The sequence below is a fragment of the Pelodiscus sinensis genome, chromosome 6 (genome assembly GCF_049634645.1).
Source record: "Pelodiscus sinensis isolate JC-2024 chromosome 6, ASM4963464v1, whole genome shotgun sequence".
Classification (NCBI taxonomy): domain Eukaryota; kingdom Metazoa; phylum Chordata; order Testudines; family Trionychidae; genus Pelodiscus; species Pelodiscus sinensis.
Genome location: NC_134716.1, coordinates 87,756,209 through 88,020,937, shown reverse-complemented (window position 1 = coordinate 88,020,937; position 264,729 = coordinate 87,756,209). Strand labels below are relative to the sequence as shown.

Below are 264,729 nucleotides of genomic sequence, written 5' to 3'. Positions count from 1 at the left end.
CGGTTGTGTATTCGTATCAATATGGGTTTCAGTCAAGGGCACTCCTCAGCAGCCTCTTGGTCAGCAATTGGCATATCTCTGTTTACAGCCATTCAGGGTTACAGCAGCCTGCATATCCGGTCCTTCTGTTCAAGGCTTTTACTGCTCTGTATGCTCCAGGCAAGCAAAAATGGATGTTACAGGGGGGTTCCTGTCTGGCTACACTCCCCCCGCCTCCCCCATCTTCCTGGCTGGGAGTGGGAGTAGCAGTTCCTCTGGTGCTGTTCCTCCCTGAAGTGTGACTCTCACTGTAAGAGAGCAGAGAGGCAGCTCACAACTCTTATTTTCTGTATGCTTTCCTGAAGCCATGTCCCAGTACTGCATATTGTGAAAATACTAATCAGACATAGGTTGTGTAGTCAGTGTTTACAAAGGCTGCCATTGATAACTAATGTAACACTTTGGCTAAAAGTGTTTGTGTATGATTTTAAACTTTTAAAAAAGTTGTTATGCTCATTTTTATTTTGTATGACTTCAAAATGATGATCAAAACCAACAAAGCTGTGCTGTGTCTGCTACTGGAGCTCTCTAACATCAGCTTCAGTACATTTTCTGTCCTGAATCACTAACAGCCAACACACATAATATGGGAGTTGTGCATGTGGAATTTTCATATAGGCCTTCATTCCAAACTTAAAAGAAAATTAAGTAAAAAGTAACATTGGTTTGGGGAAATGCATTTAATTAATGCAGGTAACAAATTCAAAGATGTGGTCTGAAGCTGGGGATAAAACTCTTAAGATGAAAATGTGGCTTCTGTTTTTGTCAAACTCCAAAAAGCAAAAATAGATAAAACTATATACTGTAGTTTTAAGTCTATTTCTTAGTAATAACCTTAATAAAATGACTCTGACTGCTTCTTTCATATGAATCTTGCAGTTCTTCAGAACTGGTGATCATATTAAATGACAGCTGAAAAGAAATTCATTATCTTCCATTGTTATAGCTGATTCTATTGATCCTAGAATAATATATGAGAAGGCAAATGAGGAAATGTCTTTCTTTTCTCCCTTGGACTAGTGTTTTCTGGTGAAAGGTAACAGACATGCAAAAGAGCTCAGAGTAGCTCGAAAGCTTTTCCCTTTGTCAAAGTCAGACACAGGACTCACAGATTTGTCAGACCGCTCTGTTTATTAGCAAAGCCCTTCTGCTAATACACCCAGAAAATGTGAGCACCATACAAGGCTCAAACCCATTGATTTATACAGACAAAAGAAAGCCAAATTAACAAGATTACAAAAGACAAAACTCACACGATTCCCACGAGACTAGTCACGTATCTTCATTTCTATATCAAGCCTAAGCAATCTCCTGTCCATATATCCCTGGTTATCTCAATTACTTTCTAACACCTAGGCTACGTCTAGACTGGCATGATTTTTCGCAAATGTTTTTAACAGAAAAGTTTTCCGTTAAAAGCATTTGCGGAAAAGAGCATCTAGATTGGCACGGATGCTTTTCCGCAAAAGCGTCCATGCCAATCTAGATGCACTTTTGTGCAAAAAAGCCCCGAGCGCCATTTTCGCGATTGGGGCTTTTTTGCACAAAACAAATCTGAGCTGTCTACACTGGCTCTTTTGCACAAAAGGTTTGCACAAAAGGACTTTTGCCCAAATGGGAGCAGCATAATATTTCCGCAAGAAGCACTGATTTCAGACAGTAGGAAGTCAGTGTTCTTGTGGAAATTCAAGTGGCCAGTCTAGACACAGCCCTAATGTTCCTTTTCCTGTTATCCCAGACACACCTGACTTCATTCTGATCCATCCTGCATGCCTACAAACAACATTAACATAATCTTCTCTTTCCTGTTCAGAGACAAACAGTATTCCTTCAACTTATTCGATTATTACAGTATTTCATCTTTCTCTTACAATATAATTATTTCTACTTTCACACCTTCCACCAACAGAAGCTGGTCCAGGAGAAAAACCTCACAGATCTTTGTTGAGAGAAAAGCTATGTACCAGTCTGGTTCTTTATTCTTCCATCACCTCCGGTTTTTTCCCTTCTATCCCTACAGCTGTACCCAGGCTCATGCTTGTGGTATAAACAGCTGTGCACTTCTTTTTGAAGTATTAGCATTCTTTTGCATTCTAATTTGATACCTGCCTCCTCTGCTTCAGTCAGTACAAAGAACATGACTGCAGAGCAGGGACAGCAGCAACATTCTCATCCTGCAAGAGCAAGGCTTCCTAAAAGGGAAAACAGCAGTTAGTGGTAATGCCTCCCTAAGTGAGAGAAAATGCAGCTGTCAACATATGTGGCAATAGAGCTTCTTTGTTCGAAAGAAAGTATGTTACTCTTACTGCTAGATGTACTATCCATGAAAGAAACTGGTCCAGTGCTCATGACAACAAAGCTTCACTTCTCTCAGCCCCCTGGAAGCCACTGCTTTACAGAACAAGCGGTCATAGAATACTTGAACTGGAAGGGAACCCAAGAGATCAAGTCCAGGCTCCTGCCTTCATGGCAGGACCAAGCACTGTCATGATCCCTGATGTCTATCCAAACTGCTCTTAAATATCTCCAGAGATGGACATTCCACAACCTCCCTGGGCAATTTATTCTAGTGTTTAATTACCCTGACAGGAAGTTTTCCCTAATGTCCAACCTAAACCTCCCTTGCTGCAATATAAGCCCTCACTTCTTGTCCTGTCATCAGAGGCTCTTCTCTGGACCTTCTCCAATTTCTCTACATCTTTCTTGAAATGTAGTGCCCAGAACTAAAAACAATACTCCAATTGAGGCCTAATCAGCGCAGAGTAGAACGGAAGAATGACGTTTCATGTCTTGCTCACAACACTTCTGTTAATGAATCCCAGAATCAAGTTTGCTTTTTGTTTTGCAAAAGTGTCATGCTGTTGACTCAATTTAGCTTGTGGTCTGCTATGACCTCTATATTCCTTTCTGCATTACTCCTTCGTAGACAGTCAATTCTCATTCTGTATGTGTGAAATAGAAAGGAAAAATCCAAGTGGAGTACTTTGTATTTGTCCTTATGAAACTTTGTCCTGTTTACCTCAGACCACTTCTCCAGTTTGTCCAGATCATTTTGAATTATGACCCTATCCTCCAAAGCACTTGCAACCCCTCCCAGCTTGGTATCATCTGCAAACTTAATAAGTGTACTTTCTATGCCATCATCTAACTCGATGATGATGATTTCAACCCTCTGACCACAAGCTCCTATGGAAGAACTGCATGAGCTTTACCATAAGAGAGAAGTGCTAGCTAAGATAAGCATAAGATACACTTCTCTTCTTCATGTTACTAAGATACAAACATTTTGTGACCCTACTAGCCACTGCACTGATTATCACCTCCCTTTAATAGTAGCAGGTATGAAACAGAGTAAAGAACTTGATGGCTTTCCTGCTGTATTTTACAAGATATTTCAGGAGGTAATAGTGGGTACCTTGAAAGGAATTTTCAGTACCATTCTATTGCGTAGGAACTTCCATAGCCTCTGAAAGAAGTTATTGTAGTGATTAGGGATGTAACATCCCATTTAATTGGTTCACATGTTAAATATATAGGGAAGTGGGAGCTGCACCAGCCTAACCAGAGTAGCGCCTGCCTGTGGGATACCCAGGCCTGCCATGGATGCTGGAGCCAGGGCCCACCGTAGATAGGGGTGGGCCCCCACCAGTTAACCTTTAAACCTCACCCATTAAGGGTGAGGCATTTGGTTAAACATTCACATTTCTAGTAGCAGTTGTCCCTAAAGCTGGAAAAGACACCTCTTCATTTGGCTCCTATTGAGCCATATTGCTGCTGCATTGTAGGTAAAATTACTAGCCAGCCTGTTACAGATGGTGTTCTTACCTTTTATATAAATGAAGATCAGATTTGATTTGTCTGTCCTTAATAAATGTCAGACACCATTTAAAAGTACTTGGAATCATTCATAGAACAAAAACAAATAATCTTTTGTTACTTCTTGCAGAGAAAGGCTTTTCTATAATGAAGTGGAACTTTGTTTTAAGTCCTATCCTATATGGACATTGTCCCTAATTCCTTAAATGTCTCTATACCAGTCCAAAAACAGCTGTGAGTTAATGGGATTAAATCTGCTCTGTTTGAATTTCACAGAGGGATTAAGCCCTCTGTCTCTTACTTTTTGCACTGATGCTAAGGAACAGTTAATGTATCATAAGAATAAAACTCTCAGAACACATCAGAAAATAGCTTTATATATAGATGTAATATTTTTATCTAAGCCAAATATTACTAAATATAGTTTTTAAAGAGATCTAGCACCTTGAGAAAGTGGTGGGTTTCAAATAAATTGTACCAAACCTGAATTGCCAGCTATAAATTTTTTTAGACTCTGAAGTCACTCTTCCAGAAACTGTCTGGGTACAAAAAGGGCAGATAAGATGTGTAGAAATTCAAATCTCAAACTAGAAGAGCTCTGTGATTTAAGTGTCAAACCATAACTTCAGCAAACTAAAAAAGATCTGCAGTGCTAGGGGGAAGTCTGCAATTTCTCAGTTCAGAAGAGTTGCCTCAGCCAAAATGAACATTTTGTTAATATCTTTCTTGATTACAAAATATTTTGAAAACATGTAAAGTAAAACATGGGCAGGAACACAGAACATAGTGTTAGAATGTACATGGAATAAGAAATAATGAAGCATATATGCAGATATTTTGTATTATCCTATTAAACATGGTGGACTCTTACCAAGCGCAAAGCAATAGTGGATTGGTGACACTCTTGACACAGCCAAATATTGGGTCATTCTTGAACAAGAAATTTGTGCAAATGTAAACCTCAGTAGATGAATTAATTTAAAAAAATCATCCCATCTAGAAAATAAAACATCTTTTAGCAAAGACTCTGTGGCTACATCTATACTGCAGGCTTCTTGGGCAAGAACGGCCATTCTTGTGCAAAAATTTGTGGAGCTTCTACCCTGCACACACATTCTTGCACAAGTAAATTTACAGTAAGGCATCAGAACAGAGAGCTTCTTGCGCAAGAGTTATTCCTCTCCTCAAGAGGAATAAGCCCTCTTGAGCAAGAAGGCAGTGTGGACGGAAAATGGGTTTCTTGCGCAAAAGCACATGGCAGTGTGGACGTGCTCTTGAGCAAGACCTTTTGCGCAAGAACTCTTGCACAAAACAATTGCACAAGAAGCTTGCAGTGTAGATGTAGCCTGTGAGTTTGAGATTAAAACTAAAGGCAAGCTTTTTTTCGTACCCAATGACACTTATAAGTAATCCAATTTTGAACCAAGCAATGAATTAGACTATTTTAAAGATTCAAAGAGCCATAGAATACATATCTTTGGCCAACTATTCAGTAAAGAAACTTTTCTAACTTACTTAGAAATCAAAATTTACTCGTCCTCTCTTTGGTAAGCACCAATACTTTTGTAGTTATAGTGGAACACAGGTTAAACGTGAGTTAAGCATGTAGTGTGACACTTGCAAAAAAAGTAATTGTGATTCTGGGATGCATTAACAGGAGTGTTGTAAACAAGACTCAAGGGCTGCATCTAGACTGGCAAGTTTTTCTGCAAAAGCAGCTGCTTTTGCGGAAAAACTTGCCAGCTGTCTACACTGGCTGCTTGAATTTCCGCAAGAATACTGACGATCTCTCGTAAGATTGTTAGTGTTCTTGCGGAAATGCTATGCTGCTCCCATTCGGGCAAAAGCCCTCTTGCAAAAATGCATTTGCGCAAGACGGCCAGTGTAGACAACGCGGTATTGTTTTGCGCAAAAAAGCCCTGGTCGCAAAAATGGTGATCGGGGCTTTCTTGTGCAAAACCGCGTCTAGATTGGCACGGACGCTTTTCCGCAAAAAGTGCTTTTGCGGAAAAGCATCCGTGCCAATCTAGATGCTCTTTTCCGCAAATGCTTTTAACAGAAAAACTTTTCCGTTAAAAGCATTTGTAGAAAATCATGCCAGTCTAGATGTAGCCAAGAAGTCATTCTTCCACTCTACTCGGTGCTGATTAGGGCTCAGTTGGAGTATTGTATCTAGTTCCGGGCACCACATTTCAAGAAAGTTGTGGAGAAATTGGAGAAGGTCCAGAGAAGAGCAACAAAAATGATTAAAGGTCTAGAAAACATGACCTATGAGGGAAGACTGAAAGAATTGGGCTTATTTAATTTAGAAAGAAGAGTGAGAGGGGACATGATAGCAGTTTTCAAGTACAGGCAGTCCCCGGGTTACGTACAAGATAGGGACTGTAGGTTTGTTCTTAAGTTGACTTTGTATGTAAGTCGGAACTGGCTCCAGATTCAGCCGCTGTTGAAACTGACCAGCAGCGGCTGAATCGGACACGACTGGGGCAGAGCAGCTGGGGTGCTGCCGGGTTGGTCCAGTAGCGCCGCACCTTGGTGCTGTGGGACCAACCCGGCAGCTGCTCTACCCCAGGCGTCGGCGAGAAAAGCCTGGTCTGCTGGGGGGGCGCACTAGCTGCGCCCCCCCCCGAACCCCGAGCAGACCAGGGAGACGCAGAGTGGCTTTTCTCGCTGCGGAGGACGTGGGCGGCGGGACCGCAGCGTGTCTTGGCAGTCCCGCCGCCCGTGTCCTCCCTGGCGAGAAAAGCCGCTCCACGTCTCCCTGGTCTGCTGAGGGGAAGCACCCCCCGCGCCGCCAGAGGCGGCAACAGTGGGGGAAGCGCCCCACACTAGCGCGGCCCCCCCCAGTTCATAACTAGGGGTCCGACTTAAGTCGGACCCATGTAACCCAGGGACTGCCTGTATCTAAGAGTGTCACAGGGAGGAGGGGGGAAATTGTTCTCCTTGGCCTCTGATGACAGGACAAGAAGTTAATGGGCTTATACTGCAGCAAGGGAGGTTTAGGCTGGACATTAGGGAAATCTTCCTGTCAGGGTGTTTAAACACTGGAATAAATTGCCGAGGGCGGTTGTGGCATCTCCATCTCCAGAGATATTTAAGAGCAGGGTGGATAGACATCTATCCCAGGTTTTAGACAGTGCTTGGTTCTGCTGTAGGACCATCCTTCCCGTTCTAGGATTCTGAGAGTCAGGTATTATGTCTCAAGCTTTCTCAAAAAACTGCTGAATGCAGAAAGATAATTTTAACAAAAGTGATGGCATTATAACTTACTTTATTTGGTGCCAAGCCAAGCTATGCTACAGTGTTTTTTTATGTTAACTGACTGAAAGCAGCCATAGTTATTGTATACATGTTTGCTGGCCGCTGTTGTAGAAGACAGATGGAAATGAGCCATGCCCAGGAGGTAGCTGAAGGAAGGAACCGGTCTTGTAGCCGGCTGCAGTCCATATGGCGCACAGCTTACATCTCGGCTTTCTTTCCCCTTGTCCTACTGTCTTTGCGGAGGGTCAGATACTTGCTCCAGGCGTGGTTTCGCAGGCGCCACCAACATCAGTGCGGGCAAGGGAGATGGGCTGGACCGGCGCGCAACGTTAGCCTCAAGGGGCAACTCAACGCACAACAGGCATTTCGCGTTCGCCCAGCTCCCGCAGAGACCGTGACTCCGGCCCCGCCCTCCAGCTGGGTCTGGCCCCGCCCCTCGCAGGGCTCCTGACTCCCGCCCCGCCCCCTCCCGTGGCCCCGCCCCTCGTGGTGGCCGTTGCGATCAGCCTGGATGCAGTAGCTGCTCGCGGGGTCACCATGGGCAGCAAGATGGCGGCCGCCAGCAGGGTCGTGCAGGTAACGAGAGTTGTGTCCCCGCCCGGGACTGAAGGGAGGATAGCGGGGTCCGCCCGCCTCCGCCGGAGACGCTGGAGCGGCCGCGGCTGATGCCCTTGGCCCGAAGCTGCTGTTAGCAAGCGGCTGGGGCTCTGGGCAGCGGCGGGCCAAGCCCAGGTGTTTCTCGGCCCGTGTTCAGAGAACGGGCGAGCGGGCTCCGACTGTATGGCGCGTGAGGCCGGACTGCCGTGCAGCAGCCAGGACGACTCCCCCTTGCCCCGCCCCTGCCGGGCTTGGAGTGCCGGGGCGCCGCGCACTTGCCATACAGCGGGTCCTTTCTCCCGCACGGAGCTGCCACGGGCCGGCTGCAACGTCCTGCCTGCTCCCCCTCCCCGTGCGGGGCTTGTCCTGGCCCCGCAGCCCGGCTCTGCGTTAAGGTGCAAGGCCCGCGGCGCTGCAGAGACGACCTTGGCTGTGGGCACCGCACCGTGGGAAGCGCCGGTGGCTGGGTGTTCACACAACAGCCAGCGGCGGCTCGCACGGGGGCGGTGCGTGGAGATGCCGGCGGCGTTTGATCATCCTGAGGGAGCTTCCGCCAGAGGCCGCTGGGACCTGGTGGCGAGAGGGCGGAGACCCGTGGCAGGGGATCCGTCCTCGCTGCTCTTTCGCCAAGAGCCTGTCCAGTTCTTACGTGCCAGTCTAGCTGCGTGGGCAACAGCCTGCGCTGGTGGGCTTCAGCTTCCGTGTCCGGGGGCACCGGCTGTCAAGCCCCACCCTGTCTGATACTATATCTATGCCCCTGCTGTTACTGCAAGTAACCGTTAAGATACGTGAACGAGATTCGAGAAAATTCTTTTCTGTTTTTCCAGGCTTGTTTCCTTTGACCACATTTTGTGCGTAGTAGAATTGGCTTTCCTGCTTCTTGGACCAAGCACACAGGGGCTCTCCAATGTCTCCATAGACCCACATCCCTTTCTTCCCTACCCCTTTTTGACCTGTCATCTGCTTTGTTGGTCCCAATGTCCAACTTCCTGCTTCTCTTGTAATATTATTCCTATTGTGATAGGGATGTCAGCAAATTGCACATCTTGCAGTAGCCCTCATGGGATGATTATCCAGCCTCAAAGTGACACCTTCCCAGAGATGCTTATTTGTAACTTATAAATTGCTCTTCTTGGGTGAAAGAGAGCCAAATGACCCACGATCCCATGTATACTGCAGTTATAGTTACTCCTTTATAAGATATAATTGAATGGAAATTTTAAAACCAATGCATTTGCTTTACAGTCTGATACAACACTGAATATGAAAAATAAAAATACATTTAACTTATTGTAAATCTCCCAAATCTGGTGTCAATGAAAACATAAATGTAGAAATAAATTCTTAATATGTAGCATTCTTGCCATGAAAATTTCACATTTTATTTTTCCAAATTTATATTTCCCCCCCTTTCTCTGCTTCCTTCCACTGCTGTGTCTTGTTTTAGGTAGTCAAGCCACATACACCCTTAATCAAGTTCCCAGACAGAAGTAATTGTCCAAAACCTAAAAGTAAGTATTTCATTTGTAAATAAATCTTATACTATATAATATTTAACGTTCACATAAAGACTAAAAGTTTTTCTTTTTGGCTTATGATTCAGTTATTTCTGAGCATTGACCTATTTTGGAGTAGGGATATGAGAGACTAGTTGACTAGTCGTTCCTCCCCTCCTCCTCCCTTGCTGCCTTTATCAGAAAGAGGTAGCAAGGGGGCAGGGAGGAGGAGGAGAGGCTTCAGAATGGCAGTGCTGCATGGAGCTGGGGTCAGCAGGGGACTCCCTCGCTGAGCCTGGCTCCACACAGTGCAGCCACTTTGAAATGCCACAGGGAGCCCCACGTGGCGTTTCAAAGCAGCAGTGCTGCATGGAATTCAGGGTCAGCTGTGGACTCTCCAGCTGGCCCCTGGCTCCACGCCACATTTCAAAGCGGCAACAACATATAGAGCCTGGGTCAGTGGGGGAGTCCCCAGACCCCGGCTCCACGCGGTGCTACTGCTTTTAAACACCACAGGAAGTAATGGGCCAGCGGGGGACTCAATCAGTCCCCCACCAGCCCAGTGCTCCCCACACAAGTGTCACCCATTTTGTTTAGTATGCAGCAAATGATGGCCACCCTATAGTCTTCATTGTGGATGTTACCTACAAACTGTAGTATATGAATTCATTAACATTTAAAAAAACATTAAAAATGAGTCTAACACAAACAGCATCTTGTAATATTTCACAGTTGCAACCTTCCTCCTCCCATAGACCTGTATCTTTGTGGACAAATTGTATTATATTTTTACTCAAGTAATTTACAATGACAAATCCTTAAAGAATCCCAGAGACCTATGGCAATGTGAGGCACTATATGTCCATAATCTGCAGGTGCAGCTTTTCAGCATAAGTATTTATAAAACTGTCTACTGAGTTCAGCTACTGTTGCAATACCAATACCTATCCCTTTCAAGCTGTGCTTTCTCCTACTCTCAAAATATGACTTGTTAAAGTAGTAAAATATTCTCTATACTTCTATACATGGTTTTGAAATCTGGGTTTCAGAGCAGGAATCTCTACAATCAAGGGTGCCACCGCTCCATGCTTCAGCAGCACAGATGTCTATCGGGGACAGATCACCAGCCCTTCAAAACATTTCATCCATTAGTAGAGTACAAGGCACACCAGACACAATAGAATTAGTAAGAACATTACCTCAAAAGTACAGGAGAAAGCTGATGTCAAATGAGGAGATGGAATATATTCAAGTAAGTTTGTTATATCTGTTACTACAGGCAGTCCCCAGGTTACGTACAAGATAGGGACTGTAGGTTTGTTCTTAAGTTGAATTTGTATATAAGTCGGAACTGGTACATATTGTAGGGGAAACTCTAGCCAAACATTTCTCCAGAGCTCAGTTTTATTCTCCCACACCTCACTTCCCTCAGTCCTTTATTCTCAAGCTGAGGTGTCTGCTGAGAAAAGCCGCTCCGCGTCTCCCTGGTCTGCTGGAGGGGGGGCAAGAGCTTCGTGTCTCCCTGGTCTGCTGGGGCAAAGCAGCTAGTGCGGGGTTGCTTCACCCCGTTTGTAAGTAGGGATCCGATGTAAGTCGGATCCATGTAACCCGGGGACTGCCTGTCTATATATTTTCTGTAGTTACTCTGTATCTTGAAAACTTTGTAAAACCACTTCTGCACAAATGATAAATATCCTTGCTTTTAAACTCTTGCTAACTTTGCACTTACACCAAGCTTTACAACGTAGTTTGCTGTAAATGCAAAATATTCTTCAACACACAAGTTGGGTAGATAAGGTAAGACTTGACAGTGTGGGATATTGACACACAGATGACAGGTCACACAAAGTCAGTGACAAAATCAGGATTAGAATTTGTTTTGAAGTTTTAGTCTAAATTTAATCTATTAAATCAGGTAGTTTCAGTGCCATTGCATATTGTATTTACAACTATAAAATGTGCAATAAATATACTATTTTAATAGAAATATAATGTACAGAGTAATCATCCTTTCAATTATCAGTTGATTCATGAGCTCAAGAGGCTAAACTGGCAGTTTATGCACAAAATATAGGCTGGGTGTTTAAGTATAAAAATTTCAGAAACAAATATTCATGATTTATTTCACTGAAAACAAATTGCAAACATTATAAGGCAGCATTTCAACTCAAACTAATATTGAGGTCTCATGCAAGTGCATAAGAAAGAGAACATTTAATTGATTACAAAATTTGAGCACTTCATCACCAGATGGTGACAGATTGGAAGACTGGAAAGGAATATCAAAAAATATTAGAATACTATAGGATTGGGCTTGAAGCAAGACTAAATCTAAATCAATATAGTTTGGTTAGATGGTGATTGAGTCCACAGGTAATCAAAGGATATGATCATTAGTCACAGAGAGGATTTTTTATGTAGGGGGAGAAGGGTATAACTAGGAGTAATGGAATTAAAGAAAGTATGAAACTTCCTGACATTCAGCCTAAAGGTTTCCCAGCAATGAGGTATTAAGTTGTAAAAATGTAGCAGGGAAACAATGGAAGCATCTGCTGGACACATTAGATTATTAAAACAAAGAATGTTTAAACATGTAACTTGCTTTTTACTGTCTGGGCTTTGTACTGTTGAATGTGGACAAAAGTAACTTACTTTATTGACTAAAACCCTGAAGAAGAAACTAATACTGTAGTGTTTATTTTTACACTAACCTATATCAAAATTACATAAACATTTCTCAGATTTTGTCATGTTTTTTACAAAAGCTAAGTAGAAATTTTGTGTCTGTTCATAAAAGTAATAAATTAAAGATAGAATTCTTAAATGTGCAATAATCCTGTACTGAAAACTACTTTCCTACTTAATAACAAAGTGCAAACCAGCATGTCATCTTCCCTTTCTTTTAGTAGATGGCATATAATTGTCTGCTTCTCTTTTACAGCGTGGAGGTCCAGAATAATTACAGAAGACACTTATACACCACCATTGAATGAATTATTATGTTCACATTAAAGGCCTTCCTCACTCTATGAATGTTATAAACAGTTTGTTAATAGCTTTAATAAAGACCCGGTTTAATGGGGTGAGAAAGTTGACACGTTAGACACTTGTCTTCTAATTTATGTTTCTGGACTAACTTTTTTTATTAAAGACTAATTAAGGTAATTGTGTGAATCCACTTTATAAACCTTCACTATTAAAATGTAATTTAAGCAATACAATTGTCAAGAATATCTATTTTAGTAGCAATTGTTGATCCATATAGGTCCAGATCTAATGCAAAATATTTCTGGCTTATAAGATGAGCATTGCTACTTTTTATTATAAGAACTTTATAAACTTAATATTTTTAGTTTTCAACTGCCAGACATATATATAAAAAAGGGCTTTGATTCTGGCATCCAGAATGGTGGCTGCTTGCTCTGAAAATGTATGCACTTCCTGGGGTAGAGAACAGCATTAAGATAGAGGGGATCAACTTATTCTTGGACTAGCTTTATTAATTTAAATTATGTTTGGAACAGATTTTAAACTCACCTGCCTCCACATTATTAGAGAAAACTACCAGTCAGAGCTGATTCTAGCTTTCCTGAGCTTTCGAGGTCAGATGCATTATGGGGCTGATGGGTTTGGCCTCAAGAAGAGAATTACAGGTATCCTTTACTACTTTCCATGTTTGCTCAAAAAAATAATCATAAACCTTAAGTAAAAGAGAGATTAAAAAATTGAGTGCCACATCTGCTAAGTACTCCTTATACCTTGAGCAATTTTAACAGGTTAAACTATGCCACTATCCCAGTAAGGTGGAGACTGTCCCTTCTATGCCTTGATGCTTACTAGCACAGAAATAAGGTTTTTGTTTTATACCTTTCAGTCTATTAAAATAGACTTTAGACCCTTCTTAGAAGATACAAAACCAGTCTGAGGGGTAGAGTTGCAAAGTTACAGTCTCATGTTGGGGAAAGAACTTGCCTACTGTCTTTTCAAGATAATATCTGAGTGGTTTTCAGGTTCAGTTGTCAGCTTGATTGATTCTGTATGAGTCAAAGTAAATGTAAACTCTAAAGTCTTGAAGTGTAGCTGCTGACAAACGAGACCCACTTCAGGATACATAGAGCTTTGAATCCACATCTATATCTGTAGAAATGAGCCACTGATATTGGCATCTATGGTTGTGAATACCCACAGATATCCATCGATTTACAGGGCTCTAATATGCCATATTTACAGATAAGGATGGGCAACACTATATCAGCTCTGTTTAGCTAGCAAAACAAAACAAAAAACTCTGTCTTACTACTTAAATAGTGATAGAAATGTAGCCGTGTTAGTCTGGGGTAGCTGAAGCAAAATGCAGGACAATGTAGCACATTAAAGACCTAACAAGATGGTTTATTAGATGATGAGCTTTCGTGGGCCAGACCCACTTCCTCAGATCAAATAGTGGAAGAAAATAGTCACAACCATATATACCAAAGGATACAATTAAAAAAATGAACACATATGAAAAGGACAAATCACATTTCAGAACAGGAGAGGGATGCGGGGGAGAGGGGGGAAGGAAGGAAGGTAAGTAAGTGTCTGTGAATTGATGATATTAGAGGTGGGGAGAATGGGATGTCTGTGAGCTAATGGTATTAGAGGTGATAATTGGGGAAGCTATCCTGGTAATGGGTAAGATAGTTTGAGTGTTTGTTCATTCCTTCTTGGAGAGTGTCGAATTTTAACATGAATGACAGTTCAGAGGATTCCCTTTCAAGTGCAGATGTAAAAGGTCTTTGTAGCAGAATGCAGGTGGTTAAGTCATTGAGAGAGTGTCCTTTCTGGTTAAAATGGCAAGAAACTGTTTTTTCTTTGTGATCTTGTCTATCTGTTTCGTGGGCATTAATCCTTTGGCGAAGTGTCTGAGATGTTTGTCCAATGTACATAGCAGACGGACACTTTCGGCACATGATAGCATAGATTATATTTCTGGATGCGCAGGAATATGTGTTCTTGATCTTATAATTCACTTGGTTAGGTCCAATAATGGTATCAGCAGAATGAATATGTGGACAAAGCTGGCAACGGGGTTTGTTGCAGGGGAAGGTACCAGGGTTGGTATTAGTGTGGTATGTCCTGGTAAGAATCATCTTGAGGTTAGGTGGTTGTCTATAGGAGACTATGGGTCTGTCTCCCAGAGTCTCTTGGAGTATGGTATCCTGTTCCAGTATAGGCTGTAGTTTATTGATAATGTGTTGGACAGGTTTAAGTTGGGGGTTGTAGGTGATGACAAGTGGTGTTCTATTGTTGTTTTTCTTGGGTCTGTCTTGTGGGACCAGTCCTATTGAATCTATTGTATGTTTGAGAAAGCTTGAGAGTGAGTCTGTCCCTCCATTTGTTCAAGAACTAAAGGGTAAGAGCTAGGACCACCAAATTTGGTATGCAGCTTCCTCATATAACTTAAAGCAAGGTAAAGATTTGGTTCTGCGTGGAAGGTGGGGAAGGGGAAATCTGGAAATAATTGTCTGAACAGGGGAGTTGAAGCACACAAAGGATGAATGATTTGCTCAAGGTCATGGAAGTTTGTCAGAACAAGGAACATAGAATCCAGTTTTTCTGTCAGAACAAAAAATATAGAAACCAGATCTCCTGATTACTAGTCATGAGCTCTGGAACACAAACCGTTCTTTTCCCAAAGTACAAAATGGGGATGCCAAAACATACTGAAGAGTATATTAAACAAAGATTAATTTGTTCATATGATTACTGTGCATTACTTACACATGGATGAATAAAAGAGTTTAATTCAATTCTTGTCTACCTGAGGAAATTTGAACAGCTTCCCCTTCTCAACACTTAGGCCAGAATAAGTATATCCACACACTGAGCTTTTCTGGATTAGTGCTTTAAAATAATGTTTAAGTGTATTTAATGTGTCAATATGACCAGTTCTAACTGGAGGTTGGCTGCTACTTCCAGTATAATTGAATGGTTGCATAGAAGGGATAATACCATGCTGAAATGCAGAGCATGCAATAAAAAGAGCAGTTTCTTGCAAGAGTTAATTGTATAGTTCTAATAAACTGGCTTGTTAAATCAAGTGCACATTCCACTAGCACTGGTAGGAGGTCGTAGCCAGGATGTGAAACATGGATGAAAGTAACTCGAAGGAGTATACTCTGTCCAAATTTTCCTGAAAATGATTCCACTTGAGAGCTGGAATATTAATCATAAAGTGCTGTTATACTGAGCTTGATGAGAGCTTTTTAAAAAAACCAGATAATGAAGTGATGGGATTCTGCCTTTTAGACCACCATACTCCTAAATTCTGACAATAAAGCAAAACAAAAAAAATCACTTTGAATATTTTATTCCTCTAACCTCCTCTGCTGTTGAATAATCTTATAGCAGTACTCTTCAGGAATGGTTTGGCTCCACCTAGGCTTGAGCAAGAGGTTGTGACTTGTCAACTGTGATCCATGCCTATCACCCCCAGCCCATATCGCTGAAGTGCACTTTTAAAGGAGCTCACACCTCTACAAATTAAAGGGGAGGCCTGCAGCTGTGTCTCAGTGGCAACCTGGTAGAGGGGAAGGTGTTGGTGAGTGTCCGAGGGGGCGGGGAGAGTTGAATTCAGGCTCGAGCGCCCCTTTTCCCAAAGCTGGTGTCCCTGCCTCTCGTTATGGGAACCGCCCCCGTCCCTAGCGGCGAGCCTGGTGAGGCCGGGCTGTATGCGTGCTCGGCTGGCTTCAGGCAAGCTCCCCGCCCGGAGCTGCTCAACGGGCCGCAATGGTCCAGTGCCCTGGTCACCCCGCCATGCTCAGTAAGACCCCGCGCGACCCGTCCTGCCCCGCTCGCGGCCGGTGTCTGACCCGGGGCGGACTCCGAGAGGGCCGGAACCTAAGACCGCCGAGAAACGCGGGCTACTTAGTGACTGTTGCTAGAGCGGGACGCTGGCGCCGCGAGAACACCTCATTGCAGCCGCTGGGACGGCGCATGCGCCGGAAGCTCGGAAACGGGGCGGGGTTCCGCGTGGGGGCCGGAAGTAGCGGCGCTCAAGCAGTGACGGTTTTAAATCCCCTCGGTCCGGTTCCTCTTCTCGGCTGGTGATGGACGCGAGGATGCGAGCGAAGCGCTACGAGAAGCTCGATTTCTTGGGCGAGGGGCAGGTGAGGCCTGTGAGGGGGTGTCTGGACAGGGGCCTGGGCTGGCCAGTTGGGGGGTTCGGCTCGGGGCAGGGGGTCGGGCCAAGCCGGGCTGCGGTGTCCGTGTGGGGAGTGACTCCCGTTACATCCACCAATCCCATAGCTGCTGTATCGCAGCAGAAGTCGATCCGCAGCCGGACAGCGTGTGGCTCGGGGTGGGTGTGAGAGGGGCCTGAGTGCTGGGCGGAGGGTGGGGATGTGGGGTGAAGACTGGCTGGGCGTGTGGGCTCTGGAGTGGGGCTGGGCAGGAGAGTTTCAGGGCGCAGGCTTCTCGGGAGAGAGGAGACTTTCAGCCCTCTCACCGCAGCGGCCTGAGTCCAGGCGAGAGGTGTCTCTCCAGGGCTGTTGCAGCTCCAGCTGGCACAGCGAGGGCAGGGACACCTGTCCCCTAACTGGGGGAGTTCCAGGCTCTGGGTTGGGATCTGGGAAGGGACACCTGATTCCCCAACAGAGTGGGATGGACACTGTTGCCAAGGGAGTGGTGTGCCTTAAAGGCCCCAAAATAGAACTGCTGTGGTCAGGGGAGCTCGACCCCTCCTTGCAGGCTCTGGCATAGAGCTGGCTTGGTATCTCTTCTGCAGAAGCTCTGTGTTAGAACTGGTGAGGATAGGGGCTTTTGTCCTAGCTACTCCAGGATTGTGCTGGGGCCAGCAGGCAGAGGCAGCACTCTGTGTGGTGGTCCTGAGCCTCTCCACAAGGCTTCGTAGGCAGCTGCATGGCCATCTGGCTACACAACATAAAGGGAAACTTAGCTAGTCTGGGGTGGCGGTAGGGGAGCCAGGGCTGGCCAGTGCTATGGGATGAGAGGTGGGAGTTGCAACTTGGAAGAGGGTGGGCTGGGACTGGCCTGTGCCAAGGGTTGAGGTGTCTGCTGAGGACCATCCTAGCCTCTGTTATAATGAGGCTGAGGAAATTGAGAAGGTGTGACTAGGTGTAGAGGCTGTGGGTTGGCAACTGCAGTCCATTAAATTAAATTATACTCTGGACATATGACTTAGGTTGTAATATTATTGTTCCCTTGTTTTGTTTCCGTGGTATGAAAGAGACAAATTTAGTGAGACTATGCCATCTGCTACCTATTAAGGTCACTTTTAAGCCAGCTCCACGCACATGCCAGCTCCCAAGGATCTGTCTGATCCTCCCACTACTGCCTCCCGCAGAGGTGAAGGTGGGGAAGGGAGCCAGTGCTCACAGGGATCCAGCTTAAAAGTTGGCTCCCCCCGCGTACTGGCTCCTGCCTGCCCCCTCCCCACCCCGTGCTGCTGCCTCTGTATTAGAGGCAGCAGTACAGGGGGGCAGACGACTCTTCGAGAGCTGGTGCTTGCAGTAAGCCAGCTTAAAAGCCAGCTCTGCACACACACCGACTCCCATCTCCCATCCCTCCCCCTCCACTGCCTCTGATAGAGACAGCGGAGGTGGGGGGGAAAGGGTGTAACTGTGGGCTAACCAGTGAGCCCAGGCATATTGGTAAACAGTGTACTTGAGTACACATCGACATCCTTAGCAGGATCGTTGCTAGCAGATCAAGAAGTGATTATTCCCCTCCGTTTGGCACTGGGGAGGCCACATCTGGAGTTCTGTATCCTGTTCTCTCACATGCACACACACGATACAGAAAAGATGTGGACAAATTGTAGAGAGTCCAGGGAAGGGTAACAAAAATGATTAGGAGGCTAGGGCACGTGACTTATGAGGAGAAGTGGAGGGACCTGAGTTTATTTAGACTGCAGAAGAGAAGAATGAGGGGAAATTTGATAGCCTTCAACTACTGAAGTGGAGGAGGGTTCCAAAGAGGATGGAGACAGGCTATTAGATGAGTCCATAGAAGAAGCTCTTTGTTCTATCAAGTTGCAATGAAGGGAGGTCTAGGTTGGATGTTAGGGGAAATTACAGTAAACTTCCGATAATCCGACACCTTTAGGACCTAGGGGGTGCCGGATTATCAGATATGACAGACTATCGGAAGGGGGGGCTATGAGGGGTCTAGGGTGGTGTGGGGGGGATGCCACCCCAGACCCCTCATAGCCCTCCATTCGGTAGTCCGGCTCTGCCCCAGGCATGCCCGAATCAGCTGCTGCTGGTCAGTTTCAGCAGCAGCTGAATCGGGACGCCTGCTGCAGAGCAGCTGGGGTGCTGCCAGGTTGGTCCGGTAGCGCTGCCCCTTGGCGCCGCGAGATCAACCCGGCAGTACCTCAGTTGCTCTTGGTGACGCCTGGGGCAGAGCAGCTGGGGTGCTTCCGGGTTGGTCCCACAGCCCCAAGGGGCGGCGCTACTGGACCAACTCAGCAGCACCCCAGCTGCTCTGCCCCAGGCATCCCCAGTTCAGCCGCCCGTTGAAACTGACCAGCAGCTGACTCCGGGAAGCCTGGGGCGGAGCAGCTCTGCCTCAGGCTTCCCGGAGTCAGCCGTCAGCCACTGGTCAGTTTCAGCAGCGGCTGAATTGGGGACAGCTGGGGTGCTTCCGGGTTGGTCCCGCAGCACCGAGGGGCAGTGCTATGGGACCTATTGGCAGCACTCCAGCTGCTCTGCCCCCGGCTTCCCTGATTCAGCTGCTGGTCAGTTTCAGCATCAGCTGAATCAGGGAAGCCGGGGACAGAGCAGCTCCAATGGTCCGGCTGCCTGGAGCATTTCCGGGTTCCTGATGGTGCTGGACCATCCGGAGTGCCGGACCACCAGATGTCAGATCAATGGAGTTTTACTGTATTTCACTAAGAGGATGGTGAAGCACTGGAATAGATTGCCTAGGGAGGTGGTGGAATTTACACCCTTAGAGGTTTTTGAGCCCTGTCTGGAATGATTTGGTTGGGATTGGTACTGCTTGGAGCACGAGAATGGAATAGATGACCCCCTGAGGTCTATTCCAACCCTAACCTTCTATAATTCTTTATCTATGAAGAACACTACATTATTGCATGATTATTAATCTTAAGGATTACTGTTTTTTCTTGTCTTAGTTTGCCACTGTTTATAAAGCAAGGGATAAAAACACCAATCAAATTGTTGCTATTAAAAAGGTGAGTGCTTGTGGAGTATGTGTACACAACAGCACACAAATCGGATATCTAGTTGCTCTTGAAACTGTTCAATAGCTTTATCAATTTAAAGGGAAACTGTGATTGGTTGTACCATAGGCATAATGTGTAAGGTTGACCAGCCCAAATAAGCCACCTCAGATGTTCTTTCATAATGTAAAACAGTGGCTCCAATACTATTCACTTCTGGGTTTGTGATGGTCACCCAGCTCAGAAGCTGGCATGTTAAATATTGTAGCCAATATTTTGGAAGGCTATTACTTTTACTGCATTTTTTAAAAGTATTGCAGAACATAACGTTAGTAGTGTTAAACTTGGGGTTTTCTGCACACTGAAGTGTCCCCCTTCATAATATGTGGAGTGTTTAATGTTTTAGTCCCCCATGGAGAAAGTTGTTTCCCAAAATCATTTTTGGATGTTGGTGCTGGGAAAGTTGTGCTTTTTACTGTCCTAGATTTCTATAATTTGGCCTTTGGAGTGAAATTTTCACAATGTGATTGGGTTTTTTTTCTGATTTGAAACAATACAATAAACTGTAATAGTGAATATAAATATTTTAGATATGCCTTGAGAGAGTCCTACTATGTTGGAATTAGTATAATGAAGAAAATACCTCTGTTTTGCTTAATAAGCAAAGTTCACCTATTTCAATAATGCAGCCAAGCTGCTCAATATTCATATTGTAATACTGATACTTTACTGTTTCTCCCATAAGGCTGTTACTGATTAAAATTGACATAGAGGACGAACTGGCCTTTTCTGAAGAATTGGTATAAGATCATGTGTGGTTTTGTTGGTTTAAAAATAATTTCAGCATTGAAAAATGTTTGGTATGGCATCAGTGTGGCAAAATCAGAATAGCCTGTAAACTTGTAACAGCCATGTGGATGCCAGTCTTGATAACACAATTCATACTTGGCATGATTCATCCTCTTAAGAAAAGATATAATGTGGCTTTGCAGGCCCAGAACTACGGTTGCATTTACAAAACTTGTTGGCCAGATTGCATTGTCTGGCTTTGGGAAACAAACATCTGTTGCTCTTGTAAATGCCAAAGCTACAAATTCACTTTTTAGCTATTTAAGATTTTATTATTTTTAGTAGTTAACACTTAACCTCAGCTTGCCTTTGAGAAACTTATTGAGGACGTATTCAAGTGTTGAGGAATGTGTTTCTAATTACAGATAATATAGCACTTACTATTTCTTTAGATTAAACTTGGACATAGATCAGAAGCGAAAGATGGTAAGTACTTAAAACACTTTTACACCATAACATGTTCTGGAGGGGGGGGGGGCTTGCCTTCAGTATGTTACTGTCAAATTCCTATTGTAGAGCAGTGAATTAGGTATTTCATCTATCCTATCTGGAAAAATTGATAGTTATATTGACTAACTTAATCCCACTTCTTTGTAGCTTTCCCATAATAACCATATCACTAGAACACATGCATTCTCTTGCTGCTGAGGGAAGAAGAAACAACAAACTTCATAGACTTTACTGTGAAAAACATGATATATAATCCAGAACGTCAAATCAATTGATTTCCATTATCTGAGATGAGAAATAGATGAAATATCAATAGTGGTAAATACATTGAATTATTAAAAACTGAAAAGTTTTAAAACCTTTGGGTGGCTAGTCACATAATTAAATTAGTTTTCAACATTGAGTTACATTGAATTTACTGCACCTTTTAACTTTTCTCCTTTGATTTCCTGCCCATGTTTCTGTTATGTTTTGTTATAGTGCTGTTGATGTGTATGGCACACTAGATCGGTAAGAATCTAGCCCTTTTGTATTTCTTTTCACACTGATGTCCCCAGCGTCTCCCCATTTAATATCATTCCAAAATTTCAGTCAGTTTAAGAAAGATGATGATTGTCTGGGAAATTAGATTTCAGGTAGATGTCAGTTTGGATCTCCTTGTAAATGTATATGTGTCTCATATGCATGATCAATTTTTTTGTGTATAGAGGTCTAACAGGGCCTGTCAGACACTCTGTCTCCTCGTGCTCTCATACAAGAGCATAAAGAGGAGGGTATCCATAACTACAACCCTTCCTGAGAACATTCTTATTGTCTGTGGCAACAAGATCAAACCCGTCAAGTTGAGAGACCCTATACAAGTTCATTAAAATATTGGGGGGAAGAAATTTATTTTCATACTTATGCAAACGATATTCCCAAAAAAGAGATGAAATCCTCCAACCTTGTGCACTTTGTGCCAACCATACATTCATGATGGAATCCAAATCCTCAGGATTTAAATTCTAGTCCTCCTGTAACAGACACAGATGATACCTCTTCTGCCTAAAGGGGAGCTGCATCCCCCAACAGGCATTTTGTATGCAAGCTTTTCTGAGCTATGATCAAATCCAAGACCGCTTGGCTCAAACTGAAAATAACTGAGCAGTCCATGCAGATTACTGCAGACCAAGATATGATTGTTATAGCCAGAGTGGGGTGGATAAAGCAGCACTAGCCAGCACTCCCTTGTGCACTCCTCATGCTCTGGGATCAGGGATTGGAAAGAAGGTGGAAAGAGCAGTGTTGGTATTGATACCAACTGCCTCTTAACATTGCTGAAGTTCCCAGTATGAGACTTCAGTACTGACAAGACTCATACTGGCGATTTTGGTTCCTGCTTCAGCTACTTGACACTTCAGGCAATAAAATGGTGCCTCTTCCTACTACTAAACAGCACTCCAACTTGTATACTTGTACCGAGCATAATCATAGCCCTGAGCAGAACTGTCTTATATGTAGAATGGTTTTGGGCGGCTGCCTCAACTGTCCTATGCATGGGCCTGGTACAGGGCAACAGCCGGGGTCACCCCATCTCCACCCAGTGCAGTCATCCTGGCAGCGGGAGCCAGAGCAACTTGGCAGTCTGCTTCGCTCCTCTCCACCCCTCCACGCTATCCCAACTAACTGTGCTCCACTTTTCTGTGGCAGCAAGAAGCAGAGTACTCCAGTCCCAAGATGCTCTGCTTCCTGTCACTGTGGAGAACTAAGGCATGGCAGGCTGGGACAGTAGTGGGGTGCAGCAGAGTAGGCAGGCTGCTAGGCTGCTTTTGGCTTCTGTCACTGTGGTAAGTGCTGGGGGCAGGAGCAACTCCTGCTGCTGCCCAGCCCCCAGTAATCTCAGGTTTGAGGAAGAGTGTGGAGCAAGGGCAGGACTTGGGAGAAGAAATGAAGTGGGGGAGGAGGCAGAGGAAGAGCAGGGGTGAGGTCAGTGTGAGTGTGGGAGGGGGGTGTGCCCTAGGCCCTGCACTTCACTCAGGATGGCCCTGGCCCTGAGATTAAAGATGTCCCTCTTAGAGCACGTGAAACGTCAGTCCTCCAAGAACAGAATCCAAAAGAAGCTGGGTAGAGCAAGAGACCTTATCCTGATCCCATGATTGTTACACGTGATGGGGCTGAGCAGGGACTTAATGATTTCTGTAGAGGCACCCCATACCATATGCATACATTGCTGGTATGAAATAGGTGCATTGAACCAGGACCTTCACGGTGCCCTTTGAAGGGGCTATATGCACCTTGCCATTATCTGTATATTCTTGTCAGCATTGAGCAGAAATCCTTTGCCCCGCCAATAGAGATTGATTCTCAAGAAGGCATAAGGAAGCCTTAGAGAGCATTAAAAGCTGCCTCAAATGGCATGGAAGAGATACTGGGTCAGCCAACAAGGCCAGTACCCGTGTAGTGTTCCACCTTGGCCATATTGGTCTTACTGGGTTCTGTCCTCCCATACCAGATGATCCAGAAGGTTGTGGTGCTACCTTCTATTGCAGAACTGAGTTGGAGGAAGGAACCCAAAACATTTATATAGTGGGTACCATCCACTGCCATCTCTCTGACAAAACTTGTAATCATAGATGTATTAAGTCCAGATTTGAATGCCCACCTGGACAATCTATGAATTGAAGAATTCTACTCTTGAAGGATATGGGGTTCTACACCAAGCCATCAGGCTAGTTTGTAATCCCACAATGCATTTCTTGTCGGACAATAGCCCTGCAATATGCTGCATAAACAAAGAAGTAGGCTTGTAACAGACTGAAGGCCATCAAACTTTGCACATGGTGCCCCCTAATACAGAAGAACACTGGTGGCTGTTCATCTCTCAGGTTTTGCATCAACCTGACAGACTTTCTAAGCAGACAGGCAGTAACTATAATGCCATATGCAGGAACTCTTGTCTAATGTAGTAATGAGATCAGGGTTACTACCAGATGCCTGCCTTCTGCAGTGTTTTCAAAGCCTCTTTTATGGCTTTCCATTTAATTCCTCTGGCACTAGAGGTGATATCCAAAATAAAAGGGGCAATGCCATGATTATTCTGGTTGCCGGAGTCAACATGGAGTTATCTTGGTTGACAGACCTAATACAAATGTCCATCAAGCCTCAGATCCAGCTGTCAGTCTGCCAAGACCTCATCTTACAACACCATGGCAAGATGCTTCTTCCAGACCTGAAGCCCCTGCATGTATTGTGTAGCTGTTGGCTAATTACCACAGATACAGAATGCTTTCTACACATACAGGATATCCTGATACATACCAGGAAAAACATCTATCAGAGTATATTCCTCTAATTGGAAGAGGGTCTCGTGAACATTAGTACTGAAGATTGTCTACTACTTGCTGCATTTAAAACAGGCTAGCGGTAATTTGTCTCTTAGAATCCATCTTGCATCCACCCATTCAGTGATGCTTGGTCTCTTCTCAGCCTACAATATCTTAGTTTCTCAAAGGTTGCTGCACACTTACCCACTGTTCAGAGAACAGAATTCTGCCTAAGACCTAAGTTTAGATTGCCTGAGTCTAATGGAGGGACTAATTCCTGCCTGTCTTCAGTGGCTGACACCACATCATTCTGAAGGGATTCTTCTTTCTGCTTCATCTAAGAGGTTCAGCTTCAGGCACTAAAGTCCGAATTACACCATACCACATTACATAAGCACAAAGGAGTGGTGATGCAACTCCACCTAAAATTCATTCCTATGAGTGTCTCAGAATTCTACCTAACCCAGCCAATCAAACTTCCTGTGTTTTCGAAGCCATGTTCAGCCCTGGATGTGTGCACGTCCAGAACTGGGTTTTATTACATTGACAGGACCAAACTGTTCACTGTTGCCTCATCTTTCTAGTTGTAGGTTGACCTTCAGAGTGCACACCTATCTCCTTCACAAAATATTGAAGTGGACAACACAGTGTATCTTTCTGTGTTACTTACTGGCTGATATATATCCACCATGTCCATGGCTAGATCCACCAGCAACATCCCCATCTGCTTTAGGAATTTCACTGCTAGAAATCTGTAAGGCAGCACTATGGAGTAACCCACTGTTCGTCAGTGCTTTGATTGTGACTTAACTATCAGATCAGGTGCCATGCTTGGGGAAGCAGTATTTCAATCACTATTTTACTTGTATAACTGCATCTTATTCCCACGATCCTGGAAGATAGTACTTGACTACCATCTACAGTGGGATCTACACCAACGTGAAGGAAGAATGATTACATATGCTATAATAACTGGTTCTTTGAGATCTTGTTGGTGTGGCTCCAAAATATCACTCTTGTTTCCCACATATGGGAGCATGAGGAGGCATAGAGTGCATGTGCTGCCCTGACTGACATTGCTAGTAAAAAGAATCACCTATATTATGGATGGTGTACAAGTACAACCACCATAGGATCCACAGGTACTTCTGGGTAAGTAACCTTTTTAAAAACAAACTTAAAACTGTGTGAAGGTAAAGATTTGCTATACTCCTCTAGGTCTCTTCCACGATGTTTCGATTTTGCTGAAAGTGGGTATACATTGCTATAGAAACAATCACATCCTAAGGTGTGAGAATTTCTACCTACTTGTAATTGTGAAGAATTTGATTGTTTGATATGAAAATGCTGTATAGTCAACTTTGAATGATAGTGATGTACTTAGTTGCCATTCTGCAAACTGAATGTGTGTTTTCCTCACTTTGCAGTCTAGTTCTTAATTTCTCAATCAATCATAAATGGCCATATACATACAAAAGAAGCTGAATTATAAATGCTTATTGGTAGCTAAATTGAAGTTTTATTTGCTGCTCCTGCCTTTGATGTGGTCTTTCGTTCAATCTAGGAATCAACAGAACAGCTCTGAGGGAGATAAAATTGTTACAGGAGCTTAGCCATCCAAATATCATTGGGGTAAGTATGAAATAAATGCTATTTGTGGTATCTGTAGATATAGTTTGTCACAAATTTAGTGCTGTGATCATGGAAACTTTTATCCTAATTTATATACTGACTATCTTGCAAATTGGCAAACTATGATAAAATACCTTTACTGTAAAGGCTGGTCTAAGTGTTGTGTGAGTTGGTTTTTTGTGTGGTTGGTTGGTGGTGTGATGGTTTTGGACAAGGGTTGGAAACTTTTTTGTTGGTTAAATTCATAGTCTCAAGTGATTTAAAATGTAATTTCTTTGATAAAGTTGTGACTCAGTGCAGTATGGCATTTCCCTGATTTTTGTTTTTCTAATGTTCTCTTGCCTTTGCTGCTATACTTGGCTTTCCTAAGTAACAGTAAAGCGAAACTGACAATTTAAAATCCAGTAGGCAGAAGTAATACTTGTAGTTCAGAGCATGCATTTTTTTTAGTTGTGTTGACTTTCAGCTTCAGATAAATCTTTGGTTGTAAAGGTAAGTATTACAAATGCAGAGGTCCGCAACCTTTCGGAAGTGGTGTTTCAAGATTTAACGTATTCACTTCTATTTGCAGTTCTGCATGCTCCTAGACCGAGTCCCTGTGGGTGCAAAGCCCCAAAGGGCCACAAACCCCCACTTGCGTCCTGCGTGTGCAGGGTCCTCAGCCCCAGCACTGCCTCCTCCCACCCGCCGCTGCCGGGTGCAGCACAGCCTAACCTGCTACCAGGGAAGTGGGAGGGTACCAGCCACTCATGCATCACAAGAGCCCATTCCGCCTGGGCCCTGCGCAGCCCACTCTGCAGCCTGCCCCACAGGTGCAACCAAGGCGGACATTTAGTGGTGGGCAGGACTCTTCCATGGAGTTAGGGATGTAGCTCTGTGGCTTGCGAGGCTGGTGTGAAGGGGTGAGTTTCCTTTCTGCATTTCTCTGCGTGTCCCCCGGGAGCTGGTGCTGCAGCCTCATACCTGAGCACCAGCTGTGAGGCTCCAGTGGCAGTGTGGGCTCCCTGTGTGCCACTTATGACTTGCGTACCATACATTGCCAACCCCTGTCCTAATGGGTGATTCTCTAAATGGTTGGTTCAGAGAGGCATACAAAAGTTTAGATTCTTTATTTAAATCTTTGGCCTAGAAATATCCTGTTCTTGCTGGATCTCAAGCCCATTCTCACAATATTTTCATACTTGAAGCTGAAATCAAGAGATGCTGAAACACACAAGTTTAAAAAGCAGTTGACTTCAACATTCAAAAAAGGGCTTAGTTCCTATGTTCTCCAAACAGTTTTGATTACTCTAGTAAAGATGCTATAAATGAGCTCATGTCCAAGAGTCTTTGGTAAATAATTTGCAGAACTTAGAAGTTAATTGTCCTCTTCTGAATTGAAGCTCTAAATCAGAGGTGGGGAACCTCAGGCCTGGGGGCTGGATGCAGCCTGCAGCTCACCTGGATCTGGCCTCCAAGGCTCAGGCCCACCCCCTAACTTTGGGGAGCCTGTGCTAGTGCTCCAGCTTCCCTTCCGCCCCCCCCCTCCCCCCCGCTTTTGAGTTGGAGCACACAAAATCTATTAGGTTGGGCCCCCATAGGCTCTGGTGTGCGAAGGGACTATGGAGTGTCTTTCTCCTTCTGTCAGGGGCCACATCAGTGAGGGGGGGGGGGGGGGTGTGTGTGCGTGTGCGCGCTTCTCACTTGTGTGTGGCCTCCAACTGGGGGGTGTGTGTGTATGTGTGTACCCATCCGTCTCCCACCCTGTTCTAAATATTATATCCTGGCCAAAAGCAGTTTGTCAACAACATGCAAAGCTGAATCCACACAAGCAGAGACAACCTGTGCCTGCCAATGGGGGAGGGAGAGTGAGGACAGGTGATTTCAACAGTGTTGTTGAGCATGCTCAGTACAAGTCAAGCAGCAAATGGTGTGTGAGAAATCCTCATGCCTCCCTATGCCTCACCTGTGCACATAAGAATAGGTAAAGCATTTCTGGAAGAGCAGGAACAGGGAAGAGACTAGCAGAGCAGACAAGAGTATGATGGAGTTTGTGATACAACTCCCACTGTGAAGGAAATCCTTTTGTTATAGATGTGTTATTCTGGGTCGGTTTTAAAATAGTCTGTGCAACTGTTATGCCTTCCAATTCAGGTTCTGTTTTTTACAAACACAAATTCTATAATCTTCTTAACTTCCTTATGAAGTAGGTAAGAATGGTCATTTCTACTTTACAGATGGGGAAACTGAGACCTAGTTTGTAATTTTCTTATGGTCATATAATAAGAAAGAAGCAGAGCCAGGCTGAATGCCTGTTTGTTCCCTTCACCCGCCCCCCTGTACTGCCTTCTAATCATTACAAGTTCTCTTCCCAGTATGTGCAAGCCTGCTCCCCTATCCTAAAAACTTTTGCAGCACCTACAGAAGTGATATTGCATTAGTGACAAGTACCTTGTAGTCAGATGTGTTTTCCATGTTGTATATTTTATTTTTCCAGCTTCTTGATGCATTTGGACACAAATCCAATATTAGTTTGGTCTTTGATTTTATGGAAACAGATCTAGAGGTAAGATTGCTTTAGCTGTTGCCTTCTTTTGATTCAGTACTTGGAATGTTTTAATCAACATTATGTACAAAACCATTGAAATCTGTGATCCTTTGTTTCATATTAAAATCCAGATAGTAAGTATTTTCAGAATGCGTGTACTTGGAGATACATCAAGAAAGATTAGAGGTTTGCTTTTGTAAGAGATGAGATTGTATAACTTCGAACCAGTGGTCCCCCAACTCAGTGCTCGCAGGTGCCATGGTGCCCGCCGGGGCATTTATGTGTACCCGCCTAGTTGGAGTCACAACGCAGGATGGCTGGGGGAGGACGGGCCGCACGTGCTGCGAGACAAACTCATGCCGTGACGGGGCGTGGGGAAGCAATGGTGACGGGAGAACCTGGCGGGGAGTGCGGCAGGTCCGGAGCAGCGAAATGGCTGTGGTGGTGGATCTGGCGCAGGCGCACATGGCACGGGGCCGGCCGGCCGGCTGGGCAACACAGCGGGATGATGTCACCCATCGGTGCAACGCTCGCCACACAAACGTCAGGGACCACTGAGTCTTAGACAACTACCTGAACTCTCAAAGTTGTGTGCATTAATCTTTTTATAGTATATTAACATTGACACATTCTTAATCAGGATGTAATACTTTTAATATTACACTGTGGTGTCAATAGGTTTTTGTCAAGAATGTTTATTAATCTTATATTTGTGTAGTATTAACATTTTGAGACCCCATTCATAGACTAGGACCTCACTGTACTTGACAATGTACAACACAATGTTTTGTTAGTATTAATTAGGTGTGGAATCCTGTTAATTCACAAGTTAACAGAAGTGATTGTGTGTACTTTTCAAGAAAAAACACGAGAGTCACTGATAGGAGGTTGTGTGGTTTTTTTTTTTTTTTTTTTGCTGATATTTGATCCCTATTGGAGCATAAATGAGTAAATCTTTGCAGAGGATTTGATATTGCATAGATCAGGGGTAGGGAACCTTTTTTGGGTTGGAGGCTGTTGACCCACAGAATAATGAGTTGGGGGCTATATTCAAGTAAGAAGCTAGAGAGGGGGCTGGAGTGCCATCACAGGCTCCTCAGTGCTGAAGGAAGCCATGACCCTTGGGGACCAGATCCAGGCAAGCTGTGGGCCGCATCCAGCCCCAGGGCTTAAGGTTCCCCACCTTGGCATATTTTGATGCATTCATCAAAATAAAAACTACAGTAGACAAGTGTGCATGTAGGGTCAATGAAAATTATGCATAGGCAATGACTATCCATGCTTTAGGGGAGAAGTTCTGCCATTAAGTTAATCTGTCCATATATAATGCAATGAGCAACCAGAATAGCATATACAAACATTAAAAGAATAGTTGTCTGATTTGCTATATCTGCAGTATGTGTCATAAAGGAATAAATACTTTGTTTTGACCTGGAATTCCTCTAGTTTATATATTACTAAACAAAATGAAAGGTTTTTTTGTTAATATCAACTCTTGACTCTCTCCTTAATGAGTTACTCTAAATACTCATAAGAATTCAAGTTGAAACTTGTAAAATATCAGCTTAGTTTTCATTTATTAATTTTTATAATGTTACTTTTATCTATATAATTAAAAATTAAGTAAAATCTATTTTTATCATGTAGGATGCCATTGTGACAGGTTAAATCCCAGAAATCCCCTTGGGGTTGTCCCTCAGGGTGCTAATCATGCCACTGTTGTTTACCATCTTGTTCTCTGGGGCTCCCCACCATCCTGTTCTGCTGGGCTATAAACTCTATTTGCCTCCAGCAAAGGTACAGAATACCCCCTTCAGAGCATCATAGATGATGAACCACTTTGCTTCTTGGAGGGTTCAGCTATAAGGGCTTAGCACCAAGGAAATCCACTCTGAGAAGGGACCAAACCCCCAAATAAGTCAGTCTTACTCTGTGAAAAAGGTCAGGCCCACTCTCTGTCAATGAAAGAGAGTGGTGCACAGTGGTTGGTATAAAACTTATTTGAGTTAAGGACCTGAGCAATGCTGGGTAAATCTTCTAACTAAGTATAAAAAGTAGGATTTAAGTGGTTACAAGTGAAACAATCAGATCAAAGTAAGTTACTAAATTTAAAAGAACAAAAAAAACCAAACTAGCTAGTTCTAATCCACTAAGAAACGTTGCATGCAAATTCTTACCCTAAACAGTTTTCTTCACTTAGGTAAAAAGCTTCAAGTCAGAATTGGTCTTTACTCTGGCCTGGGTTTACAACTTCTTCAGAGTCCTTTGTATCTTCTTAGGGTGGGCCAGACCATTTCAAGTGCCAGCCGAAGACCAAGGACTGATTTCTTCCCATCCTATATAGAATTTCCCCAGGCTGGGAACCCTATATTCAGTGCCCCCCAATCCCATGGAATAATACCAGGTTCACGATGAATTCTAGTACCAGGTGGCATGTTCATGTGTCTTTTAGATCAACCACAGTTTGCACTTATAGGACAAACATCCCCATCCACAGGTTATTGTTTGGAGTACTGAGTTATTAGGTACCTGAAGTACTGTTAATGGGCCTCATTAACACGTTTAGAACTATAAACAGATCCACAATTCATGTGTCTAACTTCACATACAAGAATAATACATGCACTAAAATAGAATCTACACATTCAGTATATATATTGATATGTTATGAGATTCTCAACAGTCTGAATTATGCATATTCATATTCAGAAGCCAATTTTCATAAAGCATGAGGGGCCATGACAAATTAGGACAATGCAAAACACTTATTTGTATTTTTGCAAAATCCATAAGACCCAGATGGAATCAAAATCTGTTGATTAGCATTGTATGACCTATAGAAAACTTAAGGTAGTGTAGAAATATTTTAGATATTTACAAATTTTAACTTGAATTTATAAACTTATTGGGAGATGGGAGCTACTGTAGTAATGCAGAGCATCATTAGTAGAAAACAAGTGGAGGAAGCAGTGTGTTGAGCTAGAGATAATGTTAAAATAAGTGGAGCAAATTCATTAAAGATCTAGAGCAAAAAAAAGTCAGAACAATTTCCACTTGGATTCTGAAACAAGTGGATTTGTTAAAATGACAGTGAATACATTGTACCTCCATGTGTGCTCAGAGGACTGTTATGTTCTGCAAAGATTAGAGTGTTGGAGGCTATATTGAAGAAAGATGAAAATAGTTCAGGCAGAGCACACAAGTATAAATGAAGATTTCTGTGAAGATAGACTTGCCGTAATAGTATGTATGGTATATTTTGTAGTTAAGCATATTCCTCTTCCCAAGAGAGGCACTTATCTCTTGAGATAACTAGCTAGAAGAAGTTGAGACATCACATAGAGAAAACAAGGATCCAATTCTTGTGAAGAACAAGTCATGCCAAACTAATCTGATAGCTTTCTTTGATAAGATAACGAGCCTTGTGGATAAGGGAGAAGCGGTGGATGTCATATACCTAGACTTTAGTAAGGCATTTGATACGGTCTCGCATGATATTCTTATTGATAAACTAGGCAAATATAACTTAGATAGGGCCACGATAAGGTGGGTGCATAATTGGCTGGATAACCGTAGTCAGAGAGTGGTTGTTAACGGTTCTAAATCCTGCTGGAAAGGGATAACAAGTGGAGTTCCTCAAGGGTCTGTTTTGGGACCCATACTGTTCAATATCTTCATCAATGATGTAGATATTGGGATAGAGAGTACGCTTATTAAGTTTGCAGATGATACCAAACTGGGTGGGGTTGCGACTTCTTTGGAGGATAGGGACATAATTCAGAATGACCTTAGCAAGTTAGAGAAATGGTCGGAGGTAAACAGGATGAGGTTTAATAGAGAGAAATGCAAAGTGCTCCACTTAGGAAGGAACAATCAGTTCCATACATACAAGATGGGAAGCGACTGTCTAGGAAGGAGCATGGCAGAAAGGGATCTAGGGGTCATAGTGGACCACAAGTTGAATATGAGTCAACAGTGTGATGCTGTTGCAAAAAAAGCAAATATGATTCTAGGTTGTATTAATAGGTGTGTTGTAAGCAAAACTCGTGAAGTCATTCTGCCGCTCTACTCTGCACTAGTTAGGCCTCAGCTGGAGTACTGTGTCCAGTTCTGGGCGCCACATTTCAAGAAAGATGTGGAGAAATTGGAAAGGGTACAGAGAAGAGCGACAAGAATGATTAAAGGTTTAGAGAACATGACCTATGAAGCCAGGCTTCATGAACTGGGCTTGTTTAGTTTGGAAAAAAGAAGATTAAGGGGGGACATGATAGCGGCTTTCAAATATCTAAAAGGGTGTCACAAGGAGGAAGGAGAAAATTTGTTCCTCTTGGTTTCTGAGGACAGGACAAGGAGTAATGGGCTTAAAGTGCAGCAGGGGAGGTTTAGATTGGACATTAGGAAAAAATTCCTAACTGTCAGGGTGGTCAAATATTGGAATAAATTGCCAAGGGAGGTGGTGGAATCTCCCTCTCTGGAGATATTTAAGAACAGGTTAGATAGACATCTGTCAGGGATGGTGTAGACGGAGCTTGATCCTGCCTTGAGGGCAGGGGGCTGGACTCGATGACCTCTCGAGGTCCCTTCCAGTCCTATGATTCTATGATTCTATGATTCTATATGATTCTATGATTCTATAAACTTAACACAAATACAGTACGGGGAATATCTGTGGTGTCTTATTTCAATTTCCATTCTCCATTGTAGTAAGCTATGTTTTCTGGAGAAACTTTTAAGACTATCCACTACTTTTCACCTAACGCAGTGGCATAGAATATTACTGGCAAATGCACTATTTAACATTGTTTAAAGGAAAACAATAACATTAAGCAAAGAGAATTATAATAATTAAACTTTTTCCCAAAAATCTAACTAACATGCTGTTTCACAGGTTATAATAAAGGATAGTAGTCTTGTGCTGACACCGTCTCACATCAAAGCATATATGCTGATGACTCTTCAAGGGTTGGAATATTTACATCAGCACTGGATTCTACACAGAGTAAGTAAAAATATTCTAAAAAGAAACCAAGTCCTTTTCAGAAAAGGTTCCAAAGAAAACTTGACACCCTCAAACAAAATAGTGACCGTTTGGTGGAGCTTAGTGGGTCCAAAAGTAATCTCTCTAACATTCATGTAGCATAGTTTTATAAAAGCAGGTAGGTGGGGGAGAAAAAGGGCAGACTGAAAGGAGAAGGAAAACATTTTGGTGGCTTTTATAAAGAGAGAAACAATTCCAATACCTGCACCCCAATAGCAGAGCAACCCTACAATACCAATCCACTGTATAGGGAGGACAGCAAAGGTATGGTCACAATTAAATCAGCATTTTAAAAATGTTTAGAAAATTTGCAGCTTGAGTAGCAGCAGTTCTACAGGCAAAGATACTCATAGGCATAATGCAGAATTTATTCTGCAAAAGAGGCTTTCTATAAAGATAGAAGCTTATTTCTTAGAATAACTTTTTATTCTAGGAATACCAAGGGGGATTGTTCTTAGTTGCGCTTTTACTGATACAGTCAATTTGACTGTCTTTGTCCCTTTCTTGACAGGATCTCAAACCAAACAATTTGTTACTAGATGAAAATGGGGTTCTAAAACTGGCTGACTTTGGCTTGGCAAAATCTTTCGGAAGCCCAAATAGAGTCTATACACACCAGGTAGTAACAAGGTAAGAAATAAAGTGTCCTGCTTGTCTGTTGGATACATGAATATCTTGTAAAATCAGCTCTGTGCACAAGCTCAAGAGCCAATTGTATATGAATGTGGCAATGGAGACTTAAATAACTGGTATAAATGTTGACCTCAGTGATTTGCTATATGGTCTAATTGCTTTTTGAGATCTGCCAATAAAAAGGATTTTTTTCCTGTATTGGTCCCAGGATACTGGAGCCACAAAATGGGTGAGGTAATATCTTTGAATGGTTCAGATTCTTTGTAATAGAGGCAAGATTTCAAGCTCACACTGAGCTCTTCTTGAGGTTGAACACGTAATCTTGAAAGTTTGCTTTCCAGCAGAATTTGATCCAAAAAGATATTACCTCACCCAGTGTCTGAGTAAAAAGGATTGTGGAATACATGCCTATACAAGATCATCTGTGGGTGTGGCCTTTTCTGCAGAAACACAAAAGTATGTACACTAGCTTTGCAAGTTGAGTTGTAGTTAACTTCTGAAACAATAAGGTTTAGACTTTATTTATTTATTTATTTATTTATTTATTTATTTATATATATATATATATATATATATATATATATATATATATATATATATATATATATATATATATATATAAAAAAAAAATTTGCCCTACATGTAGTATTCTTAACCACTCACTTATGTCTCAGAGTAACTAAATGGTTTTAACTGACATCAAATAGCTTTGGCATCTTTAAAAAAAAAAAATAGTTCATACATCTAAAAACAATGGGTGTGCAAAGCACACACTGAACTGCCAGAATATTTTATTTGTCTACAATAATATGACTAGCTGGGATTTATTTTAAATTTCTCTTTCTAATGAAAGAAATTAGGGGCGTAAACAACTAGTCGACTTTCCTGTAAGCATAAGCTTATTGGATAGTAGTCTAGTGTTGCAACTAGTTGCTTCCCTGCCCCCCTGGTTGCCTCTGTATCAGAGGTAGCAAGGTGGGGGAGCAGGAGCTGTTGCTGTGTGGAGCTGGCTTAAAAGGTAGAGGCACAGCAGGAAACTGCATGCGTGGGGTCTGAAACAATCTCTGCTCACGCTGCTTCTGCTACAATACTTCTTTTGAAACATGGAATCCGTGTTGGGGCTCTTGCTTTTGAAATGTACAAGAGACCTGCCGGGACTCTTATACATTTCAAAGGCTCAAGTGTTGCAGTGAGTGCAGGGCCAATCCCCCACTGGCCCTGCGCTCCTTGTGGGGCTTCTGCTTTTGAACTGTAGCTAGAGCCCAATTGAGCTCTTTCTACAGTTCAAAGGCAGATTCACCCTTATAGACTAATCATATAGTCAATGGAAATCCCATCGACTGTTCGATTAGTTAATCTAAAGTTAACATCCCTAAAAGAAATGAAGCTAGAGTTGTGTTAAATGTTTGTTTAATGGCAGAAATGAAATGGTGGTACCAAATGTTGGCTACTTTGCCATTTCCTAAGCTGTTCTCAAATACTAGTGTATTCCTCAATGCAAGCGGAATCTAAGGTGTTTTACCTTCATGTGTAAGGTAAACTGAATTGTTAGGCAGTGATACTAGCTACTTCATTAGTAGTAACTGCTAGGATTCATTCTTCATAAGACCTCAGAACTTCAGCGGCTGTCACTGTCACTTTTGAGATTTCTGGATATTGTCAGGAATTCTGATGTCTACTTGTTTTGTTTCCTGGTAAATAACCTTGATTATTTATTCGGGCTGCCAGTTATATCTTCTGTTTCTGAATTTACAATCCTTGTTTGCAAGTGCAAATATGATCTGCAATTTCACTTTTTTGGGGGAAAATGTATACAGCAGCAGGCTGTTGAACCATATCCTTAAAGGGTTAAAAAAAAAATCTCAGTTCAAGGAAGATGCAGATTTTTTTCAGACATAATCTGATAAATATCCAGGGAGTGGGCAATATATATTCTATAACACTTCTGCTCAGTTACTTTGTATAACACTGCAGTGCAAATAAATAAATTCTTGCTTAAAAGTATTCCTATTTGCTTTTCAGATGGTATCGAGCGCCTGAGCTATTGTTTGGTGCTAGAATGTATGGTGTAGGTGTTGATATGTGGGCTGTTGGCTGTATATTAGCAGAACTGCTTCTTAGGGTAAGCTTCAAACACAAGTATTTCTTTTAATCTAAATATACTGTACATGGGTCCTTATGTATTTCCATCTTTTATTTTAACCTTTGTTTATAATCTCCTACTGTCTATTTTAGAGAGTCATTAACAGAACTGACATTTCATTTCACATCCATTTTTTATCCGTCATGCATTACTTGCATATCACTAGTGACACTCATTCCATATTCAACTTAAGTACAATATTGAGCAATGTTAAAAATACGTACTAGCTTTCCATGTGTCTTCCTTCCCCTACTAACCATGGACCAGCAGAACAAAATTTAAAAGTTAGACAAATGCTGACAATGTGGTTGGTCTCAAATTTTGTGCATGAACCACTTGTGGGTCATACATCTTCATTGCACTTTTTTTTTTGCTAGTAATTTAACTCATTAAAGTAGTTCCTTACCATACAGCTCCTTAGGAATAAAGGAGGAATCAAATTATTTCCATTTCTATTCAAAAAGCTAAACTTCCTTTAAAGTCGGATATGCTTGATGAAAATGATGATGAAGAGGGTTAATGAGGGGATGACAGTGTCCTATTGTATAATCTAGTCCAATCCCACAACACTGGATATTGCACTATAGCACATTTGCTATTACTTTGTCTAGTTTTAGACCGTTTTAAGAAACTTTTATCACAAATGCCATTGTGTCCCTTAAACAGCACTAAGAGAAAAATTGCCTTGATTTTTATGAATATCCTAATCATACGGACTTCTCAATTTTGATTTGTTACCCCCATTGTGCATGTAGTCATTAGGATTAACTAGTGAGCCCAGGCTTATTGGTTAATCATGTAAATGACTCCACACTAACACTCCTAATCAAAAGCCATGTTACTACAGTAATAGAATATTCTTCACAAGAGGACAAATCAAAGTTGTTCCCGGGGAGTGTAAGTTCATAAACTGATTAACTTTTAAATCAGAATGACTGTTGCATTTGCCTTCTTACAGGTTCCTTTTTTGCCTGGAGACTCTGATCTTGATCAGTTGACAAAAATATTTGAAACTCTAGGGACTCCAACAGAAGAACAGTGGCCTGTAAGTCCTTTAGCTAACAAGCCTATGTCAGCATTCTCTTTTTATATTCCTGTCAACTATTTGGATTAAATTTAAAGTTGTACCAAAATATTTATTTGGGAATTACTTAAAGATGCATCTGGATTTACAAAACAAAGTACAGAGGTACAAATAGTCAGAGGGTCTCCAGATTGCTTTTTGGATCCAATATCCGCTAATTTAATCGCATGTGGTAATTTAAGAGGAAGCAACTTGAGCTTCTCATTAGGGATGTAGTCGATTACTCCCTCGACTAGATGCTTCTCTCTCCTTCCTTCTATAGACGCAGCAAGTTGGGGGGGGAGGAGCAGGAGCCAGTGCTGAGGGGAGCCAGCTTAAAAACTGGTTCCCCCCCAGCACCATCTCCGTGGGGGGGCAGGGAAGGCAGTGGGTAGTGGGGACTGGGCGCAAGCCGGGAATCAGTTGATTCTTGGCTCACACTTAGTCCCAGACGTGCCCCTGCTTTTTAAAAGGATTAAGAGCCGACAGGCTCTTAATCCACTTAGAAGGCTGGTGCACAACGGGAGGGACCATGTGCGAGCTGGGACAGCTGATTCCCAGCTTGCGCTGGGTCCCTCTTGTTGTGCTTTGGCCTCTCAAATGGATTAAGAACCAAGAGATTCTTAATGCATTTAAAAGGCAGAGCTAACCCCGCTGCAGCTCCCCACTAATCAACTAGTCGATGGAAAATCCATTGACTAGTCATTAATTGATTAAACTAAATTTAACATCCCTATTTGTCATGATAGACTTTTATCATATAATAACCATTGGGTCACAGTGGTACTCTAATATGTTTTTAATTTTATCTTGTTTGTTGTAGCCAGGTATTTTATAGACATTTGTAAATGCATACAGTTAATTGCTGTTATATCATAGTTCAAAAGGAAGTGTCTAAAGGTTCTCACAATGTTGTATCATGTTAATGGTAATTAATTAAAACATTAACCTTGGAGAAATCCTGGTTTTTAGGATACTTGGGCAAAACAGAGAATATAATCTGAAATTGATTAACAAATATTGAAAATCTTCAAAATTAAGGACCTTATTTCTTCACTTCTGTAAACTCTTTCAGGCATGAATGAATTACACGTTTACTGCCACTTTAACATACTGTGGTGTACTTAGTTAAAACTTACTGCAGTATAAATTATATTGCTAGATATATTTAGCATCATTTTGATGATTCAAGTCTATTGCTGTAACTGTATGGTATTGGGTGAAGGAGAGGTGACTTGCAAACTGGAAAAAAGCAATAATAAGGTATGTGCTACTGCAATTTGAACAGCTAATCAGTCTGTTTGGTTCAATCCTCTTTCACAAGTTCCTCAGTTTCCCACTCCAGAAGCAGTTGCAGAGTATTGCTTATGGAGAACATAGTTTACCACATTGTTGAGGCAAATTACTTTCATGTTAGAGAGGCCAAATTGCTTTTATGTGAAAATGTTGGGGTATGTGTGTTTAATTCAAATCACTCTTAGGTCTACAATAATAAAAGACTGTCTGATTTCTCCTCCTCCCCCCAATTTTTAGTGCACTTGATCCTCTTAAGGGATAGTCATTTTTGTTTCTTTTCCATAATTATTTACTTCATGGAGACCTTTCCACTGTAGTAATAGTAAAAAATCCTTTAGAAGGAGAGTGTGATTGTAAAACTTCAACTTGAATAAGTTTGTTACCTGAAACTAATACAATAGTTTTTATTAAACTGACTTAATTTCAGATTGACAGTATGGTTCTGCTTCATAAGCTCCACCATGGCAATTCCTTCATTTAGGGTAAAAACTTTTCTTTATTTCTTAATTTAAAATCTGATTATCATTTTTGTTTTCATAGGGCATGTCTAGTCTTCCAGATTATGTAACATTTAAAAGTTTCCCTGGAATGCCACTTCAGCATATCTTCAGTGCAGCTGGTGATGACTTGCTAGATCTTCTCCAAGGTCTATTCATATTTAATCCTTGTACCAGGGTTACAGCTACACAGGTATGGTACATTGTTTTTATTGCATGGTATAGAGTGTGTAAATACTAGCACCTCTTGTTATCCGTTCAATGTCTCTTGGAAACAAGTGATAGTTTAGGTTTGAAGGTCCAACCTGTACCTGGTGAACTTTGAGCTTTACATGTCTTAATATTGGCACTTCTATCCCTTAGTTCATAAACGTTCAAATCATAAATTCATATGAGTATTTCACTATCCTTAGTTTCTGTTGAAACTCTTGACCTGCCTTGGTTTTTATGTTGGTAGCTTGATATGAAAATTCTGGGATCAGCTCTTTGCTGAAAGTATATCTGTGACAACTTTTCTTTTGTCACTTCGGGGTGGGGATAGATCCATGTTTTCAGTACTGATGGGTTCTTCAGTCTCTGTTCTAGGGGTGTAAAAAAGTAGTCAATTAGTCAGGTAGTCCAATCAACTACTGGAGCATTGCTCTCCCTCCTCACCCCCTTGCTGCCTCTATATATCAGAGGCAGCAGTGTGGGGGGGGGGGGGGGAGAGCAGAGTAGGCTGCTCCAGCAGCAGCCCTTGTCCGCAAGGGGTCCCAGCTCCCTGCTGGGACCCCACGCAGACAAGGGCTGTTGGACCCAGTACAAGCAGGGACTGAACAACCCTGTCTCAGTTCCAGCTCATGCTGGATCCAGGAGCTACCCCTGCTGCGGCTCTGAAGTTTAAATGTAGTAGGAGCTGGGCTGCCAGCTCTTGCTACATTTAAACTGCAGAGCCACAGCAGGTGTAACTCCTTCTGAGTGCCTTCCCTTATCAACCAATTTGTATCGACTACACAATTATATTAACTACACGATTACCCAGTTACCCATGTCCTAACTCCTTACTCTGTGCTATAGGAAGCAGAGTTTTGATTATTAGGGCTGACTTTCCAAATAACTGCTCTCACCAGGAAGTGATGACTTAAAAAACAGGGGCTTGTGATGGATGAGCTATTATATATAAGCTTCCAGTGTGATGCTGTGGCCAGAAGAGATCCAGACTGCTCAAAATAGCTAGCTGCTCTTTGTAGCCCTCTGCTCTGGGGAACGGGGAGGCTTTGCATGCTGTCCCCACCCCAGCAAAATCTCAATTCTCACTGGGCCATTTGTGAACTGAGAAATTTTGTTGGGGGGAGGGGAGAGGCAGGGAAGCGCACACAGCCCCTCTCCTCATCACCGCCACCCCAGCACCTGGAGCAATGAACCACCCGGAGCAGCCAGCCACTTAAAGGCATGGGGCTGCTCTACAGCAGTTGGCCCCGCTCTGTGCCTGAGGGTCCCAGTGGGGCAGCTTGCAGGCTGGATCAGGTGACCTGTGTGCTGGATCTGGCCCATGGGTCAGATCTTGCCCATCCTGATATAAATGGTGCAAGTGAAAACAGATCAAAGTAAGTTACTAAATCAAAATAAACAAAACTCACCAGCTACTCCTAATCCATTATAACAGGGGTTCCCAAACTTTTTGACACGGGGACCAGTAAATCCATTCACAAACTTTTGGAGGACTAGTAATGTTTATTTACATATTTGCATGTTCATTAATCAAATGATGAATATTTAAATAAGTTGTTTCTGGTCCTCCCAAAACCCCCACTGCCAGCTTTAGCAAAGCTTTTTGATACGGTCACCCACAATATTCTTGCCAGCAAGTTAAGGAATATGGATTGGATAAATGGACTGTAAGACAGACAGAAAGCTGGTTAGACCATGGTTTCCCAAACGTCTTTCTTTAGTTGGAACCCCCCCCCCCTTTTTTTTTTTTTTTGTACTGCTTTTTGCAGCCACAAAACATAAACACACAAAAAACAAACTGAGAAAATACCAGACATAGAACATGTCTTGTATTTTCTCATTAGGTAAGTTGTATTATTACTAGATGTATCAGTTTGTAGTTTCGAACTGCCTGGCTGGTAAATGTGTTCAGGCTGCATGAGTGTGTCTACTAGCCAGACAGTTTGCAACTACTTGAGAGGAGTGTGTGTGGGGGGGGAACAATAGAATCCCCGGGCTGGACTAACTCATCCTTTGTGCTTTGTGGAGGGAACGGGGGCAGCACCCCAAGATCGACATATGGCCGGATCAGTCCCATTCCCCACAGGCCGATTCATTCCTCCCCCCCGCTGCACCTCTGGCCAGCCCCACTTCCCCCAACACCCTCCTGGGCAGCCAGTTCTCCTCCGCTTCTCCTCCCAATCTCCCTTGACCAGCCCTCCTTCCAGCGGCCGCTTCTCCCACCCCCTCCACATCTTCCCTGGCCAGCTCCCTGCCCCTAGCCTCACACCCCCTGGCAGCCCTGCTTCCACTGGCCCCCCAATCTCCCCAGCCTGCCCTGATTCCCCCATCCAGTGCTGCTTCCGGTGGCCAGCTCTCCCCTCCTCCTCACCCCAGAATCCTCTGGCACCTGCACCTTCCCTTAGCCCTGCACCCTCCTGGTGCCTCCCCCTTCCCTTACTGCTCCTGCCCCCTTTGCCCTCTTTTTCCCTAATACCCACCCCTTCATCACTCTCTGCCCCATTCCCCTCCTGCCCCTCTGTGCCCTCACACATACTTGCTCCATCCTGGCCTTCCTCATGCCTACCCCAGCCTTCTCTTCAAGCCTTCTCTCAGCACCTCCTCCTCCAGCCCCCAATGCCCTTCCCCTTTCCTCTCCTCTCCCAGCATCACCCTGTCCCCCCTCCCACTGACACCTCCCCTCCTGCCCTTTCCCTCATTGTCTGCACTTGGCCCCCTGGCATTTGTGTGTCTCTCCTGCACCCCGTCCCTTGGTGCCTTCCCCTCCTCCCGCCCAAGCCCCTTCTCCTTCCGCCCAAGCCTGTTCCCTACAGTTAAAGTCTTTATAGTGCTACTAGACTATTTGTTGTTTTTTAAAGTATTTAGGAAATTGTACGTTTTAAACGATGTCACATGAGGTATTTTGTCTTCACATTCATATTCATAACCCACTTTTCATCAAGCTTGGGGGGGACTGACACTCATAAGTTATAAGCAAGCAGATTTTAAAAAAAGGAAAGAGAATAGCTTCAAATCTGTTTGGTGCACACTATTAACTTAACCAACTTTCTCCCTTTACTATGTTTAAGGCACTGAAACAAAAGTATTTTAGTAATCGACCAGGACCAACACCAGGAAGTCAGTTGCCACGACCAAACTGTCCTGCAGAAGCCTTAAAAGAACAAAACTCACTTTTAAATTTAAAAAGGAAGAGAGCAGATGGAATAGAACAAGGTAATTTTTCTTCTAAATCTGCATTTTTATATTTTTGAATTTTAAAATGATGTATATGATGTTCCAGCATTTAAGGAAATATGATCTGTGTATAATCTATCTTATCAAACATGATATTGCGCTCTAAATTGGCCATATCAGAGCCAATCTCAGACCCTTAGTTACTTGTAGTATTTTTTTTACAATAAATGTATATTGTAAAAAGAAACCTCTTATTTCATGTGTTACAGAAGATTTTCTAAATCCTAGATCAGAAGCTCTTCCAGTATACTGTATCTAATGCCTCTTATCCTATGACTGTTACCTGATTTCAGAAGTTCTCTTAAATCCTTACATAAAGTAAATCACTTACATCTTATTTGGTGAGACATTTGATAGAATTCATTGGAAATTCTGAGCATTTTTTGGACTCTGATGTACATTGAACATTTACTTCTCCGGGATGTACATTCTTAGTATTGTAGACAAACTTCATACCACTCCTGGCTTTGGCATATTTTTGTGTACTGTAGAATGTACTAACTCAGATCTTGAGCTTGGAGAACCTTCTGGACAGCAGTGTCCTCTGGTACTTCACAAGCAAAGTCTTAGAGTACCAGATTTGTTGAGCAAGACTAATGATGACACAACTTCCTCCACTTCATTTTCTTTTTTCTGTGTTTTCCTGGCTGAAAATCTATGGATCTTGTTCCCTGTGTCTACAACTCTACTCATTTTTCTTAAATTGTGCACTTTTTAATCATTTGAGTCAGGTCTCTGAAATTTCGGACATGGCAGGTTTAAGCAAATTTCCATGTTGCCCTCAACAGGGAAGATAATACTGTAGTGTAAATATACCCTAAGTTCTTTTATGGCTTTTTTCTGAGTTTTAACAAACGGTAGGAAGGCAGTTTAATTGGTTGTACCTGTAATGGAGAACAGGCCAAGATATTAATTCTTCAGAGCAGTGGTAGAGAGAACCTTTGTCTAAAACTCCTTGTGCAGTTGGGCATTAAATAAGTTGTTGAGTGTGACTTGTTTGGCCCCATTCACGCTACTGTTTTTAAACAAAAAACCTCAGTTAATCTGTTATGTGCTAGGAGACAGCCATGTTTTAGTATAGGGGTGGCCAACCCATTTAAAAGAGAGCCAAAACAGCGGTGGAAAAAAATGCAAAGAACCACACCAGAATTAAGTGTAAAAAAAAAAAAAAAAAAAAAAAAAAAGTACCCCCCACCCCCAGAACAGAATTGTTGACAAACACAATTTTAATTTTTTTTAAAAAGGATGCTGTCCCTTTAAGATGGCCAACATCTTGGGTGCCATTTTTAAAACCCCACAGCTTCAACCCAGTAGGCACAGGGAGGCTGCAGGGAGCCCGTGGGGGCCTTTTGGGAGAGGGAGGTGCAGGAGCAGCTTCATGAGCTGCACTTCTGGGGAGTGCAAGCCGCATGTTGGCCATGGCTGTTTAGTAGGTTACACTTGTAGTGTAGGGTAGCCTCAGGGAAGAGGAATGGAGTAGTGCTGCTGAGTCAGGATCAAAATTATAGTTTAATAAACCCCCCTAAGCAGACACTGAAAGGATCTTCACTTCCTCCATCATAGCAACATGCTGCAGTTACTGTGAAACTAGAAAAACTTACTGTCTTGTTTTTACTTACACTAAAATTAATTTACACTTTTCAGGATTACCAAAAAAGCTAATTTTTTGATTATCGTGGATGATGCCGATTAAATATCTTAAGACCAATGCAATGGGAAAATGCTGCAAGATTAACTGAACTATGATGAAAAGAGAATTTGTAATATATTTACGTGTGTAAAATGTGAAACTTAATATTTCAATGCTGAAACCATATGGAGTGTTTTATTAAACCTATTCCTCTTTGAATAAAAGTATATATTTTTAAAAAGAACAAGACTCTTGAACCAGGCAGTTGTATAATTACTTTCTAATGTGGTTGTGTAGTAACTACAGGAAGTGTCCTTTATCGTGATAAGAGTCTAACTTAAGATGCAGGCATTTGCTAAATGAAATGCTATGCTGGTGCAAACCTTACTGGAGTTGGCAACCTATGGCTCATTAGAGAGCCAAATAGTTCTCTCTTGCAGCTCCAGCTCAGTGCCCCACACACACACCTCCCCCCAAAGCAGGGAGACTGCACTAGGACTCCAGCCTTATCATCCCCTGCAGAATTGGAGTGTCAGCTTCCTGCAGAGAGGCAGGGGGAGGCTGCACACACTGCTGTTTCCCTTCCCCCAACTAGGAGAATAGCAGTGCAGGGAGTCGCTTCCTGGAGGCTTTTCCCACTGCTCTTATTGGCCAGATTCTGCGGAGGACATGTCTGTAACGCAGTGCAAAAGCAAGTAAGTGCTCCCTCACTCATCCCCCTCCACAGAGACCAAGCATCCTCAGCCCCCTCACTCACCACCTTGCCAAGACCCTGCACCCCCAGCCTACACTTGCCCTCTCCCTGGCCAGACACCCTATTCCCAGCTGCTCCTGCATCCTCCCCCCCCCCCCCCAGCCTGCTCCTACACCCTACCTACCAGACCTTGCACCCTCACTCCCTCCTGTAACCCTATCCCACTCACTGGCAGCTCTGTCCTGCACACTTAACCCCTCATTGTTGGTCCCGCCCCAGAACCTGGGGGGTGGGTACTAAATCCACTAACCCTGCACCTCTGGAAGAGTAAGTCTGGCCTTGAACCTCAGTCCTCCCTGCCCTTTTCGCCACCATGGGGAGTGAGGTGTTTCAGTTGGGGGCAACATCCATGAGGGTAGCGGGTTTTTGGGGGGGGGCTTGGGGGGGGGGTGTGGCAGGGGTGGGGGAAATGTTAAACAAATAATGTTGAAACCTTTCATATTGGACATATTTTACTTATTTAAAAATGAAGCCTAGCCAACAAGCCCCCAATTAGAGCCCCGCCTCCATCTGGTCACCGCATCATAACACTACTACACACCCCAACCCTGTGCCCAATATACACCTGAAGCCCCTTCCCTGAGTCCCTCTTCCCCCACATCCCCAGCTCCCAGCCATAAGGTTGACAGAAGACCGCATGAATGTATGCATGAAGATGGATTTGACCAGGTATGATGTAAACTTCAAGAAAATGCAAAAAGTTTGGCTCTTTGGTTTGAAAAGGTTGCTGATCCCTGCTGTAGGAAAAACACTTAGGGCAGTAGTTCCCAACCTTTTTGGGTGGTGGGCGCCGCACGGGGCTGCCGGGCCGCCTGGGGGCAGGGCCACGCGTGTGCTGGGCGCCCAGGGGCAGAGCTGGGCATGCGCTGCGCGCCTGGGGGTGGCGGCTAAGGCCATGCATGTGCCGTGCTCCCGGGGGTGGTGCTAGGCGGGCACATACATGCCCCAGCAGGCGCCATGGCACCCACGGGCACTGTGTTGGGGACCCTGACTTAGGGGAATGCCCTGTGTGCAGATCAATATCTAAGTCTGTAGACAGGTGTCCTCTTCGGTCACCTGTACTAGACACAAAGGGATGCCAAAGTGTTTTACCATCATTCCAGTTAATTCTGAACAAATGGGTGAGCATGTGTTCTTAGAGCAGACACAAACACTTTTCAGGGTGTATTCCTGGGGAGTTGTGAAACACAAAGGGTTACTCTACTTGATCTGCCAAGAGAACTAAATTGTTGGAATGAAGAAATACTAATATTTGGAAAAAAAATGTTGCAGAAATGAAATATGAAGGCGTTGCAGTCTATAGAGCTGCACTACTTTTTTTTAAAAGGACTAGAGGGATGGCTGAAGAGTAGTGTAGCAGACCTTGATATGATGCTGCTTATGACTCACATTTGGACCAATGTAATGGTTATGAAACTGAGTACAGTACTTAGTCATCCCAAGAAAACATTAGGAAGAAATCATTGTATTTCCTGTCTCACTGTATATCGATCACTACTGCCTTGAAATTAGCTTCAGCTGTCCTCCAAGACTTAATGGACAGCATATGTAGATAGAAATTCTTATTTAACATTAGATTTAAAATTGACGTTCTGTTCAGAAGTTACTTTAGCCTGAAAACAACCTCGTTATACATGTCTAATAACTAAACAATTACAGGGTCAGCATTCTGAGGGAACAAATGGTTGTGCAGTCTCATTTGTAGCAGGCATATATTCAAATACACTTCCCTGAGGTCACACTTTTATGCTTATAAGAAGCATAGGGGATCTTTTCTTGGGGAAAAGGCAACATGCCACATTCAAACAATACAGCTTTATAAATCAACATACGCATCCATTTTTATACACACAGTAGATCAGGGGTTCCTAATCTTTTTAATACCATGGAGCAGTAAACCCATTCACAAACTTTTTGGGGGGACCAGTAACACTTTTCTTTGCATACAGCTGGCTTCCGCTCCTGCAGCCACCTGTCTTGTGGCCACTGAGCTTAAATTTCACAGTAAAAGGAGACAGACTGCAAAAGTTAAATCGACCGCATTTATATGATTTTTCTATTACCTGAAAAGCCCTGCAAGCTAAGCTATCCAGTCAATATGTCACTACAAAGCATGACACAGGCCACAGAAAGGGAAGCTTCCACATCACGTAAATTGACAAGTATCCGGGATCTCTCAGACCCAAAACACAATCAGATATTTTTCTTTATTTCCCTTAATGCATACGGTATTTGCAAACAAAATGGTACTATGCGGATATACATTGTATATTTATGTACTGACAAATAGTGGAAAAGCCTTAGCAAAACATACTGCTGCACTGAAGTGGTTAATTTATATTTAAGAATTCTATAGGTGTGGCTAGTACGCTGTCTTCAGAAACAATAACTCACTGTTAATTTCACCACAGCTGCATGTGATGTGCTTCTAAAAATTAACAAAATAAATACATCACAACTTTCTCCTGTCAGTGTGAGAACAACATCCCCATCCCATCTCAAACACATGCTAAGGGCTTCCTATGAAAAACGCATTTAAAAACTTATTCATTCATTGTAAATACAATTAAAGAAATAAGACACTCCCAAAAAGAGGAGGAAAAAAATCTGGAGTTTGTAGCATTTGTGAATTATGGATTTTTTCATGTAAGAGAAACATGAACAGCCTCGCAGGACTAAAAGCATGTTGTCATTACACCTGAGCAGACAATTATGTTGATAGGACTTTATTTGAAGTAACTGATGAGTTTTATTGGAGTATAACCAGAAGGTAAACATGCATGAGTCTAATCCCAGGAAAGCAAATGACTAAAGCACTTTTTCAGTGTAACCTGCATGGACGCAGAATAAGTAAAAGCTGAACTCTAAGGCTAAGGCTATGGCTACACTGTAGCCTTCTTCTGGAAAAGCTTATTCAAATGTAGTGTAATGTGGAATATCGCTGTGCTTCAGTTGCATACTTAATTTGCAGCTGCTTTTGTGCAAAAAAGAGCTGAATAGACAGGCTCCTTTTTGCTCAAAAACTCCCTCTTGCGCAAGAGCCATTCTTCCTCATTTTTTCAGGAAGAATGGCTCTTGCGCAAGGAACCCAAAGTCCCATGGCAATGTACCCTATTTTATAGTTATAATTCCCCATTTCAGTCTATGGATTTTGCAATGTCATGTTGTAATTAATTACTCTTTAACAAGTGTTTATCAAAAGGCTGTTGGTGTAGTCATCCTTCATTAACATTCTGATGGGTATTGCTGGGAGTTGCCACACTTCTGGTTTTGATTTGAGTTGGTTAACTTGTCCTTTGGGGGTACATTCCTCAGCTCCAGAGTTGTCAATCTGCCCCTTATCTAGCATTGTGCGTCTGTTCAGCTCCAGAGTTCTGACAATCCCCTTTTTTTTCTGAGTCTCTTACTCCTCCTCAGCCCTCTCTGGGCATAGTGGTGGGTGCCTTCACTCTTTATCATTTTACATGCATGCGTCACTCACACAAATTAGTAACATAAGACAGTAGCTTTGTAAAGATTACCCCATTTCTCACAATACAAGTAGCAAAAAACCCAAAATTCATAAAACAAAGAATAAGAACATCCTCTTAAAGATAAACAGTGACCATAGTAAGTCAAGGACTTTTCTGGTTTCTGACTGCCTCAACCTCAGGGTAGGCACTGACAGATGCATCTTTTCCAACAGCCTTCAGCCATTCCTTTCCGCTTGTCAAAAAGAGTGGCTGGCAGAATAAAGAAAAACATACAGCATTACTTATTCTGATATTTCATTATCTTTTTAATTTCTGTTCACCTAAACAACCTTGTATTACATTAAAACTACTTGCTACACTATATTACAGCACAACTCTGTGTGGGAAGAGAGGTGTAGAGTGTTGGAAGTACTAAGTACTATACAAACTCCACTTCCCTATAATGCACTACAAGATGTGGAGGAATTGCTGCAGATGCCCACGAACCTGAAGACATTGCCATTGCTAGGAGGTCAGTTTCCCAAGAGGAAACATCCTCTGCTGAAATAGGTTATGCCTCTTGACACTCCTATAGTTTGGAAAAAAGCCTGATTAAAAGGGGCCCTGCCAATTGAAATGTGGAATGTAGGTAACAGCATATTGAGGTGTCCCATGAGCACCAGTGAATTTGAGAGTCAGTTGGCATGTAACAGTGGGAGAAGAGTAGTGGGGCAGGTACAGCATCTTCTCCAAGTTTCTTTAGGGGAGCAGGGAACTTTTCATTCCCTAGGAAGCTTGGCAAGAAGGGCAGCGGTCTGCGAGGAGGAATCTTAAATCAAAACAAGGCCTTACCAAATTCATGGTCAATTTTAGTCAATTTCACCGTCACGGGGGACTTTCAAAATCATAAATGACATGATTTCAGCTGTTTAAATCTGATTTTTATAGTGTTGGAACTCTAGAGGTCCTGACCCAAAAGGAATTGGAGGGGAGGGGGCACAAGTTTATTGTAAGGGAGGGAGTTGCAATAATGTTACCTCTTATTTATGCACTGCTGCTGCAGAATGCCACCTTCAGAACTGGGCTCCTGGCCAACAGCATCACTCTCTAGCCACCTAGCTCTGAAGGCAACATAGAAGTAAGGGTAACAGTACTGCTCCCAGCCTAAAATAACCTGGTGATCTTCCTCCAACTCCTTTTGCAACAGGACCACCAACTAAGAAATGCTGGTCTCCCCATAAAATCTGTAATGTGTGTGCTTTTACCCAGACCAGTTTTCACAGAGGGAGGGAGACCAGATTTCACTGTCTGGAATGTGTTTTTCATTGCCATGAATTTGGTAGGGTTTATTCATAGGGTGAAGGCACTTGGAGAATACTTACAGCACCACTGCTAGGTCAGCTGTGATAGGAGATGTCTCCTTTTGGCAGGAATCTTCACCTCATTCTCAATAAGGGGCCTAGTTGCTATGTCTCAGTGGAAGGGTTCCCCCAGTTTGTAAATCAGTGGAATAGGATCTCCATCACTTTTCTTCCTCCTTTGGATAGATCTTCACTGTAGAAGATATGTGGGAATCCATGTTTAACCCTAGAGCTGATTGGGAAGGGGGGCTTGTAGTTTTAACATTGAAGTTGGTCAAGGTGAACCTAGGTTCCTTGCTGGGTTTCACTTGATCAGTTGCATGGTCTTCTGTAAGATTTTAAAACTAATTAGCTTAATTTAACTAGGACAAAGCCCTCAAGCAACCCAATCCTTCATGTTCAGAAGGACAGGGTAAGAATGAGTGCCTACCAGTGTGACGGAGTGTAACAGCTGGGAGCCGGGCTTTGTAGATGGTATGAGGGTTGCTGAAGAGGGTTACTTCTTTTGAGCAGTGGACAAGGTTAGGGAGAGAGTCTGGGTGGTGAATAGATATATCTGATAAATATGCTCTTGTGAATTAAATCAAATATTTGGCCAAATGACTATCTGAATTTCCCATTCATGCTGGAACATCCTTGACTCCACTGAGCTAAGTAAGGATCGAAATAACAGCTGCTGGTTTGAGTAGTTCAGAATGCAGAAAACATTGTCCTCGCTCTGCATGTGTAAGCAACAAGTAGCCAGAACCAGTTTTTCCCTTGCTGCAGCTCGTAATAAAACTGCCTCTGGCTACTTGTTGCTTACAAACGCAGAGTGAGGACAATGTTTTCTTCCACAGCACCAATGATCCTTCTGAAGACTCCAGAGAAGCAGACTGATCTCTCACATTGGGAAAGAACCCCTGGACTTGTATGCTCATCAAAACTCCTGAAGGAAAGTTTAGTTCCCACTGTGGAAGTTTGCTTTTACCACTGGCAGTGTAAACTTACAGGACAGGGAAATGAGGTCCCTTAAAAGGCCAGCTTGGTGGAAATGGGAAGAGAAAACTATAGTGGTATGGGTTAAATGCATGGCAATAAAATAGTGTTTCAAAATAAGATAATTGTAATGGAAGGACTGAATGAACGAGAGCATAACTATCCAAACCTGTACTGCACAACGCAATAACTTCTTGACAGAAACTCTTGCCCTGCTCAGTAAATAATTGATGGGTAAACTGACTTCCCTGTTGCAGTGTTAGGCATCACAGTATCATAATTAACATAGTTACCTCACTTTTCTTCATCTCTCTTTCTCTCCGCACAGAATGTGACTTTAAGTCGAATAACTGTAGAGTCTATAAAATTAAGTGAATAGGAGCAGCAGTTCTGAAAACCAGAACACTTTTTCGGTGTCAAAGTTTGAAACCCTGTGTAGTTGTCACATTGCTAAGTCTTTTCAGACCCTCAGTCTTGGAGACTAGTGACATGTTATGGGACTAGTCTCAGTTTCTCCTTATGGCTGAACAAAGACCATGCCTAATAAAATCTGGTGTGAAATTATGAGAAACAGTTCACCAGTATGGTGTAAAAAGCTTGAGCACCTGCATTTACCCTCTTTCTTGCCATCAAAAAGTATTCCATTGCTGATGTAAAATATTGACACGAGACAGTGTTTCTACCTCATGCAAATAATGTGCTTTTGCCTCTGCCCGTGGAGTGAATGCCTATGATATTGAAAACGGAGAAACTGAAGCACCCAGGAACTTGGATGGTAGCTAGTGGAAAGTGCTTTGGACAGCAACACTAGAGATCATGAGTTTTGGTCATTGCTCCTGATAATATTCCTGTGCCCTATAAAAACCCTTATAATAAGGTGAAGTTTTAATCTTTGGAGGCAACATTCTTCAGAGAAGATAACAGAGCCTTCACATGGTTACTTCAAACTAAACTATGAACAGAAACAAAACCATTAATATACCAGTATCAACTCTCATCTACTTTTGGCAGCATCTTTCAGAAGGAACATTTCAAATAACATACTTGTGTAACCTATGCTAAAACACAGTGTGGCTTAACCATGTATAGAAGTCTGGGTGCCCCTTCTTATGTACTTGGAGATCTATGATTTTAGCTAAAGGGTAGGAACTTGCACTTTTTCCAGACAGAGGGCTCAGGTTCAGATCTCAGCTAATCCAACCACAACTGCAGGGAAAAGGTGTTATCTTTCAGTGATACAATCTGTAACCACTAAACTACAATCTGACCAAGGAGGCAGGAAAACAAGAATTCTGAGGCCTAACATTCTGCTCTTTCCACAGGTATTTATCCAACCCTCTGGCAACACGTGTGATGCTGTTCATATAATATGTATTTCCCACTACTGGTTACTCCAGTAGCTAGGGTGGATGTTATCTGTGCTATAGATCTGAATAGTTAAAACCCTACTATTGCCAAGCCCAGGTTTCTGAAAATCATGAAGCAGACTCACCAAAAATCATGGAAAGTAATCAGAGGCTGCTGTGTTATTAATGGAAGGGGTCTGGGATGAAGTTTGGGTACAGGAGGGAGCTCTGGGTAGGGGACTGGAATGTTGGAGGGGGTGCAGGTTCTGAGGGAGCTTGTATTCAGGAGGGGTTCTGATTTAGATCAAGGTGGGAGTTTGGATGCAGGAGGGCATTGTGACCTAGGGTAGGAGGTTGCGGTGTGGGAGAGGGTGGGGTGCCAGGTGCAGTCTCTGTCTGGGAGGTGCTTACTGTAGGTGGCTCCCAGCCAGCAACCCAGCAGAACTCTCAGAGGGTATGTCTACACTACATGGAACGAGGTGTACAGCTAGTTCGGAAGCCGCGCGGCCGGCTTTATGCAAATGAAGCCCGGGAAATTCAAATCCCGGGCTTCATTTGCAACTCCGTATGACTACATTACCCCCCCCTAGTTCGAACTGGGGGGTAGTGTAGACATACCCAGACAGGCTCTCTCACTGCAGTGGCCCCACACACTGCTCAAAGCGGCCAGCTGCTGGGGCAACCATGTATGTGTGTCTGTGCAGTGCATCCTTTGGGAGAAGAGGGCAGCAGGTCTCTGCATGCTGCACATGTCCACAAGCACTGTCCTTGCAGATCTCATTGTCCAGTTTCTGGCCAATGGGAGGCTTCAAGGATTATACTGGGGTGGGGACAGTGCATGGAGACACCCCCCCTTCCACCAAGGGATGCACTACGCAGAGACATATGCACTAGAATCAGCAGTTGGCTGCTTTGAGTGGCATGTGGGGCTGTGGCAGACAGGGAGCCTGCCTGAGGGTCCTACTTGGCTCTGGCGGACTGCATCCAAATGTTTAGTGGGCTGATTCCAGTCCATGGGCCGTATTTTGTTTGGCCCTGGGCTATAGCTTAATGGATCATCAAAAGTGGCTATCCCTCTCAAACATATATAAATGCCAGATGTCAGATCTGTTCTAGAAGTTATTTTGGGGCGGTTCTATGGCCTGTGCTGTTCCGCAGGTCAGACTATGTGATCACAATGATAACGCCTGGCCTTAGAACCTATGGCCATCTTATTCTGTGAGCTTTATTCCACATTATTTGTAATGGGGGTTTGTGGAGAAAGAACTTGTCATAAACCAGGACACTTTGGTGGACAACAATTCTGTAGAAGAAGGGGTTAATCCATCCCTTTTAAGTAAGAGCCAACATCTGGTTAGCAGAGTGGATTTGTTCTGTGCATCTTGTGTAGATAAATTGTTTTCAAATGCAATCTATCCTCCCTGGTGGGAGGCCAACACACCTCTCTTTGCAAACTTAATGGCTCCAGTCCTGAGATAATTGACTCTTAACACCACTTGTATTTGAGTAGCCTCCATGCACTGTACTGTAGTATTATCTCTTGTCTTTCCCTCCCAGTCAATTTCAGGTTTCCCTTTGAGAGAATGAAATGGAAAAACCCAAGAACAAAAACACATGCTCTCTCTGGTCACAGAAGTGCAAAGTGATCATGCTTTATTTAAATCCTCTTGCTTCATCTTTGAATTTCATTCCCACTGTATCATCCTCCTAACTGAAGTAGCTTTTTATTCCATTTGATAAAAAGGAACAAGGAATGGTCTGAAGAGCTAACTTTGGAGGCTAAAACAATGGATTTACTCTATTTCCTGGCAGTGGACAGTTTTTAAAGGCAGCAGATTGCTTTGGTTCAAAACAGAGCACCAGGCCCTGAACAGGACAACCAAGGAGTTCCCGATTCACTGCTTCCCCCAGTAAAGACCCTGGTAATTAAATTCTCCCCTTCCTCACTGGCAGATGACAGAAATCTTGCCTCAAAATTAAGTCTGCCCTTGTTGGAAGGCACTTGGCTGGTGTGGTGAGCTGCAACTTCTATCTCTCTCTAACTACTCTGGATCATTTCTGGAACCTGGCTAGATGGCATGAGGAAACTCTCTGGTTAATATTTTTGCCTATTCTCCTCCATTTGTTCTATAGTCTGAAAAGTCAAACAATAATGCTATAGTTCTGATTATACTAAATCTTCCTAAACCACCTGAATGTTCTAGTTGAGATGTAATTAGGTTTGCTTCTGTCGAGGACTCAAACCCAGACGGCTTTGGTTCATTGTCTGACCACAAACAGACAGGCAACACCAGCAAGGTCCAATCACAAAGCTCTTTATTGAAGAGTGCACATAACAACAGAGAGCGGCCCGTTTCCACCGAGAACCAGCCACAGTTTCAATAACAAGTAGGTTTATATAGACAGTTCTGTCGCGTCATAGACTATTCACTCAAGCAACCCACTCCCCCCACTTTATCAGTTAGAAACTTTTAATAGTCATGCATACCTTAGCCAACTATACAATGTGGTCTTTGTTACACTTTGGTTCTGTGATGTGATGGGAGCCTCAAGGGTTAAAGCCGACTACCCAGTGAAAACTACTGGATGATGGTGAAACAAATTATTTTTATTAAGTGGAATGATTTTTTTTAATCAAAACTAACAATTAGCAAATGGTTTTTTAAACTAGCAATTGCTCAATACTTTTACAGCGTAGAAAACCCTAAACTTAGCTGTACTTAACTAATTACAAACTTCTTTTATTACAATTCAACTATACCAAATCACTGTCTCTAATTTGCTTAACAAAAAATACAAAAACAAAGCCAATATAATGATAATAAAAACTCTGTCCAAAGCTAGCCCCTCTATGGTTATCTTAGGGCAGCTGGTGGAGTTAGTTATAAATCTACTTTTACAACTTAACAACTCCCGGGCTTCTATTTCTAACACTTATACTTAGCCTAAATACAACACTACTACACAACACATGATTATACATTTTACACAGTGTGGTTAACAGAACTTAGATACACTTTACAGAATTACACAGTGAAATTAACACAATTTAACTCTTAATTAAACCAATAACCATACATTTAAGCAATACTTACAAATCCAGCAACGATAACAACACAAAGACACACTAGAACTCGGAGCATGCTCAGGACTCGTGCACCCCTATCTTTGATTCGAAGGGTGGGGAGTCAGCCTCAGGGTGATCAATCCTTTAGCCGGGCAAAAAAAAGACAAGTGCCCTCAATACACGGAACCTCCGTCGAACAAAGGGGTAGAGGGTCTTTTATACAAAAATTCGGTGTCTAATGCCATGCTAGGGTCTGCATTTGGCAAGGCCTGATAGGCTAGTGACGAGGTAGTATGACAATACTGCCCTATAGGAGTTTTCGTGATGTATGCGTGATCCCCTCGTGGACAGGACCAGATGGGGCATGGTTAGTGTGAGACAGTTGTGTTTTATTACCTTATGTTTTCTTTTTCTCTTGCCTCTAAGACTGGTCAAGCTATGGTCAAATGAGGCTTATCTGTAAATGCAGCTAGGCGCTATCTAGTCATGCTCACCTCCCTGTTTTCTGGTGCCTGTGAGTCTCAGGATGCCTGTACGGTCAAATTCTATTCACAAAAACTGCATTGTGCTTCCCATGCTCCTCTGAGTACAGTCTGGGTTTTTTGTGAGGGGCCTTGTGTGGCAGGATGGGCTATACGCGAAGGTCGTGGACAGAAAAAGCCTGCTTTACAACAGCCTTAAGCAATTCATAACGCATCAGCAACTTTCTTATCAGCACAGGAGAGAAGTAGCAAAAAAACCAGGGAGACAGGGAGTTAAGAACAGAGAATAGAAACAGGGAGTTAGGACAAGGAGTTTCCTTATCAGTTTTCTAAGCAAGCTGTTCCCCCAGCACCCCAAGTACAAGAATGCAGCTTTTCACTTATCTTACTTTTTGCAGCTTAAGCAAGTATCTAAAGTATGTTTTAAGTTCTGCTCAGGGAATACCCAGAACCCTTTGTTAGCCTCTTTTCGGTCTGTCTTAGCATAACTGCTCTAGGCCCAATTTTTTGTGGCCTAACACTTCCTCATTGAGCTGTGGACACTTTCACCTATAAACCTTCATATATTTTTCATAGCAAATGGCTTGATATATTTTCACCTATAAATATAGCAAAACCTCAGTACTCAGCTGGGTAGTTACGCAGACTCTAGCTGCAAAAGGCATTTTCTACAAACGTTCACTGTTCCTCACACTGGTTTTCAACCTGCTGTTAACAGTATAGGGAGCCCTATTTTAGGTGGGCCATTGGCTTTATCAGTGTCCCGTAACCCTGCTCATGACAGGTTTAACTTTTACTAAAGTAGTTCGAACCAAACAAGGAGCACAGAAGCGCATGCAGTGACTGCACTCAGTTCCTCAGATGTAAGCTTTTATTTTAAAAATATTTCTGCTTTTCATGGCTGGTAAAGACCCAGTGTAACCCAGCAGCAGGCAGAGTCAGTTAAAGCCCATTCTAGGTTGTGTGGCAGTTTGTTAATTGGTATGAGCGGATGTACAATAATCACTGGCAGCCATTGCTCAGGGAAGCCCTTGTTTTGCTTGGGATGCCCATTTCGTCTCCTTGTTTGGTCTCTGATCTATGAGAGCTGCTCCACCCTTCACCCAGGCTAGAAAGTGACAAATACATTCAAGCGTTTGTGGCAGTTGGTGAGAATGGCAGCTTTCTTTAAAAAAAGAAAAGAAAGAAAGTCCACAATCCCACCAACCCCCATTCCTGGCTGCAAATAAAAGTTTGAAAATGTGACCCCTAAAGGCTGAAGATCCAGAAAGCAAATACAAATGAACCCAGCCTTCTTTTAAAACCCATAATTCTTGGAGCCTGACTCATGCTGTTTTTGAAGTAGGAGAGGAGAATCAAAAAAAAACAAACTTAAGGAAAAAGCCTGAAACTGTTAGTGCTGCTGGTGAGTACCGGAGAGGCATTGGAACTGAGAGTGTGTTGTCCTCTGAATGAGCCTGGTGGGCCTGGCTAGGTCTCCACTAGAGACCTGAATCTTTAGGACAGACCTAACCTGCTATCAGCAAAGCAGGTCCCGCTCTAAATATTCTGGTTCAGTTAATATTTTTTCCATATCCTCAGCTGTGCTAAATTCCTGGTATGATTCCTTGAACTAGTGACTTTTAGATCCCTAGAGGCTTTCTGGAAGCCATCAGAAACCTCAGAGGTTTATGAGAGATGTGGTCCACAGTTCCCAGGGGAATTCCCTGAGTCACCACATGCTGATGCATATCCACTTGGTCACACTAACTTTCTCTAGAGTAGACAAGCTCTATGTGACTACCATGGGCAGTGGGTATAATAGGCCAGGGGAGGCTGAGCTTCTGGTGCTGCCACTGCCACCAGATGCCTGGTTGTGAGGTTTGGTGTGGGGGTGAAATTTTTGCTTTATTATGCCCCATGCAGGCTCTGGGGCAGCTAAGGAGGCTGTTTGTGCTGTTCAGCTTCTTGGGTTTATCAGTAACTCCAGGGAGATAACTGATGAACCCTGGAAGCTCAGTAGCACAAACTGTCTTACTGCCTCCTCAGCCACCCTGGAACCTGCATGGTAGTTTCTTTGGGGGGAGATACAATGTGACTGGCCTGGGGCTCCTCTGTATGGGGAGAGAGGGGCCTCAGGACACCTCTGCTAGGGAGGAATGAGGGGTTGGGGGCTTCAACTGGTCGTGGCTCCTCTGGGCCAGGGGAAAGGAAGGAAACTTGTGGTTCTGGCCATGGTGTGCGGAGGGGGGTGAGGGAAGGAGCCAGGGTCTTGGGTCTCTGCAGGGGACTTGGGGCTCCAGTCGTGAGGGATAAGGCATGGGCAGAAGGGGCAGAGCTGGAAGCTCACCACCCCGAATGGCGAGGGGGTCCTTCAGCTACCCCTAAGGGGGAGGGGCGATCCACTAGAGTCCTATAGTGACCACCTAGGTGTCAGAGTGTCATTGTCCTGCAGTTCTTCAACAGAGAAAATGCCCACATGAGAGACATTCAGCAAAAGTGTTTGACCAGGAGCTGTTTTTCACAGCCTTGCATAGCCTGATATTCCCCCGTGCTGGAATGTCTCTCCCAGAGGAACCTGCAGTTCTAGTAACAGCCAAGGCAGTTAAATAGCACACTGTGACAGATGGGTCTAATTTGGGCATGAATTGTTACTTTTAAACACACACACACACACACACACACACACACACGAAATATATAGTCTCTTTCTATGTATATAGCAAAAAAATTTCCTGCAGGATGACAGATTGATGTCATCTGTGTCCTAAGCCACCACTGCCACCGACTTCTGCCTCCATCCTCTGCCGCTTGCTTTGGCCAGCCTTGGCGCTGTCCCTTCCGGGCATGGGCTGCTCCAGCTCTAGCTCCCACTTCATGCCCTAGGGGACTGTGCCACCGGGGAGGAGCTGCTGCTGGGGCTGGGTCCCCATCACCTTCGAAGCCCAAACCCCTGGCTGGGTCACCCCGCCTCCCCTGGGGGAGCCACCGCCACAGCCGCACATGGGCAAGAGCTGCACGTGGGTGCTTCAGGGAGGTGGTAGCCATGCGCCCCTCCCCATTTCTGCCAAAGAGTGGGATTAGGATGGGGGTGCAGAATCTGACTGGGAGGTGAGGTGCAGGAAGGAGTGAGGGGGCGGAGTCTGGCTAGGAGGTAGGGTGCAGGCGAGTGGTTGTGTGTAGCAGCCAGAGATGGTGGGGGGGTTGGCAAGAATAGCGGCCAGAGGGCTGGCTGGCAAGCATAGTGAGCGGGGTTGCAGCCCCCAGTTATTTAAAAAATAATTTCCAACCTTTTTATATTGAATTTAACGAGTGCACAAACGATAAAATACACCATAAAAGTGAGCTAATGAGGTGAAACTGGCTAAGAGACAGAAGCACTGTAGTCTGTTTTTTTTTTCTTTTTTCTAAATATGACCTAACTAAGAATTTGCCCTTTCTGTTCCGCTCTGAAAAATGTCAAAAGTGCAGATTTTTCCTCCTTGCTTCTGCAGATTTCATTTTCTCCTCTGGCCAGTGTGTTACTGACAGACCGGGTGCCAGCTTGTGCCAGCAAGTCTCTTGCCTCAGCAACACTGACAAAAGAATAGCTGGAAACCGATGTAACTTACATGTGTCTTCTTTGCTAAAACTGATATTAGTGTTATGAAGCAAAATGCAGGACAATATAGCACTTTAAAGACTAACAAGATGGTTTATTAGATGATGAGCTTTCATGGGCCAAACCCACTTCCTCAGATCAAATAGTGGAAGAAAATAGTCACAACCATATATACCAAAGGATACAATTTAAAAAAATGAACACATATGAAAAGGACAAATCACATTTCAGAACAGGAGGGGGGAGTGTCCCACTCTCCCCACCTCTAATATCATCAATTCACAGACACTTACCTTCCTTCCTCCCCCCCCCCTGCATCCCCCTTTTCCGGAGGCTCTTATTCCTACTTCAAAGCCGGAAAAAAGCGGCGGACATTTTTATTTAAATGCCGCGGGGGATATTTAAATCCCCCGTGCATTTCCCTACTACGACTCATGAAATTTACATGCCCCTTCCGGAAAAGGGGCCAGTGTAGACGTAGCCCATTAGTGTTATGAGAATGTGTTTAGTGTTTAGACTTTATGGAATGCTTCTAGGATGCTGCATGTATTAATCCTATGTACAATAACGGCATCCCATGCTATAAGATTGTACTGAAGTGTTTGCGGTAGAATTGTACAATGTTTATTCTGAAACTCTGTAACTCACTAAACAGGAAAAACAACATTCCTTCATCTAATGGGAACAGAAGGTGTTAAAGGTATTATCTCCTGCCTAGCAGGAAGAACTGTTGAATCCAAATGTGCCATTATAGAGCAAAGGCTTTGTCAATTGCTCCCCAACCACCCATGCCCAGGTTGTGTGCAGAAGCACCTGTCCGATCATCTTGGAGTCTAGGGAGGTGGTGATAAAAATCCCTGACCAGAAGGAATTATAATTTTTTATGATGTTTGGACACTGTAGGACAAAGATTCCTAAACATAAGCAAGAAATCCCCCATGGACATAGCCCTAATGGACATACGGAACTGGCATATTTCAACAGCTCTCTCTCCATCTGGAAACTAAGGCTACAACTCGTTTGTGGTAGTGTTTATCTGTTTTAACCTTGTAAATAACTAGTTAGTTATTTTTCCTAGTCAGTAAATAACTAGTTATTTATTATATAAACTAGTTAGTTTGTTAGAGGATTGGCTACAGTGTTATCCTTGGTGTGAGATCTCAGGTGCAAATTGACATGGAGGTAAGTGACTTAAGGGGGCCCCATTGTGCTAAAGCGGAACTAGGCACCAACAGTAGGACTGAGCCCACTCTCACGTTCACCAGTGGCAGCAGGAAGCAAAGTGAGCCTCCCCAGCCTGCTCCACTCTGCCATCTCCCAGCTAGGTTGCAGCAATGGGAAATAGAATAAGTCCTCAGGGTAAGCATAGGTCTGCTCTTCTGAGCAATTCAGCTGGGAGCTGGGCTCAGGGAAGTGTAGCAGGCTGGTCTAGGTCACTGTGCTTCCCACCACCAGGGGGAGTGTAGGAGGGGTCTGACCCCTGCTGCCTGTGCCAGGCCCACCCTGACCTCAATTGATGCGTTAACTCTGCTTTTCTTTATCTGGATTGTTTAAGGGTGCCTTTATGTTCATAACACATTCAATATTTCCTTCAGAAGGGTGTGAAAATCACCTACATGCCACCCACTGAAGAAGTATCATTAGACATGGTAAAATTTGATTTTTTTAAAACATAACTTTGCAGAGAATATCAATATTTATTTTAATTTTTTTTCTATTTTTATCTATTTAAGTTTTCATGGGAAATTGTGTATGCACACAGTAATTATTTAATGGCAGGAGATGTTGAGATTCAAAAAGTGTAAACTTTATAATCTTGAAAATATAAATTTTTAACATATACAAATGTCCTAAAAACAAATTCTAACAAGTTCTCAAGTAACAGTTTTCTTACTTTGCCCATGTGTACATTTTAATTATTAGTTATGGGAATTTTTTTCATCAGTTGGGGGGAAGAGATGAAATGGATGTTCGCCAACATTTACAGATAAAAATCTAATCTTCCCAAGACTAAATATAGTTGGTAGAAGCAGGAAAGAAAGCCTAAATACACATCAGTATTTTGTGGGTATTAACAGGGAAAGAAAAAAGAAGCCGACCTGAAGCAGTATGACCCAGTCCTCATAGATACAGCATGGCTGCTACTCCTTGAGTAAACTGCATAGTGTGTAACAGAGTGTTCATTGTATGGTGCACAGTGTGTTCATTGTATGGTGTGTATTGACTAAAGAACAAAGATATCACGCCGTGGCTGTGCACTGGGCTAGGTCAGTCTTCAGATTTTGGTTTGATCTATAAAATGTGTTTACATGTGTATGAAAAGAGGCAGAGCTCTCGCCAGAGTTTAAACCCTGATGGATGTCAGATAAAGACAAATGTATAACCCAGCATCATGCTAACCTCAAGTGAAGCTGTAGCAGGATAGTCCCCATCCAGTGTTCTTCACAAACATGGCAATATGAGTACATTGCTGTCATGGCCCTGCACCTGCACTGGCACTATATGTGTCCATAACAAGCAACAGAGCCATCTGGGTGCATACTCCATAACATACTCACTGCATGGCTCTGTGCTTGTGTTTGTAGGGCAGTGCGGGGCAACTGGCCTGCTTATTCTGGGGACTGTGGAGGAAATGGCCCTGGAAAATTCACTTCTGGCAATAACCCAGATGGTATGGCAGTGTCCTGTTACTTGCCCAAAGCTATTGATCTTTGTACCCCTAATTACCAAGACTGAGAGCTACTGCTCATTTTGAAGGCCGGGCTTCTTTTTCATGCCTCTACAGAAGGCAAAGCAGTTACTAGGAGATGTTGACAACGGTTTCAGAGGCTGCTTTAAGGCCAGAGAAAGATGAAGGAAGTAGCTTGCACTTACCAGAAGCCCAGCAACAGCTGAACAGGGCAATGTGGACACGGAGTCATCAACTGAGCTTATGGTGTTGGAATGTCAAATAACTGCCATGCAGACTGCTGCTTCTGGAGCAGGGCCACAAACACAAGCTGATGTGAACACATTATGAGAGTCTGCAGTGGGCCCAGAACTTTTGCAGGAGAAAGATTCATGGAGCTGTGTGAGGTGCTCACTGTGGCACTGAAAGGGCAAAGCACCCAGCTGACAAAGCAAATAAGGTCCAGAAGCATGTTGCTTTTGCCCTTTTGAAATTGGTAGCTACAGATCTATGGGCAATCAGTTGGCCATTGGGAAATCGACCATTGAATGTGCTCATGAAGGTTTGCCAGACCATCCATGGTGCTATGCTGGGGATTGTCAGAATTGGAAATATTCCTGAAATAATGGAGGTTTGGATTTTCAGGGTTCCTAACCTGTGCAGATTATGCCAAAAAAAAAAAAATAATAATAACCCTGACTGAATGAATCAGGAGCAGAGGTAACAGCTGAATAAAGGGCTTGCAATTACCCTTTCTGAAAAGTGCTAGGAGAAAGCTGCCTGAGGACAGCAAGGAAAATAAGAGAATGAAATGACCTGGGTGAAGCCAGCCTGGGCAACAGCATGGGGATTGACCCCCACCACGCCAATTCTTAACTTTGAAATTGCATTGGCTTTTTGTGGTATTGTGGCTAAGGAATAAGCATTGCAGGAAATCAGCAGATCGAGATGCTTCCCATTTCTTTTACAAGGATGGTAATAGCTGTATGTCTGACATGATGGGAAAGGAGCATGCAGGTAGCCTAATGGTAAGTGCCCTAGAAATGTCTATAAATTAACAAATATATTTTTAAAGAAAACCACAAAATATAATTAATGTCTAGATATATGTTTTATTAAAACTGCACCATTCCTGTACATTTGGCTTACCTGGTTGACATTACAACTGCTACATCTCATTGCATCTTCTGTGAGTACAACATCAATTTAGTACTTTTGTTTGCATAGACAACTTACAGGAAAGAGTTTTGTGCATTAAATGCTTTTGGCTAAGACTATGTGTTATTAACTTTTCTAGAAGGATTTTACCCAGAGGAGTGCCTCGACCCATTAGCTCCCTGAGTTCCATTCCAAGTAATGCGTTCAAAGGCTCTTAGTTTACATCAGATATGAAAACACAAACTATAGCTCCAAAAGCAGAAGTTACAAAAGTTGCAAAAATTTTCAGTAAGAGGGTATTTTATATGTAAATTTTCAGCCCTCCAAGGGAAGGCTCTGCATTGACATAAATATTTTACTTTCAGGAAAGTGTCATATTGCAAATGTTTGTATTACACAAACATTTCCTCTATCATGTGTCTGATCTCTATGATGTAGATAGGAGATATTTTCAAACCCTTCCTCCAGAATATTGTGTGCTTGGCAATGAAGGATCATAGGAATTGGCAGGTTTCCTAAACATTTTCCTGAGTATTCTGTAATCAGGCTATGGGCCATATCCCACAATCTGCACCATTTCACCACGCTAAGGTATTCTATTGTTATTATTATATTTTATTAATTTTGTTAGATCAAAGCCTATGACTCTGTGTGCTGTGATAGCTTTTGGTTACATATTGATGCAAAGAAATTTGAATTCAGAATTCTGGTGTAACCCTAGAAAAGCAAGGAAGCTGATATTTGGGGGCTTATCCTTAGCTGCTGCAAATTGTCACAGTGCCACTGACTTCAATGGAGCAATGACAAGTTATACTGGCTGGGGATTTAAAAGCCGGTTCTCCCTAGCACCATTTCCGCAGTGCCACTTCCTCTCCCACGGCTGCCTCAGCTAGAGGCAGTGGTGGGAGGGGAATAGAGGAGATTGCTGCAAAGCAGCCTCTGCAGCAGCCCCTGTCCATGGGGATCCCAGTGGGGAGATGGGCCCCCTCGTGGACAGGAACTGCTGCCGCCAAGCAGCCCTTGTTTATGGCAGCTGTGGCTGGCCAGGGACTGCTGTCAGAGCAGCCCCTGCCCGCAGCAAGCCCTGGCCGCCATGAACAGGGGCTGCTGGACACAGTGTGAGCTAGGACCGAGTAATCCCGGCTCATGCTGATCCAGGATGCTGTGCCTCTGCATTTTAAATGTAGTAATATCCCAGCCACCCTTGCTACATTTAAAATGCAGAGTTGCAGCGAGGGTGACTCCCAGAACTGGTGGGAGCTGGGACTGCTCAGTCCCGGCTCCAGGGCTACACCCGCTGCGGCTCTGTAGAGCAGGCCATATCGACTAATTGTGTAGTTGATCCAAATTGTATCGACTACACGATGAGCCAGATAACTGCAATTTAAGTTCCAAAGCAGAATGTGTTTTGCCACTATTAATTGCCTCCTTAACCTTCTCCATCAGTTCATCAAAGCTGATTCTGAACAATGATGGTGGGAGCATGCAGCCTTGCTAGACTCCTGGGGAAAAAGGAAGCGAAACTGTGTATCAGTCACCAACTTGGAACACTGCTTCTGTTCCATTCCAGAACTCTTCTGTCAGTGACAGTATCTTTCCACGCATACCAAGTTGCCTCATTGGATCCCATACATTTTCTCAATGCACTGAATCAAAGTCCTGACAAAAGTGCTGTGTGTGGCATATCAAATTTAGCCATCTTCTCAAAAAGCTATCAGGCCTCTGCAATATCATCTATCTTCATCTTCTTTGTCTGTAATAGCAAAGAAAAACAATGCCTTGCATACCTTTTGTTTATACGCACGTGAAAAATCCATGATTGCTACTTACTACTTCAGATCTCAGCTCACTACACACATTGAATGAGAATGTAACAGCAAAAGTGGGTCAAGAGTTCACATCCTGCTGCTCCAAAAACAAAGACTTCCGTGATTTGAATTTAAAAATATTTGTTTCTGTTAGCTCTAAGCAGTATAATACTTATTGGACACAGCTGATCTGCTCAGATTTTGTCCAGCAGAGGTCATCACAATGTAAATTTATATTTACAGATTTTCAAGGAGAGATCTTACAGATGTGTGGTCTTTCTAAAAATTAAGTTTACAGACTTTTCACATTGATTACATTGTATTCTAAATATAAAAATTAGAATTTTTAAATGCCTATTAGTAAACCAGAGACAAGGTGGGTGAGATTATATCTTTTATTGGATTAACTTCAATTACAGTCTCTGTCACATGGTGCTGAGCTCACATTACTCAGATCCAAGGATTGTGACACCAGTGATTTGAATGCAGTCACAACTTACATGCACTAGTTTAAATGAGATCCAAGATCCAGGCCTGCTGTGTAACTCTACTGTATTCATTGTGCAAGACAAGTGCACTGAAGTCTATGGATTTTGTTGAAGAATAGTCACTGTACATAATCAGCTAGTAGGAATGATGGTTTTAAGGTTTAGAAACTGGATTTGCATTCAGAAGATATTAATTCTATTTGGAATTCCACCACAGATTTTGAGTATGATTTTTGGACAAATCTCTTCAGGTTAGATTGTACCTGTGGGCACAGCCCTCTGTTAGGGGTACTGCAACTAAGGGAAATAAACTGTTTTAGGAGACACACTTCCTTCCTTGCTCTTGAGCTAAAGTAATCTGCCACATTTCCTGATTTATTGCAATTTCCATCACCCTATCCTTCTCTGGAGCTGCTGGCTAGAATATGGGGGACAGAGACAAATCTGCTTGTTTCTCATCCTCCAGAGTATCAGGCATATAGCTGCTGGTTACTCACTCAAGCCAGCAACAGCAATCTATCATTGCACAGCATGTACCCCTGTGTGGGGCTTGGTCATAATCTTCAATTGCACTAAACCTCAGTTTCTCCCATTTAAAAATAGGGATAGTAATACTCCTCTGCCTCATCCTACAGGGATGTGCATCAAAGAACTAATTAAAAACACAAAAATGTGTTGGCATCAGCCATTTGCTTGTTATAGCAAAGACTCTTGTTTATATGGCAGTGCAAAAGACGGTAAATAAAGTAAGCTGCTGTGGAGGTTCAGAGAGTCTTAGAAGGCAGCTGAAAGCAATAAGGGGTTGTTGGTGGTGTCTGTTGGTTGGGTTTTTTTTTCAGCAGCTGGGATAAAGCAGCTGACTCCACTTTTAGGGAAGATTTGTTGTGGGGAAAAATCCCTCCCAGTGGCCATGTGGTCTGCAGGTCTGTGTTTCATTTGGAATTTTACAAACTCACACCCAAGATTATTGACTATAAAACACTGCAAGGCAGGAACATACTGTACAAGTTATTTTCCTTAAATGGCCTGTAATGTTATTACCAGAAATAAATATAATTTCATTGGGCAGGAGGGGAGGGGTAACTGAGCATGTGTGTTTTTAACAATATCTAGGTAGCTGTTTTATCAGGGCTATAATCTGTGGGGGGCAACATGGCACAAAGATGGAATAGTGGGGTAGAAACAGAAGCCACACAGAAAGACCTGGGTGGTGTGGCTTAGTAGGGCCAGTACTTGCCCCAGCAAGGGGGAATAAGGGAGCACCTCCATCTCCATTCACTTCAGCAGACCACCCAACCTGCCTGGTCTGTGGGAGGGGGAGAAACAAAAAATCAGGGGAAGGGAGGACGTGACACCTTTGGGTGGACAAATGACAACAAATGTTAGGGGGGCACAAATATACTTAATCTCTGTGTGCACTAAAATGTCTAGTTACAGAGTTGTGAGAGGAACTGGTCTGCTGCTTTGGCCCATAGGGCTGCGCTCAGATCAGCATAACAAGGCCAACAGCGGTATAGGCACAGTGCTGTGCTTCTGCTACCTCGCCCGATGCAGCCTGCACAGATAAGGGACCAGACTCTGCTATTATGACCCATGCTCTTGTGTGTTACCCACACGCTCATTCTCCCCTGCGCCCCCAGACTCTTGGGTTCAATGCTGCATGGCCCGTGGCCAGCCCCATTACATGTCTCTTCCTCAGTTTCCCCCACTGGGGGATGACAGGCCCCCTCTCCCCTTCCCACGGCTGAGGGAGGGGGAGCCCTGTGATCGGAAACGCAGCGCCTCCGGAGCAACATTTACACCAGCTGGGGAAGGAGTCGGAGCGCCCGGCCCGGCCCGGCCCGGCGAGCCGGGGACGCTCCTGCGGGGTGGGGCTCCTGACGCCAGCGGAAGCTCGGCACTAGGGGCTGGGCTAACCCAGGCCCATGGGCGTCCCCGCGTGAGTCCTCGGAGAGCAGGGCAGCGGCTTGTGTCCTGCCCGCCGAGCCCGGGCAACCCCGAGCCGGCCGCTGTCGCATGGGGCTGCTCGGCTGAGCGCGGCTGGAGCGAAGTGGGGCGGCGCCTTGCTCGCTGGCGCGGGGACTGGGAGCTGCTGGGAGTCCTGCCGCCCGGAGTAGCGATGTCTGCGCCTTGCTGCGCGGGCCAGGTGAGCGCCGGGGCGAGTCCGCTCCCCGTGCAGGGCAGCGCTCGGTGACCCAGCTCAGCGGGAGTTCGCGCCGCGCCCGCCCGCCGGCTAGAGCCCCCTAGGCCGGCCGGGACTGCGCTGGGCTGCCCCCTCCCCGGCAGCGGGCTGAGCGGGGCGAGGGAGGCCCGGGGGTGGCGGCGTGAGCAGGCCAATGGATTAAGGCCCCGACCAGCTGGGGCAGGGGGTGTCACTTTTTACTGTGCGGCTTTGCTGGGGGCTGCTGCTGTGACCCTCCTGCCAGTGCTGGGGGGCTGCGGACGGGGAGGCTGGGGCAGGCGCTGAGAGAGTCTCGCCCCGAGTAGCTGCATTGGTGCAGATCCGGGGGCCCCCGCGCTGGTGGGGCCCGGGCCCGTACAGGTGCCGCGCGATCTGCCTTGAGGCTCTGCCTGGCTGCAGAGAGCTGTTGATTGCTGTTGCACTGGCGCAGGTTTCCCTAGCGGGCACTTTGGAGGCTTGCAAGGCTGGGTGGCAGAACAGCTGTGCCTAGGTAGCCAAGGCAAGAGGGGAGGAGAGGTAGACATCGGCCAGAATCGGGTCTGTTACACACAGGTGTAAATCGGGAACAATACGTAGCTTGAGGGGGAATTGTTCTACAGTTATAGCAGCGTGACTGAAACCAGAAAATGGCCCACAGTTAAGTGAGGTGAACCAGTGAGCTCTTGAAAGAGGGTTACAATTCACACCCCTGCGTGATGTAGTTGCATTGACTCATTCCTGGTGAAGATAGTGCTGTGTTGACACTTTTTAGGAATGACTCAACATGAGTAGTGTCAGTGAGCACTAAAGCAGCGTAGCTGTACCTTTTAAAGCAGGGGTGGGGGACCTAAGGCCTGGGGGCCAGATGTGGTCTCCTGCTTGCCTGGATCCGGCCGCCAAGACTCTAGGCTCCTCCCCAGCAATTGGGAGCCTGTGCTGGTGCTCCAGTCCCATGGAACAGAAGTACAAAACATTTACTAGCTTGGGCCCCCCAGACTCTGGTGTGTGAGAGGAATGTGGAAGATGTCTTTCTCCTTCTCAGTCAGGGATCATGTCAGTGAGGGGTGTGTATGTTTGGTTTATTTTGGGGCTGTTTTTTTGCTTCTCACTTGTGTGTGGCTCCTGACTAATTTTTCTGTGGGTCAATGGCCCCTGACCCAAAAAAGGTTCCCTATCTCTGTTTTTAAGTGTAGACCTGCCCAAATCGCACACCTGTGGTAAAAACACACTTTTGCTAGCAGTGAAAATAGAGGGCAGTTTTAACTGGACAATGAAGTAAACGGGGTCTGTGAAGTTGCTTGTGGGTGTGGGTGACTTTGCTCAAATGACAACAGAGGTTGGTCCAATAGAAGATACTAACTGCCTCACCAGCCTGGTATTGTTAGGGGAAGCACAAGCAATCAGCAGATGGGCGAGCAGAGGCTCTCCTTTAAGAAGCCCTAGTGGAGGAATTCACAATAAAATAGCCCCTTTGCGGAGTTTTGGATAGTCAGTATAGTGGAATGAGCTGTTTCTGAAACCCAGTTTGGAAACTATTTATTTCTCTCTAAAGCCAGACTGAGTGCTGAGACCAGTGCTTTATTGTCCAGGAGCTTGGGTAGATGCCAGCTTGCTGCAGCACTGTAGGGCAAGGTAGCAGTTCAGAGAGTCAATGGGGGGTGCTGCACTTAGTGCCTTGACATGTTTTTTTATAGAATGCACCTTTGTCTGATCACTCAGCATGCTTGAATTACAAATACACAGTCAGATGGTGTTAATCTGGCTTGCTAAGAAAATCTGATCACTCAGCATGCTTGAATTACAAATACACAGTCAGATGGTGTTAATCTGGCTTGCTAAGAAAATCCACATTTTAAAAAGCTGTTTAAAAGCTAAAATACTAATATCTATCTAGGTAATACGTGCATGTGAATGGACAGCCTCTCTAGTTTCATTGTGACTTTTATGCTATTAGGTAGGAGTATGCCAATTCTCTCCACCCCCCAAAACAGTCAGTTCTGTATTCAGAAAATGAAATGACATAGCTGTGGAAAGTTTTCCTCCACATTGGAGACATAAAGAAAGTGATTACTGGCATCCCTGAGGAAATGCATTCAGTCTGAGCGGTTCTGTGGTTGTTCTGTTTACTTGCTATACAATACGAAGAAACAAACTGATTCTCAAGGGAAATGTCTTGTGGTATGTGTAATAATTTTTAAAATAACTTTTAGTACCTCTTTGATCATTTAGTAATATACAGAGCATAGTATGGTTGTAATGGCTTTTCCCTTTAATTCAAGATTTTAAATTGGATGTCTTCACTCCTTTTAGTGCAGTTGAACAATCTTGTGAGCTAACATACATTTATAACTTGTGAGCTAACATACGTTTCAGCATTTGTTCTCTGAAATTTCTGCTCCTCAATATGCATTTCTTCTGATAGGAAAAGTTTGACAGGCTATCTTGTTAAATGTCATATTAGCAGAGTTGTAAAATGCATACAGATGTACATTTTAATGGGGTTGGCTCTGCTTATAGAATACTGTGTAAAACTGTCACCATACACAGATTTTTTAATAACTAAAAATGTGCCTTTTTCCAAGGGTGCACGTTATTGGTATCATTGCCAAATTTCAGGTGTCTAATTGTATTCCACCTTCCTAAACCTTTCAGTGTCATTTTAATCAGAAATAATAGCAGCTCCTTCTCTGTTGTGTGCAAAACATTTATACTGATGAAATGTTATAGCTTAGAATTTAAACACAAGAAGCTATAGGTAGGAGTATTGGGCTGGAAATTCAAAAATGGACTGGAGAGACGGAATATTAGAGCATATGCTTTCCTGAACTACAACTCCCATCCTCAGATTCTGAAGAGGAAAAAGGGGGGGGGGGGGGGGAAGGGATACAAAGAGGAAACTGTGATATTAGTACCAGTTAAATCAGAGTAGATGTGGTTCATCTCCTACAGTGGTGGGAAGGCCAGAGTACCTGAATAGGAAATTACCTATTGTAATGCAAGAACCACTCCCTGTTTGTTTAGACTTTGGTTCAGTGTGTCAAATTTGCACATGAATTCCAGCTCAACAGTTTCTCTCTCCAGCCTGTTTTTGGCTATGTCCTCACATGTTGGCAAAAAAATTGTTTTCAATTGCTGGGTCATATGGCGACTTGCACCTGTGTGACACAGTGCACTAAGTTGCACCTTCCTGCTTGGTGGGAAAGTTAAGAACATTGGGTATTCCAAAAAAGCACAGCCTAGGCAAGCTAAAATCTGTCCCTCACCAAGTATTGAGCTCCCTCAGTTGATGAAAAGATTCATTCCAGGTTAGTGTAGACAGTGGTCACCAACCTGTAGATAGAGATCTATTGGTAGATCTTGGAGCCTCTGACAGGTGATCCTAACTTGTCTGGCCAGGAAGCTATCAAGCAATTGCACTGGAGCAATTGCCCCTCCACCCACTGTTGTTGCCCCTGCTGCCCTCCTGCTTGCTGTGTATGGTGTGGGAGTAAGAAGGGTGGGGGGGGGGGTGCTGATGTCAGGGCGTCCCTCCTCCCCACTCTTCTGTACCCTATCTCCACACAGAGAAGGGGATGGAGGGAGGTTGGCAATGCAAATCTCTCTCTCTCTCTCTCATGCACTGCGTGTGTCTGTCATTCTCACAAACACACATTGTCCTTCGCTCTCATCTCCCAACTCAACACACACGTGGGGAGTTGTTACTACTTTTACTGCTTGCAACATGGGTTATATTTGGGTTGTGACTGGTCTGTGCATTTCATAATTTTCATTTTTTTTATGCTTTAATTTAATTGTTTGAGCAGTGAGTTCTCAAATCCTAACCTATCCTGGCTGGAGTAATTATCCTTGTGGTAATAGCTGCCTATGGGAGTGGCTGGCACGTCCCTGTAGCCCCAGAGAGAGGCAGAGCAGGGGTGTTCCACATTGATCAAAAACAGGGAACCGTGGCCAGTACAAGCTGTGGGCTCAGTGCCTGTAGATGAAGGGCACCACATGGCACTAGGGAGCCACTTCGGTACATGCCAGCTGCTTTCAGGAGTGGTGCAGGGCCAGGGCAGGAGTAAGCCTGCCTTAACTCCACTGCTCCACCACCCGCAAACTGTCTGTTAAGTGGTGCCCAGCCAGCGCCTGCTTCCTGAACCTCTGTCCCAACCCTGAACCTCCTCCTACACCCAAACTCTTGCTCCAGATGTGAGACCCCTTGAATCCCAACTCCTTCCCACAGCCTACACCTTGAAACCCCCTCCTGGACCCTGATCCTCCACCCTGGGCTAAGCCCAGAGTCCCTCCCACACTCTGAATCCTTTGGCCCAAGACCAAAGCCTGCACTCCAACCCCTACTCCATCCTGGTGAAAGTGAATGAGGAGGGGGAAGAAAGGGGCATGGAACGAGCAGAGTGAGGCCTCAGAGAAGGGGTGGAGCAGTGGCTGGGCCTCAGAAGGAAGGAAGGGGGCCAAGAGTATTTGGGTTTGAGGTAGATCTTGCATTGCACTTAAATTGAAAAAGTGATCTTGTGGTTTAAAAAGGTTGGAGACCTCTGGCGTAGGAGTTCCCGTCACCCAATCTTCTACCACTACAATAACATTGGGAAGGGAGAGCATGCCTCTTGAGAAGGGAGAGTGTGCCTAGCGGAGGAATGGGCAACCCATTAAACCACAGAGAGCCGGAACAGCAGCAGAAAAAATTGTTGAGTTCCCCACCAGCCAGAGTTGTTGAGCGAAAAAAAAAAAAAAAAAAAAAAAAAAAGCTGCCCCTTTAAAAACCACGGGTTAGGCTTTTTTTGCCACATCAGGCTCCTGCCGGCCGACACCATTTTGCTGCAGCAGACGGCTCCCCTGCCCCTGGTGAGCTCAGGAAGCCGGGGGCCCTTTGTAGGGGTGCATGGGGCGGCTTCGCGAGCTGCGGGGGAGGCTTCACAAGCCACACTTTCAAGGGTGAAGAGACGGATGTGGCTCGCAAGCCGCAGGTTGGCCACCCCTGGCCTAGAGGGGGACACCATTCAGCACAAATGGATGCTTTTGCACACCGATCTCCTTGAACTAAGAACTGTCAGGAAAGCTGGTAGCTATGATCTTCCTTTAGCCAAGGGCACATCTGTCAAGATCATGATAGACTATGTGGCCTGCTGCATCATCAAGGAGAGACAAGACTTCCTCTCCTTCCCCCATTTTGTGCTGATGCAGTAGTTATGGAATTGGTATGTAGTCAGTCACACCATCATCTCAGCATCTTACCTCCCAGCAGGACAATACTCCCTGCTGCAGGCCCTACTTCTTCCTTGCCTCTGCTTCACCCCTGCCTTTCTCCATGTGTCCAACAAGCCCTGCCCCTGTTCCACCCTTGCTGCTTTCCATCCCCTCACCCCCATTGTAGCCCTTCGATCCTGACTTTGGAATTCTTCATATTAGAGCTTGATTACTCAGTGGTTCTCAGTTAGAGACTTCCTGTTCTGTGAAAATACAATGGATACAGTCAAACAGCTGGAAGATCTTTACGCAAATTATTAATTTCAAAAACAGAAGAGATTTCACTATTGGTGTACCCAGTGACAGCTTTTTTGATTAATTTTTTTTCCTTATCTGCTGTCATTGACTACCTGTTGCAATTGAAAAAAATAAGGTCTCTCCAAAGTTCCATCAAAGTTCATTGATAGCTATTCTGACTTTTAAGTCCTCCAAGGTTTTCTCAGTGTTTCCTCATGACAGCCACATTTAACCTTTTCTGCAGATTAGAAAATCTACCCATGTATGGCATTTACCCTCTGTCTTTAATTGGCCCATGAAACCCCTCTTTTAGCCAATGGCTATCTGTTCTTTTTTTTACCTGTCTGTGAAAATTGCTTTCTGGCTAGACTGTCCCTTTATAATATTCTTCAGGGAGAAAGTTTCATTCTGACTACAGCCAACACTCATCAGTCAGCTGCTTTTCGATATGGCACGATTTTACCTATTTTTAAATTTTTTATAATTTATTATTAACCATAATGTGCCTTTTTATTCCCCAAAAATAAGCTTACCCTGCCGTCAGCATGTCTGTATAAAGGACACAGGTGCTATGCCTTCAGCCTATCTATTTAAAAAGCACCTTTACCTCTCATGTCTCCCTATTGTCTTTTTCTTGGTTTTCTGTTTGCTTGTCTATGTTTCTATTAGAATATTGGCACCTACCCTTTTGAGCTAGGCTATAGAGACACATTCCTCATTATACTTGATATCTGTGATTTATTTCAAACACTTTGTGCCAGTCATGGGAAGCATTACTGGATTTAATGTCAAAGTACTTAGTTTTATTGTATAACTTGTTGGCCTTAGGAGAATTTATTCCCTATATCTGTCATAAAATCGTAGAACATTAGGTTTGAAAGAGACCTCAGGAGGTCATCTAGTCACTTAAGTATATGGATTAATATTACTTTGTTTCAAGACCAAGCCATGCCAAACCTCTTACTTGGTGATGCCTGTCTCAATAACTATATTCAGATTTCTCAGGGGGGAAAAAAATTCTTGTGAATTATTACAGTCGCACAGTTCCAAACTCTTAACTGCTTTGCTCCAGTATTTCTCTAACTTCAAATTAAAATTAATAGCAGCAAAACATCTAGTATTAAGTTCACTGTGTGACACATTCTTGCTAAGTGATTATTGGAATCCTGCTTTGAAAGTATTTGTTTACAAAATATAATCTCTACAACTGATCTGAAACAGGAAATGTCCAAACTTGTTTAAAATGAACACACTAGAACCCTCATTCTTGTAATTAATTTTAAACATGAATGAAGTCTAATTTTAAAAAAAAGTCATCTTTTTGTTTTTTAAATTTTTGTTAGCTCTTTTAGTAGATTCCCTCTTCCTCTCTGGAATGTAATGAAGGATATAGTTTATACTAAACCTCCACAATAGTGTATTGCTTTTGATTATATAAAAACATCTGTTTAAATTCACAGGAAACAGGATTTTATGTTTGTCTTTTCTTCTGTAGTTTGTCTCATGAGAGTAAAGTTGAGCTTACATTTAAGGAAAGCAGATGTTTATGGAAAATCTTGATTAACATTGCAATGTTTTTCCTTTGTTAAATGAATGAAAATTAAATATTAAATACTTTTATACAACAATATTATGTAGTGTTGAAGTAGCTGTTGAGAATATAATAGAATATCTTGTAAAAAAAAATTGAATTCTATGTAATTATTGATATTTAATCAGGTCTATCTGTCAAATTATATAAACTGCTTCCTCAGTCTATACCACTGCATTTAGCAATTGTATCTTGTGATAAAGTTCAATAAAATCCGCCCTTAACGAAATATTAAATTTTTAGATACTCAGTTCTAATTCATTTTAACTACAAGTTTTTGTGGTTCGTTTTTTAAAATCTAATTATCTTTTGGACTGTCTTCTGGCTTTTTCAATTCCCCCCTGCCTACCCACGATGTGTGGATGACAGTTGACAAAGTGTTTGCACAAAAATGCAGGTCCTGGTTTTTCTGGATCTCAACTCTCTCCCTTCAGCTTTTGGCTTCCTTGGCTCCCAATTCTAGCAGCAAGCAGATGCAGCCCTCCAGTTCTTCCAGCTCCAAGTGTATAGTTGGCTCCAGTAGCTTGCCCCCTGTAGCCAGCTTGCAGAGGTTTTCCTTGGGCCCTTCTCCGTTAATTCTTCCATTTGGCATTGAGGTGACAAGGGGAATGAGGCTGCTACTGCCAATCTCAGGAAAGAGGGTTGTTCTGAGCTAGCTCCATATCATGGTCTGTTGGAGCCCACAGGGTGGGAGAGGAGGATGGGTACTTCTATACAGCAGGGCAAAAGTCGAATTAAGGCACTCAACTTCAGCTTTGTCAGTTGCGTAGCTGAAGTCAGAATAGCTTAAATCAGCTTTTGGTGCCATCTACACAGCAGGAATTCGAAGGCATTCAACTTCCCTTACTCCTTGTGAAATGAGGGTTACGGGAGTTGGGGTAAAGTCCTCCATCTTGACATTATTTCGAAATAATGGTTTGCTGTGGAGATGCGCATTTTGTTATTTTGAAATAACATCAGTTATTCTGAATAACACTAGACGTACCCTGAGGTGCCCTGGCAATGCAAAGCTAACTGACATAGGAGCTTTCTGCAAGTGTAGAGTGCCCACTAGCTTCTAAAGGGGAGAACCTTCAGGCAGGATTCCTGTGCTGCCTGTGTTAGGTTTCTGTGGCGTTCCAAAGTGGCAGCGCTGTGTGGAGCCCGGGGTCTGCTGGGGTGTCCTCTTTGAAATGCTGTGGTGGTGTTTCAAAGGGGCAGCACTGTCCTATTGGCTAATTGAATAGTCAATGCAAAAATGTATCGACTATTCGATTAGTGAATTACATGCTACTTAACATCCTTTATTCAGTGCACTCCCATTCATATAATGGTTTAGGGCAGCCATCCTGGGCCCCACTTTTTGGGGTTCTCAGTGGCAGATGCTCAACAATCCTATGACAGGACGGACCCCATATTGATCTGGGGCCAGGGTGTTGCTCTTTTTGCCACCAGGGGCCCGACCCAGCTGCAGCTCCGCACCAGGCCTTCCAGTAATTCCTCAGGAAGGGAGGAGGCTTTGGGAAGGGGATGCAGTGGAGGTGGGAGGGGGCAGGAAAAGGCAGGGTGAGGATTTAGACTGCTTTATTGTTGAATCTCTGTCTATACTTTTTCCCCAACCCTGTTCTAAAGTGGCTTCTTAGTGACATTCCAGTTTGGAACACCCAGAATGTCTTAGGTTCAGAGTAAGTAGTGCATAGGCAAGTAGAATTAAAAGTAGAGATGTTAAATCCTGGTTAATTAGTTAACCGATTAAGTATTAGGTTTGCATTTGTGTTTAACCATTAGGCTACGTCTAGACTGGCATGATTTTCTGCAAATGCTTTTAATGGAAAAATTTGTGGAAAAGAGCGTCTAGATTGGCACGGACGCTTTTCCGCCAAAGCACTTTTTGCAGAAAAGCGGCCGTGCCAATCTAGACGTGGTTTTGCGCAAGAAAGCCCCAATCGCCATTTTCACGATGGGGGCTTTTTTGCATAAAACAATACTGCGTTGTCTACACTGGCCCTCTTGCGCAAAAGCATTTGCACAAGAGGGCTTTTGCCCGAACAGGATCAGCACAGTATTTCCACAAGAACATGAGATCGTCAGTGTTCTTGCGGAAATTCAAGCGGCCAGTGTGGACAGCTGGCAAGTTTTTTCTGCAAAAGCCAGTCTAGACACAGCCCTAGTGTTTAACCAGCTAACTGACTACCGTGGGATTCTGGTCTGGGGACCATTTCAGCTCAGCTGGAGCAGTCCCCAATCCACGGAGCTCCCATCCCAGCCCTGTGCTGGGTCTGGGGCTGATTCTGCTGGCTCCCAGCCCCCACATGGGTGGCTGGGGCTGCTGCTGCCTCCTGGCTTCCAGCCCTTGCTGGAGCAGCCCCTGCCTGTGGCGGGCCCAGGCTTCCCATGGGCAGATGCTGCTCTGGACACTGGATCAGCCCCTGTCCATGGCGGCCCTCATGGGTTACTGGTTACCAGGAACAGTAAGTATAACTCGTTTAGGAAGGCCATAAACCCTTTGACAGGATCAGAAGCTGGAGAAAATCCTACCTGTACCAGCTTAGGTGAGTCTCAGTAACAAAGATGCTCTCTCATTGCGAGGGTCTCTCATGTGCTGGGTACTACTGCATGGTGTATTAGCACAGTGAAAGTATTATGAATGATTGGATGAAATACTATAGTAGTAGAAGCTTTTTATAAATTTCAGGACTCCTTGGAAACAGGCTTTTAATATGGTAATTAACCATTATGATTTGAAGACCACCACACTTTCTTATTTTCAGGTTAATTTTACATCTGAAGAATTAATAGCATTTTTGTTTGGTTCAAATACCACATTTCTGTAACCTATTTTGACAGGTTAATGACGGCTTGTGTAGTAATTCTGTGTGGTAATTATTTACACTTTCAGAACACAGTACAAATGTTAACGCCTGCTTTCACCACCCTGGGACGTTAGATAAATGCCCTCATTTTATAGATGGAGAGACCAAAATGAGGATTTAGCCATAGCATTTAGGACAGTCACTGCAAGGCATATTTTTTAAAATATCATCATTATGATTTGCCTAAGGCAGCACAGTGAATCAGTTTTGATGCTGAGATTAATACTACTCTTACTTGAAAAGGTATACATGCATTTATAAGGGTTTTCTGGCGAGATATTGAAAGTTTTTTGGCTACATGTATGGTCTCTAGTCCTTCACAGTCAGCTAGCACAGAAGACCCTGAGCAAATCGGCCAATGACCACAAGATTCATTAAGGCAGTGTTTCCCAATTTTATTTGGCGACGGGACCCTTTTAAACTCAAAAGAATTTTGCGGAATCCCTAATAACAGTCATATATAATATATTCGTATTCAGTTACCCACGTGATCCACGCTCCCTAAGAGTGAGTACGGGGTTTTACGGTGATATATAACAGGCGATTGCATCACTGATTGACTGTATACGCAGCGCTGAGTAGTGATATCATTGTCCCCACTCTGTGGCTAAGCTGGCATTACACAGGGACACTTATTGTGGCAAACAAATGAAAATTGTTTTCAACAAAATTCATAAATACTTAAATATTTTTTTAATCATAAAATGTTATTGTAATGGAATTTTCTCGCAGAACCCTTATTTTCACTTCACAGAACCCTAGGGTTGCCAGGTGGTTTAACAAAAAATACCAAACCTGGAAAAAATTCTGTTGAGAATTATCCCCGCTAGGCTTCCAACACTCCTCACTCCCCTGCCCCTCTCCAGATGCGGCAGGGGAAAATTGACATGTCACATGTCCGGTATTTTCTGTGTTTTTTTTTTACTGGACGGGGACCTGAATAATGGACAGTCCAGGTAAAAACCGAACACCTGGCAGCCCTATGCAACCCCTGGGTTCTGCGGAACACCCTTTGGGAAACAGTGCGTTAAGGGACAAAGGCACCATATTGGCTTTATTGTTGATAAAGCACAGTAATAGCATCTGGGAGACTCTATGATGACACTAAGACATTTATGCCCTTTACAGTGCATTCAGCTCAGTAAGTGATGGGACTTTCCACTGTCCCCCAGGCTGGCCAAAGATCCTCCCTGCAAGACACAACTTTATATCCTCATACAAACGTAGTAGTCCTACACTCTGATGTCACCTTGTACATTTCGGTTTGATCAAAACATCTCTTGTTTTGAATGTTACCACCATGTAGTTTTTTAGCAAAAACGTGCACATTTTGTAGCACTTTAAGTGCTTTTATTCTTTAAAATAAAACCTCTGAATCACAATCCCCTTGATACATGCTACCATTTTGTTGTTCCAACAGAACTAAAGCTTTTTACTGTGTGCAATGCTAGTAGGGAGATTCTGAAGGTTTTGGTTTAACTGAAGTGCAAGACTACATTTGTGTAAAACACCAGAGAGATTGTTAGGAATTGCATTTCTTACAACATCATTTGTTTTGAAAATTTTTATTTATATACATTATTTTGAAGAGAACCACTTAGTTGTCATACCTGACTACTTGCTCTAACTTAATGATGTGACGTCAATGTATGGGAGCTTTCAGAAAATAGATACTACGCCCACCCAAATATCTTTGTATACATGTAAGGTGTTCCACGTGCTGAAAAAAGGCAGCAAGATGCATCTAAAAGTGGGTAAGCACAGTTGACCAAAATTCTTCACATTCAGTATTAATTAGGACATGTTTTTCACCAAAACTTTTTGTGAAAAAGACTGACAGTATCACAATTTTCCAGAACATTATTTATTTACTGTTATATAAAAATGGTATAGATTTTTTTTTTCCAAAATAATTTTTGAAATCATTATTGACATTTTCCATTTATAAAAATACTGTTTTCAGAAGGAAAACAGTTTATGCTAAACAAAAAATATGGAGGGAAAGTGCAGTAATTAAAAAAGCGTCCATTTTGAGCCCTGCAAAATGGAAACAACTCTACAATTTTTTGCTAAATGCTTTTTGACCCGCTATATTGATAGTAAACTAAATTAGAAGCCTTTCACTGATTGAGTTGTTACTTACAGTACACTTGAAAATAAATGGTATGAGTTGAGAAAGTGTTAACTTATACTCTGGACTTCTGGTTTCCTGGCTTTTGTCAGCTTGTATGAAAGCTTTAACACTCAGGGTTTTCTTTAAAATTTTTGTTAAAGGCCTGTGAACTCAGTGCAAAAAATTCCTTTTAAAAACAAAACCTATTTTCATGGAGAAGTGTATAGTGCTTCAAGATTAAAGCAGCCAAATGTCAGGTTAAATCAATATGTAGGCAATTTACTTGTACTGTTTCCTTGTTTCTATGCTTTACATATTGCTCAGGCAATTATTTTTCAAAAATGTATAATTTAGATTTTCTGTCAATGCTGATACGTCATGCATGACAGTTTATACTATTCTGTTTATACAGTTCCCAATTTTGAATATTAGTAGGTCATACAAAACTAAAGACCATGAAAAATGTGTCACGGACCATGAAATCCGGTCTCCCTCTGTGAGATTTATTTTTTTCTTTGTTTTTATCCTATATTATACTGATTTCACTGGGGAGACTAGTTTTTCTCAAACTGGAAGGTCCTGACCCAAAAGGGAATTGCAGGAGGGTCACAAGGTTATTTTAAGTGGTGAGGGTGATAATTGCCACCCTTACTTCTGGGCTGACCGCAGAGCTGGGTGGCTGGAGAGCAGCTGCTGTTGGCTGGTCAGTGTACTCTGAAGGTGATGCCCCGCCAGCAGCAGCACAGAAGTAAGGGTGACAATATCAGACTGTGCCACCTTTACTTCTGCCATGCTGATGGTGGTGGCTCATTGTTAGGTGGCTGCTTGCTGGAAGCCAGCTCTAATCTCCAGCTTCCCAGCTCTGATGGCAGAGCCACTGCTGTTGGGGGCGAAAGAATTAATATGTTTGGAATGTCCTCTTTGCATTAGTGGTTAAGGATTCAGCCACAGCAGGTATTGCCTTGGACATGCTTTTTCCTTTTGTTTTTGTAGTTTGGGATGATAGGGTCCTGTTGAGATTAGTATTATGTTTTGATATATATAACCTTGTTCTCTCTCTGTGTGTTCTGTAGCCTAGGAAACCAGATAAGTATGGAGCTGCTCTACCTTGTTCTATCTCTTGCTTATCCTTGGCCTACATAATATTTTCAGGGTTAACCCCCTTGTAATCTCTGTAATTTGTTAGTTTGTAGTATAGGAATTTGTTGATTTAATTACAAATTATATAGTAGTAATTAGAGGTGGGTATAATTGTATTCATTGTTTACTTATTAATATTCATTTTATGGGAGTTAACATTATTAAATAAGGTTTTAGGAAAAGTAATGATGTGCATGTGAATTAACACACTGAAATAGATAAAAGGTTTTGACTATTGCCAATTCAGGGCCACTCCTATGTGTGTTGAATGTCTGAGGTAAACGTGCATAGGTAATAAAGCACTCCTTTCTACTCCATCCGCTCCTGAGTCGCCTGTTTCTTCTCTAACAACTGCCAGCAATAGCACAGAAGTTAGGGTTAAGAGTATCACAACCAGGGCTGGCTTGAGCCATTCCTGCGCCCTGGGCAGCAGGTGCGAAGCGCCTGATGGCAGCTGTAAGAGGCGCTCCTGGCCCCGGGCGCGCGGTGCCTGATGGCAGCTCTAATGGGTGCCGCACAGCCCCTGGGCGCGCGGTGCCTGATGGCAGCTCTAAGAGGCACCGGACGCACGGCACCCCTTCCAGCTACCATGAGGTGCCCCCCATATGTTGGTGCCCCGGGTAGTTGCCCGGCTAGCATCCCACCCCTTAGTCTGGCCCTGATCACAACTCTCCTCCTCCCCCCATTACAATAACCTGAGCTCCACCACCCGTATCCTACACTTTAATGACCTACAAAATGTGTCTGCTTTAGCCCTTTGTCTTGTGGGATACTTTTGACAGTCTCAGAACACAAGTTCAGTGGGACTGTATCTGCTACCAAGTAATAGAGCTTAACCCCTGTGTCCCGGTTTAAATCCACCTCAGACTCTCCAATCCCATGGGATCCTGGGAGCCTGAATCTGAGCCCTGGGATGACATGATTTGTGTGTGACTGGAAGGAGGGTTAGGCTTGAGCCTGTGCTCAAATACTGGGCTTAAACTCCAGGGTGGATCAGTGATTCTCTTACCTCTCCCAGTCAGCTACCTCTCTTAGCAGCAGACCCCTGGTTGTGAACAGTGTAGAGCAGGGGTGGGGAATCTTTTTTTGGGTCAGGACCACTGACCCACAGAAACATAAGTTGGGGGCTGCACACAGGTGAGAAACAAAAGTAAAACCACCTCTAACCAGCGTGGGCTCCCCAGTGAGCGTGGGGGAGGAGAGAGCTATGAGCCACAGGGGCCAGATCCAGGCAAGGTGGGGGCAGCATCCGGCCCCTGGGCCTTAGGTTCCGCACCTCTGGTGTAGAGGGAGATGCAGGAGATGAGCTTGGAGACAGCTGCTGCTGAGAGAGAATCAGCTAGAGTGAGTGAGGGAGGAGCTCATCATCAAATGTGGGTGTTTCCAGTGGAGAGCCAAAGGGATCTGTAGTAGTTACAGGGTATTTGACATTTCAGTGGTCTAAATTACCCTGGTAATAAAATTTGGCTTCAGTGATCCCCACCTGGCCTCCCTCCCCTTTTCCTGCCTTATTCTGAATAAGGTGTCCATGAACTTTTGTTTATTGCCCACATCCTGTCTCAGACTTTTACTTAAAGCAGGCATGTCCAAAGTCCGGCCCGTGGGCCAATTGCGGCCCGTGTTCCAGTTTAATACGGCCCCACAGGTAATTTGGCAATATCTATCTTTTATGGCCCCCAACGAATCCATATGTACTGAGATGAATACATTGTAAAATCTCAGTTAATGTCAGTTGGTCTAAATCAGTTATAAATATATTTAGACACAACATGTATACTTGGTGTTATGTTCCTGTTCATATTTTTTGAACTTAAAAGTTGACAGACAACCTTTATTACCAATAATATGTAATGTACTTTACAATGTTCCTGACATATATTTCAGCTTCCTGGATTTTTTATCATCTGGCCTTCAGATATGAAAGGCAGAGTGATTTAACACCTGTTTAGATTTGTCATCCATGTGATGAAATGAAAAGTATGCCGTTTGCAATAAACTTTGCATAAAATAGTTAATTTGCGTTTAATTTTAATGGTTCAAAGACTGTCAGGCAAAATGGTCGGCCCTCACGCATGTTCACTTCATCAAATCTGGCCCTCTTTGAAAAAAGTTTGGACACCCCTGACTTAAAGTAACCCTAACCCTGACAATATCTTAATCTTAAACAGAGTTTGCCCCTGTCTATGCTATTCCCGTGAGCAGCACTATTTCAGTTAAACCAGGGGTTCCCAACCTTTTTCGGTCCCCGTACCTCCTTGGCTTTTAGTAAACCTTCCCATACCCCCCTATTCAATATGAAAGGAAATAAATTCTAGACTCTAGAATCCACTTTTTTCACTTTCACTACTACTTTTGGAATATTTCAATTATGATACTCTAGTTATTTACCAAATATTCCCCGTACACCCTTGACAAGCTTCTCATACCCCCTGAGGGTACGCATACCCCAGGTTGGAAACCCCTGAGCTAAACCAATTGCTGAAATGGTGCTGCCTTGGGCTATGTCTAGACTGCATTCCTCTCTCGAAAGAAGAATGCAAATGAAGCAGATCGAAAATTCAAAAGAAGTACAGATTTCCATAAGATTTGCATGCGAGCGCTTTTTCAAAAAAGGGTTTTTTTGGGGGAAGCCCCCTCCCCCAAAGTCTAGACAGGGTTCTTTAAAAAAAAAAAAGATTTGCAAATCTGTGCTTTATTTGAATTTTAGATTGGCTTCATTTGCATTCCTCTTTCGAGAGAGGATTGCAATCTAGTGGAGCCCTTCAAGAGAAAGCTGTCTTCTGCCAGAACACAGTCACAGGACCTGGTTTTGAAAATGCAAATTACTGACAGGAGTGCTGCAACTCTGAGTGGGCACACCCAGGCAATGTCTGTATTTGTGACCTGCTGCACATTTAAAACTTAAGAAAAATCCCTCCAGTTTATACACAGAGGGGCATAATTATGCATTAAATTAGATCACAAATCACCTTAATTTTATACCCATCACAAAATACTGGTTTGTGGCATACTCAGCTATGACTATTAAAAGAGGAAGTGTTAAGAAGCCATCTGAGACTCAGGTAAAGAAATTATCAAAATGTTCCCTTCAATTAAATTAGTTTTTTCATGTTGACAGTTTCCCACTAAAAAAAAAAAGATTCCTATATGTTCTATGAAACCTATTAGAGAAACTTCTCAAAGCATTTATAACCTAACTGGAATTTCAATATCCAGTAAAATAGGACCTAACCCCTAACATGGCAGACACTTGCCACTACAGCATCTTGTGCTTAAATAATTAGGAGCACCATTTGTTAGTATTTCTTTCTGTGGCTGTTCATTTGTAAAGTGAAAGATCTTTGGCAGAAAGAATAGATGTCTGCAAACTAAGTACAAGGGTTTATCCTATTTTCTCTCTTGACCCATCTGTCAAGGGATGATTGAGGCTGGATATTGTTAAACTTTTGTAAATTTTGCAGTTCACAAGTCATTGACCACTTCATTTGTAAATCTTATGGCCTAGATCAGTGTTTCCCAATTTTATTTGGCTGAGGAACCCTTTTCAGCTTTTCAAAATTTCAAGGAACCCCTAGGTTTCTCAAGCAAAAAAAAGGGGGTGGGGTGGGGGAGGAGAGAGGGACCCACCAATTCATGACCCAAGACCTCCCCATGTCCTTTCTGTGAGGCCTCATCCACTCTGTTCCCCTCCTCTCCATCACTTGCTATACCCAGCCCTTATACTTGTCTCAACCTAGTGAGTGAGATGTGGGGTGGGAATGAGGGATTTGGGTGTGGGAAGGGGTGAGAAGTATAAGCTCTGGGAGGGAATTTGGATGCAGGAGAAAGGGCTGTTGACTCAGGGAGGGGGCTTTAGGCTGGGGAGTGTTGGGTTCAGGTGGAAGGTTGGGGTGCTGAACAAGCCAGGGTTCCGCGGAGCACCAATTGGGAAACACTGGCCTAGATAATACTGAAGTAATTCTGTTATTTTGAAAAAGAAAACTTGTATTAGGCCTAGTGTAGAGAAGCATCAGTAAGGCATAAGAATGGCCATACTGGGTGAGACGGACCAAAGGTCCATCCAGCCAGTGCCGACAGTGGCAAAATGCCAGGTGCCCCATAGGAAGTGAACCGAACAGGTAATAATCAAGCGATCTCTCTCCTGCTATCCATCTCCACCCTCTGACAAACAGAAGCTAGGGGCACCATTACTTACCCATCCTGGCTAATAGCCATTCAAAAGGCATGATCCTTTTGCTCTGTGGAATAGCAAAGAAATGTTAATCTTAATTTGTAAGCAGTAATTTAGAGGGGAGAAAATGAGCCATATTGAAGTCTGTGTTCTACGTAATTAGGCATGTTTTAGAAGTCTGATACTTTTGATTTTGTCAATTTGATCTTATTCTAGCCTTTCCTGTGTCTAGATTACATCCCTTTATCAAAAAAGGGATGTAAAATTAGGCACTTTGAAAGCGCAAATGAAGCGGGGATTTGAATTTCCTGCACTTCATTTGCATAATCACATCATGGCTCTCTTTCGAACAAGTGCCATTTCAAAAGTAAAACTGCGGTCTAGATGCGGTTCTTTCGAAAACGGCAGTTTTTTTTCAGAAGATCTTGTAAACCCATGAGGTCCTTCTCTCCCTCCCTCCTTCCTTTATTTATTCTTGGATCTGGACTTCTTATACTCTGGTTGTCTGAAGAAGTGGGTTTTGCCCATGAAAGCTCATGATACCATCTATGTGTTTTACTAGTCTTTAAGGTGCTAATAGACTATTTGTTGTTGTGAAGTTTTTCCTGTTACAGGCTAACTCAGCTACCCTTCTGAAACAAAGTCATTATTTTGCACAGAAATCTAGCTATCTTGAAATTTAGAAGCATTTCTTATGGATAAATGAATATGTGGTGGCATTTCTGAGGCATCTTTTGGAGGAGAAAGTATTTTTAAAAACTCTGTTGTCCTTTAAGAACATCAGGAAGAAGGAACCCACTGTACAACTCCAGTCGTGCATATATTTTCACACGTGCTTAATGTTCACTACCATGCATAGTTTTACTGATTTCATTGGGATACTTGTGGTCAGAAAGTTCAGCATGAGTGTCAGTCTTTACCTGTTTTTAAGATGGTAAATTGATTTTCCTATAGTTTCATTAACCTGTTTTAAATATCCAATAGTGTGCATTTCTTTCTGAGGTTGAAGTAGGATGAGAGTTTACCAAGTCATACATATACTAGAAAAATGGGTCAAAGTTAAATGGGGTTTAACTAACCTTGATCTAACCATCATCATCTTTCAATGTGCTAGTTAGTATTTACCTTGACTGAATTAGGACTCCAGCTATGCCCCATTATGCTCAATGGAGGTAACTAGTGCTGCACTATGTTCATACTCTTGAAACAAACAAGAGCAAAATGGGTGCAGATTCGTTCTATTTGTTTTTTAAAAGATTTCATCTGTTAGCCAAAACCCTGACTGCTCAGAATAATAGCCTGAAAGATGGAGGTATGGGTATAGACATTGTAGAAAGCCAAGGCCTTGGGTTTTTTATATGTAATGCTTGTAATTGTTGTCAGACTTTTCTGTGGTATTCCAAGTGAAGATAGAACACAGATGTAAGGTTTATTAGTGTGTCGGTCTGAATGCACTCTAGCCTACTGCCTAACTCGTGGAAACTGGAACTCCGCTGAAAAATATTTGTCTATAATGAGTAAACTAAAATTCCTGCCCACTTCATACATTGAACATTTTCAGAGATTGCTTTATAATTAAATCAATTAAGTCATGTAAAAGATGGGAATAAACAAAAAGAGTATCTCTGATGCTTTTCCATCTCTTCACTTTAATGGCAATCACTGCTACCCTACGCGAGGCAGTCAGTCCTGAGGGATAGTAATAGGAACCACAAAGTGGGGTGAAAGGAACATATTCCATATTACAATAGCGAGTGCATAGTTTAGATCACATTGATCACTTGTTAAATTTTTCATTTGTTAGGGATTCAGATTAGTGCTGAACATTCATATCTTGCTTCCAAGGTATTCATGTGTGAAATTTCTGTGTTCAACATTTAGGTGCCAGCATCTTACTCTCCTGGGACAGGGACTGGTTTCTTGTAAATGTGGATAGCACCTTGCATGTTGCAAACTCTTCTGGAACACAGACACTCATAATCAGAGTCACACTAACTTGTGGCCATTTATTTTTATCACCTCTTTATAATTCCCATTATTTTTATAATGTACTAAATGACCTACTATAAATATGATGGCTGCCCAAATATTTTTCTGCACATTGCCAACTGTATCCACAGAAGGCATGAAAAAGTTTCCAATACCCAATAGGTAATCTGTAATTATAATCTATATGAATAGTGTGTGATAAGCAGTGTTCCCTTAATCAGCCCTTGCCAAGTCAAAGGCTCAGGGATCTGAGCATGGAGCTGTCTGACTAGGTGGGGCAGATAATCACCTGTGAAGCTGTGCTGTCACTCAATTTAGAGGGAACACTGGTTATAAATAGTAATCACTTTAAATATAATGCTCAAGGACCTAGCATTAGAATAGCTACATGTTTCTGGATATGAATGAGATTTTACTGTCAGAACTACATAGCACCTGGTTCAAAAAACTCTGTTTCCCCTCAAACTCATGATTGTCAAACTTGCATTCACTTCTAATTTTTTAATGTAGCTTTAACCCCAAAGTGTTTGGATTTCTGTTTTATGGATATTTTTTACTGTACATTTAAGATAAATGGAGTCAGAGCTTAATATTGACTGAATGAAAAAAAATAGGGCTGTCAATTAACCTGCATTAATGCCTGCAATGCACAGGATTAACACGTTAATCGAAGGCATTAATGCTGTGCTGCCCCTTTAAAGTGCCACTCTGGCACTTCAAAGAGGATTGGCAACAGCGGAGCTGTGGGTCAGCTGGAGTCCCTGGCTGATACTGGGCTCTGCTGTTGCAAAGCCACTATGAAATGCCAGAGTGGCACTTCAAAGGGGCTTTGCAACTTGGAGATGGGGATCAGCTGGGGACTCCAGCTGATCCTTGGCTCTGCTTGCGCTGCGCCTTGGAAATGCCACCTCAGTGCTTCCAAGGGGCATTGCTGCATGGCACCTGGGGTCAGTTGGGAATTCCAGCTAATCTCACATGCATCTGACGAAGTGGGTCTTTGCCCACGAAAGCTCATGCTACTACACTTCAGTTAGTCTATAAGGTGCCACAGGACTCCTCGTCGCTTTTGCAGATTCAGACTAACACGGCTACCCCTCTGATACTTGACAGCTAATCTCAGGCTCCATGCAGTGCTGCCCCATTGAAATGCCGCAGCAGCATTTCAAAGGGGAGTTGCGCATGATTAATTGTGATTCAATTTTTAATCGCTTGACAGTCCTAAAAAAAACAAAAAAAAAAAAAAGCAAAACACCCTAAACACCTAAGGCTTTCTTTTTCTCTCCTGGTTTGTAATACCTCAGAATTTACCTTTCATAGGATATCACATTTTCTGGCTGCTGAATGAGTAACCTGCTATCGCTTGGTTGAATCATTTGTCTGGCCTATAATTGATTTGCAGATGTTAAATTAGTCTATTAAAAATAAATCAGAGCTGCAGTAGCGTGTCTTCCATACTTTAGAAATACATATATATGGGATGCTTTCAATGAACAGAATGGCTTCACATTTAACTTTGGCACTTCATGAGTTATGACTACCCACACAATTTTAATTTGACTTCCTTGCATACATACAATGTGATACAGTGCTTAATTATGTGATTACATGTTATGAGGCCCCTGCCTTATTCACTGTGGGGGTCAGCTGGTTAATGAAGCAGGATGTGTAGTGATGGAAGTTGTTTAGAGTCTCTCTGTTTCATTCATTGAAAAAGTTGAACAGTGAATAATTAATGAGGTGGGAGTCTGGAGAAGTTCTTGATTGTTCACTGCTGATGTTGTATTGAGTGGAATGATATAAGGTAGGGATGTAAGCGACTAGTCGACTATCCGATAAGCACTTGCTTATTGATAGTTGACTAGTGACTCCACTAGTCACTTCCCCTCTACTTGCTGCCTCCAAGAGAGGCAGCAAGGATGGGGAGCAGGATCCGATGCTGCGGGTGGGGGGGAGCTGGCTTAAAAGCTGTTTCCCCCCCAACACCGATATGCTCTTGCTGCATTTCAAAAGCAGAAGTGCTGTGGGGCGCCTGTGGGGAGCAGAAATGCTGTGGGAAGCCTGACTCAAACACTTCCCCAGTGGCCCCACACTCCCAGTGGCGCTTCTGCCTTTGAAATGTAGCAAGAACCGGCAGGGCCACTTAATTTAATCTTGCTCATGGTAAGTTTCTGTGCAAAGGGCCAGAAGCTCTGAGCCTTGTGACACCTTCCCTCCACCCTCCATTGGGCTAGGGATGGCTTGCAGTAATCAAGGAAGCTCAGTACTCTGTAGGCACTGTTTGTGGGAACCATGGCCAATGGGAGCTGCAGGGATGGTGCCTGCAGGCAAGGACTAAGGATGTTGAGGACTAGTTGACTAGTCAATTCCCTACCGCCCCTTGCTGCCTCTGTCAGATAGAAGCAGCAAGCGGAGGGGGGAATCAACTCATCGACTAGTCAAAAGCATTTGCTTATAGGATAGTCGACTAGTCTTTAACATCCGTAGAGTCAATGTGGCTTCTGTTTGAGTTAAAAAATAAGTAAGTACTTGGCTTCTCAGATGGAAAGAATAGGTCATGGGCCTAGAAATAGGGCATTGTTAGATGTAGAATGAAATGTTAAATTTTGCCTCGAACAGGGAATAAATGATTTCCTGCTAAGCACAAACCATGACTTATCAACACTTCCCTAATGCACTCAAAGCCTTTATAACTATAAAACATTGAGTATTTGCATAAGGAAAAGGAATATGCTCAAATAGCAGGTCTGAATAAAAAGAGAGCATCAATGAAGAGTGCAGAATGCCTTCAATAAAAGGATTTAGACTGTATTGATACTGGAGTCAGTTATACCCAGTCTTTGTAAGGTAAAGTTAATCTCCAGCTCAGATTATAAAATTCAACCACCTTGTCTTTGTTTTTATTACAGTTGGTGCCCTTTTAGTGCAGGTCCTTTGACTTTTTTCAGGTCAGTGGAGTGTGTGGGGGGGGAGGGAGGGGTGTTTTGGAAGGTAGGATGTTGTCATTAGAATGAATTTGTATTGCTGAATCAAATAGGAGGAAGGGGACCAGTATCTGTAGCTGCCTAACAATGTAGAAAACATTTTTAGGAAGTTCTCCTTAATTGCGGGATTATTAGAGATCACTCTGGTTTTACCCTTCACTGGCAATCAAAGAAACTCACACACCTAGGATAATGCATCCCCCTATGGTTACTGGCTATTTCTGGAGTATTTATGAACAGCACTGTAACTAGGTATTTTTTAACTGGGGCAAAATATTATTTGTGCCCCCTCTCCTTAGTTTAGCATCTGTCATGCTCTTTACTTTTGCAGCTTATTATTACTTATTGCATCTTTGCGCCCCTGATTATGATGCACCCAGGGTGAGAGCTCTGCTTGCCCCACCCTTGTTATAGCCCTGCTTAGGAAATCTACTAGCAGCCTTTGCTTAATTGGTCAGTTACAATGAGGTGATGCCGACAGAATGAATAACTTTGTCTGTTTCTGCCTTTGTAGTTGGCCTGTTGCTGTGGTACAGCTGCTTGCTCCTTGTGCTGCAAATGTTGCCCGAAGATAAAGCAATCAACAAGTACCCGCTTCATGTACGCACTTTACTTCATACTGGTCACGCTCATCTGTTGTATTATGATGTCAAGAACAGTAGCTACTGAAATGAAAGAGCAGGTAAGTAATGGGGTTTGGTGGTAAATTATTTCTAAGGGAGTGCTGGGGCTCTTTTCATGTATCCTCATGTATAAATGGCAAAACTGAAAGGTCATAGCCACATACCAGATAATACTTGAGGTATATCCTCACAACAGCTCATACTTGAAGCAGAGTCCCAATAATCTCCCTCCCTCTGCCAATGCCTTTCTCTGCTCTCTAGCTGTTTGTGGTTCCCGTTGGATTTCTTAAGGGGAAGGAGCAAAGAACTACTGATGAGTGGCCTTTCTCCTGTTTAGTTATGTGGAAACTATTTCAGTAAACACTACACAAGCTTCTTTTGGATCATTGTGGGATATGATTGAACAGTAGGCTGGTCTTAAAGCCAGCTAATAACCTTAGTGGAAATTCTCAAGGGTGGGAAGAGTCTTACTGTGATTTCCTCATTGTGGTCTTAACACAGATGTTTTGCCCTTTGCCAGACTGTGAAAATGAAAGGAAATTTGAAAGAGCAAACAAAATGGACTCTAGTCTTCAAGGACAAACTCTGTTCCCTCAAACATTCGTATTTTGAGGCTCTTGTGGGAACTGTTTGGTGTTTCATTAAAGTGTGGTATAGGGATGTTAAATATCAGTTAACTGAATAGTCGATTAACCTCATGAATTCTTATTGGTTACTCAACTATTCTGTAGTCACCAGGGGCAGGAGCAGCAGCCAATGTGCTCTGGCCCCACTCTCAAGGAGCCCCTGCCACTCTGCGCTGCTGCCTCTGTATCAGAAGCAGCAACCTGGTGTGCCAGGCAGGAGCTGATCTGCGATGGGAGCCATTTTAAAAAGCAGATCCCCTTGCCGACCTGCTGCCTGTCACCCCACGCTGCTGCCACTGATACACAGGCAGCAGATTGGGGTAGCAGCACGGGGTGGGTCTAAACTCCCAGATCCGGTGTGAGCTGGAAATGAGCTGAGTTGCCTGCCTGCCTGCCTGCCTGGCTCCTAATACATTTTAAAAGCAAAGCCAAGGCCACAGGTAAGTCCTGGACCTGGCGGAAGCTGCGACTGAGCCAGCCTGCTGGCCAGCCTGCTAAAAGTTTACTGGCTGGGAGCGCAGTGGGGTGAGGCAGGAAGAATGCATGCAGGGCCGGACTAAGGGGTGGGCGAGCCGGGCAGCTACCCAGGGTGCCAACTGATGGGGGGCGCCTGATGGCAGCTGTATGGGGCACGCGTTTCCCCTTATAGCTGCCATCAGGCACTGTGAGTCCGGCTCCTGGTGGGCTGCAGTGGCCGTCGGGGGCAGGGGCCGCGTTAATCCCTGTAGTGCCCTTCTCCCCCCCCCGCAGCAGCGAGGCCCTGCACAGCCAGGCGCGGCCCGCCTGGGCAGCCCCAGGCTGTGCGCCAGCATCAGTGGCTGGGCAGTGCATGCACCGTGTGGCCACCTACATACCCCGGGGGCAGGCTCACGCATGCGCCTGGAGGCAGGAGTGCGCATGCACTGAATGCCTGGCCCTGGAGGTAGGCCTGCGTGCCCCGGGGACAGGCGCATGCATGCACTGTGTGCCTGGAGGCGGGCCCACGCGCCTGGGAGGGGCAGGCTCGCGCATGCACCGTGCGCCCGGGGTGGCAATGCCTGCCCGGGGTGCCAAAATGGCTTGGGCTGGCCCTGAATGCGTGTAGTTTATAGTATTAACTGATAAGCTTATTGCATCCCTAGTGTGGTAATGGATTTAACAGCAAAGCAAAATCAAAGGGGAAGAACAATCCCTGAAGTTTTGTGTTTAAACGGGGAGTTGAAATGAGCTGCTAAAACACACAAAAGGGACCCTTTTATAAGAAAGATTCCTTGTTCAAGTTTTTTTATGAATCATCATGTTTTTATGGCTACCTATAGGACACTACCCAGGCATTGCTGAGCTCTTACTACTTTTTAATTAAAACTTCAGAAGTATAAGGGTGACTGTGTGGTCTAAAATAGTTCTTAAAACTAACTCCTGTTACAGCATTGGTCAAGCTCCCATGCTGAATACTCTGCAGGCTGCGCTTTTAAGCTTCTCTGGTCAGAGCAGCATCCCAGCGCAATCTCTGATTTTTAATTTCCAGCACACTCTTGGGGTCCGCCTCTTCAGTCCTAGTACCCACTTCTGAGAGCTGGCAGTCTACTTGGCCAGGGTGCTGTAACTAGTGCTGGTTTCCTTTTCCAGAACTTTTCTTGAGTACTCTTATTTAGTTTCTTCTTCAGGGTCACTTGGTAGCTGAGGCGCACAAACACACACAAACTTTGCAAAAGTTTGACCACTTAAGGGTAGTTGTGTGTAGGTACATGTGCCTACCCTTGATCATGTGTCCTTGCTGTTTATGGTTTTGGGAGGTTTTGATGTAGTCAAAGGCAGATATGGGGATAAAGGAATCAGTCACTTAGAATAATCTGCATTTGAAGAAAATCTCTGTTGACAAAGACTTGAAGTCACGCAGAGAAGGTGGGGCAAAGTTCCCTGTCTCTCTTTTCCCCCCCGCCCCCTCCATCCAGAACCAGCTCTAGGAAAGATTACAGTCCATATACTGCAGCTTCACTCAGAACAGAGCCAGATACCTGCATTTGGAAGGTTGCTGCCAGCTGATGTCTTCCAGTCCAGAATGAACAGGACTAAGGTAAAAGGGGAAGGAGAGACTGGCTGAAACCCTCAGTTGGCTAGTGGTAACAAGCAGAGAGATGAACAAGAGTTGCTGTGGGCTTCCTGTGCCAAGGAGAGAGAAGCTGGACAGGATAGTTTCCCTTCTTGTCCAAATCCAAGAAGGGTGGGAAATCACCCCCCTGACCCTAAAGGGCAGGGCTTGATTGAAAGTTTGCAGGTTCTTTAAAATGCAGTTAAAATTGAAAAAACCACACAGGAGAAATTCATGTCCCTTCACTGTTGTGGTAACTGCCAAAACTTGTTTTTTTAAATGTGGTATTCTAAAGTTCCCCTTAACCAAGGTTGCTAGACTTGTCTTAATTTTATGCACTGAAATGCAGGAGAGAAGTGTTTTCAGTGTTGTTCAAAAGAATGTGACACCATTCAGACCAAACAGGACGCTGGCCTATATTCTCCAAGTGAAGCCAGTGAATCCTGAGCCATGTTTTGAAATATGAGGTACCAAAAGTTGTAACAAAGCACATTAGAATGGCCTACTATGTCAGACCCAGTGTTCATCTAGCCCAGTGTCCTGTATTCATACAGTGGCCAATGCCAGGTGCCCTAGAGGAAATGAACAGGTAACCATCAAGTGATGCATCCCCTGTTAGCCATTCTCAGCTTCTGACAAACAGAGGTTAGGGACACCATTCCTGTCTATCCTGGCTAATAGCCATTGATGGACCTATTCTCCATGAACTTAGTTAGTTTTTTTTTTTTTAAATGTTAAAATCTTGGTTTTCACAACATCCTCTGGAAGGAAGTTCCATAGGTTGACTGTACTTTGTGTGAAGAAATACTTTTGTTTATTTTAAGCCTGCTACTTATTAACTTCATTTGGTGACCCCTAGTTCTTGTGTTATGGGAACAAGTAAATAACTTTTCCTTATTTACTTTTTCCACATCATGATTTTAAACCTCTATTCTATTCCTTCTTAGTTTCCTCTTTTCCAAGATGAAAAGTCCCAGTCTTATTTATCTCTCCTCATATGGCACATAAATAAAATGATAAAATAAATTCCTTATCTATGGTTTGTTAGCATCAAAATAATTTCAATGTAATTATTTTATTTAAAATATTTTACATTAATGTATTTGGTTATTTAATTTTAATTATTCTGTACTGAAAGTATTATATGAAAGTATTATATAATATTATATAAACCAAAAAAAGTGTCAATTAAAAAGTTTTTCAAATTGATGATCACTGTGACATGGGGATATGCAAAATAAACTTTGTGTATTGATAAAACAGTTTTCATTTTTGTTAAGTTTATATAAAATCAGTGTGTCTTTGAATATTTCTCTTGTTCTGGTCATTGACTCTGTGCCTAAGCCAGGGGTTATTAACTCTGCTCCTCGGGATCTCTAACAATTTAGGTTTTGGATTCAACCAGCAAATAATTGATTTTATAAAAATCCACTAGGTTGAACTGCATATAGAATCCTCTCATTTTCTAGACTTTAGTATGAATTGGGATTTGAAAGTATTTCATATGCAATACTAAGCAGTATACATTTTAAAACAAACTAAGTGCTGGTTGGATTAAAAACATAGACTATTGGATGTCGTCAAGTGACAAAGATGGTCCTGCTTTCAAAGACATCTCCTTGCCATCCAAGAACCAGTGCCTGTGCTCCTCCTGGGAGTTCTTAGGAGTGTCTCTGTCTCTATGTTTTAAGATTCAGAGCTCAAATTAGTTCTTTGTTCATCTTCTAGGGGAATTCCGCTCCATAAACACCCTGCAGAGAAATTACCTGAAGCAAAGAGACTCAGTTTTCTCCAACCCATTGTCTCAAACTGTTCCAGTTTGAATAGGAGCCATTTAGGGATAGTGACTTTCCAGAGTCCCTGGGCTGGGAGGAACCTGACTCCACTCTGACACCACAGGGTGGATTCCACATATATTGAGGCCTGGAGTACTTTTAAAATTATGGTCAGTATAGCTATGTTTCTGAAGGGTATGAAAAAATCCACAAACCTGAGCCATGTAGTTTTGTTGATCTAACCCCAAGTGTGGATATTGCTAGGTCAACAGACAAATCTTCTGTCAACCTAGCTACTGTTGCTGAAGAAAGTGGTGCTCCTATTGTAACCAAAAAAACTCTTCTCACTGTTGATTGCATCTATATTAGGGGGCTATGCTGTAGCTTTGCTGCAATAGTTCTTGTAGCACAGAAGTGGTCTGTGGCATTCAATGATAAAGCAAGTTTGTAAAATTAACCAGAATTCCTAGGTTGAACTGAAGAACTGTGGCAATTTGGGGAATCTGACACTATGACGTATTAATGTGTGAGATCTAAACTATGTTTCGGTTATAGAAAAAAATCTTTCTACTTCTTAAACAGGGAGTGGATTGAATTTTCAATAATTCAATAGCATAGGACTGGAACTAGTTGGTTTCTCTATGGAATAAGCACCAAACCTGCCTTCCTTCTTGTGAGTAAGATGGTCTTAGAAAGTCAGAAGGGGTCCTCAAACAATGATGCATTGGCTTTTTCACTGCACTCTTCACAAAGAAAGCATGCCCCTGAATACATGGTTAAAGCTGCTTCCCAGTTTAATCAGCTGTTTAAATAGCTCTGTTCTGTTCTTCTTGCCTGTAGTCTGTTTGGCTGACTAATGCAGGCAAATTGTTCCTCCTTAACTAGCTTTTTTTAAGTCACTTTAGTTTTCCAGAGTTTGTGCATCATAATTTTGAATTGCTTGACAGGAACTAAATTTTCATTTGTGGGAAGCCTGAATGGAGAGAAAATGAATATAAGCCAAGAAACTGACATTTTGAAGACCATTTACTTATTTATACTAAACATTCATAAGATCCATTTCTTTTAATAGTAAGGGTTTAATGCTGTTTGTGTCTCCAACAAAATAAGTATTGTAATTGAAATAGTAAACTGTGTCAGGGTCTGCAGTGCCAATTTCTCTGCCCTTTTTTTGCATTTGCTTTGACGGTTCAAGAGTAGGAAGAAATGACACAAAGAGTAGTTGTTTTCTTGCAGTAGAAAGACAATTGCTCTTTAAATTAAGAGTGTTTGATGGCTTTAAGAATAGGCTTTCTTTATGTGCTCTCCAGTCTAGGAATAGGCATGTTCTGGGCTGTTTAATATTCAAAGGTTTCAGCAGTTAATTCAGCCTAGCCTCAGCAGGATGCACCTTCAAATTATGTTTCCAGTTTTGGAAACTAAGACATTAATTATGGGCTGGCATTTAGAGAGGATTTCAATGATATTTCTGAGTGCTCAGCAACTTCTGAAGCCAGGCCATAAGCAAACTATAGTTCTCCAATATTTGTGTAGTCCGCCATCTGTTAAAAATAGAGAGCTTTCCTTATTAATTTAAAAACCTAATCCAGTATTTCATAGGTCCAGATGACTGGTATGTGACTTTGTGCCTGCACTATCAATTTAGAGATCAAATACTCCAGTTAATGTTTTGAACATCCACTTTGATGTGGAGGGAAAATCACCCTTTCTAACTCAGCTTTAAAATGATTTTTAAAATGCCATTTGAATTTCATGATAACTTGGCTTCTACAGTTGCTGTAAATTTGCCAAGTCGGAAGTGGTTCTGTATCATCTGCCTTAGCAGCATATCTGTTAACTCAGTGATATTTAAGATGCTTATCTGCGCCGGGGACAGCTGTAACTGTAAGCTCAGTTTCTCAGAATTAAGATTGCACTATTTGGAGTGTTGGCAAAAAACATTCAAATGTAGTTTTGTCTACCCTATGCATGCTGGGGGGCGCTCACTATTTTGCATTGTGTCTTGGAAAACAAATCTCAGCATTGTCTCGTAATAGTAGTCATATCACAGTAACGTGTAGGGGCACGGATTGGGCTTTGTTGTTCTTGGCACTGTCTTAAAATAAAAACCATCCCTGGCCCAATGAGCTATAGTACGGTTATGACAAGACTCCGCAGGTGGATGAAACAAATGTCATTAGGGGTAAAGAAGGACATAGTGGCAGTAAAAGCCATCAAATTATGGTTTAATAAACTGATACCTCAGTTTACCACCTGTCTAGCTGGTAGCACTCTGTTGGAATTTTGTTTACAATAAGCCTAAGGACTTGAAGGAGGATAAAGGACAGGTTGAATCTCTCTAGTCAGCACTCTGGTCCAGCAACATCCATGGTCTGGCATGATTTTAGTTAGCCAGATGTCCACTTACCATGGCGTGTGGCCAAGTTCCCTGCAATCCCATAAAGTTTGTTTTATAGCCATTAATCCTGGCTCTCAGTGTTCTGTGTTGTTATTTAACTGTTTTACCCTTAACACGTCTCGAGAGAGCCCAGGAAGCAGTGAAGTGTTGGTAACGTTGCTAGACAATATTGACCTCCCATGAGTCAGCAAATTCTCTGGTTCAGCACTGATCGGGTCCCGAGAGTGCTGGACTAGAGAGGTTCAACGTGTAATGACTTTGGATTATTTTCAAGGAATTTCTCCTGTGTATAGGGTTGCCAGGTGTCCGGTATTCAACCGGGCAGTCTGGTTTTTGGGCCCTCTGGTAAAACAAACAAACAAAACAAAACAAAATATGGGACATGTACAGTGTCCGGTATTTTCTGGTTTTCTGGTTGGGCGCCTGTCAGCCGACGGTCAGGGCAGTGAGTCCCTTATGACCGGCTGAAGTTCTTTTAAATTGTGCTTGGTTCTGTTACAGCAACTGAAGGAGTCAGGTTAAAGCTTAAACAGTTACTATTTTATTGTTACAGGGTAAACTTAGTTGTTAAATGCTACTGCTGTGTTACAGATAACACAGACACTACAAAGGACAGGACAGAAATTACACTAATAAGTCACTTACAGGTACCATGAAACCCTTTTGGTTCTCTGAGCTCTTATTAAATGCATGCAAAATAGACACATAGCAGGTATATAGTCTCACCCCTGCGTTCCAGACTTGGCGTGGCCAGCGTCTTTCTCTCAATCCCTCGGGAAGAAGTAGGGCGAGGTTGGGCGTCCCACAGACCTCGGGAGACAATCAATACCTGCCAGCAGGTATAGATGATTGGAGCTCAAATGGGGTGGGCGGCTGAACCTCTTTTTATACCCCTTGGGTCATGTAGGCTTCTTCCTGTTCTTAAGTGGCCAATTAGGAAAAATGGCTTTGAATGCCAAGTTTCCCACGAAGGGTGCAAAGCATAATTTACACCTGGGAAAATGCAGACAATGGGCACCTCTGGTATGTGATGGGCGAAGATTCCTCTCCTGGGACAGTGCAGGCGTGTCAATTACTGGTACTAGCCATCAGGGCGACGGGAGGCCCCGGGTCATCAGCTAGCCCATTTACTGTCTGGTTTCTGTTTATGGTAGAGTCAGGGACAGGCAGCAAACCTGTGTTCCCAGGGCATCAAAGGCTGACTGCCTTTCTCTTGCTCTCTGGGGGGTGGGGGAAACAAGATGGGGCTCGTGGAAAAATAAGATGGGGTTTTTGTGTCTGGCTACAGCGCCCAACGGAAGCCTGGCAGGGGAAGTGGCTGGGAGGCGGGGTGCAATTGGCGCTGGGAGCCTCTGGTTGCGTCTGACATAGGATTGATGCTTTGGGGAGAAGGAGAAGCCCTGTCCATGCTCCCGAGCGCTGTTCAAATGTGTTGTGGAGTCGTAGCCGGATTTGCTTGTGCTTTGCCGGGACCGTGTGTGGGACAGGCAACGCCCTGGGATCTGCATGTGCCCGGGTCAGTCCAGCTCCCTGCCGGCCGATTCTCTACCCTTCCCTCCCTCCTCCCCTCCCAACCCCCACTCCCCCGGTTCCTCCTCCAGCCAGCCCTGCTCCCTTCGACCCCCTCCTGGCCAGCTCTGCTTCCTGCTGGCCGGTTCTCCCCCTCCCCATCTCCCCCAGCCAGTCCCGCTCCCCCCGACCCCTCCCCTGATCTCCTCCGGCCAGCCCTGCTTCCTGCTGGCCACCCTCCCCAGCCAGCCCTGCTGCCCCCGTTCCCCCCCCATTGCCCCCTTTCCCTCCCACCAGCCCTGCTTCCCGCCCTCCCTCCCCCTGCCAGCCCCGCTCCCCTTCTGGCTGGTCCCCGTCCCCCCCCCCGATCAAGTGTGTCCGATATTTTTTCTGAAGCTACCTGGTAACCCTACCTGTGTATAGGGGCAACAAGGGAGAAAGCTGGGGGGTATTTGAGTGACAAGCAGATGGAAAAAGCTCTAAAGCACTTTGGAGAAGGGGTATGGGGTTGACATCTCAGTGAAATGATAAATCAGATGGGTGGGGCTCGGCTTGGTCATGACAGGGCTCAAGGTATGCCTGCATTGGAGCTGGCAGCTGTAATTTTCAACTTGTATATATTTACCTATACTGGCTCTGACTGAGCTAATGTGCTAAAAATAGAGGTGACCCTGCAGTGCAAGCAGAATGAGAGGCAAGGTGTCCAGCTACATCTTCAGGGTCCTAGACGGAATCATGTGCAGGGCTGCTAGCCTGAACCACTGCTCATGTCGCCATGGCCGCACTTCAGAGCTAGGGCTAAAAAGCCCAGATCTTTCAATCATCTCTCATAGGTCATGTTCGCTAGACTTTTAATCATTCTTGTTGCTCTTCTCTGGACCTTCTCCGATTTGTCCATATCTTTCCTGAAATGTGGCACCCAGAACTGGTCACAATACTCCAATTGATGCCTACTCAGTGTGGAGTAGAGTGGAATTACTAGGGCAAGTTGATATGCATTACTACTTGTGCCTTGCTACAACACTACTGTTAGTACATCCCAGAATGATGTTTGCTTTTTTGGCAACAGTGCCATGCTGCTGACTCATATTTAACTTATCATTTCCTATGACTACTAGATCCCTTTCTGCATTAATGGGAATACTTTGCATCTGTCTTGATTGGACTTCATCCTATTTATCTCAGACAATTTCTCCAGATTGAATTACAGTAATTACTCATTTAACACGTGCCCTCTTAACACGTTTTTGCAATAGCATGATTTTTTGGGGAACTTTTTTCGAATAACACGACCGTCCCTGAAATAATATGAAAATATCAAGTGGCGGACTACTTCGTGCAGTGGTATAAGTTAGTGAAAACAGTGCTAATACACATGAGCAGATGAATACATGTGGTACAGAGCTCCTCCACTCACTCACATGTTTATTTTTGTGTTTTAACAAACCGCGGTGACTTGTGTTGCTAGATATCTAATGTCGAGGTTGATGACTGCGTACCAACAAAAAATTGACTGCCACCACCACCTGAAACGCAACCCCCACCTTTTCCATTATTTTTAATAAGAAAATTGACCCCGTATAGCATGTTTTCACTTAGCACAAACATTTCAGAAACATATCTATAATGTTAAATGAGGAATTACTGTACAAACCTGTCCTCCAAAGCACTTGCAACCCCTCCCAAAACTTGATGTCATCCAAAAATGTATAAGCGTACTCTTTCAGCCATTATCTAAATTACTCTGAACATATTGAACAGAACCAGTCCCAAAACTGATCCCTGTGGAAACGGACTTGTCATGCCCTTCTAATAGGGATGTAAAATCCTGTTTAATTGGTTAACTCGTTAAATGTAGGGATGTGATAGTATAAATGCTTAACAAATGAGCCTGGGCTCATCAGTTAATCTTCATGATAACACCCATCACCCTCCCCCTTCCCCTACTGCTGCCTTTTTATCAGAGGGCCATTTGATACCATTTTGAACTATTGATAATTACCCTCTGGGAATGGTTATCCAACCAGTTATGCACTCACCTTATAGTAGCTCCATCTAGGTTTTTTTTCTTCTAGTTTATTAATGAGAAATTCAAGCAAGACTGTTATCGAATGACCACATCTGTCACTTGTTATCCTATCAAAGGCTTGTTATCCTGTCAAAGCTATCCAGTTGATTTGACACGATTTGTTCTTTGCACATATATTTTTTTTCTTTTCTGTATGCCTATTTGCCCACAAATAAAATAATTTGGCTTAAAAAAGGCAAACCAAATTGTATGGGACCAGACAGAGAAGACAATGAAAGAAAGGGGGGAAAGAAGTGGTAGTGTTGATATGATGGTGTTTAACACACTAAAGGCAGATCATGGTGCATTTCTCCTCCCCACCTTCTCCTTAGCCCCCCAAGCTATTATAGGGAAAACGAAGTTGTGAAGAGTGCAAGTGAAAGAATATAAAACAAAAGCTTGGAATGTGCTGAGTAGCCTTGGTTAAATGGCACATGATAAACATAGTATTATTTATTTTACTATTTTTCATCAGCTTTTATTTGACACTTTTTTTTTTACAGCTAGCTATTTTTTTCCCAATATATTGCTAGATTAATACCAGTGCAACTAACATTTCATATTTTTTTGTTATATGATCAGTTCTAATATGTTGCATCTTAAAACACTGTGAAACAACTTTATATTTAATAATGTAAATTGGATCAAGTGTACAGCAAGCACTAACAGTGAGCTGTTTTATTTGCTATTGCAGGGGTTCTGACTTTGATGGGGTATGGTTATTTAATGAGAGGTGGCAGCACAAGGGTTTTTTTATGTTTGCTAGAAGTCGGGCAACTTTTTAAGCCTTGAGAATAAGGTTAATCAGGATTTCAGAGAATCAAATTAGTGGCAAATTGTCAAATGGCTGGCAAAACTAATTATGTCGTGTTTTAAATGTGTGGCAAATCATGTCATGTGGACAGAACAGTGGGGCAGTCAAAGGAAAAACCGATTGTGGGACAGATACCAGATGAAGATTCAAAAAGCAGGTGATGTAACGACACTGGAAAACAGCATGCAGATTGTTGCAGAGGGTTGGAGGTGAAAATCTCTTAGGAGTTACAGTAGGCCTTAAATCTGATCACCAGGTCTTCTAGCCATCTGCTCTTTGACCCTTTCTGTTTTGCTTATCGAGCTGTTGTCTGGGACAAGCGGAAAACCAGCATTCTTCCTTTCTTGGAGCTGCACTGTGTCTCCTCTATATTGGGTATTCTCTTCAAACTCAGTGTGCTTCCCAGACTCGTTTTTTCTTTCTTGAGATTATCCTAGCTGAACAACTGCTGGATTTTTTTTTCCATTTTGTTCCTCTAAATCTTTGAAGCAGACATTTTCCAGGCCTAAACATGGTGTGCAGCAGCCTCTTGTTCATGTAAGAAAGATGAACTAGTGATCTCCACTCATCTCATGGGCTACATCTAGACTGTCCCCTCTTGAGCAAGAGCATATGCAAATGAGGTGAAGCGGTGAATATTGCCATGCCTCATTTGCATACTTAAAATGAGCCGCCATTTTTCCGCAAGGGGCTTTTGTGCAAATCTATACCGCTCCTTTTTGCGCAAAACTCCCCCTCTTGCGCAAGAGCTGTTCTGCCTGGAAAAAAAGCACCTTGTGCAAGAGGGGGGGTTTGTTCAAAAAAGAGCAATGTAGACAGCTCCTTTTTCTGCAAAAGCTCCTTACACAAAATGGCAGCTCATTAAGTATGCAAATGAGGTGTGGCAATATTCACTGCTTTGCCTCATTTGCATATTCTCTTGCACAAGGGAGTGCAGTATAGACGTAGCCATGGTGTATTGGTCTATAAGTGTCATCAGTTCAGGTTGGTTGCTCTGAGAATACAGAGAGAGTTTAGTTTTCTTGAAATTAATGGTGCTTCAGTCGTTAAATCCTTCTGTTTGTGGTCTGTCCTAGTTGTAGGGTGAGAGGGCTGAGGTCAAGTCTGCATATAGAAGCACTGCACATAAATGGATAAAAGTCACAGAAACTTGCTTTTTAGGAGGCCATTCTGGAGTATTCAGTATCATTTTAGTGTGGTGAGCCTCTGAGGCCGGAATGGGCAGCTGTTTGTTTTCTCTCTTTCTAAGAGTTAGGGAAAGGCCTCCAAGGCAAATATTTAACAAGTGGGAAAGGGGATGGAATTTTCCTGTCTTTCTGGTAATTTATTTTTAAAAGAGTTATGGAGCCAATGGGGGAGAAGGGGATTGTTCCCTTCCACCCCGTACTGAGGCATTTAACAGGAGTTCAGTAGTTGTTAATTGTGAGTCCAGACTGATGTTTGTGACTCGGAACCATAAATTATGAAAAACATCCAATTAGCTATTTTTAAGTCAGTTGTATACATGTAAATTATATGAATGTAATCTGCTTGATTATGGCAGATCTTGTGTCATGTTTAATTATTTCTAATTGTGTGTGTCTTTCAGATTCCTTTTTATGAGCACATCTGCAAAGGTATTCAGGCAGGTGAAACATGTCAGAAGCTAGTGGGATACTCTGCAGTTTACAGGGTCTGTTTTGGAATGGCATCTTTCTTCTTTATCTTCTTCTTACTCACCATCAAAATTAACAACAGCAAAAGCTGCAGAGCATATATTCACAATGGGTAAGTTTTAGTTTCTTTGCCCATTTCCCCTAAAATCAAGCAATAAATCCCTGTGCAGTGCTAGATTTCCATGCGGTATTTCAAAATCAACACTTAAGGCACAGCTATGCTATGAAACAGAACTCAGGCTGAATACTTTTAATTTCTTTTATAAATAGATGATTCCATTTTAGTTTTGTCTTCCAGGTTCTGGTTCATTAAGTTTTTCGTTTTGGCAGCCATGTGCTCAGGAGCGTTCTTCATTCCAGATCAAGACACCTTCCTCAATGGTACAGTTTTCTTTCTTTATGCTCATTTCACTTGTATAAGTGTCTGTAATCTTAATGGGGAAGCAGATTGGTATTCCTTGTTCCAATAAAGCACAGATGTAGTTGGCTTCCTCCTTAGTTTTGTATATGTAGTTGAGACTGTTTTCATCATGTTATATACACATGCACAGAGTAAGTGTGTGAACAAAAAATCAAACTTTGCTGCCTTGTAAGCTTTTGGATTTAGAAGTACAGAGCCATAATGAGTGCAAAGGAAATTAGTCATTAAGAATGTACAGAAAAGTGTTGGGTTTTTTTTCTGGCTGACATAATTAGCTTTATGCAGTCTTTATGTAGAGGCAAAGTGGGTGAGGTAATAGATATGTTAACAGAAGTTGGTCCAATAGAAGAGATTACCCCGTCCACCTTGTCTGTATAATTAGGTCTGTCATAATCAGCCCCATACCATTACTTGCAACTGAGAGAGTTTGTTCTGATCATAAGCCACGTAACACACAAAACACTCTGGAATCCTCTCTTGAACACAAACAGTGACAGACTGTAATGAGATAAAGGCTCTTGTAATTTGTTTAGTTTCTAAATTGCTTACATCTAGTTATATATAACTAGATTTCTTACTGAGAGGCTGTATTGCTAATTATTTATTGTGGATCCTGTATTTTCTTGTGGTGCTTGAAACTGGTTTTGCTAGTTGGGAATATAAATTGGCGGCAGTTATTGTCACTAACTGGTCTTTGAGAATGTTTTTTTTTTCTCAACCGTGTGCAAATGTCAGAAATACTTTAGGGAGTTGGGAGTAAAAAGTCCCACTGACATTCTGGGGGATTTATGCTTCTAAATCCCGTAAGTAATTATGAAAAATCTTCCCCTTCAGCCTTTTAGATTAATTTTAGGGAAGGTGAGAGAGATTGGATTAGTTCAGCATCCATACACTTGGACTCGTGGGTTCACTAACAGCACACACAGGACTTATTTTCAGTGGTCTCTCTTGTGCTGGTCTCAGATTTGCCCCTCTGGTGCCAATTCCCTTAATCGTGTCTCCTGATGGGACTTCTGAGATTCTGCCTCCTCTTGTTGCCTTGTTTAAAAAAGAAACTTCATTGCAGTGGGACAGGAAGCAGTGGCAATCTGCTAGATTTTGTGTTGGCATCTTCAAACCTCCCCACCTGTGCTCTCTCTAAGGTGGTTACCCAGGAGGCCATCAAGGGCTGCACACCTAAAGAGCTTCACAGGTGTACAGCCACAGGGTCCTGGAGAGGAGAGAAGTATAGAGTTAGTTAGAGAATAAGGGATGGCAGGGGATTGGTGGGGAGAGATGTCTCTCCCTCAGCCTCAGGGCTGCTGTGGCTGGAGGAGAGAAGACTGGAGGGGCAGTCCTCTCTCCCCACTGCAGCCATGGGGTAGCCTGAACCCCAGACCTTCAGCCACAGCCCACAGCATCCCAACCCTCTGCCCCGTCTCTCCCCTGCATCCAGAGCCCCTCATCCCTGGTCTCAGCCAGAGCCCTCACTCCCTGCACCTTAGCCCTGTGCCCTAGGCCTGAGTCCCCTCCACTCCAAACCTCTCAGTCCCACCCCAGCTGTACATCTTCTCCATGTTGGTGCACATAACAAAATTCATGCTGCATATTGTATGGATGTAAATAATTAGAGGGAACATGGCTCTGCACCCTCATAAAACATATTTTCTATAGACCAGCAAATAGCTTATTTTAGTTTTTGTTTTAATTTGCTACTAGCCTGGCCCACATTCAGTTTGATGGTCTGGAAGGGCTTCCTATCCCCTGAATGATCTAGTTTCATGAGGCTGAAGTTCTTTAGTCTTTAACTATCAATGGTTCTAGAAAGAGAGAGTATTCTAAAATAGTATTTGGAGGCATTTGTGATTCCAGGTCCTCCTCAGTGAGCCTTTCCACTACACTGATCCTCGGAGAACGGTTGATTTGAATATGTGTAAGCCTAGATAAAGCATCTTCTGAGTCAGTGTAAAAACTGTATCTCTGCAATTTTCAGTAATCTGACAAAGGAACTGATACCTCTCCCCAGTTTGAATTCATGATTTTAGTGCAAACCAGTGTTCCAGGAAGCAAACAGCGTGCTAGTCCTTTTTTTTTTTAAGACACTCAGAGAATGTTTTTGGGAGGTTTTTTGGCAGTTCCTTCAATCCACTCTCCAAACAGACATTCTGCGGCTCATTCTACCTTCCCAGGAGGGGTGTGTGTATGTGACTATATATATATATATATATATATATATATATATATATATATATATATATATATATATATATATATACACACACACACACACACACACATAAAATAAATATGTAAGGCCTTGCTAAATTAATGGCTGTGAAAACCATGTCCTAAACCCTGAAATTTGATCTTGTGTACTTTTACTCTATATTATAGTCTTATATAATAGGGTAAATTACATATTGTTTCTCAAATTGGGGAGTCCTGACCAGAAGCGGGCCTCAAGTCTATTGTGGGGGAGTTGTGTAATGCCACCCTTACTTCTGACTTGCCTTCAGAGCTGTGGGTGGCCGGAGAGTGGCAGCTGCTGGCCAGGTGCTCAGGTCAGAAATATGGCTCTTATTTGGAGCTTGACTTTTTAGGTACCTAGTCACTTGAGTAGGAGTGAAAAATCTACCAGTCATGTTCCCTCCCCCTCACATACACAAACAGCCCATTCCACACCTACAGTTTTGTACTAAGCTTTTCTGACATTTTAAAAAAAGAACGGTATGCTCATTAAACAAATACAGTGTAGCTTATAAAACTGACAAATGACATTGTTCATGTACTTTCAGTCTTACAAACCATAACGCTCCAGTATAACAAATGTATACAACTCTGCCAAGAGTAATGTAAGCTAACACCAGTATTGCACAGCTCTTATGAGGAAAAGTGAATTCTCTAGCAAAATACTACATGGGTCACAGTTAAAGTTTACTAGCACATTTCCCAATTTTTAATGTTCAGTGAGGATAACTGATGGTATAGTTATGGCCTCGGGGTAAAATGTTAAGTGAGCCATATGCCCATTACACACCTGTATTGCTATGTGCATTTACAAACAATAGAACATACAATGGCTGCAAATGACAGCTGCACACATTTGCTTAAGAGTCTTTCATTTTGCACAATGTCTGGGTCAGGATGCAGATTGTCACTTCCTATCTAGAGTGGTCAAAGAATTAGCCAGATGTGACTTTTGCAGTGGCTAAAGACCATTTTGTTATGTTGGTGTTCACAGCCAGTCTTGATTTACACCATTAATAGGTGACTCTGGAGGGTTGTGATCACTTTGAGTATCTCAGAACACTCTGTTTTAACAAATGTGAATGTCAGTTCCCCCGTATTGTTACATGATAAATCTGTGTAAATTTATAGTCCTTTTCAGCCTCAGGTTCCTATACTTGGGACTTTCAGATCTTAGGACACCTGTAAACTGATTCCACTGCTTTTTTGCACCATGTACCAAAATTTCAATAGTTTGTTTTGAGACACAGTAACTGTTCTTCTCTCCAAGATTTCTTCACATCAGTGAACTTGTAGTGGGGTGGTCGAGAAGTTGTGAAATGTCGTAAACTGATGTAAAGTTTCATTGGTCTTTCAGATGGTCTTCAGGAGGCTCTCTAGTCAAAGTTAAATGAAGTGTGTTTTGATGAGCTGTATAATGGTTTCCCTTCACAGACTTCTGCCCTGATACCACAAAGCTCAGTTTAATCTAGGTTCTCAAGTTCAATATAATTGGAAATTGATGTTTTTTCCCTTGCAGCATGGCGCTATGTAGGTGCAGCAGGAGGATTCCTTTTTATAGCCATTCAGCTTATCTTGCTTGTGGAATTTGCACACAAATGGAACAAAAACTGGTATGTGTCTGGCAAGCAATCACTTGTATAATTTATTGTAGTGCAATTCTTATTTGAATGAATGTTTTTACTAATAGAAAATTAACCACAATATTTAAAAATACCACAGATGCTACTTTCTGATGGTAGGCAACTATGTTTAAGGAAGTTACAGTACTCCACAACCATCTGAGTCTTTTTCTACTCTTCACTCACTCTCCTTCTTTCCTCTCTTGCATTACATTTCTCTCCCTTTTATTTATGATCTCTTATTATTTTGTCTTTGACTAAAATAGCTCTGTTTCCAGTAACTGCAAGAGCTACATCATTTAAGCCTCTTCACTTTTGTATCTTTATTCCTCATCTGTATTTGCATCTGTATATGAGCTGTGGCTATTCATATCTGCAGATGCAGGTACCCGCGGATATCCATGGATCTGCAGGGCTCTAGGTCTAATCATTTTTGGTAAAACTGACTGAATCCACGCAGCATAGCCAGAGGACTCAAGCAACAGTGTTAACTGATGAATCCTGTTTTGTTTTCATGCAAACTTATAGCCACACTTCAGCCCAGTTTTTAAATAAGAGCTGAACCACTGGTTTCCACCCAACTTTGCAACTTTCCTTGATCAATCCCCTTGCCCAGCCTCTCTGTACAGGCTTGATTTCCTTGTTGTGTTGCTTTGGCACTTTTCTTCCCTGCCCTATTAATGTTAGTAAGTCGTGCACAAGCACAAAATCTATGGCCTTTTGCTGTTCCCTGCCTATCCGTTCCTCTGTTCTTTTGTTTTCACAGTTATCCCATTAACATGTAGGATAAGTTTTAAACCCTCTACTCTCTCCCTTAATAACGGTTTCCTTGAGGATAGGGTAAAATATGTCCTCTTGGCTCACCACAGCTAGTGCTGCCGATAATTAACTGTAGCAAAACCCCAGCGCTGTAGGTATGACCGAGAGGAAACTTCCAACAGGGGCATGTAACTCTATGGCACCATCTGCATTACAGATCTTGTCAGGCCTGCTGACTGGTGGGGTGGCGCAGTTGCCTGCGGGCTTGATGATTTCAAAGGGCCTGGGGCTCATGGCCTCCGCCGTTGTTGCAGTAGTGGTGACAACTGCAGCACGGGCCCTTTAAATTGCTGCTGGAGCTCTGGGTGGTGCACTGGGCAGCACTAAGGGCTAGCAGTGTGGTCTGTACTGATACTGAGGGCTGGCTGCCTGAGCTCCATCTGAGGCGCCCCCCCCCCCCACCTTGCCCAGGGGTCCTGCAATTCTGTTGGCCTGCCTAGATTTTGTAACCTGTTTGCAAATCATTTCTGCCCTGTCCACACACACATCACTCAGTACAATCAGGGTATTTGATACTTTGTTCTTCCAAGTTCAGTTGGGGGATCAGGGGAAGGAATTCGGGACTCCAGACTTGTAGGATAATGGACCCAAAAGAGGGAAGAATGGCTGAATGGGCAAAGCTGTTGTATGGTGGAAGGGTAAGAATAGTGGCAGTGTGTTTAACAGTGCTTTTTCCAGGGCCTATGTAATGGAAGAATTTCACTAATGAGCTGGGACCCCATCACGGAATTCCCTGCAGGAGCTAGGAGCCAGAATTACAATAGTCAAAGATTTGCAGATGGCTCAGTCTAAGCTGTTCCAGGTTTTCAGTTTGTAGCAGGCTATATTTATGGAAAGAGCCAGGCAATTAATCAGTGTAACATCTTTGCTCTACAGCCAACATCATCATTATGGCACGTTTTAAAGATAGCATATGAATCTAGCAAGGCAGCTATATCTTTAAAATGTACAGAAGTCTCAGCCTCTACTGCTGAAATAATGCGTGTACTAAAGAGAGCAAAATGCTGCCTCTTGTGCAGCTGTAATGGCCCTATGAGCTACCTTAATAAGGAGTGTATGTTAATAGACTAGTATTTATTATTTATTCTGTAGCTAAATATGTTTTCTTCCTTACAAACAGGACGGCCGGGACAGCACATAATAAACTGTGGTATGGGTTACTAGCTCTGGGCACTCTCATCTTGTACTCCGTTGCTGTGGGAGCCTTGATTTTGATGGCGGTCTTTTACACACGCGCTGATGGTTGCACTTGCAATAAGATTCTTCTTGGTGTAAATGGTGGCCTGTGCCTCCTTATTACATTGGTAGCCGTCTCACCCAGTGTCCAAAATCGTAAGTGTTTTTATTCAATCTCTGTCTGTTCTTTGTTTTGTTGGAGATGGGATACCTGGGAGAGGAAGGGAGCGGGGGGCTCTGGAGCAACTGCTGCTTATCAGACTCATCCAGGATGACGTCACTGGGAGTGCTGACACTGTGTGTGTACCCCTTCTCTCTCATGCTTTCTGTGTTTGATTTAGCTTTTATATCAGTCTCTTCATAAAATCCATACCACCTACCTATGCTCCATAATACCACACGAAGGCAGCATAAAATAAGAATAAAAGGGGTAAAAAAAATGGTGGTAGGTGTCTACTATAAACCCCTTAAGTAGGAGCAGAAGTGGATGATGCTTTTTATAAGCAATTAACAAATAATTCAAAATATAAAACTTGGTGAAGATGGGGAACTTCAGCTGCCCAGAAATCTGCTGGGAAACTAATACCACAGATTATTCAACAAGCTATTGGAATTCAACTTTTTATTAGAGAAAGTGGAGGAAGTGACTAGGGGAGAGGATAGTCTATATTTGATTCTGACAGGAGGAGGAAGTAGTTGAAAATTTGAAAGTGGAAGGCAGCTTGGATGAAAATGATCATCATGATTCTAAGGAATGGTAGGAAAGAAAACAGCAGAATAAGAACAGTGGATTTCAAGAAAGCAAAGTGAAGCAACCTCAGAGCATTGGTAGGTAAGAGCCCATGGGAACCTCATCATAGGGAAAAAAGTTCAGGAGATTTGGTGTTTTTTCTAATGAGCCATTAAAGACACAAGCAAAACTATTCCAAATCCTAGAAAAGATAGGAAGGATGGTAAGAGACCAGTCTGTCCTATCAGGAGATCTTCAATGTCCTTGAAAATTTTTTAAAAAATCTTACAAAAAGTAAGTGTTATTACTAAAGCATTAATATGAAAAATCAACATAAGCATGCAGGGTCAACATTTGGCCAAAACACTCCTCTCTTCCCCCAAGAAAGAAAAGATTAAATTAGCTAGAGACATAAAAGGTAACAAGAAAACATTTTACAGCTCTGCCAAAAGCAAGAGGAAGATCAAGGACAGAATAGGTCCACTGATCAATGAGGCTAGAAAGGTGAAAACATAAACATGCCTGAAATGTTAAATGCCTTTTTATTTTTTATTTCATTTCTCACCACAATGTTTAGCAATTATCAAATGACTAACTGCATATATTTATTAACATAGTAGATATCAGTGTAAAAAGGAATAAGATCTGTGGCTAAAATGGGAAAAGAACAAGTTAAGAATTACTAAGATGAGGTAATATCTTGAAGTCAGCAGGACTGATAAAATACATCCTTGAATACTTAAGGAGCCAGCTGTAGAGATCTCTTAGCCATTTATGTTTGAGAACTTATGCGGGAAGCGAGAGACTCCAGAGGACTTGAAAAAGGCAAATATAGTACTTATCTATTAAAGGGAATAAAGACAATCCACTGTGTTATGAACCAGTTAGAAAATGATGGAACCAATCAGTTTATAAACACCTAGAAGGTAATAAGGTGATAAGTAATGGAGACAGGTTGCAAGTGCTTGAGATAACAGGGTTAGCAGTCAAAATGATTTTGACAAACTGGAGAAATAGTCTGAATTAAATAGGATGAAATTCCATAGGACAAATGCAAAGTACTTAGGAAGGAATAATCAATTGTGCAAATGTGAAATGGAAGGGACTGCCTAAGAGAATATTAGAGAAAAAGATCTGGGGGTGGTTGTAGATCACAAGCTAAGTATGAGTCAACAGTGTAATGGTGTTGCAAAAAAAAGTGAGTACCATACTGGGATATATTAGTAGGAGAGTTGTAAACTACACACAAGAAACAATTCTTCTATTCTACTTGCACTGTTAAGGCCTCAAATGGAGTATTGTGTACAGTTCTGGGTGCCATATTTCAGGAAAGATGTGGAGAAAGTCTAGAGAAGATTACAAAGTCTAGAAAACATGGCCTAAGAGGGAAGTTTAAAAATAATTGTGTTTGTTTAGTCTGAAGAAGAGAAAATTGGGTTTTTTTTTTTTAGAAGGGGAGGCAGCATAAGTCTTCATGTTATAAAATGTTATCACTTTCCTCTTTATAAGTTGTTCTCCTTATCCTCTGAGGACGGGACAAGAAGGGACTTTAATTGCAGCAAGAGAGGTTTAGGTTGGGCATCAGGAAAAAACTTCCTGTCAGAGCAGTTCAGCCATAGAACAAATTATCTAGGGAGGTTGTGGAATACCCATCACTGAAGATTTTTCAGTGCAGGATAGACAGCGATGGCCTCAATAATACTTAATCCTGCCTCAGTGTGGAGGACTAGACAAGATGGCCTATCGAGATCACTTCCCATCCTATAATTCTGTGATAAGTGTGCCAGTATCTTCGCTACAATTCCCCAATAGGGTGGATACGGAGCGGGGGTTGCACACATGAAACTGACCTGATATTGCTTGGTGTGGAGTAGGATTAGCAACTTTCTGCTCTCATAAAACCAAACACCTTAACTCGGTCCCTTTCCTGAAGTTCCCATCTCTCACCCTCCGCTTTCTTTTCCCACACCCTCACTTTCACTGAACTGGGGCAGTGGGCGAGTTTGCAGGAGGGGGTGAAGAGGCAAACTGGTTGTGTGGGCTCCCATGGGAGGACAGTAATGAGAAAGTGAGGGCTCCGGCTGGGAGTTCGAGCTCTGGGGTGGGGCTAGGTAGGAAGGGGGTCAAGGCTGATGTGTGAGAAGGATACACATCACATGGGCTGGGGTGTGTGCTTTATAATGGGGCTGAGCATGGGGGGCTCAGGGCTGGTGTAGGGTGGATGAGGGCTTCTGCTAGGGATGTTAGGACTCTGGCTGGGTGTACAGGCTCTAGGGGTAGGACTGGGGATGAGGGGTTTGTGATGCAGGATTGAGGCTCAGGACTGGGGCAGGGAATTGTGGCTCAGGGATACTTCTGGCAGCTTCTGGTCAGTGGTGCAGTGGGACTAAGGGAGGCTCCCTACTTGTCCTGGCTCTGTACTGCACCCTGGAAGTGGCCAGCTAGGTCCGGCTCCTAGGTGGCCGAGGGGGTGGGCGGGAGGAGAGGAAGCTCCATTCTCTGCTATCACCTGCAGGTACTGCTCCTTCAGCTCCCATTGGTCATGGTTCCCAACCAGTGGGCATGCAGAGCTGCTGCTTGCGTGGGGGGCAGCGCTTGGAGCCTCCTGGCTTCCTGCTTTTCTGGCCACTTCTGGGGCACAGCACAGATCCAAGACAGGTAAGACTAGCCTGCCTTAGTCCCTTAGCACCGCCAGCTGGTCTTTTAACAGCCTGGTTGGCTGTCCTGACTGGAGCTGCCTGAGTCCTTTTCTAACCTGGTATTCTGGTGAAAATCAGACACCTGGCAAGCTTTGGCTACCTTTGCTGTAATGAATAGCATTCAAACCTATCCAGCTCTGATGTAATGCTTATTTCTTATCCTCATGCAGTTACCATCGATCTGTTTCTGGCAGTAGGGCTGGAATATTCTAATTTTTGTTCCTTTTCACACCCCACTTTGTGTTTCAACAGCACTTTTGGTTTTTGTAGCATTGTTCATGCACTGGGATTGGCAGTACATCAGTGCTTCAAGTAATATCAAAGTTAACTGATGATGAGCAATATAACAATATCTGTAATTGCCTTTGTTCTGGCAGTAACTTATGCTAGGTGCGGTATTGGTTTTGAGCTGGGTAAAGTTGGTCAGAAAACTGTATTTATTTCTTAATAGTTTTACCTTAACCTCCATGGAGCAACTAGTGGAGAAAGATGTAAGGAATGTTTCCTTGTATCCTTCAGAGGAGTTTCAGATCTAATCTCTCTGGAATCTTTCTAAATTACATAGGCAAAGGATTAAATATTTCCCTTGTGAAAGCTACTTTGATTATTTGAATTTGGCTATTGCTTTTTGATTGATTAAACCCATACAAATGCTTCAGCATCTTAACTTTTTTCTTTCAAGGCCAGCCACACTCAGGTTTGTTGCAGTCAGGAGTTATCAGCTGCTATGTTATGTATCTCACTTTCTCATCTCTGTCAAGCAAGCCACCAGAAACTAGTAAGTTATCTTGAGCTTTAATAAAGTCCTTTAAGTCATGCCACATCAAAAGTAAATGTGTTTAGGCCTTTGATTGTCTTGCCAAACAAATACTGCCAATACATGCGGTACCAAGCAGAAAGAGTTACAGATTAGACACTTGTCTGATCCTTTTTTTCACTTCTATCCAGTAGTTTTTTCTCCTTTACTATTTTAGTTGCCATTGAAATAAGATCTCTTGCTTCCCCCTAAAATCGATATGCCCCCAATTAACTAAGTGAACTTCCTAGTTTTTGTCCCCATTTTTCCTTTCACATGAAAAATTACTCTCAAGTCTTCTGTTTCAAGAGCATTTGGGTTGTATTGACTACTGTTCTCAGAGAACAAAAAATGAAGATTATTCCTAACCAGATATGTTGCGCATCTTTGTACTTCACATGCTTACTAACTAGAACACATTGGCTGCGTCTAGACTGGCATGATTTTGCGGAAATACTTTTAACGGAAAAACATTTCCACAAAAGAGCGTCTAGATTGGCACAGATGCTTTTGCGCAAAAAGTGCTTTTGCGCAAAAGCATCCGTGCCCAGTATAGATGCGCTTTTGCGCAAGAAAGCTCCAATAGCCCGATGGCTAAAATGGCCTTCTTGCACAAAAAGTTAAGGTGCCTGTCTACACTGGCCCTCTTGCGCAAGTATTCTTGCGCAAGTATTCTTGCGCAAGAGGGCTTATCCCTGAGCGGGAGCGTCAAAGTATTTGCACAAGAAGCACTGAATTCTTACATTGGAACGTCAGTGCTTTTGTGCAAATTCAAGCGGCCAGTGTAGACAGCTGGTTGCTTTTGCCAAAATCTTGCAAGTCTAGACGCATCCATTGTGTCTCATACTTACAGGGCATCTTCAGATGCCAGAAAATGTTGCTATTGTTTTTCTAACATTAAAGTTTCTAAAGTTTGGTTTAATCTCTCAGTTTTTCTATCAAGAACCCATTTTGGAATCTAACCAGACCCATGGTCTAGTGAGCAGAGAGCCATTTTCTAAGTTCCAGAATAGATTTCTGTGATTCAGATGAATGGCACTAACACCTTGCTTTTAACCTCTGCAATTTAGGTTGTCACGATAAGACTTGTGTCCTTTTTACTAGAATAGCAGTAACTGGAAAAAGAACTGTGAGGAAAGACTTTTTGATGTGCCTGGGGTGGTCACCTGTCAGAAGGAGAGTTAGAGAATTACACATTGGTAAATCTGAAAAAAGAAATCCAGTTTATAAGCAGGAAAACTATTATATTGACCATTTGTACAACTAAAGTGTCTTGATTGGTGAAAGCAGACGTTCATTCCGGTGGATTGAAACTTAATGTTGGGGTTTAATATATATTATAAAATAGGGGAGAGCCATAAAGTAAATAAACACAGTGCATTATTAGTTTTGCTAATGACTAAAATATGCAACATCTCTACTAATGGAGGATGAATGCATGTGTAGTTATTGCTAGGGCCCTACTGAATTCATAGTCCATTTGTTTAATGTCATGGTCATAGGATTTTAAAAATAATAAATTGCATGATTTCAGCTAGAATTTCATGGTGTTGTAATTATAGTGATTCTGACCCAAAAAGATACTGTGGAGGGTTGCAAGGTTATTGTACCAGGATTGCAGTATTGCCATCTTTATTTTGTGCTCCTGCTGGTGGCAGTGTTGCCTTCAGAGCTGGGCAGATAGAGAGCAGCAGCTGCTGCTTGGGAGCCAAGGCCTGAAGGCAGAGCAGCTGCCAGCAGCAGCACAGAAGCAAGGATGTTATGGAATAGTGTGGCCCTTACTTCTCACTGCTGCCTTCAGAACTGGGCCTTCAGTCTGCAGCTGCCACTCTGGCTGCCCAGATCTGAAGGTACCAGTGCAGAAGTATGGGTGGCATGGTATGGTAATGATATGGTATGATACTGCCACTTTTACTTCTGTGCTGCTGGTGGTAGTCCCCCAGCAGCTCCCTTTTGGGTGAGAAACACTGGTCTCCCTTGGGAAATCTGTATAGTACAGAAGAAAGCACACACAAGACCAGACTTCACAATCCATGATGCCTTTTTTGTGACCATGAATTTAGTAGGGCTCTAGTTACTGCATTTGCAAACGCATGTACTGTGCAGGTAGGTGTTAGAAATATGCCAGGCCGTGGCTCAAAGCAGATGGATTTGTCAAGCAAGAGAACCTTTGGGAAACAAAGGGCTATGCCAGCAATTTGCAGGAGCCTGAGGGTAGCACTTAACTTGTGTACATTTTAAAATAAAATGTGCCCATAACCTATTAGTTCTTTGTCCACAGTGCATCATTTTAGATCTAGGGTGGCCACAGGTCATATTTTAGTCCTTATTAAGCCTATATTTGACCCTGGGGCTTCCCTTAAAACATCCATCTCTTAAACATTCTACCGTATAATGTGACCCCAGCTTTCCAAACAGTAACATGTTTATAATGTATGTATAATTTTAAATTTCTTAAAATGTCTCTTGGCTCTTAAAAACAGGGGGAGGCGAAGTGTTGGTGAATGGCCCAGCCAAGAAGCTGGGATTGCAACAACTACCCCAAGGCCTAACCTTTCTTCTCTTCTCTTTTTTAAATATTTGTTTTAATCTGAAGTCAAAGGTGCCTCATTAATAATGCCTGTTTGTTGTTGTTGTGTTTTTTTAAGTCCTGGATGAGAACCATAAGAACATTACAATCTGTGCTCCTGACTTGAGCCAGGGCTGGCACACAGATGAGAATCTGGTGACTGGATTGGGCACTACCCTTCTGTTTTGTTGCATTTTATATTCTTGGTGAGTTTGGTTTGTTTGTTAAAATACTTTGTTGTAAATTAAGTGAAATGCAAATTAAAGCAATGGCTAAGAAGTAGAATTACACTAAAGGAGGGAAATTAATCTGATGAATCATACTTCCCCACAATCCCAGAGTAGGTGGCTGTTTCTTCTGAAATGATCCGTGATGAAACAGTAAGCTCTGAACCCTCTTGATGATTTAGCTTTTATGAAAAGGAACCACATCTACGGGTGGAACAAAAACTTCCAAATGTGAACCAGTGCAGTGTTGTCTGTCTGAGTCCGCAGATGGTTTAACGAGTCCGAGGGCAGACAAGGCTACCTTGGCTCACATTTGAAAATTTGCTTAAGCATTAAGACCAGAAACATCACTTTCAGTAGAATTTAAGATTTTGTTGGAAAAGTATCACCACTAGTAGCTTCTCTGAGAGCAATTTGGATTTGGACATGGTTTGACGTTTTTAACTTGCTTTTAACTGTGTGGCAAACTGCAGTGGTACTGGGATGTTACTCTCTCCATCCATGCCTGCCTAGGTAAAGTATCAGTCTACTAAGATTCCTGAATGCTATATGCACAGTAAATTGAGATGTGTCCTTCACATGTAAGTGGTCAAGGAGTGCTAGTGTTGAAAATCTGAATGTGAAATTGATTGGAAGCTCTTGTGAAACTGATGTTTCTTTGGGTTGTCCATGAGAGAAATGCAAAAAAAGCAAATGGTGAAAAGGACAGTAGACTTTCAAGAGTGCCAAACACCCTGGAATTGGAGCTTGTTTGTAACTCTGAACAAAGCATTATAGTTGTTCTTTCAAATGTTAACTGAACACTGGCTTAATACAGCTTCGACACTTGACTACACAGAAGAAAAATGTTGCTTTCCCTTGGTTTGTTTAATAGTTTGCATTTAACACAGTACTATACTGTATTTGTGGTGGGTTGGTTTGTTTTTGTGTCTCTGCTGCTGCCAGATTACGTACTTAGGGTTCCAATTGAGGACTGCTCAGCTCATAATTCCGAGGCTTTTCTATATCTTTGATTTTTTTTTGTTTTAATTTTCATATTCAGTGATTTAAAGGATGTTGTTTGTAATCCAGTGAAAGACACTTTCGTTAAGATAAAACTTCTTCTGACTATCTTCTTGAAGAAATTCTAATAGCTTTACAATTCTTAAAATTAGGCTCAGCTGAAGAATAAATATATTGACCTGGAAAGTAAATACAAGAAAACGGCTACTGTGGTGCAGCAATAGCATGCCTGTTTAAATAAATATTTGGAATACATGTAGTATTAAAAATCAAAAATCCCTTGCAAAGCCTTTTGGTCTGTAGGTAGAGGGAGTTCTGACAGAAGAACCTGTTTGGGGTGACATTGAGACTGCCTTTGAACAAGCTGGTGCATCAAATCCTAATATCTGCAGAAACCAGGCTACATTGGTATTTCTTATCAGTCCTGAATCTGATCACATCAGTCCATGCATTTATGATATCCCAGTTAGTAGTATTGCAGTTCCTATCTAGGAATGAACCAGGAAAAAGCTCCCAATTGCTTAGCAACACAAGTTGCCTTGGGACTATACTACATTGCTCTCAGCTTTGCACTAGCTCTTCACTGAATAAGGGTCCAGTTCAAAATCTCCATCCTCCAAGAATTCGGCCTTTCCTGCCCGTGCCACCTCAAGGGATCTGTCTTAGGTGGTGCAACCAGGTCTCTCATCTAGAGAAACCACACAGCCCAGGTAAGGCCTGTTAGACATGGAACTTGCCATGAATCCATATATTTACGATATCTGTTTTTGATTATTGAAATGACCTCGGATTACATTTGCTTGCTATGGGAATAATGAATCACCCAATCAAAGAGGAAAACAGAAGACATTATGGAAGACAGAATTTTTCAAGGACTTGGAAGTAGGCAGTGTAGCATTCTTTCAGGAAGAGTAGGACCACAAATACTACCACGTTCATAATTAAATCAGAAACGCCTTTCTTTGTGGCTTGCTCTTCAGTGTGAGACCAACAGACCTCTAAATGGTGGGAAGGAAACAAGTGGTAGAGAATGTTGTTCTGTTGTTAAATGTTTCAGAAAAGCTCATTTACTGCAGTGTTGGAGTCCATAAAGTATCTAGAGAGTTTGTGTAACATATCTTGAAAAAAGAGGAAAGATGAGTAAGATCTGGTTTCATAGAGAAGTGGGGTGGAAACTGGTAAGAATTCCTCCAAAAATAAGACTTTACAGGAACTGTATGGGAGTAATATAGACTTCCTAGCAAAATAGTTTATAAATAAACTGATTATTTCTGTCTGCTACTTCTGAGTTTCTGGTATCTACAAGGCTGTAATTATGGCTTTTATTACAGGATCAGTCAAAGTAATTGCTGTAATATAGTCTGAAATGGCAAAATACCTGTTATGCATAGCAGGGAGAACCTCTTCTGAAATGCAAATCAGTGTGTTTTCGCTTTTATGTTGACTGCTGGCTAGTGCATTGACATTAATAGAAATTGTCTAGTTTATTTTTCAGTTCATGACCACAGCCTTGGTCAGATAGTGGTTATTTTGATGCTGTAGATTTCTACTTGCACAGAATAAACCTTTCCAAAACTTAGCACTTACCCTAAGGATCCAGTCTTGCACCCACTGAAATAAATAATAACTAGGCTAGAAGGTTATGTCTGCACTGCAGCTCCAAGCAACGCTCCCAGCCTGTATAAATCTGTGCTAAGTTTGTTTGAGCGTATGCTAAACTCAGATGCCTAGTTCTTTGTGGCTCTGGCAGGCATTTGACCTCACCACTCGCACTCAGCTCCAGGAACTTGAGAGCCTGAACTGCAGCTAGAGCCACAGCATTCGTAATGCTAGCAGGCTACCTGGGAGGCTCACCCCCATCTACCCATGTAGACCTTCCCCCAGAGAGTGCTGAGTATCACAGGAAACGTACTTATGCTGAATGCTATGGTGCTGTCTTCTCTTTATCTTAGTTTGACCTCAACAACACGTGCAGGCTCCGAAGCGCTGAGAGGAATATATGCAACGCCTGAAACGGAAGTGAGTTACTGTTCCTCTGAACTCTGACAGACTGCCTCTCCCCACTGTACCATCTCGCTGCTGACAGTCATGCTACTTGCCTTCTGATTGTGTACACTGTGAATTTAGAATTTGCAGCTAGAATTTAGGATGGCACAAAGGGATCAGCTGCCTCTTGAGCAACCCCTGATGGCCACATGTGGCTCTACAGGGCTCCCCTCTTCCCCCTTTCAGGGCCCCTCAAGAACTCCATGCAACATGTCTGTAGTTCAGAATACCCTTATTAATAATCAAGTTCTCAAATCCCCGTCGCATGTGTGTTCTCAGTCTTCCTGCTGGGGGGGATCCTCCCAGAGTTTTCCCTGCCTGGAGTCAGTTCATTCCAAGTAGTCTTCCACAGTTCCCCTTGATAATTTAGGGTTGGCTGGTCCCAGGCATTAAGGGGCAAGCTGCCCTGTTACAGCTAGTTAAGTTTCACACTGCACATGTTCTTCCTGTTAAGAAAAGTGGAATTATCCAGATATTTCCTGCATCCTTTTGGCCAGGGCTGGCTCCTCAGCAGCTCCTGCTGGTCCCTCTGAACACTTGCTTAATGTACCCTAAATAGTATGCTGCTTTTCTTGCTGTTTTTTCCTTCTTTCTTCAGGATTCCAAAGTATTAAAGTTGTATTCAACTGGAAAGTGACTATTCTCCAGAAGCTCCCTTCTTCTTAGAGGCAGAAAAGTCAATATTTATTAATTGGATAGCTAAGATAAGATTTGTTCTATTTTAGTTGTGGAACAGGGCATTTGAGAAAATTCAAAGTTAGTAAAATGTGATCAAAACTATTAGTGCTGTAATCAGTTTCTTAATCTCTTCCCAGTTCAAAACACTCACTCTTTGTTTTCTTCCCTTCTGTGACTTCCATTTCTGGCATTTTTACAGTGAAAAAGATAATATACTGGGACTACTGAGTGAACAGTCATGCTGTATGTAATAAAAGCAAGCCGTTCTATTGCATACACACATGTATACATATGTATATACATTCACAAATGTATATTATATAAAAGGTATATTATACCAGCTGGCTTCAGACTGAATTCCCACTTCCATTCTAGTCCCCTTGTTTTAGTTGCTGTAGCTTCCATTCCAGGTAGAAATGTCCGTATTAGGTCTTATCCAAAGGTGAATTCCATGGAAAGTTTGAGCAAAATAACTCAACTCACTTATGAGCATGAAAAAAATTAAAATAAGCTTTTCTAGCATGGTCATTCATAATTCGTGTACCCTGCTATCTAAATGGGTCAAGCTAAAGTCTTCAAATTCAGCTTTCTTCTCTTGTAGTTCTCAGAGTCTTAGAGCCTGATTCTATGTGCTACAAATGCTGCTTTCTGGGTGTCATGAAAACTTCCACAGAATCTACACTTTCATAATGTCACCTTTAAAAGTGTTGTTTCTAGCCATTCTTGTTCTCAAAGAGAAGTATTTAAAATACTGTAGTAATTAGCTTTGAGTATATTACACCATGCAGGCAGTACTCATATACATCTTTTGGAAAAATAGCAACTGTTGCTTCTGACTGAATATTGAATAGATACTATTAACCAGAGGGGCTGGAATTAGGGGTGTGGAGGACGCTGAAGCACCCCTTTCCTTGAAATGGTTTCCATGATATCCAGGGTTTACGCTTTGATTCAATGGCCCTCAGCATCCCCACTATAAAAATTATTCCAGCCCTCCTGCTATTAACACTCCGTTTTGCAAAATCACTCTACTTGAAGCGTGTGCGCCTGGCATTTGCATATGCACTTTTCTGCTGACTCTCTGTGCTGGATCCCAGTGCTCATTTTTTGTCTGCTTACCAATCTGTTGTGCCCACTGTGACCCATGATAGCACTTGAGCTGCCTCAGACCCCAGTCTTGTCTTGCCAGTGTGTAAGTTGAAGCAGTTCAAGCTTTATTAAACGTTAGAATGTGAATTGCTGAATGGGAAGCGGAAGACACTGGTTGGCACGGTAATGACCTGGTAACCCTGGGCCATTCGTTTGAGAAGGCTGAACTGCTTCACTACAGCACAAAACAATAGAGTTATTTCTAAATCATTTGGTTTTAAAGAGCTGTAGGAGGGCTGGTGCATGTGCATATAAAGCAGTGTCAGGCAATGGCCAATTAATTGCATTCTGATTTGACTTCCCTGTGATAAAAGGCCTCTGTCTTTTGGCAAGAAATGTAAACACAATTCTGCAGCTGCATTTATTTATACAGAGTCTTTCTGAATCTAAACTAGAGATAATTAATAGCTCTGAATGGCTATTTGTATGCCTGCCAACAGTACTGATTACATCACTTAATGTGCAAGGCCTGAATTTCTAACACGTGTCACTAAAGAGAAAGCATGTCTTAGCCTGGCATTAGCTTCAATATCTAGATGTAGCCAAATAGTGGAAGCTAAAGGAAATAGATTTTGTCTAAATTTAACTTACAAAAATAAAGAACCTGTTAAATCAAACCATGGAAAGAGTAATTATTTTCCTGTTTCAATGAACGTAGCCAATATCTTGAACAGGAACTTTGCTAGTCTTTTTTGTCATCTTTTGCATGCAGAGAGTTGTTTGTCGAACAAAGCCAATGGGAAAATCCTAATCTATTGAATTGAAGTATAAAGATTACAACTTAATTTCTTGATATGTATATTTTATTGCATTAGAAAAACCAATAACCCTCACTCGCTTCCAAAATGAAACCGCAACATGTAAAATAACAGATAATGTTGGAGATATATAAAATGCAAGGGTTGGCCATATGTTGTGAATTGTGCAGAAGAAGAAAAATACTGAGAAAACATACAATAAAAGTGCAGTGTTGTATTTTAGAAGTTAGTGGAAATAATGAAAACATGCTGGCCAATCCTAAATGCATTTCAGAACTGTCAGTATGCCCCAGTGAAGAACTAGCTTTTAGACCAAGAAATGAGACTTGTCCACCAAAACAAACCAAAAATTAGTTACATAAAATAGCATAGAAATAAAGTAATTTTCAGTTTACCACTACTGATTCCAACCATGTTAATATCCAATTAAGTTTGATGCTTATAGTTGTATAATCAGTCCTTCTGAAGGTAGTCAAATCTCTAATATTTCTCTCATCCTCATTTCTATAAAGAAATATTACTTTTAAAATATTTACGACTTAGATCTGAAGAAGTGTCTACAGTACACAGCCATCTTTTATAGCACTACTCCACTGTAACTATAGTACCCTGCAGCAATTTGAATATTATGATATAAAGAGGATAAGTGCAGTATGTATCTTTATAAATAGTTTATTAACACCAACACTTGCAGAGTAGCTGCCTAACTTCCAAAAGTTCTATTGCTGTATATTGTTTGGCTATTCCTGATAGAAGGCTTTAACCGTTGTGTCTGTTGTAAATATAGGAAACAAGATTTTTTTATAAATTAGGATTGGTAATTTAGGCACAGTACGCTCATTGAATCTGATGTTCTGTTTCTCTGTTGTTGCATGACGTGTCATTGTTAACTTTGTGTCTGCCTTGTAGGTAGCTCGTTGCTGCTTTTGCTGTGCACCAGATGGAGATGGTAACTATGCATCCCTTATATGTTTTGCTTAGCATTGCTTGTGCCCGTTAAACCAAACCCCAAGAGTATAATTAAGGCAAAGGCCAGTATATATAAAGGTGCATCTGTCCTTAATTCTATGGAAGTTGGAACATCTTCAGCAGCGTGACATGCATAAAAAATATTCACGAACTAAGACCACTCAGGAATGTTTTGATTTTATTTATTTCAAAATCTGTATAGTTTTTTGTCATTTGGAAAATATTTTTTTCCATTCCACCCTTCAGTGGTTCATCTCTCTTTTTTGCATTGTCTAAAATAAAAAGGAGTCTAATGTGACTATCTTCTCTGAACATAACTGGATGTGGGGAAAGGATATGTCCTGCTGTCATTGCCAGATTTGTGTCTTTAGCATTCTGTGTTCTGCTCCTGTAGTCAGCCTCTGGGTGCGGGAGCAACAGCAAATCGTATACCCTCTGTTAGAAGACCCAGTGATGTTGGGACTCTCGCTGTGGTATCAGCCACCTATCACCAACACACAGTGAGGAAGCTCAGGATCCCATATTCAGAATAAACGCTTGAATTCGTGACAGCATTTAAACATATATGCTTAAATTCCATTCACTTCAGTGAGGTTTTAGCATGTGCCTGAAGTCAAGGGCATGCTTAGGTGTTCTGGTGGATAAGGATATTTAAGTGAATTAGGCTTAAAATTGTTCATTTTAATTATTCTATAGAATGCAAACTCTACCACTGTTTCCATTCTCGTGTGAAACAACTTCTTATTTCTTATTTCATACAGCTGACTCTGAAGAGTATGTTGAAAGAAGGGGAGGTCAGACTGTAATTTATGATGAAAATAGAGGCACAGTGTACAGTTATGCCTTCTTCCACTTCATTTTCTTCTTGGCTTCCCTCTACGTGATGATGACAGTAACTCACTGGTTCCAGTAAGTAAACTTCAAGAATTAATCATAGAACTGGAAAGAACTTAGAGAGGTCATCAAGGTCAGACCGCTGTACTCATGTCAGGACCAAAGCACCATCTAGACCAGTGTTTCTCAACCAGTGGTACAAGTACCCTTATGGGTACTCTAGAGGAGTTTGTGGGGGTACGTCAACACAACTGAAATTTGGAGAACTGAATTTTTGTTTTAAGTTTTACAGTGCTTTTGTACTTTTTACACCCAAAAATTGCATCGCCCACCCAGCTATGAGTAAGTTGTTTAAACAGATGTTGCAATGGTAAAAAAAAAAAAAAAAGTCTGAAAACTAGGTACTGGGGATACTTATTTTTTTAAGGGTACTTTATAAAAAATGTTGAGAGAGACTTATCTAGACCATCCCTGATAGATGTCTATCCAACCTGCTCTTAAATATCTCCAGTGATGGAGATTCCACAACTTCCTCACTAAGCAATTTATTCCAGTGTTTAACCACCCTGACAGGAAGTTTTTCCTAACATCCAACCTAAACCTCCCTTGTTGCAATTTAAGCCCATTGCTTCTTATCCTATTCTGGTTAAGGAGAATAATTTTTCTCCCTCCTCCAGTTCTTTCAATGATCCCTCATAGGTCATGTTTTCTAGACCTTTAATCATTTTTGTTGCTCTTCTCATGTCTTGATTACAACACTCCTGTTAGTACATCCCAGAATGATGTTTGCTTTTTTTGGCAACAGTGTCACACTGACTCATACTTAGCTTGTGGTCCACTGTGATTTCTAGATCTCTTTTTGCAGTACTTCTCCCTAGGCAGTCATTATCCATTCTGCATGTGCAAAACTGATTATTCCTTCCTAAGTGGAGTACTTTGCATTTGTCCTTATTGAATTTCATCCTGTTTACTTCAGACCATTTCTCCAGTTTGTCCAAATAGTTTTGATTTATAATCCTACCTTCCAGAGAACTTACCATCCCCTCCCCACATGGTATCATCCACAAACTTTGTAAGTGTACTCAGTATGCTGTTATCTAAATCAGGGAAGAGCAATAGTTTTTGATCGGGTAAGGGGGCACAAAGAATTTAGTAAGTGGTCAAGGGACACACCTTTTTGTGATATTAATGAGGGGTGCAGGGTCTTTGACAGAGGTTGGGTGCAGAAAGGATCTTGGGGTAGGGTATTGGGGTGCAGAATGGGGTGTGGGGTCTGGGAGGGAGTTTGGGTGAAGGGAAGGGACTGTGACTTAGGACAGGTGATTGGGGTACAGGAGGAGATACAGAGTCTGGAAGGGGGTTTGGGTGCAGGAGGTGATTCTGACCTGGGTGAGAGGTGTAGGAAGAAAGGGGTGCAGGGTTTGGTCGGGAGGCGCTTACCTTTACCCAATTTCTGGCCAATGGGAGCTACCAGGATTATGCTGGGGGCAGGAGCAGTGCATAGAGGATCCTTCCCTTCCTCCCCCCTCCCCCCCTTCCCACAAGAGCATGCACCACGAAGAGACCCTCATGCTGGCTGCATTGAGTTGCGTGGGTGGGGCTGCAGCAGGTAGGGAGGTAGCCTGAGGGTCTTTTTGGGCCATGGGACATTGGCAGCCCAGATGGTGGTAGTGGGCTAGATCTGAATGTTTAAGGGACTGGATCCAACCCATCCGTCAAATTTTGCCTGCTTCAATCTAAATAATTGATGAGATATTGAAAAGAACTGGTCTCAAAACTGATCCTGCAGAATTTCACTTGCTACGCTCTTCCAGCATGACTATGAACCATTGATAACTGCTCTCTTGGAGTGGTCATCCAGCCAGTTATTCACCCACCTTATAGTTGTCCCATCTAGGTTATTAATGAGAAGGTAAAACGAGACTATCCAATGCCTTACTAAAGTCTAGATCAGGGTTGGGGAACCTGGGGCCGGATGCAGCCCCTGGCTTGCCTAGATCCAGCACCAAGGCTCAGGGCTCCCCCCCAGCACTGGGAAGCCCATGGGGCTGGAGCACACAGCGTCTCCTAGCCTGGGCCCCATTTGACTTTGGTGTGCGAAATGTGGGAAGTGTCTTTCTCCTCAAGGGTCACGTCAGTGAGGGTTTGTTTTTTCGCTTCTGACTTTTGTGCTATCCCTGACTGATTTGTGTCTGTCTGTCCGTCAGCGGCTCCCAATCCAAAAAAGGTTCCCCACCCCAGTCTAGATATACCACATCTACTGCTTCCCCTTATCCACAAGGTTTGTTATCCTATCAAAGAAAGTTGTCAGGTTGGTTTGAATTCATGCTGTTACCTGTCACCTTATTATCTTTTAGATGTTTGCACATGGATTCCTTAATTATTTCCTCTGTTGTATTTCCTGGTACAGAAGTTAAGCTGCCTGAACTGTAATTCTCTGGGTGGTCCTTATTTCCCTTTTTTATAGATGGGCACTATATGGGCTCGTCTACATTGGCCCCTTTTCCGGAAGGGGCATGGTAATTTTTGAAATCACAATAGGGAAATGCGCGGGGGATTTAAATATCCCCCACGGCATTTAAATAAAAATGTCCGCCGCTTTTTTCCGGCTTTTAGAAAAGCCGGAAAAGAGCGTCTACACTGGCCCCGATCCTCCGGAAAAAGTGCCCTTTCCCTATTGCGCATTTCCCTATTGCGACTTCAAAAATTACCATGCCCCTTCCGGAAAAGGGGCCAATGTAGACGTAGCCTATATGTCCTTTTCTGGTCTTCTGGAATATCTCCCACATTCCACAACTTTTCAAAGATAAAGAAAAATTTAACAGTGATGTAGTGTTACCAAATGACTCTGTGGGAGAGTACAGTTGAAATACCCTATCCTGGAGCACTTACATTTTATCTGCAGATGTATGTGGTTGAGAGAGAGAGAAAATATGCAGATCTGTCCTGGCTTGTCCTATTACCTGAACAGGAACCCAGTCTACAAAGAACTATTCACCTGGTCCCAGGTTCAGAATTCAGTTGCTTAAAGTCAGTAACTATCCCAAAATGATCACAGAGAAACAAAATGTAAAATAGGAATGGTGAATGTAAAAGCTTACTGCATTTCTTACAACCTTTCCATTTATCTCTTTAACAGTTATGAAGGTGCTGAGATTGAAAAATTCTTCACTGGAACCTGGTCCACCTTTTGGATTAAGATGGTGTCATGTTGGGTGTGTGTCGCCCTCTACTTATGGACCCTTGTAGCACCTCTCTGCTGTCCAACCAGACAGTTCTCAGTGTGAAATTCACAAGTGCTATTGTTACAAATACAATACATCAGTTCCTTTGATGGAGAAATACATCTATTAATCAGGTGTCTTAAGATCCTGGTTATTTACTTTTTGTCAAATGAAACTCTGGATCAGAAGACTTCTTCTTTTTAACCCTTTTTTTAAACTGTCTAAACACAAATGGAGCTCAAGGAACACAGTATCTGTTCAAGAACAGAGTTGAAACACTGAGGGTGGGGAAAATATAGGTAATGTTACATAAACTGGAACAAATAAAACAGTTGTAGAATAATTGACAATCTGATCTTATTGGCAAGAAAAGCAAACTTAGTGCGAAGTGTGCATTTCCCTCCTGTAGAATGGCAGATACTTTGTAACAAAAAGAAACATATTTGTTTTTGTACTTCCCATATTACTGATGCTGTTTACAGTGATTATAATGATTTAAATTCAAACTATCCTCTTATACTGTACACAAGTCTTGATACCTGTCTTCAGATAACTTTCTCCACAGAGGCACCTAAAATACTACTTGACTAGTTGAAAACTAGTAAGATTTTGACTGGGAAGGGAGTTGGGCAATGTATCTGCTGAGACGTTTCTAAATATATTAAATGACTCAATATATTAAGTTATTGCAAATATTGAATGATAGAGAAACATACCAATGGCAATAGTAATATTTATTATGTAAACTGAAAGGCACCTTTTAAGTACAATTGAAGCGGTAGGTGACATCTGTCTGAAATATTCAGAGATGCTAGATATTGTAAAAGGAAATGCTGTTAATATATATACTGCTCTCTTCTACCGAAGCTAAAGAGTTGTGTAATTAAAACAGACCCAATTATCAGCAAAATGTGAATGTTGCACATGTAATTTAAATTATCTTAATGGAATTCTGAGGGATTTGTGTGTCAAGTGGTAACTGAGCGCAAACTCCCCAGTCTGCATAGGCATATTATGCATGGTACATTTTTTTTTTTTAATTAAAGAAAAATCACAGCGTGCCACATTTAAAAAAAATTAAAAAATGAAATGCTAAGCAAATGTTGGGGAACATTACTCAACATCTGTAACTTTAAAAATAAGAGAGCTGAGCATTTTTTTACCTCTTTTTTACCCGCATTTAGAGGTTTCCCTCTGATTTTAAACTCCAGTTTTCACTACTTATTTCTTAATGCTTTAAAGTTTAGTTATGATGACCAGGAAAAGAACAATGTAAAATGACATCCCCGTATTCCATTGGTCTACTTATAGATATTCATAATTGTGCACTTTTTGAAGGGGGGGGCGGGGAGGGTGGAAGGAAATATTTCTTTACTAGCTGTACTGGCAAATCAGTGCTATGAGAATGTGAGCTAGATTCTGTCCTGATGACACCTCGTTAACAGATTATCCAGGTAAATTCCATGTAGAAACGCTTCCCATCAAGTTTAAATGATTTTTAATGTGAATAGAACAAATTTGATCAAGAGATTACTGAGCCAATAAACATGGACTTCACATTACCATTTTTAGTTAGTTTCCGGGTTAGAACTACATTTTACATATGTTATCCCGTATATAAATAAAAAGAAACCAACATGAATCCTTCTGAATGCCAGTAGGTTTAACACTAACCTATTCCTACCATTTTGTCAAGAAAAGAGGGAAAGAAAGGAAATTATCCATTTTGATATGACTCTGCAAAAAGTTAGTGAGCTTTACATTTGTGCTGGCCAGAAGCTGGGAATGGGGGATGGGTCACTTGATGACTACCTGTTCCGTTCATTCCCTCTGAAGTATCTGGCATTGACCACTGTTGGTAGACAGGATACTGGGCTAGATGGACCTTTGGTCTGACCCAGTATGGCTGTTTTTATGTTCACTGTCCTTTTACTTGGATTCTTTCTTTAGGAATAGAATACTTATAACTTAGGGATTTTTTTCTTTTAGCAATTATGTGATTCTGATGTAAGTTAGATGTTCTATCAATCATGCCTAGATCGTTCTGTATTGCAATAGTTATGGTAGTTCTTTACTTCCATATTACTGATAACTTGGCACTATAGTTTGTTCTGTTAATGCTGTTTCCAAGATTTGTTCTGTTAATGCTGTTTCTAGTACTTAATATGTGTATCAATGGCATCTGTGCACTGAGGATTGAGGTGGAAAATTCTGGTTCCTGGCTTTAGCAGACGTTAGAGGCAGTTTTTTAATATCCAGGGTATAGATACACTACTTTTGTCAACTTACTGTTTGACTTTCCTTCTCTCCCAGATCCCTTCCCTAAACAACCGTTATAAAAACGAGAAATGCCATCCAGTGCTAGCCTTCCAGTACTGTATTTAACAACTCAGTAAAACAGTTTGCTTAATGCTAAGAACCATCATTTAAATGAAGAACAGAAATAATCCTTTCCCCTGTGCTTGGGAGAAGGGAATGGGCATTCCTGGGCCCCTTAAAGCCAATTCAAGTAAAAGGTGTCTGGGCTTTCTACTCAGAGAGGCAGAAAGTAACTCATTTTGGGGTTTCAGTGGCTCTGAATATGACTCTGCAGTGGTTGAATTACTCCTACTCCCTGCACATTCCTCTTCCCCAAGCACACTGTGCAGCTCCTGTAACCTTACATTACTAATCCCACTGTCCTCAGGGGCTTAATGTCAGAATCCCCTCTATGGTGAAAACTGATATGTGGATTTCTTTGGTATGGTTGTGAATTTTTCTCCATTCACCGCCTGTCTTTACCCCTCCCCCACAAACACAACCTCAGCTTAAGTAAGTTTTGCTGTTAAGTTACAATGGTGGCCAAATAGTTTCCTGGGGTTTGATAATGTTTCCACTATGAGGTTCCGATTCTGCGAAGTCCCATTAATGCCTCATTGAAATTTGGAATAAAATGAGAGTGAGCGCCATGAGATAATACAGAGAATTATTTTTTCAAAAGAGAAGAAATTATTGTTAGTGTTAACCAGACAAGAGAGTCAACTGAAAAATCCAATTCATGATTCTGATCCAGATACAGTTTTTTTATAATTAGAGTTTTTTTCAAACGGGTTTGATTTGGTTTTAGTACTCTGAACTGCAATTGAAGTACTATCCAGAAAATCTGAATTAAATTCCCCAATGTCCAGATATCTGTAAGTATAGTATTGAGTACCATAGAGACCAATGGTATGAAAAACAAATAAGTTTTGCAATGTGGAACAATATGGGATTTTAGCACCATAACAGAGAGCCCTCCAATATACAGAACTATACAGTTAAGAATATTTAACCATTTTTTGGATTGGGTGGCCTATACTCTTAATCTTAGACTATATTATGATTTAACTCCTTCACGTTTTTTTAAAATATATTGGCCAGGGCATCCACATTCTTCAAAAAATAGAGACTTTCTGCATAGGCAGTATCTTGGTATTAAAAAAAATCCTTATTATGTATGCACTGCATACTCACTGTAATTCAGTTTACTTAAGGCAATAGCTATTTTGCACAGAGGAAATGATGGCCCCATAAGGAAAGAAGACTCACTTATGAGGCACCTTAAAAAAATAGTTTAGTAGCACTTTATAGACTAAAACATGTAGATGGTATCATGAGCTTTCATGGGCACAACCCACTTCTTCAGATGACCATCATTCACACACCCTAGAACTTGTTTCCCTGAGCCCACCCCACAGACACACCTCACACAGTGCATGTGGGTAGTGTTTGCAGAATGTGGGTAGGATGCAGCAGGGGCATGACTCTACACTGCTTTATCCCACTGCAAACTGTTGTGTGAGCCATGCTACCAGAGGGTGAAAACCCAAACAGAGGTTTGTAGTACCTGTCCCTTCACGCAGATGTCCAAAATCCATGTGGATCACTGGACATCGGTGCAGATGGAAAGCCATGCCTTGTTCCCACTGCTGGAGAAGATGGCATCACCTTCAGACACCTTGAGTTTAGGCCCACGGAGTTTCCTCAGCAATGAATTCCCTTCTGCATGGCAGGGGAATATTGGGGACTTTAATGTAATTTAAAAACACATTCTACTGTGAACTTCCTATTGACAGCTACTTGTATGGTTCCTAGAGTGGGATGTTAAGGTCTGCCACAATTCAGGATATCCAGCTCATTGGTCAGTATCTGCTCAGATGAACATGCATTTTTAAAAGTGCCCATTATGCTACCTCTGCCATAAATGATAATTCAGTTGAGACTAAAACTGGAAGAACTGAACTGAGCCTTTGATTCAATGGTGCTGCCTCATACACTAGCTCTGACACCTCCACTACACTAACTTTTACTGTGCATAGGAAAATCTTTTTTTTTTCTTCCTATACTTGACAAACGTCTGTGGTAGGGCTCTGATGCAGATGACTGCTGTGCAGTGATCAGGAATAGGAAGACTTACAAGGATGGAATGAGAAGCCTCTTGTGTCTAATGCTTCAGTGTTAAATAAAATGTTTAGCGTGTATTAGAACAATAGCCAAATAAGTAGGAGCAGAACTTTTTCTCCACATACATTTATTTTGTAAGCTAGAGAACCATACCCACTTGATTTTGCTTGACATCCATGTTGAATTTTGCCCAGGCACATGCCTTGTATATATCTTGGGAGAGGGTGTCTTTTTGGAACTTAAAATGGGTTGTGTTAGTCTGCTGTCTAAACTTTGCATGAACCTTGAAAGCTACACATTTTTTTCACAAGGAGGAGTTTCTCCACCTCTGTGGGAAGGAGGAACATGCTACTGTTAATAGTCAAAATAAGTTGTTCTTTTGTTTCTCCTTCCAAAAGTCCATTCCAGTGTAATTTGTATTTAAATGAAAGGCTGGTTCAATTCTTTTTTCAGGAAAGCCTCTTCTATTGGAGACCTTGGTGGTACGACATAGAAGGTTGCTTTGCAGTAAACTTGTGGTGTTTTGTGGTTGTTTCCCTGCTACTTCAAATACTCAGTTGGTTCTGAATATTTTTTTTCCCTTCCTTCTACCTTCTGCTTCAGCCTGGAGCAAATATCCATTTATTTGTGGTAGCGATTGCAATGAAAGCATTTTTGGGAGCTGCGATTCATTCCAGTTAGAAGTCAAGTTGACTTTGGAGGGAGTAAGCCTTCAAACCCAAATAGCTGGATTAGCAGGGGAGGCCAAAAACCCTCATGAGGACCGTGTGAAAGGCAAATGGACTTGTCTGTGCTCCACCTTCCCTACAGTGTGGTAGTTCTTCAATGTATTCAGGCTCCATGAGCAGGCAGATGCTGGGAAAGGGAAACTCCTCTCTGGTTCTGGTGCAAATTGTTCTCATGTTTGAAAGGACCACGTTTTATGCTTACCTTTGAACTCTTACTAAGTTTCATTTAAACTTTGGATTCCCTTTTTAAAAATATTAAGTCAAATACTTACCTATTTAAATCTGTTACAGCTTTTCTGGGGTAGCCTGGGTTTTCAAATATTCCCATTAGAGCTGCTCCAATGTGTCTCACTGAGAGACTGAGGACTGCAGTTTTGATAGATGTAAGACTTTTCTGAAACAAGTGTTGCTGACAGAAGTGGGTCTGAAGGCTTTTCCTCACAGAACCACAAACACTACATGACATTTATTTTCCTATAGATCTTGTTACACGCCTCAAGTGTTTTATGAAATTATGAGCTATGATTACAGAGGTATCACTTGGCGAGTTGCCACAGCTCCTCAGGGATCTAAAACAGAGGAGAGTGATTAATGTGAGTCACTCTGTTTGCAAACACCTCTGTAGAGATGTCAACCCCTGGGATTGTTTGAATGCCATGGTTCAAACTAAGTTTCCAGAGACCTATGGACAAAGGGCTTTTGGCATAAAAAGTCTGAGTTTTTAAATTGAGACGGGGCCTTCTTTATAATTCAGCAAACAAGTCAGGACCTTTTGTCTAGCCCTTGCAGAAAGGTTGGAGAAATCTTGGCTTAGGCGGACCCCATATTACTGGTGACCTGGAAAGCTTTAAAGTATGTGTATTGTATTTGTTTTCTCTGTAATGCTTTTACTCTAATGTGCTTTGCTTTGTGAGGCATGGTTAGTAACGGGGATACACTGTTGTAGCCTTTATAGAAAGATTAACTGGTCAGACCTACTGGGGGAAATCAGAGTGAGGTGTAGGGGGAAGGACTACAAACCTAAGCCCCCAGTCTGGCTGGAAAGAGAGACAATTGTCCCTGACAGGTGATAGATGGAATTCTGAAACTTTAAGCCGGTGCCCTTGGGGAAGACTGGGATTGGGAACAAGCAGTTAACCCTGAAACCATGATAGATTGCGCCAATCAAGAAAGCGTTAGCACCCTCATGCAGAAGTTTAATTTCTGGCAGTACTTTATTTGCAATCAGAATGTAACTACCCTGCATCTAGGACACCAGGCTAATCAACACGTTTTAAAAACTGAGCTGGAATCTTTAACTGGAGCAGTAACACAACAATCCACTGACTTTGCTAGTTATTTCTAACACTTGAACAGAGGACTGTAAAATTACAGTGGCCTCATTTTAGTTTTAATTTTTTGGCAACCAGAAATATTTGCATGTCTCTTCCTCAGTCTGTGGGTCCTTGTTTTCTTAGACTTCTCTCTCCTTGATATCTTAAGAAAATATAAGCAACTGAAAACTGGCCAAATTCCTACTCCTAATTTCTAAAATTGAGAAGTGTTTTCAATGATAGAAAGGAACAAAAAATACCAGGTGATTTCCCCTCCCCTCCCACCCCGGAGTTGAGGGAGAAAATGGGGATCAGTTCTATACTCAAAACTGACCCATATACTTTGTGCCTCCATGGTAAAATTGCATCTCTTTCTGTAAAGCAGTACCCTGCCTTTGCTGTCCATAATTTCTTGAAGGAGGAACATGCATCATGAATGAAGGTTAATTTTATTCTGTTAATATTCTGTTTTCTAAAGTATTGTGTACTGTAAACTTTGTCTTTGCATGGGTGCTTCACTTGCCTCTGCGGAAGAAAATCCCAGGAACCATATATTTTAAAAGCAGTGATTCTTTTTTATATACTTTTACTCTCAGTGATCCAATCCCCTCTTAACATATATTGTTGTACTTTCCACATGTGAAGGGCAGGACACCCCACAAAAGAAAATGGGTGCGGGAGGTAGAAAGGGATGTTCACACACATGCATGCTCCCCTTTGCTCCCCACCCCCACTCCTCAGTTGGGACAGGACCTTTGGCTTGGATTAGTTAGGACTATCATGATGATTTAGTGTCTAATATGAGAGGAGACTTTATAACTTAGCAGTTGAGTTTAAACCCACTAACCTTACTAATAATTATGGCTTTTAATGTGACTTAAAGCTGTTCCACATCAGTTAGTGTATTATAAAAATATAGTTTAAAGTTATTTTGTATTTCAAACACACTGACTTGTTTCCCCAAGTTATTTTTCCTGCTCTGACTACTGTAAGATCATAAGCCATTTGCACAAATATCTTAACTGCAGTTGTCAGTCTTGAACTCTTCAGTATTTGAACAAGGCTTCAGGACTTCTGATAAGGGGGTGGAGTTGCAGTTGTACATTTACAAAAGAATTCTCACTCTGAATCCTAGACAAATTTTGGAAAACTAAAAGGAAAACACGTAATGTTACTCATGCCTTAATTTTATTTTTCTTCTGTTAAAATATATCCGTATATAATATGTTTAGTTGTGGCTCGGCAATATTTGTGAGCCTGATGTAAAGAAAATTAATTTGTTAGAGATACTTTCAGCCTGAGTCTAGTACCAAAATTTTTTATAAATTCCCCAGAAAATATTTACAAGAAATATTCTAAGGTTCATTTTACTGCTTTATTTACCTTAAATTTAAGTTTGATTTTCCATGCTACTTCAAAAAATGTAATGCAATATATCCACAATTTAACATTTTTAATGAATGTTATAAAGTTGTCTTTTTAAAAGTTCTTTTTGATACAATTTCAGATAAGCTTTTTTTTAATCTGTATATTCTTTTTTTTTAAAGAATTTTATTCCAATAACATGACTGCTAGTTTGTTTGTTTAATTAACTGTTTGTGAATGTTTTGGTCTGTAGCAATTTTAAAACTGTTTTGAAGTTGGAGAGCAGCTAAGGATTTCAGACCTGAGAACAAAATCTTAATTGTAAAATCAATAGTAAACAGTTTTGTCTTTTTAAAGCATGGTAATGGATTTTCAAGAAAGATTTCTTTTGTATATTAAGAGTGCAAACTGTTACAGATTTAATGTTTAATAGACCAATAAAGTTTTGCTAATATTTGAAATTACAATGAATTGTTGTACATGTTGTACAAAGTTTTAGAAATCTAACCGCGTCATTTAATGAAGTTTGTCTTAAATTTATTTAGTTCTTTGGCACTGATGCTGCACTTCTTTATGTTTACCTTCAATATGTCCTTAAATTGCTCCCTCTGGCCCCCAACGCTGCTCTGTCCTTCCTTTAGCTCGGAAAGCAGAATCTGTTTGGGGAAGCGCTGATCAGGCATCCGGACCACATGACCAGTCCAACGAAGTTGTTGGTAGATGATGATGGCTTCAATGCTGGTCATGTTTGACTCTTCCAGGACACTAGTGTTCATGCGCCTGTCCTCCTAAGGGATAGTTAGGATTCTCCTGATGCGTTGATGATATTGTTCAAGTGCCTTCGGGTGAGGCTTATATGTTGTCCAGGTTTCACATGCGTACAGTAATGTTGGAACAATCACTGCGCTGTACACAAGGAGCTTTGTCTTGGCATTGATGTCCCAGTTCTCAAAGATCCTTCGACTGAGGCAGGCAAAAGCAGAGCTTGTGCAGCTCAGGCAATGCTGGATTTCCACGTCAGTGTCAACTTTGGCGGAAAGCTGACTTCCAAGGTACAGGAAATGCTCCATGTTTTCCAGCAGTTCTCTGTTGACTTAAATAGATGGTTATGAGATTGTCCCATCGGCAAAGATTGATGGGGCACCTTGGTCTTTTTTATGTTTAGTGTGAGGCTGAGATTCTAGTATGCTTGAGTAAAGGCGCTTAAGATGGTCTGAAGAGCTACTGGGAAAAGAGCAGCGACCATATTGTCTTCTGTGTACTAGAGCTCCACGATCAAAGTTGTGAAGGTCTTGCTTTTGGACTTCAGTCTTCTGAGGTTGACAAGCTTCCCATTCATTAATCTTCATGCTATCTGGAAGCTTGCCATCAATGAGATGGAGGGTCATGGTGATGAAGATGCAGAACAGCACTCGGCAATGATGCAGCCTTGTTTGACTCCCAATTTGACCTCAAAGAGGTTGCTTCGGGATCCGTTGTTACTTAGCACTGTGGCAGTCATATTGCCATGAAGCAGCCTCAGGATGCTGATGAACTGACCCAGAGGGGATCCATGGGAACCAAAGAATAAGGCAAAGCAGGAAACCTCTCTAATTTACGCCAGAGCTGGGCCAGTCCTGCATTGCTTCAGAGTGTGGTGAGTGGGGTTGCCAACCTTGTAATCTTACAAAACTTAACACCTTGCTCTGTCCCTGCCATGCGCCTTACCTGGGGCCCTGCCCCTGCTCTCTCTCTCTCTCGCTCTCTCACGCACACACGGGCTGGGACACACATTAGGGTGCAGGAGGGAATGAAGGCTCCAGCTGGGGATGTGGGCTCTATGGTGGGGTCAGGGATGAAGGGTTTGGCGCGTGGGAAGGGAATTCAAGCTGGAAAGTCGGGCTGAGGACTTTGGAGTGTGGGTCAGGGCTGGGGGAATGGGCTCTAGGGGGGAGGCAGAGCTGAGGTAGGACATAATGATGTGGGCTCCAAGTGGCACTTATCTTGGCTCCTGAGAAGCAGCCACTATGTCCCTCTGGCTCCTAGGCAGAAGGTGCAATCAGGCAACTCTACGCACTGCCTCTGCCTGCCTGCATCCCAACCAATGGGAGCTACAGAGCCGGTGCTCATGCTTGGCCAGGGGTAGCACACAGAGGCCAGTGGAACATGCCGGCCACTTCCTGGGAGCTGTGCCGAGCTGAATAGGAAGCCTGCTGGCCCCACACCAACCAGACTTTTAACGGCCCAGTGAATTCTGTGAATAATTTGTGGGGACAAAACCACCTGATTTGCACTGGTGGTGACGGGGCTGCTTGGAGATCCCTGTCAGATCTCATTCTGACTCTGGTGCTCCTCCAGTAGCCTTGCTGAAGTCATTTAATCACTTGGCCTTGTTTCCCATCCGTAAAATTGGATTCCTTAAACCAGCCTGTCTAAATTGTTCTTCCTTTCTAATTTTTGTCTTTAGTGTTCTCTCTAATCCAGGGGTGGGCAATAAGCCTGCAGCCTGAACATCATTCACCAGATGGTTTATTTACCTGAGCATCTGCAGGCACAACTGATTGCAGCTCCCGTAGACCCTGGCTCACCACTTCCACCCAATGGGAGCTACAGGAAGCAGTGTGGGCCGAGCCACGGCTCCCGTTGGCCGGGAACGGCAAACTGTGGCCAACAGGAGCTGCAAGCAGACATGCCTGTGGATGCTCAGGCAAATAACACACTTTAAATCTTGGCAAACCATGTCCGGCTCGCAGGCTGCTTACGTCCACCCCTGCTTCTAATCGCATTGGTTGGCTGTGGGAAGCAATTGCTAAATTCAGAACCCGAAGCCTTGCTGAAGAAAATGGCATGAGACTTTTAATTTGTGTAACATGATCCCTAGGATATTTCTATCAAGAGGGAATGTTACTTACAAGGTCATCAACCATACAGTTTTGCTGTTGCAGCAGTATAGCCACAAAGGAATTTATTGCAGAGCCCACCAGCTTGCAGCCCAGCACAATTTCTTTCCCAAGCTAACTAAGCACAGAAACTAAAATGATTTTCCTGAAGATGGTGGCTAGACTGCCAGTGTTTAAACTGAATACTAGTCATTACCCTGAGACTAATTTATGAACATAACCCCCTTCCTAACTCCCTGTAATGTCTACACTACAAAATTATGTTAACCTTACACTGGCATACAGCCACTGAAGTTATTAATTCGTGGGTGCGCACGCACCTGTTTCTTGGGTTGGTCGTGTGCATCCTCCCTAGGAGCTCTTATGTTGATTGTGTTGTCAGTATGGGGGTATTGTGGGATTGTACTTGGAGGCTAGTAACAGTAGCCATAAGCAGTGAAGTTTCTCTGCTCACACTACACTACAGGGATAGGTGAATATAAGCTGCCTTGCATCGACTTTGTGGAAGTGTTTTCACTTAAATGTGCCAGACTGCATGCTGGGGTGCTGTGTAATGGGTTCCTTTGTGGCTATTCTGTTGCCACAGCAGAATTTTGTCTCTGATTGCCAGGATAGGTAACATTTCCCCTTGGCATGAATATGCTGATTAAATGTTATAATTCCTACAGTGTACAATCTCTGAAGCAGCTTTTACTTTAAGTACTCATTCAGAAAAATGTTAATTTTGGCTTTACTGGTCAGTGCAAACATGACACAATAATAATCTGAAAACTATGACACTGTAACAGTGGAGAAGTGGCTATTAGCATCCCGTAATTACTGGCTAGTGGGGGGAAGACCCAGATTTACAGCTTTAAACAGTCCCTGTCCCCTCTTCCAATTTGCAAGAGACAAACAAGACCCTGTGCTAGATGGAATTTCCTTAAACAGATTACTTCAAATTTCTCCTGAATTTGTGTAACCAAAAGTTCCTCCTTCCCACTTGTAGACCCAATAAAATTTGTGAGAAGTGTCTTTAATTTTCAGCTGTTTTCTTTGTGGGGAAAATTGGAAAAAAATCTAGAAATCAACACTTTCTGCAAAGTCATATTTTTGTGACAAATGCTTGCACTGTAGCGAATACCACAACTGAACAGGGGAAGTGAGAGAGTTCCTCAGTGTTTTCAAATCCTATCCAATGTTGGGTGGACAAGTAGAAGGGAGAGGATCCCTGCCTTGGTAAACTACTGGGAGGCCAGTTGAGCATAGCTAAAAAGAAATGTTTAACACAAACATCTGGACAGAGATGTTACTGCAAACATCTTTGATGTGACAAGAGTAGCTGGCAAAAGAACTAATGGCAGCCATCAGCATTCAAAAAGAAGTCAAGACACAAAATCACAAGTGGTTTAAATCATGAGACGTTATTTTTTAAAATACATTCTGCCGATTTTATTTGTCACCTTGTTTCCAAGCCTTTCGGGTGTACTCCAGTCACACTTTCGAAGTTTGTCTCTACAACTGAGAGTCATGGCACTTAGCGGGCTTGAGTGGGTCACACGTATCTGAGTCAACAAGGGGATGCTGTTGCAAAAGAGGCTAATCTAATATTCTGGGGTGTATTAACAGAAATGTCATGTAAGACACAGGAGGTGACTCTCAATTTTACGTGGCACTGGCTAGGCCTAGCTGGAGTACATTGTTCAGTTCTGGGTACACTTTAGGAAAGATGTGGCCAAATTAGACAGCGTCCATAGGCCAGCAAGAAAAATAATAAAATGAAAGCTGACCTCTCAAGAAAGGTTTAAAAAAGAGTCTGCACGTGTTCAGTCTTGAGAAAAGAAGACTGAGTGAGGGACCTGATAGCAGTTTTCTAATACGTTAAGCAAGGAGAGCAGTGATCAGTTGTTCTCTATGTGCCCTGAAAGTAGGACAAGAAGCAATGGGCTTTAATCTGCAGCAAGGGCAATTGAGGTTAGATATCGGGGAAATTTAACTATCCAGATAGTTAAGCAATGGAATGGGTTACCAAAGGAAGCTGTAGCATCCCTCTCATTGATAAGTCTTTTAGAACAGATTAAACACCTGTCAGAGAGAGCTTAGGTGTTCTCTGTCGGTCCTGCCTCAACATGGGAAGCTGCTAGATAACCTCATGAGGCCCTTCTAGCCCTACATTTCTATGAGGGCTACAAATGTACCTTTTCTAAATGTCACTCCCAACTATTCTCTGTAAGAGGATTGATGTCCCCAAAAGCCTTAATCACTCTCACTAGGAACCCAAAGATGGAGAGGAAAGGAGGTGATCTCATGTGGAGCTGTAGGGGTGAGACTGAGGAGAGGAGAGCAAAGCAGGGACACTGAAGGTGAAGGAATTGTGGAGGAGGCGGAGGGGAAGGAGACAGATGAGCTTTATTCATCTGTTCCCCAACAAAGAGCCCAGAGGATTCTGGTATTTAGTGCTCCTAAGGTTGGTTAAGTTTTGCTTAGAAATATGAACACCTGGTTTTCTTTTCCCTCCAGTGGAACAGGTCCTAGCCAAGACAATGACCCAAGATTCTAATAGGATTCTTTCCTACAGGAGTGAGGGCATGTATAGCACTTAGAGGAAGAGCAAAAAACCCATGACCAAGCCTTCACAGTCCTGTGACTTGGGCTTAAATCCCCCACAAAAGGGAAACTTTCAGTATATGTAGAAATATTTACAGAAGTGTATGGCTTACATGCTGGCCTCCTTGTGGGCAGTTACAATAAATTCTTATTCACACTAGGAATTTCCCTTAATGCTGTTGTTTTGAAGATTTTTCAGAAGTGATCCAAACAAGATAGCTCCTTTAAAACCAGACCATTCTACGTACTGCTTTGTACTCTGAACAGACACAGACAACAGTGAATTTCTAACTACATAAATTACTTCCACAGATGGCGCATGCAACTCAGAACTGAGGATACATGATTAAGGCTTCTTGCCAGGAATCTTGGTGGACGTAAGAGCCAGAGCTTTAGGCAATGAACAATTGTTAGTGGAATTAGTTTCAGACATTTTTGTGGGTAGACAGCTGGATTTTCATAGATGAAATCAGAAGGAACAGTTAGACTAAATCAGGAACAATTCTCAGAGCAGTCCATATGGGAATCGTCTGGAATAGTCCAAGGGACAGGGAGGGATCCTATTCTTCCTCAGTGGAGACACTAAAATGTCGACTGGAAAAGAGTGAGAGAACAGCTACCCAAGGGAACAAACATGCTGACACAGGAGCATAGGCTAGATGACCTAACTGTTTGCTTCAAGTGCTGACTTACGACTCTGAGAATCACTGATCATTTCATGCTGGTTGTATGTATGTTTTTACACATGCAAATTACTACCTCCCAAATGTACTAAACAAGTTGCCTATTGTTTCATCTTGCCATCATTTCGATACCTTAACTATAGTGGCAGGAAATTCTAATCCAAGTTTAGGATAAAAAGTTTGTAACTTAACCGTGTTTACATTAAACTCCATGAGGCAGCATATCAACCAGTTTCCAAAGACAGTGAAACCCCCACTTACTTTATCTCCTTTTTATTTTCACATTTACATAAAAAAGTCTGACAGTTATATTAACCAGAACAAGCTGTGGTGTGCATTCTTACAACAAATGAGTATTGCTTTTGCCGTTTGAAATAGCAACATCAGGTTGCTTTCTGTGTTAGATATCTCCAACTCCAAGCTGCTGAGCTTGAAATTCCTGAAAGTCCTCTGGGATGGTGTCTGAAAACAACAAAATATGCAAAGGTTAGTTGTTTTCCCATGTAGCTGATGCGTGTTTAGTCCTAGAGCAAGGTGAATAATTGGGAATGAATAATCTATGGGTTAAAGGATAGCTTTCTTTTTCCTAATCAGAATTTGCTTGAAAGTAGAATGTGTCTGTTCTAAGCTGTATTTTTAATTTGCTGAATAATTTCTTTGAATAACTCTTGGATTGCAGATCATTCGAGCATTAGGCCTTTTTGCACTCAGTGTCGTACACAAAAAGAGTGTGTATAATGAACCAGTGCAGGGAAAATTGTGAATTTTATTACTGAACATATAACTCTCAATTTACTGCATGTGATGATTCAAGCTTCAGATATTTGTGGGCTAATAAACACTGAACATTCATATGCTTGCTGCAAGGGAACATGAAAGAGCTGGTTGTGTTGGAGTGTAGTGGAAAAAAATACTCAATTTGACCTGAACATTCACAAGCAGTTTTTTCTCTGCTCTTTACCCATCTGCTTTAGAATGTCATGAAGAATCCGTCTATCTCCTGGTGTTAAATGCCACACAGAATTTCAGTCTGTGGCCACTGCGAGTGAGGCAGAGGATTTAAAAGCCCTGGAAGTTGTCAGTGTCAATTTCAAAATTGCATGTGTCTGTAAACAGCCTACCTTCCCTTCTTACAAATAGCGCCTAATGTCAACATGAAGAGACAAAAAGGAAAATACTCTTGTTTACTCTGTGCCTTTGTTAGATCTTTGTACAGTCAGCTGCACTGCTTCCTGTGTAAAGTCAGCAACTCCCTGCAGAATGGTTTGTGGGCTTTTCACAAAGCTACAGGCAAGAGCAGGGGCAGATGACCGTTTTGCAGGGCCCCGGGCAGCATAATTCCGCAGGGCTCCCCCTTTGCCACGGCGCATGTGCAGTGACGCCATGCACATGCGCGGTGGCACCACGGCGCATGCGCGGGGCTTTTTGAAGCGCGGAGCCCGGGGCAGCCGCCACGCTCGCCCTGCCTTATATCCGCTCCTGGGCAAGAGAATCCTTAAGAATTTGCATGAGAATTAAACTTGTAAATGAAGTTAAGTTCCAACCCTCCCCTGTGTATTTGGCTTGTGGAATTGGCCTGAAACAACATGGTGACTTGGAGATCCATTAATGAGTGTCCAGGCAGATTAAAGTGTTCTCCAACAGGTTTTTACGTACTGCCTTTTTGGATATCTGATTTGTGTCCATTAATTCTTTCCCATAGAGACTGTCCAGTTTCGCCAATATACACGGCAGTGGGGCATTGCTGACATTTAATGGCATATATCATGTTAGTGGATGTGGAGTTAAATGAGCCTCTGATTTGGTGGCTGATGTGGTTGGATCCAGTGATGAAATCGCTAGTATGCAAATAGTATGAACAGGGACATCGGCTGGCTCGCACACTACCTTTCACGTCCTAATGACTTAACCAACCAATGAAGGTGCTAATTTTTCTTAGCCTCTTGTAACTACTTGAACCGTCTACTCACTGCCTCTCTTCCCCCCCCCCCTTTTTTCTCTTTTTTCCTCCCTTCCCCCACTTCCCTTATTTATTCTTGGATCTGGACTTCTAATACTCCAGTCATCTGAAGAAGTGGATTGTGCCCACGAAAGGTCATGATACCACCTATATGTTTTCTTTGTCTTCAAGGTGCTACTAGACCAGTTTTTCTCAACCAGTGGTACGAGTACCCACAGGGGTACTCAAGAGAAGTCTGGGGGGTATGTCAACACAACTGAAATTTGGAGAAAACTGAATTTTTGTTTTAAGTTTTACAGCACTTTTTTTGTACTTTTTACACCCAAAAATTTCATCACCCGCCTCTGTACGATTAAATTGTTTAAGCATATGAATGTTTAGTTTGTGGTTTTTAAACATTTCTCAGCACAGCCATTTGCTTTCAGTCATTGAAACTATAGGCAGAGCCATCGCAGCAAAGGCCAGCAGCTAAGGCTACATCTAGACTACATCCTGGCTACATGTAGTCTTGACTACATCCCTCTTTTGAAAGAGGGATGTAAATTAGACATATTGAAATTGCAAATGAAGCTGGGATTTGAATTTCCCACACTTCATTTGCATAATCGCGTCACGGCATTCTTTCGAAAAACACTATTTTAGAAGTGAAACCGCTGCCTTTCGAAAGAGGAATGTAGTCTAGACGTACCCTAAGAGCCCTGCTTCCTATATTCAAAGCTGGCAACTCCCCTTAAACATGCAACATTTCATCTTGGCACTAGATCTGGGCTGGAGCTTTGGATTTAAATGTTTAATTTCACAAAATGTAAGTAACCAACCCAGTCGGTGTTTTGCTAACTGGCTTGTCTCCAATAGAGGGGTGGAGTAGAATGGCATTAGGCAGTGGGCTGCAGCTGCCTGTACTCGGCAGAGAATTATTCTGAGAAGAGAGAAGCAACTGTGTTCCACTTTTACAAGGCTGATCAGCTGCCGTGACGGACATTGCCTCGTGCACAGTTCCTCCAGAAAAATGTCTTGCAATAAGGAAAAAGGGGAAGCACGGCTATGTATGCGAGATACATGGGAACACCAGGGCAGAGGGGTGGTAAAAGCGAGCTGGGGGAAGTAGCCTAGGACTGTGGTTTTTGTTAAGCATGTCCAAGTTTTAAAATTAATTCAGAATTAATTGATTCCTGCTGACTCATGATGTTAAAAGAGCTGAGGTCTGCTGGAAGGAGTCCTGGCCAACACTATGTGGAATGAAGAAGTGTGACATGTCTAAATTCAGTCTGCAGCTGAGGATGCCTTCTCAGCTGTGGTGCATCAAGCAGAGAAAGCTCACAACAGCAACTGTTATGAATGGTGCAAAAACCTACCTTCCATTGCCTGATTGGCGCAGCAGCAGTTTGGCTAGAGTATAGATTGGCTAACATCATGAGCAGTAGATGTACTGGCATATGCATTGTATGCTGTGGCCCATAATTAATTTACTGAGGACAATGCCTCATTTGCTGCATGGTTAGCTTTGAAGTATTGTTCATCTGGTCTTAACATTTCTAACTGTACATATGTGTTGTAAGTAACCTGCTCCATGTAATGGCATGATTGTGCTGGCAAATTGCGTGTGTATGGCAGACTAGAGCAACTGAAGGGCTAATTCTACTTCGAGCTGGATGTGCGTTGACCTCTGCTAAAAGAGGTCACAACGGGCATGATATTTCACAGATTCATTTGCTGATGAAAGGGAGGGCTGCAAGGTGGTTAATGAAACAAAGCCAAACTTCTGTACTTGTGGATGAGTCATGCTAAGAGAAATGATACCGTTGCAACGATATTTCAGGTTGGACCAAATAATGTTTTCCTGAGAGAAGCAGAAAACACCAAGTCTTCCTCCACGCATGGTAGTGTCTACAGTTACTCCAGAATCTGCCACCAGCTGAGACCCTTCATAGAATCGTGCCCTTCAGAATAAAACAAATGCAGCCTCTGTTAGTTAGCAAATAAATGCAGATTAAAACCCTGTGACAAGCTCATTTGGTTAGTCTCAGGACCATACCACCATAAGCTTGAAGAGAAGTTATGGTCATTACCCCCCAGCTGTACCAGGGCTGTGCCAGTGGGGTAGGGAAGGGGCAGTTGCTCCAAATTAGGTTAGCTTCTAACAGCTCAGTAGAAGGCCTTTCACTGGCTAGAAATCATTAACCATAGTATCTTCTGATCACACCTACTCTCATCCCAGTGTGCTTCCTCCCACAGGGGAGAGTTAGTTGTCTATGCTAGCTCCATACCAGCAGCACCAAACATTTACCTGTACATATCAGTATTTCTAATTTACATCTTGGTGGTGCCCAGTGGGATCCAATCAGAATCCAGGCTCCATGGTACAAGGAGCTGTACAAACACACAGGGAAATAGACACCTTCCCCAAGAATTTTCTTGTTATAAAGCAATGATAATTTACTATCCTTAATTTCTCTTTATTCAGCTGTTTCAAAAAGAACACAGCTGGTGAATTTGGGTTCATAGAATCATAGAGACCTCAGGAGGTCATCAAGTCCAGCCCCCTGCCCAAAGCAGGATGAATCTCAACTAAATTAACCCAGCCAGGGCTTTGTCAAGCCAAGACTTAAGCACCTCTAGGGATGAAGATTCCACCACCTCCCTAGGTAACCCATTCCAGTACTTCATCACCTTCCTAGTGAAATAGCAACTCTGTTGGGCTATTTCAGCTCTTGTGCCTTTTCTAGGCTTCCTGAAGTCTCAGAGAAATGTGTGCTAGTACATATTCATGGGGCTGCACTATTTAATCAAAACATACCACAGTGAGTTATGGGCCAGGTGTTGGCTCAGGCTTTCATTTTTGGTTCTGAAGGCCCTTGTTGAAGAATTAAATAAGACTCACTTTAATCCACTCCTTTGGTTTCTGAGGATTTTAACTGGCGTGACTAAAAAAAGAGTGTGTGGTCGTATACTCAGTGCATGCCAAAAGGCATGGAGCTGCAGAAACTGATTTAATCTTGAAGTTTATTAAATGGTTTGCCTTATTCTGCCTATCTGAAAAAGAGTAGTTGTGTAGCTAACTAGTTGAATGTATGACTACTCTGTGGCAGGTTAGGGTTCAAATCCCCTATGTGCTCATTTGATGATTATCTGGTCTGTTCATTCCCTCTGGGGCACAGGATACTGGGCTATATGGACCTTTGGTTTGACCCAGTATGGCCATTCTTATGTTCAGTATAAATATGTGACTGGTCTGATGGGGCCAAGCAGGAGTACAATGTACACTGAGGATATTTTTTAGACCCTGGTCCCACTGACTTGAATGTTACAAGATCCAACCCCTTATCCTGACAGATGATTGCCAGTGAAAATGCTTTCCCCATGTTTGTCTTTTTTGCGCTTCTGCTATGTTAACAAATTAGAACACCCTGTGTCTTTAGGAGCCCTGCACTTCTTTATGGATGTCAGCCCAAGATCAACATCACTCACATTACATCTGTAAAAACAGATTAAAAATCAAGAGCAATTCATAAAGGCTTCTCTGAGTGAATCACGCACTTATGAGCCGGGCCAATGTCTCTCTTGCCTTTTAATACTTAAATAGTTGATTGCAGTAATGGATTGACTACTTCCAGACTTTGTTCAGAGTTTGACTTGCACGATGGTGACTACTTACTTATCTTGCCACTAGCAATTTTTGTAAACATCACAGGGACAAGAAGCATTTCGATGCTAACATGCAGTCAGTGAACATAGTGAGGACATAGATCACCTAGAGAGAGTCACTTTAAGAAGAGGTCTATGTAAGCTCAAAAGCTGGTCTCTCTCTCTGGCAGAAGTTGCTCAAATAAAATATATTACCTGACCCACCGTGTGTCTCTAATATTCTGAAACCAACACAGCTATACCTACACTGCTCACCTGTTGTATATTATGTTGTGCTAATTACTGATCAGGTTCCATTTTACCATCTTTATGCTTTCTGTGTTGGCAGCTTTGATTACTTCTCTTGCTGTTTATATATAGTAGTATGGATAAATTATGAGTTTATACGTTCATATTCCAAGGGATCAACAGTAAAGAATATTCATACAGAAGTAAAAGATCTGTGGAATGTTAAGGTTTGAACGTGTTTCTCTGTGTTGTATTGATATTTGCAAACACTTAAAACAAAACCAGGCAAGATAGTATGTCTTACTTTGGCAGCTACAAAACCCAGACATACTTGACCTATTTGTAATTATATGTGGTTTGATTTTTCTCAAACACAAAAAACCCTTCACTAACTAGAACTTTTTTAAAGATTTGTGAAAATCACAGCTGTTTAGCTCTACAAAGGTGTAAACAAGACAACAAACTTTGAGGTTTTTATATAGTCTCAACCTATTTTGTGACTTTAGATGGTACAAGATAGGTACGTTTGTAAATATGTATTCATCATTCCTGGTCTCTCAGTCCTACCTGATGTATCCAACCTGGGGTCTGTGCTGCAAGAACCAGCGATACGAGACTTTATCTTTCCAGCCCACGTTTCTGGGGTCTTTCCATAGCAGTCTGACCTGGTCATTGGTGTCCCCTGTATGCCAGAGTGAATTCCTGAGGTGTTCTCCAGGGCCAGTCTTAGATTTAACAGCCTAGACAAATATGGCATTGCTTAGAAAGTGAAAAAGAGAAAATTCCCTTTAAACTTGAGAACATGAGCTCTAACTTTTTATAGAGTGGGCCACATCTTACTCAAGGGATTGCCTTGGTCAAACCCTCTCTCCCAGGCATGAGCTCATGACACCCCTGGGGGGCCAACTGTAGCAACTGCTTTTATTATTAGCTGTGTTTTTCCTGTAGGAACTAAGAGGAGTCAGCAGTATGTGACTGCTCATCTCAGTTGACTACCAGTCAGTGTGGCATGCACCACATTTTAGAAAGTTTTGCTTTAGTCAAATGCACAGCCTCTTTGAATGGATCACATTGGGCCATCACAAGTAAATTGATTGAGATCTGTGTCCAGGTTTGAATTTATTTATGTAAATTAAAAAGGTCCACTTCAACCTCATTCATTTGTAATAAGCATTGACCTGCACTCAAATTGCTATTGACTCAGGTTATGCTCTGAATTTCCTATGCTTAGAGAGATGAACATATGTAAGGCCCCACTCTGACATTAATTTAACCTTTCCTTTAGGAAAGAGCTGCTAGACCCCTAGCAATAGTGGGAGAAAAGCATAGGCATTAAGTAGGCAACTCCGTGTATGCGTGGGTAGCTAAGACACAAAGAAGGCTGTGCCATCACATTTGGTGATGTTACTTCACCCAGTACCTTAAGCTGAATTCCAGGTTCTGCAACAGCTCTGAATGGAGTTGCTTGCCAGTAAGTCTGTTCTGTCTGCTTCCACATTACCACGTAAAAACTGGAACTGTCTTGATAACCAAAAATAAAGCCAGCATAGTCATCATCCGTCACCGTATTCACATGAAAGGTGCCTTCAAAGTCAACCCCATTGAAAGCTGTATAACCTAGGAGCAATGGATATGCATCACCTTAAGGCCAATAGTTGGCAGAAAATGTGACAGCTCGCCAAAAGCTTTTCTGCTGCACAACAGAAGTACAGAAAAGGTGTCCATACCAACTGCCAGGCCAGGATCACTGTTCATGGTCTGTACAATCTCCATACCCTGAGAGGGGAAAATTAATTACGTTACTGTGGCTCAATAAACAATATGGTGATACTGCATTAACTACAATGAGACGTCCCAAAGTGATACATGAGCCTCATGCTGGCCCTCTATGCAGCAGTGCAGTTCTCTCAGAGATTTCTGTGGCTGCACTTATTTTAGCCTATGTGTTAGTATGTTCAACTTCCAACTTAGTTGCACTTTTCAAAAATATCCTTTCCTTTTGGCAAGCACTGGTTGATTTTCATTTCTTTGCTACAGCATTACAGAGTCTAAGTTTAGCATGGGTTGGGGTTTTTACAATTTTTTAAGTGGTTTGTTTCTGGCAGCAAAAAGGTGTGTCATGGATTTTTACCTGGTTCAGAACCATCCAATTAGGGTCAATCTGAGCATCACCTTCAGGATCCAGGACCACCGTTTGATAAGCCCTGAAATCTGTCAGGGTGATCTCAGCATTCTCAGGACAAATATCAATTCGATCGATTATTGTATCCTGGTCAAAATCCGATTCACATATATCACCAACTCCATCACCTGAATTCATCAATGAAACAAAAGGGAGCCTTATTTACAATGCAGTAACAATCACCTTAGCTTTAACCACACAACAAACCAAAGGAAGGGGTGATTCTCCATCTTCTGATGCCAGTGCAGTCACTAATATGAAGCCGAGAAATTTTACAGTATTGGCTTATTTTTAAGATTGCTTTGTATCATTGTTCTGGTGAAAACTAAAAAATCTTCCAGGGATATTTTGCAAACGAGTTAAAGAAAAAGAGAGACAGGCTTTTTGTTTTGTGCTGAGTCTACAGGTCGTGTTAGTCTTTGAAGTGCTACTAGACTATTTATTGTTTTTTAAAGAATCCAAATGTGAGTCTTTCACATTTCAGGGCATGTGATCACCATGGGCTGCATTGAAAGCAGTGATCAATCCAGCAGGGATCCTATACTATGCAAAACACAATAAACTGACCATCAAGCACTCATCCATCGACTCCAACACTCCACCAAAACAAGAAAGGTGCATGGAGTTGACAGGAGAACGTCAGCTGCTGACTTACCACGGCGAAGATACCATGGTAAGAGTGTGTTGACTTCAGCTACGTTATTCACTTAACTGAAGTTGTGTAACTTAGGTTGACAACCCGCAGTAGTGTGGCCAAGGCCTGAATAAATTTGGTGAATGTCACACTGTTCATGAAAGTGAGATCCAAGGGCCAAATTCTCGCCTCTGCTAGCACTTCTGTATGACATTCCAGCAGCATGAAGGGCATTGACTGCCCCCTCAGGGAACTCTTACAAGGTAAGAGCATACTCGGGCAAGAAGGATAGTGTCAAGGGAGTGACAGCAGCAGGTCACAGGTGGCCAAGAAGACTAATTGAGAGTGGTACCTGATCTGGAAATCCAAAGGTAGTTTATGTCTCCCCCACCCATTTGCAGCACAGAATCTTGGCCAAAATGTGGGATAGAGCAGTGTTTCTCAACCAGTCGTATGAGTACCCTTAAAGGTACTCAAGAGAAATCTGGGGGGTACGTCAACATAGTTGAAATTTGGAGAAAACTGAATTTTTGTTTCAAGTTTTACAGTGTTTTTTTTAAATTTTTTGTACTTTTTACACGCAAAAATTTCATCACCCACCTGGCTATAAGTAAGTTGTTTAAACAAATGTGTTGCAATGGTAGAAAAAAATGTGTGTCTGAAAACTATAGGTACTGGGGGTACTTTTGTTTTTTTGAAAAAGGGGTACTTTATATATAAAAAAAAGGTTGAGAAACACTGGGATAGAGCCTTTGGCTGCTGCTACTAATAATATGTTTCAATGCTGACTTAGAAGTAACAGGGCCCCCTTCTGTACAAAGGAGAAATCTACTTTTTTAGACTTTGGACAACAAGGTCCTATGGGGACTTGGTTCCCCTTGGTGAGAACTTGCTACCTTACAGTAAGTGGATTGCATGCTTGCTAACTGCATAGGGGGGTAGAATAGACTCACTGTTGTCATCTTCCTGTCCAGGGTTGGGAACCAGGCGGCAGTTATCAGGGCCCGGGGGGATGAGGTCCGGAATCCCATCATTATCATCATCGTCGTCACACTCATCACCCAGGCCATCCTTATCTGTGTCGAGCTGGGAGCTGTTAATGACTGTGGGACAGTTGTCTGTGCTGTCCTGGTGTCCGTCTCCATCACTAGGAACGAGAACAAAACAACAAACCACACACACCAACAAACCACACACACTGTCAGTTGTTGTGCTCAGACTAGAGAACTGCATCTAAGCAATCTGAAATATAAAGTGCTGTTGGTGCCATCAGATGCATCCTGATTCCAGAACGTGTAACAAAAGAAAAACTTTCACCAGGACTGTGAAATAGGATTTATTGGGCAATGGAACTTGCTCATAATTAATCTGGTTCTACTGAAGCTTCCATTTTTGATTGTGAGGACACTGAGTATAGGAAGTGGTTATCTGCCTTGCTTCTCCCTACCATGGTCTAACAACATTTCACAAAGTTTGATGTGTCTAAATATTAATTAAAAGACATATTGTACCAATGTGCCCTGGGTTTCCTGATGACCTAGGCTATGGCATGCATTGCTAAGAGAGGTTTTTGGGAAATGTCCCACCAGCAGCAGCCCTGCAGTAAAGCCCAGATGAACTAACACAACTGCACCACTTGGCTAGACTTGGCAGAACTTGATTTTTAAAAAAATCAATGTTTATTTTTAAGCTTTTTCTACTTTTTAATCAATTACAATTTTTATCATTGTACCAAATTATGGGGAGGAGGCTGCCTTCTCCAGGCAGAGCAGACACACCCCCTCCTGCCTCCCCCTCCCCGATCCTAGCTGTGTGTCTTGGTCTTAAAGCCTCACTCTTCTTAAAAGTGACACATGGTAAATCACAGGGGTTAGGGTGCGAGGGGGAGCTGAAGCAGAGGAATTTCCAGCATTACAACATGTGCTGTAAAAATTAAGGTAGGGTTCTCTAAAGTTCTCAAATAGCCTTTATCTGACTTTCCATATCTGTAGATTGCTACTAATATGGATAGAAATATTTTGTTTGGAGTTTCTGTGTGTTTGGTGAAATCAACCTTTCACCAATAAAAATCTAGTCCTTCCAAATCTACGTGTGGTTTCCTGACCTTGGTGTAGTGACTTCATCATACTGGCTCAGTCAGATGCTTTCTGAAGCCCTTACTCCAGGTGCTGTAATGCAACCAACTTGAATAACCCATGCTAGTAAGGCACCTGCAGCTCCTGTTAGGTGGGAGTGTGAGGTGTTGCAAACTTGAGGCATTCCGGCAATGTTTTTCCCCTAATACCTTTTTGCCTAGAGTAGACGGAACCACAGTGAAGTGCAGTGAAAGTAAGGAAATAGCTTCAACATTTATCAATGGACTTGTCTTCACTGCTAAAAAAAAAAAAAAAGAAAAAAAAAGAAGAGTCTATTCCCTGTAGTTAACAAATGTGTGAGGTATCTTGAAGCAAAAATGCACTAGAGATATGCACTTTGGTTTTATTTTAGGGTAAAATAGATGAGATCAACCCCATTGGGGATATCACACTGTTACTTAAGCATCGCCTACATGTGACCTAGCCATATTACTCTGAGCACTGAAAAATGTTATGCCCTGAGTGCAGTTGCAGTTAAGGTGATCTAATGCCTGGTGTAGATACAGCTAGGTCAAGAGAAGAATTCTTCCCTTGACCTAGTTACTTCCTCTCAGAGAGGAGGATTAACTACATTGACAGAAAAGCTCCTTTTATAGATGTGGGAAGCTTTTACGCTGTGGTGCTATGGCTGCACACCTAGGCTGCGTCTAGACTGGCATGATTTTCCGCAAATGCTTTTAACGGAAAAGTTTTTCCATTAAAAGCATTTGCGGAAAAGAGCATCTAGATTGGCACGGACGCTTTTGCGCAAAAGCACTTTTTGCGGAAAAGCGTCCGTGCCAATCTAGATGCAGTTTTGCGCAAGAAAGCCCCGATGACCATTTTCGCCATCGGGGCTTTTTTGCGCAAGACAGTTTTTAGCTGTCTACACTGGCCTTCTTGCGCAAGAGGGCTTTTTCCCCCAACGGGATCAGCATGGTATTTGTGCAAGAACACTGACAATCTTACATTAGATTGTCAGTGTTCTTGCGCAAATTCAAGCAGCCAGTGCAGACAGCTGGCAAGTTTTTCCGCAAAAGCAGCTGTGTCACTGTAGCATAGCCCATCCCCTGTCTTTACCTCATGGAAAAACTATACAGCCTTGTCTTTACTGTGCTTTTACCCCAGGATAGCTTATGTGATAACTACCCTGAAACAGAAAACACACCCTAGTAGCAAAGACAAGGCCTCACTCTCTTTTACAATCAAGCTTCACTCCATGATAAAGCTAATACCCAGGAGGATAGAATAGGGTAGGGTAATTTTGTGAAATACTTAGTGCAGACCAGGCTCAATGGGTTGCAGTATGCTAATTATCTTGGATTGGAATTTAACAATGATCATTTTCCCATGAGTAGAAAATGGTGTTTTCCCTTTCCCTTTCCTAAGCTTTGGGAGTGGGGGAAGGAGTAGCTGTCTTTCCCTTGTGGGGAGAGGAATAAAATATAATGCCTAAACTTTGTTTTGCTGGAGCTGCTCTCAGCATAAGTAAAAGCAAATACAGCTAATTGTTGTTCTTGGGAGTAAAGAAATAGCATTTCATGGATTCCCCTAAAACACCCTCAGCTGCTGCTCCCCACCACTTAATATCTGCAAGAGATGAAGAGAAACTTTATCACCACTTTGCTAAGGCGAGGAAACATTTTTTTAAAGGTATGTTCATTGTAAAAAACAAGAAACTTGGTTTATGCTACAGTGAAGGCTTGTGTGTTAATGGAGAAAATACCTCACCCTAAAATTGTCCTTTTTTGTTTTGATTTGATAATATAAACTTTGTACAGAGCTTACCAATTTTATTTCTATGGAATCAGCTGTAAATCATGTAATGTACCTGTTTTCTATGCCCTTTTTTGAGATGAACTCATGAAATGTACATATGTGTATGGGGAAAAAGTGAAAGGGATAGTTTACCTGCTGCATTATTGACAGTAATTGATGACTATGGCTATTGCTGATTGAAAATAATTTTATGTAATGAAAACCTAAAATACATTCCTTACTGGCCAGGAAGTACTGAAAATAACTTAGGGCTGAATTGAGCCCTAGGAGGAGCATGGTGCAACTCTTCTGAAGTGGGTAGAGTTAGATAAGCTTACACTATGGCTAAATTTGGCCCAATATCACTCTTCTGTTAATATTAGATGGGACACTGTACCTGTCTTGATTGGTGTCACAAGAATCTCCAATCAGGTCATTGTCAATATCTGACTGTAAACAGAAACAGAAGAAGTTGTAGTATTAATTGCCGAGAGAACATTAAAATGACAGTACTATGTTGGCAGGATCAGGGTTTTAAAATAAAATATATCTTCTAGTTATGGGGGTGATCCAAAAAGGAAAACCTATTTTTAAAAGGGCAGAGAAGCAAATAACTATTAAAATGGGTGCAACAGTAGCTTCTGGAGCTCTAGCTGAAAGAATTAAAATAAAAGCTGTCTGAGATACTAAAAAGGAGTAAGCCTTCCTTTTCTAGAAGAGATTCTCCTCCTGTGGAATTTTAAAATAAGCCTACAGTGTTATATAGCTGAACAAAAAGATGTAGCAAGTCTAATCTGCTCACTCAGTGACATTTAACTCTGTAGCGACAGGTTGGTTTTTTTGTCTAAATAAGAAAATCATGATTTAGTCCTAATAAAAGAATAAATTAAACTAATTAATACTCCTAATGGAGTCTTCTCATTGACTTTCCCATTGACCTTTAACAAAATGGGAGCAGCTGATATCTGCCTAGATTTTTAAGAGCAGGTGAGACGAACACCTGTCAGTTTTCTTCCTCTCACTAACCTGATTGGGGTTGCTGATAGTGGGGCAGCTGTCACAAGCATCACCAACGCCGTCATTATCCTGGTCATTTTGGTCCCGGTTGGGAACTCTCTGACAGTTGTCCAAAAGGTTCTTAATACCTGTAAAAGTCACTGATATTAGTCAAAATTATTCCCTCCGGTTCCAAATGAGTATTTTCCAAATGCACCTACTGATGTATTGTCACAGAATACAGCACTGTTGTGCAGCCATCACCAATGTCTGCAGCAGTTCACTTGGGGCACAGTGTGTGACTGTATCATAAATGTTAACAGCAGATCTGTTTTGTTTCTGTGCACATAACATTTAATCAAAGATGGGAGCACCTCACTGCGTTCTATCCTCATACCGTATAGTTAATACCATCTGACATTTTATCGCTGTTATTATATTTAAGGGGACTTGATTTTCTTTCAAGCCCCACACAGCAATGAAAATAAAATGTTGCATGACTGGGATCTCTTGGGCATTCAGGCAAGAGGCCTTCAAATGTGCAGGGATGTGGTTGGTCCTGTGGGTTATTGTGAAGAGCACTGGTTTTTTTTTGCTGTTAGTACATTAAAATGTTCACCAGCCTTTTAATTGTTGTATGAATTATTGTGAGGTTTAATTGCAGCACTGTGTCCAGAGCCTGGGCTGCCATAAAAAAAATCAATATTTACGTAAAATAAAAACAGCTGCAACTAGGAGTTGCAAGCAATGATGGAATGAGCTATCTCTGACAAAATCTCTCATGCGAAGATGTTTGACTAAGTGACATCACCCCCAAATTGGCTGCAGTGTAGTCTGAGTTGCTCCTGCTGTTGGGATTGATAGTTATCACACTCTGCAATGGTACCGGGTAGTTAGAATCATTCCTGCAACAAGTTTCATGTCCTCTGCTGCAGTCATAACAACTGCAAGGAGGGAAACCGTCAAATTTGTGGGGTTTTACAAAATATTTTCGGACATAGGTGATGGGTGGGGAGCGCGAGGGATCACATGTGCCTCTAGATGGGTCAAGTGTCCTTCTAGATTTTAACTTTTGAAGCTGGATGTCCTCACACTCTCCCCTCTCCCCTCCCTTGCAGGGCACAGGTTACCATCCCATCATTCTTGGAAACTAGGACTAAAGTATTCGGTCTTAGAGATACCTAAGAGCTGGTGACAAACATCCTCTCTAAGGCAATGTCTACACTACAGCGTATGTCAGCATAACATATGTCGCTCAGGACTCTGAATAAACACCCCTGAGCAATGTAATTTTCACTGGTGTGGACAGGACTCTCTTGGCGGAAGAGCTGCTGCTGCTTGTGGGGCAGGCGTAGTTAACCCGTGCCTTAACACACAGTACTTGCTGGGTGAGTTTAAAGAATAACAGAGATGTTAAGCGAAGATCTATCAACCATCTCCATCCATGTCGTCATCACAGGCGTCTCCTTTCCCATCACCATCTGTGTCCCTCTGGTCATTATTCAAGACTGTGCGACAGTTGTCACAAGCATCTCCAAAGATATCTTGATCACTGTTCCTCTGGTTAACATTAGGAGCCAATATACAGTTATCCTAAAAGGGAGACAAACACAAATTCCCGTCTGTTAAATTCTTACTGGAGTCAAATAATCCCTATGCTCATTTATGTGCTGTAAACTCTTTTGCAGATAGCAATACAGTATTGGAAATAGTTTGGCATTCTATGTGGTCAATAAATCAGGACCAGATTTCACTAATTCTAGACCAACTTTCAAGTTTTTATATGCAATGTGTGTGGAGGAGCGATACAATGTGCATAGGGGTTTGTTCATCACAGTGCATTTTGGTTCTCATTTCCCATGTCTCCTTTGGAATGCAGGTTCTTATTTAATGTTTCTATTTCAGGGTGCACACGGCTTCACTTTATTAGGACAGGGTTTTCAACTTGTGGTCCGCACACCCATGGGGGTCTGCTGACTATGCCTAGGATTTCCAAAGGAGTCTGCACCTCCATATGACATTTTTTAGGAGTACACAAATGAAAAAAGATTGAAAACCACTGCATTAGGAGAAAAGTAAGTTGCCCAGCTCCCCCTAGTGGTATATTCTCAAACTGAGACTCAGTGAAATACTTGGCAATAGGACTTTCTGACTCAGAAAAGTCTAAATTCCAGATTAAGATGGGTTTTTTTTAATCTGGTATTAATTCTGGAAGGCCTATAAGGAGGGTCTATAATGGCAATATAATGGAGATGTCTCTTTCCTCTTTTGAACATCCCTCCTGAACACTTGAGTTCTCATCCTCCACCCACAGATGCACAGAACAGTAGGTCCCTAAGCTAGTTTGCAGTAGCTACAGGTTCATGGAGGCTCAATACTGTGATGGTGCCAAAGCAGTTCCATAGTTAGAGCTACATTCAGTTTTTCATTTAAAGCAGGAATTACATTTTCTGTTATGCACCAATAACTCAGTGAATCTTCCCAAACTGATTCTGAGTACCTGGCCAGACCCAAAGTCCTTTGAAATCATTGGAAAGGCTTGTGTTGACTGCTGTGACTTTGGATTAGGCCTATGTAAAGACTGAATTTACAAACTGAACTGTTAATTATTTGAACTATAATAATTATTAAATGGGCTTCTAAGTTCGTTTTTGGGGATGAGACTAATTTTATTGCTGTTCCATCTAGCAAATAAATTCCTAGGTTTTTTGAGAATTGAAAATTATTTTGCTGTAACAATCTGAGGCATGCATTTGAAATTGATTTGTTAGTTTTTAATGTAATTGAATTTGTTAATATATCTGCCTGTGATGTGATGTCAATCCCACACAAGCCTGGATGGGGTTAAGCTAGCCAGGTAACCTTATAAATTTCACAGGCTGCACCTGAAGGAAGAGCCAAGCAGCTGACAGCAAGGAGGTTCAGCTGTGTAGGAACAAGTGGGGCCTATAAAGCCAGGAAGCTGGCAGCAGACAGGTGTGCTCCCTAAGAAAGGGTTCTCACTCCCTGAGAAGAGAGAGGAGTGTTTAGAGTTGGTACACCCAGAGCAAGAAGGGGAACCAAAGAGCTTTAAGTAGTAGTCCAGGGAAGGAATAGTTAGGGCTGGGAGAGGAAAGCACAGAACTGCTAGATTGAGGCTCCCTGGACTGGAACCCAGTATAGAGGGCAGGCCTGAGTTCCCTCATGCACCACTGGGGAAGTGAACAAGAAAGCTGCTGAGGTAACTGTGGGAGTGGCAGAGACTTTGGAGGACTATATCCTGAAAGGGGGGAATGCTCACTGAGCTGACGCGTGAAGATGACCCTGAAGTGAGAGAGGGGGCTGCATACTACAAGGAAAGACAAAGTGAGGGCATACAACCACAAGAATGGGGGTAGATCATGTAAACTAATCCCCAGAGCAACCAGGAGGAGGCACCAGACAAACAGTGAGTGGTGAACCCCATGACACTGCCATTGGATGCATACTACAGAATCTAAGCTTCATAGAATCATAGAATAATAGGACTGGAAGGGACCTCAAGGGGTCATCGAGTCCAGCCCCCCGCCCTCAAGGCAGGACCAAGCTCCGTCTACACCATCCCTGACAGATGTCTATCTAACCTGTTCTTAAATATCCCCAGAGAGGGAGATTCCACCACCTCCCTTGGCAATTTATTCCAATATTTGACCACCCTGACAGTTAGGAATTTTTTCCTAATGTCCAATCTAAACCTCCCCTGCTGCACTTTAAGCCCATTACTCCTTGTCCTGTCCTCAGAAACCAAGAGGAACAAATTTTCGCCTTCCTCCTTGTGACACCCTTTTAGATATTTGAAAACTGCTATCATGTCCCCCCTTAATCTTCTTTTTTCCAAACTAAACAAGCCCAGTTCACGAAGCCTGGCTTCATAGGTCATGTTCTCTAGGCCTTTAATCATTCTTGTCGCTCTTCTCTGTACCCTTTCCAATTTCTCCACATCTTTCTTGAAATGTGGCGCCCAGAACTGGACACAGTACTCCAGCTGAGGCCTAACTAGTGCAGAGTAGAGCGGCAGAATGACTTCACGAGTTTTGTTTACAACACACCTGTTGATACAACCTAGAATCATATTTGCTTTTTTTGCAACAGCATCACACTGTTGACTCATATTCAACTTGTGGTCCACTATGACCCCTAGATCCCTTTCTGCCATGCTCCTTCCTAGACAGTCGCTTCCCATCTTCTATGTATGGAACTGATTGTTCCTTCCTAAGTGGAGCACTTTGCATTTCTCTTTATTAAACCTCATCCTGTTTACCTCTGACCATTTCTCTAACTTGCTAAGGTCATTTTGAATTATGTCCCTATCCTCCAAAGAAGTTGCAACCCCACCCAGTTTGGTGCCATCTGCAAACTTAATAAGCGTACTCTCTATCCCAATATCTACATCATTGATGAAGATATTGAACAGTACGGGTCCCAAAACAGACCCTTGCGGAACTCCACTTGTTATCCCTTTCCAGCAGGATTTAGCACCGTTAACAACAACTCTCTGACTACGGTTATCCAGCCAATTATGCACCCACCTTATCGTGGCCCTATCTAAGTTATATTTGTCTAGTTTATCAATAAGAATATCATGCGAGACCGTATCAAATGCCTTACTAAAGTCTAGGTATATGACATCCACCGCTTCTCCCTTATCCACAAGGCTCGTTATCCTATCAAAGAAAGCTATCAGATTAGTTTGGCATGACTTGTTCTTCACAAACCCATGCTGGCTATTCCCTATCACTTTATTACCTTCCAAGTGTTTGCATAGGATTTCCTTAATTACCTGCTCCATTATCTTCCCTGGGACAGACGTTAAACTGACCTGTCTGTAGTTTCCTGGGTTGTTCTTATTCCCCTTTTTATAGATGGGCACAATATTTGCCCTTTTCCAGTCTTCTGGAATCTCCCCTGTCTGCCATGATTTTTCAAAAATCATAGCTAAAGGCTCAGATACCTCCTCTATCAGCTCCTTGAGTATCCTGGGATGCATTTCATCAGGACCTGGTGACTTGCTGACATCTAACTTTCCTAAGTGATTTTTAACTTGTTCTTTGTGTATCCTATCTTCTAAACTTACCCTCTCTCTGCTTGTATTCATTACGTTAGGCACACCTCCAGACTTCTCGGTGAAGACCGAAACACAGAAGTCACTGAGCATCTCTGCCATTTCCAAGTTTCCTGTTACTGCTTCTCCCTCCTCACTAAGCAGTGGGCCTACCCTGTCCTTGGTCTTCCTCTTGCTTTTAATGTATTTATAAAAGGTCGTCTTGTTTCCCTTTATGCCTGTAGCTAGTTTGATCTCATTTTGTGCCTTTGCCTTTCTAATCTTGCCCCTGCATTCCCGTGTTGCTTGCCTATATTCATCCTTTGTTATTTGTCCTAGTTTCCATTTTTTATATGACTCCTTTTTTATTTTGAGATCATGCAAGATCTCCTTGTTAAGCCAAGCTGGTCTTTTGCTATATCTTCTGTCTTTCCTACACAGCGGAATTGTTTGCTTTTGGGCCCTTAACAACGTCCCTTTGAAATACTTCCAACTCACCTCAGTTGTTTTTCCCTTCAGTCTTGCATTGGTAGGTTGGAGATAAAGTTGTGTGTCAGTGTGATTTTTTTTTTCAGGGCTTTGATGTGAGCCTCATATAAATGAAAATGAGTGCATTACAGAAAGTGCTATTGTGTTGGGGTGGCTAAAAATAGTGAGGGCAATGGGACATGTGCCAAGAAAAATGGTCCTGTATTAGGTTTAGAAACATCCCACCTTTCACCAACTTTAGTTCATCCGATTTGCAAGAAATCCCAAATCTGAACCTTGTTCTAAATCTGTGTACAGTACCTGTTCATTAGGAATTCCATCTCCATCAGCATCCTCATCACAAGCATCTCCAATCCCATCACCATCTGCATCTTCTTGTCCTGAATTTGGAACAAATCTGCAGTTGTCCTATGCAAAAAATAAACCCAAGAGATATGACCAGCATTCTACAAGATGAATCGAATTCTCTCTCCTGGGGCCTGACTGACTTTCTTTACTATTTACCTGAAAAGTTTCTTAATGGCATATATTTTAAATAAAACTTGAAAATGTGCTTCCTGTTTGTAGTGTTCCCCCCGCCCATGACCTTTCCATGCCCCCTACTATCACTCCCCTGGATGATTAAAAATGAAGAGCTTCCTACCTTTCTGCAGCTATCTGCAGCACATGAAAGTTTTTCATCAGGATAGCCATCAATATCTATGTCCTTTCCACAGATATAACCGTCACCAGCCCAACCAATGCCACACTATAAATGAAAACACTGTTACAGAAACACTAAACAATTGCAGACATGTACAGCATTGCTTAGGATGGGGCCTTAGGCTTGCTTTACAAAAGGTTCAATATACAGTGCACGTTCAACACTCTCTGTTGAGGTAGGGGTCAATTTAGTTCCAAACTTAAAATGTATCTATTAATTTTGGATGGCCAGCTGCAGACATGTAAAGCCTGATTTTTCTGACATGCTGAGTAACCACAACTCCAAATGATTCCTGTGGAGGCTCAGATCCTCAGTGTTTCAAGGTGGCCATCCAAATTAGTGATTGATTTTGAAAATATAAGCCTTAGTGATCTGAGGTAAAGCATAGGTTGACAGTCTCCCTGAAAGGCAACAAAATGCAAATTCACTGGAAAAAGAAAGATAAAATATATTCTGAGGGTCAGACTTTCAGAAAGAAGTCTGAAATCTCAATGATGTATTTTTCACATTTCTTTTTTTACTCTTGCAAATTGAGCATTTCTTCATATGAATGTTGAAGCATCCAAATGCTATCAGTTCTCAAAAATATCTAGTTTGTGGATGCAACTGCTGAAAATGCAGACACAAGTGTCTGGGTAAAATTGCATGGGGACTTCAGACCTCTCCTGACTGTCCACAGCCCCAATATCTGGAAATCTCTGTTACAGATACAGCCGGTCCCCGACTTACGAACGAGTTATGTTCCAAGCACTCAATGTGTTTGTAAGTTGGATTACATTCACTGACGTGCGGCTGTGCTGTTCGTAAGTGCGGATTCTGTTCATAACTCAGGTTCCGGCTGTAGAGGAGGTTGGTCATAAATATGAACGGTGGTAAATGGATGCATTTGTAACTCGGGGACCGGCTGTATGGATTTTAAATATCCCAGTTTTCCTTTGAAATGTACTTAAAAATGAGATGCATGTAGAAGTACAGAAAGGAAGGTGACAGCAGAAGCACTATCAGGAAAAATGTCTGAATTAGCTTCAGATCCCAGAAGAAAATTACAGAGCATATATGGTATTCAAGCTGAGCATCTGTGTGCTCACGCAGCAGTTTTCTGAGCCCCACTCAGAAGTTCAAAGGTCCCGCACAGGCAGCGAGCTCAGCTGATTTGCAGGGGGAGGAGTGGCTCACTGAGCAAGCAGCTAAAGGGAGCTAGCTGCCTGTTTGAATTGAAGAGCTCAGAAAGCCCATAAAAAGGGGGAAAAAAACCAAATGGTCTGGTAGCACTTTACAGACTAACAAAACATGTAGATGGTATCATGAGCTTTCGTGGGCACAGCTCACTTCTTCAGATGACCAGAGTTAAGGAGACAATTAGTGGCTGGGGAGGAAGGGAGAAAGTAATTAATTAATTGGCTGAGGAGTCAGAGGGGAGTTTAGAGCTCCCTCTGCAAGAGGAGAGAGAGGCAGACACTCAGCATTCTCAAGCCTCCTGGGAAGGAGGAGGGAGACAAGAGGCTGACTGCATTGGGTAGGTTGGGGAAAGAGAGGGTGGGTGGGTGGATGCTGGCATCTGTGCAGTGAGGCGGGGCAGTTTGTTTGGGGTGTCTGACTAGCTGTAGTCCTCTCTGTCTGACTGGGTTGAGGGCAGGGGGCAGGCTGCAAGGGAAGTGTATGTGCCAAGACATTTGCATGATTGTATTTCAAACAAAGTTTCCATAAGGTGTTAATAGCTTAAGATAAGAACGAAAAAGATGCCTTTAACAGAATGTTTATGGAGTGCTGCAGATATCTAAAACTCTGAACTTAATGATTTAAAAAAAAAATCTGTTACTAATTAATACATAGTATATTGTATTACATTAAGGCCTGATCTTTGCTATATGAATTCTGGCTCTTATGAGTCAGAAGTAGCTAGTACTAGCTTGAACTGTTAGGTTGATATGTGTACTCCAAGTGTAATGTTAATTTTCTTTTTTATTTAATTTCATATTGAATATCATATGCATTGATCCATGTTAAATATCCCTTGTTTTAATACATTTTCTTCCACACATATGGACTGCTTAAAATTGTGTGCATTTGTTTTGTTTGTATTGGTGGTGCACGCACACATACATTGCCTCAATATTGGTGGTGCACATAAGACATTTCAACCTGCCTAAAAGAAAATTTAACCTGCCCAAGGATAGAAAATGTTAGAGGGAACCCTGAGTGGTATTCAAATTCAGGGTGCAGGATCAGTCTGTTGCTTCCAAGAAGAGGAGCTGCAAAGACTGAGGTTAGGTGAGGAACCTTCTGGTCACACTCTATCAGGGATAGCTTCCTCCTCCTGCTGCACAGATGCATTTCAATCTTGGTTTAGAGTTGCTACTTCCAGGGGTAGAAAGGACAGTAAAGTCCATAAGTGAACTATGTCTTTGGCCTCTCTACTCAGAATGCCAGCTAGCAAGCCAGGTAAATTTCAGTTATGGTGGTGTTTTGGGGGTGTTGAAACTTATCCATAAAGAATATGGATAAAACCACCAGGTTATTTCACAAAGATAATTGAAAGTGGCTGTATCCCATTGGTCGACACAAGCAGATTAGTAATCTCTATTGACACAGAATTTATAAACCCATGCTACAGAAAGCAGCTCTGAAATATTGCAGTGTTCTAGAGACTTTGCCAATACATATGACATTTATTTTTAAAGACATAGAATTGAGCTCTGCTGCAGTGAATCTCCAGACACCTGATTCCTTCTACTATATCTCTTTAAACAAGGACAAATAAGGTTAGAATTAAAAATATTTGCCATAACAGGGAACAGTCTTTTGGAATTTCAGATTATTTTAACCAACACCAAATTTAAATGACTCCTTCACTATCTGGCACTATCATACCAAAAGAGAAATTCTCTTAGGTAAATAAATCTATACAACACTTTCATTACAAAAGTAGGAAACTCCCCTTATAATCTTTTAAATAAACCATAGAGAAGAACAATACAAATCTTTAATCAATACAGTAGGTATTGATTGTGATGATTTTATGCTTTTAGAAACAGTGGAGGAACTGCTGTTCCTGCCATATGAATTCCTTCATATTAGGCTTCCTTGTGGCAAAATCAAATAAATCTTCACTTAAAAGTCTGCCCATACAAAGCTGCAGCTATTAGTCCCACTGTATTTAAGACTCCAGCTACACTTAAAACATCTGATTGAGTTTGTACCTGTTTAGTGGTGTAGTCTGTGCTCATACATAGCATCACTAATAACTATAGCAACCAACTATGTGTTACCGTTGCCAGAGATCTAATCTAATATGTTCAGTCTTCAAATAATGTGGTCAGAATACTATTATCTTGTTACGGAGAAAGGAGCCCATAATCACACCTATGTAGCCAGAAAACCTTCCTTCCAATTCTCTGAGCAGAAGAACATATCTGAAGATCCACAAGACGCTGCTGCTTGCTCTGTGCACATTGATATTTGGCATGCTTTTCTGCTGAGACAGTACAGCACAGTACTCAGATAGTAGGGCAAACTTTCCAGAATGCAATCATGTAAATGCTGCTAGGCAGCATGGGAAATGTAGCCGCCCAGATGTGGGTACCACATAAACATACCATGTCTATGAGGTCAGGGGGAAGACTATCTGGACACAACCGAACTGTCTGTAACTGGGCTAAATGAGTGTGTTACCCTCTACTTACAAATGCATTTTTGTACTGATCAAAGTGTACACTCGTCTGAAAACATACTGCTCATTGCCTCGGGAGGACTGTTTTTTTCTAGTTTGTTCTGGAGTGACCTAAAATATAGTGTATCACCAACTTACAGTACATGAAATCTCTCCACGTCTCTCTTCAATACATTGTGCGTAGACACTGCATGGGTTCAAGGCTCGATTTCTGCAGCTTTTCTCTGCCTTGCATCCTTTAGCCTGGTCTCCAATGTAACCAGGTTTGCATGGGCCACAGCGGTAAGAACCCTGTAAGGACAATCAATTGTATGTCCGAGTTTCACTGCTTTGCATTAAGCAATCCTCTTTCATCAACAGTGTGTCTATGAGTTGCCTCACGCTGTTCATTTGTGATGTGAAGGTTAAGTTTCGTGTTCACTGAGACTTTTTGCTAATTCTTTTGTGAACAGACCCTTTTCATGTGCACTTAGTGCTGTCAAACATGAGAGACTGACAGTTGTGGAGGAACTGAAGTTTCCTATTTATCCTGAGAAAAGGTAGAATACCTGCAGCAATGCAAACTTCTCTACATTACCCAATGAATGTCCCTAAAACCTGCTCAGGAGGAAGGTTGAATCATCTTTAAGGCAAAACAGGGTATTACAATTTCCATGTCTGTTCATTCTTTGCTGGATTCATGTCTACAAACAGATTACTCCAGTTTAACTATATCAATTTAACCAGTGCAAAGTATGTGTGGACACTCTTATTTTGGTATAAATCTGTCTAGGTTTGATTTAGTTTAACTTAATTGGGAACGAGTTTAAGCTAAACTGAAACTAGCTGCTCCTAAGATGAAATAAGTATAGCCACCCAAAAGTATGCTCTGGCTAAATCAGTTTTTAAATTATTTAAGCTAAACTGATACAACTTCTGTGTATTGACAAGGCCTAGGATTTGACATATCAAAATGAACCTTGTTTAAACTGACATAGGAGTCTACACGGCCTTTTGCACAGGTTTCAGTAAATCATCTTAAAATATCACTGTACACTACACCTCTGTGACTTTCTTATGTAAACAAGCCCAGAGATTCCAAGCAAGGGAGTTGCAGTTAATGCCTTTGCTGGTGATGGCAGGTATTCCATACAGGAGCTTCATTTAGACCTGAGCTCCCTGTTGCTCATGCTTAGTTATTTTTCATCTTTTGCTGTCTTGTGAACAAGCCAATGAAATATGAGGTAAAACCCACCATAATCAATACAGGCCTATATGCAGGAATTTCTGGGGCAAGAAGTGGTTTTTTTTTTTTTTTTTTTGTAAATGTGGACTGTCATTTTTTAAAATATAAAGGAGTTCAAAATAGTCATGCAATGAATGTGCATAAGAGAGGTTAATGAAAAATTTGAGTGGAAACAGTGATTAGTAAAATTATTTTGTTATATACGCTCTCTCTCTGGGCCTCCATGATCACACATACACGCACGCGCACACACTGCAGGCCACCGTGATCACGCACACAAATGCATTCTGCAAGTCATGGTGATCTCTCTCTCTCTCTCTCTCTCTCACACACACACACACACACACACACACACACACACACGCTGTAGCTCACTAAGGGGCATGCCTATGAGGTTTGAGGAGACGCGCAAAGTCAAGCGAAGGTAGATTGGAAAAGTATATTCATAATCGACAGATGGAGTATTTTGTCTAGACCAGGAAGTATATGGGTTTTGTCTGGATTTGTTTAAGATTTTCACTGTCTGAATTAATGGCAATAGGCCACATAGTTTGCAAACGGAGATAGATGGAGAACTGCACAAATCAAATAATGAGTGGTAGTTTAGAAAATGGCAGCTAGCTGAAATCTGCACATGCTTAAGGCTGAAGGAAATCCAGCCATTCTTTCCCCCTTTAATTCAAGCCAATGGGTTCAGTTCACCCAGGCCCACAACTCCTGAAATCCATTATTTACTTTGGATTTTCACAATGCATTCTGAACTGTCATGGCTCCAAATAAGTTCAGTGGCCCAGAGAGAGAGCCTTCTTTCACAGGAGGGCCACATAAATGTAAGCACAAGCTGGTGTAGGCCAAACAGATTCTACAGAATTGAATAAGATTTAAAATATTGATGTATATATTGATGTATACGTTTGTTTCAAATGTATTTAGACAGATAATCCCATACATAGAAACAACACAATTACAAAATTGTTTACATCATTTTAGTTCACACTTGATGTAGACAAAATGTGAATGAATCAGCCCTTAGTATATTGTGGTGAAGCAGGCTGTGAGCCTAATGCTCTCGTAGGCTTTATATAGCCTGTTAACCAGAGCTTGGGCACCCCTGTTAACCTTTAAAACAGCTTTTCCTGACCTAGGTGCTACTGACTGGAGGCAGGGTAGACAACCTGTTCCATTGATGATCTGTTCAAGAATTGGCTGGCCCAGAACCCCATGTGCCTCTCTAAAGACTGCATGAAAAAGGGTTGAAGATCTGTAGAAAATACCTGCTCCAGTAAGAAGACAAAAGATGCATCCGATAGAAATGCAGTAGATGTTAACAAAGAGAAAAAGATATTCATCAGGAGCAAGAGGTGTGGTAAGAAAAGAACTTCACCCAGAGCTTTGCAGTTTGATATCACTATAAGTGCTCTGTGAATTTAAATTTTTAAATGTGTGGATTCTCTCTTATTCTTTTTGTGTGAGTATACTACCTTACTCTACACAGCAGACCATCTCTCAGTGAAACTGCAGTTACCGGTAGGGTGCACTGGAGTGAAAGATCCAAGGTGCATTAAAACAGGCTTCCACTCCTTTTCTCAGCCTTTCAGTCCTTTCATTCCACTTTTAGTTCCATTGTGCTCACTCTAATATGGCAGTAGAAGTATCATTCTTCTTCTGCTCTGACTTCTGCTACATACTATGGCAAGAGAGAGAAAGACGGGGAGATTGCCTCTACCAACAGGCACAAGGCCTGTGTCCCAGTCTTATTGTAGCTACTCCCAGCAGGGAATGAATATATGTATCTCTTCAGAGGATGACCCATCACAAAACCCCATACAATTGCCAGGACTCCCTGCAACTGCAGGGGATGAAGGGAAGACTGCTGTCACTGCTGAGTGATGAGGACGGGATGGAGTTCATGTATCCATGCTATTTGTTCACTAAGCACTGGTTGTTTTACCTTTTAGGGAAGAGATAGGGATCTTTTCGTTAGCTTAGAGAGAACTAAAAGATACAATATAGAAGTGATCCCAAGCTGGAACCAAAGATCCAAATCACAGCCAGATGTAAATGGTCAGTTTTGAAAACAGTAAATGAAAGGACACTCACCATGGTGTTTATACACTGGGAATTTGGAACACAACCTCCATTTTGGCCATTGTTACATTCATCAAAATCCAAGCAGACCTAATACAGCAAAAAAAAAAGCCTATAATAAAATGCTAGTGAACCTTAGAGCCAAGTGTTAAGGGAAATCATCCACTGACCATCAAAGGCTTTGGAAAAATGAACAAGTATTTTAAATATGGCATTCAATCTAAATACAAAAAATGGTGGAAGGAAGATCCAGGGATTAGAATACTGGCCTGTGACCCAGGAGACCTGGATTCACGTCCATCACAGATTTCCTATGGGACTGCAGAAAAATAACCTAGCCTCTCTGTGCCATCATTCCCAGTCTGTGAGATGGGGACAATGATATTTCTCTACCAGATAGAAGAAGTTGTGAGGGCTAACTCTGTTATTGTTTGGTTTAATCTGTTATATAATTTTAGAGAGTTTGCGTGTCTGTCCCTCTATGTGTCCTCATCTGTCCGTGAGTCCATTTATTCAAGAATTCCTCCTAAATGGTAAAAGCTAGGCCCACCAAATTTGGTATGCGGCTTCCTCTGATCAGAACTTAAAGCAGGGTCAGGGTTTGGTTGTGCCAGGACAATGGGATGTGCCTGGAATGCGACTGTCCTGCCTATCACACTGCTCCCTTTCCATTTGATGTGAAACAATTATACTCACGAATGCCCAAAAGGGACAGCAACTGCCCCAACCCTGGGGAGCAGACATGGGCCGGCAGCATAGCTCCCACCATCTGGGCTGCTCCTGGGCCATTATGTCCACACAGCCCCCACTGCCCTGGACTGCCCCCAGGGAGCAGCTGCCGATGTGGCCCCGCAGCCCCTGCCACCAAGCTGGCCCCAGGGAGAAGCAGGCAGGTGGCCTTCACAGCCTTTCCCCACCCTCCTGGGCCAGCCCCTCCTCCTCCAGCTCCAGACCAGTGCAATGCTGGGTAAGTTGTCTAGTACAGCTGATATTTTTAGAGTCAATTTAATTACAAAGAAGAGTGAATAGGGCTTGTGTAGGCATAATGCCTTCTGACACTGCTTCTGAGATCGTGCCTTTCTTCCCTTCCACAGCATAGCTCAATCTCAGAAGAAATCTAATTTGCTGCTATGAATATAATGGAATTTATTTAAAAAAACAACAACTTATTTTATGTTTTATCTGTGATGGAAGAGTAGACAGTCTCTTAACAATTGCAAACAAAATGGTCATTAATAATATCATAGAATCTGTCCTGAACTACTGTAATGCCCTGTTAAATAACTTCCTATAACTGGTGAGGTAACAAAACATATTACTACATACAGCATGAAGAACAAATTAACTTTTTTCATTTATACACTCTGTTGCTTTTTGGTTGGCTTGTGATCCTTCTGAGAAACTCCTACAGAATTTAATGGCACCTCAACCAGTAGGGTTCTATAGAAATTGTACTAAAATCCTATAGGGCTGTGTCCTTATAGGAATGCAAAGCAGCCATGAACCTGGCCAATCTGGCCAACTGAAGACTCCCCTGACCTTGAAGTGACCACAGGTGCTATAGCTGTCACTAGAGTGCAAGTCAGGACTCAGCCCAGAATCTGGTCTATGGAGTTTTATGGAAGATGCTAACATTAATGTAGGTTTTTGTGGTCCATCTTATAGACATTTAGGGTGTGTCTAAACTACACCCCGCGCTTCATTTGAATAGAAATGGCTGCTGCTTTTTGCCAACGCGGCACTTTGCGGGCAAAAAGCGGCAGTCTAGACGGGGATTAGTCTTCAAGGAAATCCTTTTCCAACCAATCCTGTAAACCTCGTTGCACGAGGCATAATGGATCAGTCAAAAAAGGTTTTCCTTGTCGACCGATCCCTGTCTAGACTGCCGCTTTTTGCCGGCAAAGTGCCGTGTTGGCAAAAAGCAGCGGCCATTTCTATTCAAATGAAGCACGGCGTATTTAAATCCCCACTTCATTTGCAATAGTGATGTGCCTAATCTACATTCATCTGTCGGCAGAGGGGTGTAGTTTAGACACACCCTTACAGAAAGAATATAATTCTCCATTAGAAGATACCAGAGAGACCTACAGAAAGTTTGGCATTTTCTATCAAATCCATAGGTAACTCATTGTAGCACTCAGGAAGTACACCTCCTTCATGTGCCCACCAGAATTTTAATTGATAAATGAGGTGCCTTGACATGCCTCTCCTTACCTCTATGGGTGACCCTCCCTGCACCCCTTTCCCTCACAGGTACCAGTTGCTTCATATCAAATCCTACAGGATGTTTCTCACTAGCTAAGTCCTTCTCCTGTCTTCCTATCACCCTGCATTAACCTATTGGTTTGCTGTTAAAGTCAGGGAAAAAATAAAGTAGCCATCTATTCGATAACACAACAATCTCCACAGGATTGCCCAAGACACTGGAATGTTTGATAGTTTTGTTTTAAGCTGTATTTGGAAAACAAAAAAGTAATACCAAATTAGTCTCTCTCAGTGGAGATGGCGGAGCGTATGTAAGCCACTTACCTGCTTATTATTCTTGGCAGAGTTGATTCCTACCCCATGAACTGCCTGGCCTATGTATCCTGGAGGGCAGGCCTCACATCGGAAGCCTGGGGCAATGTTCACACAAAGCACCCCAGGGAAGCATGGACTATAGCGGCACTAAAAAGACAAATTAATCATTGAACTTGGATCAGTGATTTGATAACAATCTCAGCTTCTAAAATATAACACTCTAAACAGCACTTAAATAATATTGAATTGTACAGTTGCACTAGAAGTTGCTCAAATCATGAGCCCATATCTCCCCTCCATGCAGGGCTGGCCCGAGACCTTTTGGCACCCTGGGCCTGGGCATGCGGCGCCGCTCCCAGGCGCAGGGTGCATGCACAGGCCCGCCCATGGGGCCTGCCCCCAGGGCACACGGCGCATACGCTGCCCAGCCCGGCTCGGCCAGCGCTGCTAGCGCACGCGCCGGGCTGTGCATGACCCCGCAGCCGTAGGGGCAAGGGCACTGCTGTCAAGCGCCGCGGGGCTGGCACTGCGGGAGCCATGCACTGCGCACCCCTTACAGCTGCCATCAGGCGCCCTCCATGGGTTACAGCCCTGGGCAGCTGCCCGGCTCACCCATGCCTCCGTGGTATGGACTCAGCATCCTCTGAAGTCTGACAAAGTATCGCTACAGTAGACTTCTGATAATCCGGCACCTTTTGGACCTAGGTGGTCCCGGATTATCAGATTTGCTGGAGAATCGGGAGGTCTGGTACAGCTGCAGGGCTTAACAGCTGGCCAGGACACAATCTCCCTCCCACTTCCCTCCCCTTTCCTCTTCGAGTCTCCTCTGTGCTGTAACCTGATCCTCCTTCCCCTCTCCTTCCCTCCCCTTTCCTCTTCGCTGAAGCAAAACACTCTTCTCCATACTGTAATAAGATCCCACCCCCCCCCAACCTTATGCTCTGTCTGGTTACAGGCAGCACGTGTGCTGAGCAGCAGGCTTTTTAATCAGCTGGTCAGGAGCACTTGGCATTTTGATGCTGGAGTATCGGGCGTGCTGAATAGTTGGATGCCAGACTATCAGAGTTTTACTGTACAATGGGCATAACCAAAATAAGTAAAAAGCCCTGGAATTGTGGCAGTCATGAGATTGTGGGGAAATGACTGTGCACATACAAACAAAAGCAAAATGCTGCTATTTGATAAAATATGGGGGGAGGGAGTGGTCTGAGTTTAAATGGCCATGTGTCCTAGTCAGTCATATTTGTCAAATACTAACACCATTTGCTAATAGGAAGGCAAATCCTGAAAATGTTCATTTTCCATCTCCCTATGTATGGTTCAAACAGATGGCTACACAAGTAATAGAAAATATAAAATATTTTAAAGGATGCCTGCTCTTCCCACCATTATCTAGTGGGTCTGGAATTATTCAGTATTGTCACTGATGACTTGGATAATGGAGTGGAGAACACACTTCCAACTTGGGAGGGGTTGAAAGTACTTTGGAAGACATGATTAGAGTTCAAAACAGCCTCGGTAAATTGCAGAACTGATCTGAAATCAACACAATAAGTCAATAAAGACAAGGGGAAAGTACTTCATTTAGGAAGGAAAAAATCACATGAACAAATACAAAATGGGGAATATGTGGCTAGACCGGAGTACTGCTGAAAAAGAGCTGGGTTTACAGTGGATTATAAATTTTTAAAAAGGCTAATTGTGGGGGGCATTAACAGTAATTGTTTCACTTTACTTGATACTGGTAAGGGCTCAGCTGCAGTAGGGCATATCTACACTGCAGGGCAAAAGTCAAATTAAGATACATAACTTCAGCTATGCCAGCTGTGTAGCTGATGTCGAAATAGCTTAATTCAGCTTTTGGCACTGTCTACAAAGCAGGAAGTTGAAGGAAGAACACTCTTCCTTCGACCTCCCTTACTCCTCACGAAATGAGGGTTACGGGAGTTGGAGTAAGAAATCCTCCATCTCGACATTATTTTGAAATAATGGCTTGCAGTGTAGATGCACACTATTTCGAAACATCAGTTATTCCAAAATAATTCTGCTGTGTAGATGTACCCGTACTGTATTCAGTTCTGGACACCATACTTTAGGAAAGATGTGGATGAATTGGAGAAAGTCCTGAGGAGAACAATGAAAATTATAAATGGTTAGAACCCTGAGCTTTGAGGAAAGGTTAAGGAAAGTAGGCATGTTTAGTCTTGAGAAAAGACAACTTGGGAGGGGAAACCGGAAAACAGTCTTCAGATACGTTAAGAGCTGTTATAACAAGGACACTGATCAATTGTTATCCAGGTAAGGTAGGACAAGAAATAGAGGGCTTAATCTGCAGCAAGGGAGATTTAGGTTAGCTATTAAGACAAACATTATGGCTGTGTCTACACTGGGCCACTTATTCCGGAAAATCAGCCGCTTTTCCAGAATAAGCTGCGAGTTGTCTACACTGGTCCTTGAATTTCTGGAAAAGCAACGATGCTCTACTGTACAAAATCAGCCGCTATTCCGGAAAAACTATTCTGCTCCCGCTCGGGCATAAATTCTTATTCCGGAACACTGTTCCGGAAAAGGGCCAGTGTAGACAGCTCAGTAGTCTTTTCCGGAAAAAAAGACCCGATCGCGACAATGGCGATCGGGGCTCTTTTCCAGAAAAGCGCGTCTACATTGGCCACAGACGCTTTTCCAGAAAAAGGGCTTTTCCGGAAAAGCAGCCTGCCAATGTAGATGCTCCTTTTCTGGAAAAACTGAAAACGGAATAGTATTCCGTTTTAAGCATTTCCGGAAATTCATGCCAGTGTAGACACAGCCTATAACTATAAGGGTAGTTAAGCACTGAGAGAGGTGACAAAGGGAGCCTCCTATCACAGGAGGCTTTTACGAATGGGTTGGACAAACACCTTGTAAGGGATGGTCTAGGTTTACTTGGCCCTGCATTAGCATGGGGGGGATGTATTAGATGATCTCTCAAATACCCTTTGATTCCTACATCTCTGTAATTCTGTCATTATCAGCCTAGGCGTTAAGAAAAAAATGCCCATAAAAATAACAAAACAACCCAGAATAATAGATGCTGAACTATATGTATCTTTTGTGTGTCTCTGAACATGTATCAGATGTTTTAATACCACAGTAACAGATGGCTAAACACAAAATTATCTTAAGGAAGAAGAAGTAAAGTATGCATTGGTGTCTAATTGAATAAAAGATTTAATAAAAGCATAATCAGAAAGGTGATCTTAAATATAAGACTGACTTCTTGCTCATTAGACCCAATGTAGCTCTTGATTTGAAAATGTAGATTTTTTTTAGCCAGTAGAGGGCGCTCAAACAATGTCATTATTAATGCAGGAAAAACTTGAACAAAAAATAGACTAGTAGCATCTAGCTCAGCTACCCTTCTGAAGATTATTAATGCAATGAGTAGTCCTGTGGTGATTAACAAAAATATATAGTATCATGAGCTTTCAGGGGTAAAACCCACTCCATCAGATGAGTTGGAGTGGAAATAACAGAATTTCACTCCAACTCATCTGATGAAGTGGGTCTTACCCATGAAAACTCATGATATATTGTTAGTTTCTAAGGTGCCCCAGGACTACTTGTTTTTAAAGTTACCAATTACCCCTCTGAGAATTATTGATGCAGTTCAAAATATATATGAAGACAATGTTTTAAGGCTGTGATGTGCATCCCCAAACAAATCAGCCATACTTCTGGGTTGGTGCTAACATCTATCTAGTAAAGCCTCTTAGCAGTCTCAGGTCTCAGACAGGATGAAGAACTTTTGAACAATTATTGCATACTGATGCCTGTTAAAATGCCCTGATTCCATAAAGTCCTGTATCAAATCCCTAAAAGCTCTGTTACTTTCCTGCCTGGACATCTGGACAGTTTGATGATGGATAAGGACATAGAGAGAATTCCCTTAGTTCCAGTGCAGCCCTAATTGGGCAGGACAGTCCCAAAATGCACATTTCAAGTCCTGATCCTCAGTTGAATAACTCCAGGACAGCATTTCTCCTGGATACCCTGTGGTGGCACTCCGTGCCTGCTCATAATTCAGGGACAGCATCAGCCTCTTCCTTAGGGTCAGGGGGACTGAGGTGGACCTTAGACCCTCCCTCCCCCAGCCATGAGGCTCTGCCTCCTCCTCTTCCACCCAAGGGCCTACTCCTTGCTAGTCCAGAGGCTGGAGCTGGGAAGTAGCAAAAGTTGCCCAGGGAGCCTGGGATGTTGAGGGGAGCTCCAGAGTCCTGGACCTTCCACCTGCCCTGGTTGGTGTACCTTGGGGTGTAGGGGCATAGACTAAGGGCTGTTCTTGTGCACCACAGCTTTCTGCCTGAAGCATGTAAAGGGTCTGTGGAGTCTCTTAGCAATCTGGGCTCCTGGGCTGTTTTGACCAATGGCTGACTCCACCTTCTGGCCTGATCAGAGGTGGTGCTTCTGGGGAAGTGGAGGAAGTGGGGTGGGGCCAACAATGGGGTGGGGACCCTGCACATGTCCCAATTTTTCCTTTTTGAAAAGGTGGTCACCCTAATTTAAACCAGTGAAAGCTGTTTTGACTTGATGGCTGTTTGGTGACCTATGTGAGGTGAATTGTAGGCATCATTCCAATTTTTAACAGATGTGTTCCTGTAAAGAAAAAGCCCCACATTAACTGGAAGGCTGTGTCTACACTGGTGCAATCTTGCACAAAAGTGGCCACTCTTGCGCAAAAACTTGCTGCCTGTCTACACTGGCTGCGTGTTCTTGTGCAAGTAAACTGACGTTCTAATGTATGAAATCAGTGCTTCTTGCGCCAGAACTCTGATGCTCCTGCTCAGGAATAAGTCCTTTTTCTCAACTGTTCTTGTGCAAGAAGCCAGTGTAGACAGGCAACATGAATTTCTTGCACTAGAAAGCCCTATGGTTAAAATGGCCATCAGAGCTTTCTTGCGCAAGAGAGCATCTACACTGGCATGGATGCTCTTGCGCAAAAGCACATCTCTTGCGCAAAAGCACATGCCAGTGTAGACACTCTCTTCTGGAAGAGTTTATGCAGAAGAACTCTTCCGCAAAAGAGTTTTTGCATGAGAATGCACCAGTGTAGCCGTAGCCGTAATGTATTGAAAGTATCAGCATAAAGGCAAAGATCTGAATGAACATGTCTCACATCTGTCTTAGATCTCTTTGGTCAAATTTTTCCAATGGTTTCTGATGCTAACTCAGCTTCACCATGGAAGGGACACTAGTGCCTGTGTTTTGTGTGATCTGACTATGACTCAAGCAAGTGACCAGTCTGCGTTAGTCTTCCCACAACTTCTACCTTTCGTGGAGCTGTTCCAATGTTAGTAATGGGAGCTTTTTGCTTAAAATCACCGGGGCAGGGAAGTCTCCTAGGGTATGTCTACACTACCACCCTAGTTCGAACTAGGGTGGTAATGTAGGCAACCGGAGTTGCAAATGAAGCCCGGGATTTGAATTTCCCGGACTTCATTTGCATAAAGCCGGGCACTGCCATTTTTAAATGTCCGCTAGTGCGGACTCCGTGCCGCGCGGCTACTCGCGGCACGGACTAGGTAGTTCGGACTAGGCTTCTGTTACTCCTCATTTCACGAGGAGTAACAGTAGTTCGGACTAGGAAGCCTAGTCCAAACTACCTAGTCCGTGCCGCATGTAGCCGTGCGGCACGGAGTCCGCACTAGCGGACATTTAAAAAGGGCGGCGCCCGGCTTTATGCAAATGAAGCCCGGGAAATTCAAATCCCGGGCTTCATTTGCAACTCCGGTTGCCTACATTACCACCCTAGTTCGAACTAGGGTAGTAGTGTAGACATACCCCTAGAGACTAAAGTGCCCTTGCACATCAACTACTGTTGGAAGACAGGGTACTTGGCGAGATGGACCTTTGATCTGACCCAGTATGGCCATTCTTATGTACCATTGGTAAGGTCCATCCAGGTCTGGGCTGAGAGAGAGGAGTAAGGTAATGTGAGGAAGCTCACACAACTGTTGTTTGTGCTATACCTATTGGACGCTATTCACAAATCCAGACCTCCATTTTTATGCTTGATATAACAGTAGATGCAATTCATATCATGTGATGTTTAAGCACCTCACTCGAATCACAACATTCAATTTCTTCAGCTTAGTTTTCCCTCTCTAAGATTTTTCATAAGCATACACAAATAGACTCATGCACCTTTTTTCTCTGACATGTCTGACATGACAAAACATCAAACGGCAAGCAAAACAGCTATAAAATACTCAAGCCACTTTTCCTACGGGCTAGGGAGAAAGAAAGAGAGATTGTTATTCCTATTTTTAGATGCTTAGATGTTATAATGTACATCTGTAGATTAAATGTCTCACGTTCGTCTATATGGCAATTGGGAAGTGAAATTCCCAGTGTGGATAGCCAGACTCTCACAAAAACCTGCTGCATGGGTGGTGGCTCCGGTTAGTCCCCCATGTCTAAGCTTACTCAGCGTCTGGGCTCCGGCAGCTAGCTGAAGCTGCCACCCGGCACAATATCCACATTGTTATTTTTAGTGGGCTAGCTCAAGCCAAGCTAGCAGAGTCTGTCAGCTTGGGCTGGGAATCATAGTTACAGCCCTCCAAGACTATATCTACATTGCAGACTCTGACTCAGTTTGAGCCCAAGCCCCATTCTGTCCACAAACAAACCAGTTTGATTTGGTTAGCAAATACTCAGAACCCGGGTACATAGACACTGCTAGCTTGGAGTGAGGTGGAGTGAGAGCCTGAGTCCCACTGCAACTCGGGTCCAAATGCTGCCATTTTGCAATGTGGACACACCTCAAAATGCAGATTTGAGTCAGTAGGTCTGCATAGTGCAGTGTGATGGGACATCTGCCTGCACTGGCCCTTTAAAAGTAAAACAGCCCTGGGAGAGGGATGAGAGCAAAGCACTTGAGGCAGGTACTAGCCAATTAGGGCCCAGCTGAGGGGAGTATAAATACAGGCTCCAGGAGGGGAGGAGAGAGACTGACTCTTGCTCTGGTTAGGGAGCAGGAGGGATGTGGCTGCCAAGGAAGTTGGAAGCTTCTGGATACAGGATAGTGCTGGGAAGAGGCAGGCAGACCTGGGGAGTTCTGGCCTGACCTCACTCCCAGGCTGCATGGCCTGAGAAAAGGCCTGAGAATACTAGGACTGTAGTTAGAATAGGGCTGGGGAAAGGCAGGTAGAGCTGGGGAAATTCTGGACAGGCAAGCTCCTAGGCTGCAGGGCATGATGCAAGGCCTGAGGGTACAAAGGCTGCAGAGGGGCAGCCAGGGTAGGCAAAGGCAGCAGCTCCACACTCCCTTGCGGGGCCGGCTTTAGGCCGATTCCCTGGAAGGGGGCCCCGTCCCAGGTGCATGGCGCACGCAGCATGCCGTCCCAGGCACGTGGCGCATTCGCAGGGCCTCCCCTGGATTTGGGCCCCATGCTCGTTAAAGCTGTCCCTCTCCTTGCCAATGATGAGTGGCCATTTCAGACTGCAGTTTGCTCCTGATATAAGGGGCTAGACTAGATGATGACTGGCAGTAGGTCACTGAGGGAAGGTGGACATAAGGAGGAGGGGGCTCTCAGAGGAGGGGAACCCCAGGGGCTCTCAGAGGGGACACTGTGGAAGGGCAGTACCCAGAGGTGTAGAAAATAGGTAACCATGGATGAGACACTGGCCACAAGGGGGCAAATAACTGCAGACATAAACCTGCAGGTATAAATACGGAAACCTGTCCAAGAAAGAAATTTGTGCTTTTTTTATACTCCTTTATGGTGTACAAAGAATAACATTTTATTCTCCCCTTCAAAATATCAGGAATGTCGAATGCTTTTTTTATTGAACCATTTTTTGAAAGTGTGGGATGGAAGCTTTGTCAGCCCTCAGTTTCAAGGGACTGGGAGTATTGAATCCTTAACAAGAGAAACTCCCCTCTCACCAAGCTGTTTTGAGTTAAATGCTGCAGCCAATCATAATACTGTACAAAGAACCTGATTCTCTGCTCTATTACAACATGGTCTTTCCCCACAACAACTAGTATAAAACATTGAAAATCAGGATCAAGGAAGTGTAGGTGGTGGGTGTTATTTTCAAATATTTCTATATAATTCTTACTTCCTTTTTTGATTAATCAGGCTTAATTCCCTTAGTTTTTCAGATGTTATTAATGTGCTAATTCTCAAATCTTGAAGCGTGAAGAAAACCTAAATTTCTAATGTAAAACCACTTCCCCACCCCAAAGTAAAAATAAACCTTTTAGATTTTCATTTTACATCATAAAGAAATGAAAAGGGCACCATCCCAATGCTTATTCCTTTGCAATTGACCTTTAAGGCTGAATTGAAAATCTGGCCAATTCTGTGAATAAACTGACTTCAGTCTCCAAGGCTGTTAAACTGAAACTTTTTATTATGAGCACTACAATTCAAAGAAATAAAATCCAAATCAACAGAAAGTGTTTCTGTAGTTCTGCCCCATAACTGATATTTAATCTTTTTGTGGTATGCCAATAATTGTGTAAATAGCTCTGCCCTTTCAATGTAATATTCAGTGAGGAGTAAAATGAAAATACGTACTGCAGATACTTGAAAAATAAATATGGCGGCCTTGATTCACCACAGCGCAACTCCAAATTTTCACCCCTGTAACTCCATTGACAACAATGGAGTCATGGTAACATAGCTCTGATATAATGGAGTGGAGAACTGGGCCCAGGGTGCATTAATATTAATGGTGCAGGCAGGTAGTGAATGCTGCAATAAGCAAGAGTCCATGACCCATTTATGTGAGAAATGAACTGGGATTTTTTTTCTTTTTACAAATCAATATTTTACCTCATCAATATCTGAGCATGTAACTCCATTTCCCGTGAACCCTTCGGGACAAGGCCCACACTGAAATCCATCATCTGTCTCTCTGCACCTGACCCCTCTGAAACAGGAATTGGCTTCGCATTTAGGTTTAGGAGGTTGGGGGGGAAGAGTTGGAAAGTTTTCAGCTCCCAAACCTTTGAGTAGAAAGAACAGTAGTTTTAGTGATTCAAGGAAATATCCATCATGCATTTCAGTTGGCAAGAGTTCTAAGGAGATACCTAATCCATTGTTGAGCAGTGGGATTATATTTCTGCATCATATACATCCTTTATATTGGCTGGCCTGGGGCTGATGCAGAAGCAACTTCTTGGATTGTGACAGAGGAGACTTTTGTTTTGGAACTAATGAAGAATCTGCAGAACAGTGGAAATTAAGGCTATGGTGCATATGTCACAGGGATATGGATATCTTTCTGCTGAGTGAGTCCTAGAGCAGATTTATAACTTCTGCTGCTGGCCAAAGGAAAGCAATAAGTGCAGGTCAAAGTGATCCACCAAAGATAAATGGAGAACAGGTCCCAGATGGATTGTAAGTTGATGGAACTATTGGAAAGACAAGGTGAGCCATTATTTTGACTAAATCAGCAATACTGCCCTCAGCATAAAAAAACCGAGCTATTATTTCACCTCTGAGACATCAGAATTTACAAGGAATGAAAAAGGTGACGGAGAGGGCAGCAAGTAGCAGCATAATGGGTATGTATCAAGGTATCCAGAACATTTTTTCATGTACTGAGAGACTGACCAGAGTGGGAAAGGAAAAATCTGGGAGAATGGGACTTGTGCCATAATGGTAACAATGTGTAATTTATCCCTTTGGCTGATTTTAAAGAAACTTCCTGTGCCTCCAATCTTTGTCTCGCAGGTATGAAACCTAAGTTGGCTGAAGCTCAATCAAGATGAGTTTCAGGGGGTGGGGGTGGTAGTTTAGGAAAAGCTATTGGAAGATCTGGGAACCATTATGCTTACTCCTCTGAATAAAGGAATGTGTCCTCTGCTTGGTAAAAGAGTTTGTATTAGGGGATCTGTTGTGTTAGAGAATTGTCCAAAAAGGTTTCATATCCTCTGTTTGGCCAGGAGACCAGCCATTTCTTTTGAATACAGACCTTGCTACTGTATCTAAGTCTTTGTCACTTCAGGATTAGACAACTTGGATGCAGGGTTTGCACAGATTCCCTCAATCAGCCTGGCAACTTGAGCTGACGCCGAATGTGGCTGTCTAATTATTCATTTCTTTTACAAAGAGTCTTAGTAACATGCATATTAAGCAGTTTTCCCCAGAGACCACGTGGCACTGGTAGTTCACAATCTACATTCAGGTAGAACCTGAGGTACTGAGGTGTTATCTTTACCTCAACCACCTTGACTCTCTAATATCCTGGGATCGACACAGCTGCAACAATATGACATACAGAGAAGGTTTTGACCTTCCTGATGGGGAATACCTCCATCTTCCCCTCCCATGAAGTACTGCCAGAATGGTGGTCACCGGAGGTGCTGGAGCACCATCACTTTAAAAGAGAGAGAACTGCTAATGTCATGATAATCTCTTTGATGGGCTCTCAACTAGAACTTAATTAACTCCTGGTCTCTGAAATAGCCTGAATGCTGTCATCTCCCTGGCATGATCGTATAAGACCAAGCTCCTAGGGTAGAGGCTTGATGAGGGCTGGTTGTTAGCTGAGGTAACGTAATTTTTGGTTTTGACTGGTTATTTTCTGGTTTTTGTGGGCATAGCAGCTTTAGGCTTTACCCCAATAGGAATCTATTTTTAATTTAAGTCAAAGATGCTTAGAGACCAGAAGAATGTTTAAATACTTCCTATAAATCATATAGTTGCAATCCAGTGAATCTTTATTTTAAACAATTGCAAATCCTATTTGGTCCTAAATTAACTGTATAGGAAATACAGAAATACTTACCACACGCCTGGCATTCTGCTATAGTATTTCTCAAAAAAGTTGTTTCCTTGATCTTTAGAAAATATAAAATATATGTATTAGTTGAGTGCTCTAATTTGTATCTGGCTGCCCATAGCAGTATTATGTCTTGTCTAGATGTTAATAAAAATCACTGAACATTCACAGAGTATCTTCCAATAGGGATGTAAGAGTTTAACTGGTTAAATTCCTGGCCACCATCCAAAGCCTGCGGGGCCGGCAATTACCAGGAGCCTGTAGAGTGTTTAATCGTGTACCCAATTGAAATTAAATTGGTTACATGGTTAAAAGTTTTTACATCCCTAATGCGTAGTCCTATCCTCTTTTATGGAGACTGACTTTCTATAGGCGTGTACACTGACTGCCATAGGGCTATTCATGGTGGTGAAATGTATGACTTTGTGATCCTATCCAGCCCTCTTCAGCAAAACTTTTAATAATTGCTTAACTGCAGGCATGAGTTTAGATGCCACTGATTTAAATGTGACTTAAGCATTAGCCTAAAGTTCAGCATGTGCTTGAACACTTTGCTAAATCGAGGCTGACTTAAGCATATACCTAAATGCTTTGCTGAACTGGGGCCTAAGTGCCACAGAAAGTGTTTGCAGAATCAGGCCCACAATTAATAAATAACTTATAGCAAAACAGTAAAACAACAGTGACTTCACTGAGGCCAATAGTGTAGTTAATTTAGTTTCCTTTATTTGTGTAAGATTATCTTGATCTATTCTAGTCAATGGGCTAAAACAGTAGCTGCAGCTCTTCACCCTGTCTGTATGCAGGGGTTTCTGACCACTGGATCTATATAAGTAGGCCATTTTCTGTCCCACCTCCATTGGCCCCTCCACAACATGCCAAAGGTGCAGATCCCCTATGGGGTTAGGGTTAGAGCTTTACACAGGAACAATACACTTGGGTAAATTCTGCCCAGTGCTGCACGAAGCAGTGCTCTAATCTGGATTTCAGGGATTTGTGATGAAAGCTTCTTACAATACCTGCTGTCTGAGAAGGTCTTTCACATCTCCTAGCATTTGGTTCATTTGCATCATTTGACCCATGAATTGCCTATTAAAATCATCTGTACCAACAACAAAAAAGAAAAAAGAAAGATATACACAACATTATAAGCTTTTTGTTCATTTTCCATTATCAGCACTGAAATTGGAACTGAAATTGTCTTAAAGGATGAGCTAGAGCAGATAACTCATAATATCTTAGCATAAGTAGGTAGAGAACATGTAAGAGAAAAACATAACTTGGATTTTTAGGAAAGCATCTTTGTGAACTCAGTATTCTTCAAAGATACTTGATTCGAGGCACTGAAGATGGAACTCTTTTTTTTTTTTTTTTTAGCTGCACGACAGGGAGAGTAAAAGCAGAGGAAACTCAGCTTCCTCACATTGGTGCCACATTGTAGGAGAACCATCTACAAAGAACGGGAGGAGTTCTAGCTCCCTGCCCATTTAGTGTCTGGACTCTTTGCTGAGACTGTCAATAAGTACACCAGTTAGAGCTAGTTTTGTTGGTGGTTCCGCTTGTAACTAGAATGAGATGACTAATCTCAGGCCAGGTGATCTTATTTTCAAAATAAAAGGAGACACTTCTGTGGTGGAGTTTTTAGGGTGCCAAAATAGCCATACAAAGGATAAAAAGTACACTACAGAAATGTGTGCTAATGTCACGACTGCACATCTCTGACTCAACAGCAACACATGCACATTTCTCAGCATGGAGGACTTTTTCCAGTTACTTAATACTCTGAATGCATTTATTATGATGCTCTGTACATCTCAGTAACATACACTGTGAGCCAAAGAGCAGCTCTGATAGTATGTACACTTATTTGGCTTTTCTTTCCACTCTCAACATGATGAACAGTGTTTAAAGCTAGTTCCGGGGAACTGTTTGTTTCTGGTAAACATAGATCAAATTCTGCTCAGTAGAGCAGTACATCTTGAACATATCTATTGTTGTTGTTATAATATAAAAAAAGTTTTGATAGTCATAGAGGTCATGGCAGTCATGGATTCTGTGACTTGTGCAGACCTCTATGACTTCCTCAGACAGCGGTATGATCAGAGGTATGATCAGAGCTGTGGTTAGGCCTAAGCCTACCAGAGCAGCAACTGGCAGCCAGTCCACAGGGCTGCCAGAGCAGCAGCCCCAGGGCTGAAGCAGCAGGTAGAGGGGGACTGAGAGAGAGATGGGTTTGCAGTTTAGGTTACAGGGCTGCTAGAGCCATGGCAGGCAGCTTATCCCCAGAGCCACGAGAGCAGTGGCCCTCAATGGTGCCCCTGTGGCTAGAGTTGCCGAATGGTTTAACCAAAAATACCGAATACCCCCCTCCCCCAAAAAAATACCGGGAAAAAAATTCTGTTGAGGAAAAAAAGGGGGAGACTAAAGTTGCTGAGCAAAGAAAAGGGACCCCGACAGCAGTTAAAAATTAAAAATCAGCATGGCTCCTTTAAGAACAGGATTTTTTTGCTGGTGGCCATTTTGTTTTTCTGTTTCAGCCACAAGACAAGCCCCAGCAGACAGGGGAAGATGACAGTTTTGCGGACCCCCCCTTTGCCACGGCACATGTGCAGTGACGCCATGTGCATGCGCAGCGGCGCCACGGCGCATGCGCGGGGCTTTCTGAAGCTCGGGGCCCGGGGCGGCTGCCCCGTTTGCCCTGCCCTATATCCGCCCCTGCCTGCAGAACTAGGTAAGTGGGAGGGGGTCTGGCGGGGGGCCCGTGGGCTGAGTGTGTTGTAGGGTTGCCAGGTGTCTGGTATTTTCGCCTCCTGGCAGGGAAAAAAAAAAATCAGAAAATACCAGACATTTTAGGTGTCCAGTATTTTCTGAATTTTTTTACAGGACAGGAGACAAAAATACCAGACTGTCTGGGTCAATACCAGACACTTGGCAACCCTACTTGTGGCCCTTCCTCTGCTAGTCCCCCCACCCTGAGTATTTTTAGTAAAACATAGACAAAGACTTCATGGGCTTCCATGAATTTTTCATTGTCCACAGCCTGTCCCCGTCTTTCACTAAAAACACCCATGGCAGAATCTTAACCATAATCATTAATCTAACACACATACAAACAGCTGGTCGGTCAGGAATTTTTCAATAAAATGTTTTTTCCCCATCAGAAAATGCTGATTCATGGAAGCTGAAATTTACAAAGAAAATGTATCTGTTTTGATGAAATTTTGAACAGGAAGGTTTCTCAGGTCCATTAGAGAATTTCTAGTCAAAATGAGAGCACTCCCATCCCAAACTACCTGGTGGTCAGATACTCCCTTAGGGTGTGGGTGACTCAGATTCAAGTCTCTGCTTTGGAGCAGGATAATTTGAGGAAATGTTCCAACTATCCGGCTGCAGGCTTTTACAGTAGCAGGACAAAAACAACTTTTGAGACTTCTGAAAACTTTAGTGAAACAGAAAACTTGTTTTCCAGACAAGGTACTCTTGTGTAAAAATGATGAACCCTGGCTCCCAACTATATTAAAACCGTGGTTTTGGCAGGGGAGGGCAGAAGGTTTGTCACAGATCCTGTTTGTTATTTACAAGGACATTTTTACTCTTAAACAGGCCCTATTGGTTTCATTTTTTGCATGTAATTTTGTACACACAGCACTAACTTATTCTAATCTTCCCATCTCCAGGCATACGAAAACAGTCACAGTTTGTCAATAAATCAGTTTGCTCTTCCCTGTCTACTCCTTCACCTCTTACTGTGTGGGAGAGGAATCACAGCAGCCCTTACCCTTTTGCTGCTCACCATCTGGATGACTCAATAACCAGGAATTATGTTACATGTAAAAAGAAATCTGTTTAAAAACGCAAAACAATTAGATCCTCTACTTCAAGCAGAACCATTTCACCGGCTCTGTGAGAACCTAGCGAAAGAGCAGTGGGATTGTCCTGCTACCTTGGAGCATTCCTTCAAATAAGAAAAGCCCTTTCCCAGAACCACTGTCTTTCCCATTACTGTGTCAGTGACTTATTGCTTCATTATATGCACCTGTGACTGTTTTCCTCTCCATCATGTGACTTTTCTTAGACTCATGACTGTGATGTACATTTTTATTTGATTGTCCTAATTAAATTGAATGGCTTCTTCAAGTTCATAAAATACACTGTAATTGGTTCCTCAGGATATCTTATGGACGCAAGGTAATTTAACTTATTTACCTGTGTTCTGAGTAGCAGGCTCAATCTGCTGAAGGAAGCAATCTTGCAGACTTGCTACTTGAGAAAGTGAGCCTTTCACTACCACTTTCAGTTCATCCAAAGTGTCCTGGAGCAATGAGAGAAATTCACAGTTTCCATCTCCAGTGCAATTCTTGAAATAGGGCAAGCCTCTTAACTAATGTGTGGACAGCTCTAAATCTGTGCTGAGTGGAATGGCTTAGTAGCCAAACTACTGCACCTCCTAACTACTTTGGTCATTCCTTAAAATCCTTTTGACAGAAGACATTGTAATGACCTGGGCAAAACCCCACATTGTGGTTTTGTAGTTTTTCCACACAGATTTATATTTTTGCCATTTTGAATCACATGATTTCACACAACAAAGGTCAAAGATATTGCTGTAATAACAATATTAAAAAATCTTCTGTGATTTCAATGCAAAGGCATTTTTCTTGAAAACAAAATCATGATCAAAAAAATTGGTTACCATACCTTAACCTTCAATGGGTGTCATTGAAATGGGCTCCTTTTCAAGTTTGCAATAAAACAAGAGGAAAATACTTCATTTTTTACTAGTTTTCCATTTTGTTATGAATATTTTGCACACAACTATTTGCAATGATGGAACATATTCATTCATTCTGTGTTCCTGTCAGATATTGTTTTCCTAGGATTGTTGATGTGGAAATCACAAGAAAAGCATCAGCTCCCTGCTTGGAATAGCCAGGCAGAGGTAGAGAGCAAGATTATAATCATATTGCTGGGATTTTGATGCCAGACCATTGCCAGTGTGGTTTCTTTCAATTTCTGAATCACAGTCATTACTGTAGACTGAAGAATCAAACTGCATATTTCTTGTACGCATGCACATTGATCATACATGCAGTCTATCTATTGTTCCTACTGAAAATCTGCCATAATTAACAATTTACAAATGATCCGATCTTCAAGTAATACCTGGACTAAAACATCTTAGTGAGGTAAATTGTAAACTGGGGGAAATCCTGGTCCCTTCGTAATCAATGGCAAAATTCTCATTCACTTTAGTGCAGCCTGGATTTCACTCCATATCTGAAGAACCCATCCTATTTCCCATTCATTTTACAGATTACTGTAATACCTTCCTTCCAATTGCTCCACTTGCTCTTAAGTTTTCATGCTTACCTGTGCCTTTTTCTGTAGGGTGCGAATTTCCAGAGACTCTGAGCTCTGGTATAGACCTGAAAACGCTTTAGGCAGACCTTGAATGGCATCCACCTGCATGCAATCTAGATATAACTCTGCTGTGATGGATCCCCGTTGCAGACCACTCAACCTCAAAAGGACTGCATGGCGCTTCCCATCAGCCAACTGGATGCTGCTGAACATCACAGAGTTTAACTTCCCATCATTCTTCAAGTAACGCAGGCTGACTGTTAGAAAACACAACACGTCTATCAGATAACACAAAATGTGAGGCAGGTCCTGATAATCTGAGTGGCTGGTGATTGGAAGATCACTGTAGAATACTTCTCATTGCTCTGGTTTCTTTCATCACTTCTGCTTTAACAAATGTATCCCATATGCAAATATATGCAGGGAAAATAAATTTGACATAGACTAGCAGGAAATGCAGATGGAAGAGAACTCTTATTCATCTCCCCAAAGGTGCAGCATTGTTGCCTACAGATCATCCTCCAGTGCTTTGTTCAGGTTCATTTTAAATGACTCAAATGATAGAGCATATGTCATCATAAGAGGGCATAATGTAATAAAATACCTATTAATAGTGGTACAGCATTTAACTGGCAATCTGCAATAAATAGTATGTCAGAATTATATTTGACATCTAAAAGTTACCCTGCAGCAGAAATACAAAGCTCAAGTGTAAGTTTCAATAATGAGTATAACATCTCTGCAAAGGGTGCTAACAATTGTGTAGTCAAATACATGGTCAATTACTACTTGATTCCATTTCTTTATCTGTCTTTCACCATGATAAACAGAAAATGAATGCAAAAAGTAACACAGAAGAGAATGCACACAGAATACTAAAATCTCTCAACACTTCCTTATAGAGTTGTAAATCACCTGGCTTACTTGATATTCTTACCTGGCTCCCAGAATAAATTGTACTTCACAAAAGGGTACTCTTGTTAACTAAATTACAATATTGAAAAAAAAAAACTTTAAAAAGTAAGATAAAAAGCTATCCCCTATGGAAACTGAATCTACAAGTGAGAGTGAAACACTTCTCTGATGCCACCCAGCACTTATCCTTATGTTTACCCACTAAACTTTCTTCTGTCCACAGTTTCTTAGGCTCAGCAAGATTGCTACCCTCATATGTGGAGATCTATAACGGCAGCAGGGAAAGCACATCTAAAGTGCATACAGTTACTTTTCAACATCCCACTGACTTATCTTAAATAAGGTTATTGGAATCTGGCCCTGCAAACATTGACTTCTAAACATCTCAAGGGGATGGTAATTATCTCAAATTTGCTTAAAAGCAAAGCTAATAACATATATAAGCAACAGTCATGTACTTCCTTCATCTTTAGTAACCTTATAAAAGTGTTTGGAGAATTTTTTTAATGCAGCTTCTTTTTAATTGGATAAAAGGTTGTTGTTACATTCTTCCTACCTAGACTCCTCCAGACTCCACAACATTTTAATGGTCCTGGGAATGAGAAGTCTGTAAGTTATCCAACGAGTGTCCGTATGTGAGGCAGAAGGTCTATACGTAGGATGCTGTAAAAGCTTCAAAAATGTTCCCTAAATGTAAAGCCATATGGCACATATTACATATGATATATTCATGGTTGCAACCCTCTAGACTTGAAGAAACTCTTCTATTTGCCATTTATTTTAAAGTCTGGGTTTTCCACTATTCTTTTTATATTATTAATGACTCTTTGTGCTTCCTCTGTGTTTTGAACTTCCTTAGAGTTTTATTTGGACATTGATGCATTGATAATTTCTTTTGGTAATTTCTTTCAGCATTTGTTTTGTTTTACCAGTACAAATCTATAGTAATTCCAATGATTCTGATTAAGTCACTTCTGGCTTATGTGGCCTCTTCTACCTATCTTTAGTTTACACATCTGTTCTGGAAATCTCAGCAGCTGCAATCAAGGACTCAATTATTGTCACCAGTATCGATGTACAAAAAGAAGCAGAGATGATATTTCCTTAAAAGCACATGAAGTCATCAGTAACTTGACAAAAGGTGAGTCTGCTTGCTGGCAAATGCTGAGTTTCACTTGGCTAACAATATGTTGCAGGCATTTACTTATGTGACTGCTATGTGCATGGGGATATATTTAAGCAGGATCCTTGGAACTGGGCCCCGCAGTCAGACCAAAGACAGCAGTGAGACCGAGAGAAAAAAAGAGAGGACAGTGGTGGAATACACAACTGATTGCTGACCACCTGCCAGGATAGCTTTAGAACAGCTGAACTTTCTGGCTTGAAAGGAAGATCCAAGGATTCTTTATTGGGACAAAGCCAAAAATCCATTGAGGAAGTTGGAAAATTCTGTTGAAGATGAGGGCAGAATTGTGATGGACTTCCACCTCAGTTACACTTTAAACACTTGTGGTCCTGCAAGTTCCCATCCACCATCAGAACACTTCATATGGACAACCTGCAGACAGTGAAGTGTTCAGTTACTTGCAGTTTAAAAAACAGATTCGCTGTCATGCTGGCTCCTGAAAGCCAATAAAATGGTTTGAACTTAGAAAATTATAGGTGAAACTACAGATCCAGGATAGCACAGGTTGGACCTCCCAAAACCAGGACTCCCTGGTCTGGACCATGGATGTTCCTGGACCAGGAAGTCCTGACTGGGAGCTTCAGTGACAAGAGGGCTGGAGACTGGGAGCCTAGCGGGGCTGGAGCTGGTACTGGGGCTGGAGCCCCGGTAGTGCAGCTGGGGCCACAGCAGCCCATTTAGCAGGGCTATGGACGCGGTAGCCCCAGTAGCGGGCCAGGAGCTGGGGCCAGGGATGCAGCATCTGCGGCAGCCACAATAGCTTTGGGCAGGGTGCTGGACTCTATGATCTCCTGAGGTCTCTTCAAGCTCTATGATTCTATGGTCTTAAGAAAGGCTGAAAAACCTTTTCAATTTTTTTTCCTCAGAAGGATGACAAATCATCTCTTGATTCAGTGTGATCATCTAGCTAAGATGAGCGGTAGTGAAAAGCCCAATTCTAATTCTAACCTATTCTTCACAGTGTCAGATGTAGCCATGTTAATGTGGATAAGAAGGTGAGAATACCTACAGTGGAAAATTACAAGATATTCTCACCCTCTTATCCATATCCACCCTGACTGAATTAGCCCTGATGTAACACTGTACCCCAACTATCTGTTTCTTTTTCTTTCCCGTCATGCATCTGATGAAGTTGCAACTCATGAAAGCTTATGCCATAATAAAATTGTTGGTCTTTAAGATGCCACCGCACTCCTTGTTGTTTCTTCTCTTCACAGCTATTGTATTGCACACTTGATATTTTCAAAACACTTAATAAATATTAACTAATTATACATGTTCACATCCTAAGCTAACCACACTAAAATAATGAGGGGAATAGATCTCAGTGGAGAGCCCTACTGAGGAATCTCTTGTCTCTTTAATTTATCCTAAATCTAAATCTAACATATCATGAGTGGCAGCCTTGTAGATTGAAGTTCTCTACATATTCAAGAATCCAAAAGGAAGTTAATAGAGGCATACAGGCTTCTCCACACTGCCCCTAATATGCCTCAAACCTGACAAAGAGGGACCATATGTAAAATGAGAAGGTAGCTCATTCTTCATTATCCCTGTTGCAATAGAAACGTATTAAGAACTGCCATGGAACAATTTAAACATTGTCTATAAAGCTTGAAAGTCTGCATCTTAGTTCACACCAAGAAAGATCTGCAGGCATGCAAATCTTGCAAATCAGACACAAGCATGACTTTTTTTTTTCCCAGCAAAAAGTAAGTATGTGTGTGTTCGTTCATGTTCTGATCCTGCAGTTCTTACTCCAGAAGCAGATTTCCAGAGCTATAGGACCACAGCTTTGGTTTTAAGGCTTTTCTTTGTATGTACCTTTATATCTTCTAATTAAAAAAAATAAAAGTTTTTTTTAAGCGAGTGGAAGAATTTTCCTACATCTAGAATAAAATTTCTCAACAAATATATTTCTAATTTTGCTCAACTCTGTACAGTGCTTCTTAATTAATTGATTCCAATAAACAGAAAGCAAACATTCTCCATCACCTGAAAGATTCTATAAGTGATAGAAACATTTGTCTTGCATAGTCAAATCTAAACTTCAGATCCCTGGCACAAGTACCCTTCTTTCATATGCACGAGGCAGCATGTGCGTGTGTCTGTCACATTCCTTGGTAATCAGAAGCAGTTATTGTCCCAAAGGGGAAAAAAAGGAAAACAACTTTAAATGTTCCTTTAGGAGACATTCAGTGCTGCTAATAGCAAGCTAGCTGGCAGAAAGTAAAGATACCAGTTTGTCTCCACGTGTTAGGAGGCATCAGGGTAGTTTAGTGCTGTGCAAGGAAGCATAAAAGGGGAGGCAAGCATGTTGCCAGCACTTATATCGTCCTGAGCAGAGGAAGGGGCTGGTGATGAGTGGTGAAATAAACAACAGAAGAGTAGCATTAAATAACACTGTTGTAAAGACCACTGCAGACATGTCAATATTTATAGATCCATAAAATAAAGGGGCTGGTGTCAAATGACTTACCTTTATTCAATCGCCCCACCACCGTGAATTCAAAATACTTGCTGTTGTCATCCGAAGAGTATAAGCCAAATATGGTGGCTGTACTCTTTGGCTGCAGTTTGAATGTTGAGAGCACATATACTTCATTCAAAGTAGGATCAGCAAGTGCTTGCTGTAGAAAGGTTACCACTCTCCGGCTGGGAGATGAAAGAAGATCAAAAACTGTAAAATAAAAGGATTTGGTAAGTAGGTAGGTAGACTGTATATTAAATTATAGTACAACAATGAGCCTGGAGAACTTCATCTAAGGCACCTCAATGACTTCACTTTGAGGGATAAAAACTACTCTGTGTTGTCATGGAGATATTTTTGCAATTAATCTAGATTTTTCTCAACTGCAGAGATAATATATGAAGCAATTTTTCACTCATGATGTCAGACCTTTGCTGTCATTTATTACTGCTCAAATACTAGCATTCTTTATTTTACAATTCCAATTATTAAAAACTTTTAATGCAAATTTCTAAAATTTACACTTAAACAGAAATCTCTTAATGCACAATTATTTTCAGACACTGTCATTCATGCTTCATTCAAGTCCAAGATGTAAAGCTGAAATTTGCATATCAAAGATTTTCAGTTCACTGTACTCCCCAGTACAAATATTTTGATTTCAATTAATATAGGCAAATATTTACTATGATATAAATGATTACTTTATTTATTGACTTTCCAGAAGGCTAAAAAGATATTTTATGTAAATAAGACCCACATTCTCATTATAGTACTGATACTAAGTGAAGGCACACCTGTAGGCATAGATTAAGAAACTGAAAGGAGGGGCATAATGAAATCTACCTGAATTCTCTTTAAGTTTTAAAGAAGACATATAGCTCCTTTTCTGATATTCTATGCTTCTAAATTTGTCAGGCTCTCTCACTTTCTTTTTTAACACATCTAGCAAATCACACTCTTCTCAATATTTCCAAATCTTTAAATACATTTTTCTTGGACAAAGCTAAGAACTGGAAAAAGGCACACTTTTCTGTTGCTAAAATATTGTTCTTTTACAATGCTGGTTAATTATTACTGCTTTTTTTGAGTAATAAATATAGATGGGAAGGAAAAAGTTCATGATAACTAAATGTCTCCAGCCAAAATCAACAATGCTAATAGAAATCTTGCAAATCTCAGATATAAACCAAATATTATTAAACTTATTTCCTAATCCCTTCCTATAAAAACTAATTACAAGGGAAACATTTGAGTGAACTTGTGGTGATTCTATTTAGTCACAGTGCTGTAACAGCTCCACCCTATTGAACTATATTTCTCCCTTCACTAACATGAACACAAAAACGGGTGGAACTCCATGGTGGTGGAAGATGGGGGTATATAGAAGAAAAGTAACAGCAGCTCTGTGGCATGCTCTGCCTCAGTATCCAAGGTTATAATATACAGTTTGGGATGAGATGGTCATGAACAGATAGGCCTGCACTGCTTGACATCACCTCCTCTAATTCTGTCCCTCAGCAACAATGTTGATTCAATCCAGATTACTTTTCTAAAGTGACTGCTCTATATAATGAATTTGACCCATTCCCCTAAATGCACCTTTTCGTATACCCAGGGGCTGCAGCTGTCTCCAGGCCAGCCAACAGTAGGGATTGCATGGGAACGCAGCTTCCTCCAAAGTTGCATGAAAACACTTCAGCTGTAAGGGGGCACTGGGATTCTATGGGGCATCTAAGTTCTGTGCAAGTCTCAGGATATCATCTGGTTCAGAGGACAGAAATGCTCTGCATTACATTTGGATGCCAATGGAATTCCCCTGAAGAATGAGGACAGGAGATTCTCCCCTTGAAGGCACCTTCATTTTCTTGTAAACCTATTGAAAGTTACACCATTATTCTACTACTGTATTTAATGGCCTGATTCTAATGCATGCCAGTCTCCCACTGACTTTAGTTAGGTGTTTGTGGTATACTACAAAAGACGGAACAGGCCCTGAATGTGCCCAAGATTTATTGTCAAATACCAGAGAAATGAATGTCTGAGAGCTGTCTAACAAAAGGCCATTTCTAGCATTTCATGTATAACTATAAACCATTTCTTTATTGACACAGGACAACCACAAAGAAGTAAGCCCTGGCATTCATTGAGAGCAGTGACATGGTGGAAGAGGGATTCACATTTGGCCAACAGAAAGCGACCACACAGCCCTAATCAAAGACAAAAGGACAACTCGCTACTTCATACAGCAAACAATTGCAGGTAATAAACCACCCCAAAATGCAGCTAAATCTGCTAAATTACAACACTGACGTATAATAGAAATCTTCTAGGTCTATTACTTGCTAAGCCAGTTATGGAAAAGCGCATGTATTAATAAACAGCCATATCACAAGCATATTTTATATTATCTAATTTCTTATAAAGTGAATTTAAGCATGTACTTATTCAGATATTTAAAGCTAAATTTGACTTAAATGTTGATGAAGTAATATATAACACTAAGATATTTATGAGGTATTCAGAAAACCTGTACATGGTGGATTACTTGAGGCCTGATCCTCAAGTCTTTGCTCAGGCAAAAGGCCCTTTAATAAGGATTTTCATGTTTAAAAGATAGATTTGAATTGTTTGGGTTCTAATAAAGCACAACATCTTAGCATTTATGGGATTCTTTTAGAAATAAATGCCAAATCCATGTATCTGGCATGAATTAGGATGAATGACCATTGACTTGAATGCACATGCATCACTGTGATCAAATCCATCCCTGGCATGAGACATTCACTTGCTAGCAACAGTTGCTGTCTAAGACAAGCATCTTCCCTCTTACACACTTAGCAGTGTTCTCTGGACAGAGTCAGCTTGAGGACCCCAGAAAGCACATGATCTGGTTGGAAAGAATAAGAAGAACTGTAAAAAAGAATCACACTTTCATTTTTGGAAAAGTAATCTTCTAGCCCCTTTCCTTGACACAGAAGACTTGAAAACAAAGGTATAGGAGCAGAACAGACAGGAACAAGCAGCAGATCTCAATGCAAGCATCCAAATATGACATCAAAACACACACACTTTTATTTTCATTCTTTTTTAAAAATGAGTCATTTAAATTTTCAGCATATCCTAAGAATCATCTTATTAACTCCTTCCAAATTCCTTAGGATGGACCTCTACAGCACAGAATGATAATGTTGGAGTGAGATCAATTATATTTGAAGAGAGTGGCAAAATATTGTTTTGGAGGCCTGCACAAAAATGTTAAGACCGGCTGTGCACCTGAGTGTTCTACAAGAGAGGATGTGAAGTTCTTAGAAGAGAAAGGAGCTTTGAAGGCAATGAGAGAAGCTACTAAGGGGTAAGGATGGAGACAAACAGAAAAGGGCTCCTGTCCAAGGCAGTACACCAATAGTGTGTCTGACTTCTAAGTAATAGATTCATTACCATGAGGATTTGAAAGAAAAGCTGCTGTTATTCAGAAAAAGCAAATTAACACAGAAAAAGATTGCGACATTTGTGAAGACCTACAATGATGTGCATATGATGGCAGTGTAAGAATAGCCACACTAGATCAAACCAGACATACCCATCCAATTTAATATCCTGGATCTGAGTGATAAGTTACATATGCTTCAGAGGAAGTTGTAAAAAAATTATGTGGTGGATAATTCTCAGAGGGAAGGTTCTTTCTAACCATCATAAGTCACACAATGGACCCTTCTATTTATTTTGTATTTCATGTAATTCTAGACATACTTATTATCTATGTGGCCTATTCCTTTTTAACGCCAGGACTCAAAGATATCTTGGGGCAATGGGTTTCACTGTTTTTTTGTGCATCATGAACATTTTATCACTTTGGGTACGTCTACACTTGCCCCCTTGCTCGAACTAGGGATGCAAATGTTGGCAACCGAAATTGCTAATGAAGCAGGGATTTAAATATCCCACACTTCATTAGCATGATCTCACCGGCGTGTTACTCCGCTCAACAGCTGTTTCAAAAGTGAAAGTGCACGCTGGGATGTGTTAGTTCAAACCAAACCCCTGGGTTCAAGCTAACGTTACTCCTCAAAAAATGAGTAACGTTCATTTGAACCAAGGGGTTTGGTTCGAACTAACGCGTCCTGGCGCACATTATCACTTTTGAAACAGCTGTTGAGCGGAGTAACACGCCGGTGAGATCATGCTAATGAAGCGCGGGATATTTAAATCCCCGCTTCATTAGCAATTTCGGTCGCCTACATTTGCATCCCTAGTTCGAACTAGGGAACAAGTGCAGACGTACCCTCTTATAGATGTTATTTTTCAGTTTAATTAACTGTGCTCCTGTTTTTGTATTATGAGAAAGTAAATCAGGAACTTCTATTTTCTCTTTATAACACCCATTAATTTGTACATCTCAAGTTTATTGCTTATTGTTGTCTGTTTAAACTAAATAGCTTCTGTTTTTTCAGTCCATTTTCATATATAAATCTCTCCATGCCTCTAATAATCCTTGTCACTTTCTATTTCTGTAAGATGCAGTAATTAAAATCAAACATATTAGGCCAGATGAAGGCAGACCAATGTTTTATATAATAATATAACTTTCAGTACTAGTTTATAATTCATATTTCATGCATTCTAACATTCTGACTACCATTTCCCATCGAAAGCAAGTTTTAATTGGGCTGTCCACGATGATTTTCAGGTCTTTTTCCTGTGTGGTTACAGTTAATTTAGAATCTAGCAAGAAGTTCAGTTTATTATGGGTAAACTAAGGCCATGCCTACATCACAAACTACGTTATATTCCAATGTGCACTGTCCTGCACTTGTCAATTCTAGATTTCATCTGCCATCAGGCTTTCTTAGATACTTCTAAAGCAGTGTTTCTTAAACTGTGCTCCGCAGACCCTGAGGTTGACAACCTGGAAACATTGATAGGTACACCACATACAATCAGTGGACCGCTGGGGCTCCACATAAATTTTTATGCATGTAAAGGGCTCTGGAGCCCAAAAAAGTTTGAGAACCGCTGTTCTAAAGCTTTTTTTTTCTAGTCAGGTCTCACCAAAATAATTCTGTCCCCTGCAAATGTTGGTCTATCACTGTTCACCTCCTTTCCCAGATAATTTTAAAAACATATTAAACAAGACAAAGCCCTTGCTCACTGAAATCAATGGCAAAACTCCCACTGATTTACTTAAGTGAGGTCAGAATTTCACTCCTAATATGAAACCTTGGGGAATTCCATTGTTAACTTTCTGATATGTCAATTGTTAACAATTTATTCCTATTCTGGGACAAGATTAGGATTGCAGTGACTGGGTGGAGGAAGATGCTGCAGATAGTGAGGTACCCCTCAACAGAAAGAGGTGGCAGAGGAGGACTCTGGTCTGTGGTTTTGGGCTCTCCCACCCAGGAATAAGGTTGCACAAGAAAAGACAAAAGACAGTCACTTTAACAGAATTTTGGGCAATCAGGGATAGAAAATAATATCAGGAGGGGAAGCCAACAGGCTTGCTGGACTCCTAGGCAAGGTGGGGAGGTGCAGCTCTGTACTCCCAGAAGGGGCAGGGTCTCAGGCAGAAGGGTTGGGGACTGGGGCTACTAGGCCTTTGTACATCGTCCCCCCACCCTACTCCTCAGAGCTGCCTGTAGTGCACAGTGTGGCACTTTGTCAGCAATTTAAAGGGCCCAGGGCTCCGGGCACTGCCACTACAGTGTGGGCTGATGAGGGATTCAGAACTTCTGAGCCCCTTTGAATCACCAGGCCCTGGGGCAATTTCCACCTTTATGCCCCCTTTCGACAGGCCTGCATCAGAAGTTATCCATTCATGTGTGTCTTACAATCCATTGTTAAAAGAACATTCATGCCAGGATTTCAAAATAATTCCCTGACGTTAATTTAATCTACAGAGTATCTTTCTCAGGTAGGGAACTGTTACACTGAGTTTAAAGGTGGGTAAACCAGGCTTACATGACAAACTCCGGTTTACACAAGCTATATCAGCATACAGTTGCTGAAATTTGTCTCTCTCTCTCATATGCATACATACTTGCATTGCCGCTGCATGTACTCACCAGGAGTGCTTGTGTCAGTGCAATGAGAAGTGCAGGTACTGCTGCAGTGTGCCATGTGCTGGCACGATACGTTTTGGGAAATGTTCACCATGTGTTGTGGGATAGAAATACTTGCCCAGGGTTCTCTGGAAGCTAGCAGTCAAGTTCCCAGCGTTCAACTTTTTTCATTGCACAAATGCCATTCATATCCCATAAATACAGGACACATGATTATCCTATATTTGCATGCTCAGAGGAAGTACTACAACAACAGGAGACATGAAGATTTCTTCAAGGATAGTTTGCTAAGGAGCATAATGAAAAACAATTCAAAGCTATTGGTGCAGCACTGATTCTGGGCCAACAAAAAGAGCACTTGTGGATGGGACTGCATAATAATACAGGTTAAGAATGACAAGGAACTTTCACATTCCTGGGTTTGTGCACCAAACTCACTCAGCCCTCCAGTGCAGGGACATCAGAATGAGAGCTGCATTAACAGTGGAGAAATGAGTGGCAATCACACTCTGGAAACTATGCTAGCTTGCTACCAATTAGGGAAAATCATTTTGAAGTTGGAAAATGCATAGAGGGAGCATTGCCATGTAGGTTTTTAGGTCCATTAAATGGCTTCTGCTATTTGGGACCATAATTCTCAATAATATGCAGGACCTAGTGGATGGATATGCAGCACATTAGGGTGACAGACAACATGCATATGTCTATTTTGACACTAGCCCACCTGCAGAGTATGCCAACAGAAAGAGGTACTTTATATGGTTATACAAATGTTGATGGCTCACCAGAGACACTTCATTGATATCAGTGTGGGCTGATGAGGGATTATACTCGCATCTTTAAGAACACAGGATTGTTCAAAAACTGCAAACAGGGACATTCTTTTCCAATGGTTGAATTACCACTGGTGATATTGAAATGCCACAGTGATTCAGGGGACCCAATCTATCCTTTGCTCCCTTGGCTCATGAAGCTGTGCACTGGTCACCTGGACAGCACCAGGGAAAAAGTTAACTACTGGCTCAACAGTTGCAGAATGAGAATTAAAATGCCCTTTTAGTAGATAGATGGGCACTGACTGCATTTATTGACTAGATTGGAGCACAGTGAGAAAAATATCCCAATGGTTATATCCAGGGCTTGACTAACGGCGGCAAAACCTACTCGCCAGCCCTGCACTGCGCATGCACAAGACCCACATTGCGCATGCGCGCACCGCTGTCGAACAGGGCAACCAGCTGAAATCTACTCGCCACAGGTGAGTAGATTCAATGATTTGTCGAGCCCTGGTTATATCTGCCCATTTTGTCCTGAATACAATCTGTGAGGCTTAGGGGGAATATATTGCTGCTAGGGTAGAGGGAGAGCAGGCTCTGACTTTGAACAGATGAACATGAGGCCATTACATAAGAACATAAGAATGGCCATACTGGGTCAGACCAAAGGTCCATCCAGCCCAGTACCCTGTCTGCCGACAGTGGCCAATGCCAGGTGTCCCAGAGGGAGTGAATTGAACAGATAATAATTAAGCCATGTCTCTCCTGCCATCCATCTCCACCCTCTGACAAACAGAGGTAGGGACACCATTCCTTACCCATACTGGCTAATAGCCATTAATGGACTTAACCTCTATGAATTTATCGAGTTCTCTTTTAAACCCTGTTAGGCAAGGAGTTCCACAGATTGACTATGCGCTGTGTGAAGAAGAACTTCCTTTTATTTGTTTTAAACCTGCTGCCCATTAGTTTCATTTGGTGGCCCCTAGTTCTTATATTATGGGAACAAGTAAATAGCTTTTCCTTATTCACTTTCTCCACACCACTCATGATTTTATATACCTCTATCATATCCCCCCTTAATCTTCTCTTTTCCAAGCTGAAAAGTCCCAGTCTCTTTAATCTCTCCTCATATGGGACCCATTCCAAACCCCTAATCATTTTAGTTGTCCTTCTCTGAACCTTTTCTAATGCCAGTATATCTTTTTTGAGATGAGGAGATGTAATGTTTATTAAATTGCAACCACAGGCTCACATTGCCTCCCAGTATATAGCCATGAAACAATTACATAAGATATGTCCCACTCAAGAATGGTTCTTGAGGCACCAAGAAGGGGATATGTTAGGATTGCAAGCTTTATTCTTTGTTATATTTGTATTTTAGGTTTAGCAATATAGTAATGTAGTCTAATGATGTAGCAATAATATAGAAATATATATTTAATATTGTATTGAATTAAACCCTTTTAGTTAAATGTCTATTACCTTTGCCCTAAAAGTGAGTTTAGTAAATGGGCCTAAGTGGAAAGACAGTTCTGGGTATTATGTCTGTGTTAATAAGATTAGAAAAATGTTGAAGGCAGAAGCCTTAATTGCTTGATTTACAATGCCTCTTTGCTTTGCCCGATGCAGATCTATGTAACCTGGAAAGTCCTTGTAACATTGCTCATGTATGTGAGAGGAGTGTGAATGTGTCGAGATAAGATGCAATGTTATATTGCTTAGAACCAGATGGCCAAAGAAAGGGGATGAACGAGTGTGGCGAAGGCCAGAAGATGAGACGACCTGGCTGCAAAGAAGCCATCTATAACCATCGATGTGTACCCCCTACTCACAAGAAGATGGGCAGAGTGGCAGATTGACGAGCCTGGAAGCGGAGCGGGCACCCCCGAAAGACGACTGATTACAGGATGAGCCTGAAGATGTTTGGGAATGATTGACATCAATAAGATAACATTCCGGTCACAAGCTAACATAGTGGAATCCATGGATTTCAACAGAGAAAAGGATTATAAAAGCAGGGTGCTTTGCTATGGAACTTTGGGTTCATCTGCCATCATCTCCAGAGGAGCATCAGATTGATAGACCGACAAAGGCCCTGCTTCCCCCTGTGTTCGATCTAGCTGGCCACTAGACTGACACAGACTCTGGACTGGTAACTATGACATCATCTGGCAGGACTGTGTATGCATGATGTTTTGTGTGTGTGTGTGTGTGTGTGTGTGTGATTGAAAAGCATATGCAACTGTTGTTTTCTCAATAAATGCGGCGTACTGCCTTTTTCCTTATAAAAGATCTCGTGTGCTTCATTTAAGCATAACAAGACCGCATCTGTACTCAGTATTCAAGATGTGGGCGTACCATGGATTTATAGAAGAGCAATAAAATATTCTCCGTCTTAATTCTCTATCCTTTTTTAAATTATTCTTAACATCCTGTTTGCTTTTTTGACTGCCGCTGCACACTGAGTGGACGTCTTCAGAGAACTATCCACAATGACTCCAAGATCTCTTTCCTGATTAGTTGTAGCTAAATTAGCCCCCATCATATTATATATACAGTTGGGGTTATTTTTTCCAATGTGCATTACTTTACATTTATCCACATTAAATTTCATTTGCCATTTTGTTGCCCAATCACTTAGTTTTGTGAGATCTTTTTGAAGTGCTTCACAGTCTGCTTTGGTCTTAACTACCTTGAGCAGTTTAGTATTGTCTGCAAACTTTGCCACCTCACTGTTTACCCCTTTCTCCAGATCATTTATGAATAAGTTGAATAGGAGTGGTCCTAGGATTGACTCTTGGGGAATACCACTAGTTACCCCTCTCAATTCTGAAAATTTACCATTTATTCCTACCCTTTGTTTCCTGTCTTTTAACCAGTTTTCAGTCCATGAAAGGATCTTCCCTCTTACTCTATGACAACTTAATTTACATAAGAGCCTTTGGTGAGGGACCTTGTCAAAGGCTTTCTGGAAATCTAAGTCCACTATATCTACTGGATCTCCCTTGTCCACATGTTTGTTGACACCCTTCAAAGAACTCTAATAGATTACTAAGACATGATTTCTCTTTACAGAAACCATGTTGACTTTTGCCCAACAAATTATGTTCTTCTATGTGTCTGAAAATTTCATTCTTTACTATTATTTCAACTAATTTGCCCGGTATTGACGAGAGACTTACTAGTCTATAATTGCTGGGATTGCCTTTAGAGCCCTTTTTAAATATTGGCGTTACATAAGCTGTTTTCCAGTCATTGGGTACAGAAGCTGATTTAAAGGATAGGTTACAAACCATAGTTAATAGTTCCGCAATTTCACATTTGAGTTTTCAGAACTCTTGGGTGAATGCCAGCTGGTCCCGGTGACTTGTTACTGTTAAGTTTATCAATTAATTCCAAAACCTCCTCCAATGACACTTCAATCTGTGACAAGTCCTCAGATCTGTCACCTACAAAGGATGGGTCAGGTTTGGGAATCTCCCTAACATCCTCAGCCATGAAGACTGAAGCAAAGAATTCATTTAGTTTCTCCACAATGACTTTATCATCTTTAAGTGCTCCTTCTGTATCTCGATCGTCCAGGGGCCCCACTGGTTGTTTAGCAGGTTTCCTGCTTCTGATGTACTTAAAAATGTTAGAAGAGCTTTGCAGTTGAAGGAGGCTTTGAAAGAGCACTTTAGTAGTCAGCCAGAGTAGTGTTCTCTGGTGGAGGGTTCTCTCAGCCTGGAGCTTTGGGTTCTGCTAGACTCTGTATACTGTTTGCTGTACATTTTATAAAAATGACTGTGTCTTTTCTTGAACCTACGAATTATGTGGTTGCTGTACACTTGCAAGAACTGTTTGTATTCTGAATACTAATATGCATTCTGCAATATTTTATTGTGAACGAAAATAAATTGGGGATCAAAAAACTATAATTTTGAATCCTAAAATAGTGCAAATAAACAAAGTGGGGAAAAAAGCACAGGCAATGTGATACAAATTTTGATGTAAATTAATGGAGTGGAACTTTAAATTAGAAAGGAAGTGAATGTTTCTATACATTCAGTGCACAAATGTTCTTGGACTGAGCTGTCGTTCGACGGATCTCATCTTCTAGGACGCCTTTGATGAGCAACTAAACCAATCCTTGATCGACGGAACTGATTACAGATGTCACATAAAAAGCCGCCAACTGCAGGCGCTGTATGTTCTTTTTGGATCCTCCGCTTTTCCTGCAGAGCCTGGATACGCTGACTCTCAAAGCAATTAAGAGCCTGTATAATGGTTTATTGCTAGGACAATCTGTCCTGAACTAGAGTTTCCAGATCATTGGGAGATATGCCTCATGACTTCATATTGGCCTTTAAGACAGTGGTCCCCAATGCGGTGCCTGCGGGCGCCCTGGTGCCCGCTGAGGCATTTATGTGTGCCTGCCAAGTGATCAGGGCCGGCCCAAGCCATTCTTGTGCCCTGGGCTCTGGGCGCATGGCACATGCACGGCCCCTGCCCCGGGCACACGGCGCATGCATGGCCCTGCCCCCGGACACCCGGCAGCCCCGAAAGGTTGGGGACCACTGCTTTAAGATGTCTTTATAGGGCTTATATTGACCACCGATAGAGCGCTTTCCATGAGCAAGCTGGCCATAGAAGACCATCTTTGGTATCCATGTATCATCCATCCTCATAACATGACCAATCCAGCGAAACTGTTTGTTCATAAGCATTGCTTCCATGCCCATGACACCACACAGCTTAAAAACCTCCGTATTAGCAATTTTGTCCCACCAGTTCACATGGGCGATCTTTCTCAGACAATGCATATGGAACTGATCGAGCTTCAAAACATGGCAACAATATATTGTCCATGAGTCCGAGTCATACAACAGGACATTCAGGACAACTGCCTGATAAACCACTATCTTGGTTTGGAGTTTAATACCATGGTCATTCCATAGGTATTTGGTCAATTTTCCAAAGACTTTGGCTTTGGCTAGTCAAGCAGATACATCATGATCCACATTTATGCTAGAGGACAGTACACTTCCCAGGTAGAGCAGAACTTGTCAACAGACTTAAGGACTGTACCAGCAGCAGTAGTCACTGGTGTGCTGGGCTCTTTCCAGACAGGCTGAAGCATAACTTCTATCTTCTTAAGGCTCACTGTGAGTCCAAAACAGTGAGCAGAAGTAACAAAGCGATCAAAAAGCTTCTGCACAAATGTAGTCTATTGTGGCTTTACATATACACCAATCATGGATCTGTGTATGTGAAGTTGTGATTTTCCATGCTGCTCAGTGACATGGAGGGCTATAGGTAAGGATGCATCCTATGATGCCATGTGGCATACTGGAGTGTACAGGGAACAGGAACCATGGATTTCTCCAAGGGCTACAAAAAGTGGAGAGTCTGGGATTTTTGGAACTGTTGGTCAACTAGGGTCTGCAGCAATTGAGGATGCTGCCTAACGCCTATCACATCTTTGTGCATTTCTCTCTCCTTATCCTCTTGAAACTTCTGGACCTTTTTTCTGTACTCCTTCCTTCTCCATGCTGTCAATCATATTAGCTCTCTGCCTTTGTTCATGGTCCACTGAGTGCAAATCTCACTACATATGTCTTCTCTAGTCCTTTTCTTTTCCCTCATCTAAATAACCTATTCTGCAGATGTGTAGGGACACTGTGGTCCCATAAATACTTTAATATTAAATTATTTTGACACTTCAGCTTTAGAGGTTCACAGCACAGCACTGTTCTCCAGTCCCAGCCATGGCTGTTCGGTTGCATGAAGCTATACAATTTCAGTCCCCATTCCATGGATCCAAGTATAGAGCAATGATACTGAATATTAGCCCTATTTTACACAAGTGTGGCTTACTGAGGATTACAAAGTCACAGAGGACTCCCCTGCTACTGGCATCTTAATGTAGACCAGGTTTGCATGCTGCTACCCTGATTAGTGAAATGATACCAGCCAAACTCACTGCAGAGTGGCATGGAAAAGTCTCTTATTACCGAAGAAGAAAGAAGGCAGCAATCGCTAGACACCTTCTGGAAAGGACTGCAGAGTTTCTCCATGAAAGTTTTGTCAAGATCTCTCAGGAGGACAAAAGAGACATCCCTATGTATGTAAATAAACTGTTCCACATAACCCTACATGGGAATGAGAGGCAGATGCCAACTCTGTTGTACCTCTACCACTTCTCATACAAGTAAAGCAATGAAAAATGAATACATTTTGTCTTGTTAGTATCTGGCACATCCACAAGTTATCACTATATTTAAGCAATGTAAGGGAAAATGTATGCACACACTTACCTAAGGTTCCCCTTCATCAGGCTCACACACCCTCACTTGACGGGACTGGCTAAACTGCAGTGGAGTCTAAAACAGCTCCTGGATTGGGGCATGGCTGGACATCCCTTTCACATCTCCCACATCCTCTATACTGTTCACAGAAGGAATTGCTCTCTTGTGCTCCTTACAGTGAACTGCAGGGTGCTGGTGGGGTCTCCACCAAGTATGGCATGCTATGGCAGCACCAGATCTATTGCTGGTTTTCATGAACTTTTGTTATCCCTGGCAAAGCTCCTTCACTTTCACACAGCACTGCTGCTGATCCCTATTGTACCCCTTTACCTACATCCCCCATACAATCTGCTTCTAGGTATCCATATTTCTATGGTTGGCCCATAGCTGTGCTTGCACAGTATCTTCTCCACACAGGCCCAGGAGAATACTATGCAGGAGTGAGTCTAGTAAATGGAGCTGGCATGGTTGGCTAAGTGGTTGCACACAACAAGGATGAGTTGCTAAGTGTACTTGCTAAGGTGGGCAATCAGGAAAAGCATTTTGAAAACACGGGTGTTACAAGGGAGGGTGGCCTCCAGTCTCTGATCTCTGGGTAGAGCAGTGTAAAATTATTACCCCAGCAGTCACTGTCACAGGGAATCAGGAATTGTGGGACAGCAGCTGAAGGACTGTTGGTGACAACCCAGGTCATGCAGTATCTACATTTAGGGCACATCTACACAGCAATGTTATTTCAAAATAACTTAGTCTGCATCTACACAGCAGGCAGGTATTTTGAAATACAGGCAGTCCCCGGGTTACGTACAAGATAGGGACTGTAGGTTTGTTCTTAAGTTGAATCTGTATGTAAGTCGGAACTGGCGTCAGCCGCTGCTGAAACTAATCAGTTTCAACCGCGGCTGAATCTGGATGCCAGTTCTGACTTACATACAGATTCAACTTAAGAAACCCAGGCGTCCCCAAGTCAGCTGCTGATGAAACTGATCAGCGGCTGATTCCAGGAAGCGTGGGGCAGAGCAACTCTGCCTCGGGCTTCCTGTAGTCAACCGCTGGTCAGTTTCAGCAGCGGCTGACTTGGGGACGCCTGGGGCAGAGCAGCTGGGGTGCTGCTGGGTTGCTCCAGTAGCGCGGCTCCTTGGCGCTACTGGAGCAACCCAGCAGCACCCCAGCTGCTCTGCCTCAGGCGTCCTGATTCAGCCGCTGCTGAAACTGACCAGCAGCAGCTGAATCAGGACTCCTGGGGCAGAGCACCTGGGGTGCTGCCGGGTTGGTCCGGAGCAGCGCTGCGGGACCAACCCAGCAGCCCCCAGCTGCTCTACACCCAGCGGTAGGCAAGAAAAGCCTGGTCTGCTGGGGGAGGAGGGGCACTAGCTGCACCCTCCCCCCCCCAGCAGACCAGGGAGACGGGGGTGGGGACGCCCAAGTCCTCCACGGCTTTGCTCCGTCTCCCTGATCTGCTGACCTGGGAGACATGGAGCAAAGCCGCAGAGCACGCGGGCAGCGGGACAGTCCAGGCGCGCCGCGCTGTCCCACTGCTGGCGTGCTCCGAGGCTTCGCTCCCCATCTCCCTGGTCTGCTGGTCAGACCAGGGAGACGGGGAGCAAAGCCTTGGAGCACGCCCGCAGCAGGACAGCCCGGGCGCGCTTGAGCTGTCCCCCTGCGGGTGTGCTCCGCAGCTTTGCTCCCCGTCTCCCTGGTCTGCAGGGAGACGGGGAGCAAAGCCTTGAAGCACGCCTGCAGCGGGACAGCCCAGGCGCGCCTGAGCTGTCCCGCCGCCGGCTTCCCCCGAGGCTTTGCAAAGCCGGCGAGGCTTTGCAAAGCCCCGAGGCATGCCTGGGCTGCCCCGCAGGCCCAGCCCCTCCGCAGCTTTGCTCCGCGTCTTCCTGGTCTGCAGACCAGGGAGACGTGGAGCAGCTTTTCTCGCCCCAGAGTACACGGGCGACGGGACCGCAAGGTCCCGCAGTCCGTGTCCTCCGGGGCGAGAAAAGCTGCGTTCGTAACTGCGGATCCGACATAAGTCGGATCCGCGTAAGTCGGGGACTGCCTGTAATGTCAAAATACTGTCAAAACTGAAGGACTTATTACTCCAACCCCTGTAAGCCTCATTGTCTGAGGAGTAAGGAAGTCGGAGGAAGAGTGCTCTCTCTATTTCGAAATAAGTGCTGTGCAGACGCTCCCAATTTTGAAATAAGCTATTTTGAAATAAGCTACGCAATTTATGTCGCTCAATTTGTGTAGCTTATTTCAAGTTAAGCCCTGCAGCATAGACACACCTTCACACTGTGTCAGCCTCAATAGTGACTGTTCAGGGATGTGGGTTTACTGCTTTGCTGGAACAGGGCATGTACATAGACCAGAGACAAAGTTAATCCTGGGCACATGAACAAATAGACGGATGCATGGTGATATACAGATCTAGCTATATAGTGCAGACCAGTCCTAAAATACAAAGAAAATAAGTGCACGTTTACACTGCAGGGCAAAAGTTGACTTAAGATACATAACTTCAGCTACATCGATTGCGTAGCTGAAATAGCTTAATTTAGCTTTTGATGCTATCTACACAGCAGGAAGTTGAAGGAAGAACACTCCTCATGAAAGGAGAGTTATAGGAGCCGGAGTAAGTCCTCCAGCTTGACATTATTTCAAAATATCGGCTTGCTGTGTAGATGTACACTATGTTATTTTGAAATATCAGTTATTCTGAAATAACACTGCTATGGACGTGACCTCCCCAACTTCACACACGGAGTTAGGAACAAAATCCAACTTCCAGTTTTAACTCCTAGACTCCAGCTGCAGTCAGGAAACCTCAGTCCACTTCTCGCCAGCATCTTATAATATACAGAGGCAGCATCTTTCATACTGCAGTAAACCCAATATCAACATCTGGTGTATATATACAGGTCTTGGGAGAGAATTCAAATCATTGTCCTTTTGGCTTTGAGTCAAGAGCACTACCAGCTGAACCACACTGGACCAATAAGGAAATAAAGTACAGTATACATAAAATGAAATAATCATAAAACAGTCATGTAGTGCAGTCTAAAAAGGAGTCCTTACCCAGATTCTAATATTAGCTGTAGAAGAGAATAAGTAGGAAATAGGAAAAGAGGCAGTGTATACTTACCTTCAATTATACTTTGCTCTTGAAAACCTATTTAATAAAAAATGCTACTTGAGCCTGTGGAACTTGGCAAATGCACTATTTATCTACAAAACAGACTTTTAAAAAGTAATATTTCAAGAAAAGTTAAAGATTCAAATTTTCAAAGCAGTCCAAAGGAAGATGTATGTTTTAAAAATCTCAACCATATTTTCCAGAGAGCGCCATTTTTTGCCACAAAAGCACTGTAGTTGTAAATAGTCACAGACAGTGCACTTCTTTACAAAAGTTTTAAAACAGCCTCTTCCCAAACTTAGGGCAGGATTTCTGCTAAAGCAATCACACCCCTAGTTACAAGGACACTGTGTTCAAATCAAGATCTGCAAACAGGTGGATAAATACAAGTAGAAGGTTACTGGGAAATTAAACACCACAGCATCTAGATATTAGCAGTACATTATTATTAATATAAAGTCAAATGTGTAGTATCTGAAATTTTCTTAGGAAGAATTTAATTTTTATTAAGATTTTGTTTCTGTCCACCCCTGCACTGGTTGACTCAAGTTGGCACCACCTCACAGATTAAAGACACTGTTGCTTTATTGAGTCTCCAATAAATTAAGATGTTTGTGCCAAATTCATTTCTTTTGGGGTACTGTAAAGTAATGCATCACAAAATTAAGCATAAATAGAAGGACTTGCACTGTCTAATCCTTAGTTACACTGTGTTCATGCAGATCCCGTACCTGTGTACTAGGACAGAGGAGAGAAGAACAGAGACCAAGAGGATAGTAGACTAGAATATAGGAGAGGGAAGAGAATGTCACTAGGAGGCTCATGAGACATGTCACAGATACCTGTAAAAGCTAATCACATAGTTTCCTCACGTGAGTATCTATATAAACAACCTGATCCCTAGGCAAGACTGAAATAGATGCAGAGGCATCTCATTGCTCATTTAAAGAAAAAGGAAAATTTAAAAGTTTGAGACTCTGGTACTTCAGTTAATCGACTTTAATTCCCATGTCTCCGAATGAAATATTCTTCTGGTGTGCTACCTTAACCCCTGTCACGGGTTAAATAATGACCTCAACGAGACTTATTTGCATTCAATCTAGCCATCTTTGCCCGAGGAAAGAGATTGTAGGGTTTCTATTGCTGTGGTATGTTTCCCATCAAGTCTCCTGCTGTCTAGCACGACAGTGCACCTCAGCAGAATAAATACTCCTCGCCCAAAGTGGCCTCAGCTGGGACAGCGCCTCACCTATCCCTAGCACAGCCCCTTCGGGGAGTGGGGTGCAGAGGGCCGCCGCCCCTTACCTTGCGGGGCAGGCTGGGCGCCGGAGCCCGGGCACAACTGCAGGAGAACTTGCAGGAGCAGGACGGTGACTTGGCGCTTGCTCATCACGCCGTGGTAGGGGTGAAGCCCAGGCCCCTTCACAGGCTCGGCTCCGCTTCTCGGCTCCTGGGGGAGGAGATGCGAGGAGGGAGCTGTCCCGTAGGGGCAGGGAGCGCGACTCGGAGCCGGCGGCGGCTGCTCCGCGGCTCTGCAGGGACAATGACTCGCTCACGCTGGGCAGCCCAGACTGGGGCCGTTTCACCCGGGGCCCGCTCCCCGTGCGGGAAGGAGGGCGGAACTTGGGAGGCTGCCGTCCATTGGCCGCAGGGCGCTTCGCCTAGCCCGGCAGAGGCAGGGGGAGGAGGGCGAGAGGCAGGAGCGGGAGCCGGTGGCTTGTGCAGGACAAGCAGCGTTAGAGCCGCCTGCCCCAACAGCTGCGCCGGCACCAACTGCAGTGTCCCCAGCCCGAAATGGGGAAAGGAGTTGGGGGTCACTTCCCCCGAGTCTCCAACTTAGCAAAGAACAAGCCCCAGCGCTGGCTGTTCCCTTTCAAAACATTGACAGCAACCAGCAGCCGGACCTACCCAAATGCACAGCAGCTTGTGTTGGAAAGCCAGGGATGGCTTCCAGAGAAAGAGCTCAGTATCATGACACGGCCACCAAAAATACAAGCCTCGTACAGAAAATTAACTGCTAGTCACTTGTATTCGCCTGTTCCCAGCAAACTGTAATGAACAGAATAAATACATTTTGTTATGTGCACCCAGGCAAATGCGAGTGTGCACCACCAGTAGAACCACAGACCTAACCGGGAGCGCTCTCATAATCAGCTGGGCGCATTTGGATTACTCCTGAAATTCCACACAAGTGCACAGTCTACAGGGAGTACTGTCCCAGACCCTGTCCATTAAAAAAATATAAACTTAAATACCTGGGATAAATACACCACCAAAGCAAGGAATCTGACAGGTATATATTAAGGCACCACGCAGAGAATAACAGGACAATGTTAAGGTTTACCATCACTACTCTAGCTAGTAGAGTTAAATATTTGCTACAGTAGGTTTAGCTTTAAAAGCAATGTATTCATTAGCGTTTGCCAAAATACAGAGAACATTTTTCATGAGACTTCCCTTTTTTGTCTAACACATTTTATTTTTTTTCCTACCTCTAGTTCTAATTTAGTCACGGTGGTGGTTCTTGATGGAGTGCACTGACAGCAGTGGACTTAATACTAAAAAGAGCTCTCTGCTCCAGTACCATGATTTTCAGAGTGTTTGCTTTTTAAGGGTCAAATGTGTGCACTTGGAGGTGTATGTGCATATCAGAAAGCAGAATTTGTTTCTAACAAATATGCTGTGTTACCTAATAAAATGTCAGAGAACAGAGCAAGTTCACAGCTTATATAAAAACAGAAGTAAAAATCCATGTCTACATTTACTTAGCCAGTGCACACAAAAGATCCTTGCAGTCTTCCAGACTTTCATTTCTATGTTCAGTTTTATTACTCAAGTATATTACAAACTGAACAGGATTGTATACCTATGCACCACCTGCTTTAAAAAGATTTTCACAAAGTACTAAGTTTATTTGCTGTCTGGATGTGAGTATTTGACCTTTTAATGGTTTATTTGGATAACAAAGCTACTATTATATGAACTGTTCTCTGAAATTTCAACTCCAGGTTGGCTGAGTGGAGCTTAACATTCTGAACAGGAATACTAAAAAATTAGTAAGCACTACATTATCAAAATCATATTTAATAATATGTTTATAAAGAACTTTCTTAAAGGCAAATGAGACTGTGATCCTTAATAGAGGCAGTGTGAGTGAGGCTGGACTCAACTGTTAAAATATTTTTCTTTCCTAACGTATGTAAATCAACAGAATATTACACATACAGATTTTAGAGACATTGTCAACACGCTTGGTTTTCCTTTTTTTTAAAGTTAGTTTCTTGTTCAAATTCCAAGCAATGGGGGAAAAGTCCCAACTGAATAATTCAACTTTCATAATTTGTTCTTAGCGTGCAACAAAAGACTCACAGGTTTTCATGAAAAGGTCACTATTTTAAAAACTCAGCATACTTGGAAAACTAAGAGATGGGAATGAACAAGAGCCCTAAGTCACAACTGTGTACTTTTATTTTTATAACAAAAGTCTAATCCTTCAACATATACATAGGCAAAATTCAGATGGGCTTTAAAGAGAGTTTTGCCTTTAAGAAATGCAGGCTCAAGCCCTACACTTTCAGACCAAGACATATATTCCTTCTGAACATACATGTTTAGCTTTCATTCACACTAGAAGGAACTTCATGCAAGCATCCTAGTATGGGAAAAAGATCCTGAATAGCACCTGCATTGGAGAGGGAGAGTGCAAGCTGCCTCCTCTTGATCTCAGCACTAGTCTCTGTAGTAGCACAGGGATGAATTTGGCCCTGGGTTAGTGTAGGAAAGACTAATCCTTCTACATCTATTTAACAGATGTAGTCCTCCAATGCAATCAATTTAGCTTACATCCAAGGAACATCTATAGGGAACCTTCCCTCCACACAGAAACAGCCCCCTTTGAGGCCACTGAAATTGCAGGCAGCGATAGTCACCTATCTTTGCACACTCCAGCCCAAGAATACTATGGTGATGGACACCAAATAAGTGTCTAGACAGACAGAAAAACAAGAAAGTAGATTATAGCAAGTCCCTAGATGGGCATATTAGGGAGGAAAAATTTCTTGAACCATTTCCCCCTTTAGTACATGTGTTCAGGAGAAACCTAATTTGGCTCTTAATTTGGAATTGTATATAATTTTATGTTGAAGGATAAGAATATTTTATTTGCATTCTTAAAATAACAATTGTAGTGTGTTGCCTGCCCATTGAATGCTTTTATAGGTCCATAACAAAACATTATAGTTAATGGATTATCAGTATAATTTGACCAGTTCTGGTTTAATATGATCACACTTATGTTTTAAAAACTAAACGGATGACCAACCAATTGCTGTGTAAAGATGTTCAAAACTCAGAATATCCATTCTCTGGGAAAAGTCTTTTATAATCTATAAAATGATACTGAATAGTCAAAATGACATAGTCAGATGAAGTACCTCAGTCTGACCGATGTGAAGCTCTTTGATAAAATTTCCTTGAAAATTTTGACTGAATCAGTACATTCCCATGGAACATTTTAATTTTTTAGAATCAGTATTTTCAGATAGGAAAACTGTTATATTGGGAAATTTTGGACCAGATTTTTCTTGTTTTTTTTTATTACCCAAGCTAAAATGAATCTTTGTGGCGTTTAAGTATATATTGCTGAATTATCTCCAAAAACATCTTGTAAGGGCTACAAAGTCTTCAGAAGAGTTAATACTCCTTGTTTCAATTGATAACCTCACTTAGGGTATGTCTACACTACCCTCCTAATTCGAAGTAGGAGGGTAATGTAGGCATACCGCACTTGCAAATGAAGCCCGGGATTTGAATTTCCCGGGCTTCATTTGCATAAACTGGGCGAACTACCTAGTCCGTGCTACCTAGTCCGTGCCGCGTGTAGCCGCGCGGCACAGGGTTCGAACGAGCAGGGATTTAAAAATGGCGGCGCCCAGTTTATGCAAATGAAGCCCGGGAAATTCAAATCCCGGGCTTCATTTGCAAGTGCGGTATGCCTACATTACCCTCCTACTTCGAATTAGGAGGGTAGTGTAGACATACCCATAAATATCCCACCTAAGAAATGTACAGTCCTTAAGAGAAATGATTTATCTTTGTCACAGCTCTTTGTTACTGTTGATACATGCAGTTTACAACTATCATCATAGTTACCTCACAAAACTAGCTCACTGTATTTGATTTTAACTATAAGGCCACATTGACATTTCTCTTATTGTGTTCTGTGAATTCCTCCAGTGACTGCCTTTTTTATCCCTTTTTTTAGACTAGGACCAGGCATATAGTGGCCAGACAATTCTCAAATTTTACTTCTTTGAGGCATTCTGAGTTTAACTCTTTTGGTAGCTCTTCCTTTCTGCAAGGACTAAATAGAATGCTACCTCCCCATTACTCTTTTATTTTTTCTTCCCTCGCACTGACACTAAGGCTATGTCTACACTACAGAGTTTTTTGGGGATACCTCTGGTATCCCCGAAAAACTCTGCCATGTCCAGGGAACACGTCTGCTCTTCCGAAAAAATTTTCGGAAAACAGATACACTTTTTCGGCATCCCCATAAAACTCATTTTACGAGGAAGAAGGGATGTTCCTCTAGTGTAGACGGGCCAAATGTCAGAAAAGCCTCTTCTGAAAAAAGAAGCAGAAAAAGCTATGCAAATTGCGGTTTGCAATTTGTGTAGCTTTTTCTGGAAGAACAGTGTAGTGTAGACATAGCCTGAGGGTATGTCTACACTGCGGAGCTATTTCAGGATACTGGAAGTATCCCAAAATAGCTATTCCTTGTCTACTGAAGCAGCCTGTTATTTTGAAATAGTTTTTGAAATAACAGGCGGCTTATTCTGTTCCACAAGGGTTAAGGGGAATTTCGGAATACAGGCGGTCCCCGACTTACGCGGATCCGACTTATGTCGGATCCGCACTTACGAACAGGGCTTTCTTGCCCCGGAGCTCGCAGGCAGCGGTCAGCCTCCTCGACCTCCGGGGCGAGAAAAGCTGCTCGCGGTGCCCCTGGTCTGCTGGGGACCGTCTCCAGCAGACCAGGGGCACCGGGAGCAAAGCCGCAGCGGCGGGGTCCTGCGCCAGAGCAAAGCCTCAGAGGCGAGGCACCCCGCCGCTGTGGCTTTGCTCCCCATGTCCCTGGTCTGCTGGGGGGGGGGGGCGCAGCTAGTGTGCCTCCCCCCCAGCAGACCAGGCTTTTGTTGTGGATCCTGGGGCAGAGCAGCTGGGGCACTGCCGGTTGGTCCCGCAGCGCCGCTCTGGGCACTACTGGACCAACCTGGCAGCACCCCACCTGCTCTGCCCCAGGCGTCCTGATTCAGCCGCTGGTGGTCAGTTTCAGCAGCGGCTGAATCAGGACGCGTGGGGCAGAGCAGCTGGGGTGCTGCTGGGTTGGTCCAGTAGCGCCGAGGAGCGGCGCTACTGGAGCAATACCGCAGCACCCCAGCTGCTCTGCCCCAGGCGTCCCCAAGTCAGCCGTTGCTGAAACTGACCAGCGCTGACTACAGGAAGCCCGAGGCAGAGTTGCTCTGCTCCGGGCTTCCTGGAATCAGCGGCTGATCAGTTTCAGCAGCAGCTGACTTGGGTTCTTAAGTTGAATCTGTATGTAAGTCAGAACTGGCGGTCAGTTTCAGCAGTGGCTGAATCTGGACGCCAGTTCCGACTTACATACAGATTCAACTTAAGAACAAACCTACAGTCCCTATCTTGTACGTAACCCGGGGACTGCCTGTAGTGAGTTATTTCAAAATTTGGTGCTGTGTAGACAATAAGCTATTTTGAAATACACTTGAAATAAGCTACGCAATTTGCGTACAACAATTTGCGTAGCTTATTTCAAGCTAAGGGTGCTATGTAGATGCATCCTGAGTGTGATTCTCTGTCTGCTCTCCTACTCTAACTCCTCCACCTGCCCTTGTGATTCCCTCCCCTCCTGCCTCTTGACCTACTTTGCCCCAGCTCTTGCCTCTATCACTGACATTTCTCCTAAAGTCCCTTCCTCTCAAATGCACTATGGTCTTCCCCAGTTTCAAATCTTCATGGACCCCAGCTGCTCATCCCTCTATGCCCAATTTTCCTTCCTTTCTTCACCTCCAAATTCATTAAAAGTGCTGTCTATAACAACTGACTTAAGTTCCTCTCAAATTCCATTTTAGTCTTTCAATTTTGTCTACTTCTCCTACCTTTACAATTTCTTCCACGCTACTTCTCAGCAACTGATAAGGGCTAGGCCTATTGATGATAGGGCTTATTGATATCAATATTTCTTACTTATATATATTGAATTTTAAATTATCTTAATGTTTTTACTGAATACCTATTTATGCTGAAACCTCATGTTCTTGTCACTGTTCCCCTTATCTTGTTATGCCCAATTTTGTTGCATGTTTTCTTCCATTAAATTTTCAGGGAAGAGTTTGTTCCTTACTATGTATTTGTACAGGGCCTAGCACAACAGGGGGCCAATTCTGTTTGGTACCTCTAGGCACAACTGTAATACAAGTAATTAATTGTAATATCTAGGGGTTAAAAGAGAATATCATACTCACTTTTCCTTTTGTTTTTCCTATGATAAATTTACTATATATTTGAGAGAGTTTGTCTGCCTATGTGTCTGTGTAGCTGTCTGTTCAAGAACTCCTCTTAAATGGTAAGAGCTAGGACCACCAAATTCGGTATACAGCTTTCTCTTATCATAACTTAAAGCAACTCAAGAGTTTGGTTGTGACAGGAAAATGGGATGTGTCTGGAATGGGATTGCTTTTCATAAACCATACAAAAAAGACAGAATCATCAGGCAGGTGAAAGGGGCTGGCTGGGGGGTGCTTCCCACCCCTCCAGGATTGCCCCACCCCAAACTCTCCACACCACATGCCCCTTTAGGGGCTGTAATTCCTCCCTGATTCATACAGGAACATTGTTGATTGTTCCCCTTCAAGAGGGAGTGAGGGGAAAATTTAGTTTGCTGCATTCCTCACTCTGGCTGGAGTGTGCAAGGGACAGACAAACCTGGACCTGCCCCAGCCAGGGAACACACGCCCCCCCCCTCTGTGCCCCTCCCCTGACTGTGCCTGCTAGAAGCTGCAGCAGATTTCTGTTTGATTTTATGAGACGCAAAGAACAGAATCACCAAATAAAGTATAATCCTCAAAATTGGCATAACTGAGTGAATGTTGAAAGAGGGCTCAGGGGGAACAGGTGCTCAAGATGGGCGCACAGAGTGCCACCTCTGCCACCAATCCCAGCACAGAGCTGCCGCAGCAGCTCCATTCTGGGCTGGCAGAGGGGCTGTGTGTCACCCTCCCAGCCATGGCAGCTCTGAGCTGAGGCTGAAGAAGGTGGTGCCTCCCTCCCAGCCATGACACCCAAACCAGAGCTACTGGTTCTTCTATGACCCCCATCCAGCCTAACTGGATCTGCCCCAGCCAGGGGCATGCAGCAGCCATGTAGAGGTGCTTCTCACCTGGCCTCAAGCTGCTGTAGTGAGAGGGCTGCGGTAGTCCTCTCTCCCCAGAGCAGCCTGCATGCTGAACCCTTCATCCATAGCTCCACCCCCACCTCAGAGCAATGCTTTAAATGAAGCATGTACATTTTCATTTTATTTTCACAAAAAAGAAAAATTGAGTTTGTAGGAGCATGTGTTTTCCTGTGTTGCTCCAACGTGTCCTTCTTTCTCTGGAGTCATTCTAAAGACACATTTCTCAAATTTAACTTATCCTGTCAAGCTCTCTTGTCACAGTTTGCAATTTGTTGAAGTTATGAACAGCAGTGTAGACACTGAGCAGTCCAGCTGCAGACTCAGGAAGATTACACTGCAATGGTTTACCCACAATTTTTGTTCTGAGGGGTAGCTTTGCAACCATAAGGGCTAGAAATTTAAAAAAGAAGAGGAAAGCTTACATTTAGCAGATATTGATGCAATCCATCTGGAAAAGATTTCATTTTACTAAGGGCAAGGTAGATGAATGGATTTTGCAAGCCACAAATATTTATATAAAAAGTCCAAAAATATCATTCTAAAATCCTACAATTTCTGTACAGTCAATGTGAAGTAATGGAAACAGCAACAGTAGGCAAGGCTGAGAATCTTTTGTTCAGAATATCATCAGTTTGAATCATCACTGGATTTCACAGGCTGATATGGACAATTTTTAAGTTCTTAGACATTTTGATGTTATGAATTACACTCGTATAGTGTACAGCTATAAGAAGTCATGCCAGAGTCCTGGACCAATTTAATATTAGGGGTAATTCACCCAATCCCCATCCTCACTCTTCAGTTAATCTGCATATAACAATTTCATTGTGTTTCAGAGATTGCACAGATGGCAGATTACTTGGCCCAACTGCTACAGTTCCTCAAAGCCACCCACACAACACACCCAGCACATACAATCACCCCAAACACATACGTCTTCTTTTCCCACCCACACAAATTCACACAACTCTCCTAGCTTAACACAACCCACACACAAATCAACACAGCTATCCCACCACTACCCACACATTTGCCTACCCTTACTTGTATTTACCATAAAACCATAGCCACAGATCATCACCAGGTTCAATTGTGACCAGGATTTGGTCTATTACCATCCAATTTTTAAGTTCTCTGACATTTGTGGATTTCGTATATACTTCATGAGTTATCCTCGCAATAGGCTGTCAACTACTAGTTGACATTTAAATTTGACAAAATAGTACTTCCAAAAAGTTGCACAACATATATCTTTTAAAAATAAAATAAATAAGTACATATCTAGAATGTCATTTTATACTTATTAACATATCACTAGCCATGACAACTGTATTTTGCTAGTTAATATATAATTTTGAATTTAAATTCAAAACAAAAGTATATTTATGTGGCATATAACAACTTATATGAGATGATTATTCTCTCATTTCATTTATCTGGAAAGATAAGATATACTATGATATCTGCTATGGTTCTGATGACAGGACAGGACCATATCTAAAGAAGCTACAATATCTCAGAAAAATGTACAAGGATTTCTTAGAGTACGTCTACACAGCAGGGCTAAAATCAAATTAAGCTACGTAACTTCAGCTACGTCAGTTGCATAACTGATGTCAAAATACCTTAATTCGGCTTTTGGCGCTGTCTACACAGTAGGAAGTCGAAGGAAGAAGACTCTTCCTTCAACTCCCCTTACTACTCATAAAATGAGGGTTACAGGAGTCGAGTAAGAAGTTCTCAGTTCAACATTATTTCGAAATAACATCTTGTAGTGTAAACATGTAACCCACATACCTAGTGTAGTTCACTGTCCCGTGGGCTATGTCTAGACTGCGAAGATCTATTGGAAAAAGATACGCAAAATGCCGAGTGCATTTTGCATATCTTTTTCCGATACTTTTGTCGGAAGAGGCTTTTCCAAAATTTGGCCTGTCTAGACTGGGCCAAATTTCAGAAAACCCCCCTCTTTCGAAAGCCCCCTTCTTCCTCATGGAATGACGAATAAAGGGGCTTCTGAAACAGCGCGTTTGCTCTACCACCAAAAAAAAAAAAAAAAAAAAGCAGAAGAGCTAATGCGTTCCCTGGATGTGGCAGAGTTTTTTTGGAATACTTCTGGTATCCTGACCTCCCCCCTCCCTCGCAGTCTAGCCGTACCCATGAAGTGGCAATTAGACCACTTAAAGCAACAGATAAGAACAAGAGACCTCTACATCCTGGGCTGACAGCCAGCTGGCTGGCTAGCCCAGTGTTTCTCAACCTTTTTTTTGTAAAGTACCCCGTTCAAATAAATAAATAAGTATGCCCAGTACCTACAGTTTCGGAGACACACATTTTTTTTTAACCATTGCAACACATTTGTTTAAACAACTTAATCATAGCTGGGCAGGCAATGAAATTTTTGGGTGTAAAAAGTACAAAAATAATAAAACGCTGTAAAACTTAAAACAAATATTCAGTTTTCTCCACATTTCAGTTGTGTTGACATACTCCCCCAGACTTCTCTTGAGTACCCTTAAGGTTGAGAAACCACTGGTTGAGAAACACTGGTCTAGCCCACGCAAGGTTACAAGTGCACGCTATGTTATTTCAGAATAATGTCAGTTATCCTGAAATAATGCTGATGTGTAGACATAGCCTAATTAGTTATTATCATAATTTATATAATGAACAAGAATTAACTCTTGAATTCCTCTTTTTTCTTTCTCTCTTTCTCTCTATATATAAAAAAATTCTTGCAGGATAACAGAGTGACATCGCCATGCTGGCACCCAGTCTCTAGGACCCAATGAGATGAAAGGCTCCTAGAGCTCTAGCTCCAGCCCAAGCCTGTAAGTCTACACAGCAATGAAATAGACCAAGTCCAAGTTACAGGTTTTTCTTGGCTGTAAGCAGACTCTGAATTAGCCCAAACTGTTCTGAGAGAGGAGTTAACATTGAAATGAGTGACTAATTAGGGTATGTCTACACTTGCACCCTCTTTCGAGAGAGGGATGCAAATGAAGACATTCGAAATCGCAAATGAAGCCGTGAGTTAAATATCCTGTGCTTCATTTGCATATTCACGTTATGGTGCTATTTCAAAATAGCGCTATATCGAAATTACAGTCACTGTTAAGACACGGTTATTTCGAGAGAAAACCCTTCTTTGAAATAACTGGTAAACTTCATTGTATGAGGAATAAGGGTTTTCTCCCGAAATAACCGCATCTTAAAAGCACCTGTTATTTCGATATAGCGCTATTTTGAAATGGCACCATAATGCAAATGAAACACAGGATATTTAAATCCTGGCTTCATTTGCAATTTTGAATGTCTTCATTTGCATCTCTCTCGAAAGAGGATGCAAGTGTAGACATACCCTAAGATACACATATAAGAAAAGATAATCCGTTTATTATGTATATCTATGTTAACAAAGAGAACATGAAAGTTGTGGGCTATGCAGCTGGAAGTAACTGTGGCGAGCCAAAAGTTCAAGGTCTACTGGGCTACGTCTAGACTGGCATGATTTTCCGCAAATGCTTTTAACGGAAAAGTGCAAAAGCTCTTCTTGCGGAAAAGCATCTGTGCCAAACTAGATGCGCTTTTCCGCAAAAAAGCCCCAATCACCATTTTCGCAATCGGGGCTTTTTTGCGCAAAACAAATCTGAGCTGTCTACACTGGCCCTTTTGCCCGAATGGGAGCAGCATAGTATTTCCGCAAGAAGCACTGATTTCAGACAGTAGGAAGTCAGTGTTCTTGCGGAAATTCAAGTGGCCAGGGTAGTCAGCTGGCAAGTTTTTCTGCAAAAACAAGTGCTTTTGCGGAAAAACTTGCCAGTCTAGACACAGCCCTGAAGCGGCGAGGAGTCCCGTGGCACCTTACAGACTCACCGAAGTGTTGGAGCATAATCTTTTGTGGGCAAAGACCCACTTCCTCAGATGCAAAGACTACTGAGTGCATCAACACGTGCTTTCCACTGCTTCTGAGTGCTCGCTCTCGCCAAGAATTGTTAAGTCCACCTGCCGCATGGTGGGACAGCTCTACCCAACAGCGCTAATGCAACCGCCCGCCGGCCCGCTATATTCCCGCTCCGCTTTACAGGGAGCGGAGCCTTCTCTCAGGCGCTGGCCCTGGGCAGTGCAGACGTGCCTGTTGCGCTGCTGAAGGCTGCCAGCCAGGCCCGGTACCAGGCTTTAGGAGGCGCTGCGCACGCTCAACTAGAACCGGAGTGAAGGGGAGCGACGGGAACTCGGAGTCCCGCTTGTAACACCCGCTGGAGCTCAGCCGCACCACCCCTGCCTGCGGTGCCAGGGGCCGCTCCCTGTCCCTCCGCACCGTGCCCGGCGCTACAAGGCGGACAGAGCCAGCACCACGCGGGGGCGCGCGCGCTGGGCTGCGAACTCGCAACGTGGGGGCAGGGCCGCTCCGAGCTGGCCCCGCCACCCAGAATCCCGCGGCAGGCGCTCCAGCCCTTCTCTGCCGCCGGCCGGGCGAGAGCTGCGCGAGACCCAGACGCGCCCTGCAGCCGGAAAGGCAGCCCGGCTCCAGGGAGCGCTTCCGGGGTCACGGCAAGATGGCGTCTCCCATGGAGGTGAACTGCTGGGGAGGAGACTGGGGGCTGCCGTCTGTGCACCCGGAATCCTTGATCGTCATGGTAACGGCCGGAGTCAGGGGCCGGGACCCAATCAGCTCGCGGGCGGCGGGTGGGGGGGAGCAGTTCGCCCGGATCTGACCGCGGGCTGCGGCTGGCACCGCGCTGGGGGCGGTCCGGGAGGCGCCGGTGCAGCGGTCTGTGGCCCTGGTTCCCATCTCGGCTTCTGCAGCGGTGCAGCCGGGCTGGCCGGCGGGGATCGCAAACGCCTCCCGCCGCAGCCGCCTGCCCTGTCCGGTCCGGTGCGCTGCAGCGCGCCCCCGGCGAGAGCCCCGTCGGCCGCCGATGGCAGCAGCGGGAGCCGCGCCGCGATGCTCCGGAGGTTCCCCTCTATCCCTGGGCTGTGATTTGGCGTTTGTTGCGGTTAATGCCGGTTCCCTGACACCGACTGGCGCGTTATACACCCCTAGCGCGAGGCTCTGTAGGCCACAGGAAAGTGGGTCCGGGAGGCGCTTCTAGTCAGATACGCGAGCAAAAAGCCCATGAGTTGAAGAGTGTTAGTGCTTGGTTTTTTTTTTCGTCCTACCTGTGGCCCTGAATCTCCAAAGGTGTACATGACATAATAGTTTTCTAGCGTTAAACCTCAGGAGTTTGCAACCTAAATTACTATTCCTGCAATCTGATCAGTTTTGGTGGATTTTTACACCATTGTAAACCCCCTTTGAAGTCATTGAACCAGCTCAGGTGAGATTTCATGGTTAGGTAGGGAATTGCTTCCATGTCTTTTTGCATTTAGCCTTTGGAGACCATAGTAATGCTTGGTCTGTTTAAAACAGAGAGTTAATTTGGATAAAAGGTATTCTCTGTAGAATGTATCAGAGGGGTAGCCGTGTTAGTCTGAACTCCTCGTCATCTCTGTAGAATGGCACTGATGTTGTCACCGTTATCTATAAATGTTCTCACGTTTAAAAATTATTCTCATTAAGCATCAATATCTGAACTCCCTAAAGCAACCCTTTTGCAAGGAATAGAAATACGAGGAAGTAAGAAATTCTTTTAGCATAAAAGGATTAATAATGTAAGTTAAAACACATTGAATGTGCCTAATGAAATTGAGATAACGTGCCACTAATAACGTGATTATCCAGAAGTCCTCTGCCTTGCAATATCAATTCTTAAAAAGATCGCTCACATTTTTTCTCGGGAATCCTGACTAGACTTTTTAATACAACTTTTATTGCAGGCTTATGCCAAATTTTCTGGTGCTCCAGTAAAACTGAATGCTATTGATAACTCATGGAGAGCCCCAAAAGGTACTTGTTTATTTGTTTTTGTTATTTATTTTATTTTGGTGGTTTTGCTTGTACACACTAGCCATTTTACAAATGAAGGCCTGACTTTGTAAACACTTATGTAAAACTTTGGCATGTACATAAATGAATTTATCTATTTGACTTCTCGCTCTCATAGACCTAGTGAGGCAAGCCAGTCCTCGCTTACAGATAGCCCCTGAACCGGAGGCATATACTTACTACCAACTTCACTACCAACTTCACACACCAAAACAAAAACAGTAATCCAAGAACCCGTCCCTGCAACAAATCCCATTGCCGGCTCTGTCCGCACATTTATCCTTGTCACAGCATCATAGGGCCTAACCACATCATCTATATACCATCAAAGGCTCATTCATGTGTACATCTACTAATGTAATATATGCCATCATGTGCCAACAGTGCCCCTCTGCCATGTACGTCAGACAAACTGGACTGTCTGTAGGCAAAAGAATAAATGGACATAAATCCTATATTAAGAATGGTAATATCCAAAAGCCAGTGGCGGAGCATTTTAACCTCCCTGGTAACACAGTTTCAGACTTGCAGTTGTCCATTCTCAGACATAAAAATGTCAAAAACAGCCTGCAGAGGGAGACCGCTGAGCTGGAATTCATATGCAAATTTGACACCTTGAACCAAGATCTAAATAAACACACAGAGTGATTCTCACATTACAATAGGTAATTTCCCATTCATGTATTCTCACCTTTTCACCACTGTTGGAGATGAGCCACATCCATCAAGAACATAAGAACAGCCATACTGGGTCAGACCAAAGGTCCATCTATCCTGTCTGCTAACAGTGGCCAATACCAAATGCCCCAGAGGGAGGGATCACAATAGGTAATCCTCACGTGATCCCTCCCCTGTCACCCACCTCCAGAGAAATAGAGGCTAGGGATACCATTTCTACCCATCCTGGCTAATAGCCATTGATGGACCAACCTCCATGAATCTATCTAGTTCTTTTTTGAACCCTGTTAAAGTTCTGGCCTTCACCACATCCTCTGGCAAGGAGTTCCAAGGGTTGACTGTGTGCTGAATGAAGAAAAACTTCCTTGTCTTTTTTTTTAAACCTGTTGCTTGTTGATTTCATTTAGTGACCCCTAGTTCTTATAGTGGGGGAATAAGTAAATAAATTTTCCTTATTCACTTTTTCCACACCAGTTGTGATTTTATATACCTCTATCATATCCCACCTTAGTCTCCTCTTTTCTAAGCTGAAAAGTCAAAGTCTTTTTAATCTCTCTTCATATGGGACCTGTTCCAAACCCCTAATAATTTTGTTGACCTTTTCTGAACCTTTTGCAATGCCAATATATCTTTTTTGAGATGAGGCAACCACATCTGTACTCAGTATTCAAGATGTGGGCGTACCATGGTTTTATATAGAGGTAATAAGATATTTTCTGTCTTACTCTCTATCCCTTTCTAATGACTCCTAACATTATATTTGCTTTTTTGAGTGCTACTGCACGCTGAGGCTTTGTCTACACTGCAGGATTTTTGTTCAAGAAGCCTTTTGCGGAAGAGATCTTCAGCAAAAACTTCTTGTGCAAAAACGCGTCCAGACCTCAAAGCACATCGCAAAAGCAATGTGCTCTTGCGCAAGAAAGTGTCCACACTTCATGGACACTCTTGTGCAAGAAAGCACTGATTGCTATTCACAGAATGGCCATCAGAGCAACTGTGATTTTGTCGATAGGGGTGCTTATGCACCCTGGTGGAGCATCCACACCTGCCTTTTTGCGTGAGAGCTGTAGCGCAAAAAGAAGTTATTCCTTGTGGGGAGAGAAGTATCTCTACTGGCAAAAGCCCTGTGTTCTGCTGATTTACTTGCACAAAAATGTGCGTGAGGTGTGGACGCTCTGCCGGTTTTTGCACAAAAACAGTTTGTTTTGCACAAAAACCTTGTAGCGTAGATGTAGCCTGAGTGAATATTTTCAGAGAACTATCCACAATGACTGCAAGATCTCTCTCTTGAGTAGTTGTAGCCAAATTAGTCCCCATCATATTGTGTATATATAGTTGGGATTACTTTTTCCAGTGTGCATTACGTTACATTTATCAACATTACATTTCATTTGCCATTTTTGTTGCCAAATCACTGTTTGATGAGATTTTTTTTTTTTGAAGATCTTCACAGTCTCCTTTGGTTTTAACTGATTTAATTAGCACTGATGTCACATTCTCATCTCTGTATCCTTTTTTTTTTTTTTTTTCTTTTTTCTCTTCAGCATCTGAGGAAGTGAGGTGTAGCTAACAAAAGCTTTTGCTCTAATATGGTGATGTCCAGCCGGTTCTGAAGCTATTACGAACTAGCCAAACTCAAGTGGCCAAATAGCCACATGTGGAGACCCTGGCTTTAATCCCTAATAAGTTTGTTAGTCTTTAAAGTGCTACCAGACTTCTTGTTTTAGTGGTAATAGAGTTCTCTGATTTGTAAAACTAAGCACATTCATAAGTATTTGTAGAATTAGTTCCCATTTCAAATTAGATTGCATGTATCTGGTGTAAAATGTGTTGACAGTATAATTCTCACTCCTTAGGAGATGTGCCAGTGTTGATATCAGAAAACACTATAATTGCCCAGCCAGCAAAGATACTAAACTTCTTAAGAAAGCAGGTAGGTCTCAACTTGCTAAAGAGAAGTGTTGGATTTAGTTCAGTTTAATTTGCAACTTGTTTTTTCTCTAACTTGGAGTGTTTTTACTTGTCCCAATATATAGAATCATAGAATCATAGAATAATAGGACTGGAAGGGACCTCGAGAGGTCATCGAGTCCAGCCCCCCGCCCTCAAGGCAGGACCAAGCTCCGTCTACACCATCCCTGACAGATGTCTATCTAACCTGTTCTTAAATATCTCCAGAGAGGGAGATTCCACCACCTCCCTTGGCAATATATTCCAATATTTGACCACCCTGACAGTTAGGAACTTTTTCCTAATGTCCAATCTAAACCTCCCCTGCTGCACTTTTAAGCCCATTACTCCTTGTCCTGTCCTCAGTAACCAAGAGGAACAAATTTTCTCCTTCCTCCTTGTGACACCCTTTTAGATATTTGAAAACCGCTATCATGTCCCCCCTTAATCTTCTTTTTTCCAAACTAAACAAGCCCAGTTCATGAAGCCTGGCTTCATAGGTCATGTTCTCTAGACCTTTAATCATTCTTGTCACTCTTCTCTGTACCCTTTCCAATTTCTCCACATCTTTCTTGAAATGTGGCGCCCAGAACTGGACACAGTACTCCAGCTGAGGCCTAACTAGTGCAGAGTAGAGTGGCAGAATGACTTCACAAGTTTTACTTACAACACACCTGTTGCTACAACCTAGAATCATATTTGCTTTTTTTGCAACAGCATCACACTGTTGACTCAAATATCCATATAAATGGTTTCTAATAATACAAAGCCGTATTCTGCAACTCTTACTTCCGTAGAGTGTTCACTGCATTGTGACTACTCATAAGTAACTGTCACTCAAGTATAAGTAAAGCTTGCAAACTGTGGACTGCTATTAGCTGTTGGACTAACCATCACCCTTCTAAGGTTTACAAATAAAACCAACAAAAGAAAGCCTCATTGAGCAGGCTCACCCAGCCTGAGTTGTGTATTAAGTGTTCAAATAGCTAATTTTTCTAATGTTGCTGGTTTTTATAGATCACATTTTTACATAAGGTTTTTACATAACTGGATTACTCTAACATAATTTTTTATTTTTACTTTAAATGCTCTATTTTTAATTTGCTGTGGGGAGGGGTGTTTGAATTGCATAATAAAGAAAATATGGAACCCTTTTTAGTGATGCACATTTTGGCAATGTGCAGTTTTACTTTAGATGAGCCATATCTAGAACGTTAAGTTATCTGCAAAGGGTGGGAATTGGTTTGTACTGTTTTTCATAAGTAGGAAGAGGGCCTAAAATGGTATTGTCTCTTTTTTCCTCCCTACTTTCTTTTTACATTAGAAATTCAGTTCCTGTCTAGCCTGGAAGAGTCTCTGATGACTGGAAAGTTAGTGATATTTTGACATCAGAAGAATTAAGAGAGTGAAAGCTGAGAATTGGAGCTGGGAAAAGATTTTTAATCACACTGTTAAATAGGTGTTAACCCAAGAATTTTAAACTTCAGTGGCTAAGGAATCTTTTGGAGAAAAGACATCGATTAGAGATTCAATCTCTCTCTTTCCAATCAAGGTGTGAGAATAACAGTATGCATCCTCCAAGATATCCAAAAGGCCTTCCACCAAAACTGGAAAGAATATTTCCAATATGGCTAAACTTGTCTCTTTTTGGCAAAATGAACTTCCAAATCCTCTTTATACATGGTAAAGACTGAAAATGTGGGCACAAGGCCCATTTAAAAAAAAACCTCTTGCAAGTTATCTTTTTAAAAGGAACAGATATGGATCTGCATAAATTTGTGTGCATCTCTCAGCCTTATACTCTTTGGGAAGTTTCTCACTTCTCTAGAAACCAGGAACGGTACACAATAGTTTATAAATATATCTTCTCTTTTCTTTCCTTGGGCAGTGAACTACAAGGCTAACCAAAAGGGTCAAAATCTGATCTCAGCTGACTTAAATGGAGTTGATTTTCTTTTGACTTCAGTAGAATTACTCAAATTTATGCCGCAGTAATTGAGTCTAGAATTTGGTTTATGATACCATCAGACATTATTTACATTTTTAAAACTGTAACTTTGAAAAATAACAAGAATGTCTCTCTGAACATCACCATATGGGCATGAGATTTTACAGAATATTGAGAGAACTATCTGTTGGAGGAGTTCAGTACAGTATTGGGACCTGTGTAATACTTTTTGCATCTGTGTTACTCTGCTGCTTCTTGGAAAGCAGATAAAGCAGACTATTTTTCTGGGCCTTCCCAGTGGAGGCTGAAGATACTGGGAGCAGTAGAGAGCTTGGGCAGAGAGAGGTTTAGCACAGTTGGTGTGGGTGATTAAAGGAAGGAAATTTCAGTAGATACACATTTTCTGTTCTTAAATTGCCATTCACATGATCTGCTTAATAACTGTTTAGCTCTACAGAAGTCACCAATTGTGAGACTTTTTTTCTTTGTGAGATGTTTCATGTGACACTATGTGTGTGTTGCATATGTATTTTTTAACTTGACAGAAGTACAATGCTGATTATGAACTATCTGCAAAACAAGGAGCTGATACACTGGCATACATTGCACTACTTGAAGAAAAACTGCTTCCAGCTGTGGTAAGCATCTACAAAAATAAAATGGTGGTCAAGATAAAAAGTGATTAATAATTAAGGGCATTCTGTCCCTATCTATCCTGTAAATTTGGGGTGTGTTAATGCTGTGCTGTTATGTCTCAGATCTCTGACACCAATAGCTTGCCCATAAGCACAAAATCTCAACAGGGCTTCCAACAGCCTAGATATTCACTGCAGGGTGACACTAACAGCCTTTCCTGTCCCAAGTGTCGCCAAATCTTTTCTCTTCAATTTTTAGTGTGTCATACTCTTCCCTTCTAGTTCATCTTCCCTGAAGGCATGAACTGCACAGGCAGTGACAGAACCCGTAACTGATGCGAATGATGCCCCAAAACGTGTCAACTAGAAATTTCAGATTTGTTTTATTTAGTATAGTTGGCCCTCCCTAACTGATACCAAACAAGGGAGTTTGCAGGACTAGGGGAGGTCAATGCCAGTCTCTCTGCAGCTGGCTCTCTCCAGGGATGCCAGTCTCCCAGCTGGGCTTTCTTCCTGGCCAATGCCCCAGCTCCCAGGTTCCCCTCCTGGCTGCCAACCCCACAGTCAGCCCTGACCACTGGGTTCCCCTCCTGGTGGCTAGCCCTTCTGCTGCTGGCCTGGCTGCCTCTCCTCCTGCTCCCTCTCCCACCTCCCCCCAGCCCAGCTACACACCTGACCCCAGCCAGGCTCCCAGCTGTTGGCCGCCAGCACCTCTGTTGCTAGGCTCTCACCCAGCCTCTAGTCTCAGCAGCAGCAGCTCTCTAGTCATACATGGTCCTACCGGACCATGGATGTTGCCAAACCAGAAAGGTTCAGCTGTACTCCTGAATGAGATCTGGCATCCTTGACTATTTTTTATATTATCAGGGGCATAACTGTGGAGGTCTTTATAAACAATTTGGAACTGCTCAAAATGTGCTGGTATAAAGATGATTTAGCAGAGTCTGCAAACGCCCACAGCTGAACTGCCCAAGTTTAAGAGAAATTTCACATGTGCCACTAAAGTGTTTGATTTAGTCTTGTTTTGTAATGTATTCTATGACCTAGATCTATGTGTTCCCTGTACATCACATCTAGAATTGTAATAAAATATCTATCAAAAAGTAAAATTACCATCCTTAGCAAATATTCATGGGTTTTAAATACTTTTTTCTAAAGATATCCAGGGAAATTTTCAGATGAAAACTACTTTAAGATACCTCTAAAGAGGTATCAGTTGTAAATAAGTACAAGACTCCCAATATTTAAATACAAGTGTAAAAGCCTATGCATTCAAACAACTTTAACTCTTACTCTATTAATATCCACCAGTAGTCTCCATGCCTCAATCACATCTAATAGAGGCCATAAGCCTTCACCAACATATTGTGAATTACAGTAAAGCTATAGAAATCTGTAGCTGCTAAGATTACCTTTATGTTGGAGTTATGAGACTTTGGCCCCAGTTTGTATAGGAAAAAGCCATTACCTACCATTCTACAGGTCTACAAAATCTCACAAACAGATGCTGACACTAGCCTAACCTGTTAACGGTCGCCAGAGAGAAATATACACCAATATCTCCCTCATCCCACTTAGTTCTGTAAGGGTACAGCTACATGGCAGGGGCTAAAGTCAAATTAAGCTATGCAACTTAAGCTACGCAATTGACGTAGGTGAAGTCGAAATAGCTTAATTTGGCTTTTGGTGCTGTCTACGCAGCAGGAATTCGAAGGAAGAACACTCTTCCTTTGAATTCCCTCACTCCTCGTGAAATGAGGGTACAGGAGTCAGAGTAAGAAGTCCTCCAGCTCGACATTATTTCGAAATAAAGGCTTGCTGTGTAGTTGTACCCTGTCTAAAACCCATCCCCTCATTTTGTTCCTCATTGAAGGATACAGTGTATAATCTTTTCCCTTAATGAATTTGGTATGTGGTTTTGGGTCGACTTCACCCCCCCCCGATAGGTGCCCGAGGCTTTGAATTAAAAACACAGCAAAGCGCTTGTGGTTCCCAGTCCCACCACTACCACATTGCCTGGCAGCTGCCCCGGGATGCTTCAGCTTTTTAAAGTGCTCACAGCTCTAGCCCCTGCCGGGGTAGCACTGCATTTAAATAGTCACAGTAATCCCAGGCAGCTCCCAGGCAACACGGTAGCAGCAGTTCCGGGAGCTGCGAGCCCTTTAAATAGCAGCCATTTAAAGGGCTTGCAGCTTATGGGCCCCCCTGCTATTGGAAAAGCACCGTGAGCAGGAGCCGGGAGCCATTTAAATATGATGCTGATATAAATAGAAAGTGGCCAGATCAAAGTGTTAGGTGGGCTGGATCTATCCCCTGGGACACATCTTGCTGAGCCCTGATATGTAGGATCTGTTGTGGATTTTTTTAGAATTTCATTTTGAATGTTATGCATTAACTACAATGTCCTAATGCCTTAATTTAATAAGAGATAGGTAGAGCCTTAACTGTATCTTAATGCTTAGTGTGTGGGAATATAATTTAATATTGAGCCTGTTTTGTTTTTTCAATACTATAATTTCTGTTGTTTGTGTGACAGAGAACCTTACAGAGTCTTTATAAAGAAAAGCATAATGTTTTCATTAGCATTCTTATTGACTTTACTGTGTTGATACAGCTGCACACATTCTGGATTGAGGCTGAAAATTACTGTAGTGTGACAAAGCCATGGTTTGCTTCAAGGATACCATTTCCATTGAGTTTGTATCTACCTGGGAAGATGTCCAGGGAAGCACTTAACAGGATCCTGCTGACGAGGGGAGAGCCTCCACTATACAGTCTGAGTGAAGTGGAAGCACTGGTATGCTTTATTTTATGAGTAACTTAAGTACAAATTGGTACTGACAAGGGGAAGAATTGAAATGGAGACTTATGTGTTGTATAATGACAAATGCTGTTCTGCATACTGGTCTTCCCACTTTTTATTGCTCTTAGGTCACTTTTTCTCTTGTTAGATCTACCGAGATGCCAAAGAGTGCCTAAATCTTCTGTCAAACAGATTGGGAACATCTCAGTTTTTCTTTGGAAATACGTGAGTGTAAAACTTTTTATGATTGATAGTCAGCTCACACAGTGCATGTTCCAACATTATTGATTATTTGCAGGAATGTGTCATAATACTTCATAATAGGTTAATGTTTAACATTTATCTTTGAAGATAAGATCCAAAGAGAGATGTGTATGTTATAAACAAACATAGTACTTTACTGTCAAAGTCTGTTCAGTCAGAGGTCCTCGTGAGCCAAACATGATGATTTTTCACTAGACCCTGAAGTGCTTTCCCCACTTATTTATATGTCTTTTACTGATAATGGCCATTGCTTGAACAAAATAATTAAAACCAGGCCCATCTACTTTTACTGTAGCAAACTCCCAGTTTTGCCCACATTGTGCCACCTCAGTCCCAGGTATGGAAGTCCCTACATGTAGTAGACCCACAGAAGGTCTACTGTGCAGAGGACAATCCAATGTGTACTAGCGTGGTAGCTCTTTCCAAAGTAGTTCTGGGGGATTTGGAAGCAGGAAGGGAGGAGCAGAGATACAATGGTTATCTTAATCCAGTGGTCTCCAACCTTTTTACAGCCAAGATCACTTTTTAAATGACAGAACAAGCCAAGATCTACCGCCCCACCCCTTTCTTGAAGCCCCGCCCTCTCTATTCTCCTCCTCTCCATCACTTGCTATCTCCAACCCTTACACTACTGCTTTTTTCCCCAATTCTTTTGTAGGAAGAAGTTTTTCCAACATTTGACCTATTTAGCCTGGACCAAATGTCAGAAAAGCCCCTTCTTTTGGAAGCCCCCTTATTCCTCGTGGAAAGAGGAATATAGGGGTGACCAAAAGATCATGTTTGCTCTTCCACTAAAAGAAGCGGAAGAACAAACGCAACCCTGGATGCAGAAGAGTTTTTCTGGGAAGTCTCTGGAATCCTGAAAAACTCCTGCAGTCTAGCCGTATTCTCACTGGGTTGAGACAGGATGTGTAGGCTCCGGGGTGGGAATGAGGGATTTGGGTGTGGGAAGGGGTGAGAGGTGAAAGCTCTGGGAGGAAATCTGGATGCAGGAGAAGGTGGATAAAGGGACACTGGCTCGGGAAGGGGACTCCAGGCCGGGCACTGTTGGGCTCAAATGTAGGGTTAGGGTACTAAGCAAGCCACAGATGTCTGGATGTGAGGGTTCAGGAATTTGGGGTGGGGTATATGAGGGGCTCAGGGCAGGGGGTTCCAGTATATGATAGGCTCAGATCTAGGGTCTGGGGGAAAGGGGAGTGCAGGAGTGTTATGATGGGGGCTGGCCCTAACTGGGGGTTGGCCCTAACTGGGGGTTTGTTGGCCAGGCTTCATTTTCAAATAAAATACTATGTCAAACACAAAAAGTTTCTGCATTGTCTGTATTTCTGAGAAGGGCAGGGAACCTGTTTTGAGTCTGGGGTCACTGACACACGGAAAAGTTAGTTGAGGCCACACAAGTGAGATGCAAAAAAACCCTCCTCCAACCCCCCCCCCCCCCAAGCTTCACTAATGTGGCCCCAACTGTGTTGGTGGGAGCAGGGGACATAGTACTGGGGAAGGGTGCTAGTGGGTGCTTCGGCAGGGGACAGGGTGCCAGTGGGGACAGAGTTCTGTGGGAGGGGAGAGGGGACAGGATGCCGGGAGCCAGTGGGGACAGGTTTCTGGGGCTGGGGAGAGAGAACAGGGGAGTGGGGAGAAGGGGGCACTGGGGGCAGAAAGTCCACTGCACCCACCTCCTCCTAGGACCCCCTCCCCCAAGGGAAGCCAGTGCGTGCCTCCTCCGGGGCCGCTGCGTGCCTCCTGCAGCGCAGCCAAACCCCCGCGCGCGCCTGCCCATGAGCCAAACCCCCCTTTCACAGCACAGCCGACCGGTTGTTGGCCACGGTCTTAATCCAATTAAGTGGTTCCCACACATGTGCTTAGCTAGTGCCTACTTCTCTTTATGGGCTGTAGTGCTGAATGTACTTGTGCTTTGTGGCTTGTGAGTAGATTGTGTTTCCTTTCATAAAGTTTGTTTACTTGGCCTTTGCACAACAGACCAGACTGTTTCAGTGGTGGTGCAAGAAATGGTTTGTAATGTGACTTAAAACACGCACCATACATTGAAGCAAGGCTGAATTTTCATTCTGAAATTAGGCTGCTTGAGCTTGTTGGAGCCTGTCAGATTCCAAAGCTCTGAAGTTGGAACAAGTGCACCCAGCTTGATTGTGTGATGAAGTCACAGAATAACTGGTTAAATTGTGCTTTGCATTTTATTTGGCGTGTGTACGCTATATTGTTAATATTTAGTCTATTTCACCTTCTTTATAGGCCTACAACCTTGGATGCCTTTGTATTTGGTTTTCTTGCACCTCTTTATAAAGTGCACTTCCCTAGAGTCCAGTTACAAGAGCATTTGAAACAGCTTTCCAATCTGTGTCGCTTCTGTGATGACATCTTGAGTGGCTACTTTAGACTTAATGTTACAGGTAAGCAATGTTTGTTTTTCCTCTTTAACATATATATTCAAAAGAAGGATTCCTCTTTCCACTAGATGTTAAATTGAAACTGTATTAGCCAACTACAAAACTACAATTGTGGCTTGTGGTTTGTCATGTTGAGGTTGTGGAGAAGAAATGAAGTCATGATCAGTATCATTTGTATAGTAGTAGAAAGTAAAGCCTTTGAACAGTAGAGTGACAACAGCACTTGTTTAACATTTTAAGTGGCTTCTCCTGCTCCATTCTCTTATTATCTGTTATTTGGAAATGAGAACAAATCTACATTTGTTCTAGTGTATGAAACTGAGAAACCTGATTGTTCCTGTACTTTAGCTTAAACAGACATCTCCTTTGGGTTAAGAAGATAACTTGAGTCTGTGGCCAACTTTGGTGGTCCTTAAATCGAGCAGATTTCCCATTGAAATCAGGGGGAAGGTTTTGCTGAAGTATCACAGCATTTGGCTCTTATTTACCAAATTTTTCCTCCTGTATTTATAATCTGTCCCTTCAATCAGGTTTCTGTTCCTTTTGTCAGAAACAACCTACCAATGTATGTCACTCCAAGACCCGTAGCGTAGTTCTTTTTCCCTCTTCTTGTGACTATCGTAAGAAGTTCGTTTGCTACTTTTGCCCAGCACATGGATATGGTCCTTTAACTCAAGTAGAAGAGTTTCATGCTTTTAGATCAGTGGTTCTCAAACTTTTTGGCCCTTGGACCACCTGGCTTAATGTTAACCTTTCCGTGGACCACAAGTTGCCAATGGAAACTCACCATTAATTACATAATTATGCCCAAGCCATTTTGCTACTGCTGCAGCTAAGGAGAATGATTTGATTTAAATTATTTAAAAGAATAAGCGTTTTAACTTTCTCATGTTAGTTTATCAAACTTCATTTTAAGTAAAGTAAAATATTTATTTATGTCCAAGAAAAAGGGTTTCAATGTTTTCTTTCTTTATGGCAGGGGTGTGGGGCCATTGACCCACAGAAAAATCAGTTGGAGAACCACACAAGTGGGAAGCAAAAAACTCTTCCAAAAAAACCCAAACCCTCACTGATGTGCTCCCAGATTGAGACACTTTATTACTCTGGTGCTCCAGATCCACTGGGTGAGGGGAGAGGACAGGGAGGACTAAAGGAAAGGGCCTCCCATAGGCCAGATTTACTTTCCTGGGGTCCCAGAGTTAGTGGATTTTGTGGCCTCCTCCCCCTTAGCCTTAGGGTAGAGACAAAAATGAGGGGTTCAGTGTGTGGGACAGGGCTACCAGCAAATGGGATTGGAGTGCAGGATCTGGGCAGGTGGTGGGGAGCAGAAGGGGGTGAGAGTGTGAGGTCTGGGTGGGAGATAGGGTGCAGAAACAGGCTGGGAGTAGGGTGTCTGGCTGGGGAAAGGGAGCAAGAGCAAGGGAGGGTGCAGTGTGTGGCCAGGAAGGAGGGTGCAAGAGCAAGAGAGGACGTAGGAGCAAGCTGGGAGTGCATGGGCTTGGCAGGGGGAGGGTGTGAATGAGGGGAATTGGGGTTCAGGTGTCTGGACATGGGGGGCACTTATTTGACTTCACACCCCCATTGTTCCCAGCCAGTGGAAGCAGCGGGGAAAGCCTCTGGACAGCGAGTCACTGCACTGCCATTTCCCCAGCGGGGTGGAGAAGTGGGGAAGCTCAGCCCCCCCTTCTACAGAGCTGAGAGCCCTCACTGCTGCTCCAGCTTTGTGGTTGCTGCGCAGCCGCAAGGCTGGAGCACTAGGTCCGGCTTGTCACATGGGGTTGGGGGTGAAGAAATGCCAACCTTCTCCACCAGACGTGGCTCGTGGAGAGAGGGGCTGCATAGGGCCAGTATGCAAAGTGAGTTGGGCAGGAGACTGGGGGACAGCTGAGAAGAGGGTTAGAGAGTGTGGAAAAGGTGGAAGCTGAGTAGGACGGAGCAGTGGGGTTTTGATGTTAAGGTGGAGAAATTCTGGTCTGGGTGAAACCTGGCAGGGAAGGGACCTGCATGAACGGGTAGTACCCAGGGCAGGGATGGGGCCATGCTTAGGCTGTTTGCATAGCTGAAACAGGGCGTTTGCAGTGGATACAAGGAAGGTGTGGGCTTTGGTCTGGACGTGATTAGCTCACTCAGTTATTGCAGTCAGTCCCCCACACCACCTCTTCTTCAGGCCCCTGTTGGATCGGTGCTCTCCGCACCACAGCGTTGTTGGTGCAGCTGGGGTTATGTCTACGCTACCTCCGGTATTCCAGAAAAACACTGCTGCGACCAGGGAATGCATCCTGTTTTTTTGGATCAGTTTCCCAAAAAAAACCCAAATGGGCATGTTCTTTCGGAAGCCCTGAATTCCTCATTTTATGAGGATTAAGGCCTCTTCCGAAAGAGGAGGTTTTTCCCTCATTTGGCCCCATGTAGACAGGCCAAATGTCAGAAAAGCCTCTTCTGAAAAAAGAATTGGAAAAAGGTATGCAAATTGTGATTTGCAATTTGTGCACCTTTTTCTGAAAAAGAACTGCAGTGTAGACATAGCCAGGGTCGGAAGAGGCTCAGGGCTGCTGGTCTCTGGCTTCCCCAGAGACCAGCTTTCCTCCTCATCTCCACCTTATCTGCTGCTGGGAGGGTAGAAGGAGTCATCCGAGGCAAAGCTGCAGGTGTCAGGCAGCTTGGAGAAATCCTCGTACTCCTCATAGTCTTCCTCCTCCTCCACTGCCACCACCTGCTCCTGCTGCTCCCTACTCCAGGCCTGTGGCTCCTTCTCCCCCTCTGGGTTGGGCTGGACCTTCTGCTGCTCCCCCTTCTGCCTTCCCCCAGGGCCCTGCAAATCCCCAGCCTCTATCCCTCCCCAGACAGGAGCACCATGCTCCCTGCACTGGGGCTTGTGAGAGGGGCTAGGGGGTGAGGAAAAATTACCCTCCCAAGGGGGCCACTGACCAAGCTGCTATTCCTGATCCTCACACAGAGAAGGGGACACCCCCATGTACCTAGACCCCCACAACTTACTCTCAAACTCCCACAGTTACCTCTCCTCTTACACTTCACAGCTACCCCACTCAACTACTTAGAGGCTCCTACAGATAAACCCCCTCACTCACTGAGATCCCCTGCCCTGTCCACATCCTAGCACCCAGTGTAGACAGCCTAGCTACCTTACATCTGTCTCCCAGCCATATGTAAGAGTGGAGTGGACAGGGTCTGGCAGGTTCCGCATTCCTAGAGCTCCCGCCTTTGTGCGGGACGGGAGAGGGAGTGGGTTAAGGGAGTTGTCATGGTTGGAGGACGCATCAGGGCCTGCCAGGTTGTCTGGAAAGGACGGCAACTCCAGCAGCTCCCAAAGAAGCTGGGATAAACCCCCGGCTGAGCAGAAGAGGGGAGGCTCCGCACTAGGAAGTGCTACCATCTTGAAATCCCCACGCATTCCGCTTTCACATTTCCATCAGGAGCAGATGGAGGAGCGGTGAGAAATCCCCCCTGTTCCCTCTGCCTGGTGGCCATGCTTTTCTGCATGCCCCTTCTGCCCCTTCAGCATAACCGCCCCACTGCTGGGCATCCCCTTCACGCATGTCTATTTACGAACATCAACCTGCAATTGGAAAATTCCCAGGAGCTGGAGTTTCTCTCTGCGAGCCGGGTCTGGTGCGGAGAATCGGGGCTTTGTTCACCTCCACCCCTCTGTGTGCTTTCCTATCCAAAAGCCAGAGCTGGTGCTGCAGCCTCACAGCTGTGCAAGGTCCATGCTGCGTGGAGGAGGAAGGGGGCTGAAATTGAGTTGTGGACCTCCTGGGAGGAGGCCATGGCCCACACTTTGAGAACCACTATTTTAGATCCAGAGATCCCAGGTTCAGTCTGGCAGATAATCCAATTGAAACTTTCCATTGTTGTAACAAGGAACCTTGTTTGTAAAGGGTCAAGAACCACTTTATTCTTGCCTTTAAAGCATTTCAAAAATTAGAAGGGTGCACCTGTATCTATATAAGAGTTAAGGTTCAGGGTTTCAGTTTAAAAACAAAAGGCTACAATCTTATCTGTATTCTCTATACAAAGTATTATTCTCTGTTTCTAGTGGTGGAAAAACTGCATGATCTTTCTTTAAAAAAAAAAAAAAAGCTTTGTAAGAGACTAGTAAAGCTCTTCTAAATTTCTTTCTGCTTTGGTGATTTAGGCTTATCTCCATCTGGACAGGATACAGTAGATGCAAATCTGCAGAAACTCACACAGCTTGTAAATAAGGAATCCAACTTGATTGAAAAGGTTATTTTTCTTCAGTCTTTATTTTCCATTAGTTCTTGTGACTTTGCTGTTGACTTTTCTTACTGTTCTTGCATATTGGTCTATATAACAGAGTTATGTCAATGCAAAGGCACTTACGTTGATCTAACTGTAAAAAACTACACTAAAATGTAGTTCCCACCGATGTAACTCAGCCACTACATTGACTTACACCTCTCAAAGAAGTAGAGTTAGTAGCACTTTAATCAATGTAGTCAGGACCACACAGTGTCAATGTAAACACTGCAGAGCATGCTTCAATGTTGCTGCCTTTCAGTCCTGTCTCACAATACCCCATGTTAACAGTTAAATCAGTGCTAGCGCTTCAAGTGAGGATGTGCACTGCTGAAACAAGCATAGTATGGAGATGTAAAACCTATTCAATTACTGTGGTAGTTGTATGTTGATGTAAATTAGGTTGACTTAATTCTGTACTGTAGACTTGGCCTAAGTAATCATTGTAACTGTACAATGCAAATTCTTCCTTTCTTTGTTTCTTTGCAAAGGTTAGTTTGCATAGAAAAACATGAACATAATGCCATACAACTATATATTTGAGAGATCTTGTTTGTGAGCAAGCGACTCTGTCTGCTTGTTCATTTGTTCAAGAATTCTTCCTAAGAGCTAGGACCATCAAATCTGCAATGTAGCTTCCTTTTAAAGCAAGGCAAGAGTTTGGTTTTGCAGGTGAGGAGCTGAAGCTCCACCACAATATGTGTTCAAGGACACACAAACCATACAGAAAAAAGACAGAATCACCAGGCAGGTGAAAGGAGCTGGCTGAGGGCACCTGCTCCCCTGTCCGGGGCTGCCCCAGCTGTTTCTTTTGGCAGGGGGGTTACAGCTCTCTCCCTCCCTTTGCACGGGAACATTGCTGGTTGTTCCCCTTCATCAGTGAGTGAGGGGAAAGTGCCCAGTTTGCTCCATTCCTCACTGTGACTGGGAAGCGCAGAGGTTAGATGAACCTGGACCTGCCCCAGTTGGGGGACATGCACCCCTACCCTGGCTGTGCCCGCTGAAGTTGCAGCAGCCAAGGAGAGGCACTTACCTGACCCCAAGCTGCTGTGGTGAGAAAGGGAAGGGGTTGTCCTCTCTCCTGGGGGTAGCCTGCATAGTGAGCTCCTTATTGCCAGTCCCACCCCAGAGCAATGATTTTAATGGGGGAAAAAAATTGAGTTAGGTACCTGAGCAACACCAGGTATACCTTCTAGTTCAAAATAAAACAGTAACAGATTCTTGTTCTTCCTGAAGTAATTGTTTTGTTGTATTCAAAGCAGTACAGTTGACAAAGAAAATACAGTGTATTCAAACATTGAAGGATAACACAACATGTTAGTAGGAGTATGTATTATTTGCGTCACAGTAGCACCTGCACCATGGCCCCCTTGTGCTAGTCTCTACACCCATGTAAAATATGCAGGTCTTGCCTCAGATCTTGTCATCTTCCAAAGGCTTGCATCAGCAGTTTTCTTTTGAATAAATGCTGGTAACTAGCAGAATTTGGTTAACTGTGTCTCTATGAATAATTCAGATTACTAATTCCTTATTCAGGGAGAAAATAATGAGAGAGGCAGTTTTTCAGTTAGGCCTGAAGTTCAGGTAATCCATATCTGTACTAGAGACCAAAAGTCCTTCCCATGTAATTGTTCAGGGCCTTGTGTGAATACAGGCAGTCCCCGAGTTACGCGGATCCGACTTACGTCGGATCCGCAGTTACGAACGGGGCCGTTCCTCTCCCTGGTCTCCAGCAGACCAGGGAGAGGAAGCAAAGCGGCGGAACACGTGGGCAGCGGACAGGGCTGTCCGCTGCCCACGCGCTCCGCGGCTTGGCTCTGCTTTGCTCTGCTTTGGCCCCCCCCCCCCGGTCTGCAGACCAGGGGGAGGGAGGGGGGGGGGCAAAGCAGAGCCAAGCCGTGGAGCGCCCGGCCAGCTGACAGCCCAGATGCATCTGGGCTGTCAGCTGACCGCGCGCTCCGCGGCTTGGCTCTGCTTTGCCCCCGTCCCCCCTGGTCTGCAGACCAGGGGAACGGGGGGAGGGGCAAAGCAGAGCCAAGCCGCGGAGCGCGCGGTCAGCTGACAGCCCAGACGCGACTGGGCTGTCAGCTGGTCGGGCGCTCCGTGGCTTGGCTCTGCTTTGCCCCCTCCCCCCCCGTCCCCCTGGTCTACAGACCAGGGGGACGGGGGGGAGGGGCCAAAGCAGAGCAAAGCAGAGCCAAGCCGCGGAGCACGCGGTCAGCTGACAGCTGTCAGCTGGCCACATCCTCCGCGGCTTGGCTCTGCTTTGCCCCCTCCCCCCCGTCCCCTTGGTCTGCAGACCAGGGAGACGGGGGGGGGGGGGGGGGGCAAAGCATAGCCAAGCCGCGGAGCACGCGGGCAGCAGACAGCCCAGACGCGTCTGGGCTGTCCGCTGCCCGTGTGTTCCGCCGCTTTGCTCCCCGTCCCCCTGGTCTGCAGACCAGGGGGACGGGGAGCAAAGCAGAGCAAAGCCACGGAGCCCGAGGGCAGCAGGACAGCCACGGCGTGTCTGGGCTGTCCCGCTGCCCCCGTGCTCCATGGCTTTGCTCCGGACACCTGTGGTACAGCAGCTGGGGCGCTGCCAGTTGGTCCCGTAGCGCCGCTCTGGGCGCTACTGGACCAACCGGGCAGCACCCCAGCTGTTCTGCCCCAGGCGTCCTGATTCAGTCACTGCTGGTCAGATTCAGCAGCGGCTGAATCAGGACGCCTGGGGCAGAGCAGCTGGGGTGCTGCTGGGTTGGTCCAGTAGCTCCGAGGAGCGGCGGCGCTACTGGACCAACCCAGCAGCACCCCAGCTGCTCTGCCCCAGGCGTCCCCAAGTCAGCCGCTGCTGAAACTGACCAGTGGCTGACTACAGGAAGCCCCTGCCCCAGGCTTCCTGGAATCAGCCGCTGATCAGTTTCAGCAGCAGCTGACTTGGGGATGCCTGGGGTTCTTAAGTTGAATCTGTATGTAAGTCAGAACTGTATGTAAGTTCAGCAGCGGCTGAATCCGGACGCCAGTTCCGACTTACATACAGATTCAACTTAAGAACAAACCTACAGTCCCTATCTTGTACGCAATCCGGGGACTGCCTGTAGTCTTATCAGTTTTGAGATGCCTACATGATTAGATCTACTGCAGTCTAACACTACCCCTTTTATTATGTTTATCACCACTTAAACTGGCAGCAGACAGTTTTTTCATGGTGTCCCCTAAAATGTGGATCTTGTTCCCTGTGGACATCTATTTAAACCCATTCCTCTCCGTTTGAAGACCCAAAGGCTCTCATATGTAACTATTTATCATTCCATCTAGGAACATTCCTTCTTTCCCCATGTCACTCTGTATTTTTGATCCCACATGGGTCCGTCAGAAGTTCTGCATTCTGTTCTGTGCTTGTTTCTATGGCTGTCAGAAGCACTAAATTACTGGAAAAAATATTTGAGGACTCTTAAGCATTTAAATCACTAAAAATGCTATCCAGATGTGACTAAAATAACTTTCAAAGAAAAATATCAATGTATCAAATGGTTTGTTCATGAATAATGTAGAGAATTTTCAGCATTAGTTATTGATTATAGTATATTTGCTGAATTTTATGCATGGTTCTGTGTGAAGTATTTCAAATTCCATTTATTTCTTCTGGGAAGTTAAAATCCTTTTATTCAGAGATTGCTTTTCATGTGTCTTTGAACGGCTGTTATCATGCTATTTTAGCCTTATATCATATAAATCTTTAGCTAATTGAAATTCTACCAACTCCTCTGAATCACTTCTGAAATTTAAGGGTTCACTTTTGCAAGGTGCTGAATGCTGCTTCTTGTGCTGAGCATGCTAATGTACCAGTTGGATTTGTCAGCTGTATGACTTTTGATCCAACAGAATTTGGCTGTCATAAAGCTGATACATTGGATTCCTTGGAGAAGGTCTGTCACACCATTCTCTCAGTGTTCCCAGACAGATGGCTCAAGGAAGAGCCTATAGAATCATCTTACCACTTACCTGCCATGGAGCTGAGAGTAGAAAGAGCAGGTTGAGGCCACTTGTATGAACATTCATGACTGGAACCTGGTATATGGGCTGTTGGCATGCTCTGTGCTCTTCTGTACACCAGATTCAGCTTCCATTTTGTTTTTGCAGATGGACGATAACCTTCGTAAGAGTCCTCAACATCCCCCACGGAAGCTGACAACACTCAAACTTACTGCAACAGGAGAAGAAAACAGTTCATTGAATCGTTTGTCACCCTGAAAGCCTGTGTTGCCATATATGTTTGTTTGCCTTCAAATAATCTCAACTTCACAGTAATTCTCTACATAAATGTGGTCTGGCAAGGGGAAGAATTCCCTAATATCATATAAAACATCCCATTTGTCTGTATTCCTATAGGAAAATGTATAGCCCAATTTGACCACACACTAAGTTGAAGATAGAGTGAATTTTTAAACAATGTACTGTATGAAATTGCCTTAACGTCTGCAGATTTTTGCCTTTTGGCACATTTGTTGACTTAGAATTCATTTTACTTTTAAGATTTTTGGTTTTATTGTAACCATGTTATAGCTTGACCAGATTGCTATACAGTAGTGTAGCTACTCAGTCATCACTTCTAGCATTTTTCTAGATTTTAGCAGATTACCAAATTCAGTTCTAAAATGAGGAAATAATGAACGATTGTCTTTGACAGCAGACAAGAACTGAAAAGCAATGAGGGATGTTTGCCATTTTTTAATGCGCTTTCACAAATAATGTATTGTGTATATCTTATATTTAAGAGTGTGTATATTTTAAGTCACATTGCATTGGTAGGAAGCACAGTGACCAAATATACTAGAACATCACCTCTGAACCTCTGTTGAGATCTGGCCTTAGTCAAACAAGTTTCTTGAGCCTACTGGATAGCCAGGCTACAGAATCACAGCACAAAGTACAGTAGAAAGATTGGAAGTGTTGGTTCAGTAAAAGCAAAAGACCAGACTACCTGGTCTGGACTTAAGTTCATTGGTTAGGGTTGTGTGAAGAGGCTTGCAGGCCTTTCTACAACAGGCCAGTCTCTAACCTGTCATCAGTGTCTCACTTTTCATAAGCACTATAATTCACCCTAAAACTAAAGCCATTTAATCTTATTCTTTGACTATCAAGTCCTTGTGAATGTCACACTGGAAACAGATTTTTCAGAATATATTCTTTATTGATTTGTTAAAGGAGATATGTGAAATTATGTTCCCTCTTAGCAGCACAGTCATTTACAGAAATCCAGATAATTCTGAAATTTTGATCTGTCAAAGATGCTTTATTAATGATATCAGATTACTGAAGATGCTCAGCCAAAATGCAAACTCTTTTCATCAAGTGTTAATTCAAGATTTAGTGTAAGAGAATGATGATTTAGATGGGTATATGTGCAAGATTACTACTAACTTCATTTGCCAAGTCCAACTAAGAAGTCTCAACATTTTTCCTCTCAATTTTTGCCATGTTCAGTATATGTAGATAAACTATTTATACAGACAAGTCTGTGGATTGTGTAAATACTGTAATTTTAGAATATTACTTTATCAGCAAGGAATGTAATCTTAACTTTAATATATCTTATTTATAAATAAAATGCTGAATTTCCAATGGATATATGGAAATAATCTTTGTTACATGTTACTTCTAAAATGTTTGTTTTAGCAATTTGAGACATACTGAAACCACACACAATAATTGAATAAGATAACTTTCATGTACGTCCCCAGGATTGTCAAATGTTTTGAAAATTTTTACTGTCTGCATCTTGACAAGGGATTTAGAATGTGATCATGTTGCATAGTTTCTCCAAAGTTCTTTCATAATCTAACAAGCATGTAATTGAGAAGAAAAGTATAACTTGGTTAGTTTATTTTCTGAATACGTGCTTGCCCTTTAAAACCTTATTTTGTAAAATAGTTGCATTCTTGCACTGAAATTAAAGGAGTTTTTGAAGCACATCTTATCCAGAACTAAAAGTTTGTATTTGAGGCTAAGTTTCTTATGGAGGTGTTTGAATATATGAAGCACTTCTACAGAATGATGAAAGGGAAGCTTAATTATCACTTGGGTAGAATAAGGAGGACCAAGAGGTGGATTTGTATATTACATCATAGATTGTTTAAATTTAAATAATCTTTTTCGAATAACTTAATTTTTATATTAAATATCTTATAAAGGCTCCTCCAATCTAATTAAATGAGTACTATTTTGTTGTTGGCCAGACTACAATCAAGCCCCATTTAGTCTTAATCTATCAGTTAGTTAATATTAAGTGATTTTATTTAGTCGCTACTCTCATTCCAGTCAGTGGATATATCATTGTTAAATCTTTTGTGCAGTCCAATATTTAAGCAATGTAACTCTCATGTAAAAATATGCTTCTTTATGTGGAAATCTTAACCTCTGGTCTCAAGACAGATACCGGATTATGTGTGTGCTATACTCCAGTGATGAGCAGTTTGCTGAATCAGTTGTGTCATTTAGTGATTGTCTCAGGCTCAGTCTGAGAATGAAAATGAGTAGGCCTATCAAGTCAGCATGCAGTTTTGTGTGAGCTAAGGTATATGGTTTGGTGTGGATGTCAAATGTTTAAATATAGTTTGTACATGTAAGTCCTTTCAAAAAAAAAAATAAAGCAAACTTTCCTGTAACTAACTTTATTTTAGTTGCAGGGACATTTTTAATAGCATAAAGAATAAAATTAGAAGTATAAAGAATGCGCTGCAGTAAATGTGCTCTGTTTTTTCTATTTTTTTTTCTATTTTTTCTGAGAATCTTAGTGGGGTAGGATATGTTCTTAAAAATAATTGCGTTTTTATAAAGTTACAACACATATGCCAAAATGGCTTAGGATTATATTAAGAAAACCACTCAAATTATTTGATTTCTGGTTAAAATACTTTTCCAGACTCATAAAATATGTACCTCTTGTACTCAACGTTATTATTTTTGGCATTCCAGGGGAAACCATTTATAGTGGTATTTCTCATACATAACATTAATCGATTTTTTTCTGTTATATTTAAATCTTGTTGCTGTAGATCAAATGCTCAGCTGATATAAGCTATTGAAAGAGCGGTTAAACACACCGGTCTTGTCGGAGATACTACTTTGACATGTTAGATTTAGAATTACTGATTTAGACCCTCATTCATCAAAGTACTTGAGTATAATTTAAAAGCTAAACCTGTGGTTTAGTGCTTTGCTGAATCGGGGTCTTAAATCACAGGAGAATGCTTAGCACCTTGTAGGATTGTGAAGTGCTGAATTCTCTCAACACTCACTGACAGATCTCATAGGAGTTCTGAGCTTGCTGCATTACTGAGCCATTGATCATAAACACTGGAATTGATATTGGAGCAAGTTAAAGTCTAGACCAGTGGTAGGCAACCTCTAGCCTATTGGGAGTCTATGTGGCTCATGAGACATTTTGTTTACTGTTGCCCATTAGAGTTGACAGATTCTGCTAGTTTCCGTTTGCATCGTTTTTCCCTACCAGTATTACTAAAGTGACATGCACATAAAGCAAGGACACATGAAGTGAGGTGCATGCTGATTGCACACAACATTTAGGCTGTGTCTAGACCGACATGATTTTGCGCAAATATTTTTAACAGAAAATTTTTTCCGTTAAAAGTACTTGCGCAAGAGAGCCTCTATACTGGCAAGTGCCTTTGCGCAAAAGATTTGCTTTTGCGCAAAAGCATCCGTGCCAGTGTAGACGCTCTCTTGCTCAAGAAAGCTCCAATGGCCATTTTAGCCATCGGGCTTTCTTGCGCAAGAAATTAACGTTGCTGTCTACACTGGCCCTCTTGCGCAAGAATACCTGCGCAAGAGGGCTTATCCCTAAGAGGGAGCGTCAGAGTATTTGCTCAAGAAGCACTGATTTTGTACATTACAAAGTCAGTGTTCTTGTGCAAATACTCGTGGCCAGTGTAGACAGGTGGCAAGATTTTGCGTAAAGCGTCCGCTTTTGCGCAAAATCATGCCAGTCAAGACGCAGCCTTAATGTAAGAGACCCATTTCCCTCTGCATCCGATCAAAGTGCTCCTATGGTTCAGTCGACACACCCTGCAAATTCTAGGTACGCAAGCTCAGTTAGTAAAACTACCCAGTCTTGGGAGACCATATTGATTACGACAATTTTGCAGCCCACTAAGATGGAGAGCCACTCCTGCAGCCCACTCAGCCCAGGTTGTCCATCCCTCCTCTAGATATGCTGAGCCTAATTGCAAGGAATGATGGCCTTTGCTAGGTTTGGGGTGTGTGTGCAGAAGCTGGCAGGAGCCATGCTGCCTTGGTGTCACCATTTTAAGATTAAGCTGTCTCTCTTTTTTGGGTTAGTTTTTAAATAACAACCAACAGTAGAGTTTATCAAAGAATCTTGCATACCTTGTATCTGTAGACAGTATGATTTTATTTCCACCCCGTTGCCTTTAAAAACACATCTTCCAATAAATAACTTTGGGAGAAGATTTTCCGGTGGCATCATTTGTCCTTCTTTCACATATCCTCTCACTTCAAATCCTTTTGTTTAAGTCCTAAATACCAATATATTCAGTAGCTTCAGAGGGGTTGCTGAGTTAGTCTGTAACAGGAAAAACTGAAAAACAACAAATAGTCTAGTAGCACCTTTAAGACTAACAAAACATGTAGATGGTATCATGAGCGTTCATGGGCACAGGCCACTAGACAGATCTGGACTTCTAACACTCCTGTATCTGAAGAAGTGGGTTGTGCCCCAAACGCTCATGATACCATCTACATGTTTTCTTAGTCCTTAAGGTGCTACTCGACTATTTGTTGTTTTTTAAGTTTTTCCTTTTTAATATATTCAGTGTTTTACAATAGTGAAGTTATGGATGTGGCTCTGTGGATGCTTTTACTCCATTATTGGTGTATGTAATGTTCCTTGTCTCATAGTTAGTTAAGCCTACAGTGAATGAGAAGGCAGAAAAATCAAGTGTCTTGTGTATCAAGAATTTAAATAGAACCCGCCTTCCATTAAGCATTCCATATTCAGTTTGAATTGCTCACATTGTTTTGACATAGGTGGTGAGGTAGTTTGCAGTTATCTTTTCTGGCAGACTTTCCACTGTAACATTAAGGTTTGACATTTCCAGGGGACTGACTAAAAACATTGTCAGATCATTACAACTCCTTTGTGAGCCCAGTGTGTAAGTGTCCTCCCCATTTTTATAAATGAGGGAGACTCAAATCACAGCAAAGTTATTTACACAAAGTAAATTGAAAATAAAGTTGGTCATGGTCCAGCTTTATCTTATGCCTGCCCACCTGCATTGCTTTTCCTAATTCTTTTTCTTAAACAAGCAGACAAGACTTGTATGATTACTCACTTGTTTCAACAATCATTTATCCGCTGACTTAGCTGCTCGGCAGGTGACTATAAGGAATTACTATTTAGATTTGATCAAGTTTGGGACCAACCTTTTCTACTTAAAGAATAGAAACATTTGCCTATCTAGGCTGTAAATATTCCTTTCTCCCCAATAGCAAAGGTCAGTTTATAATGACCCTCCCATTTAACTGTTCTCTACTTTTTAAAATATGGTACTTGAGTTTCTTTGATGTATTCCTACTCTGACATATCTCTTATTTGGATGGTTATTTCTGAATAAAGGTGTTTGACTTCTCTCTCTCTCTTTCTCCTCTTCTCCCTTCTCTTATTTTAAGTAGGTCTCTTTCTATAAACTCCATTACTGCAAGACTCTTCACTCCTAGTTTTGAGTTGGAGAGCTATGGCATACAAAACTGGGCCACTAACAAGAAGCTCTCTAGTTTTCATGTGGCAGTGTCCACTGAGAATAATTGCAAATATTTTTTTTTTTAAGGAGGAAGGGCATCTTCACTTCCTTTGCAGCAGTAAGTTATTTAACCAGATTAAGGGTACATATCAGAGGAACTTCTCTTTTTAACTTGTGTTTTTTTCAGTACATTTGCATTTAGTTCCAATTATGGTGGGGTAAAGTGAACTGTTATAAACTCTTTTAATTGTGAGTTCCAGCATTAGGTCCATGCTTGAGGGGGATGATTGGAGACCATAGTCTTCTGTTTGTCTCATGAGACTTTCCCATTTTGTCTACAATTTTGTTATTCTAGAAAAACATGGTTGGTATCGCAGAGACAAGACTGAGACTTGAATTGAATGCTGTATTTCATGACTACCAAGGTGGTATGCTCACAAGAATCTGTGTTGTTTAATAGGCAGGATGTTGCATATTGTACCAGATGGAAATTTTACAAAGATCTGTCTATTCACTAGGTATGAGTTCCAGTAACCGGGTAAGGAGTTGAATGCAAAGAATGAGTGGTTTCAGCTATCATGGCTATTTGAGGATCAAACAGCTCTGATGATCCAAAAGGCTGTGGAATTATGTAAATCTGATGGCAAAGTCCCTTGGTTGTGAGATTCATTAGAAATTGTAAGTTCTTTTGATGTTCTTTTATTTTCCTGCCTCCATCATTACCTCAGCCTTCCCCCAATTCATCTTTAAGCGACCTGCTCTTCATCCAAGAGCTGATTTCAGCTAGGGACTCTGAAGGCTGTGAGATGGTACATTTTTAAGTTTTATATAAAGGGTATGTAGAAGTGGGAGTCTTCTATGTGAGGCTAGCACTTCAGCTTGTGTTATTACTTTAGCTTTCCCATTCATAGGGATGTTGACTTGTATGTTAAAGACTGAGCAGGATGATTATGGATAACTTATCCTTGTGTTCATAGAGGAGACAATCATTCACCACAGCAACAAGTGCTGTCTCTGAATCAGGCACTAGTTTGAAACCTGACTGAGAAGAGTGCAGGATATTGATGACTGATAGGTGCTCAGTCAGTTTGGCTAGCAACAGGAGGTGAGGTACTTTGTAAAACCTTCTTTAAGAAATCTATCACCCACCCTAAAAACAATCAGATCTTCCCGGTCCCAGATGTTTTTTCCTGTACTAAGGTCAGGAGTCAGTTCTATGTAGGGCCTTGATTTCTGTCAGTGCCACTGTGATTGCTTCTTGTGTGAACAGGCCAAATTCCTGGAAGAAAAGTGTTGTGTTCTGGGTGACTCATGAAGCCAATGTGTAGGTGGATGGTCTCATGAAATGATGGGCTGGTTTCTAGGGTTGAGTTGAGGCAGACTGAGCTTATGAAGTGATTTATAGTCAGGAAAATCTCTGCAGGGCATGATGCTGCTATTTCTGAGGCAGAGGAGAAGTGAGACCTCTTTGCCTCCTTTGCACTAGTGGCATAGATTTGTAGAAATTTTTTGCCTGTTTCTGTATCAAATGTTTTCCACTACTGACGCTATTTGTTTGTTTTGACATCCTAATTTCCTGGAAGTCTAGTGGTTTCTTATACCTGGCAAAGCATGATTTAAGTGAAACATCAATTTAGAGATGCTCATTTTTACTAGAAATATTATTTATGAGTAAGAAAACATCTATTAATAGCAAAGTAAAGTCTTACGTCTTTGAAGTGTAGCTGAACTCCATACTTCAATGACATTTTGCAAAAGGAAAAATAAATGCCAAAACTACATCCATTCTCTGATTTATCAATTTCATAAAGGATTTTTTGACAGCCTGCACAATGCACTATTTCTTTGCTGCTTATCCTCTGTCAAAACATTATTAAAATAATATATAGGCATAAGGGGAAGGATATGTTGGGACTGGGAAAGGATAAATTGGATGTTTATTTTTCAGAAACCTAACAATGTTCTTCCAAAAAGCAAATGAATGAAATATAATAGGTTATGCTCACTGAAGTATATGTGGAGCAGCTAAAATGTTACCCACAGGACACAGACCATGTGATTTCCATTAAGTAACTAGTTGGTGGGTCTTATGAATAATTACGCTTTTTTTCCATTCTGTTTTAGTCTGTGTCTGATAGTGTCCCATGGGTCCATTGTCTGAGAATTTAATAATATTTTTGGAGTATTTTCACCTTTAGTAACATCTCCCTCACTTCTAGGCTTACCTCATACACCAGACTCTCCAGGGTCTGGTCTGAGATACTGAAGTTTGTAGAAGTAACTGAATATACACCAAGGACACATTCTGGAAAAAAATGGTCTAGACAGACTCATTTTAAAGACTTGTCCACCTAATTCTTCTAACCGCAACCACTGAGATACATATATAGCATGGATTTTAATCAACTTACTTTTTTCCATGTGCATTTTTTCATGTACTTTTCCTAACATACTGAGTTTTGTGTAAAGTGTTTTTGCTAACTAAAAGTAATTACTTTGTGGGAGACTGAATGGCTTGACCTGCTGGTAAGAGACTATAGAGCTCAATCAGGCTCTTTCCAGTTCACTAATGGCTGAAACATATTCCTGTCTGACACTAGACAAGTTCTGTGTGAAATGAATTCAGTAGTTTCAGCCTGGACATAATGACTATTTGTCCACAATTCAGGTGCAGCCACCATTAGCTGTAGTGTAGATATTTCTAAGGTGTCCAAGGCTACATCTAAACTACAGGCTTCTTGCACAAGAAGCTTTTTTCGGAAGAGCTCTTTTGAAAAAACTTGCGCAAGAGCACGTCCACACTGCCAAAGCGCATTAAAAAAGCCATGCACTTTTTTGAAAGATAGCACCCAGACTGCCTGGACACTGTCTCGCATATAAGCAGTGATTACTATGGATGGAGTGGCCCCCGGGGCACCTGTGCTTTTTCCTCTTCCCTCTTCCGAAAAAACTCCCTCTTCCCAGTCCACACACACCTCTTTGCAAAAGTGCTCTTTCACAAAAAGGCTTCTTCCTCATAGAATGAGGATTACCAATTGCGCAAAAAGCCCTCTGTCCTTTTGATTTACTGTCGAAAGAACACACTTGCAGTGTGGCTGTAACTCAAGTTTTGTCGGAAAAACAGCTGTTTTTCTGGCAAAACTCTGTAGTCTAGACATAGCCCAAGTGCCATATGGTAATACAACTGAGAGTCTAAGCCAGGACTGAATTATTGTGGAGTATGAAATACCCTTTAACAGTTAGAAATGCCTAAAACAGGAACTGCTCCAAGCAGCAAGATAGGGCTAGGAAGCGTACAGCATTGGCTGCAGCAGTGCAACTGTTCAGTGGATAAAAGATTTTAGACTCTTGTGATGTCAAGCTAATATCTTTACTTTCAATATCACAACTGAGAACGAAAAGAATTGTGGCTGATACTGGTGCATAAAGGGATGTGTATTGTCCATGCTACCCATCTAGAACTGCACATCAAAGGCAGGGTGGGGCTTTTCCATTTCTGAAGACCATAGCGCTGCTTTTTTGGGTACCAAAACAAGCCCTTTTGGAAAAAGTGTAGATAGTGAGTTTCAACAGAAACATTTAGACACACACACACAGATGAAAGTAAGGTGGTGCACCCCTGTGTGCTGCTCCAGTAAGAGCCAGCTGGGCTGTTTTGCTGCACGTGGCAGCGTACGGTGCAGATTGTGGTGTGCTCTCCCACTGCAGGCTGGTGCTAGCATCCCCACTTGCCATGAGCATCAGTTCCCCCAAGTGAAGCAGGCAAGTGTGAAAGGAGCCAGCTGGGGACACACTGTAGGGGAAGCATGCATGCTCCCAGCTGTGCTTCTGGTGGCGCAGCACCTGTCTTGCTGCCCTGTTCCTCTCTCACTGGATGCCGGGTAGCGCATGTGACATTCCTGGTGTGCGCTGCTGCTGGCAGCCCAAGAAGAAACCAGGGGAAGGGGTTGGCAGGCCAGAGGGGGGTCTCACAGGCTGCTGCCACCTGTTTACCTGCAGCTGGCCCACAGCTCCCTTACCACTGAGAGCAAACAGGAGCAGCAGGGCAAGACCTGTCCCTCGGCCAAGTAAGGTAATCTGCTACAACCAGGACTGCCCCAGCCCTAAGACCTCCTCCCTGCCCCTACTTCACCCTAGATACTCTGCCAACCTCTTCTCTTATTCCTGAACTCCCCATACATGCACCCCCACACACTGCTTCACCTGATCTGAAGTGCCACCTGTACTGCACCACACCTTCCCCAGCCAGCCCTCAGCACTGCTCAGACCACGCAGTGCAGGACCCAGTGGTAATTTAAAGAGCCCAGCATCCCAGACCATTTTAAATTCCTGGACCCCGGGGCAGCTATCCTCTTTTTGTCCTTTCCTCCCTTGTCAGCGGCTCTGAGCGCTGAGCCTTCCCACATCCCCTGACTTGACTCCTGCACCTTCCATGCTTCTCCAGTGCCCTACCCATAGCCTCCTTACAGCCCCAACTTGAATCTCCCTGCCCTGAGCCACCCCACACCTCTAACCCTCTGCCCTGACTTCTGCTTTCCCTCCCTGTCCTGAGCCTCCTGCCCTGAGCCCCCTGCCCACCATCTCACACAAATTTCTTACAGGTAGTGTGGTATCATAACCACCCCCAACCTCCTGCCCTGAGCCTTTCCCGTGGTGGGGAGGGGGAGTGGTAAGCTGCAATAGACTGTACCTTTAAGACATTTGTTACTTTCACCCCCTGCAAACAAATCATCCTGTTTAACCTTACCCACCAGAGGTAGCAGCAAATTAGTTTATGAAACAATCACTGGTCAGACAACTGGCGTAGACATATTTGACAAAAGAGGTTACAGGTTAAATGTATCAAATGGCTCTTACTGTTTGTACCTTAGGCTATAATAGAGCTTCCCTTTAAGGACTTGTGTGTACTACAATTTCCAGTTGTGTTGTAACACCTGCTAACAAATACAGTAAACATTCGTGCCTTGTGGTGTTTAATCCTAAACTCAACTAGGCACTAGAGTTAACTAAACCTAGACAGGGTTTAGATTTTTTTTTCAGAAGATACATTCTGTGTCTTCCAGGCTTAGGCACACCATTGCATGAGGCAGAGGTACAAAGGCATTCCTTGTATTTCACAAGGATGCACTGTACTGTATAACCAATAGTGTTTCATTGTTTTCTTGTACACTCCCCTGTATCTGCTATCTCTTGTCTTGCATTTAAATTGTACACTCTTGAGGGTGGGGCTCATTGTTTTGTGTAGTGTTAGTACATCACCTAGCACAGTGGGGCCCAGGTCCATGACTTGGGCTCCTGGATGCTACAGTAATACAAATACTAATAGGAGCACTTTGTCCCTACAGAACTGCAGCTACCTGTGGGCAGTGCAGGAGCTGTCTGTACCTCTCTACTAAAGAAAAACACAAGACCTGAGAAGGGTAGTGTACCTCACCATGGCCTGGACTCAGGAAATACTAGGGGTGCCTGTCTGAATCAGAACCTAAAAGTGAATGGCTGATTTAGACTTGCCAAATGCAACTATTGCATTGGAATACGGCCACAACACTAATATTACCAGCCCAACTTTTAGAGTCTTTTGAGTCATTTTAAACACATTTCTTTTCATTTTCTTAAATACTTCACCACTAATGGGAAAATAGTTGATAAAAAAAACAAGAAGTTTTGGGTCATACAAAGAGGAGGGTAAAATGTGGATTGTGTTCTCAACAGAGCCACCATGTAAATAGTTTAGTAAGCAGAGAACACATTTTAAATGAATAGTGGTGTTGTTTCAGAATGTACAACAGGGGGAAATAGCCAGAGAAGCCTTAAAAAGAATATTCATACACCAAAAAAAAAAATAAAAAATCATTATGATCTAGCTATAGCAGTATTCAAACTGTTGTAATTACGTCTCCTTTTAACGTTTTAGATATTTTGTCACTAACAGTTTGGCATTGTTTTAAGAAAATGTGTTTCTTCTCTTCAGTCATGATACAGCATTACAGAAAACAAAGTGAAATTGTCATTCCAGGAAAATCAACTCAACTAACTCGTATTTATGTATATACTGTACCTTTGCTGCTTCCATAATGTTAGGGAATAAATGGGCGAGATTTTTCTCTCACTTCCAAATTGCTGGTATAACTATTTATCTGAACCAGACACAAAGGAAAGCACCACAACAGCATGTTATTGAAGAATCAAGGAAGTCAAGTCAAGACTGGCTTTACGGAAAGGTATTTTGAAAAATTGAGCATTTTAGGGAGGAGGGCAGTTGATGAAGAAGTTCCAGCTCTGAAGTGTTTTGTCATGATCATTAGTCTCAGAAGTGTCAGTAAGCCTTTAAAAAAAAAAAAAGCTTTAAATTTCACATTATTCTGACTTTTCCATGGAAAGTCTTACAATAGTAGCATGAAGTGTTTTTAAGCTCCAATTCTACACTTATACTTCAGACCCCCATGAGACTGATTCTCAATTACACTGTGCTTAATGTTCTTTGAACAGCTCCTTGTGCATTATAAATCAAGGGTGAAATCTTGCCTTTATTCAAGTCAATGGCAAAACTCCCACTGACTTTAGTTGAGCTAGGAGTTTACTGTTTGGTCAGATTCTGACAGTTCAAACTTACATGGCTACCATCCCTCCCCCTGCCGCTCCAGAGGAAAGCAGTATTAGGCAAGTGATTTATTCGAGACAGGCGAACAGGAATATATTTAACATGATGGTCATAATTTCTCAGTGGCCTTTAAGGGGTTAAGAAATATAAAAAAGAATTAAGAACAAGAGAGATCCCTTTAAGTACAACAACATACCAGATTATAACAGCGGTACAGCTAAAATAATCAGCCTGAGCAAATATACTATTAATCGGCAATTAGTTCTCAAAAAATAATGTGCCAGCATGGGCTATATCTGCTGGAGAATTAATCAGAAAAATCTCCACTTCAATTAAGTTAAACTCTTCAGACCTCCAGAGAACTAAAATCCTGATTTCAGAATCCTTCAGAAACACAAAGGCAGTTCATACTGCCATGCAACCATTAGTGACCCTCAATCAGACCAACCACCCTTTGTTGTCTGTTTCATAGGTAAAACATCACCCCCCAAAAGCCCATTGCTTGTTAGCACTGTTTTGTTATAGTGTTCCAATATTGATACCAAACAAACACTGTTTTGAGTTAATCACTAATGCCAGTAATTCTGGTAAGTCCTAAATGTTGGTCAGAGGGTCTGTAAACAAGCACTGAATAAGTCAGCAGCATAATTCAAGCTATGTGGCATAACATGATATGGCTATAGATCAGCTCCATGAATCATCTCCAGATCGCCAACTTTTATAATTTTGGGTTGGTGATCTTAGCTAGCAGCACTCAATTAACATCTAATTTCTTCTGCACCATTCTCGACAGTAATATTCCTTTATGCTAATGAAAAACAGGTTATACCTACATTTTAAAAAGGATGGTTGAGGCAGCCACCATGGGGCCCAGCAAACCATGGGGCCTGGAGCAGCTTCCCTAAACCATCCTATGGACAGGACCACGCTGAGCTTTGATAAGGCTAGGAAAAATCTGACCTTATCGGACCTATTTTCCTAGAAGTCAAAGAATTACATTGTCAGGGGCTTGCTTTGCAGGCTTGGTCAGAGCAGTAATATGCTCCTAGGTTTCCTTTAAAAAGTCAAACTCTAAGCCGGGGTGACCAAATTTACTGGCTCTCTCAGCTGCATATGACAATCTTCAAACGTTCAAGATCCAGAAGATGCCTACTGGCGCTCGGGCCTTCAGCTCTTTGGGAGGTGCCTGCTAGGGCTTCAGACCCTTTGGTGGATGGGGGTGGGGGCGAGGGCGGGTTCCTTCCCTGCATAGCAGCTGCTGGAGCCAGCAACCTGTGGCTATGAGGAGAGACAGAGACAAGCACCTGGGAGCTGTCCGGAGAGATGCTGCATTTGCTACTGCCTCTCCCCATGGAGCTGAAGCAGTAGCCCTCGCTGCAGTTCCAAAGTGTTAGCACCTGGGAACTGCAGATCAGGGACCAATGAGTGTATAAAGGAGAGCACTCCAGAGAGGGGGAGAGTAACTCAAGCTGTTGAGGCAGGGAGAGACTCTTTAAACTGTGTGCCCCCAACTCTCAGCAGGCACCAGTCATCTCTGACAGAAGCTGTCAGCTCCACTACCCTGCTGCAGGTCCAAATCCTGGAGCTCCCTTCTCTGTCTGGCAGGGGCGGACTGGCAATCAAAATAGGCCCAGGAAATGGGTTGAGATGCCCACTTTTTCACATCAAGGATTTTTTTTAAAATTTACTCTTCGACACTACGTCATTCATAATGTCCTCTATTTATTTTAGACAGTAGGTCCTTCTCGCATGACATTAACAATAAGGATTCAAGATGTGACTGTGTAAGACAATTTTGCAATTTGTTAAGAATATACTTCAGCTTTGAAAAAGACCTCTCACAGGATACCTGGGTTGCAGACAAGGTTAATACATATTTGTATGTTAGAAAGATGTGCCTATATGCCCGAGTGTGCAAATTAAACTTGGCCAAAACATGGTAACAACATGCCATGAAGTATTTGCAGGATTGACATTTTTCAAGCGCAGTTTCGTTGCAATCGTCACTATTCTCAATAGTGTCATTTAAGACATCTTGGCTGTGTCTAGACTGGCAAGCTTTTCCGCAAAAGCAGCTGCTTTTGCGGAAAAACTTGCTAGCTATCCACACTGGCCGCTTGAATTTCCACAAGAACACTGATTTCCTACTGTCTGAAATCAGTGCTTCTTGTGGAAATACTATGCTACTCCCATTCGGGCAAAAGGGCCAGTGTAGACAGCTCAGATTTGTTTTGTGCAAAAAAGCCCCGATCGCGAAAATGGCGATCGGGGCTTTTTTGCGGAAAAGCACGTCTAGATTGGCACGGACGCTTTTCTGCAAAAAGTGCTTTTGCAGAAAAGCGTCCATGCCAATCTAGACGCTCTTTTCCACAAATGCTTTTAACGGAAAACTTTTCCGTTAAAAGCATTTGCAGAAAATCATGCCAGTGTAGACACAGCCCTTAGGTAAGAGTTGACCTGAATTTGCTCCATTTCCTTGCGAAATCCATCATCTCTCCATGCAATATTTCTTTTGAGATAGTGTTGCTAATTTTTTTTAACCACTCACTCAATTTTTCAAATGCATTTTCGGGGAGATTGTTTAGAATATTTTCAAAATTCTTCAGCTCCAAATAAGAAAATTCTGCGTAAAGATTGCAGTGTTTTAGATATCTCATATTTGAAACTGCTGACTACTCTATCTATTGCAACATTTTACACATTTATGTGATAAGTTTCTTTTGCATTTCGTAGCGTTTCATTCGAACCAAATTCCCCAGGTAACTTTTTCTGTACTCTAGTCCATTTTTCTTTAAAATCTGTTTCAACGAACATATATACATTTCTGATTTCTAATTCTTCATTTGCCGATGTTACAAATTTTGTAGCTTCAATAAGGACTTGTTCAATATTTCTTGATATTTTAAACAATTCTTCAGACGTACTTTCAATCCTCTGATACGCTTTTATACTGTACATATTATTTGACTGTAAATACTCCGATAAAGGAGAAATGTGCTAAAAAAATCTGTAAAAATTGTTGTGCAATTACTATAGTTTCAAAATGGGTCAGAGACTCCAAAATAGTTTTGGCTTTGTGACGCACATTGTTGTTAAATTTAATGGATTCTGAAATTTTGTAAAACATTTGTAACATATCACAATAAAAGGTAACATCAGTAGTGTTAAAAGGGCCAAAAAATGTTCTTAAAGTTCTGTCTTTCTCCCACCAGCAAGTATCTCCAAGGACTGAAATATACTTCATCTTACTAAATTCGCGCCACACATTCCTGCATAGGTATGATTCTCTGAGAAAAACTGCACCAGTGTTAATAATCCCGAAGTGAGAAATAGTTTCTACCGTAATCTGTGTTATTTCACTTATAATTAAGTTCAAAACATGTGCATAGCACCACACATGCATTTGACCAGGTGCAGCATTGTCGAGCCACACTGAAAACCCATTATATTCAGCTTGCATATTGGCTGCTCCCATTAGCCACACCTCTGGAGGTCACACTCTTGGGGTCAAGATGGACACATGACCAGAAGTAAAAGGTGTCATGTGACCCCCCCCCCCCCACTCCCCGGTAAGGACTTTTCCTATCATCCTCGTACCAAAAGGGATGAGTTTGGCCCCCCACCAAACCCCCCTCATGCAGCTATCCTGCAATTGCATTAACCCAATGTGTGTCACATTAACTCTGGGGTGGGGGGCGGAGAGGCTGGGGGAAGTATCCCCTCTAAGGCTGCATCTAGACTGGCATGATTTTGCGCAAATACTTTTAACGGAAAAAATTTTCCGTTAAAAGTATTTGCGCAAAAGAGCGTCTACACTGGCACGGATGCTTTTGCGCAAAAGTCATCTTTTGTGCAAAAGCATCCATGCAAGTGTAGATGCTCTCTTGCACAAGAAAGCTCCGATGGCCATTTTAGCCATCGGGCTTTCTTGCGCAAGAAATTAACATGGCTGTCTACACTGGCCCTCTTGCACAAGAATACTTGTGCAAGAGGGCTTATCCCTGAGTGGGAGCATCGGAGTATTTGCGCAAGAAGCACTGATTTTGTACATTACAAAGTCAGTGTGCTTGCGCAAATACTTGCGGCCAGTGTAGACAGGTGGCAAGTTTTTGCGCAAAAGCGCCTGCTTTTGTGCAAAATCTTGCCAGTTTAGACGCACCCTAAGTGTTTCCTGCCATGAGCAGAATTAATTTTATGTTGTGCACCAGTACTGAGTTCATGTGGCTTTTTAGGATGTGCCACTGTGGCACCCAAGATATTAATAAATAATCTTATAAACGTCTACCTGTTCCCTCTTCTGCCATGTCTCCTCCCCTTGCTCCATCAGCTCCCCTGGTGCCTGCTGCCCCCCAACCCCTCGCCCTCCTCTGCTGTCCTGACTCCTGCCCTTCTCACTGCCCTCAGTCCTCCTGGGACCTGCCCCCCTATACCAGCCCTTCTCTGCCCCTTATGCCCACTCCTTCAGTAGCCCCACTCTGATCATGTATAGCTACCCCTCCTCATCCCCTCTCCTAATACCTTCCTCGCCTCTTGCCTCTGGTTCTGGTCCCTCCCCTGCAGGTGTATGCTCTTCTGCTTCACCCCCAGAATCCCCTGGCACCTGCACCTTTCCTTACCTCTGCACCCTCCTGGTGCCTCTTTTTCCCTGATGCCCACCCCCTCACCACCCTCTGCCCCCGTTCCTCTCATTCCCCTCTGTGTCCTCACACATGACTTGCTCCATCCCCGCTTTCCTCATGCCCACCCCTCCTTTCAAGCCTTCTCCCAGCACCTCCCCCCCACCTCTAGCCCCCAGTGCTCTTACCCTCTCCTCTACCAGCATCACCCTGTCCCCTTCCCCCTCCCACTGACATCTCCCCTCCTGCCCTCTTCCTCATTGTCTCCACTAGGGCCCCTGGCATTTGTCTCTCCTCCACCCTCTCCCTTGGTGCCTTCCCCTCTTTCTTCTTCTGTGCTGCCCCCTCCCCTTCCTTTCCCACCCCCCTTCCTCCTAGTTTTCCCTCTTCCCCTCCCCCACCTTCTGCCTTCCAGTTTGCGGTGCTGGTGTCTGTGATCGGGCCCCAGAAGTCCCCACAGCCCTGGCCCCAGCTGCTTCCGGGGCTCCAGACCTCTTGCCGGGTCTGGAGCTAGGCCACGCAGTGCTAATTTTACTGGAGTACCCGCACCAGCTTTGGCTGTCATTAGCAGGAACACGAGGGGGAGGGAGCTCCTACCCTCCCAGACCCGCCATGTAGAGCACAGCTGTGTAAGCGAGTCTGTGCACTGCTGCTCCCCCAGCTGAGTGGGAAGGGGTGGCGGGGAGGGAGGGGGGATTAAAGGGCTGTACAGAGAGCGTACTGGCAGAGCACGAACATACCCCACTATGCAGCACTCCGGGCTCTGCGCTGTCTCTGCCAGGACTCAGGCAGCAGCTCCCAGGAGCGGCTTGCCGGGTTTATCCCCCTCCTCCTCCAGCAGTCGGCCATTCGGACGACAGCCCATCAGGAAATTCCCAGTTTCCTGCTGGGCCAATCTGCCCCTGCCATCTGGTAGGCAGAAAACAGGGTGACTATGGCTAGGGCAGGGGGAGAGGCCCTGCAAGCTGCTCTTTAAGAGCCCCATGTGGCTCACGAGCTACAGTTTGGCCACCCTGCCCTACGCTTTACAACGTGTGAACAATATCGTTCCTATAATGTCATGGTCAGCAGGTGGAAGCTGAGATTCATGAGGCTTAACCAGAGCAGGGCTCACCAGTGTTAAAATACATTGCTCACAAGCAAGAACGCTGGCTGAGGAAACAAATATCTTTTTTTGATGCCACAAAATATCTGCAGTGCAGAGAAAATTCGCCTCATTATTCCTCCCATTTTGCCAATAGACAAATGTTAAAAACACACATATATATGAATGCCAAGCAAACCTTCTGATTTTCTCCATGATGGCTGTAATCATCTCCAGGAGCTTCCTCAGAGACCCTTTGCATCTGCAGGGGTCAGTGAAACCAAAGCCTTCCATTGGTTTTCAAGTAGTTACTAGTATTGGTAAGTATGCTTGGAACAAAGATCAGAGTGTTCTGGAGGCAAGACTCTCTAATCCCTATGTCAGCTTTTTAGTAATGATTTTAAGAGCCATGTTGAACAGTGAAATGTGCTTATAAAACCATTTTTCTTCAGGCTTCTTTCCTGGGGACTTCCCAACTAGCATCATTAGGGTAGTTCTTCATGACTCTGGAGGGAGTTGATTATGCTTAACCTCTATAACATTTGCAGCACATAGGGCGCCTATCCCTGTTTGAACTGCCTGTAAAATTCAGGTAGTAAATGATCTGCTCCTAGTGTTTCCCCAGGGTACAAACTGAATCCAGAGAAAATAGAATGCTTTGCAAACCATGCAACCAGAAGCCACAATGGTGATCACACTTCCTTTTTCTTTAATGGTTACAACATCTTTAAACTTGACTCAGTTAAAACACATGTCAGTATCACACACGCAAAGCAGGTTCAAGCTGAAAACAGAAGTGGTGCCATAAAGCTGCTGCTTTTTTCTTTATGCTACTTTTTTGTGGTGACAGCATGGAGAGTAGGGAGGACCAGACCACCTTTTCCTTTGCAACAGGTTCCTGTTTCTCCTGGGGGATTCCCCAGGCCAGTTGGGAAATATAATTCCTCTGGCCTCAGGGTCTCTGCCCAGTGCGATGTATCCAGTATAGTTACAGCCTCCTAGGGGACACCCTTACTGGGTGCCTGAACCACTTCAACTGTCTCTGCTTCATCTGGAAGAGTAGCGGCTCTACTCCAAGGCCCTCCCAAATAGCCAACCTTTTCACCCTATCTTGGAGAGTAAACCCAGCCACCCTGCAGAGAAATCTCATGTCTGCCGCTTGTACCCATGATCTCATCCTTTCAGTTGTTACCCAAAATTCACAACCATAGGTGAGGATGGAGAAACAGAGTGATCTGAAAACTGAGAGTAACTCAGCTCTTACTTCTCCACTATGAATCAGTACAGAGCCCACAAAGAACTTGTCCAGTGTTACATGGCTGACATGGAAGTCACATTTTTCCTCTTTAATCTGAGGGTTCAGATAATGGGCATAACTTCCTCTGCAGCAACCTGGCATAGGCTTTGCTGGGAAGGCCGAGCAGTAGTTGGAACATGTGGTCTGGTCTCCTTTCTTAAATATTGTAACCACCCTGTTTCACAGTCTAGAGCTACTGCACTTGCCTTTCCTGCAACATTGAAAAAGCACGTCACTCATGACATCCCAACATTCCCCAGTGCTTTCAACAACTCTAGCGGTTGATCCTTGATCAGGGGCTGAATCCTTAGTTTGGGGAGGCTAGCCCGCCAGCTCCACCCCTTCTGCCTGAGGCCCTGACCCCCACCCCAGAGCCCCAAGCATCCCCCTCCCATAACAGGAGGAACCCAAGTCCTCACACCCCAGCCACCCTTGTTTCGCCCGCTGAGTGCAAGGCCAGCTCCAGCCACACCAGATGGGGCCACCAACCCTCCTGAGCCCCCCAAGCACTTGGCTGTACAGAACCCCTGCTCCCCACCCTGATGCCAGGCCAGCCCCAGTGCCCAGCCAAGCCGCTTCACTCCCCTGCCAGACCCGCCACACCTACTGCTTGCTTGCTGTGTATTTCCTCACTTCCCTGCCCCCTAGGAGAAGTGATGGAGCAAGCAGCAGGAACCTGCTGGGACGGGGGAAAAGGAGATGGAGTTAAGGCAGACAGGAGCAGCAAGTGATGGGGACATTAGGAGAGGGAAGGAGTCACTGTTGCCAGATGTCTGGCAGTGGGGCGGCAGCAGCTGTGCCATGGAAATCTTAGCCTTTCCTGGCCTGTTATATCTGCCCATAGGTAAGTCCCAGTATCCCTAGGGCAGGGTTCATATGCTCAGTTTTGGAGTTTCATGAGAGTCTTGACTTGAGGTGGATCATGTTTTGTCTGGAACCTCCCTCCCCCAGATCTGTTCACCTAAGGTTTCCCTGCCAGGAGCATGAGGCTCCAGACAACATAGCCCTGGGATTTGTTGGAACACTCAAACCCCTCCCCACAACAAGGTAACAATCCTTCTTCCAAGCACTAATGACAATTTTAGGCCATCCTTTGATTTACACCGATTACTGCATTCTTCTGATAAGAAAGACAGGCAGAGATTTTCCCCTTATGCAAGTACACTACAAAGAATGTGTAGTTAACATGATGGATCAATGCACTACTGGCAGAGTGATCACCCATCCTGAATTGGACAGGATAGTCCCAAAATGCAGAGTCCAAGTCCATGTCTCAGTCATGGGCTCCCACCATGGCCTGGCTCCAGCTTTCAGCTGGGGATGCAGAAGGGGGCTGCTAGTTGAGGCAGAGAGGTTTGGTGTGTGTGAGGAGTATGGGCTCTGGGTTGGGGCATAGGTTTATCTCTGGCAGGTCCTGGTCAGCAGTTTGGGGCACTAAGGCAGAATCCTGCCTGTCCTGGCTCTGTGCTGTGCCCCAGAAGTGCCTGCATATCTATTTCCTAGGCAGGGTGTGAGGGGACGCTCTGCATGCTGCTCTCACTCGCATGCACTGCCCCCTCAGCTCTCATTGACTATGGCCAATGCGAGTGTGGAGCCAATACTTGGTGTGGGGGCAGGGCATGAGTCCCTCTGATCCCCCAGCCTAGGAGCTGGACCTGCTGCTGGCTGCTTCCATGGCACAGTGCAGCACCGGGATAGATAGGGACTAGCCTGCCGTAGGCCTGCAGCACCACCAACTGGTCTTTTAACAGTTGGTCGGAATTGCTGACTGGAACCACCAGGGTCCCTTTTTGACTGGGTGTCCCAATCGCAGACCGGACACCTGGCAATAGCGTCTGAATGGGAGTTGGGTTGAGCACATAGGCTCCTGACAGCTAGAGGTAGATTACTGCAGTTCCTATGGTCCCACTCACTCAGCAGCCAAACAAGGTCTCAGTCAGGACCAAGGGTCGAGGCAGGTCAAACCTGAGACTAGCAGCAAGGAGTCTGTAGTCAGGTTCCAGGCTAGGGCTGATACTAAGGGGTCAGGGGCCAGGTCAGGAGGCGAAGACCAAATCAAGATGAAGTCAAAGCCAGGAGTTCAGGAGCAGGTATGATCATGGCAGCTACCAGAGATCCATACTGTTTTGTAGACTCCTCCTGTTATGTCAGTTGGGTTTATATATGGTGGGGAGCCAATCAGGAACCATGAGGCTTCTGGACTGTCCCATGGCCGTGGCATCAGTAGGCGAAGGGCAATGAAGTACAAGTTGGGCTTAGAGCTGCTGCTGGCTAGCAGCAGGGAGCTGTCTGTTGCCTGCCTGCCTGCCTTGTAGGCCTAGCTTCATGGCCCATAGGGCTTTACAGAACTAGTCTCAAAGCGGTTTCCTGGAAAAGCTACTACAAGCTCAGGCTGAACAAACATTTCTGCAGAGCTCTATGGGGGGCAGGGAGCAAATTCAAGGCAGCAGCTGTAGCAAGGAGGGTGGGGAGCCATCCCTGGTCATGCTACTTGAAGGAAACCACACTGCTCGGGGTGAAGCACAGGTGCACCGGGAGCTACAGAGTGCACAGGCACAAGAAGGCCTCTTCCCCAGTAACCTTCCTGGATGCCCACAAGTTCGAGGGCAGGGCCTGCAGCCTATTCCACAGGGGAGTCAAGCCCTGTCCCCAGAAGGAGTGGCGTGGGGAGAAGGCTGAAGAGGGTGATGATGGGAGGGATCCCTTCTTGTGAGTATTCCTGTGGGATGGTGCAGTGTGTTGCACGTGGTTCAGACTCATCACTCTCTGGCAAACTTTCTAGCATCAGCAATGTGCTGCTCAAACTAATGGCTAAAAAATCCCTCAAAAGAAATATGCCCAGTGTCACTCACCAGGCAGGTGAGTGCAGGAGCAATTAGGCAAAGGATCTGAACTGTAAGCAGCAGGGGAGCCAACAGCCACGCTGGGCCCCTGGCCAAGGTGCAGAAGTGCCTGGCGCCATGCTCCCGGAAGTAGAATGGCCAAGGGTGGAAAGGGAAGGATGAGGGCACCTCCCCCATATTGCCCCCCAGCGCTGCCTGGAGCACCCCATGTGGCACCCCAGCTTTGCTAGGTAGCCCTAAGAGCTATCTGGTGGCTCTTCAGTGGCAATTTAAAGGGCTCAAGGCTGTGGGCCAGCCACTGCCGCAGCAGCAGCAACAGTGACCAGGAGCCCTGAGCCCCTTCGAAACACTGGGCTCCAGGGCAATTGCCCCCTTCCTCCCTCCCCTCAGTGGGCTGGGTCAGGCGAGCCTGTGTGCAGATTCCCCCAGTCTGAGGAAAGTCAGTCAGTGAAATACCGTGCACAGGTGATAGAGCAAGCTGGTCATTTTCTTCTGAACAGCAGCACTGGATTCTGCACTTATACACAGTAGGGATGAAGCTCCTTTTTGGATTTCTAAAGATGCCCAAGTGAAAGCAACACACTATCAGCATATGCACATTACGTTTAGAGGCAATTTTAAGGATCATTTCAGAAATGTACCTACTAGGGAGCCTTATTTCACATAACCGCTGATCCGAGGTTTAGAATAAGGTTGGCAAGACAATGCCAGGTCTCGAGAATCTAGATCACAAGGCACATATAGCCAAGCTGATGTCACTAAGTGTTGTGTAAAGTGGGAGGAAAGAGAGACAGTGTTTTGAACAGAAGGTGGCAAATGAGTGCCCACAGCTGGAATGCAGGAGAAGGAAAATGTTGAGTTGAGAAAATGAGGGAGTTTGGCTGGAATATAACCTTTTAAGGATTAACAGGAAAATTAAACCCCTGGGATGTGGTCTGGCCAGTTATTGGAGGAGCAGAAAAGCAGAGAACTACAGCAGCTGTGGTTGAGATCACTAGCTTTCAGCAGATTGATGGCATTTACGTGTTCCAGTAATAGATTATTTTCAGTGAAAGAAGGTCATCTCGCTTTGGTATCTTGACTATCATGACTGGCTGGTCAACTTAGGACAAATCACAAAACTGCTTTCACTTTTGAAAAATTAAAGAAATCAGTAGCAATGACAAGAGCATTGCCATGGATTCCCAGCAGGAACACATGCTTTTACAGTGTATGACAGCTGGCACAAATCAGACATTTTCATCTGTTTTAATTGGGATCTATTCTGCATTTCAATTCCCAATCTTCTTCTTTACATGTAGCAATGATAATAATTCATTGATTTAGTGTGTTGGATCCAAATGAACTCTAAAAAGTATTGCTTCATCCATCCTCGGGGTGAAACACAGGATTAGTACATTTAACAGTGCAGAATAACAAGCTACATAGTTTAGGACAGAAAATGAAGAACAATTCCATAGCCAAGTGACATTACAAGAAGATTAGCTGAACCTGCCCAAGTTGGAATCTAGCCAGCCAATCAAAGGTAACTCTCTCACAAAAAGGTCTATGACATCTGTGATAGATTCTTAACTACTACCATGATGTCATCTATGTAAGTAGCTAGAAAGAGAGAGAGAGAATTACTGCAAGTGTTCAGGACCTCAGAGTTATGTCTCATTTGAACAACTGCAAGCATTCAGGACCTGAGTTCTGTGTCTCATTTGAAATATGGCACCTTCAGCAGCATGTTCTCCTCTAGCACCAGGATGTCATGCTTGTTCTGAGCCCACTCAGTTCTGCCTACTCAATCAACAACAACACTGCTTGCAGCATGTGAGAATTCCTTAGCAGCCTCCCATCTAGGTAATTTTCTGCTCTCGCCCTGCTCAATGTGTGAGAACTAACAGGAGCACCACGCAAAGTGATGTGACAATGATATTGACATGAGTAGAGCTTTATAATCTCAGA

General features: G+C 42.9%; 5 protein-coding genes and 1 long non-coding RNA gene across 11 annotated transcripts; 5 read left to right on the top strand and 1 right to left on the bottom strand.

Moving 5' to 3' along the window:
- The first annotated feature begins 7,542 nt into the window (after nt 1-7,542).
- Nucleotides 7,543-12,311, top strand: KGD4 (alpha-ketoglutarate dehydrogenase subunit 4). Its single transcript, XM_075932349.1, has 4 exons — nt 7,543-7,692; nt 9,161-9,224; nt 10,259-10,461; nt 12,151-12,311. Exons 1-4 carry the CDS (start codon nt 7,654-7,656, stop codon nt 12,166-12,168), a joined length of 324 nt encoding a protein of 107 aa, XP_075788464.1. The 5' UTR covers nt 7,543-7,653; the 3' UTR covers nt 12,169-12,311.
- A 3,889-nt stretch (nt 12,312-16,200) lies between these two features.
- On the top strand, nt 16,201-44,150 carry CDK7 (cyclin dependent kinase 7). 2 transcript variants are annotated; one of them, XM_025182645.2, is made up of 13 exons: nt 16,202-16,360; nt 19,351-19,410; nt 20,640-20,673; nt 21,178-21,207; nt 25,564-25,631; nt 28,108-28,176; nt 33,047-33,157; nt 33,708-33,826; nt 35,852-35,951; nt 36,931-37,017; nt 38,872-39,021; nt 42,107-42,251; nt 43,917-44,149. In XM_025182645.2, exons 6-13 carry the CDS (start codon nt 28,159-28,161, stop codon nt 43,940-43,942), a joined length of 756 nt encoding a protein of 251 aa, XP_025038430.1. In that variant the 5' UTR covers nt 16,202-16,360; nt 19,351-19,410; nt 20,640-20,673; nt 21,178-21,207; nt 25,564-25,631; nt 28,108-28,158; the 3' UTR covers nt 43,943-44,149. The 2 variants fall into 2 exon arrangements, with proteins under 2 accessions (XP_006119220.1, XP_025038430.1); XM_006119158.4 differs by lacking the exon at nt 21,178-21,207 and having other exon boundaries at nt 16,201-16,360; nt 43,917-44,150.
- Nucleotides 44,151-66,909: 22,759 nt separating this feature from the next.
- Nucleotides 66,910-129,328, top strand: SERINC5 (serine incorporator 5). 2 transcript variants are annotated; one of them, XM_075932344.1, is made up of 13 exons: nt 66,910-67,190; nt 89,452-89,490; nt 90,041-90,208; nt 102,999-103,177; nt 103,364-103,446; nt 107,232-107,325; nt 109,274-109,485; nt 113,441-113,536; nt 116,203-116,329; nt 119,305-119,371; nt 122,893-122,932; nt 123,714-123,861; nt 126,926-129,328. In XM_075932344.1, the coding sequence occupies exons 3-13, from the start codon at nt 90,125-90,127 to the stop codon at nt 127,071-127,073; spliced, it is 1,278 nt and encodes a 425-aa protein (XP_075788459.1). In that variant the 5' UTR covers nt 66,910-67,190; nt 89,452-89,490; nt 90,041-90,124; the 3' UTR covers nt 127,074-129,328. The 2 variants fall into 2 exon arrangements, with proteins under 2 accessions (XP_075788459.1, XP_006119216.1); XM_006119154.4 differs by lacking the exon at nt 89,452-89,490 and having other exon boundaries at nt 66,912-67,190.
- An 11,402-nt stretch (nt 129,329-140,730) lies between these two features.
- On the bottom strand, nt 140,731-219,770 carry THBS4 (thrombospondin 4). 2 transcript variants are annotated; one of them, XM_075932343.1, is made up of 22 exons: nt 219,564-219,770; nt 190,972-191,172; nt 186,401-186,648; nt 185,237-185,342; nt 182,050-182,132; nt 181,037-181,088; nt 179,077-179,249; nt 170,267-170,404; nt 167,750-167,827; nt 164,563-164,715; nt 160,695-160,799; nt 160,352-160,459; nt 155,937-156,096; nt 154,534-154,652; nt 153,905-153,957; nt 150,589-150,782; nt 148,951-149,129; nt 148,547-148,595; nt 148,240-148,436; nt 147,387-147,559; nt 144,747-144,886; nt 140,731-141,448 (listed from the first exon to the last, which is right to left on the bottom strand). In XM_075932343.1, exons 1-22 carry the CDS (start codon nt 219,631-219,633, stop codon nt 141,387-141,389), a joined length of 2,841 nt encoding a protein of 946 aa, XP_075788458.1. In that variant the 5' UTR covers nt 219,634-219,770; the 3' UTR covers nt 140,731-141,386. The 2 variants fall into 2 exon arrangements, with proteins under 2 accessions (XP_075788458.1, XP_006119215.1); XM_006119153.4 differs by lacking the exon at nt 219,564-219,770 and adding an exon at nt 208,520-208,817 and having other exon boundaries at nt 141,067-141,448.
- Nucleotides 188,310-194,240, top strand: LOC142829933 (uncharacterized). The gene is made up of 3 exons (XR_012904875.1): nt 188,310-188,447; nt 193,077-193,224; nt 194,124-194,240. It is a non-coding gene; the product is annotated as an uncharacterized LOC142829933 (long non-coding RNA).
- A 332-nt stretch (nt 219,771-220,102) lies between the features above and the next one.
- Nucleotides 220,103-243,304, top strand: MTX3 (metaxin 3). 3 transcript variants are annotated; one of them, XM_075932347.1, is made up of 9 exons: nt 220,103-220,264; nt 221,508-221,577; nt 224,151-224,227; nt 226,738-226,830; nt 229,442-229,624; nt 229,779-229,855; nt 232,145-232,302; nt 236,456-236,544; nt 240,700-243,304. In XM_075932347.1, the coding sequence occupies exons 1-9, from the start codon at nt 220,247-220,249 to the stop codon at nt 240,808-240,810; spliced, it is 876 nt and encodes a 291-aa protein (XP_075788462.1). In that variant the 5' UTR covers nt 220,103-220,246; the 3' UTR covers nt 240,811-243,304. The 3 variants fall into 3 exon arrangements, with proteins under 3 accessions (XP_075788462.1, XP_075788460.1, XP_075788463.1); XM_075932345.1 differs by having other exon boundaries at nt 220,103-220,327; XM_075932348.1 differs by lacking the exon at nt 236,456-236,544 and having other exon boundaries at nt 220,103-220,327.
- The last annotated feature ends 21,425 nt before the right edge of the window (nt 243,305-264,729 follow it).

Bases quoted from the DNA above. Each gene is read 5' to 3' on its own strand.
- KGD4 (XM_075932349.1), top strand. From the start codon at position 7,654: ATGGGCAGCAAGATGGCGGCCGCCAGCAGGGTCGTGCAG. The intron at 7,693-9,160 runs GTAACGAGAGTT...GTCTTGTTTTAG, and splicing joins CCGCCAGCAGGGTCGTGCAG to GTAGTCAAGCCACATACACC. The intron at 9,225-10,258 runs GTAAGTATTTCA...TCTGGGTTTCAG, and splicing joins TAATTGTCCAAAACCTAAAA to AGCAGGAATCTCTACAATCA.
- CDK7 (XM_006119158.4), top strand. From the start codon at position 16,301: ATGGACGCGAGGATGCGAGCGAAGCGCTACGAGAAGCTCGATTTCTTG. The intron at 16,361-19,350 runs GTGAGGCCTGTG...TTCTTGTCTTAG, and splicing joins ATTTCTTGGGCGAGGGGCAG to TTTGCCACTGTTTATAAAGC. The intron at 33,158-33,707 runs GTAAGTAAAAAT...CTTTCTTGACAG, and splicing joins AGCACTGGATTCTACACAGA to GATCTCAAACCAAACAATTT.
- SERINC5 (XM_006119154.4), top strand. From the start codon at position 67,164: ATGTCTGCGCCTTGCTGCGCGGGCCAG. The intron at 67,191-90,040 runs GTGAGCGCCGGG...CTGCCTTTGTAG, and splicing joins CGCCTTGCTGCGCGGGCCAG to TTGGCCTGTTGCTGTGGTAC. The intron at 116,330-119,304 runs GTGAGTTTGGTT...TCTTTATCTTAG, and splicing joins TGTTGCATTTTATATTCTTG to TTTGACCTCAACAACACGTG.
- THBS4 (XM_006119153.4), bottom strand. From the start codon at position 208,604: ATGAGCAAGCGCCAAGTCACCGTCCTGCTCCTGCAAGTTCTCCTGCAG. The intron at 181,089-182,049 runs GTATTGTAAGAA...TATTTTCTAAAG, and splicing joins AAGACCTTCTCAGACAGCAG to ATCAAGGAAACAACTTTTTT. The intron at 160,460-160,694 runs GTAGGAAGCTCT...TTTTTTGCATAG, and splicing joins CTGCAGATAGCTGCAGAAAG to GACAACTGCAGATTTGTTCC.
- MTX3 (XM_075932345.1), top strand. From the start codon at position 220,247: ATGGCGTCTCCCATGGAGGTGAACTGCTGGGGAGGAGACTGGGGGCTG. The intron at 224,228-226,737 runs GTAGGTCTCAAC...TTAACTTGACAG, and splicing joins TAAACTTCTTAAGAAAGCAG to AAGTACAATGCTGATTATGA. The intron at 236,545-240,699 runs GTTATTTTTCTT...TTGTTTTTGCAG, and splicing joins AATCCAACTTGATTGAAAAG to ATGGACGATAACCTTCGTAA.